The sequence below is a fragment of the Stegostoma tigrinum genome, chromosome 8 (genome assembly GCF_030684315.1).
Source record: "Stegostoma tigrinum isolate sSteTig4 chromosome 8, sSteTig4.hap1, whole genome shotgun sequence".
NCBI classification, from domain to species: Eukaryota; Metazoa; Chordata; class Chondrichthyes; order Orectolobiformes; family Stegostomatidae; genus Stegostoma; species Stegostoma tigrinum.
Genome location: NC_081361.1, coordinates 10,813,584 through 11,028,957, shown reverse-complemented (window position 1 = coordinate 11,028,957; position 215,374 = coordinate 10,813,584). Strand labels below are relative to the sequence as shown.

The following is a 215,374-nucleotide window of genomic DNA, read 5'->3' as shown; positions in this document are numbered from 1 at the left end:
CTGTAGCACTGGAACTACATTCTCTTTGAGGTGCTTTTTCAATTCCTTTCAGAAATCCATAACCATACATGCCTTCACCACCCTTTCACAGTGCATAGCAGATCGTTACATTAAAAATGACAATTAATTCGTTCTGATATTGCTTTGGCTTTGGGTTTTGCATCATTTTAAATTTATCACCTCTGTCACTGTTCTAAGGGTCACCGGACCCAAAACATTAACTCTGATTTTTTTTCTTCACAGATGCTGCCAGACCTACTGAGCTTTTCCAGTAACTTCTGTTTTTGTACCTCTGATACTCAACCCTTTTGTTTACATTTCTAATGATGTTGAAAGCCTCTATCAAACCTCTTTTCAATTCTTGCCATGGAGAACAATGTCAGTTTCTCCAAACTGTCACTGTAAATGCAATCCTAAATCTGTGAAGCAAATGTTGTAAACAGTTTTGCACCCTCTCTGAAGCCTTCTAATTAATAAGAGAAAGTAAAATTGGATTCAGTTGAGAAAAAAGTAAAAATAGTTTTGAAAACCTTTTTCTTACATTTCTTATAATTTCATAAATCTTACAAATCAACAATAATTAAAATCTGAAATAAAATTTTCAATGGCAGAAAGGTTGTTCAGTAGTATTTAAGATTTATTATACTTTTTAAAAATTGGCAGGTTTAGTCTCTGTCCAAAAGATCAGAGCAGGAAACTTATGCTGTTCAATGCCTTTGAATATTGTTGTTGACTCTCAACAGCCCTATGGGCAATTTGGAATAGATAATAAACAGTGGCCGATTTGAATATTAAATCAGACAGTGAGATCTTGTTCTTCCACAACCTCTGACAAGAGCAGACTATCTCAGAGGACAACTTTCAGATTTCTGCATTTAATCTCTCACTCAGGGACACCTTTAACTTTACTGCTACTTCTAATAACAAATGCCAGAACAATGTATCTGGCATGAAGGTTCAGACTTTTTTTTGTGAACTGTGGCCATGTTTGACCATGGATAAGATTTAAAATAAATTTACTCTGAAGGAAAATCGAACATTTAAACAAACCATTTAACTTACACTGCAACATTTTATGATGCTTTGGATTCTGAGGAATTGAACTGAGTTATTGTCACATGTACTCTCATGAGTACAGTGAAAAGTTTACAAGTCACTAGACCTGAATTGTTAACTGATTTCTCTCCACAGATGCTGTCAGACCCACTGAGTTTTCCAGCAATTTCTGTTTTTGTTTTATGATGCTTTGTGAACATTGATGAACATATTGGCTTGGGTGGAGCAAGTAAAGGCTAAGAGAACGAAACTAGTATGTACTTGGATTGAATTATGTAATCACTATGTATTTTGTTTAGCTATCTCTATCTGTGCTAAGTGAATTCAGCTCCCCTTCTGCCCCTGCTTTGTTTTGAAGATATGCGTTAAGAGCCAGAAACTAACTCTAATGCTTAAACAAAGGCTTTGAAAGAAACTGATACAGGAGCACGATGAAAGCAAAATAAAAATATTACACAGTTAATCATGGCAATAGTTTCATTTATAAAAATCAATAATGGGATCTACTGTTTACTATGTCTGAACCATCAGAAATAATGCCTTCCCCATTGCTGTTGTAGAGCAGTAGCTTCATTGCTGGTTTGCTCCCTTTTGTAAGTCATCATCCATATAGTAAACAATCAACTTAAACATTGATTGATAACAGATTAAATTTACAGGCAATGAGCTATTTTCATTTTCAAGCAAATGATTTCTCTGCAGCCACCTTTAGTTTATTAGAATACACATTAACATTTTAATTTCAAATTCCTAGAAAGCTATAGTGTGTGTGTGTTTTTTCCCTAACTACCATGTTGAAATCTATTTCCTGTGTACCACGAAAAATGCATTCTTTTTGAAATGCAACATTAAAAACAAACTCCAGTTCCTAGAATTATTGGGTGGCAACATTCATTCTGCCTTGCAATAGAGCCAGGGCTTCAATTGGTCACTCAGTTTGGACTTGACTTTGCTCTGATGAAGCGTCTAGGCCCGAAACGTCAGCTTTTGTGCTGAGATGCTGCTTGGCCTGCTGTGTTCATCCAGCTTCACACTTTGTTAACTTGGAATTGACTGAAATGCAGTTCCAGAAGTTGGAGAAACAGATTCCGCGTTTCGAGTGCTGATTTTTAGCTATTCTGCAAGGAAGGAGTCAAAGAGAGTTGGAGGGCTTTGTACTGCTACAACAAACTCAGGACAAAGTTCTAGGAATCAGTAATCAGCTAAAAGTTGGAATCTGAAACCTGAAGAAGTCCAAGGGAATTTCTAAAGTGAAAAGATTGCTGTCTGGGTTGGGGAAGCCAGGATGGTTTTGAAAGAAGCTTGGCAGCATTAATACTTCAGAGCAGCTGAGAATGGAGTTGAAAAGCCCATATGCCTCATTCAACTGAGCAAGTTGAGAATTCAGGGTACACCCCAGAACATGTCTGGTTTTGAGAAAAGCTTGTTATGCTTTTGAATGAGTACTGAATTACAGACTCAGGAAAACAGCAGGATCAAACAGGAGAGGTGCAGTCATTGAGAGTGTCCTTAACAAAATGGCTCTTGCAAGGGAGTTTCATCAGCAAAACTAAAGAATTGTAATCCCCTTGAGATTTAATGAGACTTGATGACCTGCCACGTCATTAACATCTAAGCAGAATTGCTGAGAAGTGTGGGGGCTGTACCTTGGTCACATTTGCTATTTGGGGTATATTGTGGCATGTCTAAGCACACGCCAATGCGTACTTCCCACATATTAATTCCAGACATTAGCATTTACAATAAATGTGCAAGTAATTTCTATTATTGCTCCAACTTCTATAGCAAAGTACGTTTTTGCTCTATTTTGTCGAGTCATGTGGCTTTGTTCTTATTAAATGTCTGAGATCTCACCTCTTACTTACATTAAAATGTATACATAATTTGGTGGGCTGACTGGAGATAGTTACACCAAAGCAGTGTGACCCAACCAGCCTTTCTAGTCATTTCGGTCATTATCAAAGGGAATCCCATGTTAATATTAATCAAAAGAACTGTAGAAGCTGGAGATCTGAAACAAACAGAAATAGCAATTTCTGAAGAAGCTCAGCAGATCTGGCAGCATCTGTGAACAGAAAACAGCAGTAATATTTTGAGTCCAATGACCCTTCTTCAGAACTGTTATGAAATCTGAAGGAGGGTCACTGGTCTTGAAACATTACCGCTGTTTTCTCTTCAGGGATGTTGCCAGACCTGCTGGGTTTCTCCAGCAATTTCAGCTTTTGTTAGTTTTGGACTTTAATGTTACCTGTACTGATAGTTTTCTGACTGCCATGCTTTCTAGACAGCTATGATGGGTGCATGCATAGCTCAACAATACACCTTCCAAGTAAGCAAGCCTCACAGCTCTCCTCCTTTCCTCCCATTTTTTGGAAACTGGTTGGCTAAGACTGTACCATACAATTAAACTCAACATTACATTGAAGCAACATTAACATTTATGACTGATGACACATTGTGTAAATGAAAGGAGCTTAAAAAGGCATTGTGTGAAAAACAAAATTTACAACCACAAAATATTTATTTCAATTTCAACCACAGTTTAGCTCCTTAGAGGAGCAGTACAGATTACAGGAATATGCAAGATTAGCTCTGTGGATTCAAAGTGAGTGTAGAATTTGTTTTCCTATTCCAACCTGTCTCCAGTTTCACCTTTCAGTTCATTTCATGTTTATGATGACCTTCCCAGTGGATTTGCGTTGCGTCACATGTAGAAAAGCTTCATTTACCTAAAAGAATTACAAAGCCGATAAAGTACCTCTTAAGTGCAAATGTTCTGCTTGTAATGAATAGTTACCAGTGCAATAGTTAACTGACTTTTAACTCTGCAAGTTATTTATATTTTTCTTGATGAATTGCCAGATCATAATATTAATTTTTTTTTACAGCTTTGCACTTTAAGTATTCACATATTCATTTCATGCATGTACTCTGCTTACGTTGGCAAGGTGTATTTCGTCAAATAAACATTTGCTTCTCTGACTTGTTTCAGGTCTCTTGTCTTACTTTGCTTGTCTGCACTTGTTGATAGACAACTATCAGTCCAAGCTTGATCGAAAACACATTAGGATCAGTAACAATCTTCTAACTGAAATCACAAACTTCTATGTGCTACAAATATCTAACACTGCATTTCTGTGTTCTGGCCAGAGATTTTGTCCCAGCAAGCTGTATTTGCACATGGAGTGAAGTAGAAAACACTGAACTGGTAAAATCATTAAGTGACAGTCAAGTATTAAAACTGTTGCAAATAGTCAGAGTATAAACTTTGATCAACAAAGGGCAATAGAAAATGTAACAATACATGTTCTCGGCCACACTGCAGAAACTAAGCTGGTTATTTCAACATCCAGCTTAAACAAGACTTCAGTAGCAATCCCCTTACCTCAAGGTAATCCTTTTTACATTCACCAGGAAATGTCATGACAAGTATTATTCTCATTATTTTACACTGCACTACATGCTATATGTAACATTCACATTAAATAATCACAACCTGTGTGAGAGCCATAAGTCTACTAATTAAAGAAAAACACTATGTTCGACAGTAATGAAATCATTTTCTGCTTTCAGTCTTTCTGGAGGTGATGCAAGGGAGCTGGAGAAAACTTCTATATTTTCCAGACATGTCACTCACTAGGAATCACACAATTGCATTACTTGAAAGAAATTGCCAACGTTCAGATTAATTCCCTGATCCTGACATGTGGATTTCACAGTGAGGATTCCTCTGTGCTTTAACCACAAGATTGACTGATCTTTTGAATGTGACCAGAAGTTGCAGATCCAGATTTCTGTTGTTGATAATATGTTCATGATGCCCTTGTTCCTGCTAAAAGTTTACAAAATGGGTCAGGAATCAATTCTTATTTGAAACACTAGCTTGTTTTATTTCCATAAGTCAGTATTAGCAAATAGATCTCATTCTGATTTGAGACTTTTTTTTTGCTTTAACACTGTGCTTCTCCTTTATCACTTTCCTCTGCTCATACCCTCTTGTCCCCTGGAGGCATTAACTGAGGTTCAGCTCTACAGAAGATACACGTCCTCTGGTTCTTGTTTCAATTATCCACTTGTGCCCATCAGAAACAAGTGCAACAGGCTATGTGATCAAGCTCATGGTATTCATTTCCAAGCCTTCAGATTTCCAGGTTTCTGACTTGCAGCATCTGCAGTTCTTTAAGTTTTTATTCAGATTTCCAGTGCTGGATAAAAGGGAAGAACAGGAATCCTGTCCATTTGCTTTTCTCCTCTTCCTAACTCCAGACGGCTAACTGTAGCAGTGCCAACTACTTCTCTTTGATAATATAACTCAGCACAGAGTGAATCAAAATCGGAATTCTTCCTGCTCTGCACAATTCAGAAACTGATTATTCATGTCTTTATGTGACAGAGGAAGTCAATTTACCATTTCATTATTTTTAAACTCTACTTGCTGTAACATCTGAATTTCATTACATTTAAATGGCATGACAGTCATTTTCTTGCTTCATCTTGATGTACATTATTTTACATATAAACCAAGCTTTTTGTAAGAAAACGAAAATAGATGGCAGCTGTTCAATCAGTGAATCCTGATTAAAATGTCTGTGAGCTACTAACGTCAATGGAGGTAGTGAATACATTAATAATTCCTGCAGTATAGATTCTCTCTAGGCTTTTATTCAATGCCACTTAGCATGAGGAGTCAATTCTGTAACATTTGAAGTAAGTAACAATGTTCTGCAAGGGTTAGTGATAATGGGAACTGCAGATGCTGGAAAATCCAAGATAATAAAATGTGAGGCTGGATGAACACAGCAGGCCCAGCAGCATCTCAGGAGCACAAAAGCTGACATTTCGGGCCTAGACCCTTCATCAGAGAGGGGGATGGGGTGAGGGTTCTGGAATAAATAGGGAGAGAGGGGGAGGCGGACCGAGGATGGAGAGAAAAGAAGGTAGGTGGAGAGGAGAGTATAGGTGGGCAGGTAGGGAGGGGATAGATCAGTCCAGGGAAGATGGACAGGTCAAGGAGGTGGGATGAGGTTAGTAGGTAGGAGATGGAGGTGTGGCTTGGGGTGGGAGGAAGGGATGGGTGAGAGGAAGAACAGGTTAGGGAGGCAGAGACAGGTTGGACTGGTTTTGGGATGCAGTGGGTGGAGGGGAAGAGCTGGGCTGGTTGTGTGGTGCAGTGGGGGGAGGGGACGAACTGGGCTGGTTTTGGGATGCGGTGGGGGAAGGGGAGATTTTGAAGCTGGTGAAGTCCACATTGATACCATTGGGCTGCAGGGTTCCCAAGCGGAATATGAGTTGCTGTTCCTGCAACCTTCGGGTGGCATCATTGTGGCACTGCAGGAGGCCCATGATGGACATGTCATCTAAAGAATGAGAGGGGGAGTGGAAATGGTTTGAGACTGGGAGGTGCAGTTGTTTATTGCGAACCGAGCGGAGGTGTGGTTTCCCCAATGTAGAGGAAGCCACACCGGGTACAGTGGATGCAGTATACCACATTGGCAGATGTGCCGGTGAACCTCTGCTTAATGTGGTATACTGCATCCACTGTACCCGGTGTGGCTGCCTCTACATTGGGGAAACCAAGCGGAGGCTTGGGGACTGCTTTGCAGAACACCTCCGCTCGGTTCGCAATAAACAACTGCACCTCCCAGTCTCAAACCATTTCCACTCCCCCTCTCATTCTTTAGATGACATGTCCATCATGGGCCTCCTGCAGTGCCACAATGATGCCACCCGAAGGTTGCAGGAACAGCAACTCATATTCCGCTTGGGAACCCTGCAGCCCAATGGTATCAATGTGGACTTCACCAGCTTCAAAATCTCCCCTTCCCCCACCGCATCCCAAAACCAGCCCAGTTCGTCCCCTCCCCCCACTGCACCACACAACCAGCCCAGCTCTTCCCCTCCACCCACTGCATCCCAAAACCAGTCCAACCTGTCTCTGCCTCCCTAACCTGTTCTTCCTCTCACCCATCCCTTCCTCCCACCCCAAGCCGCACCTCCATCTCCTACCTACTAACCTCATCCCACCTCCTTGACCCGTCCATCTTCCCTGGACTGATCTATCCCCTCCCTACCTGCCCACCTATACTCTCCTCTCCACCTACCTTCTTTTCTCTCCATCCTCGGTCCGCCTCCCCCTCTCTCCCTATTTATTCCAGAACCCTCACCCCATTCCCTCTCTGCTGAAGGGTCTAGGCCCAAAACGTAAGCTTTTGTGCTCCTGAGATGCTGCTGGGCCTGCTGTGTTCATCCAGCCTCACATTTTATTATTCTGCAAGGGTTGTTTGCCAGGTCATCCAGACCCCATCTTAATTAAGTCTGTCACCAAAAGTTGGAATGCTGCTCCCTACCCCATGTAGTCACAATGACACTGGACGAGTTTAAAAGCTCTTCCTCCAGAAGTTTCATTTTCCAATGCAAAAATCCCTGAATATGACTTCCAGGATTTCTTCGGCTCCAATCTTCCCAGTGATCTTTCCTAGTTGTCTTAAGGCTACTCTCAGCTGCTCCGTGGCCACGACGAGATCCAACTCTCGGTATTGGCAATACTCCGTCAGAGCACGGGTGCAGTTCTGCAGGTGCAGCCGGTGACGAGCCTGAGTTAAACTGGGGCTGCTGGCCAACGGATTCCCACACATTTTTTCGACTTGCTCTCCCAGGAGGCGCAAGAAGTCGTCAAAACCGCTGCCGGTCTTGCATGACAGCAGGCACACCCGAGCGAGCCCCTGTTCTTTCAGAACCGAGCGCAACGTCTCCAGCTCCTCCGGCTGAACGAGATCGGTCTTGTTGCAGACCACGATCGAGTCCGCCACCGCCGGGCTCTCGGCCTGAGCCGGACGCTCGTCAGGTTCACGCACGGCCGCCGCACTCGCATGGCCTCGGAGCAAACGCGGCACCGCACCGGACGGCTCCGAGACCAGCTCCGCAGCGTCCAACACGAAGAGCGCTACGTCCGCGTGGCGAAACCTTTCCCGAGCACGCCTCACGCCCTCCCGCTCCACGGGGTCGGGAGTCTCTCGGAGTCCCGCGGTGTCGCACAGCAGAACGGGGTAGCCTCCGAGATTCACGGCAGCCTCCACCACGTCCCGGGTGGTCCCAGCCGCGGGCGAGACGATAGCGGCGGGTTTCTGGCAGATGCGGTTCAAAAGGCTACTTTTTCCCGCGTTCGGCGGCCCGACAATTGCTACATGGACTCCGCTCCTCAGCCTCTCGCCGCGGCGCCTGTCGCCGAGGTGCCCGTCGATCTCCCTCTGCAGAGCTCGCACATCGCCGTCCACGCTACTGAGGACTCCCTCCTCGATGTTGCCGTCTTCGCCGAAATCGATGTAAGCCTCTGCATGGGCCAGGCACCGCGTTAACCTCTCGCTCCATCCATGGTACAGGTCCCCGAGGTCGCCGGACATCTGCCGCAGAGCCTGCCTCCGCTGGGCTTCGGTCTCGGCGTGAATGAGGTCTCCGAGCCCCTCGACCTCGGTCAGGTCCAGCTTCCCATTGAGGAAAGCACGTTTCGTGAACTCGCCTGCCTCCGCCGGCCGCAGCCCGGGCAGGTCTCCCAGGGCTCGGAGGACTCCGCCGACCACCGCCGGCCCCCCGTGGACATGGAGCTCGCAGCAATCTTCGCCGGTGTAACTGCGGGGTCCCGGGAACCACAGCACCAGCGCCGTGTCCAGGCGCTCCCCCGTCCCGGGGTCCAGCAGCGGCCGGAGGGCAGCGGCTCTGGCCGGCGGAAGAGCTCTCCGGCCGGTCAGGCGGACCAGCGTCTCGCTGCTGCCGGGGCCGCTCACTCGGATGACAGCGACCCCACACCTGCCCTGACCCGAGCTCAAGGCAAAAACGGTGCTTCTCTCTCGGGCGTCCGAGGAGCACGTCCTCACAAAGCTGGCCCGAAAACTGCACTGTTTGAAGAAAATGCAAAGTCTCGTTACTACATTAAGGGAGTCAAACCGCGGGAGACAGGCTGTAACATCAAAAAAGACGGAGAAAAGTGCAAAGAGTGAAAGAGGACTTCCTAGAATGGCAGTTTTAACAATTCGGCATCGACATCAACCAGCATTCAGTCAGAAACAATCATCCGCTGCCTCAACCCCGTCACCACCACCCCTCCCACCCCCACAATTGCATGTAAAGCAAGTTTGATCCCCAAGACAACAGCAGCAGCAGCCCAGAATGATTCATGTTCTCGCTCTCTGCCCGAACTCGGGAACTTCCAAGGGCATCTAACCTTATCAATGTGCTTGCATTCTACCATTGACACAGCAGTTGTGTCAAACCCCTGCATCACTTAATAATCGTGTCTGCTGAGATATTCAAGGAAAAATGGCAAAGAGCCCACGTTCAGAGATTTTAAAAACTGTTCACTTTCAGGAGATAAATATTCAAAATATTTCACAGGCTAGGAAAATAAATCAGTCAGCCAGAGTTCCTCTTGCATATTTCTAAACAGCTACTCAGAGTAGCAACAGACGAACTGATAATAAACTGGGTGCGTTCCCACCAGGTACATTAGCAGGAATCCAAGAGCTTTTAGAAAGGGGTGTGGTGATTGGAACATTTGCAGCAAGCATGCAGTGCAAAGGGGGAGCTGCAAACACCATCAAATTGAAATAATCCTCCACCTTTCATACTAAAATGATCAACATGACATTGTAACTTTTGAAGCTGGGCTTGTCGGTTCTCTCTGCAAACTCCTGACTGTTGTCTGTAGCCTCAACTTTCTAATTAATGACATTCCCCATCTGATGCAGACTGTCCTCTGCCTGAATCCTCCTTGTTCCCTTTGAAACTGCCTCACAAAGTACCCCTTTCTTACAGACAGAAGTGCAATCTGAAGGAGCTGACATTAGTATAAGATATGGCTCAGTGAGTGTGGTGATTTCCCAGACACCTCTATTATCATCCTTTGGCAAATACTCATCAGTAGGAAAGACCCACCAGACTTTACAGCTGAACAGTATTTACCAACAAAGAATGGCTCTGGAAATCCATTTAAAATGGGGACCAGGAGGATTTTTTCTCTCTCTAGGGCCATTAATCTTTGGGACTCTCTTTCCAAAATAGCAGTTTAATTTTGGTCATTAAATATAGCTAAGGCAGAGTTATTTTGATCTGTACAGGAGTCAAGGTTAATGTGGGGGCAGGCAGGAAAGTGGATTTAAGACCACAATCACATCACTGGGTCAAAATCACGGGGCCTTGTGGGCCACCAGCAGCATTACTGAATGGTGGAAAAGTCTTGAGGGGTTTAAATGGCCTGCACCGATTACATATGATCTTCTTCAGGTACATAATGGGCAAAATAACATTTGCACCATAAACTTGCCAAGTAATGACAGTCTTGACCAGGAATATAATCGTATTGCCTTGACATTCAACTGCATACCATTCCTGAGTCCTCTGTCATTAATATCCTAGAGGTTACCATTGATCAACGACAAAAGCAGGTCAGAAGCTGGAAATTCTGCAGGCAGAAACTTGCTGCCTGACCCAAAGCCTGTCCACATTATACAAGGCACAAGTCAGGGGCATGACTGAATACTTGCCGCTTGCTTCAATAAGCGCAGCTTTAATATCATCCAGGACAAAGCATCCCACTTGACTGGAACCCCAACCACCACATTCAACAGTAAGTCTCTGCACCACCAACACTGTGGCATAAGTGTGTTCCATCTACAATATGCACTGCAGCAACTCAACAGGGTTCTTTCAACAGCACTTTCCTGCATCCTCTACCACGTAGAAGGTCAAAGTCAGCAGGTGCATGGGAACACCACCACTTATAAGTACCCCATTAACCATCCTAACTTGGAATGCTATCACTGTTTTTCTTCATCACCGGGTCAAAATCACGGGACCTTGTGGGCTACCAGCAGCATTACAGTACTCCGATACAATCCGCAACATCATGGCCCAGTGTACACCCCAATCTGTCATTACCATTAAGTCAGAGGATCAAACCTGGTTCAAATGCAGAGTACAAGAGCGCATGCCAAGAGCAGCATTAGGCATACCTAAAAATGGGATGACAACCTGATGAAGCTACAAAACAGGACAACTTGAATGCCGAATAGCATGACAGCAAATTACAGAGATGGCAAAGTGATTCCACAATTTATCAGATCAAAGCTCTGCAGACCTACCACAATTTGTTGTGAATGGTGGAAGACAATTGAACAACTCACTGGAGGAGCAGGGAATCCACAACTATCCTCATCCTCAATGACAAGGGAGCCCAGCATATCACTGCAAAAAATGAGGCTGAAGTATTTCCAACAATCTTCAGCCTGATGTCTTGTGTGGATTCAACCCCAAAAATCAAGAAACAGCTGAAAGCATTAAATACTGCAGAAGCAACATTCTGGCAATAGTACTGAAGGCTGTTGTTCCAGAATTTATCTGTGCCCTGGAAGGCCGTTCCAGACAGGTACAATACTGGTATCTACTTGGCAGACTAGTACACAAAAAGCAGGACATATCTAATTATCAGTGCATCAATCTTTGCTTTATTATCAGTAAATTGATGGAAGGGGGTCATCAATTGTGATAACATGAGGTTGCTTAGTGATAGCCTACTCACAAACACTCCTGATGTCATTCCAGCCTTGATTCAAGCATGGATAAAAGAGCTTAATTGCAGGAGTGGGAATGACTGTCCCTGACATCAAGATTGCATTTCATTGAATGTGACACTGAGGAGTCCAGTGAAACCTCAGTCAGTGGGACTCAGGGAAAACTCTTTGTTAGTTAATCATATCTGGCATCAAGGAAGAAAGTTGTGTTTGCTGGAGATCAGTCATCTCAGGATCTCTCTGCCAAACCATTTTCAGCTGTTTCATTGAAGACCTTGCCTCAATCTCAAGGTCAGAGGTAAGGAAGTTTGTTGATGATTATACTATGTTCAACACCATTCATGACTCCTCAGATACTGAAGGAGTCCACCTTCAAATGCAGCCAAGCAACAATGATATTCAGGTAAGGCTGACCATTGGCACAAGTTCTTGGCTATGACCATCTTGAACAAAAGAAAACTAAACTGGTGCATTAACTATGACATTCACTTGCATTACCAGCACTGAATCTCCCACTATGAACAGCCTGGGGCTGCCACTGACCAGAAACTGAGCAGAACTAACCATATAAAAATGTGGCTAAGAACACTGCAGCAGATAATTCAGCTCCTGTCGCCTGAAAGCCTGACAACCATCCAGAAGGCACCACTCAGGAGTATAATGGAATACTTTCCATTTGCCTGACCGAGTGCAGCTCCAAAAACACAAGAAAATGGAAACTATTCTGGATAAAGCAGCCTGCTTGGAGTAACATCACATCCATAAACATCCACTTCCTTCACTACTGACGCTGAGTATCAGCAGTGTGTATTATGTTTAAGATGCACTGCAGGGGCTCCTCAAAGTGCATCATCCATACCTACAACCACTGCCATCTAAAAGGACAGTGGGACCTGAGGTATTGGAACATCACTGGCAGCACATTCCGCTTCAAGCCACTCATCATCGTAACTTAGAAATATATTGCCCTTCTTTCAGTGTTCCTGGATCAAAATTCTGGAACTCCCTCCTTAACAGCATTGTGAGTTTACCTACAGCACATGGATCGCAGAGTTCAAGAAGCTAGTTCACCGCCACCTTCTCAACTGTAACTAAGGACAGGCAATAAATGCTGCTCAGCCAGTGAAGTTCTCAGTGAAAATAATATTTTGACTACTTGTCAAAGATCATTTTTTAAAAATCAATAATCATCCTATCTTGTGCCATATTCATGTTATTGGCCAATATCAAATAATAAAACCATCTCAGCAATTATTACAAGCAGATACAGTTGCTCAAAGTCATTCTGGCAATGGTTTTCAAAAATCTACTTTCCATTTTTCCTTTGAATTCTCCCAAAATTGACTTAAGTTTCACCCATTTAATTGTCAAATGCTCCCTCTTTTCCTGTCGAAATTCCCTTGTTTCTATTCAGCATGTCAGATGACCAAGCAGCAATTTCAATTTGACATTGTTTAAATCATAGGAACATATCCGTTTTCCTATTGCTGGTCTCTTCATAAGATGAATCTTTTTAAATGACTTAATCTCAGAAAGCGTTAATGACCATTTCCTTCTTTATTTTTCCCCTTGTGAAAACACTAATTTGTGTCGGCTAGGGTATAGACTTTCTGGTATCTCAACCAGCTGACCAGTTTCCCTGCGATAGCCAAGACAGTTCCAAGAATATTGTGTCATATTATGACAAAGAAGCCCAAATATGTCTCCATCTGACCTTTGCACATAATATGCACCTCAAGCAGGGCTACAGATTCCCTGATCTAGGAAATACTGACCAGCCTGCCATCAACTCACCTTATCAACTCAATCTGCACAGATCAGGAACAGAGCCAGAGGCCTGTTTGATCAGTGTACTCCAATGATGCTTTGTGCACTGAGCCACGATGGAGTACACTCTTCAAATGTATCTTATAAAATGTGATGCTAAACCAAGAATTGCTGGAAATGCATGACAATCCATATCTTTAAAGACCAAAGGTTAACTTTAAACTATAAACCCTTTACCAGGCGAGAAAATAAATACAGCTTGTTCCATTGTAGAGTTGAGGAGAAAGGGTAGAATGAAATACGAGGTTGAATAATTTGAAAACTGCTCAATAGAAAAACAACAGATATTACAAAAAGATAAGTGCAGTGCAACAAGGGCAAGACATTAAAAGACTATGCATCCCATTTTACGGTTTTCTGGCAGCCATTTTTTACGATAATCTGACTTTGTCCCAAAAGGGATGGAGTACATCTGTCGTTATCCAGTATTGAAGTAAATTAGCGTGAGACTTGGGTATTACAAAATAGAATTCACCAAAACGTAAGTCTAAATGGACAAGTGGAGCATCTGTTCCACTCCCTCAACTTTCAGTCGTATGTTCAACAGTGTGAAGACACAAGCTCTTTCACACTTCTTCCATTTTTGTGTATCTTCTACCAGTGACTGACAGGATTGGTCATTACATTTTCCACAATTATGTTACTCCTGCTGTCAGCCCTCCCACTTTCACAATGACGACATGATCCCCTTGTCCCTCATTCAGTCCACCAGACAGCTTCTGTATCTATATCGTTCATTGTCTCTACTCAAACAAGGTTTCTCCTTGACAATGGTCAAGTCTCCTTCAAGTTCCATACATTGCTTTTTTCTTTACTTGGACCCTTCATTCATCTCACACATTGCATTATTCACTTAATAAAGTAACAGCACCTCAACAAGGTTTCTTTTCTTAAGACAAGCTAAGTAATGCAAATTTTGGAGATCCCAAATAAAACCAGAAATGGTAGAAGAACTCAGCATCTATGGGAAGAGATATCCAGTCACATACAAGTTAATAGGTTCAATGAATTACAAATTTTTTAACAGAGTACTGTCATATATTCAAAAAGATTAGTTAATATCTTGAGTGCTAGATATACCTCTGTCATGTAGTTTGCATATAATTAAATCTGTTATCCTCTCTGATAATGGTTTTTTTTTATATTCACTCATGGACATGGGCATCGCTGGCCAGCAAGCATTTATTATTCTTACTTAGTCGCCCTTGAGAAGGCTGTGGTGAGCTGTCTTCACAAACCGGTGCAGCGCCCCTGCTGAAGGCTGACCCACAATGCCCCTCGGGAGGGAAATCCAGAATTCTGACCCAGCAACAATGAAGAAATAGCGATATATTTCCAAATCAGGATAATGAGCAGCTTGGAGGGGAACTTGCAGGGCATGGTGTTCCCATGTGTCTGCTACCTTTGTCCATCCAGGTGGAGGTGGTTGTGGGTTTGGAAGATGCTGTCAAAGAATGTTTGGTTAAATTTCTGCAGTGCATCTAGTATAGTACACACTGCTGGCACTCAGCATTGGTGATAGAGAGAGTGGATAGTTGTGGATGTGACACCAATCAGGTGTCTGCTTTGTCCTGGATGGTGACAAGTTTTTTGAGTGGAGCTGCACCCATCCAAGTAAGTGGGGAGTATTCCATCACACTCCTGACTTGTGCCTTATAGATGGCAAACAGGCTTTGGGGAGTCAGGAGGTGAGTTACTCACTGTGATATTTCTAGCCTCCGAGCTGATCCTGTTGCCGCTGTGTTTATGTGATGCATCCTGTTGAGTTCTGATAACCCTGAAGATGTGACGGTGGGGCTTCAGTGACGATAACATTGTCAATTGGTGGTGATTAGATGGTCTCTTACTGGAGATGGTCATTGCCTGGCATTTGTGTGGTAAGAATGTTACTTGCCACTTGTCAGCCCAGATCTGGACACTGTCCAGATTTGTTGCATTTAGCCACTGACTGCTTCAGTGTCTGAAGAGTCATGAATGGTGCTGAACATTGTGCAATCATCAGCAAACATCATCACTTCTGACCTTATGATGGAGGGAAGGTAAGTGATAAAGCAGCCTAAGATCTCCCTTGCCGTAAACCCATCCCTGGAACATGTGGATAACAATGATACCTACACCAGGCTCTTACTTATTGACTACAGCTCCGCCTTCAACACCATGATTCCAAACAAACTCATCTCCAAACTCTGAGACCTTGGTCTCAGCTCCCCCTCTGTAACTGGATCTTCGATTTCCTGACCCATGGACTGCAATCAGTAAGGTTAGGCGACAACATCTTCCACGATAATCGTCAACGCCTGTGTCCCACAAGACTGCATGCTTAGCCCCTTACTGTACTCTTTAGACACCCATGACTTTGTGGCCAACTTCCGCCCCAACTCCATTTACAAGTTTGCTGACAGCACTGCTATAAGTAAGATCTCAAACAACAATGAAACAGAGTACAGGAAAGAGATCAAGTGCTTAGTGGCACGGTGTAAAGACAACAATCTCTCCACCAATGTCAGCAAAATGAAGGAGCTAGTCATTGACTTGACCCTTGCCTGCATCAATGGTACTGAGGTGGAGATGGTCCAGAACGTGAAGTTCCTGGGAGTATGATCACAAACAATCTGTTCTGGTCTGCCCATGTTGATCAAGAAATCAAGACAATGCCTCCACGCCTCTATTTCTCAGAAGGCTAAGGAAATTCAGCACATCCACAAATTAGTAAGAGTCTTACTAATTTTTATTTTACAGATGCACCATAGAAAGCATCCTGTCTGGATGCATCACAGCAGGGTATGGCAACCACATCTTCTCAAGTCCACAAGAAACTACACAGAGTCATGAACACAGCCCAGTCCATCACGCAAATCAGCCTTCCATCCACTGACGCCATCTATAATTGCTACTGCCTCAGGAAAGCAACCAACATAATCAAAGACCCCTCCCATTTTATCTGTGGCTGTAATATTGTATTCTTCACCCTGTTGTCCTATCAGATGCACTTTATATGGTACAATCTGACTACAGAGCAAGCAAAACAACACCTTTCATGCACCTTGGTACATCGACAACAATAAATCAAATCAGAAGTTGTTTGGGCCTAGGATACTATCCTGAGGAACTCCTGCACAGATGTCCTAGAGATGAGACGACTTACCTCTAATAACTACAACCTTCTTCCTACATGCCCACTATGACTCAAGCCAGTTGAGAGTTTGCTCTGATACCTAATGATTTCAGTTTTGCTAGAGCTCCTTAATACCACACAGTCAAATGCAGCCTTGATGTCAAGTGCTGTCACTGTCACCTCAACTCTGGAATTAGCTCTTTTGTCCATGTTTGAATGAAGGCTATAGTGGAGGTCAGAAGCTGAGTGGCCCTGGCAGAACCCAAACTGAGTGTCACTGAGCAAGTTACTGCTGAGCAGGTGCTGCTTGATAGCACTGTTGAGGACACTTCCATCATCATTTTACTGATGATCAACAGTAGACTGATAGGGCGGTAACTGGCCGTGTTGGATTTGTCTTGCTTTTTGTGTATAAGACATACTTGGGTAATTTTTCACATTGTCAAGTAGATGCCAGTGTTGTAACTGTAATGGAACAGCTCGGCAAGGGGAACGAGTTCTGGAGATCAAGCCTTCAGTACTATTGCTGGAATGCTGTCACAGCCCATAGCCTTTGCAGTATCCAGTGTCTCCAGCTTTTCTTGATATCACATGGAGTGAATCAAATTTGCTGAAGACTGGATTTTGCAATGATGGGGACCACTGGAGGAGGCTGAGATGGATTATCCACTCAGCACTTCTGGCTGAAGATTGCTGTAAAAGCTTCAACCTTATCTTTTGCACTGATGTGCTGGGCTCTACCATCATTGAGGATGGGGATATTTGTGGAGCCTCCCCCTCCAGTGAGCTGTTTAACTGTCCTCCACCATTTGTAGCTGGATGTGGAAGGACTGCAGAGCTTGGATCTGATTCATTGGCTGTGGGATTACTTAGCTTTATCATTTGCAGCTTATGCTGTTCGGCATGCAAGTAGTTCTGTTTGGTGGCTTCACCAGATTGACACCTCATACTCACATATGCCTGGTGCTGCTCCTGGCGTGCCCTCCTGCACTCTTCACTGAACCAGGGTTGATCCCCTGGCTAAGATAACAAAGTGTGGAGCTGGATGAACACAGCAGGCCAAGCAACATCTTAGGAGCACAGATGCTGCTTCGCCTGCTGTGTTCATCCAGATCCACACTTTGTTCTCTCGGATTCTCCAGCATCTGCAGTTCCCATTATCTTTGATCCCCTGGCTTGATGGTAATGGTTGAGTAAGGGATATGCCAGGCCATGAGGTTACAGATTGTGCTCGAGTACAATTCTGCTACAGTTAATGGCCCACAGCACCTCATGGGTGCCTAGTCTTGAGGTGCTAGATCTGTGTGAAGTCTGTCTCATTTAGCACTGCGATAGTGCCACATAACATGATGGAGGTTATTTTCAAGGACTGTGCAATGGTCACTCTTTCCAATACCATCATGGACAGATGCATCAGCAGCTGGCAGATTAGTAAGGGTGAGGTCAAGTATATTTTACCCTCTCATTAGTTCCCTCACCACCTGCCGCAGATCCAATCTAGCAGTAATGTCCTCTAGGACCCGACCAGCTTGATCAGTGGTTCAGCTGCCGAGCCACTCTTGGTGGTGGACATTGAAATCCCCCACCCCCAGTACATTTTGTGTTTTTGCCATCCTCAGTGCTTCCTCCAAGTGTTGTTCAACTTGAAGGAGAGACTGATTCATCAGCTGAGGCAGGATGCTTCGTGGTAATCTGCAGGAGGTTTCCTTGCCCATGTTTAGCCTGAAGCCATGAGACTTCATGGAATCTAGAGTAAATGTTAAGGCCTCTGAGGGCAACTCCCACCTGATTACATATCACTGTGTTGCCACCTCTGCTGGGTCTGTCATGCCAGTGGGACAGGACCTATGTAGAGATGGCGATGGTGGTGTCTGGGACATTATCTCTAAGTGTGATTCATGAGTATGACCATTCGGGCTGTTACTGAACTAGTCTGAGGGACAAGTCTCTCAATGTTGCCACTAGTCTCCAGATGTCACTAAGAAGGACTTTGTAGGGTCAACTGGGCTGTTACTGCCATTGTCTTTTCCACTGCCTATGTCAATGCTTATTGGTCCATCCAGTTTCATTACTTCCTTGAAACTTCATGCGATTAGTACAATTGAGTGGCTTGCCAGGCCATTTCAGAGGGCAGTTGAGAGTCAACCATATTGCAGTGGGTCTAGAGTCACATGTAGGTCAGACCAGGTGAGGCTGGCAGACTTCCTACCCTGAAGGACATTAATGAGCAGAATGTTTTTTTCCAACAATCGATAATGGTTTCAGGGTATTCTGTAGACTCTTCAATTGCCATATTTTTATTGAATTGCAATTCCACCATCTGCCATGGCAGGTTCAAACTTGGGTCCCCAGAACATTTGCCGAGTTTCTGGATTAACAGTCCAGCGATAATACCACTAGGCCATCACCTCCCTGTTTTGAATTTCCCTTCTTTACCCTCCCAACTATCACTTCATTTTCAGTATTCCTCAGGGACTTTCAGACCTGGCAAAGGAGAATGACGAAAATATTAACCTATCTCCTTTCTTTACAGACAATGATGAGCCTATCACACATCCCCTGTATCTTCTGTTTGTGTTTCACTTGTCCGAGCCCTTAAAAAGGTCATCTGCAGAAGATGAGGACCCATCATGAAGTGTCTAGATCTCCTTTCCCATTAGCATTTACCTGTTGCAGTTTATAAACAGCTCCAACTCTAGGTTTGATCCTTCCTTCCTGACAGTACTGGACTGCAGACATGATGGACCTGGAGAAGACTGGGAAATCTTGATGTTGGTATCTTCCCCAATAAACACCCATGGCTGCCACGTTCTTGAGAAGCAGAAGGTTAGCTGGCACAGACGGTATATTTCCGCCAGCAAATCCGACAACCACGATTCTGCCTTCCCAGGCTAGGCTGAGACAAATCAGACACAAAACATGAGTCACATGCCAAGTTCATTATACCAAGACCGTGAAAAATAAAGACTCACATTTATATTATGTTTCTCAAGGACATCCCAAAGCACCGGGCAGAAAATGAAGTAGTCTTGAAGCACAGTTTGTCTCACAATGGAGGAAATGCAGCACCTAGTTTACACTTCTGCCAATCTATTAACTGGACAGATAAGTTGTTTTAGTTGTCTTCATCAAGGGATAAAGGCTGACCAAAGCGTTGAGAAGATATCCCTTGCTTTTCTTCAAAACAGTACCACAGGATATGGTTTGAAGGATAGCAAGGGATACCTTTTCAATTCATTCATTTGAGAGGGCAGAGGGAGCATCTGTTTATGTAAAAAAAACATATAAAACAGGGACATGAGCAGGCCATTTAGCCTTTCGTGACTGCTCCACCCTTCAATTTGATCATGGATGATCAACCTGCTTTAAAGAATTCTTTCAAAGGATGTAGGCATCACTGGCAAGAGCAACATTTGTATCCAATCCCTAAATGCCCCGAGTAACTTGCTCAGCCATTTCAGAGGGCTGTCTGGGGTCAACCACATTGCTGCCGACCTGGAATCACACACAGGTCAAACCAGATAAGGATGTCAGATCTCCTTCCCTAAAGGACATTAATGAACTGGATTGGTTTTGACAACAATCAGTGACACTTTCATGGCACTGTTACTGAGACTAACTTCACATTCAACATTCTTAAAAAAATTAAAATTTAACTGATATCAACTGCCGTGGGATTAGATTTGAACCAATGTACTTAAGAACATTAACCTGGGTCTCCAGATTACTTGACAAGTGACATCAACACAACGCCATTGTCTCCCTGTGAGTGCTCAAGAGGTTGAATTACCTTAGGGGTTTGTGGAATTGGAGGAGTTTACAGAAATAAGGATGGGTAAGAGTTGTGGAAGGTTTTAAAAATCATTGATGCAAATTTTAAAATTGAAGCTTGCATAAATGGGAGTCAGTACATGTTAAGAAGAACAGGGTGATAGGTGAACAGGATTTACTCCACTTTCAAAATTGAAAAAGGAAGAAAGAGGAAAGATATGTATTGAACCAAACACTCACTTTCTGCATAACTAAGGAAATAACTACTACATACGGCAATAGCTTTTTGCCATGCTTAGCCTACGTGCTGATCCACTGTTTCAGGTTACTGAATAATTCCAATGACAGACTAGATATTCAAAGGCAGATGGTCTTTCAAACGCAAAGACTGATTAACTAAACCAGGAAAATCTGCTGCAGACTTGGAAGACATGATAAAACCCACATAAAACTAGCTGTTTGGATTAACAGACTATCTGAAAATACCAAGAAAGATATATCCTTGCCGAAGTGCGAGTATAGCAGAGGTTCAGCACGCTAATTCTGGCCTCCGTGCTGTAGGAATGATATTTTGAAACTTGAAAGCGTTCAGAAAAGATTTACAAGGATGTTGCCAGGATTGGAGGGTTTGAATTATAGGGAGAGGCTGAACAGCCTGGAGTTATTTTCCGTGGAGCATCTGAGGCTGGGGGGTGACCTTATAGAGGTTTATAAAATCATGAGAGGCATGGATAGGGTAAACAGACAAGGTCTTTTCCCCAGGATGGGGGGAGTCGAAAACTAGAGGGCAAAGGTTTAAGGTGAGACGGGAAAGATTTAAAAGGGACCAGAGGGGTGACTTTTTCTCGCAGAGGATGGTGTGTGTATGGAATGAGATGCCAGACGAAGCGGTGGAGGTGGGTACAATTACAACATTTAAAAGGCATTTGGATGGGTACGTGAATATGAAAGTTTTCAGGGATATGAGTCAAATGCTGGCAAATGGGACTAGAATTTATTTAGGAAATTTGGTCAGCTTAGATGAGTTAGACCGAAGGACTGGTTTCCGTGCTGTACATCTCAAAGACTCTATAATTGCAGGGATGGTGGTACTGACTTATGAAGAAAGACTGAGCAGATTAGGCCTGTTTTTTCTGGAGTTTAGAAGGATTGAGGGGTAAATTAGAGGTGATTGCACTGAAACCCACAAAATTCCTAAAGGGGTAGAAAGGGTAGATGCAGAAAGGATGTTTCCCTTGGATGGGCAGGGATGGTCTAAAACCGGGAGACAGTCTCAAAATAAAGAGGGAGCCAAATAGGACCAAAGTAAAGAGGAACCTCCTCATTCAGAATCTTTGGAATTCTCCATTCCAGAGAGATGTAAATACAAAATTATTGAGTAAGTTCAAGACAGAAACCAATAGATTTCTATTTACTCAAGATATCAAAGTATGTGGAGACACCACAGGTAAATGCTGTTGAGGCAGCTGATAAGCTAAGATCTAAAATGTTGAACAGGCTTGAACAGCCTATTCCTACTCATTTTTACTGTATTGAACTAGTCCCAGCATGGTGAAAGTAATGCATTGTCTTCCAGGAGTAGTGCTTAATTTTCAAAATTTTTGCCATCTAGATAAGATACTAGCAATGTCAATGGCCCATTTTATTATTTCGCAACATTTGTAACACAGAAACAGGGCCCGACAGTCTACACCAATCATCATGGTCCGCTCAAGCCTCCATCTACTGAACTTCATTTCACTCCATCCAGCATATTCTTCTGATCCCTTCTCTCTTTGTCAATTATCAAGCTTCCCCTTGTGAGGTCTACATTTCCACCACTCTGAATCTCCCAACTAAAAGCTTAGATCACTAGCATATTGTAGGTTGATATCAATTTAAAATTCACTGGGAGTACGTACTATGCTAAAAGTCCACAAATGCTGCACCTGCTCTGCTGCTGATTCCACTCCACACGATCATCTTGCCAGTAATTCTCCAATCCAAACTGAACCCAGGACAACAACAATAGATCTAACCTGATCCCAGGTTATTTTGTATCCTTCACTATCATTTGGCTGACCTGTTGAGGTTGAGGCATGCATTGGCAGACCAGTGGCATGAATATTCAATCCCCTCAGAACTACTTCCATCTTGATGAGGAATAGCCTGACATTGGACAGATTGCTTCCCTTAGCTGAAACAGAGTTCACAGTGGACCGCAGGAAAAGCCAGTGTTTCACTGTTATAACTTGCTACATTTTGTTAGGATTTAATACTCAATCACACTTGATAGCGATGAAAATACCTGCTGAAGGCATCCTTAAATATGTCTCCTCCAACGGCATCGAAGACCACATTCACCCCTTTGTTTGCAGTCAGCTTTTTCACCTCCTCCTTCAAGTTCTTTGTAGTATAATTGATGCTTGCCACAGCACCCTTCTGCACTGCCAGTTCACACTTCTCATCAGTCCCAGTAGCTGCAATGACCTACAGAGAGAAAGCAGGACTTATTGTTGGGCATGCGGTCAATGCTGGGACGGCTCAGATCCAAATAGTTAAATCTGGTCCATTGTACTTGCTTTTGATGACACCCTTAAAGTTACACAAAGTCGATCGGATTTGTTATCAAGAAGAATTAGAACAAAGCCTAAACGCACAACCACTAGCCTATTTTTGAGAAGGAAGTGCAATGTCGTGTTTGATTCAGGATACGCAGAAAATGAATTCTGTTTGTGAATGAAACAGCTGCAATTCGTTTTTTTTCAGTAGCCGGAAGAACAGCTGATGAAATGGAAACATCAAATTAAAACAAATGCTCTTATTTGACTGGCACATTGTCAGGACCATGACAGCAACTGACCAGGTACCAGTTACACAGTTGTTGTAGAATATTGCATTGATGCATTTAATGGGAAATCAGACAACCCCACAAAGGGAGAAAGAAATAATATTCGACTGGGACAAGACCAAAATCTGGGACAAGCTAAGCAGAGACAGGAATGGGAATTCCTAGAAGCCTGGCACTCCACTGCGAAGGAAAACTGGAAGTGAGGCAATCCAGCTCAACGGACTCCAGTGTTTAAAAACCAGGTGGGAAAACACACGTACACTTCATCGGAGGCTGCACTGGATGTTACCCAGCATAGTAACGAACGTCTGTGGAACAAAAAACCAGTTCGGCGAGCCAATCAACCTCAACAAAGGAACAATATGTAGATAGGTAAGTTGAAATAAACTGGATGAAGCTGTTCAGCAGTGTAAACACAAGCCATTACTGTGCTGTAAATTGTTTGTAACATTTCACAGTACTTTTATCACAAACTAGGAACATGGCTTCACACAGACGATTACTCTGAAACAGGCAAATACAGGTGGTACTGCCAATAAGTGGGGAGGAGAATGAATGGTGGTGTCTGCTGTTGGAAGAATAATGTGCTGAGGACAGGTATACTTCAGTCAAAACACAATGCCTCCAGAACTCCCTTTCATAAGGCACATGGGAGTACTGAGAGTGAGGAACAACCTTAACGGATCATCCAATCTTTCCTTGTTCACCATCTTCCTATGTTCATATTAAGCAAGACCTTGATTAACAAGCACTTGATTAACAAGCTGTGCTAACCAGTCACAATGTAACTTTATTCTGAACAATCTATATCTCTGGGATGAGAACAGTATGTGCGAGGGTGTGTGCATGAGTTTACTTCTAATATCCTCTTCTGTGAGAACAGTGCCACACAGGAAAATGGTAAATGCAAGGCAGGCCATTTATAGAAACACACATTACAAACAAAATTGTCATACCTTAGTGTTTAGAACATGGGATGCAAAATCCACAGCTGCAAGTCCAGCTGCACCAGCAGCTGCTGTAATGAGAACTGTCTCCCTGAAAAACATCGGCAGAAATAAGGGGGCGTAAATGTGGAATGACAGCAGGGTCATTCGGGAACGAAATCAGCAAAATGTAGACAGTAACGAACTTGCGCTTATATAGCACCTAAAAGGGATGGGATTCTCTGACAGAGTATAACTTAAAGCGACATCAGAAGATATTACAATAGGTGTGGTCAGCATTTGGAGAGAGGTAGGTTTCAGTAAGTGTCCAAAACTAAGATAATAAACACCTAGAACTCTCATCCTCAAGAGGCCGAGATGTTGTGTGTTTTGTGTTCCTGTGTAAAATCATGAGGGGCATGGATAGGGTGAATAGCCAATGTCTTTTCCCCAGTGAGGGGAGTTCAAAACTAGAGAGCAAAGGTTAAAGGTGAGAGGGGAAAGATGTAAAAGGGGCCCAAGGGACAAATGTTTCCACACAGATGATGGTGCGTGTGTACGGCAAGGTGCCGGAAAAAATGGTAGAGACAAGTGTAATTACATTTAAAAGACATTCAGACAGGTTTAGAGCGAAATGAACCAAACACAGGCAAATGTGACTTGTTCAGTATGAGAAACCTGGTCGGCATGGACGGGATGGACCAAAGGGCTTGGTTCCGCACTCTATGACTATGTCGTGGAGAGTTGGCTGATTCCTGACTTTATCTGGGCTCTACATGCAGTGAGTGATCACAGACAAGTCACATTGAAGGGGCATTCAAATTGCTGTACCCTGACAGGCATGTGATCGCCATCCAGTGACACTTGCTGAGAACTGCAGGTGAGAGAATATTTAAGGCTTCCTCTTTCCCTCATCCTCCCTACCACCCTCCCATCAATTCCAGTGAATCTCAATTGGGGTAGGTAATGGTAGAGTGGTAATGTCACTAAGTTTGTAATCAAGAATCCCATGTTGATGTTCTGGAGATGTGGGTTTAAAGCCCACCTTGGCAGATGGAGATTATTTGAATTAAACAAAAAGAAACCCTGAAATTAAAAGCCAGCCTTTGCTGACTAATGGCGACTGTGGAACCACTACTGATTGTTGTAAAAACCCATCTTTAGGGGATTAAACCTTCAGCCTCACCTGGTATGGCCAACATGTGACTCCAGACCCACAGCATTGTGGGTAACTCTTAACTGCCCTCTGGGCAATAAGTGATGATCTGCCCAGCCCTGCCCACAGACCATGGATGAATAAGAAGTAATAATTTGTCTCAGCACCCAGTTTCTGACATCACTCATGATTAACAGTTGTTTACCATTGTACTAGAGCAGAAACTATAACCAGCCTTCCAGAAAAGATACCTAGACCGAGGGTAAATTTGTATCAGAGATAATGGGAACAGCAAATGTTGGAGAATCCGAGATAACAAAAGTGTGGAGCTGGATGAACACAGCAGCATCTTAGGAGCACAAAAGCTGAAGTTTCAGGCCTAGGCCCTTCATCAGAAAAGACCCTTTTCATGACACTTTTGTTATCCCAGACTGGAGGGGTTAGGCTATGAGGTGAGATCATGCAAATTAGGCCTACTTTCCCCACAATTTATGAACTTAAGGAATGATCTAATCAAAGTCTTCAAGACATTAACACAAAAAGACAGGGCAGATAAAGGTAAACAATTTCCAACAGTCAGGGATTCCAGAACTGGGGGCACAGTCTGAGAATTAGGGCCAGTCCATTCAGTAGCAATGTTAGGAAGGGTGGTAGGTGTTTGGAACTCTTCCCACAAACAAAAGTGGATGCTGGATCAGTTGTTAATTTGTCTGTCTCAGATGTAAACTTTTTGTTAAGTAAAGGCCTTAAGGGTTTTGGACCAAAGACAGGCCTCTGAGGTTAGGCCACAGATCAGCCATGATCTCACTAAATGGTGGAACAGGCCCAAGGGGCTGAATGGCCTACTCCTGTTCCTATGGTTGCATGTCCTACAAAAGAGAAAGATAAGAGAACTACATTGGAAAAGATACGGGACCCTCCCCAAGCACAACCTTCAGGAGAGGGAGAACATTGTGGTAAAAATACACCTAAGACAGTAGACAGATTAATAGTTAATCTGGCAGGGAAATAGCCATCCTGCTGTGAGATGGTCAGTTTTTTTTTTAAATTTCACACACCACAGATTTTCAAAAGACACACCGACTCTTCACTGCCTTTCGAAACAGCCTAGCATGTTCCCTGGTTAAAAGGCACCGGGGATGGGCAAAAAAAATGCCGGCTCAGCCAGTGATGCTTACACCCCATGAATAAAACGCTTTTTAAAAAAAAGCTATTTAAAAGAGCAAGCAAATTCCTGGATTTTATACAAAAGGAGGCATAAGAGTACAAAAGCAAACAAAAAAGTGATATTAAACCTCTTTATAAATCAGTAGTTAGGCCTTGGTGGATAGCATGTCCAATTCCAGAAAGCACACTTCAGACATTAGAGGGACATTAAGGGGGCAGGGGTATATTGGTATGGTGAGGTTTTCCACAACGGTGACAGCAGACTGAAAGACTACAATTTATGGGTGAGGCCCAAGAATCTGGGCAATGCTCCTGAAAACAAATGCTTTAATAAAAGTTGATCAAAAATCTGCACTTGACAAGAAAAAAAAATTGCTTCCCCAGCCAGAAGGACCTGTAATGAGAGGAGATAGATTTAAGTAACTGTCAAAAAAATCCCGTGGGGGGATGAGAGGTTTTGTTTTACTTTGGTGTGATAACTGTAAATTGTGGAAGCAGATTTACTGGTAGCTTTCAAAGGGGATATATATTTGACAAGGGAACGTTTATAGGCACATGAATGAAGAGGAGAGCGAAAATAATTTTCAAAAGGGCTAGCACAAGTATAATCTGACAAGTGTCCTCCTTTTATGCTGCATGCATCTACGTTTTTCCTGGATGCGTAAGACAAAAAAGAATAAAAGTGCAAAATGCTTGGAACTGAAGATTCAGAAATGTTATAGCTGACCAGTAGCTTTGTTTGCACTTGTGGGGAAAAGAAATAGGTTGTTTGGGTGCAGAGTTTTCTTCACAATATGCAGCAAAAAGAGAGATCAACAGCTGAGTCAAGTCAAAACCCCAAACTGTTGTGTTTTACGAAGGCTTTTCACCAGCAGCACAGTTCCTGTCTGTTGACAATCATATTGAAGTTGCACTAAAAAAAATAAATACACAATGGCTTCTCACCCTGGCCTTGTCTTTGCCCGGTGCTGCAGTGCCAGAATCACTGTGCCGTATGAAACTGGGAGAGCAGCGGCCACTTCATAGGGGATCTCCTCTCCAATGGGCCACAGCATCTGTACGGATTTCAGGCAAGTTAGTTGTGTGTATTTTTATCACCCAACTGTCTCCTGCTGGATTATTCGCTGTCTACTATTAAGGCATTTCCCTATTTTCTTCCTCTCCACTTTTGTATGATATTAATAATGTGGGGTATGGTTCCATTTGGCCCAGTGGTTCATGCTCCATCCCGCACCTCAAACACTGACAGGCTATTCGACTGCTGAAAACTCACACACTGTCTGCTCTCTGACAGAGGTAACCGGATTATAGTCAACAGCAGAATGCCCAGTGGTTTCCTCCAACTGTCAAGTTGAGGAGGTTGTTGAGGCCAATTGAAACACCATCACTGGTGTCCAGGCTGAGCAGCCTTGAGTCTGTGTGACTCGGTGCAAAACTGCAGGTACCAGGTCACTTGGGGCTGCATGAGAAGCCGTACTAGTCGTTTCCAACAGTACGTTTTGACATGTCTGTGGATCATCAGACTGAAGAAACAAAGGTTCCTGTCAAAAGGAAGATTAATTCTCCTGCATTGAGGGAAGATAGGAGTCTCATACCTCGGGGAGTAGCAGATTGAAGAAAGAACAAAGAACTTACACTCATGCATGAGTTTTCACAATCTCAGGTCTCTCCAAAACCTTTTACAGCTAATGAAATACATTTTGAAGTGTAGTCCAGGTGGTGCTGTAATGTGCTTAGACAGCAGTGAGGAAATCATCATGGTTTTTGGTTTCGTTGGTTGAGACCTAATTTCTGGACAGTCTTTCAGGCAACTCCCCACTGTTCTTCAAATGGTGGTATGGAAACTTTCACTCTGAGAAGACCAGCACTTCATGTCTCCACCAAGAAGATGGCACTTTCTACAGTGTTGTACTCCCTTCAGTCATACTTAAGTAGGGGGCAAGCTTTTGCTGGAATGGAACTTAAACCCATTAATGCCCAGGTTCCGCATTTCTGAGGTAATCATAGAATCTCTAGTGTGGAAGTAGGCAATTTGGCCCATAGAGTTGGCATCAAACCTCCAAAGAGCATCCCATCCCTCTTCCCAATCCTTGTACTCCTGCATTTTCTGTGGCTAACCCACCCTGCCAACCCATCCCTGGATAGGATGGACAACTTAGCATGACCAACCCACTTAACCTGCACATCTTCGGACTGTGGGAGGAAACCGGAGCACCCGGGGGAAACCCATGGACATGGGGAGAATGTGCACGCTCCACACAGACAGTCACCCAATGGTGGAATCGAACCTGGGTCCCTTGCACTGGGAGGCAACAGTGCTAACCACTGAGCCACCATGCTCCTCGCCGCCTTACCCACTCAGGCAAGGATCTAAAATTCTATTTCAGAAGATTAAATGTGTTGTGCTGGGTAAAGCATACATTGTGTGCTAAAGGAGATTAATGATAATATGGATCTCTGTGTAACACTTTACGTGCAATTAAATGTCCATCATTACTTTTAGCATGCCTTACTCTTAGGACTTTTGAAATAACTGGGGAACATGATGGGTGTTGTATGTGCAGCTGTCTGCACTTCACCATGAGACAGGTTTGCTGCCACTATCCTCCTTGGATTTAGGGACCTACAAGGCCTGCTTGATAGAGGAAAACTATTTCCTTATCGAACTGGAAGAGAGACACTTTTGTTGAAGATGTAGTTGTTACACAGGTATGATAAGCACTGTTACACAGACAGCAAGGAGGGTTAGACAGTAGGTCTCAATCCTTTGAGATCCTAAACTGCTCTTCCCAAAAGCCTAGACATCTTTAAGTTGGGTGGTACTTATGGCACTCCTCAGTATTAACCCCTTAATGCCCATATACAACAATGGGCACATGTTTTACCATAAAGCAACTATCATAATTTGCAGTTAATTGCTAAACTAAGCTACGTTTAACTCATGCTATAGATTTCAGTTCATTATAGCACTATGCCACGCATTGTAATCTAACTGAAAACATGTCAAAGATATTGAGTAAAACACCCATATAGACATTGATTTAGTCTATGTCCTGATGGTCCCCCAGAAATGCAGGCTGTGTGGTACATTACCATCCCACTTCTAGGAGTATGTAAACCATAAAGCCGATATTCATAACAAGCCATTCTTGTTTCACAACCCCATTCATCCAATGACAGACACATTAAGTCACTAATTCCTGACAGAAGAACGTCAATGATGAGCCCCTTGGGTGTGTAACACCCCTTACCATGTGGTCAACAACGCACTGTTCTGCCATTGCCCCAGTAGAACTCACACCGATCACACGGTCTCCCTGAACAGAAATTTACACGTTAGGAGAACTTGTGCTGCACCGAGTTTGGAAACTGTTATATGGCATGCTAGCACTCCAATACAGAGTTATTGCACTGGAAAATAGTTTATATATGTGTGCAATACAATTCCAAACCAAATAGCCAGATATACCTTGGCAGATCTTCAACAGATGTTTACTCAGACTGAATATTTTCCAAGTGTTAAAACTAAATTACAGGAGTAGCATTGCTGTGACAAACCATCTCTGTTTAACAATATAATTAATAGTAATCTTGAATAAAATATCACTTATCAAACATGAAGTGGGAAACAATGCAGAGGCCTCAGTATGCCCAATCTAGTTTGAAAAAGCATCGAAAATGAAATGTTTGTGAAAATTCATAAGATTTAGAAGCAGAAATAGGTCAATCAGTCCTTTCAGCATGTTCCAATAATTGATAGATGATCTGGTTGTGGTGCCAATTCAACTTTCCTGTCTGACCCCTCTCAGACACAGACTTCCCTTCCTCAACCTTTCCTCTCCAGGCCTGAAAGCATAGACTGTCACTTGGGACTAGTTCCACAGATACAGTCATAGAGATGCACAGCACAGAAACAGACACTTTGGTCCAAATTGCCCCTGCTCACTAGATATCCTAAATTAATCTAGTCCCATTTGCCAACTTTTGGTCCATATCCCTCTAAACTATTCCCATTTACATACCTATCCAGATGCCTTTTAAATGTGTCACTGTACCAGCCTCCACCACTTCGTCTGGCAGCTCATTCCATACATCCTCTGCGTGAAAAAGTTGCCCCTCAAGTCCTTTTTAAATCTTTCCCTTCTCACCTTAAACTATGCCCTCTTGTTCTGCACTCCTCCACCCCAGGGAAAAGACCTTGTCTATTTACCACATCGATGCCTTGATTTTATAAACCTCTATGAGGTCACCCCTCGGCCTCCGACACTCCAGGGAAAATAGCCCCAGCCTATTTAGCCTCTCCCGAAAACTCAAACCCTCCAACCCTGGCAACATCCTTGTAAATCTTTTCTGAACCCTTTCAAGTTTCATAACATCCTTCCCATAGAAGGGAAGCCAGAATTGCACACCACAGTACTCTAAAAGTTGCCTAACCAATGTCCTGTACAGCTGCAACATGAACTCCCAACTCCAGTACTCAATGCACTGACCAGCAAAGGCAAGCATACTAATTGCCTTCTTCACTTTCCTATCTACCTGCGACTCCACTTTCGAGGAACTCTGAACCTGTACTCCAAGGTCTCGTTGTTCAACAACACTCCCCAGGACCTTACCATTAAGTGTGTAAGTCCTGCCCTGATTTGCCTTTCCAAAATGCAGCAACTCACATTTATCTAAATTAAACTCCATCTTCCACTCATCAGCTCACTGGCCCATCTGATCAAGATCCTATTGTACTACGAGGTAACCTTTTTTGCTGACAGTGCCAATCCACTCAAAATGTGCTATTATCTGTTAGATGTGAAATGTACTGCATCTAAGATCATGTCCTGTTTATAAGTACTTTCAAAAGTGCACATTGTCCATCAGAGATCAATCAGACTGTATTTCGAAACAGGAGCCCTGGATAATTCCATCAATTCTCAGCCACTTCTCACCCTAGTCTGGGGTCTCCAAGATGAACTGTAGACTCTGTAAAAATCACACCAAATAAGTAAATGCCAGGAAGCAAATCTGGAACCTCACGCCAGCTCAGTACCAAACCACACAGGGCACATAGTGCCAGCAAGTATGTTAGAGAAACACAAAGCCTCAGAGGACACCATTAAACGCTTACCTTGCAAATCGCTGTGACGTTGGGGCCAACCTCCAGCACAGACCCGGTGAACTCCATTCCTGTTTAAAAACAAGAGTGTTTAATCTGGTGAAGCAACTCATCCTGAGAGTTCGATTTTAATCTAATAATCACAGTAGTCTTGCTTTTTATTCTTTTGATTCTCTGCCATTCATACACTAGATAAAAATGGGGTTGGGCCATTCCAGCACATCCGCTCAGCCAAAAAAAAACTATAATTCCAACATCGCCAGGATCCTCATCAAATTATCTGACAGACTCTTGAATAAGAACGAGAGCATCTCCCCCAGATGAGAGAAGATCTTTCAATGTGTTCACACTGTGAATTAAGTGTTTTTAAAATTTGTCCTAAACTTTCAACAATTTTGTCCTACTCCCCCAAAATATTTTGAGGAGGTTATCCCGGTTATATTTTCAAAACTGCGCATATTGTGCACAAGTTCATCCCCGCTTATTCACTTCCTTTCAAACTTAACCAGCTTGAGTTTCTCCGACCGCTCCTGTTAGGGAGTTAAATCTTGCCCCTTTCTTCCATCCCACTTCCAACTTGGTCAGTTGGGCTGTGGGGGAGAAAAGAAACACTGACGTCATTCCACCATTTTTATTCTGAGCCATGGCCAAAGGGACACCAGATGAGCAGCCAGTTTCTGAGAAGCAGCCAAATTCAGCCAAGGTGGAACGAAACAAGCACAGTCCAGATCCCTTCACTTTCTTCAGTCATTTCAGGGTCGAGGTGGGTCCTTAAGTGGCGTCAGCAGTGTCTTTGGCAGCAAGGCGATCCAGCCTGGACTTCCACCGACCCAAAGTTCAGTGACTTCAATGTTGGCTTTCCGAAGCAGTGGAGAATGTAGTTCCTGTCTTTCCTGCGACCTTGGGAACCCATGAGCCATGAATTGAACAAAGATGGACTTTGTCTTAATTCATTCCTGTTATTAATGTAGGTGCCACAGGATGGCAACTTTTCACTGTACTTCTTTGTAAAAATACGAGTGACAATAAATTACTATTCTACTCTATTATTTCTAACCAAGTTGTGGTCTTGACAGAAACCTTTCCCAGAAATGAAGTCTCCCCATCTGGCTCCACCTTCTCGTGCTTCCCTGGACCCAGACCATCAAGGTGACAGTCCGGCTATCAACAAATTACAGATTCAACTGGCCCCTTCACCCCACTGAGCATCTCAGTTTGTTCAATGCCTCTCACCACTCATTGAAAATCATGGTCCTTTACTGCCCACCCAAATACCATGCCAAGTGTCTCAGAGATATCATTGCTGCTCCCTTCCTTGGTCTCTGCACCAAGTGACTTCCCATCCTTAGCGACTTCACCTTCCATCTTAACTCATTATACTTTCTTTCTCGACTCAGTTCACTCAATGTCAGCCATGTCTCAACTGGAAACATGCTCTTGTCTCTAAGTCACAAGGTTATTAGTTCAAGTCCCATTTCACGACTTGACCAGTAAATAATTGAAGGAGTATTGCACTATCAGAAACTCTGTCTTTCAGATAACATATTAAACTGAAGTCCATCTGCCCTCTCAGTAGGTTTAATAGATTATTCAAGTCATAATCGTGTTGCTGCTTATGATATCTTGCTATGTACAAATTGTGTTGTGTTTCCTACATTACAACTGTGACATTGGATCGTCAAAGTCTTTGATAGTGGTGAGTAGGTCTGTTAAAGTGTAAAAGAAATTATTTATTCTCCTGTGGTCTTACTTATGAATCATAGAAAAGACCGTATCCGGCCGTTACCTGGTTTCATTCTCCACTCCCAACCCCATCACCCTTTCCAACCTCGTTATCCCCGAAACTTATTATACCCCTCCCAACCCCATTACCCCAAACCCTATACACCCTCCCAACCACTTTATTCCCCAGCCCTACTATATCCCTTGCAAGCCTTTACTTTCTAAACCCCTTACACCCCTCCTGACCCCACTACCTTCTCCAACTCCATTACATCCCTCCCACATTTAGCAAATATTTTCTCCCAATTTCTAAGCCCACCTAACTGCATCCACAAGCTGAGCTACAAATTTACGCTAAGACCTTAAAATCCCAACTGACTTCCAATAGGATTTCCACTCATCCCCACACTTCGACAATTCATCCTCTGATCATCTCCACTTCTGACACCTTCAATCCCATTTAGGATAATTTATCTCCCTCATCCTGATCGTTGTCTGAAAATGCAGCCCTTATCTCTGCTCCATTACATTCCTCTGGGGTCATAACCCTCCCCATCACTGCACTCTCTTCTAGCCTTCCTTCGTACAGATATCCGCACTCCTTCAGTTCTGCCTCTTGTGTGTGCCCTAAGGTGATCACTATTCCACTGGTGGCCATGACGTCAGCTGTCTATATCCTAAGCGCTGGAACCACAGAGGGTAGAGATTGTGGCAGAGTGGGAACAGCACTAGACTAGGAATCCACGGGGTCCAGACAAACGTTCTGGGACACCAACTCAAATCCCATTACAGCAACTGGTGGGAATTAAATACAGCAAATAAATTTGAAATTGAAAGCTGGTTGCATCAATCATCATTTTGTGTTAAAAACCCATCTAGCTCATTAATATCATTTCTTTCAAGAAGGAAATCTGCTACCGTGACTCCAGATTAACAGCAAAGTGGTTGACTTCATTGATCCTTGAAATGGACCAGCAGGTTATTCAGTGCAATTGGAGCGGACAACAAATGTAGGCCTTGGAGGCGACCTCTATATACCATGAACTTTATTTTTAAAAATTCTCTTGCTTTTCTACCTCACTCTTCTCCTTTCAGAAACTTCTTTAAAAAAACCTACTTTGACCAAGCTTTTGATCACGCCCTGTTATCTCAACAGTGGCCTTTTATTTGATAACCACTTTGTGAAGCGTCATGGCAGTATTGCTACTTTAATGGCACTATATAAATATTAAGTGTTGCTTTCTTTGCGAAATTCATGCAAAGAAAAATTCAAGCATTTTCTTACCATAAACCTCATACGGGCTTTAGGTTTGCTTCATGGGCAGGCTCAGGAAGCACCCGGGTAAAAATCAAAATGGTATTAAACTTTTGAACTCAAGATCCAAACAAAGAGGTAACATCTGTTATTCTAATAAGACCAAGCCTGGCTTTACCTGGAGTGAAGGGCATTGGAGGCTGCTCCTGATACAGGCCCCGACATATCAGAAAATCAGCAAAGTTCACACCGCAGTAATGAACATCCACACGCACCTAATGTCAAAAAGCAGGGCATTTTCAGTCAAACAGAATCAACACTCATGCACAAAGATGTAACGACCTGAAAGCATTAATACTGATGCGTGCCTTAAGCAACGATCTTATATGCCTAGATCTTCCTTGCACATCCGCAAAGCTCTGACATTTTACACCGGTTTCAGAATTTCCAGTTTGCGGGCTCCAGCCGTCTCCTCTTTACCGCACACGTGCAATCTCTTTACACCTCTATCCTCCACCAGGATGGCCTCAGGGCTCTCAGCTTCTCCCTGGAACAAAGGCCTGAACCGTCACCTGTTTCCCCTGCCTGGATGAGCTTGTCCCCATCCTGAACAACTTTCCTTTTAATTCCTCTCACTTTCTTCAGTTCGGCGGCGCGGCGGGGCCGGGGATGCTGTGGGTATTCGCATGGGCCCCAGTTACACTTGTCTCTTTGTGGGGTACGTAGAACATTCCTTGGTCCAGTCTTGTTCTGGAATACAACTCTTTCCTTGGTGTATCGATGATATCATTGGTGCTGGCCCCCTCTCTCATTTGGAATTGGAAAAGTTTATTGATTTCACTTCCAATTTCCATCCTGCTCCCACCTTTATCTTTTCCATCTCTGAATCTTCCCTTCCCTTCCTCGACATCTGTTTCCATTTCTGGGGATAAACTGGCCACCAATATCCCATATAAGCCCACTGACAATTATCTGGACTGCACATCCTGACACCCTGCTTCCTGTAAAGATTCCATTCCACTCTCGGTTCCTCCATCTCCATCACATTTGTTCCGATGATGGCAACTTTGACAAGACAGCTTCTGAAATTTCCACCATTCCCCTCAACCGAGGATTCCCCAGCACCGTTGTTGACAGTCCTCAACTGGGTCCAGTCCATCTCCCCCACTTCTGCCCTCATCCTTCTCTTCCCTCCCACAACGGTGATATGGTCCCCCTTGTCCTCACCTACCATTCCACTGGCATCCGGGTCATTAGCAGTAACTTCTGCTACCTCAAGTGAAATGCCACCAAAGGTTTAGAGTCAGTTCACTCAATGTCAGCCATGTCTTAACTGGAAACATGCTCTTGTCTCTAAGTCACAAGGTTTTTGGTTCAAGTCCCATTTCATGACTTGACCAGTAAATAATTGAAGGAGTGTTGCACTGTCAGAAACACTGTCTATGAAACTGAAGTCCATTTGCCCTCTCAGTAGGTTTAATAGATTATTGAAGTCATAATAGTGTTGCTGCTTATGGTATCTTGCTACGTACAAATTGTGTTGTGTTTCCTACATTACAACTGTGACACTGGATGGTGAAAGTCTTTGATAGTGGTGAGTAGGTTTACTGTCTGTTTACTTCCTCCCTCCTCAGTCTCCCAGGGCCCAAACAAACCTTCCAGGTGAAGCAGCAGCTTACTTGCACTTCACACAAACTAGTCTACTGCATTCATTGCTCACAATACAGTTTCCACTACATTGGAGAAACAAAGTATAGACTGGGTGACTGCTTTGCAGAACCCTTGCATTCCATTCGCAAAAAAGACCCTGAACCTCTGGTTGCCTGCCACTTCAAGACACCACCCTGTTCCCTGGACAACATCTCTGCCTCTGGCTTGCTGCAGTGCTCCCGTGAAGCTCAATGCAAGCTGGAAGAACACCATCTCATTTTCTGCTTGGAGACCCTGCAGCCTTCCAGACTCAATTTCGAGTTCAATAACTTCAGGCCTTGAGCTCTACCATGTCCTTATCCCAATCTCTACACACCAACCTTTGTTATCACAAACTTTATGATTACACACAACCTATTGTTAGCCACTAACAGTCACCATTAATAGCCGTTCACCCTCCGAGCCAGATCGTTACCCACATCTTTATCTGTTCAACTGATTGTCTCTCTCTTCGGGCTCCATCCCCACTTATTGTTTATACCTTACCCCTTTCTCCACCCTATCTTTTGCATAAAAGCCAATGTTTTCCGAGCTCCCATCAGTTCTGAGGAAGGGTCACTCCACCCGAAACATTAACTCTGATTTTTCTCCACAGATGCTGCCAGACTTGTTGAACTTTTCTGGCAATTTCTATTTTTGTCTCTTCCTTCTATATTGTTTATGAAGCCGTATCTTATGAGCGTGATTATTGATCTTTCTTCCTTTAAAGTCTTCCAAATTTACACTAACAGCAATGCTGCTGCTTTATGCTGTTGCTGGAGGGTTTTCCTATTTTTTTTGGGTGTAAGTGGAGTATTCCCGTTTTCCATGGGTAAAATAGAGGATCCCACATCTTCTGCAGCTACTCTGGATAAATCCCGCAAACAATGGGCAAATAAATGATTCCCATTTCCCTAAAGGCTTGACTGAACGAACTCCACTTCCAACTTCATAACCATTCTTCATTTTAATCATAACGTTTTCTGGCTGATTTGTGATGTCTTCAGCCCTAATACTAATTCTTCCCTCTGACCCTTTTGTAACGTCACTTTAGGCTTTGTTGGGTTATCACTTTTTGAATTGCTTCAGTGGCGCATGACTTCCCTTACTGTACACATGCCTTCTGGTGCCCGCTTACTACAGCAGCAATAATTGATCTGAGCAGTTAAGTGCTTCTAGCTTCATAACTCTATGCCAGTTTTTAGAAAATTTTCCCTTGCCCACCCAGGATTTTAACTTTACCCACCCAACTTGAATATCGTTCACCTCTCTGGCTGTACCTCAAACTCAGAACTGTACCTGCATTGGAGTAATCACACTTCCTTTTCCCAAGAGCTCCTAACACTCCTGCTGCAGTGCATCTCTAACAGGGTCTAAAATGCTTTTACCATTGACTGTAGCATGTTGAATCCTGCCACTAATTTCTCCTTTGTTGGGTTCTTGAATATTCCACTCCCTCTCTTGCTGACTGTCTACATGAGCAAGATTTTCAAGTTGTGTTTGAAGATATCTTTAGACCTCCATTGCTGCTGCAGCTAAATACTAACCTCACCACTGCTCACCATGTTGGATGAGGCTGTCTGCACTCTTGCTCATCAGGAGGCAAGTTTAATGACCCCCTCCTCTTTTATAGTTGGGACCTACATGGCCGATTTGGTCTATTGTGGTAGAGGAAAACTACTTGCATATCCAAAAAGAGGCCCTTGTCTTAAACAAAATATAGTTATTGTATTTTGACAACTATGTACAAGTTATAATTGTATGATAAGACATTGTTACAAGGGCCAAGTGATTCTTCGAAATCCTAAGCAGTTCTCCCACCAAGTCTGTCTGACATCATCACAGCGGAAGGGCTTTAGCACACCGCTCGGTATGAAGTCTTCAGATATTCGTCTCTTGTGTCACCATATCTCTTGTCCAGGTCAAACATTTATTTTACCCCATGGCGTCTCCTCTCCAGATAGGTCAACCACCCCCCACCCCAGTCAAGTACCGTTAACTGGCCTCTCATAACCACTTGGTTCATCAGTCTCAGCAAGCAGTTCCCCCAGATCAGTCAAAACATTATAACAAATAAATAAGGTACGCAGCAGCTTTAATGTTATTTTGTTTCATTAATCAGGTTAATTTTGCAGCCTAGCTCAACAGCACTAAATATATTGACAAATCTCACTGATGACAACGTTCTGAATCTACATCAGACTGACAGTTAACAGCTATTTAAAGTACTTTACATTTATCTGACCAAAGCAACTTACCTCAGTGGGTTTGAGTGGAAGTGAAGGCAGCTTCTGGAGCACTAATGGTTTCTTCAGCTCAGTGCACACTGCTGCTTGGTACGAAAGGCCAGAATCTTGAGCACTGCTCACGTAAGTTGCTGCCAGTCCCATTAATTTCCTTGCTAAATGATTCCTCCTATGCAAAAGAGTTAAATGTTACATTCAATCCAGCACAGGAGCCTAAAATTGAACCAACAGTTCAGAAAATGGTGCAATCTGTCAGCCCCACTAACTCCAATAGCATTCTACTGGGTGGGAGAAGTAGGGTTAACAATGACAAAGCCCAGGTCTGTACAAGCAGAAACAATCTTGTTTGACAGAGAAGACCAAAAGACATCAAAATGTCCATTTTTCAACCTTATCCATCCACCGCTGCTCTATTCTTTCTGGATCAACATTCAGCCAGAGGTTGTAGCTGAGGCAAGCAGTTACCACAAAGACAAAATATTGTTATTTCTTCACGTGACAAGTAGTAGGGAATCTGGCACGCTCTGTTCCAAAAGTTTTTGGATCCAAAGACAAGTGGAGCTTTCAAGATTGAGATAGGCATGTTTTTGTTCCCAAATTTGGAAGTTTATTATATAACATGTAAAGGAAAGGCAGGTCAACTGCAATCTCTGGAGGTCATTTCCTGTGTCCTGGATTATAAGAAGTGCAAGAAATGTTAACATCTGAAGCAGCTCATGCCTCAGGCTTTGTCACTGTCGCACATTTGTGAGGTTAACAACTTTGAAGACAGCGTGTGTATACAGGTAGTCATCCTGCAGTTTCAGACTATGCAAAGAGAGAGGGACTGGGTGTCCATCAGGCTATCCAGAAGCATACACAAGCAGTGCAGGAGTCCCCTGAGAACATTATCAAGCTGGAGAGAGTTCAGAAGAGATTTAGCAGAATGTTGCCGAGTATGAGAGGTAAAGATAGAGTTAATGGTAGGTGTCTTTTCCCTAGGTTGGGGAATTTCAAGACAAGGGGACACATTTTTAAGGTGAGAAGACAAATTTTAAAAAGACATGAGGGGCAAATGCTTTACGCAGACGGAGGCTCACGTGTAGGATGAACTTCCTCATGAAGTGGTGGATGTAGGTACAATTACAACATTAAAAATCCATTTGGATAGATACATGAATAGGACAGGTTTGGAGGGATATGGGCCAGGAACAGGCAGGTGGGACTAAGTTAGTTTGGGATTATGTTTGACATGGAACAGTTGGACCAAAGGACCTGTTTTTGTGCTATATAACTATGACTCTATAGTTTCCTGCAGAAGCAGAAAATGCATTTGTTTTTTGCAACAGTAGAAAAGCTCTGAGAAATGTCAAAGAAGGGTCTAGGCCCAAAACGTCAGCTTTTCTGCTCCTAAGATGCTCTAAGATGTTCATCCAGCTCCACAATTTGTTATCTCGAATTCTCCAGCATCTGCAGTTCTCATTATCTCCAACGATATTTTTTTCTATGCAAAAACAATGCAGATATGATTTAGAACATTTGTATGCACTTAAACAGATGATTTTATGATTAAAGTATATTTTTGAAATGAAAATGTCAAGGCATACAGGAACGGATATGCAACAAAATACTGATAAGATTCCAACAACAAAAAAGATCAGTGGGCATGTAGGAATTGTAAAAGAAAACTTTCAATCATAATTCAACATTGGCTAAAAGATTCCAAGGTCTGACTGGCCTCCTCTTGTTCTTCAGTCTGTACGACACGAATAATATCAATTAATTATCTATATTAATTGATACCATGTTTATTTCCGGTACATACACTCTACTCAAACTCCACAAATGTGATCCCGGCCCACTGCCTCTGCGCTTTGCTCTTAAACAGAACATGGGAAGGAGCAGTGAAAAAAGATGGTCTTACAAATGCTCGGCAACTGAATTTTAGCAAAAACAAAAGTTCCAGGAGTTCCTGTTCTGTGTTTAATGTTTCAGATGAGGCTCTTAACACCCCGGAGACCTGGTCACGAGGGCTCTGGACTGGGATGGGAGTACTGGAAAGGTCCTTCAGGCCTCAGCACCGGGTTAAAGTCCAAGCTCACGTAAGTAACCCTTTTCTTTCTCTCTCCCCTCGCTGCGATGAGCTTACCCGACTACATGCTGCAGAACGTGCTGCGGCACTGCGCTGACCGTGACCGCTGCTAAGCCCATCGTCCGCCTCCTGTAAATGACGGGACGATTGATTGCCGGAGTCCCGGGACTCCGGCAAAGACCCAACAGCGCCGACTAGCCGCCTCCACAAACACTGCACAAAGTCACCAACTTCCCCGCTGGACCGTTCACCATCTGGTAGTTGCAACCCACACTGCAGTTTTGAATGGGTACGGGAAGAGATTGCCTTGTCGTAGTTGCACTTCTTACGGACCAGCCGCTCTGGTGGGGCGATACAGCATGGAACCACACCCCTCGATCCAACTAGACACAGAATAAGTGTCCGTCCTCCCCGGACTGACCTATCCCCTCCCCAACTATACGCACCTCGACAGGCTCCATCCCCGCCCCTTCAACTGGTCTGTCTCCTCTTCACCGATCTTCTCCTCTCCATCTCCGATCCGCCTCTCCCTATTTATTTCAGAACCTTTTCCCCTCCCCCATTTCTGACGAAGGGTCTAGGCCCGAAACGTCAGCTTTTGTGCTCCTAAGATGCTGCTTGGTCTGCTGTGTTCATCCAGCTCCACACTTTGTTATCTCGGATTCTCCAGCATCTGCAGTAACCATTATCCCTCACAGAATCAGTGCACTGTCGAAATAGGCCATTTCGCCCAACATGTCAACACCAAGCCTCCCAAGAGCATCCCATCCCAGGGTCAGGACCCTTCTTCAGAAATGAAGAAGGATCGCAACTCAAAACATCAGCTTTCCTGCTCCTCCGATGTTGCCTGGCCTACTGAGTTCCTCCAGCTCCACGCGGTGCCGTCCCAGACCTATCTCCCTCCCCTTTCCCCTAAAACTCCACCTTTCCCTGGCTAATGCACCTAACCTATACATCTTTGGGCACTATAGGAAATTTAGCATGGCCAATCCACCCAACCTGCACATGTTTCAACTGTGGGAGGAAACCAGAGCAGTCAGCAGAGACCTATGCAAAGACAGGTAGAATGTGCAAACTCCACCCAGACAGTTGCCTAGGGGTGGAATTGAACCCAGGTTCCTGGTGCTGTAAGGCAGTAGTGCTGACCACCGAGCCATGATGCCACCCTACAAATCACATAGACACACAAGTAGATAAGAGACCAGGCCAACCAAGTTCCCAAACTAAACTAGTCCCACCTGCCTGCACTTGTCCCAATTTCCTCCAAACCTTTCCTATTCGTGTACCTATTCACATGTTTTTTGAACATTGTAAGTGTACCTTCCACACCCAAACCACAGAGTCTGTGAAAAAAAAGCTGTGTCCTTTTCAAATCTTTCTCCTCTCACCTTAAAAATATACCCCCTACTCTTGAACTCCCCTGGCCTAGGGAAAAGTTCCTCGTCAGGTGAAAAGTTTCAACGACCAGCTGATGCAAATTTGCACCACAACAAATATTACACTGAACTACTGCAGTGCTGAAGGAAACCATTTGGCTCAATTAGAGAATGGTTTAAACAGCCCCCATTGGGGTATCGTTTTTCAAGTTCAAAACATTCACAGAAACATCCAAAATGATAACGGATTGCTAAAAGCTTACCAAATTCAAATCAGCATGTCACCTCCCCGGGTGATGATGAACTGCAGCCTCTGCAGGGCCAAAAAGACACTCCCCATAATCAACAGTAGAATAACACACTATCTAATTGACACTTTTCCTACCGGTCTTCGTCAGCTGTCCCTCAATCCTAGTAAGATGTCAACCTAGGGTTGCACATTTTGACCGAGGGTTTTGGTGTGATTCAACAGCCTACTTCTAAACATGCAGATCGATGGCACTTGGAGCAGGAGGTTCCCAAGTCAGTGAGATCCAGAATGCAAAACTTCTTTCTTTGTCATTCCTTTTCTACCTTTGCTCTACTTCATCATTAAGGCTTTAGAACTCTTTGGAGCATGATATAACTTGAAGATCAAAGTTTCCATTCTGAACAATTGGTAGCAAACTCCTCAAAGGCATTCATGTCAATGCTGACCCACTTCAAGGAGGGCTTCAGAGTGTCTTTGAAGGCTTTTTTTTTGTCCTCCCTAGAATATTGGCCATTGGAGAGTGGCTCTTAGGAACCACTACAGATCCCAAACACTGCTGATCAGCTTCTTGGGCATGTCTCTCAGCAAGATGATTGACAGTTCCTGGTCCTGAGAAACAAAGCAGAATTCCTTCCTGTATAGCATTACCATATATTTCACTGATATTCACGTGCACCGTCTAAGACATGGCCAGGTTCCTCAAGTTTAATGTTCCTCATCTGCGTCTCCTTGGACTCAGGTTCCCTGTGCAGGTGATGACTGAACTTGAAGCCTCAGACAGAGCTGACCGGTACTTGAACTTCACACTCTCGATTGTCTGGACTCTCAAGTGTAGTTCAGGCCAAAGGCAGCTGGCTCAGTGTTTGGGAGTGTATTCCAAAAGGCACATACATTATTGTAAATTCATATCAGCACCAATGTTTCTAAATTATTGTTTGGACTTGTGCTAATGCTGAGTAAAGGAGAATAGAAAGATGAATATTACAACACAGGATAGAAGCCATTAATGCAGAGTCTGTGCAGGCAGTCTCTGCTGTAACTCCATTCCTCCATGGTTTTTATGGTTCTTTTTCAAATATTGATCCCATTCCATTTGTTAGTTCTGTCCTCTGCCTGTTTACTGATAACATTCAGTTAAGTGGGTAGAAAGTAGTATAGATAGGAGCAAAAATTGCAATGGAACTTTGATAGATTGTGAGTGAGCAAATCTGTATTAGATGAGGTTTGGGAACATAAGGAATTGTATGTTCTAAATGCTGCAAAGTGAACAACTGTGCAGCAGCAGACCTTGTGTATGTATCATTAATAGTTAATGGTCAAATACAGAAAAAATGTAAATTAAGGGGGGGTGGGTCACACAATCCAGGCCTATATTCCTCAAAAAATAGATGACAGTCAAATTAAGATATTTATGATTTACATGTTAGTTGATAGTTTCTTATGTAACTTATGTCCTCTAGTAGGGGGAGCCCAGAATAAAGGGACATGATCTTTAAAAGAGTTAAGCAGTTCAGGGATGTTTTCAGGAAACATTTCTCCACCTAAAGAGAGGAAACCTGCAGCATTCCTTCACAGAAAGGGGGAGGCTTGGGGATCAATTGAAAAATTCAAAACTCAAGATTGCTAGATTTTTGTTGAGCAAGGATTTTAAGAAATATGGAACCAAGGCATGTAATGGAAGCAAGATATAGATTGGCCTTAAATGTAATTAAATGGAAACTGGTAATATCCTTACCTCTGGATTAGAAGGCCCAGGTTCAAGCCTCACATGGTCCAGAGATATGTCATAACATGTCTGAAAAGGTGGATCAAAATATCTAAAACTGAATGGCCTCTTCCCATGTTCCTATTCAATAATCACCTTTACTATAGTCTATTTGACTTGGTTAGAGAGATTTCCCTCCCTTTTAGTTTTTGTAGTGACAATCCTCCACTCCATACAGTCAAGCCCTTGCAGCACCTAAACAGTAACCAAGAAATTATCCAGCAGGCTGTGGAAAGGAGAAAATCGGTTTTGACACATAGAGGCAACATTCAGACAGGAGCAAGCAGCAGCATGAAGATGGAACATAGAGGGCAACACTGTGATGAGTAGTGCTCAATATTTCAAGAATTAAAAGAAAAAAACAATTCGTTACTGCCTCACTAAATTTTAAGGTTTGCGTGGGTAGGCGGGAAAATGGACGAGTGAAAGCTGGAGAGGTCACCCCAGAACTGCTTCATGAAACACATGGCTTAGGAGTTTGGAGATGAGTTGTAGTTTGAGAATGGGCAGGACTCTAGCCATTTCATAAAGCAATGTCTCCTTCAAGGGTATTGCTCTTTTGCTTTCATCATGAGTAACTTATTATTTCAAATACCACCAAGTCACCATTGGTTGCATTAATATAAATACACTAGAAATCCTGCTGTTACACCTTGTTCAGCCTGAGAACAGTTGGTATCATGATTGAGAGGGAAGGGGCAAGTGGCTTGCTTCCAGAATCATGTTTATTGGGGCTAATATCAATGGAAGCTTTGCAGCAATCACTATGATGTAGGCACTCGCTGCAGTGTGTAGTTTTGGTTTCTCAGGAAAGCTATATTCACCCTAGCGTCATGCAGCAAAGGTTACCTTAGTTGGTTCCTAAAATGAGGGAATTGTCCCATGAAGAGAGATTGATTGGACATGACATTCCCGAGACCACAGAAAGGATCTGACAGGATAAATACCGTAAAGCTGCTTGTCCCAGCTGTACAGACTAGAACTAGGACCAGTCTTATGTTGTGAAGATATATTATCTACACCATTAGTTTATAATGTCAATGGCTCGCTATATTATATTTTATCATTGGCAGATCATTTCTTCAACTTTTTGAAGAGAACACTTTTCACATTAAAAGTACACTGGCCTAAGCAGCTAAAATGCTTGATGGAGACACCTAGTCTGAAAGGCTTTTTAAGAGAGTGAAATCACGTAACCCACTGTATGTGTGTAAGATACAGTGATAGTGAACTAATATATAGTCAGATATAAATGTGACAGGACACAAGTGACATAGCTCCACCCCCTGCCCGCCCCATCTTCCTCTTAAATCTCTCTCATAGTTTGGTGTTGAAGCCCATCAGGAGACTTCTTTGAACCAAGCTGAGAGATCTTAGAACTCTGAATCAACACTACTATATCCATGGAAAAAGAGAAATCTATCAGCCACAACTGCTCCTTTGAGAAATCTCAGCTCCATCAGCTAGGGTGGAAACTAGGCCTTGAGCTGTAAATAAACTTCTGGATAATCCACAAATCATTTTTTTCTGACTTGAAACTTTTCTTGGAAACCTGACCTTTGCAGAGTTTCATAGTTGATTTTTGCCTGCGTATGGGGATCTCTTTTTCTTCACAGTGGATAATTCGATATATTTATACATTTTAAACCTTCTGTGTCTGTGCGCGAATGAGTATTAGAAATAAAACTATGTCAATTTAAGGAACCTGGTTGCACAAAATTATATGCGGTGAAGTATTAATTTATTAAGTTCATCATAGCCAAACTCTGTTGTTACAAGCTCAGGAGTAGATGGAAGATAGGAGTAACATTTGGAATAAAGTGCCAGCAATTAGGACAAAGATATTTCTTAATTCAAAGAGTTGTGAATCTTTGGAGTTCTCTATCCCAAACAGGTCAATCAATGGCTGTTCAGTCATGGAACATATTCAATACAGTGGGCAAGTTTTTTTGTATTCTGAGGTAGTCAACAGATCTGGAGATTGTGCAGGAAGTTGGAGTGGAGACAGATGAGATACTAATTAATTGTAATGTGAAGCGGAGTTCACAAAGCTGCTCCTCGAGGTCCTATTTCTTTGGCTCTGACCACACTAACATTCTGCAACAGGCACCAGGCGACATTGAGTGAAAGCAATTAGAGTGAAAGGATTTATACAATGCTTTTCAGTTAAAGCGTCCCAAAGATATGCAATGCATTGCAGTTAAGTGACTCACTCAAGTGACTAGCAGCAGAGTGTGTGGGGGAGTAAGGGGAAAATACATATTATGGGTTGAATCTACCCAGGCCTTGTACATAATGGGAAATACCACGTCAGTTGGGAAAACATGGATGAGATTGTGAAAATGTGATTATACACAATAGGTGCAGGAGGAGGCCATTTGGTCCTCCAAGCCAGCACCACCATTCATTATGATCATGGTTGATATCCACAATCAGTATGCTGTTCCTGCCTCAGCATCAAGACAAAAGACATTCAGTTTTCCATGCAAGATTTGAATGGCGAGAACAGAACCTCACCTGTGATCAGTAAAAAAAACTATTTGTGTATATTAACTTTTCATTATTACCTATTCTCTACACCCCACCTACCCACCACACCCCGCCAACCCTTTTTGGATCCAGTGTGCTATCTTCCCATGCGGTGGCAAAAAGTTACATGGCAATAATTCCCAACATGAAAGCCAAAGTGGAGACCTGGTGACTCCAGCTTGTCTTTGGTCCTCCGAGCCTCCTTATCGACCAGCAGTCCCCAACATTTCACGGGATGCTCCACAGGCAGTGAGCACCTGCATCCTTCGACTTTGGGGATGCACACTGGATACACGCCAGCCTCACCAGATTAAAGTACAAGGGGAAAGAAATATAAATCAGGTAGCCAGGGAAAAGGAAGCAGAAGGAATCTAGCAATGAAGAAGGGTCTAGGCCCGAAACGTCAGCCTTCCTGCTTCTCTGATGCTGCTTGGCCTGCTCTGTTCATCCAGCTGTACACCTTGTTATCTCAGATTCTCCAGCATCTGCAGTTCCTACCATCTCTGAAACATAAACAAATTACACTGGAGAAAGCCATAGAAAAGTTAGCACTTCTAGCTAATGATTTTGTTGGAAGTAAAAACATGCTCAATATTATTTTACAAATAAACAGAACAAGGCAGCTTTCACTGCACAACAGACCTTTCCTTCTGATCATGTTACGACCTTCCCCTGCCCTTTCACTTGCTCAAAACCTATTATATCCCCAAAACCTGACATTTTTTGATCAAAGGATCTTCAATCTGACACAGATGCTCGCATTTGCTGCTGTTTTAAATAAAAAGATACTAAAGACATGTCAGTTTAACATCAGCTGTCCAGAAACTATTAAAACCTGTTGTTAGCAATAGAATGACTGAAAATTTGAACAAAGCTGCTCAGAGAGTTGACATGGTCATAAGAATATGACTGACATCTATATAAACAATCATAAATAAATTTGTAGTTTTTTCACAAGAGACCATTATCAAAAATCCAAGTCCATGGAATTGGGCATAGTTTTTTAAACTTGGGTTGGTAATTGGTTGGGAGCAACATGGGATAAATGGTAAATATAGGTGGCAGGATGTGGCAAATGGCATTTCCCAATGATCTACTCTGGGGCCTCAACTTTTTAATATATTTCACAATGATTTAGATTAAGAAATGGAGTTATATATCCAAATTTGGAGAGGGTTTACGTAGCACAGAAGAGATGGATATAAGCCAATAGAGTGGACTGAACAACAGTGTTGTTAAGTGGTGAGGTAACCACTTAGATTCTGGAATATACTCCCACTTTATCTTTTTTAATGGTTAAAATGTATGGAGTGTGGTACAGCACAGGTATTGACACTCCAAGTACATAAACCATTAAAATAGACAGATACAAAAAGTAATCAAAAAGACCAACTGGACATTGGTCTTTATCACAAGGAATTCAAAAGAGAGTAGTCAGATTCTGTTTTGGGCACTGCATTCAGTTTTGAGCACACATCAAAAAGATACCTCAGTCTTGATCGAATAGATGAGGGAGCAGATTTGGGGACTGACTGACCTTTGCTTAATCCTTTTGGATGCTGCTCAGAGACCAACAAAAGACTCCAGGAAGCTCTTTGATCAATACAGGTCATCGTCTGCAATAATTTCTTAAAGGGGCAGTGAACCAATGATCTGTCCCCCTTACTTCCTCACCCATATTAATAACTGGCATACTTTTTATGTGAATGTATTGAACAAATTAGACTGCTTAAATTTTCCACCCATAAAGACAAAAAGACAACAAATATCTATTTTAAACATCTTATGTTACATTTCATACTTCATGTATAAATCACAATCTTCAAAAATACTTTTCTGTAGAAATTCATTTGAAACAACTTTTCTTATGAAAAGTTCTTAAGTGTAAAAATTAAAAAATAGTATTCCATTCACTAGTTCAATAGCTCCACCTAATATGAATAAGCATTTTTTTTAGTACATATACATTTAAAAGACAGCGAGAAAGTACAAGTTTGTCAAAGATACAATTTCTCATACAAAGTTAGCTTATTTACATCAATTAATTGGCTCCACAAGACATGAACCCATTGATTCTGTAGTTTCTCTGTAGTTGAGTGTGTGCGTTACACGCACAAGTTATTGTTACGTGATTGTCTGTATGAAGTATATCCCTCCTTCATCACCCAGACATCTCCATTTACAGCTTGTTGTGGGAAGAAGCTAAGAGTAAATTGTAAGTAAACTCAAGTGTTTTTTCTGAGTTGTATTTTGCACTCATTAAGTTGAGGTGGATATTAGTGCTGGAGGTTGGAACACATAGGCACGAGGGCGAACAGATACATCACAAGGTACATTAAACATGAAGTGTCGCCTGTGACTGTGGATATTTTAAACCAGACAAAAATGAAGGAATTGATCAGGAGAAACAATGGTTCTTTTGCATGCAGTTTGTATTTACATTCACGTGGAGGCTTCATGGTTTTTTTGGTCTAATATTGAAGGAATTTGAGAGAGAATGCATTATTGAGAATCAAAACTGTACTGACACATCCAATTGATGCTGCCATTTTTAAGTAATGGAGGGTTTAAACACATTGGATTGATTTTTGTTTCTCATTGGATTTCTACAGGTAGTTCAGAGGAAAGAGATCAGAGTGTTCAGCTCTGGGTTTAAAGTGCAACATATTACTGAGGGTTAAAAATTTGTCGTAGAATACTGTCAGAGGGATGAACAGCCAAACTGATTATTAAACAGACTTTACAGAGGTATTTATCTAAATTAACTTGGGCTGTACTGTAACATTAAAATCAAGTGCAAGTCAGGTTTGTGCAATATTTTCCACAATTCCATAGACTGAAGACTGGGAATCTAGCATGAATTGTATTTTTTAAAAAAATAGTTGCTATCAAAAACGCAATGATCATATCTGGATTTTTTGTTTTCAATGGATGGTAAGTGAGAGAAGTTGCAGATTTCAGATGGTACAGTTTGTTTAAGGAAAGTTTCATCAGGCCAAGAAAAAAAACCAACTTGTAATAGACTAACATGGCCCTGCCCTAACATTATCCGTAAACCCCAAACTTAGGGGTAAGCAGGATTTAACCAATGTCAGGCTTGTAAAACTGGCAACACCAGCTCTCCTTGCAGGCCATGTAGGGTGGCGAATTTAGTTTCACAAACAGGCATGGAGGTGAATCAACAGTCATTTGACTCACAGAAACTTGATGAATTTTAGCTGAGTTGCATCAAAATAGTCAATGCACTGGTATTCGTAACGATTGCACTTTGGGGTCAAGGGTAGGATGGAGAAAGAAAGCAAGCCCAACATTTATGGCAACTCCAAATCAGCCCAAAAAAAGCTAAAAATGGAAATGTCATCAGTGCTACAATTCCACTCATATTCTTATTCCTGCACACATCTATTAAAATAGATTGATAAAACAGGAATTTCATGGGTACCTTTTATATCATAACATTTAAGGATGTTATTTGACAAATATGGAATATGTTATGAATGGAATATTGTTTTGAATAGAATTGGAAAATTAACTTCCTTTAGATCATTGTATTCAACAAGTTCCTTCATTACTTAGTTTTGAGTAGGCTGATTTGGTAGAGGAGTCCCCAGAGTGAAGGCTTACCTCTAACATTCGGTCACTGACAGGACTGTGCCCTTTGAGCCAAGTGTCATTTCACAAGTAATTCAACATTACACGTGGTTAAAACAGACTTGCCTGAAATCTTGCTTCCTTTCAAAGTACATTTTACATGTTTGGTCCTTCAAATATTTTCTTCCACAAACATTTCACAGAAAGTACAAAACCACAACTACATCTCTCTCAGAAATAACAATAGTATAAAATAACTGGGCAAAGAAGATGGAAGAAATTTTAAACATTAAACTTAAAAAGTAAAAGCACCGACTCCAAATATCATCTGTGGTGGTAGAACAACCGTAGAAAACTAATTTCTACACCAAATCTCTGAAACATTAGCACAACAATCTAAGTATTTGTAAACTTTACAGACTGAATAATTTTTACTGTGTTTCGTAAGTGCAGTGAAATGTTACAACCCCAGGGTTTTATTCTCAATGCAGGATTTCATTTTATAATTTTAACACTGTGTTTCTTCATTGGTAGTATAAAGTATAACTTTGAGAAAGGTCCAAAAAGATGAGTATGATCTATAAATTGGCATAAAACATGCTTAAAAAGTAAAATGGAGTCATGAGTGATGGGGGATGCACAAGTTTAGTCAATCCCACTCAAGAGTGGCTCACTGGGAAGAGGTGATGGAAGAGAAAGCATTTTTAGGTCTCCAGCCTACTGGGAACTGTGCTCAAGCCCCAACCTCCCCAAATCCCAGCTATGACCAGAAGTTTGGCATCTTTGGACAAAATGGAAAACATAACATTTCCTGTGGCATATACCAACTGCATCCCTTTTCCAAACAGACATCAACAGTTGGATGAGGATGCCATACCCAGAACCCTTCCTCCAGCCAATCTTTCAAATTAAGGACAGAGTCAAAATCCTCTCTGTTCGTGGGTGGCCAAGCAAAAGAAATGGTTTCTGAACAGGTTTGGAATCAGTAATTACTGCTGTTCAGAGGGGCAGTCCGTATGAGGTCTGCCCTCATCATAACATAGTGAATCTCACAGCTAAACTTCTTCATTTACCACTTCACTTCAAACTTCCAATGCAGTGAATTCAATCGAATTGTAATCTCGGGAATATTTTGAGGCAAATATGAGACCAAACATGGAGAAATGAGAACCCAGCCAGCCAAGCTGTATCATGTTCACATGAAATGAAACAATTGTCTTGAGTTATCCAGTCTCTATTGAGCCCCATGACCTGTAAGAGACAGAGTGTTCCACAGCTGCACTGAAACTCCCACTAAGTGCCAAACAATACGTTGGGGTTCGACAGCAGTGATGTTCAAAAATGGAACAACCTTCTCCTCCAATCCACATGCTAAAGTAAGCTTGTCAATGATTTATCCAATAGAGGCTTGATGGCCAAGGTCTGCTCATCAGTTGCTGCAAACAGAAGGCCTGCGATGAATGATTCATGGATGCAAAAGAACTAATTGGTAAGAATACCCTAACCGAGCGTTACACCGAGTTACAAATTCACTTATTCTTTAAATAAAGTAAAAAAAAGACAAGCATGTTTTGACGAATACAAATAAGTGGTTCACCAGAAATGCTAATACTTTAGGAGACTCGAGTGATGCAGGAATGATTAAACACTGACATTTAAAAGTAACATAAGCACAAAAATGGAAGAATTCTGAGCTATTTCACCTGCCCTATCCCTCTGCCATGGTGCTTCTGACAAGACAGGTATTCAGTACAAACTTACATGAAGGCACTACATTAGCAATCTTAGTACCATGGAAGACTATAAAGGCAATTTAAAATGAGAGGTCAGCTTCTAAAAGCAATCGGCAATGGATGGCGAGGTGTAAGTGTGGACCTGCTGATCTTCAGTGCCTGTTCACAACTCCTACAGTCTCGTCCTCACAACTTCCCCCACCTTCAAGTGGGAAGGGTACACTTTCCTTCAATATTACATGATACATTTTGATTATTTAAGAGCCACATCAGCAGGATTTGGTGTAATGCTGCTGTCACAATTCACAACCATCCCTCAGCTTCAAATCTGTTTGCATCTACAAATGGAACACAGTTCTCAGTTTGATGAGGGAACTGTACAGAACACAGAGTGACACTGGTAGCAATTTGGCAGGTTTAAAATAAAAACCTTGCTTAAGTTCAGAGCTGAAAAGAAGTTTTAAAGAAGTGTCACACATAGAAACAGGCAGTGACATCAGTGATTAAAATAAATAAAAATGTCTTCAAACTACACTGAAGTCGTGTCTTTGCATCCCTAAATTCTGAGAGAGCTGAACTTCGCTAAGACTTGTTCAGTATTTCATTTTCAGTTCCATTCCTCCTTCTCACCCAACCAAATGAAGGGGAAATTTCAAAACGTGAAGTACAAGGAATGTTCTTCCTCAATTGCGCTCAGCCAGATGAAGAGTTTCCCATCGCCAATGCTCAGGCAAATACCTGCATGTTGTTCCTCTGCTGCTCTGGAACGTGTGAAATCTGTGGTCGCTGTCCGATCGGAGCAGGGCTGGGTGTGATGTCTGACCAGTCGGATGTGGAATGCGGTGACGAGCTGGACCACTGATCAGGGGATTCTGGAGAAGGTGTTAGATAAGGGTGCTCGCTCTGCAGATGAACATTGTGGTTTGGGGTATTGTCTGTTGCTGAAACATAACTGTGCTGAGACGGCGGTGTAGGGTACTTATCGATCTGCACTGAGCTTGGTAGCTTGTGGTAGGGCGGTAGGGTGGTCTGTGGTACCTGACCCTCTTGGCTAGCGGACAGCATGGAGCTGTTCAGTTGACCATTTGGCAGCTGGACAATCTCTGGCATCTGGTGCATGTTACCAACGGGCCCTGGCGTCATTGAGCCACAGTAAGGTTGCCCCTGCTGCTGTGTTACTTGAGTACTTTGCTGCTGCTGTTGCTGCTGCATGACCAACTGTGATGCAGCATTGTTCATGGGCTGGTAGGTGAGTATCTGTGGTAACTGCTCCCTGAGCATGGTCATGTGTACCTGAGGCATGTTAGCCTGAAGCACTGCGTTCTGCTGTTGCATATTTGGGTAGGAGCCAGAGACATGTTGCATGACGCTGAGCATGGGGTTGTACTGGGATGTTGTAATTCCCACCCTGTTCATCCACTCTGATTGCATGTTTACATGTTCAACCCTTCCTAAGGGCAACCCCAGGCTGTTGCTTTGCCCAGCCATGGAAGGATGAGACATGGAGGGGAGGACCTGACTCAACACTGTGTTGGAGTCCATGTTCAAACCTTTTATTTCAGTTAGGTTGGAGAACGACATGGCCAGCTGGCTCTGTACTGGAGTGGATGGGTGGAGAGATGTTGGTGGAGATTGGTGCAAAACCCCTGATGATGTGAGAACTGGTGGAGATGTGGTGGCTAAGTAGGTATGTGGGGATTCCAGCGACTCGACTGGGGACAGGGTCAGTGAACCTTCCACAATAGCCCCTTTATCATTGCCGATGGATCGTTTCCGCCTCCTGGTTTTGGCATCTTTAGAGTCTTTAGCATTGCCTGGAGTGAGGCTCTTGGTGCTTGGCCGTCTTGCTTTCTTGCCCATGGGAGTCATCTTGGTCAGGTTCATAAAAGAACTACCAGTCGAGCAGGTCACTGGAGACACAGTGGGTCCCATCATGGATCCAGCAGGGCCCTGTGGGCTCCGAACAAGGTTGTACTCATCCAGGAGTTGCACAATGTCATGGTGCATTCGCTCCTGCGCGATGTCACGAGGGAGTCTGTCCATGTGGTCAGTAATGTCACGGTTAGAGAAATGGTCCAGTAGGATTTTGGCAGCTTCGAAACTGCCCTCCCTCGCAGCAAGGAACAAGGGTGTCTCCTCCTATGGGTCAAGAGCATTAATTGTTAGAGCAATCAAACCATGAATGAACTGAACTAGACTTAATTAATTATTATGCATTCCTTGTACATCACAGAGGCATAGGGACAAAGGGTGGCAGAACGTAATAGGTCACAGTATGAAAATAGGCCCATCGGCCCATCATGTCCATGCTGGTCAAACATTCAATTATTCTTCATAAAAAACTGCAAATGCTGGAAATCTGAAACAAAACATAAATTGCTGGAAAAACTCAGCAGGTCTAGCAGCAGAGTTAATGTTTTAGGTCCAATGAACCCTTCTTCAGAACTGATTTTAGCTAGGAACAAGATTAGTATATATGCAGAAGATGGGGTAGGGGCGGTGGGAAGGAGGAGTAAACAATAGTTGGAGGTGGAACCCAGAGAAAGACAGTAAAAGTTGGGTCACTAACTTCCCCATTAGCATCTACTGATATTCCCAGGTTGACTTTTACGAATTCCTACGCCTGCCCAACTATATTTCTCTCCCATTCTGACCAACGTTTCCTCTAAGGTGGGTGGCTGCATTTACGCATAGCAGCTCTAATGTTCCATGCATCGCGATTAGTGTCGGCACACAATTGCAGCATTGACTTCCAGCTGTGGAGGTCACTGCCAGACATGGGCCTTGGAAGCCTGTGCGGTTGGTTTGAAAATTAGAAGGAATGCTGGTACTGACCCAGATTCAGAATATCATTAACACCCCTGGTGTGGGTGTCAGGAAGGTTAGGAAAGATCAATACTCGGCAAGACACGTGTTAGGCCTCAGCTATGGCCAGCGGCCAGGTTATGGTTAGGTGGACAGTAGGGGAGTCATTGGGATCTACTGAGGTGGTACTGGTCCAGTGAGAATCTACAACTCATGCCTTAGAATCTGCTATCTATAACTGGAGGTGGCTTTAATTCAGAACACTTTAGTACCTTGTTGTCCTGCATGTCTTTGTTGGCTCCATTCTTCAGGAGGGCCTGGGTTGCATCCACATTGTTAACAGCTGCTGCCCAGTGAAGTGCTGATTTACCTGAAGAAAAATATCACCACTAAGATGTTGAAGAAAACAAGGCAGAGCAGTGTCGGAACTCAATGTAATACTAGCAAAGCATCAGAATAATTAAACCAAGTTAAACACATGTACAACACTCACAGCACGAGTAGATTGCAGTGCAAGAGACAAATAGTAGATTAATTTAGACTAAGACATCACCATGTTGAGTCCAGTTACTCTCACGTCTGCAGTAACTAACTCTCCAATCAAGGTAATGAGAAATTCAGTGTCTTGATTGCATTTCCTATTTTTGCATGTTGTGGGGTGGTTGATCACGGTTTATCCATGTTTATCACATGTCAATTCTGACTGACAGAAATTCCCAATTCAATTGCTGATAACATTAATTCCTAACCTGTATTTGTAAAGTATTACTGCTGTACAAAGCCTTCGAATCATCTGACTTTATTTCTCAGTAAGTCCCCTGGATTTCATTTCACCAACTTTAGAAATATAAAGTTACCATTGCCTAACCAGGTCAATACAAACTTGGCGGTCAGGTCCGAGATCATAATAAGCGCAAAAGATCTCATCCTGTTATTTCAACAAGAGCCGGGAACACCTCCCAAGTGTAAAGTGAACATTTATCTCAGTTGTTTGTGGGAACGTGAAAGGTATGACTTCGAGTGTTTCACTTCTTTATTTAAAGCCTATTCTAAGTCCCGTTTCCATTCTTACCATGGTCATCCACAGCATTAACATCTGCATGGCAGTTAATCAGCTCAACAACCATCCCTTCTACAGCAAGGCGGGCAGCCAGGATCAGTGGTGTGGTTCCATCATTCATTCGACAATCCAAATCAGTGGCCCGGTTTCTGATCAGAATCTATACAAGAGCAATGACTTGTTTACTGCACCAAAAAAAAAATGCCAGCATACCCATTCCTCAGTAATTTTATCAGCTCCCACAGCAACCACTCTCCTTCTACAGGTTTTTTTCAGGAGAATAAACACAATTCCCTGCATTGTGTTAAAGATTGGGAAAGTTAAGATAGGGCACTATGAGACATATCGTCATTGCAGGGTAAGGAGCCCAGTAAGAGAAGGACAGCCCCAGTCCACACAGTATGACACCTTGGTTAGAACAAGGTGCTTGATATTCCTGGATGATGGGATCCCTCCTGCAATTTGGGTCAAAACAAATCTCTGTTTCACCAATTTATTGCTCCACCTGCAGGTAGCTTAGCTGACTGGTTTGTGATGCAGCACCATGTGGATGCAATTTCTGTATTGGCTGAATCATGACAAGGGCTCTGGATTCCATCCTTGCTCTTCCCCTGAAGTGTGCTGACCTGCAGATTAAACTAAACACTTGTTGTCTCTCTCTCTCTCTCTCTCTCTCCCCATAATGAGAGAGCAGCCAGTGATCCTGTGGAACTGTGGCAACTTCCCCTTTCATTGTGCAAGTCAGGTTCAAGGGAGGGGGATCACCTGAGCAGAGACACTGGGACAGTGCCACCTTCCACTCTTCAGGTATAAACACCAGAGTTACATTGGACCATAGGTGCCAATCACCAGAGTAAAAAAAGAAAAATAGAAGAAATGAAAGGAAGCAAGAAAATAAAAGTTCTGTTCAACTCTGCTCAGGAGCCCTTACCTCAAAGGCCATTCAGTTTTACCCGGTGTCTTGCTACATTTGGTTTATTTAATGTCTGTTGTACCCTGTCCCCAAGCACCAACTTACCTGGAACACCCCCTGTGCATCAGCTGCCACAGCTGCGTGAAGAGGTGATCTACCCATATTATCCTGGGCATTGGCATCGGCACCTGCATCAAGGAGACGCTTGGCCGCATCTGCCCGAGCATAGCGTGCAGCCAAGTGGAGAGACGTCTCCCCGGTCCGGTCTGTCTGGGAATGGAGGCTGGCACCCTGGTATATGAGGTCAGTGATGACATTGGCTGATGTGTCCTCGGTGTCTTCCTCCTCCTCAATTCCAGTGTCCAGCCCGCCACCTCGTAGTGATGCCAACATAAGTGGTGTAAAACCATCTGGGCAAGAACAACATCCAAAGTAAACAAGGAGGATAACACCATTACACACAGTGCAGCACAGAAACAAGCCATTAGATCCGGCTGATTTGTACTTGTGTTTATGTTTCACACTAGCCTTCTCCCACATTGCCAATAAATACCCATCCCTCACTCGTGTTTCAGAGTTTCCCTTAAATGTGATGTTATTTTGCCTCAATTACACTTAGTCACAGCAAGTTGCAGATTCTAACCACTCTCTGGTTAAAAATATTTCTGCTTAATTCCTGAAAGTATTTATTATTAATAAATGCGGCTGATAGTTTTCAACTCAACATCAAACATCTCCAAATCTGCCTTATCAAAGTTTTTCAAATTTAAATTCAAATTTCAAAGTATCTCATTCAGGTTTTTAAGATTTTTCTCTTCTTGAAGATAGCACTCCAGCAGGTTAACTCTTTCTGGATATTTTCACTGTCCTAGTTCAGGAGTCACCCGTTGCAAATCCATGTTTTTTTCTACACTTTCTCCAGTTTCTCGTATAATGTGAAGACCATGGGGAGTCATCTAGTAAGTTTGGTTTAACATTACATTTAACATAACTTTTCTGCTTTCAAGTTCTGTCCTTTAAAACAGCTCACAGCTTTGATTTATCGCTAACTTAAATCCAAGTGCCTGCGAGGAAATCTGCAGGCTAAATGCTTTTCTCTGTTCATGCAGTCGAGAGGAATTAGCTTATCCGTTAAGATTACAGTCTTGAACTTACACTCTACAAACTTCTAAACTTTTGTGTGAAAAGAGCAGGACAGGGGCACTAGCTGGGTTTATCTTGGAAAAGGTGGGCATTGAACCATTGACCAAATGGTTTCATCTTGCGCTATAACTGGTCCCGAATTCTGATGAAAAGCTGATTTCATAATGTAAAGACCATCCCTTTTTATGCTTGACTGTAAACTGAAATGGGAAAAGGATGATTTTAAAACTCAAATTATTGAAGGATTACTGCACTTCATAAAAACAAGTTAAGTGACATTCATTCTAAGTGCTGTTTACTCAGCTATTGGTTCAGGCAGTGGGGTAAGCTAAATGACAGATGAGCTGAAGCCAGGGGCTGTGTATGTATGGAGGTGAGGCCCCTACAACTGGTGACTCATGTGTGGCATGATGATGAGTTATCAATGACAGAGGCTTCCTGTTTGTCAACAACTATGTGCTTGGCTCCCAGGAGTGTGAACAACTTATGGGTAAGAATATTCAGTTCAGAAGCCATCAGATTTTTTAAAGTGAGAGAGCTGTTTTTCTTCAGCTGTAAAAAGCACCTCTAGCTTGAAGATATCTAGTCAATTTCTCTTATCAATTACTGTAAGCTGTGAATTTTAATTGGTAAGTGAGACTTTTATAAATGTGAACCAGTAATTCTGCACCTCCTGCAAACAAATCAATCTACCTCGAGAAGGAAGATTGTGAAACAGTGCTCTGATCAGCAAAAGGATCATCTCAGCAAACTCTGTAGACTAGTGCTACTGTTCTATCTTCTCAGTCCCAGCACCCATACTTTGTTATGTTTGTCTGTTTGTGTGTGCAGAGGAGGAGTTTAATAAGTAGGTTAGTGCTTTGACGAGGCAAGCTCTATGTCAATGGGCCATAACTATTTATCTGTGGCTCAAATCCATTTATTTCTAATAAATCGTAATTACTGTTAAGTTTAGACACTTGATCAGTGCTTTCCGTCAACTTGGGTTGAAAAGTGAAACAGGGAAACTGAGGAATTCTGTATACATTTTACAATCTTTCACTTTTTCAGTAACTCCAGGAATAGCAGGGGCTTGATTTCTAGCAGCCTACCCCTGTGAGGGTAACAATAAACAGGGCAGGTATCCCTACCTGGACCTCTAACATTGACGTCCATGCTTTCAGCATCCTGCTCCGCTTGAGGTGGGGTTAGGGCCAGGGACGGCGTTAAACGAATATCTGCCGCCACCAGATGCTGCTGTGTCCATGGTCGACGGTCAACCTGGTCTTCATTCTCCGGGAGCAGGGCTTGATCTTCAGTCTGCAAGGACCAGAGAGACAGTGTGTGTCATTCACCAACATGATACAGGCTTGCTACTCCATTATCTGAAACTGTGCAGCTTGGAGACATTGTATATTCAGTCCTGAGCAGCAACAAAGTGTATACTTTGTAAAGTGTATACCTCATCGCATTGTTGAAACGAAAAGGACAGATAACATAGAACGGGAAACTAGAAGAGGATGAAGGTGTGAGGAACAGAAGGCTACAGTTGGATGAAGCAGGCTCCTCAGGAGAATAAGTGCAAACATGGACCAGTTCCTATGCTGTAGATTTAATGAAATTGGCAAATCAGAAACATGCCTGATGAGGAGGTCAGAGTACAACAGGAAAAACAAAGTAATAGCAGTCTTCAGTGCGTGATCAAGTAGCCAGCAATAGAAATAGATATTGGATTACTTAAGAAATACAATCAAGCATGCTGGGAATTTTGGTCAAGCTACTTTAAACTCTGACCTCAGTTAAACTGTATGTTGCGACCTGCAATTGCCAGGCAGCATCAGAGGAGCAGTAAAGTTGACATTTTGGGTCGGGACCCTTCTTCAGACATGGGGAGGGGGCAAGGAGCTTTGAAATAAATAGAGAGGAGGGTGGAGCTGGAGAAGGGAGGTGGGATGGTGATAGGTGAGTGCAGGTAGGGAGAGGTGGAGATTGGTCAGTGGGACAGGAGGGGCGGATCGGTGGGAGAGAAGATGGCCAGCTTGTGTAGGGTCAATGAGGTGGGGATGAGAAGGAGGGTTAGACATGGGCTGAGGCCAGGCGTGGGGAGATTTTGAAACTGGTGAATTCCATGTTTAGAACGTTGGGCTGCAGGCTCTCGAGGCATAATATGAGGTGCTGCTCCTCCAGTTTGCGGCTGGTGGCATTGTGGCACTGGAGGCGGCCCAGGATGGACCTGTCACTCAGGGAATGGGAGGGGGAGGTTAAAATGGTTGGCAACTGAAGGTACTGTTGTTTGTCGCATACAGAGTCCAGATGCTGCACGAAACAGTGCCCAAGTCTATGCTTGGTCTCACTGATGTACAGGAGGCCACATCAGGAACAGCAGATACAGGAGACGAGGTTGGAGGAGGATGTACAGGTGAACCCCTATCGAATATGGAAAGCTTGTCTTGGGCCTTGGATGGAAGTGAGACGGGAGGTGTGGGGCAGGTGTTGCAGGGAAAGGTGCCGGGGGTGGTGGGGTTAGTGGGGCATGTGGAGAAAATGAGGGAGTCACAGCGAGCAGTCCCTATGAAAGGCAGATAGGGTGGAGAGGGAAATAGGTCTTTCATCGCGGGATCGAATTGTAAGTGGCAGAAGTGGTGGAGAAAGACACATTGGATGCAGAGGTTGGTGGGGTGATATGTGAGGAAAAGGGAGATTCTGTGTTTAATTTTGTTGGGGGGGGTGGGGAGATGTGACGGCAGAAGTGCAGAAAATGCAACAGATGCGGTTGAGGGCATTTTTGATCACTGGAGTCGGTGGGGGGGTGGGGTAGTTATGGTCCTTGAAATAGGTGGACACCTGGTATGTCCGGGGATGGAACACTCCATCTTGGGAGGAGGAATTGGGATTGGGGTATTGCATTCTTGCAGGAGGGTGGGTGAGAGGAGGTATAGTACAGGTAGCTGTGGGAGTCAGTAGGTTTGAAAATAGATGTCAGTTTCGGGGCAGTCACCAGAGATGGAGACAGAAAGGTCCAGGAAGGAGGAGGAAGTGGTATCAGGGATAGTCCAGGTGAATTTGAGGTTGGGGTGGAAGGGTTTAGTAAAGTTGATGAACTGTCCACATTTCTGCTTCTCTGATGCTGCCTGGCTGGCTATGTTCCTCCAGCCCAACACAGTTGTCTCTGGCTCCTGCATCTGCAGTTCTTGCTATCTCTGGGCAACCTGCAGTTTCCTGTGTTGACCAAATAAGGCAAATATCACGGTGTCTCCAGTCAGACTGGCACCATATTATCTCTTTTGGAGTATGGAAATCTGCTGTTTACGGCTTTGTATGAACATTTGGGAGCTCTTTACCAGTAAACTCCATTGGCGGGGATTGATCAATTCATTAGGAGTGCCAGAAATCTTTCCGGCAAGGTGCACGTTTTCAGACATATTAACAAAACAAATATACCTTTTTTAAAAAAAAAGCCTCCTCGACCACATTTGACAGGCATGTGCCCTGAAGTAGTTATCAGAGAAGACAAAGAGCCATAGACGAGATCCACATGGAGACCAAAATTGGCCACCTCACTCAAATTGGGGTCCTACTTGATTCAAGCCAAACATATTGAGTTAGGTTAAATGTTGATTAAGTTAAAGTTAAGGTAATGTGAAGTTAAACAAAAAGTGAGTTGAAGTTGAATTTAGATGAAATAAGTAGTAAATGTTGCAATGAATGCATGTTTTATAATGAGTATCATACTTAAAGAGTTAAAATAAATAAAGGCTTATTTAATTAAAGTCCAAGTCAGATCCTGCCTTTTGTTTGTCACACAAGGAAAGAATACCTGGGTAAAATATTTGACTACTCCTTTTTGGACAACAAGTGGCAGGTTCAATCTTCTTTCAGAGGGATAAACAGGTCAATCTGACATCTCTCTAAGAACTAGTCCTGAAAACTGCTGCCTTTTGCATGGTTACTGGCAGGTGATGCAGATCCCAACTTTTAGACAGGAGCAAAGGCTTTTCTCTGCTGCACTTACCAACAGCCAGATCTAATTTGGTTAGACTTTATTCCAACTGAGCTAGTGGACTGGGTACTGAATTGAGTGGCAAGCATCTCATGACACAATTTGCTTATGGCGGCTACAATCCAAGCGAGTGACAGTATTAGCATTGCTACACATTATCTAGTGACATGACTAAACTAGGAGGGGTGGACTGATACCTTAACTTGTCCCCCACCAAAAACTGGCCACCGCAAAGTTTGGATTTAAAAACAAAATGCGATATAGCAAACTATGTATTGAATGTATACAGTTCAGGATCAGAAATATGTCAGCCAGGTTCTTTAATTTGTAAATAAATAACTAGCTTACTGAGAGAAACAAAACATAGTCAACCAAAAATGCAGACAGCAACAAAAGATTTAAAGTATGCATATAATTCTGACTACCTGCTTGAAAAACAGCACAAAAACACAGATTCCCTCCACTCCCAAAACCCAAGAAAATAATATAGAAACTGCCAAGTGATTTTTCATAGGTGCTTCAGCCAAATAACAGATAAATCAGTGCTTAAAAAAAATCACATATTATTCCATAGTTGAAGTCACTTTCACATAAGCTGCTGACACTGGATTAGTTATGGCTGGTTGAATTTACTTTTCTTAGAAACAACAGCAAGGAGACTCAGTGGTTAGCACTGCTACCTCAAAAGCGCCATGGACCAGGGTTCGATTCCAGCCTCAGGTTACTGTCTGTGCGGAGTTTACACGTTCTCCCTGCGTCTGTGTTGGTTTCCTCCGGATGCCCCAGTTTCCTCCCACAGTCCAATGATGTGCAGGTTAGGTGGACTGACCATGCTAAATTGTCTCATGGTGTGCAGCGAAGTGCAGGCTGGGTAGATTAGCCAAGGGAAATGGAGGATTACAGGGATAGGTTCGGATGCTGGGTCTTCTGAGGGTTGGTGTGGACTCGATGGGCCAAATGGCCTCTTTAGATTTCATGAAATAGTGCTATAGATTCAGACATCTCTTCAAGAACTCTCTACAGGCAATGAAGTATTCTTCCAATGGGGATTTAGAGAAATAAAGATAGAGAGACTTCAGTAAGGCATTTGATAAGGTTCCCCATGGTAGGCTCATTCAGAAGGTCAGGAGGAATGGGATACAGGGGAACTTAGCTGCTTGGATACAGAATTGGCTGGCCAACAGAAGACAGCGAGTGGTAGTAGAAGGAAAATATTCTGCCTGGAAGTCAGTGGTGAGTGGAGTTCCACAGGGCTCTGTCCTTGGGCCTCTACTGTTTGTAATTTTTATTAATGACTTGGACGAGGGAATTGAAGGATGGGTCAGCAAGTTTGCAGACGACACAAAGGTCGGAGGTGTCGTTGACAGTGTAGAGGGCTGTTGTAGGCTGCAGCGGGACATTGACAGGATGCAGAGATGGGCTGAGAGGTGGCAGATGGAGTTCAACCTGGATAAATGCGAGGTGATGCATTTTGGAAGGTCGAATTTGAAAGCTGAGTACAGGATTAAGGATAGGATTCTTGGCAGCGTGGAGGAACAGAGGGATCTTGGTGTGCAGATACATAGATCCCTTAAAATGGCCACCCAAGTGGACAGGGTTGTTAAGAAAGCAGATGGTGTTTTGGCTTTCATTAACAGGGGGATTGAGTTTAAGAGTCGTGAGATCTTGTTGCAGCTCTATAAAACTTTGGTTGGACCGCACTTGGAATACTGCGTCCAGTTCTGGGCGCCCTATTATAGGAAAGATGTGGATGCTTTGGAGAGGGTTCAGAGGAGGTTTACCAGGATGCTGCCTGGACTGGAGGGCTTATCTTATAAAGAGAGGTTGACTGAGCTCGGTCTCTTTTCATTGGAGAAAAGGAGGAGGAGAGGGGACCTAATTGAGGTATACAAGATAATGAGAGGCATAGATAGAGTTGATAGCCAGAGACTATTTCCCAGGGCAGAAATGGCTAGCACGAGGGGTCATAGTTTTAAGCTGGTCGGTGGAAAGTATAGAGGGGATGTCAGAGGCAGGTTCTTTACGCAGAGAGTTGTGAGAGCATGGAATGCGTTGCCAGCAGCAGTTGTGGAAGCAAGGTCATTGGGGTCATTTAAGAGACTGCTGGACATGTATATGGTCACAGAAATTTGAGGGTGCATACATGAGGATCAATGGTCGGCACAACATTGTGGGCTGAAGGGCCTGTTCTGTGCTGTACTGTTCTATGTTCGATGTTCTAGAGACAGAAAGCAAAGGCTGTTTCCTGCTGTCAAGCTCTGATTATGTTCAAAACTGCTTCCTTTACACCCAAAAACTGAATCATGTGACCTTTCTCAGAAGGTGTTTCACACCGTGTGCAGTTGAACAACTCGTGTTGTTTGCAAAAGCAGCATTTTTGGTGCTGTTGCCAGTGACCTTTGATGTGGAAAACTTATTATCTAAGAAGTTCACACGCACACATCCATCTAATGTTATTGTAAATTAATATTTCAGATAATGCATCTTCATAACAATCGGGGCAATATCACCGTCACCAAAATGATTAATCTGTTAAATTCGCACCACAAGGCTTTGTGTGTTATAGCCTGAATCTGGAAAGCAAGGCATCCCTGTTACAAATGGAACAACTGTACAATTCTGGCATCGAGATTCCAAATCCTTCACTATCAACATGACGCAGCAATCAAACAGTGAAACCAACACAACTGTGTTGTTATTGGCTATTGAGTTCTTATAGTTTCAATATGTGGTATATTGCCTGGCCGTGCAGACTCACCTTTGGTTTCTTGGCTTCGGGCCCTCCACTCTCCATCCATTGCTCATTCTGGTTGTCATCAATCATGCTGTCATCAGGAATTGGCTTTGATAGATTTCTAAGGAAGAAACAAAAGTAAACTTATATTATTTCACTCATGTTGAACTCACGTTAAATGGGGTTGCTGTCCTCAGTAGTCAATGTGCAGAGTCTATCAGCATATGGGTGGGCTGGGGAAATGGGGGATAGTGCAACAAGTCAGCATCCTAGTACAGACTCATTTTGATAGAGCGTCTCTCCCCTCCCCCTGCACTGAATGGAGATCAAGCAATTAAGAACTATGTGTCTAGGGATTCAAACTGTCCGAGGACAGTAGCAAATCCAATATTGATGGAAAGCCCAGGAAGTCAAAAACCACACAGACAGCCAGAGCAAGTATGGGCAAATGCCACATCAAAGCAATCAAACCACAAACTGCTGACAAAACATAGCTGAATTAGGCAACAAGTGGGATACCATCAAGGCTTGGCACTACTGCCTGACAAAACACAAACAAAATACGTTATTATGAAACACCACTGTATTTAAAACTGAGATAACAAGGTGCAGAGTTGGATGAACACAGCAGGCCGAGCAGCATCAGAGGACCAGGAACGCTGACGTTTCGGGTCTAGGCCGTTCTTCAGAAGGCCCGAAACGTCAGCCTCCCTGGTCCTCTGATGCTGCTCGGCCTGCTGTGTTCATCCAGCTCTACACCTTGCTATCTCAGATTCTCCAGCATCTGCAGTTCCTTCTATCTCTGTGTTTAAAACTGGTTTAGTTAACAATATCTCGTCTGCGTCAAGATTATTAGGAGCCCCCAGAAGTGGATCATCAGTAACTCAGCCTATGGGCAATATCTGCCCACAACAGCAAGGCATGTTTCAGGTGTAGTGGACATTTACCCACTTAAGCCTGACATTTCAACCAGATCTTGGCTGATTGGTCCCTCAACTCAATTGAACTGCGATTGTTCCAGTTCTCTTGATGCACAAGTGTAACAAAGATCTACCTTGGTTTTGAAAGGTTTAATTAGCTAAGCATCCACATCCCCCTTTTGAGAGGGCTTGTTTTCTTTTCTGTGAGGGTGAGATATGGCGGTAGAAGCAGGCTGAAAGCAAAGAGGCCCAGATTTCCACTGACCTTTGAGTAATGTTTCTTGACTTTGCTCTTAAATGGTTTCATTTAAAACAACGTGCCTTTGTTCAACATTCTCTCAAAGCAAATTACATCTCCCATTCCAATCCTATTGAATCCTTTAACATCTTAAGACTACCCTTTCTGTAAATCATCATCATTCCCATTACTATTCTACTTGGCTCTCATCTGACAATTAAAACAAGCTCATTGCAAACTGTACGACAGTGGGAACTGCCGATGCTGCAGTCAGCTCCACACTGTGTTATCGTTGTAAACTGTGGTTCAGTCAGCAGCATTCTTTCTCACTTCAGGGTTGCTGTTTAAGTTCCGTCCCAGAGTTTGGAGTACATAAGCTTGGCTGACAGTCCAATGCAGTGCTGAGGGATTGCTGCACGGTCAGGAATATCATCTTTCAGATGAAAATTTAAACAAAATCCCTTCTGTCCACTGGGCTCACATCAAAGATCCCATGGCACTATTTTGAAGAGGAGCAGGGAATTTCCCACTCATGTTTGATCCAGTATTTATCCTTTAATCAACTTCACTGAAACAGATCATCTATTCACTGTGTGTGGAATCATACTGTCAACAAATTGGCTGTTTCATTTCCTAAGTTATAACAATGATTACATTTCAAAAGTATTCAATTCACTTAAAGGCACTTGAGCCATTTTGTGGTCATGAAAATAGCAATAAATGCAAGACTTACTTCCTTTCAATCCTTATGGTCCTGCTCCAGCACTCTTCTTTCAGGGTCCCATTTTATAAAATCTTTTGACGTTGTCCCTCAAGAATTAATTTAACTGGCTATACCTAAGCAGCATTTTTGAAGCCTCAATGGGATAGGTAGGTGTTAAGGCATCTCCTTTGTGTTATTTGGGATATTGTTCACTCACATTCCCACTATTCTTTTTTGCAAATGTCCTCGTACAACAAATGGATACATTAAAAAAAATGCTGATGTGAGAGGCTGCGGGTTTTGACAGAACGCCTACTGTTTTGCCAAACTGAGCTCAACATTCTTCAAGCCTGGGAAATGTTCCTTCCAATTGTTCCACAAGCCAAAAACATCAAGTCAACGTCTTAAACTCAGGGCTGTGGAATTCTTTGAGCTCAGGAATCACAACTTAGTTGTTACAAAACACCTACTTCGATCCCACTGCATCCAGGCCCACACCTTTTCATTGATGCCAATGCATTAGATATATGTTCTCATTCTTCAATGCAACACTAATGCCCATACACCAACACTTTGAACACTGATTTTATCCATCACATTTTATATTGATAACACTAACACCGAGTACTTTTACCCATCATTACATTAATGCCCATCAGTACATTCAAGCATTGAATAATATTTAGCATTACATTAATACCTATGTTGAAACATTGGTATCATTAAATATATTGTCAACACCTACTTCATCCCCACTGCATCCTGCCCCACAGGCTCACGACGCTTCCGATTGCCACCCTTCTTCAGGACAAAGCCCTCTGGGAACCACAGTGGGCCCAGCTTGCGCTTGCGTTTAGCTGCTACAACACCCATTATCAGGATAAGGATGATGATGCCGACAGCAACCATCAAAAGGTACAGGAGGCTCAGTGATTTCTGGATTCTATCATCAGCAGGTTTACCTGTACAGAAAACAAATGACACTCATGTATCAGCAAAGACAAGCACCAAAAAGTAAAAATCTAATTTTCTCTATTTGAGTTTAGAGTTAACCGAAACATTCAATTGCTTGCAATTAATATAGTTAAGAAAATAGTTCTCTCTGCACAGTGCAAACTCAATTTAATAGGATAGTCAGTCATTATTAATTGCACTTGACCCAGCATTTTCTCGTTTTGCCCCCAATATATGAAAGCCTCTAAGAAATGGATAAGATCAGAAGGGGTGGGTGTAGGGTTTATGCATTGTATGTGTGCATGTGGGTGGCTGGTATGTTTGCAATTTATGCACATTAGCAGCAAAATTAACAAGCATGCACCTTCCACCTTGTGGGCTACCTGTTGAACTCAAAATCTTTAGCTAATGCCGACTTTGGTAGTTTACTGACTGTTATTTTCTTGGTCTTGCCAGAGACAACTTGCTGATAGCTCCACTTCAACTAACGCTCGGAAGTGACACTCCTAGTCAATCTCATATAATGCTAGGGTTTCATTTATTGTTTGCACATTTATTCCTGCAGCACGACACACAAACATCAGTGTGCTCGATTAGTAGTCAGGTCCTATTTATTAAAGTTATGCTATACTTTATATTGCTAATCTACGGTGCCTAGAAAGAATATCAAGTTGCAGGTCTGAAAATCTTTGCCCAGCTGGTTTCTTCAGCATCCTATCAATGTTCTTCTCAAATTATCAGCAGCCTTTGGCATGGTTGACACAGTATTCTACTGCAATGCCTCTCCACTGTCAGCCAGTACTGTCTATAACTGGTTCCACTCTTATCTATCCAGTTCAGTCAGAGAAACTCTGCAATGGTGCTTTTCCTGCTCCTACGTCATTAGTCCAAGGATCTATTGTTGGTCTCTTCCAATTTCTCTTTTATGTGCTGCTCTTTAACACAGTATCAGGTTCCATAGATACTCTGACAACACAGAGTTTCACCTTACCTCCATCCCGCTCAATCTCTCCACCATCTCGAAATGGTTAAGACTGCTCATCTAACATCTGATACTGAATGGCAGGAATTTCTTCTAACTAAATCATCAACCATCAATGCCATTCTTCTCCCTGGCAAGAAGACCATTTGCAACGTCAGTGTCATATCTGACAGCATATTCATGCTACTATTAAGATCACTTATTTCCATTCCTGCCTCGGCACGTCCTAATTCTTCATCCATTTGTTGATCTCTAGATTTGACTGTACCAACACACTCCTGACTGCCCTCCCAGCATTCTCTGTCCACCATTAATTTCCCACAAAGCATAACTTAGAGATCATCCAAACTTTGCCGCTGATATCCAACTCATACCAATTCTGACATGCCATTGCTCCCAGGTAAGCGACACCAAGATTTTTAAATTCCATTGTTTTCAAATTCCCTGATGCCTTGCCCCTCCATGTCTTTACTACCTGACCCAGTCCTACATCCCTTCAAAATGTTGGTGAAGCTCCAACTCTGGCTTCTCGAATATCCTTAATTTATTTGCTATGACATTGGTAACTCCAACTCCAGCTGCCTATACCCCGAGCTCTTGACTTTCTTCCCGAAATATTTCTCTCTTTCTTTCTCTCTCTCATAGGCAGACCTTTTAGAATGTTTTTGAGCAGGCTTTTAGTTACCGGGCCTAATTTCATCGCGTGGCTTGGTGTCAAATTGTCTTTAATAAAAGGCACTTCATATGAGTATTGCATCAAAATTGTCAACACAACCCGCTGCTGTTTCTACAAATTAATGGAGATTAGCAATCAATTTTACTTCATTACAGTATTTTTTTATTATGAGAGGCAGCAATGTTTCTAATTAGAGGTCATTATTGCCCTCCAAAATGTCAAGCAGTAATCTACATGGCAGTTATATAAACACAAAGCAATTTCCAACGTTTTGCAACCAGGAAGTTCATTTATTTTATCAAACTAAGTGGAGAGAGACCTGCAAAGGAAATTGACGTAGATAGTACTGAGGTCGAGGGACCTAAAGAGAGAATGGAAAAGCTGGGTAAGTCTTGTCTAAACAGAGTAAGTTAAATGCAGACTGAATAAATATGCTCAAAGTCACAATGCTTTTTGGTAGAGAATATTTAGAGAATATTAAGAGACAGAGACAGATTATTTCCACTGGAATTAGGGTCAGTAGCTAGAGGACAGAGCTTTGAGGTAATTGCCAAAAAAAAAGCCAAGAACTTCTCCTCAGCCACAGGTTGTAATGATCTGAACCACCTATCAATGGAACGTATTATAAATGATATCCGCAGCTGGCAGTGAGAGGATCTCCCTTTGAGTAGACTTGCTGCCACCGACTGTTCTTGTAATAGTATTCGATGGATTCATTAGTATGTGGTGGTGAAGGATTAACCAGTGGTACATCTTCAACAAAGAAGGCACATAGCTCAGCATCAAGTAGTAGTTTATTGCATAACAGTTAGATAGCAGGCTACATTCGCTTAAGTTTGGTTAATTACATGAACCCTAGGCAAGGCAACATTGATATCTCCCAAGAGAAAGTATCTAGGCCTATCTTACATGGCTGTTGAGTGTAGGACTGACCAACTTGGAACTAAGGTAGACCAACTCGTTCCTCCCCAGACACAGATATTTACATCTCAGTGGAGATGGAAATATCAAAGCCTCTGAGTTAACTTTTGCAGGCCAAATACCTTTTACAACAGAATATCCTGTCAGAAAGGGTGATAGGAGCAGGTTCAATACCAATTTCCAAAGAGGGAATTGGATAATACTTTAAGGGGGGGAAAAAAAATGACAGAGCCATGGAAAAAGAAGTGAGAAGTGGGTCTTGGATAACAGTGTGGAGATGGAGGAACACAGCAGGCCAGGTGGCACCAGAAGAGCAGGAAAGTTTGTGTTTCTGGTCAGGATCCTTCTTTAGAAATGGGACGAATTGGATAGCTCTTTTAAAATGGGAATGATGCACCAAATGGCTTTCTTCTGCACTGTGTGGCTCATTTGGCTATAACAGTACAGATCAGTATGGTAACAGCAAAAGCCAGGGCTCGAGGAGAAGAATTTGCAACATCTACTGAGTATTGATGACAACTGATGTACAGTGACAATTCTTCATTGGCTTACAAAAGTGATGATCAATAGAGAAAATTGTAATGAGGCACAAACGTATGTCTCCTCTGTTAAGTCTATGGTGTCAGGCTGTTTAGTTTTGATTTTATGAGATTGATTTGAATATAAAGGGCTTGAATGTAAAACAATGGTACGTTTGTACTTGTGTGTAGCTCCACCTGGGTCTCAGTTAAGGTGTGACTAATGATGGGTGTACTGCAGCGTGTGGCTCACCGCCTCATCCATCCTGCAAGATTGGAAGTTCAACTGAGAGCGAAGAACAGACAGATTTATCAGATTATCATCTCAGATTGAAAAACAACATTGTAAAGCTGGTCTAGGACCATACTTCTTTCAATCCCACATCATGCGGTGACATTGCATTATTTCAGTGCAACAAAGGTGGGTAATGAATGCTGCCTTACCACCTCTTACCAAGACGTATAAACCTCGAAGAGCACCCGTACTCTCAGAAACTTTACATACCGTTGGGAAGTGGAGGTGGTGAAAATATTTATTATAAAGCACAACCACAGCTAATTTTTAATTCTAGTTCAATAAGTGTTCCCACAAATTGGCAAATGGCAATGGTTGAAGTCTCAGCATTTCCTGAAATGCGTTTCGCTGCAAGTTTTTTTTGGGGGGGCAAGCGGTTAACTTTCCATGTTTGGTAACTAGGCCACACTTACTTTCAACAGACTTAATTGGGTAAGGCAGGTGGCCCTTGCTGGACTGGGCAGCAATGAAGGCAGCAGCACTGTCGGTTGACGGGAAGCAATCTTCAGATGTTTGAAAACACTGACGATTGTCAATCTCCAAGCAGACTTCAGAACTGTGGTGTGAAAAACAAGAAAGAGTCATAAATGCCAAGGTCAAAAATAAAATTGGAACGGGTTTACAATCGCTCAACCCGTTTGTGTCTGTGACAAGTATCTTTGCTGCATCTTACCCTGCCTCTTAATTTTATCCACAATCCTTCGAAAAATGCTTTAATTACTGTCTTTGACAAAGCATCCTACACTCCAAATGCCCTACCTTAGAAGAGAATGAATTCTGCTAACCACTCTTTCCATTATCTGTGACACAAACATCTTCTCATCCCAAATAAAAATCTGAAAGGACTGCGGCCCTGTCAATCTGAAACCAAAGCAGAAATTGCTGGAAAAGCTCAGCAGGTCTGCTGGAGAGAAATCAGTGTTAATGTTCCAGGAGTAAGTTCTGAGGAAGGGTCACCGTACTGAAAAGGTTAACTCTGATTTCCCTGCAGCAGACCCGCTGAGCTTTTCCATATCTGTTTCTGTATCTTCTCATTGCAAACAGGCAGAAAATTAGCTTTGCCATATTGACTTAGACAAAACCCAATGTAATTTAAAGAAAAAGCTTAAATTTGAGGTTAGACGCCTCTTCACTAGAGGAACAGACATAAAAAGTCCAAACTGTTTCCATTGCCATTGTTTCACAACCTCTGTATTATCCCAACAATTCTTTCTGTACAGTTTCTCTGTGCTATTTATATTTGGATATCTCTCAATGCTTCAGCTGTAACATAACCATTACCTCAACTTTCACACTCCATGCCCCTATTTATTAAACCCAAAATGTTAATAAACATTTGTGATTTACTGACTCATATTTTTCCCACCATTATTTACTGTGGTAGGTTCCAACTACTTCAGCATTATATCCTATTGAAAAACGCCAATTAAATTAGAACATAGAACAGTACAGCACAGTACAGGCCCTTTGGCCCTCGATGTTGTGCCGACCTGTCATACTGATCTCAAGCCCATCTAACCCACACTATTCCATGTACGTCCATACGCTTATCCAATGACGACTTAAATGTACCTAAAGTTGGCAAATCTACTACCGTTGCAGGCAAAGCGTTCCATTCCCTTTCTACTCTCTGACTAAAGAAACTACCTCTGACATCTGTCCTATATCTTTCACCCCTCAATTTAAAGCTATGCCCCCTCATGCTCGCCATCACCATTCTTGGAAAAAGGCTCTCCCTATCCACCCTATCTAACCCTCTGATTATTTTATATGTTTCAATTAAGTCACCTCTCAACCTTCTTCTCTCTAATGAAAAACAGCCTCAAGTCCCTCAGCCTTTCCTCGTAAGACCTTCCCTCCATACCAGGCAACGTCCTAGTAAATCTCCTCTGCACCCTTTCCAAAGCTTCCACATCCTTCTTATAATGCGGTGACCAGAACTGTACACAATACTCCAAGTGCGGCCGCACCAGAGTTCTGTACAGCTTCACCATAACCTCTTGGTTCCGGAACTCGATCCCTCTATTAATAAAAGCTAAAACACTGTATGCCTTCTTAACAGCCCTGTCAACCTGGGTGGCAACTTTCAAGGATCTGTGTACATGGACACCGAGATCTCTCTGCTCATCTACACTACCAAGAATCTTACCATTAGCCCTGTACTTTGCCTTCTGGTTACTCCTACCAAAGTGCATCACCTCACACTTGTCTGCATTAAACTCCATTTGCCACCTCTCAGCCCAGCTCTGCAGCTTATCTATGTCTCTCTGCAACCTACAGCATCCTTCGTCACTATCCACAACTCCACTGACCTTAATGTCGCCTGCAAATTTACTAACGTATCCTTCCGCGTCCTCATCCAGGCCATTTATGAAAATGACAAACAGCAGTGGACCCAACACCGACCCTTGCGGTACACCACTAGTAACTGGTCTCCAGGATGAACATTTCCCATCAACAACCACCCTCTGTCTTCTTTCAGCAAGCCAATTTCCGATCCAAATTGCTATATCTCCCACAATTCCATTCCTCCGCATTTTGTACAATAGCTTACAGTCGGGAACCTTATCGAACGCCTTGCTGAAATCCATATACACCACATCAACTGGTTTACTCTCATCTACCTGTTTGGTCACCTTCTCAAAGAACTCAATAAGGTTTGAGAGGCACAACCTTCCCTTCACAAAAGCGTGCTGACTATCCCTAATCAATTTATTCTTTTCTGGATGATTATAAATCCTATCCCTTATAACCTTTTCCAACACTTTACCAACAACTGGGGTAAGGCTCACTGGTCTATAATTACCAGGGTTGTCTCTACTCCCCTTCTTGAACAGGGGAACCACATTTGCTATCCTCCAGTCGTCTGGCACTATTCCTGTAGACAATGACGAGTTAAAGATCAATGCCAAAGGCTCGGCAATCTCATCCCTGGCTTCCCAGAGGATCCTAGGATAAATCCCATCCGGCCGAGAGGACTTATCTATCTCCACACTGTAGAATTTCTGATACCTCTTCCTTGTGAGCCACAATCCCACCTAGTCTAGTAGCCTGTATCTGTTTATTCTTACAATGTACCTATTCCCTTTGTCAAGCCCCTAATTCTGATTTGTTGGTGCTTTTAAACATTGTGTGCTGCTGTTCAAGTTTAAACAATGTATTCACAGAACAAAAGAACTCAGCATTGAGTCTTGGGGTCCACCATTTTTCCAATCTGGGCGATAGGTGTTAAGTCAATCATGCAGCTTCATTCCTGTATGATACACAGGAATTTGCATAATATGTTTCCGAAGAGATAACCTGACTAAATGTCTTCTGAAAATTCTTTTTTTTTGTGGTATCCCCTTTAGCTGTAAGAACACTCATCTAAGTTCGCAAAACTTGCCTTCAACGGATAAAACCGTCCTTCATTATCTGGTGCTCAGTGAAGTATTCACCAATGCAATTAAGGATTAAGGAGTTAAATGGTTTGTCCACAACTGACATTAGACTAACTACAGTCAATAAAAACCAAAAGAACTGTGGATACTGGAAATCAGAAACACAAATAGACATTGCTGGAAAAGCTCAGCTGATCTGGTAGCATCTGTGGAGAGAAATCAGAGTAAATGTTTCGGGTCCAGTGACCAAACCTCAGAACTTGATTTCTGGTTTACCCTTCTCCTTCCTCAGTAATCTTCAACAAAACCATTTCTATTGACTACTTTTCAGTTTTTTTTTGGCACAACTCTTACATTTAAAAAAAAACTTCTTCCCTTTTTATTCCAGAAGTTGGTAGCTACTGCACAGTGTAGTCAGGTGCAGGGCAGCAGCAATGTAAATTGTGAGGCTGCATTTCCTACTGCTTTAACTACTCATACTGCCCATTAACTGAGAATTAGCCCGCTGCACACTGGAACAGCACGACCACGGTGCATTTCAGAAAACCCCTCCCCTACGTCCGAAACTCGTACACCAAGCAATAAAGCTTACACAGACTCAGAAATTCTTACCCAATAACTTCTCGCTCAAGCTCTCTCACTTTCCTGATAAACCTCTTCATCCTGGAGCCTTGGCTGTAGTAAGGGAGGATCATTGGTTCCCCATTTTCATTCTTCTTGAATCTCACTACAGTATGCAGCAGAGCCCCAAGCCTTCGAAGGAAGTTTACAGCATCCTTGAGAAGCTCCTCTGGTGGCAGGAGAACAACCAGCACCAGCGTCCCCTTGGCCAGTCGCTCCGGCAGGTTGCCAACACAATCTAGGCCGTCCCAGCCGCACTCGTCTGTATTACAGCCCTGGTCGCATCGTCCATCTTGATAGTGGTCAGCACAGTACTTCTCATAAAATGGACTGCGTGGATCAAAAGGGGGATAGGTTAGACATCAAGCTTCAAAAATCAATCTTGCCCAATTCCAGCATTCACAGGCATGAAAGTCTCTACGAAAACCCACACAGCTACAGCTTTTTGTTCTACGCACTCGGCAGAGGAGCACAAAGACAGTAACACTCATCAGCTGAAATATAGACAGTATTTAAAAGTAAACATGAAGCTATGGGTTCGGTGAGTAGAATTCCTGCCGCCGAGGCAGAAGGCCACCGGTTCAAGTCCCATTCCAGGGACTTGCTGACAAAATCTTGGTCGAAATTCTGCAGCAGTACTGAGGGAGGTCTGCACTGTCAGAGGTGCCACTTTTCAGATGAATGCTTTACCAAGAGCCCATTTGCCCTCTTGGGGCATAAAAAGTTCATAATGGCTATTTTGAAAAAAATATCCTACCTACCCAACATATATCCCTCACCAACATCACTAAATGAGGTGGTAATTCTTACACTGCTCCTTGTGGGAGTTTGCTCTGTACAAATTGACTGTCATATTGCCTACATTACAAGTTCAGTTGGTGTGGCTGGATTTGTGTGGAAGCTAGCTAAGTGGTTGTGGGAGAAAGAAACAGAAAGTTAACCTCGTCTTTTTTCTGGGGGTGGGGGGCTGCAGTCAAGGAATCTCATGTGTTGCATAAGCCTTGTGACTTGCCAATCAGACTTAGTGATCCTTTTCCTTTCTGCAAGGTCTCTGCGTTTCATTGGCTGCAAAGTACTCTGGTGTGCTCTGAGAATGTAAATTGCACTGCTTAAAAGATAAATCCTCTTCCTTACCCAAACTATCTACATATTTCAACCTAACATCAGACAGCTACCCAGAGAGAAAGAGCCCTGGGCTGCGGCGCAGAATTTGAACATACTTGCAGGTTTTCGGAGTGGATTGGCAGTCAAAGTTGTCAAACAGACACTCTGGAGTGTTGCAGGCCTCGTCACACTTGTTGTTGTTGAAGTAATTCCAGCATTGCAGGCTCTCGGTGCAGTTCTCCCAAGGTTTCAAGGTGAGTGAGCAGTCGCCACCGTCCCACTCACACTCGTGGTTGTTGCACTCTTGGTGGCAGACTCGGTCCCCGGCCTTCTCCTTGCACAGCGGCAGCCGACAGCTCTTCCTCGCCAGCTCGGTGCATTTCAGCCCCCGGTACTGCGGGGGGCACTGGCAGCTGAAGAACGGCAGCGTGGACTTTGGGAGGCAGGTCCCGCCATTGTGGCACAGCTTGGCAGAGCAGGTGGGCAGCCAGCATTCTGAGCCTCTGACTCCATTCAAACATTGGCACCTGGGGCCCTGCGGGGTCATGGAACAAGTCCCACCCTTTTGGCACAACACCTGCCCGCAGGTGTAGTTGGTGTATTCGCAACGTGCTCCCACCACACCCTGCGGAGAGAATTAACGTCGGGTATAAGGATTATGTGGCACGATTACTCCTTCCCCTCTGACTGCTAAGTGGCAGCATGCCCTGGTCACGCAGGCAACTGTTCGCAGCCAATCAGCTAAGTCCAGGTGCCCACTCATGAAACACTGGGGGATGAAAACAAGTGCACGCAGGGTTCTCACTGGCATGAGAGAACAGATGAGCGGCTTGGTTTTAGCAATCAAGCCACACAGGTAGCATTTGTAACTGGGGACAGTTCAGACGTTCAATGACAGAAATATGGGCTTCTTGGTCCTCAAAAGGAGGCTAACCTAACAGCAACATCCAAGACTTGGACAAAGGCAGATTCAGGCAATTATGGAAAACTAAACTGAGTTCAAATTAGATAATGAGAAAACTACATGATTAAAAAAAAAGTCGATAGGTGCACCATCAAGTTGGCAGAGGTGAAAAGCCTTGTTTAACATTAAACAACTGGAGACTATGACGTGACGCTGATGAAGGGTCTAGGCCCGAAACGTCAGCTTTTGTGCTCCTGAGATGCTGCTTGGCCTGCTGTGTTCATCCAGCCTCACATTTTATTATCTTACTATGACGTGACGGGTGGGTGGAGTGTAGGAAGAGACAAAAGGTAATGCGCCCTTGGAAAAATGGGGAAGAAATCACCCCAATGGCTTTCCTCTGCAGGGAGTTTGTGTGCTCTGAACCTTGGACTCCTTACAGGTTTCAGCAGGATTCAGGGGGTAGCAATCAAAATTGCTGGGAAACAGAGTTTCCACTGGGGCCTTTCCTACTCTTACCCTAAATGAGAGTGGAAGAGTGGAGAAAAAAATTTCTTGTTATTGTGAACCATCGTATAAGAAACCACCCAACACTTCCTTCAGCAAAATGGGGAGGAGGGGGAAGGTTTCTTATACGATATATAGAAACTAAAAAAGTTATTTGCAAGTTGGATAGTTAGAACTTCATCAAGACTGTGTATAATGCAGTTAAAAATGCAAGCATATCCTGAGACAGCACTTGGAACATCATCTAACAAGTCTTTGCCAAGTGCCTTGTATCCACTGTATAAATATCATTGCTGGAAAAGCTCAGCAGGTCTGGCAGCATCTGCGGAGAAAACAGAGTTAACGTTTCGGGTCTGGTGACCCTTGTATCCACTGTCCCTACCATGTCACCCTGCAGAATTAAACAGTTTAAATCAAACACACGTCAACCATCATTGACACATGCAGACAGTGAAGGAACAATAGTTGTTCCGTGAGTCCCTTGTTCGCTCCACACTGCCCTCCAACCCCACCACACCCGGCACCTTCCCCTGCAACCGCAGGAAATGCTACACTTGCCCCCACACCTCCTCCCTCACCCCTATCCCAGGCCCCAAGATGACATTCCACATTAAGCAGAGGTTCACCTGCACATCTGCCAATGTGGTATACTGCATCCACTGTACCCGGTGCGGCTTCCTCTACATTGGGGAAACCAAGCGGAGGCTTGGAGACCGCTTTGCAGAACACCTCCGCTCAGTTCGCAACAAACAACTGCACCTCCTAGTCGCAAACCATTTCCACTCCCCCTCCCATTCTTTAGATGACATGTCCATCATGGGCCTCCTGCAGTGCCACAATGATGCCACCCCAAGGTTGCAGGAACAGCAACTCATATTCCGCCTGGGAACCTTGCAGCCTAATGGTATCAATGTGGACTTCACCAGTTTCAAAATCTCCCCTTCCCCTACTGCATCCCTAAACCAGCCCAATTCGTCCCCTCCCCCCACTGCACCACACAACCAGCCCAGCTCTTCCCCCCCCACCCACTGCATCCCAAAACCAGTCCAACCTGTCTCTGCCTCCCTAACCGGTTCTTCCTCTCACCCATCCCTTCCTCCCACCCCAAGCCGCACCCCCATCTACCTACTAACCTCATCCCACCTCCTTGACCTGTCCGTCTTCCCTGAACTGACCTATCCCCTCCCTACCTCCCCGCCTACACTCTCTCCACCTATCTTCTTTACTCTCCATCTTTGGTCCGCCTCCCCCTCTCTCCCTATTTATTCCAGTTCCCTCTCCCCATCCCCCTCTCTGATGAAGGGTCTAGGCCCGAAACATCAGCTTTTGTGCTCCTGAGATGCTGCTTGGCCTGCTGTGTTCATCCAGCCTCACATTTTATTATCTTGGAATTCTCCAGCATCTGCAGTTCCCATTATCTCTCAAGGAACAATAGTGTGTCTGGTTTCATAAGCACTTGCCCGGGGGCCCAAAACAACCACCGGATAGGGACTGGGATTGTGTGGTACTCAGTGCATCAAAAGGCTGTTGTTCAAAACAGAAAGTGACAGGATTTCAAAACAATTGGCAGACCTTCACATGCACAGAGCAGAGGGAAGAACTTTGTGGTACTTACGGGTCTGCACTGGCAGGTATAACCAAGTGGAGTGTTTACAGCAAACATGCAGGTCCCTCCATTCTGGCAGGGTTGAGAAAGGCAGAGGTCAACAATGGTCTCACAGCGATGACCTGCAAGAGATCAGAGGCTTGCTTTATTGATGGAACAATAAAACATCCTTGTCAGTTCCTGCATTAAGCAGGGTGAGCATTGGGTGAGGTGCTGTCCATGCAATTTTGATTTATGACACTGTTTGTTTTGATGACGGCACTGTCTTTCATGTGGGGAGGTAGAATGACACTTTGGTCACAACCTGAAAAAATTGTGTTACATTTTTCTATTACAAGATACAACACATATCTGCATACTAAGCTGACCAAAAGAAAAATAAAAGCTCTATCCCTTTGGTTAATAAATCCATGAAAAACAATTAGTGTAGGTTGAAACAGCTGGGAGCTTGTTTAAGAAAATCGAGTATTGACAGAAACAAAGAACTGCCTTTCATGGCTGTTCATTGTTACAGTGATACACCATTCTTATGAATAACACATTGCACATGTCTATAATGCCACAGCTGGGGTGAGATGGGGCAGTTCAGAGTTGCAGATTAGCAGGTCCCTTTCTCTGCAAACTTCTCCAGCATTACCATCTTTCAAGAATCGTGTTCCTCCAAGCCAGGCCTCTTGTGTACCCCTCCATCCAACAATAGTGACTGTGCCCTTAGCTGCAAGGTCTGAAACGCACGCCCATGTCTCAAATTGTCTCACAGTGCCAGGGACCCAGGTTCAATTTCACCCTTAGACTCTGTGTGTAGTCTGCACATATCCCCCTCTGCGTCTGCGTGGGTTTCCTCCTGGTGCTCGGATTCTTTCCCATTGTCCAAAGGTGTGTACATTAGGGGGACTGGCCATTCTAAACTGCCCCGTGGTGTCCAGGGATGTGTAGGGCAGGTTTTTTAGCCATAGGGAATGCAGGGTCACAGGGATGAGGGTGGGTCAAGGGGGATGCTTGTTGGAGGGTCATTGTAGACTCGCTGAACCAAATGGCCTGTTTGCACACTATAGGGATTCCATAATCTTCCTCTGTCTTTAAAGAGTGCGGTGGGGGGGTGGTGGTGGTAAGTGGTTCTATAGCTATGCAGATGCTGGATTGAACGACCGTCCTCAAACATACTTAGTCATAGGCATGGATCTTAAGATCAATCAGAAACACATCATGGTACCAATTTGAATGATCTGCAGACAGGAAGTTGGATCTTCTCCAAACATTCTTCACGGTTAAAATAAACGAAGATGACATTCTTGAATCAATGCAGGATTGTTTCCATAATGACGCAAGCAAGAACACCAGAATCTTGCCGTACAATGCAAGATCCTTAGGCCTAACAAGTTCATCAAATATTATTAAATTTTCTCAACACAGTATTCTCTCTCATCCAACTGTTTTGGAGAACCATTTGAACTGTCTCCTTCGAAGACTCCAGTAGTATTGGTGAAAACTCAATCCTTGAATTGTGGTCAACTAACTGGTACTAATTCCCTTCGCTGATTGAAAAATGTCAAATTAAGAAATCATAAAGTCTGTTCTTGATCACTGAGCACCAACCAGCCGCAGTTGTGTTTACTGCTCCAGTTAACTTCACCATCTAACAATGATAAGTCCGATGCTGGCTGATAGGGAGCAGGTTGAGAGACAGGAGAAGTAGCCTTGCTGCTCGAGGCATCGCAGAACAAAACTACAAAGCCACAAAAACTCCAGAGCTGGGTCGAACTGGTGGACTCTACAACGACAGCTTCTAGTGCAGTGGCACAACTGGATTTGTTGTATCGCCTCCTTAAAAGTAAGGCAGTGTTGCAGCTCCTAAATCATCCTCGTTGAGGTGGAAAGTATTTGGGACAAACACTGAAGATGCCATGCATTTTTAAGCTTTTCTTAATTACTGGCTAGGACAGAATTATTTGCCCACCCTGAATTGGTCAGACAGCATTAACAGTCAACCACATTGCTGTGGATTTGGTGGGTCACATGGCAGGCTGGGTAAGGATGGCAAAATTCCATCTCTGAGGGACATCAGCGAACCAGGTGAGTTTTTTTTAAAAGAACGACTGACAGTGTCACATGGTTACCCATTAGGCTGGTTTATTTTTAACTGCAGACTTTGTTTGAATTAAAATTTTACCAGCTTGTCATGATGGGATTCGAGCTCGTGTCCTCACAGCAACAGCCCGAGGGTCTAAATTACTACTCCAGCGAGAATACCATCATGCCATGCTTTCTGCGATTGACCGGCCCAACACAGCCCCGCGCTTCAAAAACCCAAGGAGTGGTCACTTGAAAGGCATGCCTGGAGACGCACTGGTGAGCAAACTGAGAACACTCGGCAAGGACGAAAACCAGAAGGATTGCTTTGTGACTCACCTGTGAAACCAGGTCGGCATTTGCACAGGTAATCGTTGGTTAACTGCACACAGTCAAGGCTGCCCTTGCGATCACATGGGTTGGACAGACACTCGTTAACATCCCCTTCACAGCGCTCTCCAATGAAGCCCGGCGGGCAGATGCAGCTGTAGCCACCAACTTTATCAACGCATTGCCCACCATTGAGACACTTGTGCTCCCCAGTGTATGGATCAATATTGGGTTCACAATCATCGTTGTTTATTTCGCACAGAATGCCTGCAAACACGGAGCACATCGTTTTGGAAATAAATAAATACCGCTGTTTTTATATTTTCTGTGCTTGCCTTCTCACCCCTTTCTGACTTAACCCTATTCCCTTGTTCAAAGTCCACAACTTTATCAGCTGAAGGTTTTGACCAGTCAGGTTTCGTGTGTCCGCTGTAATTTCTTTTTGCAAATAAAAGGCTGTGTTGCCTCAAGTTTCGAGGTCTGCAAGAGCCCTTCACCTAGGGTGCCCTGCTAGCTCCAGAGAATATGGTGAAACACCAAACCAATTAACTTTATTCTTCAGGTGTGAATTAGACCCATTGTTCCTATACTCTGGCTTTGACCTGCTCATCAATTCCTTGTCTAGGTATACCAGCTTCTTTCAATTCCAGTTGATCAGTCTCTGTTTGGAACCAAATAGAATGCCTTCCAAGTAACATCTGTGAATGCCTCTCATATTATTTTCGTTGTATTCCTCTCGATATTCAACCAGGTTCATCAGACATTACGCACACTTTACAAATTCACATGATGATCTCTGAGTGGATTATATTTGTCTAGTTGCTGACAGTCCCTCTGTGCACCTACAATGTTTATCTACACATCCATAATCAACCATTGCCCACGAGGGTCCAAAGACACCTCTCTCTATTCAGTATAATTCCTTTCTTTACTTTGACCATTCCTTTCCCTACGTGCATCACCTCGAGGCCTGGACCAAGGTTTGATCCTCAACAATTGTCATGTGCCACTCATCGCAGACAGCTGTCTAGGAGCTCAGTCGTCTGTGGTGTTATTTCCTCTGTAAAGAACTGTAGTTCGTCTGCCTGAGTATGTTTGGTACAAGATCTAAAAATTAAGGGAAATTTCATTACCTCCAGTTCCGGGTGGACAGGAACATTTGTAATCATTCACCAGGTCGATACATGTTCCTCCGTTCTGACAGTGATAGAGTTTGCACTCATTTACCTCATATTCACAGTTGACACCTTGGTACCCTGGAACACACTGGAGACCGAGGGTTGTGATCATTGGTGTGGTCAGAAAATTATGCACGTTAATAAAATAAAGACAGCAGCAGTATTGCTTTTGGACATCAGTGCCTGGAAGGACAGCTCTCATCTTCCAGAAGTCAAGCATACCGCATGATACCTGTGCCAACTTCATAATAATCAGTTTTATTGAGATTGTTTGATGGAAATACATTAAGTAGGATAGTAGAGACAGTTACCCTGCTGTGGTCTGAAATAGCGCAATGGGACATTTGAATCTACCTGAACGCAGATGGCATTTAGTTTAGCACCTTATCCGAAAGACAGTACCTCCCTCAGTACCTCACTAGAATGTCAACCATAATCATGTACTCAAGACTTGAGAGGTGCACTTGGAACCTCAGATTCTGACTGTGCTGTGACTGACATAATGGAAAGTTAGTCAAGATACAAAGACGGGGGGTACAGGAGAAGAGATAGAAACATACTGCACCCTCTGCAAAACTGGATGTAAAGCTTCACCCTCAAAACACTGCCTCTCAGGCAATCCCTAACCAAGTTCTTTGTCCCAGGCTGTGTGGGTACCAAGGAGCTTGGGAGATCCCCATACTAAGTTCAGACCGACATTCAAACAGTTAGCATCTGTCTAAAATGACTGATTCTAACTGCTGTGATTTTGGATTACAGCACCACTGACTCAATGAAATGAAGAGCAGCTCCTTCCAAATCTTCATCTGCAGGTAAGGTATATGGAGACAAAGCAACAAAGTGACTAATTGCAAATTGGGCCAAATGAGGGCTTGACTCACTTTGGCTCAGGGAACACTATCAATGTCACTTGTAGAGCGCAAAGTCTAACTCCATTATTGGGGTGGACTGCCAGCCATACCTCAGATTAACAGGCCACTTTCTAGTATCGATATTGAGGTCCCGTCAAGTGAAACCTTTGTGGCATATCTGTTAGATTATAACCAAGTTGTGAATAATGATTCAAATCAATGTGTTAACTTGCTGATCTTACAGGAACCTGATTACTGCTCTACACCCCCACCGCCAATCACTGTTATGAACTTGGGTTTGAAATAACATGACAATGGTTCCCTAAGCCTATATGGTGCAACACGCAAACAATGATGCTTGAATTGATACAACAATCATCAGTGGAGAAAGGGATACCCAAGTTAATCTTTACCTGACGACTGAAATTTCTGAATTTCTAGGAGTGAAGCCTTGTCAATTTTTCAATTTTCAAACCCAGTGCAAGAATGAGAGCACCCTCGTAAGTTCAATGCGACTTGAGATTGCAAATTCAGATGCATGGAGCTTTTATGCCAAGTCCTCCCATGTCCAAAAATAGGTAAATAGTCCCTTCTTTCAAGCCCCCCCAGCCCACAATGTCAATATTTTTAAATCTAATAAATGAAATATTGAATAAACTAAACATTTCTTAATGCTGAGATAATGGGAACTGCAGATGCTGGAGATTCCAAGATAATAAAATGTGAGGCTGGATGAACACAGCAGGCCAAGCAGCATCTCAGGAGCACAAAAGCTGACGTTTCGGGCCTAGACCCTTCATCAGAGAGGGGGATGGGGGGAGTGAACTGGAATAAATAGGGAGAGAGGGGGAGGCGGACCGAAGATGGAGAGTAAAGAAGATAGGTGGAGAGAGTGTGGGTGGGGAGGTAGGGAGGGGATAGGTCAGTCCAGGGAAGACGGACAGGTCAAGGAGGTGGGATGAGGTTAGTAGGTAGCTGGGGGTGCGGCTTGGGGTGGGAGGAAGGGATGGGTGAGAGGAAGAACCGGTTAGGGAGGCAGAGACAGGTTGGACTGGTTTTGGGATGCAGTGGCTGGGGGGGAAGAGCTGGGCTGGTTGGGTGGTGCAGTGGGGGGAGGGGATGAACTGGGCTGGTTTAGGGATGCAGTAGGGGAAGGGGAGATTTTGAAACTGGTGAAGTCCACATTGATACCATATGGCTGCAGGGTTCCCAGGCGGAATATGAGTTGCTGTTCCTGCAACCTTCGGGTGGCATCATTGTGGCAGTGCAGGAGGCCCATGATGGACATGTCATCAAGAGAATGGGAGGGGGAGTGGAAATGGTTTGCGACTGGGAGGTGCAATTGTTTGTTGCGAACTGAGCGGAGGTGTTCTGCAAAGCGGTCCCCAAGCCTCCGCTCGGTTTCCCCAATGTAGAGGAAGCCGCACCGGGTACAGTGGATGCAGTATACCACATTGGCAGATGTGCAGGTGAACCTCTGCTTAATGTGGAATGTCATCTTGGGGCCTGGGATGGGGGTGAGGGAGGAGGTGTGGGGACAAGTGTAGCATTTCCTGCGGTTGCAGGGGAAGGTGCCGGGTGTGGTGGGGTTGGAGGGCAGTGTGGAGCGAACAAGGGAGTCACGGAGAGAGTGGTCTCTCCGGAAAGCAGACAGGGGAGGGGATGGAAAAATGTCTTGGGTGGTGGGGTGACTTCCGCCATTTACAATCCGACCCCACCACCCCAGACATTTTTCCATCCCCTCCCATGTCTGCTTTCCGAAAAATGTCTTGGGTGGTGGGGTGACTTCCGCCATTTACAATCCGACCCCACCACCCCAGACATTTTTCCATCCCCTCCCATGTCTGCGTTCCGAAAAATGTCTTGGGTGGTGGGGTGACTTCCGCCATTTACAATCCGACCCCACCACCCCAGACATTTTTCCATCCCCTCCCATGTCTGCTTTCCGGAGAGACCACTCTCTCCGTGACTCCCTTGTTCGCTCCACACTGCCCTCCAACCCCACCACACCCGGCACCTTCCCCTGCAACCGCAGGAAATGCTACACTTGTCCCCACACCTCCTCCCTCACCCCCATCCCAGGCCCCAAGATGACATTCCACATTAAGCAGAGGTTCACCTGCACATCTGCCAATGTGGTATACTGCATCCACTGTACCCGGTGCGGCTTCCTCTACATTGGGGAAACCGAGCGGAGGCTTGGGGACCGCTTTGCAGAACACCTCCGCTCAGTTCGCAACAAACAACTGCACCTCCCAGTCGCAAACCATTTCCACTCCCCCTCCCATTCTCTTGATGACATGTCCATCATGGGCCTCCTGCACTGCCACAATGATGCCACCCGAAGGTTGCAGGAACAGCAACTCATATTCCGCCTGGGAACCCTGCAGCCATATGGTATCAATGTGGACTTCACCAGTTTCAAAATCTCCCCTTCCCCTACTGCATCCCTAAACCAGCCCAGTTCATCCCCTCCCCCCACTGCACCACCCAACCAGCCCAGCTCTTCCCCCCCAGCCACTGCATCCCAAAACCAGTCCAACCTGTCTCTGCCTCCCTAACCGGTTCTTCCTCTCACCCATCCCTTCCTCCCACCCCAAGCCGCACCCCCAGCTACCTACTAACCTCATCCCACCTCCTTGACCTGTCCGTCTTCCCTGGACTGACCTATCCCCTCCCTACCTCCCCACCCACACTCTCTCCACCTATCTTCTTTACTCTCCATCTTCGGTCCGCCTCCCCCTCTCTCCCTATTTATTCCAGTTCACTCCCCCCATCCCCCTCTCTGATGAAGGGTCTAGGCCCGAAACGTCAGCTTTTGTGCTCCTGAGATGCTGCTTGGCCTGCTGTGTTCATCCAGCCTCACATTTTATTTTCTTAATGCTACTACGTTTTTCTAGTGTTTTGCTGCTGAGGTGTTTGCAGAAGTCTCAGGGAGATCAGTCTCTAATTTCTAGAGCGTACAGTACAATCCTGGAAAGGCGGCCACATCCAAGATCAGACACTTTCAATCCAGACAGGAACAGGGGAAAGATAAAATTCTGCTGGAAACTTAAACTTTGCGTAAGGCACTGCACTTATCAAATCAAGTCAGGAGGGGGAGCTCCTGGTCAGCTTTGTAAATGAAAGCCACTGATTTAACTTCAGGCTTCTTGATTTGTGACCATGATCTTATTCCCGTTCTGACAGGTCCTTGGTATATTTTTCAACTCTGCTCTCCATGCAGAAACACAATACCACCTTTCTGAAAATGTGGGTGAAATGCAGCTCACCCACACCTGTGCTTTTACATGCTGAAAGTACAGGTCCACAACAAGCAGTCAAGGCACTGCACTGCCACTTAAATCTGTCGACTAAAAATTCAATAGCCAAGCTTCTTAACGCAAACCGAAAGACACCGCTTCAGAAAACCACAAACCAAGAAACCTGGGTCCACATCACGACATGAACTCATCTCAATAATACAAACTGGCAGCTGGCAATTAACATACACCGAAGAAATAAAAGAAAAATTCATGCCATCTGCGGTTCTTTAAAATCACACCAAGCTCTGCCCCAAGTCAGGGACAAATGCTGAAGAGGTGGTTTCATCAACATCTGACGATTAGGTGGACTACTGAAAACCACAGATGAGCAAGGTGAAGACACAGCACACGCCTCTTCTGTCACCACCTCATAACAGAATTGATGTTGGTGTTTGCCCTTCGCACCAGCAGCTGTTTGCCCTACCTCAGTGGCACTGATCTTATCCAAAAGTTAGAAACTGTGGTTACAAACCCCATTCCAGAGACAAAATCACAGTCTCAGCTGCCACTTCAGTACGGACAGAATGCTACATTGTCAGCAGCACCTTCTTTCAAATGAGGCCTAAGGTTGTATCAGTCCTCATGTGTCATAAATAGTCCCTTGACATGATTCTGAATAGCTGAGAGGGCTCTCTCTGGCATTCTGGCTAATATTTATCCACTACCCAACATCTCCAAAGCACATTATCCATCATTTTCATACTGATATTTGTGGGAGCTTGCTGTGTGCAAATTGATGACCACATTCTCTGTATTATAGCAGAAGCGCACTTCAGAAAATATTTGACTGCTTGGAGAACACCGTGTGACACCCTGAAACATGAAAGGTGCTCAACAACTGCAAGCTTTCCTAGTCCTCTGATGCTGCTTGGCCTGCTGTATTCATCCAGGTCTACACCTTGTTATCTCAAATAACTGCAATCTGTTCCCTCCTTTAGTCCTGCTCTGCTGTTCCTTCTGTACCAAACCCTCTTTTGCTTTACCTACGTATGTAAATGTATGAACAGAAGTAAGCCATATAGCATGTAGAAACTATTTGTAAACTTTGACACCTTCTTTGCTCCATTTACCTAGTCTGGTCATGCATTCTTGAAACTTTGCACGTGTGTGCATCTAACAGATAAGTTCCCTTTGCTCTGTCCCAGATTTCTCAGGCTTAACAAAAAAATCCTTTGTACCAGAGCCCCTTGAAATATCACAGAATGGCTGGGGATACGGTGAGATGGGGTGCAAACCAGGGAATGAGCGAGCTAGTGTGAGACAGCATGTGAGTACAACAGAGAGTGAGCCAGCATGACAGCAAATAATCACAAGAGACAATGTAAGTGACAGAGTGAAAAAGAGAGCGTGAGAGATAAAGAATATGACTTGAGAAAGAGTACAGGTAAGAGTGTATGAGTGACAAAGTGAGTGCAAGTGAGAGAGAGCGAGAGCGAGAGCACTCGAGATGAGCTCACCTCACAGGCATAGCTTCCCAGGTAGTCTCTGCAGGTGGCTCCATTGCGGCAGGGGTTTGAGGCGCAGTCATCCACATCCAGCTGGCAATAGCTGCCAGTATACCCAGCCATGCACTGGCACCGGTGACTGTTGCCGGTATTGATGCATATCCCAGAATGCTGACACAGTTGCTCAACAGTCAAGTCTGGAAAGGAAGAGGTTAATAGAATACTAACAAGTAAAAATGCTTTACACATCTACATCTCAGTCAGCACTAATGGCTTTGAAAACAAATGAACCCAAGGTCGAGCTATATTCTCTGCTTCCTCCCAGTGAAATTCCTCTGGCAAAAAACAAAAAAAGCAAATAAATCTGAGTTAGAGACAGACCATCTGCTAGGTCTTAAGCCTCTCTCTTGGCACAAAACACCTGTGGTTACAACAGTGCCTTCTTCAAACATTATGACTAGTGAGTGCCATTCTATATGCAACATTTGCCGAAATCAGGGCTTGGCTTACCTCTCTGACGAGCAGCCACCTCACAGGATACATCCGGCACATCACAGTACAGCCCTGTCCATCCGCTCTGGCATTCACAACGGTACGTGGCGCCTTGCTGCACACATTTGCCTCTGTTTTTACAGGGTGACCAGTTACACAGATTCACCAAGTTCTGAGGTGAGCGGAAGAAACAAGGAACACCATTAGTTTTTACAGTAACGCCCAATTGCTTGCAGGGCCACAGCACTTACAATTCTTAATTTTTCAACAATCATGTTACTGGGCTTGCAGCACACAGGCCTGTTGGGAGGTCAAAAGAACTGCGGATGCTGCAAATCAGGAGCAAAAACAAAGTTTCTGGAAAAGCTCAGCAGGTCTGGCAGCATCCGTGGAGGAGAAAACAGAGTTAATGCTTTGGATCCGGTGACCCTTCCTCAGAATGGTTATCGAACTTCTGAGGAAGGGTCACCGGACCTGAAACGCTAACTCTGTTTCCTCCTCCACGGATGCTGCTAGCCCTGCTGAGCTTTTCCAGAAACTTTGTTTTTGCTCCTGATTTGCAGCATCCGCAGTTCTTTTGGTTTTTACTTCAGGATCAGGGTTCAGTTTAAAGAAATCCACAATTAGAACGCCAATATCATTGAAAAAAAAAAGCACCCCAAAGCGGTTCAATCGCTGATAAAAATTCAGCTCATTCTGGAATTAAAACTCTTCGTGAACATCTCCAGTTACGGTCAAGTTTTCCCTGCCCTCTTAAGAAGCCAAGCAAGCCACTCAGATGTGTCAAGTGGAGGCTCATCACAGCCACGTGGGATAGCCAATAAATGACAGTGACACCCGTGCCCTGCAAATAAATCCAAGAAAAACTAAACAAGGGTATTCGGCCCTTTGCTATAATAAGGACTTACAATTGGCTGCATGTGGATTGTCGGGGGGGGGGTCATGGACACTGATTGAGATTTCAGTTGAACATACCCAAAGAGACACTAAGGGGATCTTATGATGCAGTGATGGTGTCCCTACCTCTGGGCTGAAAAGTCTGGGCTCAAGTCCCATTTGCCCTGGAGAGGTGCCTTAGCACGTCTAAATAAGTTGATTAAAAAACAATTTAAAAATAAATATTGGGGAGTTTTAAAGAAGGTATGGGTTTAAGTTCAGCCCCAACATGTGATGACCACCTCATGGTCTAAACGTGTCGATAAAAAAAAATAAACTAATTAAGACACTCTTTATTGAAACAGTTGTGGTTGAATTAGGTGTCTGCAGGCAATGTTTAAATCTGTAAATAAACGGGAAAAAACTCAGGTGAAAATAGGCTCCAGTATCATCCTTTGCCATGTGGCTTTCTCGGATAAACACTTGCAATGAAACCTATTAATTAATCATCCCTCTCATTAATTCAATGCTAGACTCATTGAACACAGAAGGCACCACTAACAGTAATGGCGTCACAGCCACAAAAGCAAGACCTTGCTGAGTATAAATTGGTTGCCATATTTTGGGTCTCCATTTCACAAAGGAGCTTCATTGGTTGCAAAAGGCTTTGGAATGTTAGACGGTGGTGGGTGTGAAAGAAGCTGCATAAATGGAAACCCCTTCATTCTTCATAACTATCATATCAGATTTTACATCAGCCCTGGGGCAACCTCTTGGCAACAAAACAGACAGTGCCAACCTTTGAATTTGCAGGCAGAACATCCCTGCTGCACAGCTCCGCTGGGAACCCTTACCTGGCAGTTGTTACCAGAGTAGCCGGAAGGGCAGGTGCACCGGTAACCCCCCAGCCCGTCGACACAGGTGGCCCCATTCTGACATGGATTGGAGTCACACTCATTGATATCGAACTGGCAGTTGGAACCAGTGAAGCCAGGTTGGCAGCGGCAGGTATACGAGTTGATGCCGTCGATACAGGTTCCGTCATTGAAGCAGGAGCTGACAGGAGAAAGAAGCAACCCACTCAAATCTGTTGACAAAGCAGCACACCTCCTGGGCACGTTGTGGGCAAAGGAGTTAAGAATCTGCTCCAAGGGCCCTGCCCCATTACTTGCTTGGTCATGTTTTTTTTTCGAAAAGGACTACATCTAATTACTGAGATAGTAGGAACTGCTGATGCTGGAGAATCTGTGACAACAAGGTGTAGAGCTGGAGGATCACAGCAGGCCAAGCAGCATCATAGGAGCAGTAAAGCTGACGTATAGGGTCTTGACCCAAAACGTCAGCTTTCCTGCTCCTATGATGTCTAATTACTGATTTGTTTTTATCTTTCTGAACTGATGTGTCTACACTGGTGATTTATAAGGTTTCTGCAATGCGGTCTGTTTCTCCTCCAAACTACCCAATCAGTGGGTTCAAGGGAACTGGTAAGGGAGATGCTGGTGTCGTGGTGCTCTGGTACTCTGGGTTCAAATCTCACCACGGTGGGAAGTGGAATTTGAATTCAATTCATAAATCCAGAATTGAAATCTAGTCCCAGTAATGGTGCCCATGAAACTAAGACCCATCCAGGGTGCGCACAAAGAAAAAGACCCTGAGCTTCCAGTTGCTTGTCACTTCAACACACCACTCTGTTCGCTGGCCAACATCTGTCTCGGGCTTGCTGCAGTGCTCCAGCAAAGCTCAGTGCAAGCTGGAAGAACTGCGCCTCACTTTCCACTTGGGCACTGCGCAGCATTCTGGACTCAATATCCACTTCAATAACTTTAGGGCTGGAGCTCTCCCACGTCCTTACCCAAACCCCGCCACACCAGATCTTGTTATCACATACTGAAAATAACAAATGCTGCGTATCACAGTGGATCAGATAGCATCCATGGACAAAGAGCAAGCTAATATCTCAAGCCTAGGTCAAGTCATCTAGACTTGAAATGTTAGCTTGCTCTCTTTCCACAGATGCTGTCTAACCTGCTGTGATTCCAGCATTTGTTGTTTCTGTACTGATTCTAGCACGTGCAGTAATTTGTTCTTACTTTATTGTCACACAGTCCGCTATTACACACAACCTCATGCTAACCACTAACAGTGTCTGTTAATAGTTATTCACCCTCCTAGCCAGATCATTATCCATTTTATTGTCTGTCCAACTGGGCTTTTCTCTCTTTGGGCTCTATCCCCCACGTATCATTTATTCCTAATTCCCTACCTCCACACTATCTTCTGTATAAAACAAAATCGTTTCCCTAGCTGCCATCAGTCCTGAAGTAGGGTCACTGGACCTGAAATGTTAACGCTGATTACTGTCCACAGATGCTGCCTGATCTTTGTTCTTTGCAGAACACCTCCGCTCAGTTCGCAACAAACAACTGCACCTCCCAGTCGCAAACCATTTCCACTCCCCCTCCCATTCTCTAGATGACATGTCCATCATGGGCCTCCTGCACTGCCACAATGATGCCACCCGAAGGTTGCAGGAACAGCAACTCATATTCCACCTGGGAACCCTGCAGCCATATGGTATCAATGTGGACTTCACCAGTTTCAAAATCTCCCCTTCCCCTACTGCATCCCTAAACCAGCCCAGTTCATCCCCTCCCCCCACTGCACCACACAACCAGCCCAGCTCTTCCCCCCCACCCACTGCATCCCAAAACCAGTCCAACCTGTCTCTGCCTCCCTAACCGGTTCTTCCTCTCACCGATCCCTTCCTCCCACCCCAAGCCGCACCCCCAGCTACCTACTAACCTCATCCCACCTCCTTGACCTGTCCGTCTTCCCTGGACCGACCTATCCCCTCCCTACCTCCCCACCTACACTCTCTCCACCTATCTTCTTTACTCTCCATCTTCGGTCCGCCTCCCCCTCTCTCCCTATTTATTCCAGTTCCCTCTCCCCATCCCCCTCTCTGATGAAGGGTCTAGGCCCGAAACGTCAGCTTTTGTGCTCCTGAGATGCTGCTTGGCCTGCTGTGTTCATCCAGCCTCACATTTTATTATCTTGGAATTCTCCAGCATCTGCAGTTCCCATTATCTCTGCTGCCTGATCTGCTTCGCTTTTCCAGCAATTTCGGTCTTTGTTTCAGGTTTAGTAATGTTGTTTAATGGATGGAAATCTGCCATCCTTACCTGAACCGCGTGCACTTGACCTCAAACTGCCTTCTGAGATGGCCGAGCAAGCCACTCTGTTTCAGGGCAAATTAGAAAGGCAAACTAGTGTTACCCTTGCCAACGGTGCCCATGACAGAGATAACAGCAGATGCTGGAGAATCTGAGATAACAAAGTGTGGAGCTGGATGAACACAGCAGGTTTGTGCTTCTAAGTTGCTGCTTGGCCTGCTGTGTTCATCCAGCTCCACACTTTGTTATCTCAGATTCTCCAGCATCTGCTGTTCCCATTATCTCTGTGCACATGACTAAGTCTTTTTTCCAAGTATATCCTTTAAACACAGCATATCCATGACTAATGTGACATCACACCAGCAATGACAGAAGACGCCCAGCTAGATCTTAAGCACATGGCATGTTTAAATTTTCTCCCAGATGCCCTAGTATCACAGTAAGCACCAGCCAAGTCAGCTAGTGAATAAGAATAAAGAGCAGGGTGTCACACACTAAAATTGGAGGAAATTCATGAGGCCTCAATGACCCCAGAGAATATGAGCTTTCCAGTTCAGGCTGTGGGCTGGGGTAGGTTGGAGTGAAGGAGTCTCAACCACTGCTGTATAAAATGAGACTCGGGTAGGTCTTTATCCCAGGGTAGGGGATTCCAAAGGTAGAGGGCATAGGTTTAAGGTGAGAGGGTAAAGATTTAAAAAGGGAATTAAGGGGCAACATTTTCACAAAGAGGCAGGTTGCATGTATGGAATGAGCTGCCAGAGGAAGTGGTGGAGGCTGGTATAGTTAACATTTAAAAGGCATCTGGATGGGTACATGAATAGAAAAGAGTTGGAGGGATATGGGCCAAATGCCAGCAAATGGGACTGGATTTAAGTAGGAACATCTGGTCAGCATGGACGAGTTGGACCAAAGAGTCTGTTTCTGTGCTGTACAACTCTACGAGGCAAGAACAAAAAAGGTGAACACTGCCTACTGTTGTTGACACGCGTCACTGAAGAGAACCATCTCTGTGTCGCACAAGGAGACAGAAACACTTGCTTTTTAACCATGCAAGTGTGCAGCTGAAAGGCACCAGTAATGAAACCCAAAATTCCCTGCGCAGGCACGGCTGATGGGATAGGTTGAAGACGCAATATTCCCCCTGCACCCCACTTACCAGCACCAGGACACACCCTTGATATTCCCCCGGGACCTTGCTGCCAGCACAGAAATGGTCAGAGAATGCACGCTGGGGTAAATGAACACAATAGAATTCTATTTCCCTCTTCATCAACTCCCCCACCCCGACCTCCTCTCCTAAGCAGCTTTGAGCTGTACTGCCTGCAGCAAGTCTCGGTTGATTTACAGCAACCTAATGGAAATTAATGATGAAAAGGAATGCAAGAACAATGTGTGAGAATCTTCTTCCCTCAGATACATCTGCCCCCACCCCCAGCTCCTAACCCAGCTTCTTCCTCCAACAGTGGCTCTTTAGCGTAGCTGTCTTCCTTTGCGTCTCACATGCCAAAGCCCTCCAGGTACACATGTACGGTGAAACCACCTCAGCTTTAGCTCATAATGTGAGGCCTGTCATTGCTGGGGAGAAAAAAAAACTCAAAAGACAATAAACCGCTTTGTGGAAAATGACACTCCTTGCAGGTGTTCCCTTTATTAGAGTTTCTTGTGTTTCATTTCACCCACAGTGCTTTATCCCTGCAATTTAACCCCTTACCACATCCAGCAAAGGTTCCTGGAAGCCAGAGCTTCCCAAACTGCAGGTCGCGGCCCCAGACTAGAATTTGGGGTTGCAAACTTCGAGCTGCAGTTAGTGCCTTACTGTCCTATCTCTCCAGAACCCCAGCCAAGGTCCCACAAAATCCTCAAGCATTGAAAGGGGTCTCGCCAGTGAGACACATGGCACGTGTCGTAATAGACCGATCACCGCTTCATGGAGAGCATGCTACAACACCATTTCTTGTTGCAGTCTTTGCAATTGCAAGAATTGTCCTTGCAATTTTCGTGGTCAGAACCTCAAAAAATAAATCACATGCACAACAACAGTAATACAAGGAATGTCAAACAACAAATGAAAAGATTTGGTCGGGCTTCCAAAGTGAATCGTCACTAGACTTTCATGAGGCAAAAGTACTGAGCGGTATGACGTGACATAGTTTCATCCTGATCCAACTGAATGATGGAGGCAGGTTCAAGGCACTGATGATCTCAGGAGTTTTGGAATCCAATTTATTAACTCACCACAAACCAAGGATCTGATCTCAGACCAAACTGTCTCATTGGAACAGCTGCTGTTCTATGCTGTGGAGCAATATCTCAAGGCAAGAAATCCATCTAGTTGAAATTGAAGAGACGGTTACAGAGGGGAAAAAGCAGTGATGGCCAGGAAGTAGTTGTTACTTGTATACTAATTCCTGTAGGTGATGCTCTGATGATCTTTTTCAGCGAATAGCAACAATAGGTCAGAAAGCCCCACAGCCCTTGTACATTGTCCCGCCCACCTCATGATTTAATGGGAGTCGATGGCATTGTATTTTTAAATCACTGGATTGTTAGTCCAGAGACCCAAATAGTGTTCTGGGGACCCCGGGTTTGAATCCTGCCACAGCAGATAGTGATATTTAAATTCATTAAAAATCTGAAATTTAAGAGGTTTCCGATGAAGATCTGTTTCATTAATGTCTGTAAGGGAAGGACACTCTTCTGGACTACATTCCATGAACAAATGAAAAAAAAACCTGGAAAACCAGACCAAAAATTTTGCTGAAGATTTTCCTGTATTTTTTGCTTTCACATGATTATCACCCAAGCTTGTGCAAAGCACCAAGTGTTTTTATGTAGCTGAGCTTAAGGAAAGTGACAGATTAGATTTCCTTCAACAATATTACCTCTTTTAAAAACAGAGAGCTGGGCTAAAGTGAGGTGTTTCAAATTGGGCTGCAATTTGGCTGATATTATGTAGCAAGCAAATTTCAAGGATTTTAAAAGAATAATTACTTGCATTGAACGTGACCCTGTCTTTCTCCTGCCTCTGTGTATTGGACATCACTCAGTGGGTAGCACAATCAACTCTGAGTCAGTTCAATCCCCACTCGAGACTTGAGGCCATGTCCTAGGCTACCATTCACAGCAATGCTGGGGGAGTGCTGCACTGTTGGTGGTGTTGTCTTGTAGGTGAGGCACTGATCCAAAGCCCAACCTGCCCTCACTTATGGCCATAAGGTATCTGGTGGAATTATATGAAGAGCCACAAAGGAGTTAATCCTGTGTCCTGGCCAACGTTTGTCCTCGCCCGATATACTTAAAAATGGCCATTAGCCCGGTAATGTCTCTGTGGGATTTTGCTGTGCGCGCATTAGCCGCTACAACGACGAATCCATTTTAAAAAAATACTTCATTGGCTGTAAGGTGCTTCGGGATACCACGAGGTGGTGACAGAAAGGTGTGATATAAATGCAAGTCCTTCCTTCATCTTACCTTTCTGTGCAGTCCGGCATGTTGTTTTCACAGTGAATCCCATTGAAGCCTTCTGGGCACTTGCATACATAGCTGTTGACATAATCAGAGCAGTTCCCGCCATTGAGACACGGGTCACTCAAGCACTCATTTATCTCCTGCTGGCATTTGCTACCGGTGAACCCCGACAGGCAGCCGCACGAGAATGTGTTGACACCATCAATGCAGGAACCTCCGTTCTGGCATGGATCTGCGAAATGATCACGTCACACTGGAATTAGAACGCAAGCTGGCCTGGCCTCCCCAAAAGCAAGGATTTACAGGAACACAAATAATTGAGCAACTCGCAGTTCAGTGGGCAGCACTCCTGCCTCAGAAGCAGACAAGTTTTGGTGCTTAAGCCCATCATAAAGATTTTAAGGACAAAATCCAGGCCCTAGGTTGACTGTTCAGTGAAACACTGAGGATGAGCAACACAGTCAGAGGCGCTACGCTGTGAATCAAACATCAAAACTGGGCACTGTCTGCCCTCCCCAGATGGATGTAAATGATCCAGCAGCACTATCGTTACGAACATTGGGGGTACTCTGGTCAATAATTTTCTTTCATCATTAAAACAGGTTAAACAAGGACAGCTGGCCAGATTGAATTCAAATCAGTAAATTCTAGAATTAAAAGCAAGCCTCGGTAATGGTGATCATGAAATGATCATGGGTTTTTATAAAAACCTATCTGGGTTATTCATGTCTTTTCAGCAAGGAAATCTGCTATCCTTACCCAGCTTGACTTACATGTATGCGACTCCAATGGCAATGTGGTTAATTCTTAACTGCCTTTAGCGATGGCCAAGCAAGCCATTCAGTTCAAGGACAATTAGGAAAGGGCAACAGAAAATTCTGGCCTTGTCAACAGTGCCTAAATCCCATGGAAGAATAAACAATGGCAGCTACATTTCACAAAGTCCTTTATTGGCAATAAAGCACTTTGGAACTTCCTGAGCTGGTGATAGAAACGCAAGTTCTTTCCTACAAACAGGAAGTGAGGAATCAGGTTTAGACTGCGTCTTTTCAATCTGTCTTTCAAGCACTTACTGGGGCTGCAATCGTCGACATTTGTCTCGCAGTTCACTCCAATGTAGCCAGGGAGGCACTGGCACTCGTAGCTCCCAGGGGTATTTTGACAAGAAGCACCATTTTTACATGGATCAGTAACACACTCATCAACATCCACTGAGCACCTCTGACCTACAAGGTAAGCAAGTATTAAACATATGCACTGCATTGTGTACGACTGTATGTGTGTGTTGTTTTAGTTTGCAGTGGATAGAGAATTAGGAGCTACAGCATGAAAAGCAGGCCCAATGGGCTGTACTGTTCATGTAGCACAAAGCTTTCCTCTTCTAACCCAATTTTCAACGGCCTCTATTACTTTATCCCTTACGTACTTACGATTCTCTTCAAAACACCTATTCCGTTTGCTTCAACTACTCCATGTGGTACTGAGCTGCACATTCAAAAATAACAACCGGATGCAAAACCCTCTCCTGGATTCCTGATGACTTTATGACTAAGCCCTTTATATCTATGGGTTTACAGCTCATTGTATCTCAACTCACTACAAGTGGAAACATTTTCTTTTTGCCCACCCATATAAAAACTTGTCATTATTTTAAAGACTTCTACAGGATTATGAGGGGTGCATGAATCGCTCCACTATTAATCACTGCCCACCACCCTGGTCTGTTGTTCACAATGGGATGGGGGAAAGTTTCTGTGTCTCAGTTTCATAAGCCGCCACCTGATGCACTGAGTTCAAATGTTATCAGGGTTAAGAAAAAGGCTAAATCACATGCTGAAATAGAATAGACTTCGCAGGCATGCCATTGATTTTTTTTGGGATGTGGGGGACATTACGGTTTGAGTTGATTGGATCAAATGGAGAGAAACCGGTTCACTAATTCAAGAACAAAGGCTCACGACGTTCAAACTACAGCTACACATTCTGGGTGCAAATTCAAAGCACTTTTTTCACAAGAAGGGCAGTAGGAAACTTGGAAAATTCTTTATCAAATGGCGTGGCTGGTCAACAGGAGCTTTAAAGACCTGGGACTGATAGAATTTTGTGGGTACTGGTACAAAGGGATATGGAGCAATGGCAGGAAAACAGAGTTTGGACAATAGGCCAGACAGTATTTAACTGAAAGAACAGGCCAGATGGGCTGACTGGCCTACTCCTTTTCACAATGTGCTGATGAGTAACACCTCACCTTGCCAATTCATCGTGCAGGTACACATGAAATTCTCATAGTCCTCAGTTTCATTGCATATACCTCCATTTTCACATGGCTGGGAGGAACACGGAGCAAGAACAAACTCACAATCCTTACCTGCAGGGAAGAGAAGGAAAGGAGGAGGAATCTATTAGAGTCAGGCCAGATCCAAACTGTACCAACATCATGAGTACTCTCTAAACAACCCTGCCTGTAAGGAAACCCTGTGCAAGATTATTGGGGCACTCCCTGGCTTTAGCTGCAATCATTCTCCTCGAAGCAAAGGGCAAAGGGCACTCAGTGGAGATTTATTGAAGCTTTTGAGACAATGAGTGATTTTAATAAAGTGAACAAGAAAGAATGTTTCCACTGACAATAGGGTCTGCAACCAGTGTTGCCACTATGGGCAAGAGTAGGAAGAGTGGCAAGAATTGAATAGGTTTTTGAAACAGAGCACCCATAGACACAATAACCCAAAATGACTTCCTAGTAATAATAACACCAAACTTGCAGTCCCAGTCACTTTGTGGCTGTCCTGGTAGCAATATGGGAGGGGATGAGGGGGAAAAAGTAGGTCACTGTGGATGATTCAGACCATTTAGACAAGCTATGAGAAAGTGTGAACAGTTTCGAGGGCTAAAATCTGCAACAGCCACGGTGGGCAGTGTAGGGGAAGTGTCCAAACACCAGCCTCATCAGAGCTACAAAACAAGGCACAAAACAAATCAGAAATATACACAACATAGCAGAAAGTTTGCAAACAGTCTGTGAGATAACTTGGCAGTAGTGTGCAGTGCAATGTTATGGTTTTAAAAAAACTCTAAATTGCACCTCCAGAATGCTTGGGAAAGACCTTGAGCTACCTTTCCCATCAGAGAAGTCAGACTGAAATAGTCACAAACAGACTTATCTGCTGTAACAATGGAAACACAATTGACAAATATTGTTTCAAGGTAGTTCGATTGCTGCTCCAAGGAGACTGGCAAGGATGGACAGCGAGCAGCGTTAACCAGGTGGCAGTGTGAACTAAAAATAAGAAGCAGACTTGATGGCCAGTGCTAACACTTTAAGAACAGTCACAAGATACCAAAGATCACAATCGTAAGAGTCTCAGCGTGGCTCAGTGGATAACACACTCACCTAAATTAGAGAATCACAGAATCCCTAAAGTGTGGTAGCAGCCCATTTGGCCCATTAAGTCCATTCCGTCCCTCTGAAGAACATCCCAACTAGACCCACCCCTCTACCCTATCCCAGAAAGCCTGCATTTTCCAGGCTAATCTACTTAGCCTGCACACCCCCGGATACTATGGGCAATTTAGCATGGCCAACCTATCTAACCTGCACATCTTTGGACTGTGGGAGGAAACTGGAGCACCCGGGTGAAACCCACAGACATGGTGAGAACATACAAGCTCCACACAAACAGTTGCCTGAGGGTGGAATTAAATCTGGGTCCCTGGCACTGTGAGCCAATTGAGTCCAGGTCATGGTATCAAACTTCACTTCAGAACTTTTTTATCATAGAATCCCTACAGCATGGAAACTGACTATTCAGCCCAACAAGTCCACACTGGCCCTCTGAAGAGAATCCCACCCAGACACATTCCCCTCGTGTCTCATGTCTACCCCAACTAACCTAAACATCCCTGGACACGATGGGAAATTTGTCACGGCCAATCCACGATAACCTGCGCATCTTTGGACTATGGAAGGCAACCGGAGCACCCGGAGGAAATCCGCGCAGACATGGGGAAAATATGCAAACTCCATACAGTCACCTGAGGCTGGAATCAAACCCAGGTCCCTGGCGCAGCAGCAGCACTAAACACTGTGCCACCATGCCTCATTTAAGCTGACACTTCTAGCTGCTGAGCCAGAGGAGCCATCACTTGAGCTGGCCTCTTGGATAGACATAAAATATCCCAAGGTGGGCAGCACAGTGGCTCAGTGGTTAACACTGCTGCCCCTCAGCACCAGGGACTTGGGTTTGATTCCACCTGTGGGTGACTGTGTGGAGTTTGCACATTCTCCCCATTTCTGCATGGGTATGGTCCGGTTTCCTCCCACAGTCCAAAGATGTGCAGGTTAGGTGCACTGGCCATGCTAAATTGCCTGTGGTGTCGTGGGGTGTGTAAATTAGGTGGCTTAGACACAGGAAATGCAGAGTTACAGGCATAGGGTAAGGGGATGGGTCTGGGTGGGATGCACTTCACAAGGGCAATGTGGACTTGTTGGGCCAAACAGCCTGTTTCCACACTGTAGGGTTTCTATGATATTGATCATGATTGTCAAAGAACAACTACAGTACGGAAGGAACGCAGCTAGTAACTCCACCTATTCCTCATAGACTTGCAACTTTGTCCAAATCGCATAATAGGATTAGGATCTGTTCATTAGCATACCATTCTTTGCAGGACAGCTGCAGTTTATTCACCAGCGATAGAAATACACAGAATATCCTGGATCCAATAAAAATGGAAGCCCTTTCCTGACCAATCATTGGGCAGAGCTGCAAGGCAGTAATACATGAGCTGGACATACAAAATCCCTTCGGCTGCACCTACAGACTGTGCTAAACCGGATGATCAAGAGCTGGTGGTGTGCGTGGGGGTTGACATGGGGCAAGGAGACAAAAAGAAAATCAGCACTTTTCTCACTTATCCTGGTATGTCTTATCCTGATATTAATCTTGCACTTGCTCCGAGAGAATTCACAGAACTGAATTTGGTTCACACACAATGAAACTAATAAAAAATGCACCAGGAGTTGGAGACTGTTTGATGTGGAAATTTGATACTTACGAGCCTGGCCTATTAATTAGGCAAGAACTCAAAAGGTTCTGTGGCACACACTTTGCTTCTGGCAGGAGGCAAGGCTGAATTCTGAAACAGATACTCATGCACACAAACCCAAAACAAACACACACCTCCATGAAACACTGATCTTTAATCCACAGCCTCAGTTCACAGTTCAGTCCCGACACTTGTGTTTCACTGCAGTCTCTTCAGCATAGCACAGGAGAAAGCAAAGCCAGCTCCCCACCTCAACCACAACAGGCCACCTCGGAAAATGCATCATTCCAGATTGTGCCCTTTTGGTTTTTAACTCTTACCAGTGTATGGGAGAGAGCAGACACAGTGATAGGAATTCACTCCATCAATGCAGACTCCTTTGTTCAGGCAGGGGTTTGATGCACATTCATTTATGTTGATTTGACAGTCGAAACCTCAGAATTCAGAAAAGAGGGGAAAGAAGGTTACTCCTTTAGTCAGTTTTGTTGCAGGTATTCAGCAACGTAATGGATGTTAACTTTTGGTAATGAAATTTTTGTCATTCAAGGCACCCGTACCAGGATATTACAACCAGGGCCTAGAATAGATAGGGTAGATACAGGCTAAAAAAAGGCCATATTCTGCCCCAGTAACATGCCTTTGACCTGATGTCAGCAATGCAGCCCACCAATGCGACATTTTTCCTCTTACTTCCCAAACCAGATTCTTGGAGCTTTGATGAATAAGACTGCCAACTGGGGGAAAATGTGGGACAGTTTTACTCTGTGGGCCACGTTCACAAGGGGCTAGAACTGGCGGAACTTCCTACAAAACAGCAGTGGTTGGTGCACTATTTACATGGCTCAACATTCAAAGCCTCCACCGCCGACATACAACGGATGCAGCATATGCGAGGTAGACGATGCATCACAGCATGTCACTAAGAGTCTCAGGGTATGTCTTTCAGACCCACAAGTTTCACGACATTGAAGCACAAGGGCGCCAGACACTTGAGGCCATCTTGAGCTCCCTTCCCACAGCCCACCTATTTTACAGTTGGAATTGAACTTCTTTGTTATTGCTGGGTCAGAATCCTGGAATTTAATCCCTCACTGCAATTTAGGGCTTCCTTCACCATATGGACTGCAGCTGTTTTGATGGTGGTATGGGAAGGAAATCTAGGGAGGGATATGAATGCAAGTCCCTCCATCAATATCCACACCACAAGAACGATTAATTTAAATAAAAAGTCAAGACTACTCAAGAATATTCTAAATCGTCTTCACAGTCGGAGGTCAGGTGGCAGCATCTGAATTGTTAAAGTTTGAGGTGAAAGATTAGTGCCGATCACAGGTGACCAACAGTTAATCCAATGATATCTTTCTGCAAGCGCACTGGGAAGCGCCTATCCACAATGTCAGAAATCCAGCATTCGAGTTGACACCCAATGGAGGTCTATCAACCCATTCACAGATTTCACTGATGGTGGACGACAGCACGAGGCTCACAAAACAGTGGAGGGGCAGATATGTCAAAACAAAAATGCTCAGTAAAGAGAAAAAAAAACACGTCATAGCTGCTCAATCGCTCTCAAACCTTACTCTGAATTAACCAGAGTTAGGGCCGGTTTTTAGGGGCTTCATCACATCGAGAGAATGGCTTACTCAAGATGGGTGGCAGCATAAAATAGAGAAATACATCGAACAAAATAAAAATTGAAGGATGTGTTTATTTCTGTCAGTCATTCTTGGTCTACAGGATCAAGAATGAAGCCCAACTGGACAAGATAACCACTTCAGAAAAATGCTACAATCCTTTACCTGTGGAGCACCTCTTCTGATATTGGGAGCCTCAAAGGGGTTACCCTTGCAGAATAATGGGAACAGATGAGGTTGTAGGATCCATTGAATAGCTTTTTCAAAGAGCTGGCACAGGTACAAATGGGCTGAATGGTCTTCTATGCAACTGTTGCACAATTTTAACCAGAAGAGTGTAGTTCTGAGTTTCAAAGTCAGTAAGTTTAATATTCAGCTTTGCACAGAACCTCACTTGTGTCATTCACCCATTCAGTGCCCAACTGTTCCTCACTCACCTTTGAATCCCTTCACACATGTACACTTGTAGCCATTGATTAGGTTCTCACAGGTTCCTCCCTCCTGACAAGGATTTGACTCGCACTCATCTTTGTCCACATCACAGTTGATTCCTGCCCAACCAGCTTCACAAACGCACTGGTAACTGCAAAAACAACAAAAGGTAGAGAAAACATTCGTCATAGGCAAGGCATTGACACAATCCCTTATTACAAGTAGCCACACTGACCGAACAGAGAGGGGACCCCTGCAAATAAATTGACAATATTTTTACAAGTCTACACTCCACATCGCTCAACTTTATCTCACGGATGCTTGTGAGAATTTGCCGTGGGGCAAGTGGTTGCCATGATTCTGACAACATTACCCCTAAAGTACTTTTGAAGTATTATGTCACTGGATTACTAATCCAGAGGTCCAGGCGAACAATCTGGTGATTTGGGTTTAAATCCCACTACAAGAACTAGTGGAATTTAAATGGCAGATCTGGAATTTAAAAATAGCCAGTTACAGTAATGAAGGCATTGCTGGTTGTTTCTCTTTTACAACAGCCTGGTTCACTAGCATTATTTAGTAAAGGAAATCTACTGCATGTAACCCTAGGCCCACAGCAACGTGGTTGAACCTCAAATGGTGCTCACATATCAAACACTTCAAAGGTAATTAAGGATGGGCAACAAATACTGGTCCTGCCTTCCCAGTGATAGCCATATCCCAAAAAAAGGGCAAAAAACTGACTTTGGTTGGCACCTGAATTCACAGAAAATATAGTTCAGTTCTAACTTTTCTTTTAAAATACTGATCTCTGAAGAATGTTCATCATAATAAAATTACTGTGCCGTGAATGGCCTTGGTGCCGAGTAAAAATACAAAGTTGGAGGGAGATTCCAAACATGTCACTCTGGAATTCACGTGCACAGCCTATATTAGCTCTTACTTACTCATTAATGGCTAATAGTACGTAAACTGTACAGACTTATTCACTGTACTTAAAAGTTACAATTTCAACAATCAATTCAATTGTAGGGAAATAAACAAACAGAAAACATCAGGTTCCAAAAAATAAAATTGGGAGGGTCTGGGTTCAAGTTAGGGCCTCCTAGGGATTACCCTCAAAAATCGAAGAGTTCCAAGGCAGACATTATAAACACCTCCAATTTGCACTCAACTGTTTATTCATATCGCCAACCTACTTTGCAATCTTGGACAGGTATTCTCCAGACATGTCCACTTAATTCAATGAGTCATGCTGTCAATTAATGATATTCACGCAACTAAACCATTCAATGGACAGCATAGTGACTCAGCGGTTAAAGGGCCAAACCAAATCATATCTGTACCTAAAGTTCATATAGATATCTGGTGATTCCTAGAGGTCTATCAAGAGGAGGTACCCAAACTCCACTGCAAGCAACACATCAGACTTCTGTTCACTGTCACCATCCCGCACAGTTCCCCTTGTCTGCATAGGATTCTTTGATGATAGCCACAACAATTTGACAAAAAAAAGCGCAGAAGGCCAAATGTAACCATCTTAGAAAGACATAGAAAATGAAAGAACTAACAAAGATAAAAATTACGATCGACAAAAGATTATGATGAATCACCTGTTGACGTCGTCCACACATTTGCCATGAACACAAGGGTTACTCTTGCACTCATCGACTTCCGATATACAGTGAGGATCATGGTACCCCTCAGGGCAGCGGCATGTGAAGCCATTCATATGATCGAAACATGTGCCTCCATTGTGACATGGGTTGGATGCACATTCATTGATGTCAATGTTGCACATTGGACCTGCAGGCGCAAATGGAAAACGTATGAAAGAGCAGCCATACACAGGTTTAACAATTGCCCCTTCAATATCTTAACCACCATTTCCCACTTTGTTTCCTACTCATTCCAATTAGGATATAGGATTTCAAAAAGCACAGCAAATTGCAAGTGGGCCTGTTATACACATGAGAGAGTGTGTGTACAATGGTCAGTGTGATCACAAGAGACAGGGTATATGCATGAGAGACAGAATGCAAGTGTATGAGATGGGGAGATGGCGGCTTAGTAGTATTATCACTAGAGTACTAATTCAGGGTCCCACGTGATATTCTGGGGACCTAGGTTTTAATCCAATGGCAGATAGTGAAATTTGAATTCAATAAAAATCAGGAATTAAGAGTCTAATGCTGACCTAGGAATGGCCATCAATTGTCAGAAAAATCCATCTGCTTCACTTATATTCTTTAGAGAAGGGAACAGGCATCCTTACCTGGTCTGACATTCATGCAACTCCAGATCCACAAAAACTGCCTCCGAGTAGTTAAAGATGGGCAATAAATAAATTGTGGGCTAGCCAATGATACCGCAAGCCACGAATGAATAAACCAAAAAAACCGTGAGAAAGAGAGACAGCGAGTGAGAGATTTCCTGTGTGCTATGAACCTGTTTATCATGAACAGATTCATGATTTCACAGCAGTGGAGCTCACTTTCATCCCAACCATGCTCCCTCCCCAACTGTTCCTTCAGAAGCAACAAACTCACTGATTGCTGCTCAGCTAGCTGTCATCAACATTGTAACAGACACAGAATTTTGAAACACTGGAGTTAAGTGAATTACATTGCAGTTTCCATGATACCACCCACTCCAACAACTGGATTTATGAACACAGTCCTTGTAATGTATAGAACAAGCTCTATCAAGAAAAGGCTACCCTGCACATTGTACCAAAGCTTCAGCAACATGGAGAGGATCAATAATGAACAGTGAACACTGTAATACATAATACTAGATGAAATCATATGGCCTTGAGAGGCGCGACTTCTGTTCACTTGGGAATTTGAGTTGGATAAGGAATGGATACCAAAGGAATTTGCACAGAATATCAGCACCCGAGTGTTTTGTTTTATAAAATGGAGTCGGTTTGTCTATTTCATTCACTCATTTCCACAGACTTCATTCTGAAATTACTCTTGTATTCATTTTCCATGGACACAAATGTCTCCTTTATACATTTGTTCGGGTTTGAGGTCCAATTTTTATTCCGTAAAGTTGTCAAGACCCTGAAATCCTATTCTTTTCTGACTTTTCAAACCAATTCCTGGTCTTTGCCAGCTTGGGTGTCAGTTGTGTCAGCACTACCCCTTCAAGTCAGAAGGTTGTGAACTTAAAGATGTTAAAGCAAGGTCCCACCCTACCTTCTTGTACTTATGCTGAGAATCCTGTGGCATTGGTGTTTTAAGAGAAAGCAGGCAAGTTCCTCCCATTGTCCTGATCAATACTTATTCCTTGACTAACAACTATAAGGGATTATCTGGGCATTATCAAACTGCTATTTGTGAATCAGCTGCCATGCTTCCAACGTAACAAAATGCCTCCCTTTCAACTATGTTCCAAGGTTCTTTGGTAACTCTTGACTTTGGAAAAGCACTGGGCTAATGCAACATCTGGTTCACCAACCAAAACCAGTTTTGAGTGTTTCATACCTTTGATAAATAGATTACTAACAACACCAATGCTGTAATGTTTTTCAAAATGGAAATGTAAGAGGCAAGTTGTGCACAAGGTAGGAAGCAGGGCTACAGCGTATGACAACCCAAGTCTTTATTCAGTCCCTTTACAGGATCTGAGCTTACCTGTATAGCCAGGGCTGCATACACAGTCATACCGATTAATACCATCTTGACAGCTTCCATAACTACATGGATTGCTCGCGCAGTCATCATAGTTAATCTCACAATTGACACCTGTAGGATCATTCAAATAGAAGTTTTTTCTTTAATGCTTGTTGTTTTACAGTGAAGCATTTAGCAAGATCAAATGATGCAACTGTAATGAGTGCAATCACTCATGTATGGTTATGTGGAAGTTCCTCCATGATTCCTGCATCAGCTATTAGTAACAGTCACCAAAAATTCTGAAATATCCAAATATTATTATGCAGTTAGCATTGTTAATGATTCTGCACTTCCAAATTTGAAATGTGCCTAGGCAACACCCTCCACTTTGCTTCCTGGCTCACCAGCATGATTTATTCTTAATTATTAACAATGGTTCACAAAAAGACATCCTAACAAGTGACATGGTGGGGTAGGGAGTCTGGGGATTAGATCAGACAGCTGTGGACTGCTGCCAATTTTCCTATACTAAAATGGGACTGTTCCATTCAATGTCTTTGCTACCTACCGGAGGTGCCAACAGGACAGCGGCATATGTAATTGTTCACACGATCTTGGCAGGTGCCACCATTCTGGCATGGACTACTCTGGCATTCATTGATCTGCTCACTACAGATTGGACCCTTGTAACCGGCTTTACAGTTGCAAGTGTACCCGGCTATTCCATCCTCACACGTTCCATAGTGGCAGGGATCCGGGTCGCAATCGTTCTCATTAATCTCACAGGTAGTTCCTGTAAAGCCTTTGAAATCAAGGGTGTGGCGAAGAGAAATTGGGAGGGGGTGGGGAAGAGCACAAGAGAAAGGCAAAAGAAGCACCTTTAATTTTGCAATCCAAAATTTTAATTTTGTTCTGTATTTCTCAGAAGCTCAAAAAACGTTTTACAAATTGCCACCGGCTAAAATTTAACTGACTGCAACGTCTTCTGGAAACAGTATGTGTTTGCACCTGAGCGACAAGTGACTTGCTGTGCCAAATATTCCTCCGTACCCACGAAGCCACAACACTTTCTTGAACTGCCAAATATTTTGTACATCAACTGATGAATTGGTTAACAAAAAAGTGACTGAAGAAGAAGCACATGACAGATTGGTGCAAAGCCTTTCTTGGGAACGTAAAGCCACAAACTTTAAGCAGCTTGCCTTGGATCCAACAGTGACAGTAGTCATTGTAAAGAGCAACAGGGCTTGGAGAGCCCCCTGAGGATGTAGAGGCTGAAAAACAGAAACAGTTAAAAGCGAATGTGGGCAAGTTATTTTCCTCAAAAGTGTCCTGAGGACCAGTAACCTAATGCTGAAATGCATTGCAAGGTAGCACTTATTATCAATGACTGAAAGCATCAGTGAAAGCAGAGGAGGAACCTGCTTTGACAGCAAAGAAGAAACTTGAGTTTCTTTTCAAACGTGAGTGATGATCTGGAGAGAGGTTGAATGTGGAGCCCTCAGCTGCCGGATATCAAACATTTGAAGATCCATTGCCTAGTAGCCTTTTCCACAGCATCATTATTTTCTCAGCTGGGGTTGACCGTGGCAGGCCAGAAAAGGTGGGGTAATGTCAAGGCAACGTAACTTATCAAAGCAATCCTCAGGTGCAACCATTCAAAACGCTATAGATGTTTAGTTTCACTTCCAGTACTTTGAGCATCAACCTGATTTACCTTCACTGCAATCACATTCAAAAGCATTTGGACGATCAATACACTTGGCTCCATGTTGGCATGGTGTGCTGGCACACTCATCAATGTCAATCTGGCACATATTCCCCGCAAAACCTGCAAATATATGCACAGAAAAAAGCAATAAGCAGATCAATTAATCCTTAAACAAACAGTCTTAATTTTTAAAAAATTCTTTCACTGGTGTGGACATAATTTGTTGCCAATTCCTAATTACATTCAAGAAGTTGGTGGCAACCTGCCTTCTTAAGCTGCTCCTACAGATCTCTCTCTGCAAAACTGTTGTCGACCAGCTCAGTATTTTTCTAGCATTGTCTGTTTTTATTTCAGATTTCCAGCATCTGCAACATTCTGCTTTTCAACCACGATGTAAAGCCCAAGTTTCTTCAATACTTCTGTCTAGTCCATTCCATTCCACTCCCCGCAATCTTCCTGTTCAGGAGGTTAAATGCCTCCATAAAATTGCAGCTGCATGACCAACCCCCCACTGCAGGAATAATACAACTGCTGGGTTAAGCACATCCTCGCAATCTTAACTCAGATGAGAACACAAATGGTGGAAGGAAATCTCCTGCGCATGAGGTAAAAGATGCTATGGTGAAAATGCAAGTATAAATGCAACTGGCAACAGTTCAACAAACAAAAACAGAAGTTGGAAGCTAGAACTGCACAAGGCAATCAGCTCATGGTGACAGGTTCTATTTTCTATGGCTTAAAAGTTAAATGCTCATTTTAAAAACCGATCCAAGTTTACTGAAGCCTTGTTCCACAATCCTCCATGAGCCCTTCCTCCCCAAGGCAGCTCGAGTAACTTGTCCAAATTTCTACAAAGCAGAGGGTTACAAAACTAGCAGCAAACTTTTATGCTTTTGCTCAAGTCCAAGCAAGATGTCGCTGGAATACAGGCTGAAGGTCTAACACAATGTGTATTCAAATGCTGAAAATTTCAAATCCTGATCTAAGTAAAGATATCAATTTGAAACCAAAAATAATCGGCAGACAATGTGACACTCAGTATCAAACTGGGAAGAGCAACGTTCTGAAGGGTTATGAGAAGTTCTAATAAAATACGCAGTGCCGTAATTTCACACTTTTCTTTCTTTTCTCCCCCTGCCACCAACTCATCATGTGAAAAAAATTGCATCTATGAAGTACAACATACTTAAAGATTCACCCCCTATGTGGCACTGGAAACCAGCACAAAGGGATTCCCAGCCTTGTGGGAGGGCAATGAGGAACTTGGTCAGACCATGGCCAGCCAAAGTGCTGGCAGGCAGCAAGGCTGAATTGAGTTGAACGGCTCCCGGGCCACAAGGCCCTGCCTGTGGTTAAAATGACATGTCAGCGTGAACTGCGGCCTGGCAACAGCTGACACAAGCCCTGGAATCCCGTCTCTGTGTGTAACGGAGAACAGAGCAGCTCTCAGGCCCCAAGGAACCTCTACAAAGGATGTGACCCTTTCCAGGCTTTGATAAAACAATTTCCTCATCTCCTTGGAGTGTCCCCAGATTTGAAGCTGAAGCAGAGCAAAAGCTCACGCGAGATGCGCAATTTCTGTTTCTGAGGGTCACTGGGTGGAAGTGTTCACCTGTGCAGGTGAAAAGATGGCAAAACGTATGTCACCAAAGCTGCAGCCCATGTTCCGTCTGCACCCCAATAAATTGCCAAGGCTTAGGCCAAAACTTCCAACAACTGCAGTTCAGAAATTACCAAAGTCTTTGCGCTACGTTCTACTTGTTCAGCAAATCTGCATCTTTCTTTTAAAGTAATCTACACTTAGAAAATGTTTTATTCCATACAGAAGTGATTTGATTTGTTAAAATAAAATTCAAGGGTAAACTGGACAATTAATGCTAAAAGAACTGCAAGTGAATGTAAAAGAGTTTAGCCTCTTACAATTTCCTATCATGAGCGCTCAGGGAAGAGAAATTCTGATATCTTTGGAATATCAGTATGAGGCTTTCTTTTCAATGAATTCTATGCTACATAAACAAAAAAGTACTTGATTACTTGGAAACCTGTAAAACCAAAGGTAATTGGAACCATTTTACTCTTGCACAATTCTGCGCAGTGAGAATTAAATTGTTTAGATTATTGGGATCCATACAACAGATGTTCATAATGGGCTTGCTTTCTTACGTTTTCACTTAATGGCACAGTATTTTTCAAGATGCTTGAACAGTATCTCCCACTGAAGTTAAAAGAGCTGCAATGGATCATGGCATATCCAGCACGCTCAGAGCGGAGCCCAGACTTGCTATTTTGGGTCCAGTGAGCCAAAAAGAAAAAAGACACAACAAGAAGTCAATCTTCCCATTAACTTCATACAAAGACATGAGTAAGCCAATCAGCCCTTCAAACCTACTTTGTTATTCATAAGATCATGGATGCTCTGACTTTAACCTCAACTTTACAGTCCTGTATATCCCCAAGAATCTTTCATCCCTTGATAATCAAGAATCTTCTACCTCTGCCCGAAAAAATATTTGAAACATTCGCTGCCTTTGAAAAAGGTAATTCCAAAGACTCAATCCTCAGAAACAAAATGTTTCCTCATCTCTGCTGCGCCCCCTTATTTAAAACTACGACCCCTCATTCTAGACTCTCCCACAAGAGGAAACATCCTTTCAACATTCACCAGGTCAAATGTCCTTAGGATCTTCCATGCTTCAATGAAATCACCCCTCATTCTTCTAAACAGGTCTAGCCTGTTTAACTATTCCCAAGGCGGCAATCCGTGCATTCCTGGTCTGAGCTTAGTGAATCTTTTCTGAACTACTTCCAACACATTAACATCCTTTTGTAAATGTAGTAAGAGGTACTGTACACTACATTCCAGATGAGGTCTCACTAATGCCCCGTGTAACTGTTGCATTCAATTTCCCTTACAATAAACCATAAATTCTATTAGTTTTCCTGATTACTTGCTGTACCAGTATACTAACCTTCTGTGATTGATGAACTAAGATACTGAGCTCGGTCTCTTTTCATTGGAGAAAAGGAGGAGGAGAGGGGACCTAATTGAGGTATACAAGATAATGAGAGGCATAGATAGAGTTGATAGCCAGAGACTATTTCCCAGGGCAGAAATGGCTAGCACGAGGGGTCATAGTTTTAAGCTGGTTGGTGGAAAGTATAGAGGGGATGTCAGAGGCGGGTTCTTTACGCAGAGAGTTGTGAGAGCATGGAATGCGTTGCCAGCAGCAGTTGTGGAAGCAAGGTCATTGGGGTCATTTAAGAGACTGCTGGACATGTATATGGTCACAGAAATTTGAGGGTGCATACATGAGGATCAATGGTCGGCACAACATTGTGGGCTGAAGGGCCTGTTCTGTGCTGTACTGTTCTATGTTCTATACCCAGATCTCTCCGCACCCGAGAGCTCACCAGCCTCTCACCATTTAGATAATATGATTCTTGTTTTATTTTTTCTGCCAAAATGGATATTTTTACACTTTCCCACATTAGATTCCATTTACAAAATCTTTGCCCACTTACTTAACCTATCTGTAACCCTTTGGAGGCTCCTTACGTCCTTTTCATAATTCACTTTCCCTCCTCCTGTTACGTCATCAGCAAATTTAACTACCAAACCTTGGGTTCCTTCATCCAAATTATTTCTATTAATTGTAAAGAATTGGGGTCCCAACACAGGCCCCTGTGGTACGCACCACTCATGAAATCCTGACAGCCCAATAAAGACTCATTTATTCCTACTCTCTGCTTCTTGGTGGCCAGCCAATATTCTACCCCTGCCAAATATTTTATTTTCAATAATCTTTGATGTGGTACCCAATCAAACGCCTTCTAGAAATCTAAATACAATACATCCAGTGGTTCCCCTGTTATCGACAACATAAGTTACTACTTCAAAGAAGTTCCAATAAAGTAATTATTTTCCCTTTGACAAATCCATTTGACTTTGTCCATTACAAAATAGCAATCAGATAGCCTTGGGAATAGAAAATATTGAGCATCCTAGACATTTGCTGCCAGTAACTTTAAATACCTTATGTGTGAAACATCATTAAAAACTCAAAAACTACTATGATCATTAGATAGCTAAACTAATTGATTCAGATTATAAGCTCAAGTTCAAGTAGCTTAATTGTACATGGCTTGTTATTTATAAATTGACACTTCCAATTTCTTCCAACCTCTTGTCAGCTGAACGTCAATGCAAAACAAAGAAAAATTCAATTGGATATGTCTGGTTAACAGTGTTACTACCTGTGGATGCATCTCACTACCACTCAGCAATTCAATTAAATTTACTCAATACTTAATCACAAGCTTCACTCCTGGTTTTAGAGTTTCGACAATTATTCTGGATACTCGAGTTCTGTTCGCTGCTTTCCCTGAAAATTCCAGGATATTTATCTGACCCAGATAATTTGCAAAACACGCTTCAGAGACAGCTCATTGTGATTTTAACCAGTGTCAGCAATGAAACAAATCAACCCCAAAAAGATGAGTTTATTTAGAACTATGACTGTACAGGCGTGAAAAATCAGCGAATATTCCACTGATAAAAGGTAAGTAGGCTTCAACATCACCTTCTACCATCAGCTAAGGTCAAGGCCACCAGTAAAAGTTCACCAAACTGGTCAAATAATTCAACAAGTGATTCCATTCAGAACAGTACCCATGTGCAGCCCTGTTAAAGATAACATGGAGCTAACCTTGCTTACAAAAGTATGGGGGCAACGGGGGCAACCTTTTGGGTGAAACAGGAAGGTAATTGGGTGAAATATATTTTTAAGACAATCTGGAAATATTAGTCCTGCTGCAAGTGGAACCACAGTAAAAGCCTCTTCTTAAAATTCTGATCAGCTAAGTATACCTTAGAAATCAGGACACTTGAAAAGCCACCTCCCCAACTCATTTTCCAACATATAGGAGTTAAGATGTCATGTCGTGGCTATACAGGATATTGGTTAGGCTATTTTTGGAATATTGCATTCAATCCTGATATCTCTGCTATTTGGAAAGATGTTGCAAAAATTGAAAGGGTTCAGAAAAGATTTACAAGGATGTTGCCAAAGTTGGAGGGTTTGAGCTATAGGGAGAGGCTGAATAGGCTGGGGTTATTTTCCCTGGAGCATCGGAGGCTGAGTGGTGACTTTATAAAGGTCTATTAAATAATGAGGGGCATGGATTGGGTGAATAGCCAAGGTCTTTTTCCCATGGTAGGGAAGTCAAAAACTGGAGGGCACAGATTAAAGGCAAGGGAGGAAAAGATTTAAAAAGGGATTGAAGGGGCAACTTTTTCACACAGAGGGTGGTATGTGTATGGAATGAGTTGCCAGAGGAAGTGGAGGAGGTTGGTACAATTACCTTATTTATAAGGCGTCTGGATGGGTACATGAATAGGAAGGGTTTAAGAGAGATATGGGCCAAATGCTGGCAAATGAGACTAGAATAGTTTAGGATATCTGATCAGCATGGACTAGTTGGACGGATAGGTCCGTTTTTGTGCTGCATGACTCTAAAAGGGGTCCTAAGTTAAAATATGTAATGTGTAACATGCTATTTATTCCACATAAATTTCCATTATACATTATGTTTGTAAGCATATTATATATCAAAAACAGATATACACCTAAATATGAATACGTACACATAAGAAAAGATTTACGACTGAAAGTATGAATTATCATTAAGTCACTTTGTTAAAAAAGTTAGCAAGAAATCATGGTGCATGACTAAGGTACATCCCCTTTTTACTTGGTATTAACACCATCAGCGCAGGGTTCAGTGTTGGGGCCGCAGCTGTTCACCTTACATATTAGTGATCTGGATGAAGGGGCTGGGGGCATTCTGGCAAAGTTTGCCGATGATACGAAGATAGGTGGACAGGCAGGTAGTACTGAGGAGGTGGGGAAGCTGCAAAAAGATTTAGACAGTTTAGGAGAATGGTCCAGGAATTGGAATGGTAGGTTTAACGTATGATGAACGGCTAAGGATCCTGGGATTGTACTCATTAGAGTATAGAAGGTTGAGGGGAGATCTAATAGAAACTTACAAGATAATATATGGTTTAGAAGGGGTGGACGCTAGGAAGTTGTTTCCGTTAGGCGTGGAGACTAGGACGCGTGGGCACAGCCTTAAAATTAGAGGGGCTAAGTTTAAAACTGAAATGAGATGACATTTCTTCAGCCAGAGTGGTGGGCTTGTGGAATTCATTGCCACGGAGTGCAGTGGAGGCCGGGACGATGGATGCCTTCGAGGCAGAGATCGACAAATCCTTGATCTCAGAAGGAATCAAGGTCTACGGGGAGAGTGCAGGGTCGTGGTGTTGAAATGTCCATCAGCCATGATTTAAATGGCAGAGAGGACTTGATGGGCCGAATGGCCTTACTTCCACTCCTATGTCTTATGGTCTTATGAGGTATGGAGAGAACTATTAACTGCTGTATTTCCTTCTCCCCACAGCAAGTGGTCATTTCTTCATCAATACCTCAGACAAGTGGCCATAATTCGGAAAGGTCCTTTGAAATAGAGCTTAGGCAATCCATTAGGAGGCACAGCACATCACTGCTGTGCTTCATACTTCATAGTAACAGTTCAATTTGATCTCTGAAGTCTTCAGCTACAGGAATATTCCCAGCAGCTATTACAAAGGGAGAAATACAAAGAAAACAAGAACCAGGCCCTGCCATTTGCTGAACAGTCCAATAATTTAATATAACAACGAGCAAAGTGACTACTTGAATTCGAACAGCATCCTCAGGAGGGAAATACACATTCTCAGATTTGCAAAACAGTGTCTACATAGTGTACTAGGTTCCAATTGCAAAAAACAGGACTAATGGAGATCCCTAAAAAGGTTTACAAGAAGAAAAAGAAAACTTCTTAAAGTTTTCTGGAAAAGTTAACCAACTTTTTTCTGAGGATCCTATTCAGACGATGTGCAGATATTTTCCCCTCCCACAATCTAGAATTTTCCACAATTTGCATTACTGCAAGAAAGTTTCTGACTCAGCAATTAATTCTTACAGTTTCTCCCCCTCTCCCTGCATCAATGAAGTGCTATTATACCACAGAATCTATAAAGGTCATAAGTTCTGTTAATTACAAAGTGAGCAGTTTAGTGGTTTGCAGAACTTTGTCTCCTCTCGCCAAGTTCAGAAACGAAGACACGACGTTTGAGATGGGTGGGTGGGTGGCGGGTGAGGTTGGGGGTTTTTAATTGTGAAAGAAAATAGGAGAAAATTTGAACAAGTGTGGCTTGTCCAACGGTGTGGAACAGTGCTCTGATTGTGTGCATTTGAAACAGCCTCTGCAGATTCCTTCACGCTCTGCAATGAGGCTGTATTCCCATTGGTATTCTGAGCAGACAGGGCTCCTCTCCTCTGCTGGCCCTCTTCTCAAGTAGCACTGATGGATTAACTGAGCAGAATAGGTCTTGTCAGAAGCAGTCAGCAACTACGAGGGCTACGAGCTACTTTCATTAAAAATATACCACAGTGTCAGACAACATGCTAGTTATGAAAGGACAGTGAGGCCTATTGTGAGATGACTGACAAAATCCCTTGTCTGAATAATTTATTATTAGTTACTGTCAGAGAAATGACATGGTTATGTGAAGCAAAATGCTGTTTAAAGAACAGCACCGTCACGGCGGTCACAACACAGTGTATTCGTTTACAAGGATCTCATAAGCGCCTTTACCTTTTACACTAGCTTCAGAACCATATGTGGATTATAATTTCTTATGAAAACACAAGGAATTTAGGCTTGTGAAAAGCATGCAATTCAAACACCAACATGCCAATTCTGGGATAACCTAGCTAAAAGATCACATCTTCATGAATAACAAGTAGATTTTTCACTCCAAGCATGTGCTACAGCATCATTTCTTCCATCTCCAAATGGCACCTAACACTCCACACCTTCCTGGAGTGCATCAAGTTGCAAGGGAAAACTGAATGTATGCTCACGCCCAGCTCCATCTCAGTTTGCCACTGCAGAAACTATTTGTTGTCACATGTGCACATGAAGTGCAAGCGTACATGCACTCAGGGCATTGGTTACTTTTTTGGAGCCTAACTAGGTCCTGTATCTCCTGGTGCGCACAATTTAGAACCAAAAGGTAGTTCCACAACTTAGAATCATAGAATCCTTACAATGGGCAAGCAGGCCATTTGGTCCGACAAGTCCCCACTGAAGAGTATTCCACCCAGACCTACATGCCCTACCCTATGCCTGTACTCCTGCATTTTCCATGGCTAATCTACTTAGCCTGCACAACCCTGAACATTGTGGGCATTTTAGCCTGGTCAAAACACCCAGCCTGCACATCTTTGGACTGTGGGAGGAAACTGGAGCACCCAGAGAAATTCCACACAGACACAGCGAGAATGTGCAAACTCCACACAGACAGCCAGGGATGGAGTTGAACTGGGTCCCTGTTGCTGTGAGGGAGCAGTGCTAACCACTGAGCCAACATGCCACCCCATTAAATTTGCTTTAATGTCTACTACTTACAACACAAATATGGTAGAAAGGTGCAAGAGTGACTAAAGTCCAATTTCCCATGGGAAGGTGAGGAGCCTGAAGAGGGACAGATGGGATTCAGGGTCTCATTCATAGCAGACACGTCAATGACTACGTGAGGTAACCCATCATCAATATACAAAACAAAAAAGAACGTCCCTCTATCGTTAAAACTCTACTCACCAGGTGGACATTTGCATGTGAATCTGTTCACATCATCCTTACACACACCATTGTTTAGGCAAGGCTGGCTTTCACACTCATCGATGTTCAATTCACAGTGTGTCCCCGCAAAACCTAACATTCGCAATGAAAAGTGAAAAGCTCTTTAAAAACACAGCTAATGAAACTGGTGTGCTCCTCAACAAACATGGAAACAAACAAAAGTGCTCAACAAGAAATTCTGAACCATTCATGGAATGAGGAGGAGGCTCAATAATGTTATTTCTTTTCATCAATCCTCCACATTATTCTCTACTCTTAGATGTCAGTTTAGATGACTCTTGCCTCTGAGCCACAAGATTGCACTTTCAGTTCCCACTCAATATACCTCAGCATTGAATCTCAGCTAATTACTCATGCACTATTGAGTGAAAACTAGATGAGGGACTGAGCTAAAACCCCAGATGCCCTTTTGAAGAATTGAGCTAAAAATATAGCACTGTTCTACATTGAAGAAAAGCAGGAATCAAATACTTGGCAACGAGGGACTGCAGATAAAAGCCATATTGTGGCACTATTTGGTGCAAATAGTGAGAATCAGTTGATAGTTACAAACACTATTCCAGAGGGGTCAGTACTAAGGATGATGCTGCATTAGTATTTTCCCAAAACAGACAGGATGGGGTCCATAGGTTTGCAGATGATCTGAGAATTTGGAAGAGACAGGGGGATAAAAGGTCCCTGCAAGCAAATTTGAATAAGCTGAGAGAACAGGCCAAACTCTGGTACTGTCATATGTTTGTCAACTCTGTTGAGAAATCAGCGATTCCAAGAGACCACAGCACGGGCCCTAACATAAAAGAAGGCTGGGTAATGTCTCGTTACGCAATAACTTGTCAATTTCAAAATGCGGGTCAGTCATACAGGCTCTTTTATGATTATTTCCACATAGGGTTGGCTACATAATACAACATGATACAGCTGTAGGTGGCTCCACTTACAGCTGGAGTATATGTTCAAGTACTTGTGTAACATATTCAACATGCCATTCTTTCACTTTATAAATCTCTCAAGAAACTTTGGATATATGTCACTGCCTGACCTTTGACCTAAAATGTTGCATTAGGAATTGCTAAACACATGTTGCATTGCTCTTTATTCCTTTTGCCTTCTTGATTCAAATTTACCAAAGTTAAAAATAATTTTAAAATTAACTTGTGCTACTTTTACTGTTTTTTTCCCCATTGGCATTTTTGTTTAGTTAAACCGGAAGAATTCCGTCTGTCTGTGCCTGTTGCAGATTAATTCTGAACCTGACATCCACGGTTAGTAAATGCCTCAAACATGATTTTATTTTGAAAACATGTGTCCAATAGTTCAGATATGCAGTAGGGCGTCTGTGCATCTGCCATGTTAGTTCCTACCTGGCATGCAGATGCACTTGAATTCACCAATCTGGTCCAAGCAGGTGGCATCATTCTGGCATGGCATAGAAACGCATTCATTGATGTCCATCTCACAGCGTGGTCCTGTGTAACCAATGACACACTCACAGCGGAAAGAGCCCTTGGTGTTGACACATTTCCCTCCATGCTCACAGGGATTGCCTCCTACGGTGTAAATGTATGAAGGTCAGAGACATTCATGTGAACCCTAGTTTCTGGAATATCAAGGATGTTATCCTCACACACAATTGCCATTTACTGCTTATGAGAAATGCACTCCCTCTCTTTCAAGTTCTCATCCTCCTTCAAAACCCTAATCTCATTGCTGTACACACCACCAAACCCATCAACAAAAATCTGTACTTGTTTAGTGCCTCTTAATGTCACAAAATGACCCAAGTTGTTTCTTCGACATTTGACACTGACTTACAAGGAGATATGAGGGAAGATGGTCAGAAGATAGGTTCTCAAGCAGAAAACAAAAGAGAGAGAGGTAGAAGGATTCCAAAAATGAGGGGAATTCTAGAAAGGGAGTCCTGGTAGCTAAAGACATGGCCACCAATGGTAGAGTGACTCAAATCAGGAGATTTTACTCTGGAAGCAAACACTGGAGAAACATAAACATCCAGAAGTCTGCAGATATTGGGAACAGGAGGAGTGAGGATTATTGAGATTAGCAGGGTTAAGGCTACAGAGTTATCTGAAAACAAAGACAAGAATTGGTTTAACTTGGGAGCCAATACTGATTATTGAGCAGAGGCTCATTGGGTGAATTGGGCTTAGTGTGGCTTGGAGCACAGGCAGAGGGGTTGGAATAGAAAATGCCAACCAGGAGTGCACTGGAATAATCAAGTCTTGAGACAAAAATGGCACGAATGAGGACTTCAGTTGATGAACGAGGACAGCATCAGAAAGAGGGCAATGTTATGGAGGTGGCAACAGGCAGCATTGGTGATGACGGAGATATGTGGTCAGAAGATCACGTCAAACATGACACCAAGACTGTGAAGACTCTGGTTCAGTCTTAGACAGGGACCAGGGAGAACAGATTGAATTAGAGGCTGGTTGAAAGAGCATGTGTCAGGAATCAAAGATAATGGCTTCAGTCTTCCAAACATTTAGCCAAAAAAACTTGCTGCTCACCCAATACTGCTTGCCAGATAAACAGTCTGAGAATTTGGAAGGAGTGGACCGGTAGAGACAGGCATTGGTGAGGTGGAGCTGGATGTTTCAGAAGGCATGCGAAGAGCGACAAGTGTTTTCAAATTGCGCTCCAGAGGGTCAGCCTCTCAAGGAGAAAGAAGAGAAGGGTAGTTCTTCAGGGATGCTTGAGAAAACAGTGAGCAAACAAGAGGAGAAGCCATCTGAAATGACTTTCTGGCTATGACTGGACAGATGGAACCAGCCATGTGCCTTCTCACCTGGCTGGGCAACAGCAGACAGGCGTTAAAGGAGGATGGTGTGGTCAACATGCATACAGGTGGATAAAGGGCAAGAAAAGATACTTTGCCATTACTACAATCACATAGGATATAATTTGCAACTATGTGGAGCCAATGAAGGATTGCAGCAGAGGTAGAAGCCTTATTGAAGGGGCTCAAAATTGGAATTCCCTGGCACAAATTTAGGCATTGGTGACAACATTCAAGGACTTTAGAGAAATGGGAAGGTTGGAATGAGATAATGGCTTGCAAGGACAGTGAAGTCAAGGAGTATTTTACTTTACAGGAAACAGTAGTAATATCAGATTCGAACATCCATGTTTTGTGTTCTATGTCAGTACAATTGGCCTAGGACCACAGGTCAACAGGAGAAAACCAACAACACTGAAGCAATGTGAGAGGCGTTTTAAGAGAGCTCAGCTTGGCTCTTGGTGACATGGGAGGGACAAGAATACCTGGTCTGTGGAAACATCATTGAGTTCCTTCTCAGACTCACTGGGGTGAATAATAAATGCCAAGCTTGACCAAAAAATGATTTACAGAAGTAATAACTCTCAACTGTTCATGTGTAAAATATAATCAGCAATATGACAAGGTAAAGATCTATCCATTGCCCAGACACTTACCCAGTGCACATTCATTGATATCCTCATCACAGATGGCCCCCCTGTATCCAAGGGGACAACTACAAAAGAAGCTGCTCTTTAGAGGATTGGTTTCACATGTGGCTCCTTCATGACATGGGTTACTAACACATGCATCATCCACCTGACAGAAGATTCCTAAAAACAAAACAAAAATTATTATTCACAGGTTAAAAAGAATTACCACTTCCTCAAAGGAGGAAAAGGAACAGAATACACAGAATTAAAATGACTAATTATTTACATATTACCCTGATCCCTTGAGCCCATAAAAAGGAGTTTGTCAGCTCTAGTTATTCCAATTAAACAATTCACATGCTGCTCCTGAAATGTTTTTCCTCTTATAATTTACCTTTTTTATTCCTTATTGACATTTCTTCACTGCTAGTTGTGGCACTGGTTTACGACTAAACTGGGTTGTTTGCAAACTTGGCATTTTTTTTCAGCCCGAGCTGAACTTCTGATCCCATATACACTCTGTTGTCAAGATTACCCACTTCTATGAATGCAAAGTGGTCCTTCTCCACCTTATCTTTTCCTATTTGTTTCCGTCTCATGCATTTTGTTACCTCAAGATTTGACTACCGCAGTGTCCATCCAGCTGTAGTCCCTCATCTTGTACCCTCAGTAAATTTCAATTCACAAAAAACACTCTTGTTGCACTTATCAAGGGCTGTGCCATGACCCACTCACCCATCGCCAGTGCTTTTTGACTTGCACTGATTTTGGGTCCTTGTAGGACAATTTTTAAAGCTCCCTCATATTAAGTGTTCAAATCCTTCCACTGCCTCATACCACTCCCCTGCCCATTTCTGTAATCTCCTCTAGATTCAAAACTAATGCAATTTCTTTAACATAGTAAAGCTATCCAAGACCTTTCAAATGAATTTTAGCAAACAAGTTCATCAAACTGCATAAGGAGATATGAAATAACCAAAAGCTTGAACAAACAAGTAGGTTTTGAGAAATGTCTTCAAGCAGGACAGAGGTAGAAAGGAGAAGTTTAGGGAGGGAACTCTTGAACTTAGAGGCCAGGTACAGTGGCCACTAGTAGAATGATTAAAATTGGAGTAAGACGATAGAATTCAAGGTGTGCAGATATCTGAGGGTGATGGGGCTGTAAGAGTGGACATAGGTTGAGCAGGAACAGGACATGTAAGGATTTACAAAAAAAGACAATGTTTTAAATTCAAAAAGTTGGTTTCTCTGGGAATGAGGGTCACTCAACACATGGATGCTGGATGGTTTGGGCTCTATACATGTTAAGATACTGGCAAAGCTTCAGAATAGATAGAAGTAATTTGGAAAACAGGAGGCCAGACAGGGGTGTAGTGAAATAGTCAAGTCTAGAGAGTTAACAAATCCACGTGGTGTTCTAAAGGTATAAGTGGTTGGGTTCAGAAACAGAGCAGACATATGTTTGAAAGCTGGTATTGGACTCAAATTTGACAAAGTTGCAAAAAGTCTTGTTTCGTCAAAGACAGTTGCCAGGGAGAAGAATGGAGTCTGGGGCTAGGGAACAGTTTGTGGCAGGGTTTAAAGACAACAGCTTTATTTAGTGTTTGACTGGAGGGAATCTCTGTTCATCTGGTACTGGATGTTGGCCAAGCATTCAGGCAATTTACAACCCTTGAAGTTTTGTGCTTTGCTCCAATTCAGGCCTCTTGTCTATCCTAGACATTCTTCATCCCATCACTGACAGAGAGCCTTCAGGTTTCTTGTGCTCAAGACTGTTCTGCCATTCAAATTAGATCAGGACTGAGCTGTGACCTATAACCATGTATCTATCGTGACTGTATTGAGGTCAGCCAAGAGGACCTCATAAAATATATGAGTTCCCTGAATGGACCAGATTAACAGCCCCAATCAGGGAGCCCGGCTGACAGATATAAACAGGAGTAGAGGTTCTGTTCACTCCGAGAGCTGGCTCTGCCTCAAGGACTCTCTACGTATAGACAAAAGGTGATTTGGTGACAGGATACTGGCCTTTACGGAGTTATTTCAAAACCCTTAATGATTTGAATTAAGAACACGAAGAAAACTCAGATTTAGAATCAACATTTGGTCTAGTTATCGAAGAGAGTCCTACTCAAAGAATAGGAACTGGCTTCCACTTTTTTGGCTGAAAGCATGAATCTTGCCATCCCAATGCATTTGTGATTTCCTTTTGTAGCCTCTTGTCTGGTGGCTCAATCGAAGTATAAACAGTCAGAGTTGGTCACATCAAGGGGAACAGCGTGAAGGAGTTAAATCCAACCGTGGGAGTTTAATCAGACAGTGGAAATGAGAGGATGCTGCAGATGTTTGTTCAAACCCCTTCACGTGTTCCATCTAACTCTTCCCAGACAGTTACCCCGAAGGGGTCACTGACTCTCACTGCTGATGTTGAAGAGAAAAACCATGGGAAGCACGCAAGTGCTGTTCAAATTAACAGCAATACTTTTCGAAGGCAGATGAACATTTTTTAAAAAATGCACGGGGCAAGTCAGTATTTAACACAGCACTGATAACAGTCAGCGCAGGTACAGAGTAGAATTGCTTTTAAAATAAAACCAACATGGGATGTTTCCTGTTCAGCTGAGAAAGGTTATTGGCTAGAATCTATCTTTGATAACCAAACATATGCAGAACAATTGAGTAATGTTGGCTTGCAAGCAGCAAATATTTTGCCGTTGGCTGCTCAGCCACACTTTTTATTCTGTCACGGAACGTGGGCGTCTCCGTTTGGACCAGCATTTATTGCGTATAACCAGCTGCCTTCGACAAGGTGGCAACAGTCAACAGCAAATTATCTGGACTGTAAGCTACCGTCCTAAACCTTAATAGTGGCAATATCAATCATTACAGATAACACAGCACATTTCCTCAGTTTGCTGTCGGTCAGAAAAAGCGTTGCCGATAGTTAGTCATATGCTTCTCCCACGAGATGAGAATCCCTTCAATTGTAGTTGTAAGGTTTGCTTGAATTCACAGCATATCCTCATCGAATGCGTATCTTCTTAAACATCAGGTTTCTTTCCCAGGAAGCACTTCACAGCTTCAGATCTGCGTGAAGTTAATTATTGGGGTGTGAAGCACAATATAGATATTTAATAACTGCTGGGTGTTGCAGTTTGTAATATGTGACACAAAATCATCCTTTTGAAATGTACAAAAAAAAAATTTGGGCAGAAACTTCCCAAGTCACTGGTCTGGGGTGCAAGAACATGTTGGCAACAATTTTATCAGCCAAGAGCTGCAGAGCCTGTTCATTACTCATTGTTGCCAATGGGAATAATGGGTGTAGCAATTGGGGTGATGGCTCCCTGTTGAGTCATCTGCACTCAGCAGAGCTTTGTGCCTCATTTGTGGACAGAAGCAATCCTATTGCAGTTACCCTGATGACAGGGAGAAGAGTGTTGAGTATTCCTAACATTATTACTGACAGCCTAAAGTTATTTGTTCCTCTCCCCACTGACTTAATACAATTTTCTATCAAACATCTGTCGCAGACAGGTCAATATTTGTGCAGAATCTATACCTGTGGAGTCAACTCCACTGACAACTGTTCAGCCATCGGTAGCACTGTTGTCAACTTCGGAGATCAAAAAATCTATTACAAACTTATCCTGGCCTCCATCAATCTACCCTTTCTGCAGTAAGCTTGGGTTTTGAGATAAGAGCAAGCTAATCATAAACAAGGAGGAGAACACACAACATGAAGACTATGACATATTCAAGGACTTTAAATCAGAAGGCAAGGTTAGAGATTCTCCTGCAGTGAGATCAGTTAAGATCTGAAATTGTGAGGGAGATCATGGTTGTGGGTGGTAAAGTAGGCACCATTGAGAAGTGTTTACAAAGCACCATTTGAACCTCAATCAACTTCTGCTCATTAACCTTACATAAAGCTTACATTTGGATATAAAGGACTTTTCTTCATGATACAGGAGCATCGTGGAATTGAAAACTAGAAAGGATACCTTCAAATTTTAAAAGTTAAAAGCATCTGATACTGACTGAAACACATAAGATGTTAATTAGGGCTATCAAACTGAACAATAACAACCTTCACATCCTTCTTAAAGCCAATTATTATAATAAACTTCAAAAACCTATGTTGTCTTTTAGGAATTTGCAGACCCAGACAATATTCAGAACCAGAAATGTCCGAGTACTGACTATGGGTGGAATTAGTGTTTAGAATTTAAAAATGAGAAACAGAAGTTTCACTTAAGACGAGAGAGTGGAACAATAATACTTGATGCGGTGGATTAAAAAATGCAGATCAATTAGTTTTGCCTGCTCTCCAGCTCTGGTTCAACAATTCATTCTCCATGGCTCTTGGGTTTTAAACTCAATTATGTCAAGTAAGCCCAGCCTAAGGCTCAGGAGACTCAAAAGTATGTTTAAGCTTATCTATCACCCCTCCCCATCACCATCCCTCTCCCATTCCAATTGAGGACAACTAGAATTTGACAGCTTCTTTCAGTCATAGCCCATGGTCAGAAATATTACTGAGTCAAAAATAAAATTAAACTCCAGAGTTCAAGCCTTACCAGCTTTACCAACAGGGCACTCGCAAACATAAGATGCCACACGATCATGGCAGGTGGCCCCATTCATGCAAATAGCAACTGCACAGTCATCAAGGTTCTCACTGCAGTCATCACCACTCCAGCCATTGACACAGACGCAGTTATAACCTCCGATGTTGTTGGAGCAGGTTCCTCCATTCTGACATGCATTTGGCTGCAGTTGACACTCATCCACATCTTCTGTACAAAACTGACCTAGATGGGGGGAAAGGGATGAAGGGTTCATTGACAGGCACTGAGTACTTCATGTGTCACATAATCAAGCAGAAACTTTGGCCAAGCTCAACATTTACTGTGGGAATTAACAGGTGTTACAATCTGTGCAAATGGTTGAGTTAAATGCAATACAATGTCAAAGTGAATTCACCCTGCTACACAAGATATAAAAGCAAGATACTGCAGGTGCTGGAAATGTAAAACAAAACAGAAGTGATGAAAATACTCAGTACATCTGGCATTCATGACGAGAACTGGTCATAATGAATGGTCTTAGACCTGAAACATGAACTCTGTCCCTCACTGCCAATGAGATGGCATTTTCTACTATTACTACTGCAGTAGATTTTTGGCACTGTGGAACCTAAGTATGAGCTGGACAGCTGACGTAATGTTCAAGTATTGGCTAGGTAATAGCATTGTCTTATCAGCCCACACAGCAACAGAAGTATCAAAGTACATTCACACCACAGAAATGCCAGGCAATGACCATCTCCAATAAGGGGTGCTCTAACCACTGCCCCTTGACATATCCATCACTGAATCCCCAGCTGTTATCATCCTGAGGGTTAGCATTGACCAGAAACTCAACTGGACTTGTCATATAAATACTGACTCCAACAGCAGGTCAGAGGCTACGAATCCTGCACTAAGTATCTCACCTCCTGACCTCCCAAAGCCTATTCCTTGTCTCTAGGTACAAATTAGGAGTGTTGTAGAATACTCCCCACTTGCCTGGATGAGGGCAGCTCCCACAACAATTTCAAGAAGCTTGACATGGACAAGGAAATAACAGCCCACTTGGTTGATTGGCACCACATTCACATCCACTGCCTCCACCACTGATGCTCAGTAGTAGCACTGTGTACTGTCTACAAGATGCACTGCAGAAATTCACCAAAGATCCTCAGACAGCATCTTCCAAACCCACAGCCACTTCCACATACAAGGACAAGGGCAGCAGATACATGGGAACACCACTACATGCAAATTCCCATATCAGACACTCACTATCCTGACTTGGAAACAGATCACCATTCCTTCACAGTTGCTGCGTCAAAATCCTGCAATTTCTACCACAATTGCATTGTGGGTTTATCTACAGCATGTGGATTGCAGTGGTTCAAGAAGGCAGCAAACCTTGATCTTCTCAAGGTCACCTAGGTATGGACAATAAATGCTGGCCAGATAGAGATGCCCTCGTCCCATTAGTCAATAAAAAACACAAAATACACAGACAACGATGGTGCCTTTGCACATACCAACTGGGGAACATACCAGGCCGGAAAGCTGGTCCCAAAGATATGAAAGTGTATCTCTAAATGTCTAATATCCTCCAATCACATCTTTCCCTGCACCTCCCCACCACCAAAATTAAAGTAATCTGTACTAATAACTAATATTTAACTGAATCAGGATGGTTACTTGTGACCAAACACACTGTCACCAGCACCCAGCATCACTGCAGACCCTCATGCCTTACAAAGATGCTACAGATCAAGAGGTACTGATCCAAATGAGGAAGGATTATTCTAAGACAGCAAATACAGGCAGGTTATTTTAACCATTCTTCACTAAAACCCATTGTCACAGGATTGCAGCCAATATCATTAACTCCAACGTGACTCACCTCTAAACTAACTGCAACAGTCCTGATTTAAAACATTTCAGGGCAAAATTCTTTACACATGGGGTGAGATTTAAAACTAGATAGCAATGGAATAGGTGACAATGATCATCTCACTTGCACTCAAGGAAGAAAGGAAAAGAAGAACACGCTGGCACAGTCAGATGAAATCGGCTGGGTGGATTCTCACGGGTAAGATAAATAACAACATAGATTTGTCATGCTTAATAGCACATTTCTGTGCTACAAACACAATAAAGTTCTTTGTCATCCTACATTTATACCATTATAGGAAGTTTGAGTTGAATACCAGGCAGAGACAGAGTCATATGTGATAGCCCTGCTCCAACACCATCTCCAAACTGGGTTCTGAAATGATTTCAGTTGTTAAAAAGGTAAATAAGTTGAAAGTATTTTCCTTTTGGTTATAAAAACCCTAACTTGCTGACCACAACATTAGTGTAAAACTGCAGATAGTCTCCCAGCCCCCAACCCAACCTTGAACTTGAGTCTCATCAATCTCCGAAATCAAATAGCTGGAACTAGACCAAATCAATTCCACAATTTCATGTCTTGCTCACTTACCCAGAATGTATTCCAGCTGAAAAGCCAGAGTCACTGCCAAAGGGTCTGAACCAAAAACTCCTTTGTTCAAAGCCTTCCTCTGCTCTGCTTTCAATTACCTCCAATATCCTGTTCACCTACCTAATTTTAAACATTTCTTTTCCCTCTAAGTTCACCACACCCTTTCCAGTCTGTACAGCAATTTATCCTGCATCTCCCTTCTTCCTTACTTAACCTACTCAGCACATGTACTTCATGCAATTGTTTGAGGGAATGGAGATGGAAAGGAAACAAGAAAGAATTTAAGAACCAGGTTGCAACATGTTAGAAAACAATTCAGTTTAGGGTCTAAAACAAATTTTGTTTCAGGATTCATATGTTTGTAGAATCCCTAAAGTGTGCAAACAGGTCGTTCGGCCCAACAAGTCCATACGGACCCTCAGGGCACCCACCCAAACCCATCCTCCTACAACCCACCTAACCTACACATCCCTGGGCACTACAAGCAATTTAGCATGGCCAATCCACCTAGCCTGCACATCCTTGGTCTGTGGGAGGAAACCGGGGCACCTGAAGGAAGCCCACACAGACATGGGGAGAACGCACAAACGCCCAAGGGTGGAATTGAACCCGGATCCCTGGCATTGAGAGGCAGCAATGCTAACCACTGAGCCACCATGTCGCCCGCTGTGAATGTATGAACAAGGCACAAGAGTTGGCCACTCAGCCCTTCAAGCCTGCTCTGTCATTTGATAAGATCACAGCTGCTTAAAATCTACATTCCTGCAGCTTCCTGAGAATCCTTCATTCCCTTGGTAATCAAGAATTTCACCTATGCCTTAAAAATCCTTAAATTTCACATTCACTGCTTTTTTGAGGAACGTGAATTCCAAAGACTCAATCCTGAGAGAGAAAATGTTTCCTCGTCTGTGTTTTAATTAGGCACCACTGTTTTAAAAAAAAACAATGATTCCTCTTTCTAGCTTCTCCCAACATTCAACAGTCAAGTTCCCTCAGGATCTTAAATGCTTCAATTAAGCCACCTCCAACTCTTCTAAACTCCAGAGGATACAGGTCTAGCCTTTCCCCATAAAAGCAATCGCTCAGTCAAGACATTAGTCCAGTAATACCTTCTCTGAACTGCTTCCAATGCAGTACACTCTTCTGTAAGTTGTGCCCCAGTACGATACACAGTACTACCGATGTGGTCTAACCAATGTCTTGTATGACTAAAGTATAACCTCCCTACCTGCGTTCAGTTGCCCTTGCAATAAACCGTAACATTCTATGAGCTTTTCTGATTGCTTGCTGTACCCGTACACTGACCTTCTGCAATTCATGCACTTGAACACCAGATCTCTCTGCAACCCAGAGCACTGCAGCCCCTCACAATCTAGATAATATGTTTCTTTCTTTTCTTTTCTGCCACAATGCACAATTTCACACTTTCCCACATTGTACTTCATTGCCACTCTGCCCATTCACTTAACCTATCTCTATTCCTTTGTAGGCTCATGACCTATTTACAGCACACTTTGCTACCTATCAATGATGTGGAGGTGCCAGTGTTGGACTGGGGTGGACAAAGTCAGAAATCACACAAGACCAGGCTATAGTGAAACAGGTTTGTTTGAAATCACAAGCTTTTGAAGCCTCAAACTGGTGTTGTGAGATTTCTGACTTGTGTTATCAACAAATTTAACTACCATACTTTTGATCCCTGTACGTAGCCCATTTATATAAATTGTAAAGAGTTGAGGCTCCAGCACCGAGCCTTGTGGCACACTCGTGACATCCTGTCAGCCTGAAAATTATCTGCTTATTCCTGCGCTGTGTTTCTGGTTAACAAGCCAATCTTCTATCTGCCCCCAAACCACAAACGTTTATTCTGCAATAAGCTTTGAATCGACTCAGCGACAATTTATTTTAACAAGCAGTGTTTTCACCAATTGGTCTCTAAACTGGGATAACTACATAAGCAGGGAGGAGAGTGGAAAACATAACATCTGTCAAAGCTCTCAGCTTCTGAGGGAGAGGACTGTCACTTTGGGAAGCTTCTCACAGCCCAACCTTTCTACTATTCTACTTTCTGCAATTCCACTTTTCCGCCCAACACTTGTGGAATCATTGTCTGTAGAAGAAGTAAGGGTCTGCAATACTTTAGTACTCTATTATGTCTCCTACAAATGCATATTGTTCCTTGGAGTACCCAGGAGATGAGTGATGGGGGCCCTTGAATCTGGCCAAGTCCATCCAAGGTTTTCACCTGTATTTCTAATAGTCAGCTCTGGAAAGTGGTCAAGAAAGAGAGCCTTGGCTGATTTTTTTATGTTTTCACTACACAGTGCAATAATTGTCCTTCAAAATAAGAGGACTAAGCCAGAAACAGACTGAATCAAACAAACAGCTCATTGTTGTTTATGGAACCAACCTTGCTGCTCACATTTTTGGCAACAATATTTGTCAATGTAAAATAAGGGACCACACTTCAGAAGTAATTTATTTGCTGAAAGTATGTTAAGGAATGTATCACCTTCAAGCTTTCCATTCATGTTCCAACCACCCCCTGGTGGAGGTAAACCTAGTTCTCTTAAAATATCATTTGGTTCAATCTGAGCCAAGCTTTCTTCAAATGTACAATTCAACGCAATTCATCACAAACTCTTCACGTACCTGTCCATTCAGGTGTACATCGACAATTGTATGTGTTCACTCCATCCACGCAGGTACCACCATTCTGACATTTGTGCTCAGGGCAATCATCAATGTTAATTTCACAGTCCTTCCCACTGAACCCTGCCAAACACAAGATGGAATTTGATTCATGGATTATCTTGCAACGTAAAACAAACAGTCATGTTCTGTAACTAACACAGATGTTCCAGCAACAAATCAACGAGTCACAGTCTCAAAAGCAAAGCTTCATTCTCTCTCTTTCAACGTGACGTTCTGATTCCAAGAACTGGCTTTCCCAAAACTCAATCAAGAGAAACACATTTTAACTTGCACATGTTGGCTAGTCAAAGCTCAAGATACAGCCATCACTGCATCCAAATAGCCTTGTCAAGTGCTTGGGCATATGACAACAAAGAAACTCAAAACCAAACACCAGAACCATGGTGATAAAATGTGAGGCTGGATGAACACAGCAGGCCAGATACTATTTTAACCAGAGCCATCGTGACCTTGTTTGTGTTGGAAATGTCACTTTGTACTGCAGTTTTACTGACGCCCCAGAATGGAGCAGCCAAGAAAACCCTCAGAGTGGAAGTGTAAGCCAATTCCATTAGCCAACCATATGATTTCTGTTTGCTCAATTCCAAAGTCAAACCCATCTTGAGCACAGGATTAAATGCCAGGCCCAATTTGAAAACCAGATCACTGCGTACTGCCACTTAAATCAAAATGCGGTGTACAAATGAGCTGTATTCGGACTAGCAGATCAAGTCCTGCAGCTCCAATGTGCACTCTTGTACGTTAAGTACTTCCATCAATATCCTCTTGTACTGTTTCCAAGAAGCTTGTTTTCCTAGCACTACACATCCTGTAACATTGTGAAACTTGGTTTCCTGCAAACCCTTTCCCCACAGGCAACTGCCTTGCCCAGTTAGTGCGATAGCTCCTAATTGACCTTGGAGCAGAGTTAATAATGTCAAGAGGGACCCGCTATTGCAGCTAATTGTTTAAGTAATTCACCTGCAATTTCAGTTTAAATGTTTCCTCATTGGCAAAACACATTTCCTGGCCAAGATCCTCAGTCAGATTAGAAAACAAAATTGATACATCTGCAGGAGCATACAGCCACAAGTTCAAAGTGATAGAGAAGAAATTACAAAAGCAAGTGGCAAACAAGAACGGAATATGCTGCCTTCAAATACAAAAATCTTTCAAATAGAGGGGGCAAAAAGGTCATTGCCTTAATTAATTGCCAGTGATTCAGGGAGAGTGGGCAAGACAACTATTCATTGATCTCTCTTCCATAACTGTGAGAGCAACACGTTACAATTTTATCTAAACAGAAACTCAGAATCTGGACAAGGTGGTCGGCAGTGACCAAAACAAAACGACTCATTAGGACATCCTAAGTTTTATAGCTGCAATTATCAGCGTGTTAAAGCAGGGCTTTTAGGCTCATGTACTTCTGACAGTCAATTAGTGACTCTGATCATAGTCAGTGATTCTAGGGCATGCCCTCAGTCAGCTATTCACTTAGGGATTGAGGGCAAGATTAAACCAGATGGTCGTGGTCACTAATAGCTCCAGTCTGTTGGCACTGTGTGCCCAGCCCTAATCATGTAAACAGAATTTTTAGTAGACAAAAGATGATTTTCTTCTCCTTTCTTCCTCATGATGTTTCCTAACCTCTTTACCATGATGCTGAATCAAACTGGAGTACAAGTGCTTGTGTGGAACAGGGTTTTGGTAATCTGTGCACATGCTGGGTGGTTACCAAATTGCATAGCCTTCAGACTTAAAGAGGAGAAGACTATTTAGCCCTGAAGCATGCTGCCCCACAAGATCATAGCTGATCGGATTGTAGGCTTAATTTCATTTTTTTACCTCCTCAACCCTTTGTTAATCAAAAATCTGCCTAACACAGCCTTGAATACATCCAATACCACAGCCTCAACTGCTCTCTGGGCAAGACAATTTCAGAGTAACAACATCTGGAGAAGAAATTTCTCCTCACCCCTGTCTTAAATGGGAAATCCCTTATTTTTAAACTCTGCCCTGTTTCTACATCCACCAGTGAAGAGAAACATCCCATCATCTAACTTTCAAGTCCCCTCACAATCTGGCATGTTTCACTAAGATCACCTCTCATTGTTCTAAACTTCAAGGACCTAATCCAGCCAACCTCTCCTCACAAAAAACCACTTCGTCCCAGCAATCAGCCAAGTGAGTCTTCTCTGAACTGCTTCCAATGCGAGCATATCCCTCAATTAAGGAAACTTGTACAAAGTACTCCTCGCACTTTTTCAGAAATGGTCTGTACTGTTGTACCAAGGGATATTGAGGGTTAAGTCACAGTTGACTCCCTGGACCTAAGCTATTCACAAACTTAGCGAGTGGAGTGGATGGGGATAAGGTGCTGTCAGCAGATGGCAATCATATAGAGGAAGCCTGGCTCAATAATTCCTCTCTAACGACACAGTGGTTTACAGCAATACCACATCATTGCCACATGGACTATATCTAACATAATACAAACCAGCAGTCACCGCTGGAAGCTTCCCAGTGTGAGTATGCAATTTATACAGAGAATTCTGCATTGGTGTTCAAAGAGAGCAAAAACTAAAACTCACTTTGGACAGAGGAATCATTCCTCATTTGAATTCCTTGTATTGGGTTTTCCTGTGACACATGTGGTACAATGGGCCTTATTTCTCCTAATAAAGAACTATGTGCAAGCATGTGCACTGCCTTAACCTCAGAAGAGTTGGTCTGATGTCCCCTTCTCTGCAGATATATAGGACCTTGCTCAACAATCCTCGCTGCAGCACAATTGAAACTTCGAAAATCTTGCAGCAGCAGATCCAGGTTAAATTGAGCTGTGTCCTCTCAAACACATTCTGACTCAACAACAGTAATATTGCTGATAATCACAGAACGAAACACTGATTACCTACACGAAGGTCCATACCAGCTCTCTACATTAGCAATTCAGCCAGTCCCACTAACTTTCTATTCACTGAGCTCTGCAAAGTCTTTCCGCTTCAAGTAATCATCCAATTCATTTTTAAAAGCCATGATTGAATCTCCCTTCAACACAATCACAGATGGATTTCAGATCCTAACGACTTGTTCCTGATAACAGTTCTCCAGCTGGCAGCAGTGGGTTCTAAGCAATGAGTAGGCAACAACTCAAATCGTTGCTGTATCATTTTTGCAGATTGAGAGCCGGATGCACTTTACTCACTCTCTGTCTGGCAATTCTTATGTTGATTTTCTTTTCCCCCTTTCCTACTCCTCTGCAAAATCTTAAACAAGGATGTGCCATCATCAATCACTACGTGACTGCCATCACTCTGGCGCTTGGCACCTCACCAGAATCTGAGCATTAGCACACTTTATTACTTAATTAAGTTTTAAGTACAGAAGATTGAGGGTTGATCTGATCCAGGAATGCTGGAAACCTTTCATGGATTTGATTCTGTAGATAGAGACGAATTATTTCCCCTGGTGAGGGAAATCAAGAAGCTATGGACACAACCTTAAAATCAAAGCCAAGTCCCTTGGGATGCAAGTGGGAAAACACGGATTCTAATATACGGCAGTGCAATCTCTGTGGATGTTGGGGCTATTGGAACTTCCAAGACACAAATAGATAGCGAAATACTCCAAAATACAGCACATGCTGGAAATCTGAAATAAAAGCAAAAGGTGCTTGAGAAACTCAGTAAGTCTGACAGCATCTGCAGGGAGAGAAAAAATAGAGTTAACATTCCCAGTGCACTATGTCTCATTTGGAATTTGCTCCGTTGGGATATGGAGAGATTTTGAGGTACAGGTACATTTGGGGTGCACCACCAACTTGACTAAAATGAATGCTGAGCATCTTTCTCCAGTTCCCAGCTCTTACCTGGCAGGCAGTTGCATTCGTAGGTTAGGTCATTGTTGATTGGTCGGCAAGTGCCCCCGTTCATGCATGGCGATGACGAGCAGGGGACATAAACACTCTCACAATTGTTCCCAGTGAATCCAGGTTTGCATAGGCAGCGGTATGATCCTGGTATGGTTAGGCATGTCCCACTGTTCTGGCACAGAACCTCAGTAGAGCATTCATCAATGTCAGTCTGGCAGTGAGATCCGGTGTAGCCTGGGAGGCAGCTACAGGTGTAATTGTCTCTTGAACTGCTGCATTTACCCCCATTAGCACATGGCTGAGAGGCACAGGAATCCACATGCTGGCAGTTTTTACCTGTTGAGAAGGCAAAGAAGATAGTGAGATTGAAGGTCTCTCCCTTGTCACCACATTTGTACAATTTTGCATCATTGAATATAGCCATGGCTCCAAGTCAGAAAGGTTTGGGTTCACGTCCTGCTCCAAATACTTTCGGCAATTATTTGGTACTGACAGTGCTGCACTGTCACAATTGTCATTTTTCAGATTAATCAAAGCTCAATCTGCACTCTCAGGTGGACAATAAAAATCTTATGGCACTTCAAACAAGTGTTGGGGTCTCTCTCCATGCCCTGAACATGATTCACCACTCAACCAAAAAAAAACCCCATGACCAAGCAAAGTTGCAAAAACACTGGACAGCACCAAACACACTTTTCCCAACCAGCCTGTCCCGTTCACCAGGTTAGGAGATCTCTTCACCTCAAAGCATCATGTAATCAATTGCTTGAAAAGGAGAAAAAGATCAAATACACAAAGCCAATCTGGATCATCAATCTGGAAAATTCCTCTCCTTTTCATTTAGTTCGACAATTCATTTAACTCTCAGTTGTTTGGAGACCTTGCTAAATAGGAATTAGCTGCAAAACAAGTCTACTTCTCAAGATACAAAAATAAAGTTGCTGGAAAAGCTCAGCAGCACCTGTGAAGTAAAAAAGATCAGAGTTCAAGTTTTGGGTGCAATGACCCTTTTCTTCACAGACCTGCTCAGCTTTTCCAGCAACTTCTGTTTTTGTTCCTGACTTACACCATCCACAGTTCTTTTGGTTTTTACTTCTCAAGATAATTTATCAACTTGGTAGTACCAACTGTATTTGAAAACTGCTACAGAAAGGCAAGCTATTCAGTTTATTAGCATTAAGTTTATTTAAACTCGGGCTTTTTTTTCAATCCACTTTCCAAGTTATACTTGGAAATGATGCTTCTGGAGTGTAGATGCTGATAACCTCCAAAACTACATCTCGTTGGTCATTCTTTTACAACTGAGATTATTTCCTGATAACTGTCAGCATGTGTCAATACAAATGCTTCCTAGCTGCTATGACTCATTGCAAAGTTCCTGCTACCCCTCCTGCTGAGATCAATTAACTGCCCAGATGAAAATTATGGTTTATTTAAGGGGTAGCAAATTGCATGTTTTATTATTTTGACATTTTATTTAATTTAGTCCATCCAGCCATATTGTGTCACATCTCTGGAGCAAGTGAGACTTCATTCTGGGCCTCTGTGCCCAGAGGTAATGACACTACCACTGCACCAGAACAGTCCCTTACACTCTTGCATGTTATTCACAAGGACTTCCAGAAGAAATGTGACGTGTCACACAGCACACTGACTTCACTTTAACATCAGCTAACAAAGGCAGATTATTGGCAGAGGCTGGGGTCAATGGGCAGAAATGTGACGAATGGTTTCTCTCAAAAATCAATGATGGGCCTCAGCTGTTCACCATATTTATTAATGTCTTAGATGAGGGAGCAGAAAGTTGGAGATCCAAATTCACTGGTGACAGAAAGATAAGTGGTAATGCAAACAATGCAGGTGAAAACATGAGAAAGGGATAGTCATAGATCAAATGATGGGCAAAACAATAGAAAATAGATTTCACTGTAGGTAAACGGGACGTCATTCACTTCAAAACAAAACTGAGCAGGGTACTTTCCAAATGGTGAAAAAGCAATAAACCCAGGGGCCCAAGTCAACAAAGCATTAAAATGTCACAAATAGGAATTTAGAGAGCTTGAAGTAGATGTCATTAGAAGTCATGCTTCAGCTCTATAAAACCCTAGTTTGTCCACATTCCTTTGGAAAGATACAGTGGCCTTGGAGAGAGGGAAAGCAGTGCAGATTTTCAAACATGAAACCTAGCTTGCACAGGTTGAATCGTGAAAAGAAATTGCACATACTGGGCTTGCATTCCCTAGAATTGAGAAGTTATGGAGTGATTTAATCAAAGTTTTCAAGGTGCTCAGGGGAACTGATAGTGTGGAGAAAAGCTATTTCTCCTAGCTGGGGAGTCCAACATGGGCATAGTCAAATATTAGACCCAGAGCTTTCAGATATTCAATCAGCAACCACTTCAACATGAAAATGGTGGAAGGGGTTTGGATGTCTCTTCCATAAAATGGCAACTGACATCGGTTGTAAACTAAAGAAATGATTGGAGATAGATAATCTCGTCTAACAGTCAATAATCTGCCCTTGTTAGCTGCTATGAAAGTGAAGTCAGTGTGCTATTTGACACTTCACATTTCTTCTGCAAGTCCCTGTAAATAACATGCAAGATTGCAAGGGGCTGTTCTGGTGCAGCGGTCGTGTCATTACCTCAGGCACAGAATGAAGTCCCACATGGTCCAGAGATGTGCCACAACATGTTTGGATGGACTGTTAACAGAAAGAATATGTGAAAAAAGATAGGTATTTGGGTTAAATTGCAGATAAATTGCATGATCTCTTAAATGGCTGAAGGTGTTCAAGGAGCTACAGGGATTACATGGGCTCCTTTTAACGTTTCTAGGTTTCATTTGGCAGGAAGTTTTTGAAATTGTGACATGGTAGATTCCAGCTGTCAACCTAGATCAGGTGGTCACTCTTACCTATCCATCCTTGCTGGCAATCACATTCATACTTCTCGAGGGTAATGAGACGGCACGTTCCTTTATTTTGGCAAGGATTGTTCAGACAGACATTGGTGACACTTGTCTCACACCGTTCACCCGTAGATCCCAAAACACAGTGACACAATCTTTGTAATTTCCCTTCTGTGACTGAAGTGCGGCATGTCCCTCCATTGAGGCAGGGTGAAATCTGGCAGGGGTCTGAATGCTGGCAGTATTCACCGACAAATCCTGACTGACACCTAGAGAGAGAAGAGAGGTGCAAAGCTCAAAATTGGTCACTTATGTCTTGTAGAGATGGCTGAAAGAACTGGTATACAAAACCCCCACTTGGATGTGCATCTAAACATTCAATATTTGGCAAATATCTCAAAATCAAACTAAAATCCAAAGGTAATTAAAAGTCAAGGCAGATAGCTAACCATGCACGCCCATACCCGAGAAGCTGCATATCAAACCTATAAAGTTCAGCACATCCCACCACTGCCATTCTCCCAGTGTCTGCATGGGTTTCGTCTGGGTGCTCCAGCTTCCTCCCACAGTCCAAACATGTGCAGGTCAGCTGGATTGGCCATGCTAAATTACCTGTTGTGTTCAGGGATTTGTAGATTGTTTGGGGGGGGGGGGAAATGGGTCTGGGTGAGATGCTCCGAGGGTCGGTGTGGGCTTGTCCAGCCAAGGGCCTGTTTCTACACTGTAGGGATTCTATGAAATTGCCTCAGAGGAACATAGGGAAGATGTTTGAAAAGATTGACAGGCAGAGAAAGAACTTCATATAGCCATCCAGATGCCTTTTAAATGTTGTAATCATACCAGCCTCCAGCACTTCCTCTGGCATCTTGTTCCGTACATGCACCACCCTCTGCTTGAAAAAGTTGCCCCTTAGGTTCCTATTAAACCTCTCCCCTTTCACCTTAAACCTATGCCCTCCAGTTTTGGACTCCCCTACCATGGGCAAAAGATCTTGTCTATTTATCCTATCCATGCCCCTCATGATTTTATAAACTTCCGTAAGGCCACCAGTCAGCTTCCCATACTCCAGGGGAAATAGCTCCAGCCTGTTTAGCCTGTCCTAATTGCTCAAACCCTCCAACCCTGGCAGCGTCTTTGTAAATCTTTTCTGAACCCTTTCAAGTTTCACAATGTCCTTCCTATAAGAGGGAGATCAGAATTGCAGACAACATTCCAAAACTGGTGTAACCAATGTTCTGTACAGCTGCAACATGACCTCCCAATTCATAAACTCGATGCACTGGCCAACAAAGGCAGTCCAAACACATTATTCGTTATCCTGTCTACCTGCAACTCTACTGTCAAGCATTCAGTTCAGATCTCTTGCCTTGATCAAAGAAATGCTACATCTCTTAGTAGGCAGGTTAGAGATCCAAACAGAGTAGATTGGGCAGACAAAATATACTTTTCTTGGGTCAGAGGAAGGTTAAACCTACCATTGTCTCATGCCATGGCAGGAGTAGCCAATGCTTGAAAGTAATACATTAATCAGTACTGTTTTGAAAATTAACATTTTTAAAAGTATTCAGTTGACCTGTCTATCAGAGCACATTGCACAGGGAAACTAATGAAAGCAAGTAGTCTTTTTTGGCTTTAATCCTTTTCTCAGGGAATGTTTTTCTGCCATACACACTCACTGTTTCTTGTACCACATCACAAATACATGAAGCGAACATTAAAGTGACTTGGTATCCATCACTGCAATCAGTGAGGTACACCTTTATTTCATGTGGCACTGTTTTGGCAATTCGCCAGTTTGGGTATTTGATGACCAATATGTGAGGAAACAACCAAACAATGCGACAGATGTGACATTACACCACTGAAGTCACAAAGATCTTATTGTTTGAACTCCATCCCGCAGGCTGACCACAAGAAGTGTGGAGAAGGAGTAGGAAAGGGATGGACTAAGAGAAGAGAAAGATATGGGGTCATTGTTTAGGCATACCACAAGAAGCTGCTTTCATTGGGTGAGGGAATAAATAGGGCATCTATCACAAAGCTACAAAACATGGATATCTGACTGAGCATGAATTGCCTAGGAGAGCTGCTACCATTCATGAAAACAGAAACCAGCAGACATAGCAACACAAAAAAAAGGAACAGCATTTGAAAATCAAATTAAGTTGAATCAAAATGTTGGTTTGCAGAGAAGTGGATATTGGTTCAATATTTCAAGAGCCTTCAGAATCCATTTGAAGATCAAAGCACTACATCGGCCAGGAAAGAAGGTTTTGCATGAAAATTGTATTCTTATCAAATAATTTCACCACACCCTTATAAAGCCAATTAGGCCTTTGCTTAAAAGATATAAGTGATTCAGACTCTATTACGGAAAAGATAAAATAGGAATGCGACTGAACATCACAAAATGAGTTTGACCAATAACGTGACAAAGGGACTCTGAAAATCAAAGAGATACTTACAGCCTGGATGGCTAGTGAAACAGCAAATAAATAAGAAAGTGCTAGACAGTGGAACGGATGACTCAATCTGGTTCTCTCTCTGCTGGGTAGCTTCTGGGCACAAAGTTCTGGCAAATGTCATGGTAACATGACTCATACTACTACCATTTCCGTCAATAGGCTTAGAATTTTCAAAACTAATACAGGAGGGGCTTCACCAGCAGAAGAAAGGAGGAAGTGCAAGTGAAGTGTTTCACAGGCAATAGGGAATCTTGTAAAATGCACAATCTTCACGCATCTATTGCATAGAATGTTTAGAGCTCTTAACTGGCAAAGCAAGAGTTAACACTAAACATGAGCAACATTTTCAGTGATTGAATTATACACTTATCAAGTATCACTGCACTACACAAAGTCGTATTCTTTGGGCTTGCATTCCTACACTCTGGGAAATGCTCACAACCCTGTTTCCTTCCTGCCCACGTCTGCCAGTTACCTGCTGTCATCACATTCCTTCAGGTTACACAGAACATCTGTTGAGAAACCTCTACCCGCACCAGCCCAGCTCATGTTCCTGCCCCAATCTCAGGCCATGAATTAAAACGAGCTGACATACACCTTAAACAGGTGTCAAATACAAAAGATTACTTGGCAATCCAGTAATTGAATAGTTCCAACACAGAGGAGGCTATTCGATCAACTGTGGGCATGTGCAAGAGCAACCCAGGCAATTTCACTTGCTTGCCTTTTCCCCTGTAATCTTTCTGTATCTTCCTGCAATACCCTTTATCTAGGAACCTTGCCCTTTACAGTGGATGATCTCCTTTAATCTCACTGTACTGAGTCTACAGCTCACTATTGTTGTTTACCACACCCTATATATTTAAAAACATGTGCTGTAACTTGGCAATATCATATTTCCTCTTACTTTGACTTGGCAAGGTGACAAGCAGAGAGTATTCCATCTCACACAGCCGTGGAGATGGTGAGAACTGCAGATGCTGGAGAATCCGAGATAACAAAAGTGTGGACCTGGATGAACACAGCAGGCCAAGCAGCAAATTAGGAGCACAGACAAGTTTAGGGGGGTCTCGTGGTGATTTGCTTACTGCAGATTTCCTGGTGTCTGATCTACTTGTGAATTCACACAATTTATAGGGTGGCATGGTGGCTCAGTGGCTAGGACTGCTGCCTCATAGTTCCAGGGGCCTGGGTTCAATTCCATCCTGAGGCGACTGTCTGTGTGGAGCTTGCATGTTCTCCCTTAGTCTGCGTGGGTTTCCTCCAGATGTTCCAGTATCCTCCCACCGTCCAAGGATGTGCGGGTCAGGTGGATTGGCTGTGGGGGATGCAGGGTTACAGGCACAGGATAGGGACTGAGTCTGGGTGGGATGCTCTTCAGAGAGAGTCAGTGTGGACTCAGAGCGAATGGCCTGCTTCCACATTGTGAAGATTCTGTAGGTCACTTGCAATTTGCTTTCTGGTTAATGGCAACCCTCTGGATGCTGCTAGTGGGGAATTCAATGATGCTGTTGCCACTGAACATCAAGGAGAATGTGCCAGGAATCTGAAGCCCTCCCTTCTGCAGCATCTCTTCCATCACACATTCATCTGTTCTATCCTTATACTCACATGGGGCACCAGGCAGAATGCCAATTACTGCCTTGGAGGTCCTGCTTACAAGTTTATTTCTTAGCATCCTAAAATCTGCCTGCAGGACCTCATCCCTCATTTTGTCCATGTTGCTGACACCACCAAGTAGTATGACCACAGTCTGTTTAGCCTCACTGGTCAAAATGTTCTGCAGTCGCTCAATGATATCCTTGACATGAGCACAAATGAAGCAACATATCCTCTTAGATACATGTCTGCAGCCACTACAACACAATCTTCCCCCTACTCCAACAAAATAAGAGCTCAACCCCAAAACTCAGTGTTAGTTTATTCACTTAGCCAGGCAAATCTGCTGAACTCAATGTTTATCTCTCCACTTAAAAACATTCAAGTAAACATTCAACTCCGCTAATTCTCAAAGAACTTGCAGCTCTTCAAAGTTGACCATAAGTGGCCCATGATCAACACAAGTTGGTCATGCCCTTTGGGAAAAAAAAGATGGGAGGACAGAAAATAATTACATGCACAATGGTTGGAGCAGCACAGTTTGTGTGGTAAGTTTGAAAAATATGTGTAAATTATATTTATGCTTGTGATATTTAATGTAAAAAACGATTTACAAGTATAGTACAAATCATGAGTACTGAGCACAGTTTGTTCATTGTATCTAAATGAAGGTGGTCACGATACCAGAAATAAATATGCTCAAGAGCCTTCTTCAGTACGCAAAGAAAATCTTTCCTTTACTCGACCCTGTTCCCATGAACAGCAAACAGCAAAGAGCTTCCTGAACAGGTGCATGTCTGGCCGTATTGTACATCCACATAGTTGTTCAAAGTTTTTCCAACTTCCTGAACTGCAAGGGGACTGGGTGAAGCACTGACTAAGAACACTGGCTTGTCACCTCAAAAACCCAGTACTGATTTTCAAACCAGAATCCTGCAGGTGAAAATCTCCTCTCTCCAATTGCTTCTCTAACCCTGCACAAGACGAGCTTAGGCAGTTTCAAATCAGCCATGAGTTGGCTCATGTGTGTACTACAAATACCTTTGAATTCAGTATAAATGATAACCACCCAAAAGGGCCAGAGAAATAGAAGATGTGAAAAAAAATCCCAAGCGTTGTAACTGCAGAAGTGTTTCACACATAGGGATTAAGATACATTGTTGGGTCAAAGTAAGATATAACATGTAATATTCATAATTCAGTTGTTCTGGAACTTATCCAATGGGGAGAAGATAAATTGGGACAGTATCCTTTTTCCTAAAAGGAATGTATAGTTTTTCTGTGTGCTTCAAACTTCCCCAAGTAAAAAGGACAGATGTTGGAACCAAAGTGTAACAAAGAATGAAACAGGAAAGTAAATTCAGGGCATTACAGAAAAACCAATGGAAGTCCACACAATAGTCTGGAACTTCTACTTGATATTTTCATGCATAACACAGAATTCACTAGATTCGCTTAAATAGCTGGGCTTTTTGTACAGTTTCAGTAACCTAGCAAATACCACAAGGTCTTTTTTTCTGTTGCACCATATTTGAGATTAACAGTTTAAATCAGTCAGGCACTGGACTGCAGCCAGAAGAATCAGACGATATACTAGTCACCAACCTTTTTAGGGCACTCACGGCCACCTCTCGCAATGTTGGTTTCAATGTGACACAAATCATTTCAAATAAACACAAATATTGTCGCTTCACCAATGATCTTCTTCCTACCCCAATAACTGCATCTCCTCAAACATGTAAACATCGGTAACTGTGCAAGTCAATTAATAATCTAACTGTGTAGACCCTCAAATTCCTAAATAAATGGATAGGATGAACAGTCCATCCCCAGGGTAGGAGAGTCCAAAAGTAGGGGGATAGGTTTAAGGTGAGAGGGGAGAGATTTAAAATGGGCCCTAAGGGGCAACCTTTTCACGTCGAGGGTAGTGCATGTACGGAATGAGCTGCCTGAGGAAGTGGAGGTGGCTGGTACAATGATAACATTTAAAAAGGTGTCTGAATGAGTATATGAACAGGAGAGGATTTAGTTGTATATATGGGCCCAATGCTGGCAAAAGGGACTAGATTAATTTAAGATATCAGGTTGGCATGGATGAGCTGGACTGAAGCGTCTGCTTCCATGCTGTACATATTGACTCTACATATAAGCAAGTTGGTCCTGGTTCAAGTTTCACCTGCTCCAGACGGTGTACAATAACATTTCCGAGCAGGTTGATTTGAAAATATTGAAAAGGAGGAGAGGGGGAGTTGGGGAAGTTTGGGCAGGTTTACACACTTCATGCCCAGGCAATTTAACAACTTAGAAACTCTGATTTCACTTCTTATCACATGAAAGTGAATGGAACAAAGAGAATCTCTTTTTTGGAGCTAAACAGTTCATGGTATAACATTGGCCAGCTCCAATTTCATCTCGAAATCGACACCTCTGCCAATTCAAAGTCAATTGCCCATAAGCAAAAAATCAAGAAAGAAATAACAAAGTTAAATCAAAAATCTGATCCTCAAACACAACAGAACTACGCTCACTGTACCTGGTATACACAGGTGGCTGGTGAAACACCTGCACAGGTAACTCCTTGCATCAGGGCACAGCATGTTGAAACGTTCCAATGTTGAGATGCCCTGACCAAGACATTTGTCAAATTTGTCTCCAGCACAGTTTTTGCTTATAAAGATTTAGACATAGGTGGAGAAAGGCAAGAAAGAAACAGCCAGATGTGTATTATCGTTGCTTATTTACTCGCCAGGTTGTCAGAGGGAATCAAGAGTACAACTGGCCAAGAATGATTTAATTCAACAATTGTTCCTTCAGACAGCAAACTTTATGTTAGAATTTCCTTTCACATAGCTCTTTCACATTGTACAGCATAGTTTGACAGTCACTCAAGTACTTTCAAAGTCTTGGATTACTTCGACTCTGTGGACCTACCCTAAGCAATTTAATTCTATTTGGGCTTACATTTGTTTGAATAATTTGTGTGAACTGAAGTCCCATTGGTCCTGAATATTTGGAAACTGTTGTTCTTAGCACTGCAGCCACTTTGGTGGATAAATCAGAATACCAAGTTTAGTCATCAGCCAAGACTCATGCAAACTAAATGGAAGACAGATTTTAACTTGACCTGCGGCAGAACAAATCAATAGTTCCTAAGGATATCATGAATGAATTTCTGACCTGGGTGTACCTTGGCAATGGCCTGCTGCAAGATAGGCTGGAAGAGGATTATAGAGATGCAAGGACCAGGGAATGTACCTAATGATGAGTTGGTTTATTCTAACTGTGGAAAATCAGACAACATTTCACCGTGATTAGTGTTCATGAATCCACTTATAACATTGGATTTTGTTTAACTTAACCCCTGACACTGATACATCAGATTTTGTGATCAAATATGATTGGAAGCTTTTCACCCATCCTTACAGATATCTCAGAGACTGACTGTAATTTCAATGCCAAATGGGAGTAATTTATAACTTAAACCAATTTGCCAGAGGGGATGTCAGAAACATGGTCAATGCAAAATCGAAAGCTCAGCACGTTCCCCACTTTTCGAGATAATAAACCTTTGCAGCGTTTCAGGTGCTAACAAAATAAACGAGACTTAAAGTTGAGCACGGTTCGCGCACAAACACGAAGTACATGTCACACACACACACACCCTGTGGTTTCTTGGGCTGAAGACTACATTAAAATAGTGAAGAGGAACTTCAGCAGCAAATGGGATAAAATTATCTTCCCAAAGTGGAAAAATCCCAAAGGTAAGGGTAGAAAACAGTTCTGTTTTGTTAAACTTTCCCATAGGATAGTGGATTTATAAGAACACAAAAACTCGCTCGGTATTTTTAGCAATCTCGACCACACGGAGACGTGGTTCCATGTCTTTCATTCCTCTGCGTGAAATAAACAGAAACTCCCTCGGGCACCGAGAGGAACGGCTAAAAGCATTTCAGCACCAGGCCCTTGGCCAAGGCGTAGCCACATAGTAAATAAGATTATCACTGCATCAATTCCTCGGAGATATGTAGGACTGCAAGCACCAGCCACCCCTGTCATAATGTTCAGTCCCCATGACGACGGTGTGCAGCCTGTACGCCCATGCTCAATGCCCTGGCTATGGCAGCACTCCAGAACAAAGACTCACTGAACTGTTTCTAACAAGGCACTGCAGGGCCACACTGCAGATTAGCATTGAAGCGGAAGGGGCCAGCGATACTTTCAGAGCTGCCAGTCACATGATCTTCACACCACACACCTCGCCCTACAGCAGCACACAGCTAAGATTTAATTTTTTTTGTTTTTTAAAGAAAACACAATAACTTCAACTCAGCCCAACTTTGCTCCCCTGCAACTTGTCGTTTCGCGCTCAAGGACGGTCACAGGAGAGGTCCCACAAGTTGCCTTTCTTTCATGTGAAAGTCGGCTGTGGTTTGCCTGGGAAGGTTAGGCGTTCTGCAAAGCCCAAAATAAAACATCAATTCTGCAAATTCTTTGCACCATAGCCCACATGAAGTACAAAAATGGAGGAAAAAACAGGAAAAAGAGGGAGAGAAAGAATGAGTGATTGAATTTGGAAAGTGAAACTGCTCAAAGTGTCCAATTGGTCACCTTGGTCACCCCACTTGGTGATCATTTGGTCACCTTTGGTCGCTCCACTCGGGTAATCTATTAGGTACATTCACCTTCTTTATGTGCTCTCAGCTCCTTTACTAAAAGGAGCCTAGAGACATGCATCTTTCAGTTAGAACTCTATGCAATGCTGACAAGTGAGTTTGTGTTTCAGGGCCATTACCACTCTTCATTAATAATATGTCAGCCACTCCTTCGAAATGCAGAGCCCAGACTGCATTCTATCAGTATTGCAGCAGAGTATTTCAGAAATTGGGATCGGATTTCTGTGGGCACCCTCAGCCCTCTAAGGAGTCAGAAGGCGTGTGGGCTCTGATGCTTTGCCGTAGCTTTTCAATGAAATCTATAAGGCATTTAACAAAATATTTTTCATCTAACAGATGTGTCCTGTCCAAAGATGTGCAGGCTAGGTGGATTGGCCATGGGAAATGCAGGGTTACAGGAAAAGGGTAGGTGCTTGGATCTGTGTGGGATGCTCTTCAGAGAGTTGCTGTGGACTCAAAGGGCTGAATGGCCTACTTCCACAATATAAGGATCCTATGATTCAGTATTGCCAGCCAACTATTGCAAAAATGAGATTCGAGAGTGACAGCATTGGGAGTTACCAAATTCCTCTGGCCCAATTTGCAACAGAACAGTGCAGTCTTGGAATATTCTTGTCTGTAAAACCATAAATCTGAGATGAGCCAGGTTCTTTCTGCTGCAGAGGGATAGTTTTAATCAATTCTCCAAAAAAAAAGGGAACTCCCTGCCACCTTTCACCAATTTTATGATAGGCCAGCGAGTTTTGAGAAGATTTGGAGCTCAGGTTGAGGTTCTGGATGTGAGTTTGCTCGCAGAGCTGGAAGGTTAGTTTTCAGACGTTTCGTCACTTTTTTTTAAAATTTGAAAAAATATACTTTATTCATAGAATGTACAAAAAAAACAAACATTTATACACCTACCCAGTCATGCAAGCCGCTCTGGGTTACCCAGGGGGTACGTACACCAACTAAAGGCAAAAACAAAACAAAGAAGAACAAAAAAACAAAGCAAAGTAAATACCCTGGCAGTCGTCTCCCCGCACAGTCTCCATTGGCCCCTTGACCAGTTGGTGAAGGCGCCAGCTGGGTCCAGTTACCAGATAGGGCCCTTTTTTCTATTCTAGACGAGGGGTTTCATACCGTGGTCTTTCCCCACCGCGCTTTGGCGGCGGCTGCCCCAAGCTTTAGCGCGTCCCTCAGCACGTAGTCCTGGACCTTGGAGTGCGCCAGTCTGCAACACTCGGTAGGGGTCAGTTCTTTCAGCTGGCAGACCAGCACGTTGCGGGCAGACCAAAGAGCGTCTTTCACTGCATTGATGGTCCTCCAGGTGCAGTTGACGTTGGTCTCAGTGTGCGTCCCGGGAAACAGCCCGTAGAGCACGGAGTCCCGTGTCACGGAGCTGCTTGGGACGAACCTCAACAAATACCACTGCATCCCCCTCCAGACCTCCTGCGCATAGGCACACTCCAGAAGGAAGTGATCGACAGTCTCATCCCCCCGCCGCAGCCACCTCGAGGGCAGCGTGCGGTGGCACAGAGATTCCGGGCATGCATAAAGGATCTCACGGGCAGAGCCCCCCTCACCGCCAGCCAAGCAATGTCCTTGTGCTTGTTTGAAAGTTCTGGCACTGAGGCATTCTGCCAAACAACTTTGGCAGTCTGCGTGAGGAACCACACGACAGGATCCACCCTCTCCTTTTCCCGAAGGGTCTCAAGGATACTACGTGCTGACCACTGCCTGATGGCCTTGTGGTCAAAGGTGTTTCCCTTCAAAAATTTCTCCATGAAGTACAGGTGGTACGGTATGGTCCAAGTACTTGAAGTGTTCTGCGGCAATGGGGCCAGGCCCATCCTTCGCAACACCGGGGACAGGTAGAACCTCTAAGTATTGAGGCTTGTTGTTTGCGTACTGAGGATCTACGCACAGCTTGATCCAGCCGCACACAAAGGCAGCCGTCCAGGCAAGGGTGGCGTTTGGTACGCCCTTTCCCCCATTTTCCATGTCTTTGTACATAGTGTCCCTGTGGACCCAGTCCATCCTCGACCCCCAAATGCGGTGGAAGATGACCCAGGTGACCGCAGCAGCGCAGGTCCAGGGAATAGGCCAGGCCTGTACCTCATACAACAGTACCAAAAGTCCCTTGCACCTGACAACCAGGTTCTTACCTGCGATGGCGGGGGACCGGAGCGTCCACCTGCCCAGCTTCTGCTTCAGTTTGGTGATACACTCCTCCCAAGTCTTACTGCACGCCCCAGCTCCACCGAACCAAACACCCAGCACCTTCAGGTAGGCTGTCCTGACGGTGAAGGGGATGAAGGAGCAGTCATCCCAGTTCCCGAAGAACATGGCCTCGTTCTTACCCCTATTGACTTTGGCACCCGAGGCCAGTTCAAACTGGCCACAGATGTCCAACAGCCTACTCACCGACTGACGATCGGTGCAGAAGACGGCGACGTCATCCATCTACAGGGAGGTCCTGGGATAGTCACGCCCTTCAGGCTCACGTCCTTCCTGATAGATGCGGCGAAGGGCTCCACAGAGCACACGAACAAGGCAGGAAAGAGCGGGCAGCCCTGCCAGACTCCAGATTCCCACCTGTTGATCAAGAATGCGCTAACGATGTTTGTATAGAGCAGCCGGATCCAATTGCGGATGCCCTCCCCGAACCCCAATTTGGAGAGGACGTCCCTCATGTAAGCATGAGAGACCCTGTCGAAGGCCTTCTCCTGGTCCAGGCTGACAAGGCAGGTGTCCACCCGCCTGTCCTGCACGTAGGCGAGCGTATCCCTGATGAGCGCGAGGCTCTCAGCGATCTTCCTGCCCGGCACAGCACAGGTTTGGTCAGGCTGAATCACCGACTCCAGGACAGATCTGACCCGGTGTGCTATGACTTTGGCCAGGATTTTGTAGTCCACGTTCAATAGTGAAATGGGACGCCGATTCTTCATTTCTTCCCTCTCCCCCTTCCTCTTGTAAATGAGGGTGATGATGCCATTCCTCATGGACTTGCACATTTCCCCTGCCCGAAGCGCACTATCGTACACCTCCAGCAGGTCCTGGCCGACCAGGTCCCACAGAGCAAAATACAGCTCAACCGGTAAGCCGTCGCTCCCAGGAGTCTTATTCCTCTCCAAGGACTTGAGGGCTCTGGTCAGCTCATCCAGGGATAATCGGCCGGTCCAGCCACTCCCTCGTGCTGTTGTCTAAGACCTCTGTGATAGACGACAGGAATGACTCAGAGGCCGTGCTGTCTGTGGGCTTCGCGTCGTCCAGTCCGGCATAGAAGGATCTGCTGATCCTCAAAATGTCGGGCCAAGACGACGTCACCGAGCCATTGTCCTCCTTCAGCCAGCTAAGCACAGAGCTCTCTTTGTGCACCTTCTGAAAGGAGAAATGCAAGCACGTCTCGTCCTGTTCCACGGAGTGGACACTGGACCGGAAGATTATCCCGGAGGCTTCTGCGGCGAAGAGCGAGGCTTGCTGGCCCCTCACCTCGGCGGTCCTCCTTGCCATCGACCCCCATCAACTGCAGAAGGAGCAGGTTCTGCACCCTTTTCTGGAGTCGCGACAGCTTTCCCCGCACCTCTCTCTCACCTTCCGAACACCCTTGAGGACAAAGAACCTCTTGATGTTCTCCTTCACCGTCTCCCACCAGTCGCCTGGAGACTCAAAGAGGGGTTTCATGGTTCTTCAACCGCCATACTCCCTCTTAAGCTCCTCGACATTCTCTGGGGTCAACAGAGTCATGTTGAGCTTCCACGTCCCCTTGCCGGCCTGCTGGTCGTCCTGTAAGTGACAGTCGGCCAGCAGGAGGCAGTGGTCAGAGAAGAACACTGGCTCGACGCCGGTGGACCTGACCGAGAACGCCCGTGACACAAAACAGGAAGTCTATCCTTGAGCGGATAGACTCGTCTGGCTGTGACCAGGTGTATCACCGCTGCGCTCCATCTGCAGGGGTGAAGACGTCAAGCAGCTTCGCGTCCTTCACTGTGCCCATCAGGAATCTGGACGTGACATCCAGTTGACGCCCCCCCACCCGCTGTCCCCACGCTGGATCTTCCATCTGCATCGATGATGCAGTTGAAGTCTCCGCCTAGGATGACCGGCCTGGACGTAGCCAGCAGGGGTGGAAGCCGCTGCAGGACGGCCAACTGCTCACTCCGTACCGCTGGTGCGTACATGTTGATCAGCCTCAGGGGAGCGTTCCTGTAGGTGACATCAGCCACTAACAGGCGCCCCACCACCTCCTGAACTTGAGAGATGGTGAAGTTGCGCCCCCACAGCAGAATAGCCAGGCCTGAGGAGCAACAGTCATTACCCCCCCGACCAGATCGAAGGCCCACAGGTCCAGGTGCCCGACCATTTCCCGTACCTGCTGAGGTGCGGTATCCCACACTCCCGCAGAAACAAGAGGTCTGCCTCGACAGTGATCAGGTAGGCCAACGTGGACACACATCTTACGGTGGACTTGACGCTGCACACATTAATGCTCGCAACTCATACCCCCACTTTGGGCAGTGACCGCAGTACCCTCCCCACGTCCAAGTTCCAGCCCCTCCATCTGTCCCTTCATGCCCATTGCCCGGGCTAACTGCTGGACCCTCTCCAGGCTCAGGAAACCATCCATGCTGCATCCCCCCAATCAGGGGTACGGAGGCAGGAGAGTCCGGCTCTGGGTCAGGCTGGGGACACGCTGTTTCCTGCTTCCCGCCTGAAGGTTCCGGGGGGGGGGGGGGGGGGGGGGGGGGGGGGGGCCTCCAGGGTCCCAGTGGCGCGTGGCTGGGTGTCGGAGGGAGCATCAGGGCGCCTCCCGTCACCTGGAATCGGGGGGCTGCTTTCCTTCTCCCTTGAGATCTTTAGCTTCTGCTTTGGGCGGGCCTCCTCCAAATCTCCCTCATCGGAGGAGCTCTTATAGCCCCCATGTAGCTGCCTCTTCGCGCCTGATGGTTACAGTGCCGGGGCCCACCGGCGCGCCTTCCTCCTCACTTTTCAGACCGTCGTCCACTCCCCTAGGTCACCTGTCGCCTCCTCCATCGACTCCGGGTTGTGGGGGACGGGGACTGGAGCCTGCAGGGGCGCTTTGCTGGCCTTGGGTCCGTCCTGCGGGGCTGGGCCCTCCTGCACATTGTGGGGGGGGGGGGGGGGGGGGGTCCTTGCAGGGGCCTGGTGCCTTCCTCTCCTCTGGTGGGGCTTGCCTCGCATTGCCCCTGCCGGCTACCTGGGCGTAGGTGGTCCCCCGCTGCAGGCATGCCCTATGGAGGTGGCCCACTTCCCTGCAAAGGTTGCAGCGTTTTTCTTTTGGGCAATCCTTTGCAAGGTGTCACTCCTCCCTGCAGATGGTGGCTTTGCAGTCGGCCGCCACGTGATGTGACCTACCACAGGCATGGCAGACTTCAGGTTGCCCTGCGTGGGTCAGGTAGCCCTTGCTCCTGCCGATCGCGAAGCTGGACAGTGGGTGTACCATGTTCCCATCCGCGTCCGTCCTCAGCGTCACCCTGACCTGCACCTTACTGGACCAGATCCCGAAGGGGTCCATGATGTTGGTTAGGTCCCCTTCCACCTTCACGTATCTTCCAAGGAAGGTCAGGACATCAACTGCTCGCACATGCGGATTGTACGTGTACAGTCACCATACGGCTCCTCTGCACTGGCATCACGAACAGCAGGACAGCGGTCAGTACAGAGAGGGGGCCCTCACCTCCTTTCTCCTTGAAAACCTCCAGGAAGCGCTCGCAAAGCTTGGCACTCCTGAAGGTTGTCATAAAAACCTCCTCCGGGGAAATCCTGCAGGCAGTAAATGTCCGCAGTGAACCCACAACAGTCCAACAGGACCCTCTTCACGAAGAAGGTGCGGTCCACAGGAGCACCTTCATCCACCTTCTTCACGGAAACGCGGATGGTGTTCTGGAATCCCTGACCCAGGGCCTGAGCACTCGCCGCAGCCATCGTTGCAGGTTGGCTGCTCCCCTGAACCAGCGTTAGGCCAAAGCCAACATTAAGATCCACCGGTTGCAAGGGTGCACAGCCAACCCGATGTCTTCCTTCCACCTCCAACACAGCGCTCTCCTCCTCTCGGTCCACAAAAGAGTGGGTCTTTATTTTGTTCCGGATATAAACTGGTTCACTGAGCTGGAAGATTTGTTCCCAGATAATCTGTCACCATTCTAGGTAACATCAACATCTGGTGAAGCACTGGTGTTATGTCCCACTTTCTATTTATCTGTTTAGGTTTCCTTGGGTTGGTGATGTCATTTCCTCTTCTTTTTCTCAGAGGGTGGTAGATTGGGCTCCAAATCAATGATCTGGAATCAAGCGCAAAAAGAAAATTCTGAGTTTTGACCAACTTTTTTTTGTTCAAGTTTTTATTCTTTCATGAGAATGTGGGCGTCACTGTCTCGGCCTGAACTTGTTACCCATCTTCAAATGTCCTTGAAAATGTGGTAGTGAGCCATGTTCTTTAACCGCTACACTCCATGCACATATATTCAGTGTTCTCTGTAACAGTGAATAGTTCAAAATGGGTTTACAGAACATTACGCAGGTGGTAGTGTGCCCACAATTGCCCTGCCTTAGTTCTTCTCCTGGTAGAAGTCACAAGGTTGGAATGTGCTGAAGAAGGAACTTGATGGTTAACTGCACTGCATCTTTTAAATATGCATACCGCTGCTACTGAGAGTTGATAGTAAAAGGAGTGAATCGAGTGTCCATTAAAACACTCTAACCTGAATGGTGACAAGTGTCTAAAGTGTTGCTTGAACTTCGTTCATCAGGCAAGTACGTAGTATTCGACAAACTCCAGACTTGTGCTTATTAGATGTTGAATTTGCTTTAGGGACTCAGGAGGTGTGTTAATCATCATAGAATTCCCAGATTCTTGACATGTAACAACAGTTTCTGGGCAAAGATAAATGCAAGGACTTCGATCATGGGGGATTCAGTGATTGTATGAGCGTGCAGTCTCAATGGGAGGCGATGAGATTGACTTTTGTTGGAGAGGTAGCTGGCACTTGTGTGGCGCAAATGTCACTTAGCACTCAAGTTCAAACTGATTGCTGCATTTAGACATGGACTGCTTCAGTATTTGAGGAGGCTTGAATGGTGCTGCATGTTGTGCAATTATTAGCTCTTCATTTATCAGTAAACAAGGCTTACATAAAGTCTCCACAGTTCTCTTTTCCCTTCTTGAATAATTGCTTTCCCAGCTGCATGTTGCCCTGCTCCCCAGTCTTACAAGTGCAGCTGGATCTGTTAGGAATACAGCACTTCTGCATTCCCTGAATCACTGTCCAAAAACAAAAAAGGCTCACAGCTCTGTATTACCTTTTGCAAATTCAGAAGATCCTAAAAACACTTTTCAGCCATTTAATCAGTTACATAGTGTTGGAAACGGAGCAGTGATTGGGATTAATAAAATATGACCTTTTTTCCCCTCACTGCTTGCTGGCGCAGTTATTCTGCACACATCCCATGTCAGTCAGTCATCTTATGCACACATCCCATGTCATCTTATATGTGGTTTTAAGGTGCCACATTAAACAGTCAGCAATGCATGCAGTTACCAAGCAAACCCACAGAATTTGCATATTTAGAAGTCACTTGGGTACTTGTCACGCGATTCAAGTTATCAACTGTTAACTGAATTTATTATGACATAGCTTATAGATTGGCAAAGACAGCAGAAGGTGCAAAGTAAAAGCTGAAGTAAAGGACAAGATGAAGCCAAGATGCAGGGGCATAATTACAAAGGATGGATAAATAAATGCTACAACTGGGTTTAGTGGAGTCATTTCCTTGTTCCTCTCTCCTCCACTGGTCACAATAAACTTAAATATTAAAAAGGGAGTTAATAGAGACTGTACATAGCTCAGTTTCAGAAACAAGTCAGCGCAGGTTCCTCAAGCAACAAGCATAGAACTGGCTTATTGCAAACAAAAAAAAACTTAACTCGTGTAAAAATTATAACAAAGGTTTAAACTGTGCAAAGAAACACAACCATCCATCTTGAAAAATCGCACACATATACACATGTTTGGCAAAAAAAATTAAACTCTGTGCAGAATGTTAGCTCAAAAATCTTAGCCCAGGAATTAAATTCAGGATAAAAAAAATTTCACAGATTAGCTACAGACCAACATTTGGGCAAAGTCACTCTGCATGCAAGCTGTTGGCATTTACATGTCTTCTTGGCTGGTTGATATCAATTTTCTGGAGACAGTGGTGGAAATTTCAAATTTTCCCTCTACGAGTTCTCCAACTATTATGTTGAAGTTTCTCACTCCAATTTTGAAAGGAGTTTTACAGCAAAGAGAGAGGGTTTAAAATTTGTTACTCCAGGCAAGTTTGCTCTTTGATTGTCTGTGATCAAATCAAAGGTTTCATTCCACCCACAAACTGGGTCATGTGACCTCTCTCAATTTTGGAAACTTGCTGTCTCTGTTGGAGTACGTGCAATATTACAAAGCAAAAGATAATGGCTACAACAGCAAAAAAAAACCTCAAGATATGTGTCCAGTCAATCATGTTATAAATTAATATTTCAGGTAACACTTTACAATATAAAGATTACAGCAACTGGGGAGCAATGATGAAACATGTATAGGCCACAAACAGCAAAGGCATTTATGAGTGACAGAGAAAAAAAATCCTAAAATTGATACAACTTGCATTCAGACAGCATCTTTAACATAATAAGATGTCCTGAGGTGCTTCACAGAGATATGATAAAACAAACTGAAACGCAAGATCATGTACATGCTGGAAATACACAGCAAGTCAGAAAGCACCTGTAACAAGAAACAGAATTGATGTTTTAAGTTGATGCTGCCAAACTTGCTGCATATTTCCAGAATTTTCTATTTTATTTCATTTCTAAAACTAAGTGTCATACCAAGCAAAATAACAAAACATTAAAGGAAGCTTATCAAACATATGCCTAATGCTCTTTGTGGTTTTCTATAGTTTGTCTGCATAACATCAGAGTCAGGCTCTTATTGAGACAGAAGTCTTAACGATTACAAACACCGCTGACCATTTACACAACTACAAATCACAGACTCACACAGTTTAGGTTCTGTGTTTACTGATTTGACTATATATCATATACACATACATGACTACACTACACAGACATTGTGACTGAAAGCAAGGTGAAAACATTTATACCGCAACATCACGTCATGTGTCAAGTAAGTAAATTTTAGATACAGGCCTATCTGGTCTGGAGTCTTAGATAATAAAACCTAACTCATTGACAACATTGTCTAAAGTGCGGCTTAAAAGGAGAAAAGTCAGGTCAAGAAGATAAATGGTGTCAGGATGGAATTCCAAAAGTTTCGGACCAAGACAGCTGAAGGTGCAGCTACCAAACGTGGAGCAATTACAATCAAGATGCTGATGAGGCAGGAATTGCAGGAGCAGAGATAATCGCAAGGATTTTGGAGCAATAGGTACTTAGATAGCTAGTGAGGAACCAGGTCCAAACTGACCAGAGATTTTACTTTATTCATCCACGGAATGAGGGCATCACTGACCGGGCCAGCACTTATTGCCCATCCCTAATCGAGTCAGCCGCATTATTGTGGGTTTGGAATCACATGTAAATCAAACCAGATAGGACAGCAATTCCCTAAAGGACGTTAGTATATTCCCTGACAATCAAGTATGGATTTGTAATCATTAGATTCTTGATTCCAGATTTTTTTTTCAGTGAATTCAAATTCCAGCATCCGAATATGTTCTGGAGCTCTTGATTAACACTGCAGTGATAATAACACTGGACCACTGCCTGCCTATCATTGTCAAAATTCCATTCTGAATTTCGTAACAATTTAACTTTGCTCTGCCTACAGAATTTGCAAGTAACATTATAGGCATCATACTGATTTTCTTTTAAACCACTGCAGACCAATCATGCCATCACATTCTTCTAACTTAGAATGAAGACAGACAGGATCAGAAATCAACAGGGCACAACCTGAGTAACCACGTAATTGTTCTATCAGCAGACAGGTGGAGAACAATTGCTGTTCCACATCTTCCAGAGTGGTTTCAACATTTACTGAACAAGATTTTAACATTTCCTTTACGTAAAAGTGATAAGAAATAGTTCATGTGAAATTCTAGATCAGAGGACACTGTCACAGGCTCATCTTAACATTTAAATAAACCATTACACATACCTCTCAACATACCACAGCATGGTGTTATCAACAGACACTGCTCTGAAAAGCTTGAGGTCGAATTGCAAGTTTTTAAAGCAATTATAAACAACTTCTTACAGCATTTTAAAAAGGACTCCTCAGATACTCAGGTTTTCTAACAGGTCCAATTTTTTGTTGGAAGAAAATGCTTTTGAGGACATGTAACAATGCTGTATGCTTTCAAAGCAGACATAGCTTCCACTAATAAAGGGGGTCTGAGGCAATCAGCAGTCTGATCATATTTGGATTGTTTGTTGATGGGAGTTAGCCCACATCCATGCTAGTAACCATTAACACACTTATTCAGTGTTGGTAGCAAGATGGCACAGTGGTTAGCACTGCTATTTCAAAAGCACCAGAGATTTAGCTTAGTCACCGGAGGCTGGAATCAATCTGTGTTGAATTTGCACATTCTCCCCTGTCGGTTTCCTCTGGGTGCTCTGGTTTCCACCCACAGTTCAAAGATGTGCAGGTTAGGTGGATTAGCCATGGGAAATGCCGTGTTACAGAGATGGAGTGGGTCTGGGTGGGATGATCTTCAGAGGGTCAGTGTGGATTCGCTGGACTGAACATTCTGTTTCCACGCTGTCGGGATTCTAGGTTTCCATGAGTCTAGCTGCATACAGCAGATGTTAAGAAGGGACATCTTACACAGTTCCATTAACATCTCACATCATTATGACATGTCTCCTACACCAGTCTACAGGCCAGGAAACAGATGCTTACAACAGACCTCTCCGGCTGAGTTAAAATTATGTACAACAAGCAGAAAACCTTTTGGTGAGGCAGACCACTTGCAAATACTGACAAGTCATGACAGTCAGGCTCAGACTTCTCAAAATACCATGGCAGTCACCTGACAATCGCATGGAGCCATCAGACATAGTGCAAATTATATTTCCAGGGAAGATGCAGGAATCAAAAGGTGCAAAATCAGGAAACATTGAACAGGTTAAGGTTCTTTTCTTCATGAAGGAGGTGGATAAGCAGAGACCTAGTGGTGATACTTGAAGTAACGAAACAATTTGATAGAGTGGACATGGAGGACATGTGACTACTTGTACGAGGGGGTCCGAGGCTAATCAGTGGTAAGATCATATTTGGGCTTTTGACAAAGGTAGCATACATCCATGCCAGTGACGACTTTGTTCACTGTAATTACGTACAGGTTTAAAACCTTACAGCTGGGTTTCAATTCCATTTGATCTCACCTCATCACAAATGGCTTCCCTCACAAATGCTCAGTAGCAATTATGAGCATGAATTTATAGTCACCCTTCTGCTCCACTTGTCAATATAAATCCAAGCGTTCAGGCAAAATCTTCTTGAGTAGACATGGGTTAGAATGTGAAACTTGCTGCCAGATGAAGTAGTTAGCACAATTAGCAAAGATTAATTTCATAGAAAGATAGATAAGTATATCTGAAAGGAATGCAATGATTTGGCTTTAGAACTGCATAAAAGCACTGTGGGGGGAGATTAGGGTGCAGCACCAACATTGGTTGAGGTCAGTTGATGGCCTTTGCTTGCTACAAGTTTCTTTAATGAAGATTAGTGTTATGTATGATCATCGAGTAAAAGCAGCATGCCTATAAATTGACAAATACAGAAAAATGCAAGAACAATGATGATGACGATGACGGACAAATAGAATATGCTTTGCAGATTTACCAGGATCAACTGACTACGAGCCTGCAAACTTCGGAGGTCAATACAAGCTGAATAGCGTAAGGGGAAGTGGGAAGAGGAAACACTGATCTGAAGATATACTGCCACAACCCCTCTCTCACTCCAATCAGAAAGAAAGTTCTCAAAACGCTGGGTTAGAAAATCAAGGGCACACAAATAGAACAGAACTCAGAACGGCGGCTTTTTTGACATTAGGCACACTGCACAAGGCCCAGGGCCAGCACTGTTGAAGATCATTTTGTCAAATAAGATATGATGAGGCATTTGATATATAAGAAAAGGTCCAAATGCGACATCTGAGCAACAAAACTTTTTTAATGTCCAACAGCAGGAACAAAAATGATTTCTTTTTAGTTTCACACAGAGAAGAAAGATTGTATTGTCTGTATCTGAATAAACGTTATGTGGATGAATGTGCTTAGATCCTCTGGTAACCCCCTCCACAGCACAGCAAGCTTATTGTTTTGCTCTATGATGGCAACATTCAGTCCTTCAAGGTCAGGCGATTGGTATAGAGAGGCATTTTTAATTAAAACCAAAAATCACAATCTCTTCATGTGCAGGTCATTAAAAAATTTTGTTCCAGTGGAAGAAAAGCTGCAAGTTTCCCTCCAAATCTCAAACTATGTTGACTTGGAAATACATTGCTGCTCTTTCACAGTTACTGGGTTAAAATCCTGGAACTTCCTCCCCAACAACATTGTGTACATCATGTTATGAACCGCTGGGATACAGTGCTGGGAGGTCAAGCTCTGCTAATTGCGAGTCATCATAAAAGTTAATGATTTTGAAAAATACACAAAATCCTTCAATTTACCCATTTTTTTAGATGCGATGCTTTCAACTAGTATGCAACACACCCCTGTGCCACGAGAACTGCCAAAGAGTGCTGTGGAATTTTATGCACAGGTATTGAAAAAAATCAATGCAGCACAAACATCGATTAATCTTAAACAATATTCTATTCAACCAAAATTACAATTCAGAAAACTAAACATCAAATTAAAAGCAAGGTATTGGCAAGCTATTGCTGTATTCTTGCTGTTTCTGACAACATATCTCTGTGAGCTAGCATTATCAACACTGGTATGTTTTTAAAAAAAACGAGGGGGACCTTTAACGTGAAGCAAGGTTTGTGGATGACCCTGTCATCAGATCCGCCCCGGATCAAAAGAGCATGCACATGCCAGCAGCTCCAGGTTTCCCAATAACGCAGTAAACTGCATTTTGCTCTGGTCTGTGGAATTTCAGTTCTGTGTCAGTCCAAGGATTAAAAGTTATATTCTTATAAGTTTTGTTACAAACATGAAATGTCATCTGTGAAATTCGGAGCCCTGAACTGACCGCAGTGATTGGAACACATTTAGAACAAAGAACATAACAGCACAGTACAGGCCCTTCGGCCCTCGATGTTGTGCTGACCTGTCATACCGATCTCAAGCCCATCTAACTCACACTATTCCATATACGTCCATATGCTTATCCAATGATGACTTAAATGTACCTAAAGTTGGCAAATCTACTACCGTTGCAGGCAAAGCGTTCCATTCCCTTACTACTCTCTGACTAAAGAAACTACCTCTGACATCTGTCCTATATCTTTCACCTCTCAATTTAAAGCTATGCCCCCTCATGCTCGCCGTCACCATCCTAGGAAAAAGGCTCTCCCTATCCACCCTATCTAACCCTCTGATTATTTTATATGTCTCAATTAAGTCACCTCTCAACCTTCTTCTCTCTAATGAAAAGAGCCTCAAGTCCCTCAACCTTTCCTCCTAAGACCTTCCCTCCATACCAGGCAACATCCTAGTAAATCTCCTCTGCACCCTTTCCAAAGCTTCCACATCCTTCTTATAATGCGGTGACCAGAGCTGTATGCAATACTCCAAGTGCGGCCGCACCAGAGTTTTGTACAGCTTCACCATAACCTCTTGGCTCCAGAACTTGATTCCTCTGTTAATAACAGCTAAAACACTGTATGCCTTCTTAACAGCCCTGTCAACCTGGGTGGCAACTTTCAAGGATCTACGTACATGGACACCAAGATCTCTCTGCTCATCTACACTGCTAAGAATCTTACCATTAGCCCAGTACTTTGCCTTTACTTTGCCTTCTGGTTACTCCTAACAAAGTGCATCACCTCACACTTGTCTGCATTAAACTCCATTTGCCACCTCTCAGCCCAGCTCTGCAGTTTATTTATGTCTCTCTGCAACCTACAGCTTCCTTCGTCACTATCCACAACTCCACCGACCTTAGTGTCGTCTGCAAATTTACTAACCCATCCTTCTACGCCCTCATCCCAAGTCATTTATCAAAATGACAAACAGCAGTGGACCCAACACCGACCCTTGCGGTACACCACTAGTAACTGGTCTCCAGGATGAACATTTCCCATCAACTACCACCCTCTGTCTTCTTTCAGCAAGCCAATTTCCGATCCAAAATGCTATATCTCCCACAATTCCATTCCTCCGCATTTTGTACAAAAGCCTATTGTGGGGAACCTTATCGAACGCCTTGCTGAAATCCATATACACCACATCAACCGGTTTACTCTCATCTACCTGTTTGGTCACCTTCTCAAAGAACTCAATAAGGTTTGTGAGGCACAACCTTCCCTTCACAAAATTTAGGGCCATGACTAGTTAGAAATTGCAAAGTGTGGAGCTGGATGAACAGAGCAGGCCAAACAGCATCAGAGGAGCACAAAAGCTGACATTTCGGGCCTAGACCCTGAAGGTGTTCATCCAGCTCCACACTTTGTTATCTTGGATTCTCCAGCATCTGCAGTTCTCATTATCACTAGTTAGAAATTATTGAGTTGAGCAGATTTTGAAAATGTGTTTGTGCTTGCAGCTGAAGGAGGTGTCTTTCTTCTGGTGGATTTGAAACACGAATGCTTTTGATCCTTCATTAGCTCGCTGTAAGCATCACATTGCCAACCTGTGTAGTACAAATGGTCCGTATTCACAGATCCACAGAGATGGTTCTTTTGACTTACCAAGACATGCTGCTTCTGGATTTTCCTTCTCCAGCTAACCACTTGTTTGTAACAGGTACAGGGTGGCTTATACATATTTGTCAAGTGTTTGGTTTACTGATAAGAACCACAGCTTATAGCAACTGCAGGGTTCAAACTAAACTGGCTATCTTCAGGTTTACGATCTTTTTCAAACTGTGTAGCAAACAAAAAAGTCCCTTCTCCAGAGGCCTGGTGGTTTTTACTCATTCATTACAGCTAGCAGCCAATTACATTTCTGAAGAAGGGTCCAGATGCAAAACATCAGCTTTCCCGCTCCTCTGATGCTGCCTGTCCTGCTGTGTGCATCCAGCTCCACACCGTGTTGCCTCAGACTCCAGTATCAGCAGTTCCTACTATCTCCTGTGTCACTGACAACTAGTCACAGTCCGCCAACCAATGAGCTACTGTCATCAGCCAAAGTTCCATTAGTATGCTCATTTGCAAACTAGTACTGCTTGAAAAAGGAGCTGTCTACATTGAGTAACCAGTTACTTGCTTTTAAAAAATGAAGCAATCCTTTATAGATCCTTGGTTTTTAAAACTTCTTTTCTCATTTTAATCCATAATCAAGAATACAGAAAATTTAAAAGATACAGTCCTTATAACCCACAAAACAATGGCTTCACTGGTTCAAGAAGGCAGCTCACCACCATTATCACAAGGGCAATTAAGGATGGGCAATAAATATCAGCCTTAACAGTAATGCTCAAACTGGAAGAATATATTTTTAAAAATACTGAGACTGCATTTTATGACAATAAATCTTGTGTTCTAGCAATTTTGGCGCTTGGAGAATTGTACTCTTAGATAGAGTCATATGCAGTAATGATCAACCAGCACTCATTCGAATCCAATTCTTATAATAATTGGAAACCAAGCTTCCACAAATCAATATCTATTTTGCCAAAAGACAACAAACACCAACTCTTCAAATCCACTCAAATCTTCTAACATGATAGGAGGAAATGTGGGTGAGCTAAGTGCCTCTGATGGGAGACACAGCAAGATGTGAACCCAGCATCAACAGCTTGGATCAATTGAAAACATTACGCAAGATCAGCAAAATATGACCTCACCTCAATATGCTGTCGAATAGAATTCCAGATATTTTTGTCATGCATGCAGTGGGTGCCCCCATCTAACATTCCCTTGCTCACAACAAGCAGGGCCACCACTAAAGCATTAAGTTTTGTGAAACCGGCAGGATGTACCGGCAGATGAAAATACGAGATATATGAAGGAGACTACTGACCAAGGTAGCTGAAAACTATTGTGTGCAGCTAGAAATTGTTGGTAGAATATTAAATTATGGAAACAAGCTAAAATTCTATTAGTTCACAGTCTACTTCATACTTTTGATGTTAAGTGAAAGCTAACATCGCACCAATCGATGTACATGGGCTAATGGTAAGATGGTGAAACCCTGCTCACCAACTCCCTTGCCCTCAATGAGCTGTAAGGACATACCTCTTTGACACCCAATCAACTAAAGTAATTGAGATGAGATGGCGTCGTACACAACGTACATCTTCAGAAGGTACAAAATTTCAAATGGGTTTTGCAACCTCAAGAGAAGACAGAGCATGCACCCAAACCTCTGCGGTACTTACAGCCTTAAATAAATACAACAGAAAACTCAAACATAATACCAGTAAAACCCTTGCTTGTGTTTTTATCAGGATTTGACAATCAATGATATATTTACTTATTTATCTCGGCAATCCTTTGCAACACTTGTTTTACTCATGCTGAACTTGGTTTCACAAGATTAAGTCTGAAGTGATGTAATCTGGGAATTTTTTCTTTGGAAAAAAATGTACTGGGCATGCTCATCTGACCTCATCATTCCTACTTTAAAAGAAAGTTGGCTCTATCATTATCTTGTGAGGGATGATTACATTATGGGGAAACAACTGTTGATTAGTTTGTCTTGACTCGCAAGTTTGCCTTCACTTACCAAGTTACTTCTCAATAATTCTCCAAATCCCTTCTCGCCACCAAAAAAGTGTGTCTTATCTAGATTGTTTCTTAAGACAGCCTCTCCCCAGTCCTGAACTTAGGTCAGGTTTTCCACACCACGACTTGTCAGCTCACCTCTCAGGTCCTTTTACATCAAAGTTATGTTGGTAAATCTGTGTGGTAACTGCAGCTGTACTCTTTTTAAAAAAATACATTCTCAGGAAGTGGCCAAGTGAAGGCCAGAACTGATTGCTCATCCGTGGCTTTCCATTGCTAAGGTGACTTCAGAGAGCAGCTATGATCCAATCACCTTGATATGGGATTGGAGTCACTTACAGACCCAGGTGACTCAATACATTTATAGAATTTGCAGAGGCTGAATACATTGCCTGTAGCCTCCTAAAAAAAAAGGGAGCAGGCAAATACTTGGAAAAGAGTAAGTTGAAAATGTGGTGTGAAACAGGACCAAATTGGAAACCTGCTTGACAGCTAGCACAGGGGTTATGGGATGAACGGCATTCTTTTGTATTTTAACCTTCTTTTGGTTCACAGTTAGTTGTGAAGTGTTTCATGTGACTGAATCGAATGTACTTCCCGTGTCACTGCACCATGCAAGAGGGCATAAGGTCCACTATGTGTGCACAGGGTTGTATAAACATCAAAGTTCTTCAATCAATACTGATCTGACATCTCCTCACAGACAGTGCAAAGTTTCACAATATAATGCATTCTACCTTTAGAATGCAGGAACACGTCCATTAAAATGTTAATGGCGGCTCAGCCACTTTTCAACAAAATTGCATATTCAAAGCTCCTGTCAAACATAGCACAGGCAACCTTTCTGAAGGAAGATAAATTACTCAGATGACCAGACAGCATTTGTTACATAAAAATGTGGTGGCTGGGCAAAAAGCCTGGGTCTCTGAAACAGCCAAGGATTTAATCAACAAAGACAGTCTATTTGTTTTCAAATGGATATGGTATGGTTTTGCAATATTAGGACGGACCAATCAGAGGTCAATGCATAGCAGCTGGGGGCCAACTAGTGAAATCACCTGATGAAACCATCCAAACAGCACTGGCAACCTAAATCGAATGGCAAGTTTTCACAACTGAACATACTGGCCAATGTCGAACAGGGAGCCCAAAGCAGTCAGTTAGTGCAGTTGGCTGTACAGTTGTTTGCAAAACAGTGACATCAGCAGTGTGGGCTCAATTTCCCCATCACTTGACGTCACCACGAAGGCCCTGCTTTCTCAAATTCGCTCCTCGCCTCAGACATGATGACGCAAAAGATCAAACTGACCACGGATGATGTCTCCTGAACAATTGAGTGTCTATGGTCCTCTGGGACTGTGGCAACTTACACTTTCATGGGATTTAATACCAAGTATTTGTTGAATAATTAAACCCACTGTCTGTGACTTTACAACAGAGGTGGTGGGAACAGAAAGGGAAGAAGAAAAGAAAGACAGAAAAGGTGACAGTAGAGAAATTCAGCCAGGGCTACTTTACATTCTTCTTTTCAGTGTGCAATATGATTGAGCAATTTTTCACTGATTTATTATTCACAAAGTGATGCATGAAAATGCACCAGGTGAGAACAAGTTATAGTGCGGCCATAAAAACAAAGTTGATGGAAAAGCTCAGCAGGTCTGGCAGCATCTGTGGAAGAGAAAGCAAAGTTAACGTTTCGGGTCCAGTGACCCTTCCTCAAAACAATAGTTTGGCCATGGCAGCCTCTTTGCAGAAATAGCTGTCGATCCTTGATTAGGGAGCGGTTGCAGGGTGGGCAGGGGTGGGTGGGGGCTTTCCATCAATGACAGGCTTATTTTCCCATTAGTATTAACTTCAGTACATCAAAGATTAAATTTACTGAACTGCAATTTGACTAATTACAGATGGCCGGCTCATTGGAAAAGAAATGCCTCGCCTTTCCTCAATTTGTCCTTGCTAAGAAAGTGAAAGTGGGTGCAGGATATTTATATTATGTCCTTGCAAAAAGCATGTGGTATTTTACCCTCTACTCGTCCAACTCGTGCAAGATCAGATGCATAATGCACTTGCTCTATGCTTCTTGGAAGCAGCTGATCTGCCACACCAGAGTAAAGGTGTTCCTGAAGTGGAATTACTAGCCAAAGAATGGATTCCAATCACTGCTGGCCAATGTCACAAGCCTATGAAAGGATTTATCAAGTTGCAAATGCATACTTATTAACCTGGCATTTCTCCCACTCAGTCCCAAAGAGTAAAACTTGTAGTCAAACATGTGCATTGTTACAATCCACCCACGCAAAATTTTAGAAATCCCTGCCATGAACTGAAAAAAAAAGCTGGAATGTGTATCTCCAATTGCTGCGGCCTTGGTGAAAATTTGGAGAAAATCAATTTTGCACAGAGGTATTCTACATGTGGAGCCTCAGACCCAAAGGCCCCCTCTATAAATCACAGCTGTTACAATGGCTCTGGAGAAAGACTTAATTTTTTTTTTCAGTAAATTCATCCCTTACAAGCTATAGCCTCTTCCAACGTGCCCCCACTGCCATGATTCTCCAAAAAGGCAGCAGCAGCGCAACTGCCCTTGCATTCAAACACAAAACCCCTATGGCAAACATTACACTTAAACACAAAACATCTGCGTCTGCCAGCAAGGTTGCAAGGAAGGAATTACATCCATGTGTTAGAAATCAATGACTTCTCATCATAGAACCACACAAGGCAAGGTCATGGTCAGCAAGTCTTGAATCGCTAAAAAGCCCACTAAATTATGAAGAAAAAAGTGCTCAATGAGACAAAAACACCAAATGATTTGAACCAATTAGCATGGTTGTATCAGGTAATGTTTGCCTGGCTTCAAGCCGCAGGAAGTTGCTCTCAGTTAATTGACCAAACAAAACAAAATCACCGTAGTATATTGAACAGGGATGGTTAGTTTTCTTCTGACTGAGTGGCAGTATTTGTCCCTCATACACTGGGGTATAATTTGACACGTGCCTGTCACTCCTGCAACTATTCTTCATTATACAACTGTCAGCGGTCTATTTACACAAAGTCACATCTCATCTTTCCAACAGGACTAACGAGTTTAACTGATGTTTTTTTTTCTCTCATCATCATCTTCTGCACTGGGGTGGGGTGGGGTGGGGTGGGGTGAGGTGGTGGGTTTGGCATCAGCCAAGCATAAAACGCTGTTCAGATCAAGAATCAATTATGAGAATTTCTGCATTCGTAATCATCCACAAGGAATACATTTTTGCCTATTTGCGTTACAAAATTACTATTTACAAGTCCTGAAAAAGGCACCATGAATGCATTTTGTTACCACAAACACAAAGTTTACATGCAAAATTGTGCCAGATGAAACAAGAGGCTGAGACACAGAAACATGTGATCATTAAACAAGGAAATGGCCTCAATTTAATCATAAAGTTCTGACAATTCAATGCCAAAAATAAACAACAATTCCCCAGGATGAAAGTGAGGTGGGAGTACACTTGGCATGTGTAAACATTTCTAGAATTTAAACAATTTACAGGCGACTGGTAAAATATATTCAACTGCAGTGAGTTCACAACTTTTGGAGACAGCAATCTCACCATCAACATCAGCAAAACAGAGGAGCTAGTCATCAACATCCCGGGAGTGGAGGGCATGCCCCTGTTTGCATCGTACAGCATGAAAAGACTCTTTGGTCAAACCTGTCAATGCCCACCAAGTTTACCAAACTAAACTGGTCCCACTTTGCTGCATTTAGCCCATATTCCTTTAAACCTTTCCCATTCATCTACATCTCCAAATATCTTTGCAATGTTGTACCTGTAGCTGCATCTACCATTTTGTCTGGCAGTTCATTCCACACACAAACCACCCTGTGTGAAAAAGTTTCCCCTGGGTAACAGGAATGTTTCTCCTCTCACCTTAAAAATATGTCTCCTATTTAAGAATTCCACCAACCTAGCAAAAAGACCTTTGCTTTTTGCCAAATCTTCCACATGATCTTATATATCTCTATAAGGTCACCCCTCAATGTCCTATGCTCCAGTGAGAAAAGTCCCAGTTTATTCACATCTCCTTATAACTCAAATCCTCTGGTTCCGGTAACATTCTGGTAAATCTTTTCTGAAGCCTCTCCAATTTACTAATATCCTTCCCATAGCAGGGTGACCAAAACAGGCCAAATGGCCTCCTCCTGTAATGTAAATATTACAATCACGCAATCCCCACAGTGCAGATACAGGTTTTTTGGCCATCAAAATTGCACCAACCTTCCAATGAGTATCCCATTCAGACCCACCCTTTCCCCATAACCCTGACATTGGACAGCATCATTGAGAGCGTCCATTGACTCCATCTATGTCTCCCGCTGCCTCAGGAAAGCAATGAATATAATCATAGGCTCCTCCCACCCCGTTTATACTTTCTTCCATCCTCTTCTGTCGGTACAATAGATTCAAGAACAGGGAGTTTTGACAAGATTTGTAGCTGAGATTGCTCGCTGAGCTGGAAGGTTCGTTTTCAGACGTTTTGTCACCATTCTAGGTAACATCATCAGTGAGCCTCCGACGAAGCGCTGGTGTTATATCCCGCTTTCTATTTATCTGGTTAGGTTTCCTTGGGTTGTTGATGTCATTTCCTGTTCTTTTTCTCAGGGGATGGTAGATTGGCTCCAAATCAATGTGTTTGTTGATGGCATTCCAACCGGAACTCTATGCTTCTAGGAATTCTCGTGCGTGTCTCTGTTTGGCTTGTCCTAGGATGGATGTGTTGTCCCAATCAAAGTGGTTTCCTTCCTCATCTGTATGTAAGGATACGAGTGATAGTGGGTCATGTCGTTTTGTGGCTAGTTGATGTTCATGTATTCTGGTGGCTAGCTTTCTGCCAGTTTGTCCAATATAGTGTTTCTTCCCTGTGGTTACCAGATCTTTGAACAGATTTCTCAAATGTTAACACTGATCTCTCTCTAAACCTTCCCTGCGGCTGTAACACTGTATTCTGCACTCTGCTGTGCTACCCTGATGCACTTTGTGTATGATATAATCTGCCTGTACATGAAACATAACACTTTTCACTGTATCTTGTAGATGTAACACTAAAGCAAACTCAAATTCAACTACGTAGATCCAAAGACAATTATGCCACCACCAATACCTTGAATTCTCTTTTATTGCAGGTACTATCAAATCCAGTAAGACCAATAAATACCAGCAAGATAAGCTTATGGGCCAGACTATAAAGGTGTTACGAGGGCTGAAGTGAGGGAACTAAACAACAAGTTTCCATTTGATGTACACGCATTGACCTGGGATTCTTATACAGCAGAGTGGTTTGAACTCCCTTTGAACTGTGGGCCTTAGTAACTCCTCCTGTGAAGTTACTGAAAAATGAAGTTGAGGAATTCTGTGCACTGGATGTCAAAGACAATGAATTTGACCACTTGCGTATCGCCTTACCAAGATGTCAACAGTGACATCTCAACCTACATGAACATTGACATCTTGACTCTTAACTGTATCCCAACAATGGAACAATTCATCTCCCCAAATCCTGACTTGTACCTGGAACCATTTAAAACTGAAGAGTGAAATTACCAATTCAGGAATTTCCAATATCCCTCATCATCTTTTCTACATTTAAGATGATATTATTGAAACAAAAACATTATTTAGTGGCTTAACAGGGTACATGCTGAGAAGATGTTTGTTCTCAAGGGGGAGTTTAGAATTGGGGGACATAGTTTGGAGATAAGAGGTTTCCCATTTAAGCCAGAGACAGGAGCAAATTTCTTCTCTCAGAGGGTCATTAGTCTTGGGAACTCTATTCCCACAGAGTATGCAGGTGCAATCATTGAATATATTTAAAGCTGATTTAGATGGGCTTTGGACGGCCAGACGAGTTAAGGTAATGGGGCACAGACTGGAATGTGGCATTAAAGCCATGATCAGATCAACCACGGGCTGAATAGCCTAATCTTGCTCCTACTTCTAATGAAGGCTTACACCAGATACCACGATCTCTCCAAATCCCTGGATTTCTCAATTTGAAAAGAAGTAGCACAAAGAATACTGGATCCACCTTAAGTGGAAATTATCTGTGCTACTGAGAAGGAAAAATGTTAATTTGCAATCTCAGAAGGTAAAAATACCTAAGGCTCTGAAAGGGTAAATGGCGTATGTTATTTTCAAACTGCAGCAGTGTAGTAGGACCACATACTATAAAACCTGTTCCTCTTGCAGAGTTTGATACATGTCTACAGTAATGTGTCAGATAGGATAGCAAAAACAGAATCGTTAGGGTATTCAAAAGAGAACTGGATGTTAACTCTATAAAGCTAATATGCTACGGCAGTGAGAGAGATTCTGGAATATGTCAAATTTCCAAAAACCTAGAACATATTTCTTCAGTTCTTAACAGAGTGGCTCCGTTCCAGTACTTTTTGGGAATAGAGGCCCAAGTTCAATGTCATCTCTGTTAGGTTCCTTTATTATCACTCTGCTTGGGGCCAAGGTATCCACCCAGTAACTCCCATTGTCACATTGGCCCCTATCTCAAATCCCATCTGTCATGGACAAACTCCTACTTTGTCATCAACAGACTCAATTAACTCTGATTCCTTCCTGAAGCTCACTCAATGTTACTGCTCACATGGCAACTCCACATGAAGTTCACCATTCCTTCACTAACCTCAGATTTGTGAATAGTATCCTTGTGTTTAAAACTCTCCCATGTTGGGTATCTTCCATTCCTCCAAGCTTTAGTGACACTGCAAACTTTTTTCTCCCTCAAACGCTCTATTCCCAGCTGCAACCTCCAGTGTGCCCTTAATTCTGCTTTGTCCCTTTGAACATAAGAACTAAAAGCAGGAGTAGGAAATTCTGCCCCTTGAACTTGCTTGCCATTCAATCCCATTTCAGTCTGAACTCCACTTCCCTGCCTGCTCCCCATAACTGTTCAACCAGGTACTAATTTACTCCATGTCCTGGAATTCGCCTCACATAGGGGTAAGGATCTCCACAGATTCACAACCAGTTGAGAGAAGTAATTCCTCCTCATCGCTACTATTTCTTTTCCTAAAACTATGACTTTTCATGCTAAATAAAAACCTGAAACAAACTGCAGATGCTGTAAATCAGGAACAAAAACAGAAGTTGCTGGAAAAGCTCAGCAGGTCTGGCAGCATCCGTGATGAGAAATCAGAGTTAACGTTTCGGGTCTGGTCACCCTTCCTCAGAACTTTTCATACTAGACTGTCCCTCAAGAGGAAACAACTTTTCTAAATCTACTTTGTCAAACCTCTTTAGCAATCTCCTATCATTCTTCTAAACTCAACTCTGGAATCAATCAAGTGAACCTCCTCTGAACTGCTTCCAATACAACTACACCCCTCCTCAAGTAAGGGGTCCAAGATTGTACGGAATACTCCAGCTCCGGCCTTATTCATGCTTTGTAAAGTTGCAGCAACGTCCCCCTACTTGAGCACTATAGTCCTTTAGCAATAAATGCTAAAATTCTGCTTACCTTCCTTATTACCTGCTGTACCTGCATACTAGATTTCAGTGATTCACGCATGAGGACGCCCTGACTTTTTGTGTTTCCGAAGTGAATGCTCTGTTTATACATGGGAGAGAATGACCCAGGGTGCAAGTCTATTTGTATAAAATTGGCATTTCTGTCATCACTTTCAACATTGTTCTGCAAGATAGCAACTTCAATTCTTTGTCTCTCATCACCCTTTCCCACCAGAATCTCTCCTTTGATGAACTATCCTCCAAATGACTGTTGAATGAAACTCTTCCTCCAGACTTTGACATAACATGTTCTGGCCACCTCTCAGTCAGTACACACAATATATGTTATTCATGGTTATACCAGCACTTACAGGAGGAGGAAGGGGAATTCAGTACCTGAATGCTGTTGCAGGGTTAGTCTACATTGTTTTGCTGGATTAGGGGAACAAGAATGTAAATCTGTATTTCCTCCTTGAGGTCTTTCTTTGTAACACTAAACATTTAAATTTTTCAATTAGATAGGTGCTGTTCAACAAAATTGGTGTATTACACCTCTGTCGAACACTGGAATCATGACTCTGGTTGCATCTGCTTCTTCTATTGGTTACTGTAATAACTGGTTACAGCAAGAAGCTGGTCTGAACTGCATGTTTCAGCGCCACCAAAAGATGCTAATTAGGAAGAGGGAGTAATGTGACGCATGCATTTCCAGCACAAAAAAAATGTAACTCAATGCTTTCCAAAGTGGGGGTCAGAACCCCAGGTGTGTCTGCAAGCTAAATCAGGAGGTCACAAACTGCAAGGCCATCACGGAGCTCCAATCCCCTCCCACTCTCTCAGATTTTGTCCTTCCCTGGCCTCTGCTCTTGCAGTTCTCATTGAGGGGTTGTGACAGTTTTCAAGCTTCAAAACGAGGTCGCGGTGAGAAAAGGAAACATCTGGGAAGCACTAACCTAAACGGCACTCAACAGGAATGTCTCACAGAGAGTAGCACAAAGACTGCAGTGCAAACACAGCAGCACAGCTTGCTTCACATGATGAAGATGGGGAAGTTTCTGTCTCTTATCTGATTCTATCTGGCAGAGATTGGACCAAAGCTTGACAAAAGTCAACTTTAGCCTGGAGGTGCTCTGAAAACATTTCAGCCTCAGCACAAACCGCAACGACATTTTCAGAAACAATTTCTATAGCAGGTCATATTCGAGGTTGATTTCCTTCCCTCAATTCATGAATACGCAACATATGCTAGGGTACATTAAGACCCTACAAGCATCAGGCATCATGTTACAAATTTCTACTGTTACATCTGTCGAAACAATGCATATTAACACAAAATTGCAGAAAACATTTCAGAATGGTCTACACAGGTTACACAAGTGCCAGATACAATCCAACACTGATGAAAGCTCTGCACAGAACAGAATTAATGCACACAAGCACAAATAGAAAATTAATGGCATCTGAATGGTGGGAGAAGGCAGTGGCTGCAAATGACACCATTTGGCCACCATTAAAAATGCAGCTGAAGTGCTAGAACTTCTGGATCAAATTTTACTTGCCAGTGCTCTGCCTACCTAACCAGCCCATAGTATGCTCCTCACTATTTACCATTCCACTAATTTTTATGTCATCCATTAACTTCGATTATACCTGTTATATTCAACTCCAAATCATTGACATCCTACTCAGGCAGCAAGGAACTCAGTCGAACCACATTGGAAACAGACTTTCCCGCTTCCTACAGACTAAGGTGGTGGCCATGGGAACGTGCATGGGCCAAGCTATGCCTGCCTCTTTGTAGGATATTTGGAACAGTCCCTCTTCCACACATACACTGGCCCCATCGCCCACCTCTTCCTACTCTGCATCGATGACTGTATAGGCACCGCCTCTTGCTCTCACAAGGAGCTGGAACAGTTCATCAACTTTAATAACACCTTTCACCCCAACCTCAAATTCACCTGGACTATCTCGGATACCTCTCTCTCCTTTCTAGACCTCCCGGTTTCCACTTCTGGTGATCACCTCGAAACTGATATCTATTTCAAGCCCACCAACTCCCACAGTTACCTAGACAAAACTTCCTCTCACCCACCTTCCTGCAAGGATGCAATCCCCTACTCCTGATTCCTCCACATCCACTGCATCGGCTCCCAAGATGAGGCATTCAACTACTGAACATTCCAGATGGCCTGTTATTTCAAGGACCGCAACGTTCCCCTACTTCAGTGGTCGAAAATGCTCTTGACCGCATCTCTTGCGTTTCCCACACATCTGCCATCACATCCCATCCCCGCAATAACAAAGACAGAATCCCCCTTGTCTTCACGTATTACCCCACTAACCTCTGGATTCAACCTGTCATTCTCCGCCACTTCTACCACCTGCAATCTGACCCCACGACCAAGGACATGTTTCCCTCCCCACCCTTATCTGCCTTCTATAGGGACCGCTCTCTCCACGACTCTCTTGTCTGCTCCACACTCCCCAGTAGCCCTACACCCCCAGCATCTCTCCCTGCAACCGCAGGAAATGCCACACCTGCCCAGACACCTGCCCCCTCACCCCCATCCAAGGATCCAAAAATATCTTCAACATCAGACGGCTGTTCACCTGCACATCGGCTATTGTGGTCTACTGTATCCACTGTTCCCGATGTGGCCTCCTCTACATTGGTGAGACCAAGCTAAGGCTCAGAGACCACTTCGTAGAGCGCCTGCACTCTGTTCATGACTAACGACGACACTTTTCGGTCGCGAACCACTTCAACTTCCCCTCCCACTCCCTGGGTGGGGTGTCCATCGTGGGCTTCCTTCAGTGTCATAATGACGTCACAAGGAAACTGGAGGGGCAGCACCTCATTTTCCACATTGAGACCATTGGGCTGAAGGGTCCCAATGTGGACTTTACTAGTTTCAAAATCTCCCCTCGCCCCCATCCTCAGCCCATGACCAACCCTCCTTCTCAACCCCTTCTCCTTGACCTGTCTGTCATCTCTACCACCAATCCACTCCTCCCACCTCAAATGATCAATCTCCACCACTACCTACCTGCACTCACCTAACACCATCCCACCTACCTTGCCCAGCCCCACGCCTCTTCTCTATTTATTTCACAACTCCCTTCCCCTCCCCTATTTTTGAAGAAGGGTCCCAACCCGAAATGTCAGCTTTCCTGCGCCTCTGATGCTGCCTGGCCTGCTGTGTTCCTCCAGCTCCACACTGTTATCTTTGACTCCAGCATCAGTAGTTCCTACTATCTCTCCAGTCACAGAAACTGCCCTCCACCTTCACCATCTGCTTCTTGCCTCTCAACCAATTTTGGATTCAATGTGCCACTATGCCATCAATCCCACAGGCTCTCACCTTCTTGAGCAGTCTGTCATGAGGGATCTTATCAAAAACCTTCCTGAAGTCCACTTAGAGCACATAAAATGCATTACCTGCAAAACATTCCCGGTTACCTCCTTATTTATCCAAGATGACTGTCTGACTTTCCAAAACAAGCATGTGGAGTGCCCAGTTAATGAAATGCACATTTGCAAGACCTCTTCATTTCAGTGACAAGCCTATATTGGCAAAATACCTCCACATCCTCTCAAAATCCCATGGAATCTACTTTTATTGATTGATTCTGAGTTGCACTATTAGCTGAAAGTAGTGTGTTCTGGAATCAAACTCTACCACACCTTAGTAATTCTCATAGCCGGATTCCAAGCCAATTAGTCTTTGCTGCTGTCTTGAACTACCCATATTAGGGACCACTTCAAGTCCTTCAGACAAGATGCCAAATAGAGGTCCACCTTTGGGCTCTGGTGGATGTTAAAGATCCCATCCATGATTCAACGAAGTGTAGGGAATTCTCTTACAGTTCTTGCCAATATTCAGTACGTACTAGCCAACAGGACCAGAAAGACATTAACCTTGCACTCATCTTAATGCCTTGTGAAACATTTGCCAGCATGGCAGACAATTTACTGCACAACTAATGGACCATACAAAGGACTTAGAAATGTTTCAAAAGATGGCACCATGTACAATTGTCACTACTCTGGGGGGTACAAATCTGCCCAGTCTATATCACCAAGTGGATTCCATAGTGATGAAGCAACAGTCAAAGCACATGGAGACCTGCACATGTTTGCAAGCTGCCACTTGCAGTTCCACATTGGCTATTGCACACCATCCATGATGTTTTGCAAGTTGTTGGTCATAAACGAAAGCCCATGATTTTGCACAGCTGCTACTGCTCGAAGAGCATATGGAGTGGCTGCTTAGGCCTTGTTTGGGTAGTCTGGAAACCTCCATCACACTGCGTCTGCCACATCCCCACACACAGTCACCCCATCCTCGGCTAGCTATAAACTTCATGAAACACAATTTCTGCCTTCATTGTCAAAGAGAGGCGAAGGAAATCCACCCAGGCAGAGCAACTGAGACTTTGACGGGCACAATCTCCATTAAAACCAGCTCTCATTCAAACAATCATATCATCCTCGAAAAGCCACCACACACATTGTCTACTGTTATTAGTAATCTTCACTGTTTTTTTCTGTGTCTCCCTAACTTAATAACTCCTGCGTTCAATAAAAAACAAACAACCCCCCACTCCCATGCCAAATCTTTCCATGGCAGCAGCAGATTGACAGTTTCCTGACAAACAAAAAGCAGTCCCTATCGCTTCAGGCATCCTCAGCTCCCTTCCAAATTACAGACTGCAAATTTCAAAAGATCATGCAGTGTCACAGTGTTTGCAGCAGATCCTTTCACAACCTAATACCTCAAAATATTTGCTAAGACACCATCGAGTGCTTTGTGTGAAAGTGGAAGCCTGCCAACAGAATAGCACTTTTTTAATTAAAAAATCATGGGGGTCCAATAATAAACAAAAAAAATACAATTTACAAAGCCAGGGGAAGCCCCAGTCTAATCTGCCCTGACACATATGTGCCTGCGCACGTGCATGAATACACACCCCTACCTACTTTAGAGAATGGAGACGTTCTTAGGCAGAAGCTGGACAAAGGAAGGAATAGGAAACAACAAACACATTGGTACCGCCAAGAAGAATTCATGAATCAAGATGAGAGATAGTGACTCCATTGCTCCTCTGTGGGACAAGATACCGTGCAAGTAGATACTGAGCTGCATGGAATCAAGGGGTTTGCTATTTTCTCCATGAATTGATCAAATTGTGGAACCTCTACAACTGAATGGAGTCTCTCGGCAGTGATGGTAATGCAGAACGAAAATAGTAGCTGGAATGCTTTCCGGTGATGACTCTGATAAGTGGGATTCAGAGTAAGGCTCTGAGACAGCAATGATGTTCTTGTGGTCAAGTAGCTTGTGAGCACATGCTCCAGCCAAATACTTAAAAGCCTTCCAGTAACTTGAATCAGCATCTCCAGGAGGGAAGTAAAACATAGCAGAAGGAATGAAGCCAGGAGAGGCAGGGACAAATGTATAAGTTACAAGTCCCAGTGTAGGCACAGTATCTTCTGACTGGCAATGGAGACAGATGGGGAACTGGTCAACATTCTAGCATTCTCCAAACAGTAATTTGCTCATATCTCATCAAGTTAAGCAAAAGGTGACACACTTGCCATTAGTGTATAAAAGCCACCCATCTTCTGCTTATCTTAATATTTAAGCAGGGCCACGAAAAGCTCAGGAATCTAGAGGATATTTGAGGGGGCAAAGAAAATTTGAGAGGTGGGAGGAAAACAAATCATAAAAAAGGGCAAAGGGGGGAAAAAAAACAAGCACTACCATAGATATTAACACTGAAAAGATAAATATTTAGTGATGGAGGATTGTCTGCTACACAACATTCCTGTCTGCTGTGTCAATACGGTTGCTAACAGTCCACTTACACCGACATCAAATCTTTCAAGATGCATGACCTTTCAAAACCACCAGATTGGAGCAGAAATTAAACACGCCGATTGGCAAGAACTTTTGTGCCATTCAAAATAATGCACTAGCAATTAACATTGTCCTCCTTCACCTCAACCACATTTTGCAGAGTTTGTCAGCTACCCACTGATCCACTCCTAACACATGGAATCCTCTTTCTAAGTATTACCCAGTTAACCTGTTTGGATATGCACGGAGGAATGTTTAGTGAAGTTGGGCACAGGGACACATATTAAAAGCAGTCAACCGTTCCATTTATATCCACACTAGTAGTAAATCTGTTGATGTGGTGAACAAAAGTCTACCCCATTGAAGCCAAAAAGAGACAAATCCAGGTCAACGTGCAGAAGAGACTAGTTCATGTGACTACAAAATGACACACAGGCCCTAAAGCACCAAATTGTTTTCTCAAGACAAAAACTTTCTCAAGCACTGCTCTGCTGTTGAAACTGTCCCTCCCTCAGGAACAATGCAGCTCTTGTTTGCAACTCGGGGAGTATCCATTACTGATGGAGCGAATGCAGCCCTCAGTTTTACAAACATTAACACATTCATAGGTGTTTGCCTGTGCAAAAAAAGCATGGCTCACCAAAGGATTATCCTTTCCTTGCTTGTGTCGGGTTGCCAGATGACGTTCCATACCAAGTACAATTAGATTCTGTTATACAATCAGACTTGCTCAGTCACCTTTCTTGCTTTCAAAGCTTGGTGCGCATAAACTGACTGCTGAATTCATGCACTAATATGGTGCCTGTCCTTCAAAAGTGATTAATTAGGCACACAGCATTTAGAGATGTTCTGAAACAATAAGCTTCAATGTAAATTTAAGTTGTTTCAAGGTGACTGTGTGTTGAAAATTTAATATTGGATCAGAATCATTTTGTGCTGTAGCTCCTTTGCCACATTTTATCTGGATTTCAAGCACCCAAGTCAAGGACTTATTGGGAAGTGCCGGACCAAATGTTCGATGAAAGAGATGGGTTGAGTATCTCCTGTAGACAGATTTGAGAAAGGTCAAAAAACACAGCCATCAATGGTATGAAGTGCGCAGAATCAGAGGAACAATGAGATTTCAAAGAAATTATATGGCTGGAGCAGGTTATGGTGGTACAGTAAAACTGAAAGGTACTGTCTTTCGAGACTAGAACCCTTAACAAGTGAGTGAGCATAGGGTAATGGGCTAGGATACAGGCAGCAAAATTTGGATCTAACCCTAGGGTACTCTCCAGGAAATTCCCTATTTACATTTGCAATCCCAGCCAGGATAGGTACCCAACTTTCCTCACAGATATAACGAGACAACAAAGTGTGAAACTGGATGAACACAGCAGGCCAAGCAGCATCTTAGCAGCACAAAAGCTGACATTTCAGGCCTAGACCCTTCATCCTCACAGACAAGGATCATGGTGACATAGGTCGAAGTTACAAGCGAGATCCTTCAGTTTGCATTTGGCTATGAAATGCAGCACAATATCACAGGAAGGTCAAATTTGTTTGATGCCCTCTTTTCGACTTGAACAGAAAGCTTACTTGTCACATTAAATTCGTGCAAGTATGAGGGTGATCCAACCTGCTCCCTTTTCAACCATCCTGCGGCAACTCAAGGAAATAAGAAAAGAGCACAGCAAGTGTGAAATTGGCAATGAAGTACAGGCACAGCATCTACTTACACACATTCTCCAGTCCCGTTCTGATGGGTTACGCATTTTCCTCTATTAACACATGGCTGAAAGGAGTCACGACACTGTAATGCTAAGAGAAAAGAGAGCCTCTGTTAGAGCAAGTGCAAAGACAAGCATTTTTCAAACCACATCCAGCTATTCGAACTTTAACCTTCTCAAAAGAAAAAAAGACAACATTTCACCAAGCAGCTTCAAATTGTAATATAGGCTATTCCTAACTCTTGTTGGATAGAGATGAGTCAAATACTCATCATTTTCCCTTAATTAGGCACTGAGAAGTGAAATGGTGGTGCATTAGCTAACTATCTGCTTTCTCAAAAGTAATGGCTTCCGTCAATATTACATCTTTAACATAGCATACCGTACCAGGATACTTCACACCTGTGTTATCGCACAAATTTTGATAGTAAAATGCAAAGCGATAATCAGACAGGTGGTTAAAAACTTTTTTTTAAATTTGCTTGTGGGATGAGGGTGTCACTGGCAGCATTTGTTACCTATCCCTAATTGCCCTTATACTGAGTGGCTTGCTTAGCCATTTCAGAGGGCAATTAATGGTCAACAACACAGAGTCACATGTCGGCCTGATTCTGTGAGAATCATAGAATCCCTACAGTCTGGAAGCAGGCCATTTGGCCGATCGAGTCCACATTGATCCTCCAAAAGAACATCCCACCCAGACCCACACCCACACCCCAACCTATCCCCAGGACCCTGCTTTTCCCATGGCTAATCTGCATAGCCGGCACATCCCTGGATATCATGGGCAATTTACCATGGCCAATCCACCAAACCTGCATGTATTTGGAGTGTGGGAAGAAACCCATGTGGACACGGGGAGAATGTGCAAATTCCACGCAGGCAGCCGCCTGAGGCTGGAATCGAACCCAGGTCTCTGGCATTGTGTAATATTGGTGCTGACCACTGAGCCACCAGGCTGGCCAAGGATGGCAGACTTCCTGCATTCCAGAGCATTTGTGAACCAGATGGGTTTTTACAACAATTGATGATAGTCTCATAGTCAACTTTTAAGGAAATTAGCTTTCAATTCCAGGTTTTATCACTTAAATTTAAATTCCAACACCTGCCATGATAGGGTGAGAAACCACATGCCCAGTCCATTGCCGAGGAATCCAGAAGTCTCGTTAAATGACGTAACTGCTAAACCACTGTCTCCCATCAAAGGCATCAAAAGGAGAATCTTAGAAGGACTGAAGTGCAGCAAAGCATTGGGAATTCAAGAAACTACACTGCAGAAGGTACTGATTTTAATCATTCCTCCTCTGCATTCCAAGATATGCAAGAGGAAAGAACATGAGAAGCGTAGGGATGTTGGATGGTACGTGGAGTTTGCAGAGACAGGGAGGATAAAGGTCACGAAATGATTTGAAACAAGGATAAACCTTTTTAAGAAGAAAGCCACTGGCAGACCAGAAGTCAATGTAGACCAACTCATTGTTGATAACTCTATAGGATGAGGTACAGTTAGGATAAAAGAAGCAAAAAAGTTAAGAATATAGTTAACACTATATTCTGCATTGTGTTCTAATACCCTGATTTACTTATGCTAAGATTTGCCTGGGTAGCATGCAAAACAATACTTTTCACCGTATTTCAGTACATGACTATCATAAACCAAATCAAATCAGATTTTATTCAAATTCAGTTGCTCAAAATTAGAACAGCACCTTTTCACAACAAAAGGATGTTCAACTTGTCAAATCTAGGTTTAGTGAAAGACTGGATTTCTTCATTTCTGGCACCATTTCATCAACAGAGCCATTGTTCTTGAAGATTGACAAAAATGTTAACATTAGGAGTAGTTCAGCAACACCATGAATGGCTGAAAAAGAACACTGTCTAAATAACTGATGTTTTCTTTCCAAACCAAAAAGAGTAAAATTGATGGTCTAGAAGCAACCAGCTGGGTTGGAAGAATCTGTCTGATTCGAAGAATAGTTTCTCATCCCACATATCCCAAGTTCCAAATCTTGTTGGGGACAGCGTGGGTGGCACTCGGGAATCATCCATTCCATCCAGGCTTTCATCCATGTGACCATTCTCCATGTACAAGCTGCAAACATTTCACCATTGGAGAGGGGGAGACATCACAGCCTAAGTCATTTCTTGTCCACATTTGATAGCAAAACACATCAAAACCAAAGCTCTTTAGATAGCACCTTTTAAATCATTGACTGCTACAAATAAAAAGGGTAAAGGCAGCAGATAAATGGGAGCATTACCACCTGCAAGTACCCCTCCAGGCCACTCAATATCCTGACTTGGAAATACATCACCATTCCTTCAATGTCACTGGGTCAAAACCCTGGAACTCATTCCCTAAAAGCATCAAACAGACTGTAGTAGTATTTCAAGAAGGCAGCTCACCAACACCTTCTAAAGAGCAACCAGGGATGGGCAATGCTGGTGCAGCCAGCAATACCCACATCCCATCAGCGAATAAAACAAAACCATGCACCCTTCAGAAAATTCATTGGATACAAGTTTTCAATCTTTGGTGATTTTTTTTCTTAAAATCTAATAGCTGGGTGTGGGAGATAGTAGGAGCTGCAGATGCTGGAGAATCTGAGATAACAAAGTGTAGAGCCGGATGAACACAGCAGGCCAAGCAGAGGAGCAGGAAGGCTGATGTTTCCGGCTGAGACCCTTCTTCAGAAATCAGGGTCTAGGCTAGAAATGTAAGCCTTCCTGCTCCTCTGATGCTGCTTGGCCTGCTGTGCTCATCCAGCGAGACACCTTATTACGTATAATAGTTAGGTGTCCCTACTTAGGACGTACTCTACGCAGACTAGGAATTAAACCTGTAGTCACTACAATTCACTCAATATTATCGTCAACTGAGTTGCTGGAGAACAAATGCATCCATCACCAATAAACATTTTGTGCACAACTCTTCTACACTCCTCCTCCATGTCCCAGGTTCCTTATATGGTCATTGGAAGGCTAATATTTTGTGATCTACTGCATTACTCCCTTTCCGCTTCCATAAGGTGCCAGCAACTTGCTGGGTTATACAACTACGAAGTGTCATGGACCGCATGGAAATGATCTGGTTACCTTTAACATTTAAGTTTATTCATCAGAATTGAGGAGTGAGCAGATGTGAAACCTGGATGATTGAAGTTACATTCAGCACAAGAATGTTCCGTCAGTGTACTCAACACTGTTGCGCATCGCAGATAGACCCTGAGCCTGACACATACACAAACATTAGCTGTGCGTCTACTCTGCAATAAAAACACAGAAAATGGAAAGGACAGTTACTTGCTTCTTCACAGTGAGATTAGAATAATGAGGTGCTGATGAGTGTGCCATTCACACTCTAAGCTTATCGTGAACGAACAGTGCCAGAGGCGAGATTTGGAGCTACCTGTTTAACCCAGATGGAGAGAGAAAAAAAAATGGTCAAACTGGAGTGGAGGAGGGGTTAGAATATACAAAAGTAGCAAAGTTAAAAGCAGAGTGACAGGAAATATACCATCCAATGAAGGGTCACAGATTGTAGACCAGAGTGAAATGAGCACAGTTATTTTTAATGCTAGTTTCATGCCACTATTTCCTGTTTGACCCATATCTGATTTGCATCATGTAATTGCACTTCAACCAGACAAGCCAGGATACTGAAACATGTGCAAAAAAAGACACCTGAATGGTCTGTTTTACTTCAATATTTAAATTCACCCCTTAGAATTTTAAAATTAAACGGATTTGAAACCTGGGACTTTCTTTTCAAGATGCAGAATGATAGCTGACAAGACACATAATGTGCTGCCCAACTATACAATGCTAAATTACACCTAAGAAGTTTGCACATGCATTTCTGGACAGATGAAGTCTTATTTAATCCCTAGATCTACTCCACAAACACATTTGTCATCCTAGCTGTATCCAGGGGAACTGACTAGAAAGGTCAATGCACACAACAAATCACTTCAAGAATGTGCAATGCTTACAATCTGGACAACACAAAGACAATAATCTGCAATTTCAATCTGGTGTATGGATAACATGCAAAGAGAAAGGTCAATCTTCCCATCACATTTCTTCCTCCTGAAAAACAGACAGCTAGGTACATAAAGCTTCAGCGTCACAGTAGAAGAATTCTGACAAGAATCAACAATGCACCACATTCTCAGAAGCACAGAACTGCCCACACTAGTGTTATTTGCTTACCCTTGTGGTAACCCATTGTGATGGGATAAGGATCAATGCCTACAATGTTCCTGCACCACGGAACTTCTCATTTCAGTCGTCATCACTGCAGTTGTCAAGTGAAAAGCAGGGAAGTAGATCACTGAAAGCATTTTAAAAAGTAGTTTTTGAGGTAGGATGGGGAACCTGTGCGCTGTAGCGCACAAGGTATTTAGGATGCAAGCTGGAGGGATCAGTAGATCAATTTGGTGTTCATTTTTCATGTTTCCATACTTCATTTGGTCATTGAATACCCTTGACCTGAAAAATGGGTTTGGAAAGTGGTGTTGAAAAGATGTTTGGTAAATTTCTGAAGTGCATTTTGCAGAGATACACCCTGCTGCTTCTAACCATTGGTGGAGGGAGTGGATGCTAGCTGCTTTGTCCTGGATGGTGTTTAGCTGCGAGTATTATTGGAGTGGTAGCCATCCAGGCAAGTAGGGAGTATTCCATCACACTCCTGACTTCTGCCTCGTAGATGACAGATTGGCTTTGGGGAATTGGGAGGCAAGTTACTTCCACAGTATTCCTCATCTCTGACCTGATTTTGTTGCTACTGTCTTTAAATGGCTAGTCCTGGTCAATGGTAAACAGTGATGGATTCAATGATGGTAATACCACTGAATATCAAAGGGTGGGTCGTCTCTAATAAGAGACAGAGACAAAATCATTGCTTGGCATTTTTGTGATATGAATGCTACTTGCCACATGTCAGCCCAAGCTCAAATATTGTCCAGATCTTGACATTTTTGAACTTGAACTGCTTTCGTATCTGAGGTGTTGTGAATAGTGCTGAAAATTGTGTCATCATCAGTGAACATTCCCACTTCTGACCTTATGAAGAGGGAAGCTCATTGATGAGGCAGCTGACGGTGATTGGTCCTAGGACATAACCTAGAGGAACTCCTGCAGAGATGTCCTGGAGCTGAGATGACTGACCTCCAACAGCCACGACCATCTTTGTATGTGTCAGGTATATTCCAATCAGCACAGAGTTTTTCCCCAAAACTGACTGATTCCTGTTTTGCTAGGGCTCTTTGGTGCCATACACAGTTGAATGCAGTCTTGATGTCAAGGGCTGGCATTCTCACCTCACCTCTGGGATTCAACTCTTTTACCCATGTTTGAAACAAGGCTGTAATGAGATCAGGAATTGAGTAGCCCTGGCAGAACCCAAACTGAGCAGGTTATTTCTGAGCAGGTGCTGCTTGTTAGCACTGTCGACGACACTCTCCATCACTTTACTGATGATCGAGAGTAGACTGACAGGGCGATAATTGGCCAGGTTGGATTTGTCCTGCTTTGTGTGTACAGGACATACCTGAGCAATTTTCCACATTGTCGGGTAGATACCAGCGTTGTAACTGTACTGGAAGAGTTTGGCTAGGGGAGCAGTGAACTCTGGAGCACAAGTCTTCAGTATTATTGTGGAATATTGTCAGGGCCCATCACCTTTGCAGTGTCCAGTGCTTCCAACTGTCTCATGATATACAGAGTGAATCAAATTGACAAAAGACTGGTCTCTGTAATGCTGGGGACTAGTGGAGGAGACCAAGATAGTTCATCTACTCAGCAACTATATCTGAAGATTGCTGCGAATGCTTCAGATTTATCTTATGTTTTGACATGCTGGGCTCTTCCATCATTGAGAATGGGATTTTACTTTGAGCTGCTTAATTGCCCATCAGCATTCGTGACTGGATATGGAAGGACTGCATAGCTTAGTTGTGATCCACTGGTTGTGGGATTGTTTAGCTCTATCACTTGCTGCTAATGGTGTTTGGAATGCAAGAAGTCCCGTTTGGTAGCTTCACCAGGTTGACTCCTCAATTTTAGATATGCCTGGTGCTGTTCCTGGCATGCCTCCCTGCACTCTCTATTGAAGCAGGGTTGATCCACTGGCTTCATGGTAATGGTTGAGTGGGGATATGATGGGCCAAGAGGTTACAGATTGTGTTGGAGTACAATTCTGCGGCTATTGATGGCCCACAGCCCCTCATGGATGCCCAGTCTTGAGTTGCTAGGTCTGTTCAAAGTCTGTCCCATTTAGCACGGTGATCATACCACAGAACATGATGGAGGTTATTTTCAACATGAAAGCGGACTTCATCTTCGCAAGGACTGTGCAGCAATCACTCTTATCAACACTGTCAAGGACCGATGCGCCTGCAGCTGCCACATCGATAAGGATGAGATTGAGTACATTTTTCCCTGTTTGAACATAGAACATAGAACAATACAGCACAGAACGGGCCCTTCAGCCCACGATGTTGTGCCGACCATTGATCCTCATGTATGCACCCTCAAATTTCTGTGACCATATGCATGTCCAGCAGTCTCTTAAATGTCCCCAATGACCTTGCTTCCACAACTGCTGCTGGCAACGCATTCCATGCTCTCACAACTCTCTGTGTAAAGAACCCACCTCTGACATCCCCTCTATACTTTCCTCCAACCAACTTAAAACTATGACCCCTCGTGTTAGCCATTTCTGCCCTGAGAAATAGTCTCTGGCTATCAACTCTATCTATGCCTCTAATTATCTTGTATACCTCATTTCGGTCCCCTCTCCTCCTCCTTTTCTCCAATGATAAAAGTCCGAGCTCAGTCAACCTCTCTTCATAAGATAAGCCCTCCAGTCCAGGCAGCATCCTGGTAAACCTCCTCTGAACCCTCTCCAAAGCATCCACATCTTTCCTATAATAGGGCGACCAGAACTGGACACAGTATTCCAAGTGCGGTCTAACCAAAGTTTTATAGAGCTGCAACAAGATCTCATGACTCTTAAACTCAATCCCCCCGCTAATGAAAGCCACCTGCCACAGACCCAGTCGCAGCGGTGTCCTTTAGGATCCAACCAGCTCGATCAGTAGTGCTGCTACCGAGCCACTCTTGGTGGTGGACACTGAAATCCTCCACCCAGAGTATATTTTGTACCTTTGCCACCCTTTGTGCTTCCTCCAAATGTTGTGCAAGATGGAGGAGCACTGATTCATCAGCCAAGAGAGGGCAATGGATGGAAATAAGCAGAAGGTTTTCTTGAGCATGTTTAATCGGAATCCATGCAACTTCATGGGATCAAGAGTCAATATTGAGGACTTACAGGGCAATGCCCTCCCAACAACATACCATTGTGCTGCTACTTCTGGGTCTGTCCTGCTGACGGGACGGGACATATGCAAGGATGATGATGGCGGTGTCTGGGAAATTGTCCCTCAGGTATGATTCTGTTACATGCTGTGTCAGGCTGTTGCTTAGCTGGTCTGTGGAGACAGGTCTCCCACTGTTGGCACTAGCCCACAGATGTTGGTAAGGAAGGCCGGAGTTCTGGGTCAACGGGACTGTTTCTGCCACTGCAAGGCCCAAATTGATGCTTCGTGGTTTGTCAGTTTCATTTCTTTGTGGAGATTTTGTAGTGGCTATTACAGCCGATTGGTTTGCGTGTCCCCACCTAGACGGCAGCTCAGAGTTGACCATGTTGCTGAGAGTCTGGAGTCACAAGTAGGCCAGACCAGATGAGGATGGCAGATTTCCTTACCCGAAGGACATTAATGAGCCAAGATGGCTAACAATGGTTTCATGGTCATTGGTAAACGCTTACTTCCAGATTTTTACTGAATTGAAATTCCACCATCTGCCGTGGTGGGATTTAAACTCGGGTCCCCAGAAAATGAGCTTGAATTTCTGGATTAAATACTCTAGTTTTAGCTCTAATACTACTTAAACCACCACCTCCCCAGGTGAAAGAATTTATTACTGTAACTATCTCCATGGTTGAAAAATGGGGCTCGTGTGACTAAATGGGCTGTACATGTGGAACTAGATTGCTGATTGAATGACCAGGAAAAGCAGATGGAAACAAAAACTCAGTGTTAGTTTATCCAGCATGAAGTAGTGTTCCACGCGGTGTTCTTCTCCCAACTTCTGCCACAAACACCACTCACCCCTGGCCAAATACACACGTACATACTCACCCTCAGACCCAAACACGAAAGACAGCTTATTTACATGAACATAACACCGTTTCAGCCACAAATACATGTGTTACAACCAGCTTGATGTTGATATTGCTGAGTTCATGGTGCTGATGTTGTCCAAGATTTTCAGGTTTCAGTACAAAGCGGAAGACAGCTGTCTTTCCAAAGCGGATGCTAGTCAGGCAGAGCAAAGGGTTGGGAGGATGGAGATAATCGTGGGGAAGCAGTTCTCTCAGTTTTCAGCTCTCCAGCACCTTTGGTAGGCTGCACAGCCTTGTGCAGAAACTGCAGAATTGTCCATGACTTAAATGTGCAAGAAACCTGAAGCTTAGCAGCATGTTCTGGTTAGTTTCTTATTACCACTGCACACAATAGATCATTCTTAACACAAGCTGTTTTTCTAACCATTTCATCCTCTCCATCACACTGAGAATAGAGAATCTACAAAAGCCTACCATCCGGGGCCGGATGTCTCTTATTAAAATTCCACTCTGAGTGCCAGAACTTTCATGCTGCAAACAAATGTCTGGCATCAGGGGCTTGGTGCATCCCACTGTCTCCTGATTTACTTGAAATTCCAAAACCTCCACTCCCACAACATAATTGCTCAGATCCAGCTGGGAAAACAAGAAAATCAGGGATATGGCATCTCAAGAATTATTATATTCAAAAACATTCTTTGTGGGGAAAAAAAAGTTAAATATTCTTCTTCCCAGCAGTTTAGCCTGAAATTCTAGTTACAAGGTTTCAAATGAAGAACCACATTCCTTGATCACCAGAAACAAGAGGATGTCAACAACTAGCCAATCTCAAAAACCCTTTCAAATCTTTTCCTTACAAAACTCACTCACAAGGCAAGGACATTTCTGGCCTGGTCAACATTTAATGGCTCACCTCCAAGTGACCTTGAGGAAGAGTAATGATTATTAAAAGGACTGCAATGTGAGATGCAGGTTCACCCCCAGAGCTGATGGGGAGGTCCAGAATTGTGACCCACTAACGAAGAAGCAGCCACATAGTTCCAAGGGGCATCTGCTGCCCCTGTCCTTCTAGATGGTAGATCTGGCTGAAGACGACTTCTGAGGGGGGGGTGTGGTGTGCTCAGAGGCGGTCCAAGATGGGTCATCCACTTTGTATGTCTGCCTGAAGATGGTTGCAAATGCTTCAGCCTGAGCTTTTCCATCCCAGATAATTGCAAAAATGTCACCATTATTCACGACTTTGTATGGCATGCATGTTTGTAGGCCATTCAGCCTCTTGAGCTTGCTCCAGCATTGCCTGGATGAATGCATCTCCAACACCACATGAGAAGCTTGAAATCAGACAAGACACAGTAGCTCTCTTGATTGGCACCACATTTGGACATTCCACCACTGATGCTCAGTAGCAGCAGTGCATACTAACCACAAGATGCACTGCAGAAATTCACCAAGATACCTTTCACAGTACCTTCCAAACTCATGACCACTTCCCTGTGGAAGAACAAGGGCAGCTGAAACATGGGAACCTCATCATTTACCCTCCAAGTTCCATTCCAAGCCACTCACCATTCCGATTTGGAAATATATCACCTGACCTCCACCGTCACTGGGTCAAAATCCTGGATTCCCACCCTAATGACATTGTGGAACTACCTATAGCACATGGACTGAAGCAGTTCAAGAAGGCAGCCCATCTTCTCAAGGGCAACAAGCAATGGTCAATAAATACTGGCTTAGCCAGAAACATCCACACTCCATGAATAGATGAACAAAACAAAAGCTAGCTTGAACAGCCATGATGTTAGGAAGTCACTATTTGTGGTAGGCTAAGAAGTACGTTTTTCTGTGCCCTTCCTACTGAGTGCTTTCTTTCGAGTAGTGCTCAACGTACAAATATTAATTCATCAGCAGGAGGAGAATTGTTGTAACAAACTGGAGGATTTCTTGCTGAAGTTCAACCTGGTATTTTGAAATTTCCTGAGTTGTTGCAGTGGGCCTGAACAATCTGTTACTCATCAGCATTTATGAATTCCCAAGGTGTGCACTAGGAAGGTTTCTTGGCTGCAAATAAAGGTTGAACCAATGGTTCTGTTGCTGTGACACATTCCACACCATGAAGTAAACCCAAACTTTGGTGTTTTAAAACCTTATGAAGGCACCAATTCCTAAATCCAGAAATCCAAAACTTAAAAACAAAGAGCAGTCTAGGCCTAATTATAGTCTACAACCCATAGCTTGGACACCTGTCCCATAAATCATTAGGACATAGTTTCCACCAACATCACTGGTATTGGTGCAACATTGAGGGCCGAAGGGCCTGTTCTGCGCTGTATTGTTCTATGTTCTCACAGTGAATGTAAGCACTGCTACTACAGGCAGAAAATATTAGAACATAGAACATTACAGTACAGTACAGGCCCTTCGGCCCTCGATGTTGTGCCGACCTGCCATACCAATCTCAAGCCCATCTAACCTACACTATTCCATGTACGTCCATATGCTTATCCAATGACGACTTAAATGTACCAAAAGTTGGCAAATCTACTACCGTTGCAGGCAAAGCGTTCCTGTCCTTTACTCTCTGAGTAAAGAAACTACCTCTGACATCTGTCCTATATCTTTCACCCCTCAATTTAAAGCTATGCCCCCTCGTGCTTGCCGTCACCATCCTAAGAAAAAGGCTCTCCCTATCCACCCTATCTAACCCTCTGATTATTTTATATGTTTCAATTAAGTCACCTCTCAACCTTCTTCTCTCTAATGAAAACAGCCTCAAGTCCCTTAGCCTTTCCTCGTAAGACCTTCCCTCCACACCAGGCAACATCCTAGTAAATCTCCTCTGTACCCTTTCCAAAGCTTCCACATCCTTTTTATAATGCGGTGACCAGAGCTGTATGCAATACTCCAAGTGTGGCCGCACCAGAATTTTGTACAGCTGCAGCATAACCTCTTGATTCCGGAACTCGATCCCTCTATTAATAAAAGCTAAAACACTGTATGCCTTCTTAACAGCCCTGTCAACCTGGGTGGCAACTTTCAAGGATCTGTGTACATGGACACCGAGATCTCTCTGCTCATCTACACTACCAAGAATCTTACCATTAGCCCTGTACTTTGCCTTCTGGTTACTCCTACCCAAGTGCATCACCTCACACTTGTCTGCATTAAACTCCATTTGCCACCTCTCAGCCCAGCTCTGCAGCTTATCTATGTCTCTCTACAACCTACAGCATCCTTCGTCACTATCCACAACTCCACCGACCTTAGTGTCGTCTGCAAATTTACTAACGCATCCTTCCACGTCCTCATCCAGGTCATTTATAAAAATGACAAACAGCAGTGGACCCAACACCAACCCTTGCGGTACACCACTTGTAACTGGTCTCCAGGATGAACATTTCCCATCAACTACCACCCTCTGGCTTGCTGAAAGAAGACAATTTCCGATCCAAACTGCTATATCTCCCACAATTCCATTCCTCCAAATTTTGTACAATAGCCTATTGTGGGGAACGTTATCGAACGCATTGCTGAAATCCATATACACCACATCAACCGGTTTACTCTCATCTACCTATTATTGTTTTCTGCTTACTGAATCAGTCTCCCAGTCTCCGATCTTAATGTGTTTTCTGCACTCATAAGACCATGAGATAGCACTTTAGGGAAGGCACAGGACCTGGAAAAGCTGCAAATTATGACTTTGAACTGAGCACATGTCCGGCTTTAACCATGTGCAATGGACTTCTGTCAAAAGGTTCAACGTGAACACCAGCAGCCCCATTCATTATGGGGAAAATACTTAAAGCAGTTCCAAAATGAGAATAAATAAAAACCCATCTGCTTTCCAGTTTTGGTTGATTGTAAAGTCTCTGTAATGCCACAAGAAGGTAGGTTTGAGTTTACACAATTTTTCAACTTCAGTACACTGTAAAGCAGATTTCATGGAGTGCTTTTGAAATGCTGTCACTGCAATAACATGCAAAACAAGGCAACCCAACTCTGTACAAAGAAAGATCCCGAAGTGCAAAGTGATAAATGAACGGGTTATCTATTTTATTCACACTGGGTGTGAAGCATTTATTTATCAAGGAAATTTTTTGAACGGAACAATAGGAACTTGGAAATGAACCCAAGGAAGCAGACAGTGCAACACTTCTAGAATCTTATGGAATTATTACATCTTTTGGTTTCCATAAATTCAAACTAACTTCATTCAGAGCTCAAAATGCTGAAGCTTCATTGGAGAGTTGTAGAAAACTACATTCAATGTGGTTTGTAGACTGATAGATTGTTACTTTCGCATGACTACAGTGCAGCAACAAATGTGGCACCCCAGGATATATATTTGCTTAGCAAATTTGTTAATTTGTTTTACAAATAGAAATCTACATGACAGGGCTACAGTATGCCTTGTATCTGTTATTTTTAATTTATTCATGAGATGTAAACATCACTGGCCAGCATTTATTGCCCATCCTTAACTGCCCAAGAGTCAACCACATTGCTGTGGATCTGGAATCACATGTGGGCGAGGCCAGGCAAGGACAACAGATTTCTTCCCCTAAAGGGCATTAGTGAACCAGATGGCTGTTTCCCCATCAACTGATTCATGGTCATCATTAGACTCTTAATTCAGGCCTTCTTTTTTAATTGAGTTCAATTTCTACTACCTGCCATGATAGGATGCAAACCTGTGCCTTAGAATATTAGAGGTAACGAAGTGTAGAGCTGGATGAACACAGCAGGCCAAGCAGCATTTTAGGAGCATAAAAGCTGATGTTTCGGGCCTAGACCCTTCATCAGAAAAGGGGGAGGGGGAAGAGGGTTCTGAAATAAATAGAGACAGAGGGGGAGGTGGATTGAAGATGGATAGAAGAGAAGATAGGTGGAGAGGAGACAGACAAGTTAAAGAGGTGGGGATGGAGCCAGTAGAGGTGAGTGTAGGTGGAGAGGTAGGGAGGGGATAGGTCAGTCTGGGGAGGATGGACAGGTCAAGGGGGCAGGATGAGGTGAGTAGGAAGGAAATGGAGGTGGGGCTTGAGGTGGGAGGAAAGGATAGGTGAGAGGAAGAACTGATTAGGGAGGCGGGGACAGGCTGGGCTGGTTTCGGGATACAGTAGGGGAAGGGGAGATTTTGAAGCTTGTGAAATCCACATTGATACCATTGGGCTGCAGGGTTCCCAAGTGGAATATTACTGTTCCTGCAACGTTCGGGTGGCATCGTTGTGGCACTGCAGGTGGCCCAGGATGGAATGGGAGGGGGAGTTGAAATGGTCCACGACTGGGAGGTGCAGTTGTTTATTGCAAACTGAGCGTAGGTGTTCCGCAAAAAACGGTCCCCAAGACTCCGCTTGGTTTCCCCAATGTCGAGGAGGCCACAACAGGTACTGTGGATGCAGTATACCACATTGGCAGTTGTGCAGGTGAACATCTGTTTGATGTGGAAAGTCTTCTTGGGGCCTGGAATGGGCATGAAGGAGGAGGTATGGGGGCAGGTGTAGCACTTCCTGCGGTTGCAGGGGAAATTGCCAGGTGTGGTGCAGTTGGAGGGGAGTGTGGAGCGGACAAGGGAATCACAGAGAGAGTAGTCCCTCCAGAAAGCAGACAAGGGTGGGGAAGGAAATGTCTTTGGTGGTGGGGTTGGATTGCAGATGGCGGAAATGTCGGAGGATGATGCGTTGGATCCGGAGGTTGGTGGGGTGGTATGTGAGGGCAAGGGGGGTTCGCTTTTGGTGGTTGAGGGGATGGGATGTGAGGGATGAGTTGCGGGAAATGTGGAAGACACAGTCGATGGCGTTCTCGACCAATGCAGGGGGGTTGTTGCAGTCCTTGAAAAACGAGGCCATCTGAGATGTGCGGGAGCGGAATCCCTCATCCTGGGAGCAGGTGCGGCAGAGGTGAATGAATTGGGAATAGGAGATGGCATTTTTGCAGGAAGCTGGGCAGGAGGAGGTGTATTCTAGATAGCTGTGGGAGTCGGTGGGCTTGAAATGGATAGAGGTTTCTACGTGGTTGCCCGAGATGGAGATAGAGGCGCCCAGGAAAGTGAGGAGGTGTTACAGAGAGTCCAGGTGAACTTGAGGTTGGGGTGGAAGGTGTTGGTGAAGAGGATGAACTGTTCGAACTCCTCGTGGTAGCACGAGGCAGTGCCAATACAGTCATCAATGTAATGGAGGAAGAGATGGGGTTTCAGACCAGTGTAGGTACGGAAGAGGGATTGTTCCACGTAACCTACAAAGAGGCAGGCATAGCTTGGGCCCATGCGGGTACCCATGGCCACGCACTTTGTCCACGTAACCTACAATACCTAGACTTCTGGATTAATGGCCCCATGATAATACCACCAGGCCAACACCTCCCTTGCTTTCTCTGTGCTGGGACTTCGAATCCATAACCTTTGAACTTACTACAGAGAGTGCTATGCACCAAAATAATAAAATGTGAGGCTGGATGAACACAGCAGGCCAAGCAGCATCTTAGGAGCACAAAAGCTGACGTTTCGGGCCTAGACCCTTCATCAGAGAGGGGGATGGGGTGAGGGTTCTGGAATAGGGAGAGAGGGGGAGGCGGACCGAAGATGGAGAGAAAAGAAGATAGGTGGAGAGAGTATAGTCCCTATACACCTGCATTCCGCATGCAGATGGCCTCAAGGCCCTCCACTTCTTCCTGTCCTGCAGGCCCGACCAGTCCCCCTCCACCGACACCCTCATCCGTCGAGCCGAACTCGTCCTCACCCTCAACAACTTCTCTTTCGACTCCTCCCACTTCCTACAGACTAAGGGGGTGGCCATGGGCCCCAGCTATGCCTGCTTCTTTGTAGGTTACGTGGAACAGTCCCTCTTCCGCACCTACACAGGCCCCAAACCCCACCTCTTCCTCCGTTACGTTGATGACTGTATTGGCGCCGCCTCTTGCTCCCCAGAGGAGCTCGAACAGTTCATCCACTTCACCAACACCTACCACCCAATCTCAAGTTCACCTGGGCCATCTCCAGCACATCCCTCACCTTCCTGGATCTCTCAGTCTCCATCTCAGGCAACCAGCTTGTAACTGATGTCCATTTCAAGCCCACCGACTCCCACAGCTACCTAGAATACACCTCCTCCCACCCACCCTCCTGCAAAAATTCCATCCCCTATTCCCAATTCCGCTGCCTCTGCCGCATCTGCTCCCATGATAAGACATTCCACTCCTGCACATCCCAGATGTCCAAGTTCTTCAATGACCGCAACTTTACCCCCACAGTGATCGAGAACGCCCTTGACTGCGTCTCCCGCATTTCCCGCAACATCCCTCACAGCCCGCCGCCGCCACAACCGCCCAAAGAGGATCCCCTTCATTCTCACACACCACCCCACCAACCTCCGGATACAACGCATCATCCTCTGACACTTCCGCCATCTACAATCTGACCCCACCACCAAAGACATTTTTCCATCCCCACCCCTGTCTGCTTTCTGGAGAGACCACACTCTCCGTGACTCCCTTGTTCGCTCCACACTGCCCTCCAACCCCACCACACCCGGCACCTTCCCCTGCAACCGCAGGAAATGCTACACTTGCCCCCACACCTCCTCCCTCACCCCTATCCCAGGCCCCAAGATGACATTCCACATTAAGCAGAGGTTCACCTGCACATCTGCCAATGTGGTATACTGCATCCACTGTACCCAATGTGGCTTCCTCTACATTGGGGAAACCAAGCGGAGGCTTGGGGACTGCTTTGCAGAACACCTCCGCTCGGTTTGCAACAAATAACTGCACCTCCCAGTCGCAAACCATTTCCACTCCCCCTCCCATCCTTTAGATGACATGTCCATCATGGGCCTCCTGCACTGCCACAATGATGCCACCCGAAGGTTGCAGGAACAGCAACTCATATTCCGCTTGGGAACCCTGCAGCCTAATGGTATCAATGTGGACTTCACCAGCTTCAAAATCTCCCCTTCCCCCACCGCATCCCTAAACCAGCCCAGTTCGTCCCCTCCCCCCACAGCACCACACAACCAGCCCAGCTCTTCGCCTCCACCCACTGCATCCCAAAACCAGTCCAACCTGTCTCTGCCTCCCTAACCTGTTCTTCCTCTCACCGATCCCTTCCTCCCACCCCAAGCCGCACCCCCATCTCCTACCTACTAACCTCATCCCACCTCCTTGACCTGTCCGTCTTCCCTGGACTGACCTATCCCCTCCCTACCTCCCCTCCTATACTCTCTCCACCTATCTTCTTTTCTCTCCATCTTCGGTCCGCCTCCCCCTCGCTCCCTATTTATTCCAGGAGCCTCACCACATTCCCCCTCTCTGATGAAGGGTCTAGGCCCAAAATGTCAGCTTTTGTGCTCCTGAGATGCTGCTTGGCCTGCTGTGTTCATCCAGCCTCACATTTTATTATCTTGGATTCTCCAGCATCTGCAGTTCCCATTATCTCTGGTGCTATGCACCAAAAGCAGGTTTCCATTTCCAATTGTCAGATTCTGTTTCTCCATTTGTCTACTGCTTGTTTCTGTTTCACTCCCTGTGATCTATTTAACCTCCACAAATCCTCACAGCTTCCAGGAAGAAACAGTGAGTTTTAATAAGTACGCCCTCCCCATTTGTTTACCTAAAAGAACAAGAGCTTCTCCTCAAAGAAAATTTGGAAATATTTTGCCCCTGACAATAAAAGATACTGCTTGACTGTAATCTCAAAAGCAGTCTCATAAACAAGAGCATTTACAGTATCCAAGTTTGATAAAGGCTGAAGTGTTCTAGCATAGTCACCGTCAAGGTTGTTATTCATGATCTTAGAAAAGCAACACAAGCTGGTGCTAAGGAGGCAGAAGGACAGAAAATGCTCAATGAAGGGAAATATTTCTCAGTGGCATTTCGGCAGCGGTGGGTGGGGGGGGTAAAAATAAAGAAATATCTGTTGTTGCTAGTAGCCTCAAGCCACCGCCTGACATAACACTAGGTATGACACCCCACAAAAGGTCCGTACTGATGCTTTGGACGTACTGAATTAGTCAATCACAGCTAGGACAATTGCTGAGCTGTCGTTTCATTTTACCTCATTGAATCCTGTCAAATGACAGTGGGAGCTACAGCGAATAGGTAAAATCGATTGGGGCTTCCACATCTGTTTTTGACCTGATGGTACAACATTGTGCAGTTTGGAGTTTTATTTTGTGTGAATTCAGATAATGAACAGAAATGCACAAACAAAATTTATCTTGGTCAACTAATTTCGTTCACAGGCATCTCTTTACCAAGGAATCTACCCCACCCTTCAAACTCCAGGAGTAAAACTCTACATTAATACTTCAGAATGCTGAATGCTGCAGCCTACACAAACAGAACTGGGAACACAAATATTTCATAGTCCTAAGGAATGCTGGCACAGGCTGTAAATGTAAACAAACACTTTCCATTAATCACTTTAATCAGTGTTAATATTCATTTTTCAACTATGTTTCAAATGTTACAAGCTCCTCACAAACAGAATAGCCGGTACAACAGCAGGCTGCACGAACGAGGATGCACAGATACAAATTTATAATTCCTCACATTCACCAAACATTTAACAAACATTAAACAGATGCAACTAATTGTTTCAACAGCAATGTACAGCATTATAATGTGTGGACAAACAGTGACCAGCAATTTGCAAATGGCTTGAAACTTGGTCTTCCTTTCAAAGAATCTTGTGACCCTAAGCATTGTCTGTGGCAAAAAAGTGTACAAAAACATAAATGTGGTGCAGTTATGAATCTTCTGCCAGAACACCTAAACAACACATTGTCAAAGGTGGTGGCAACATGACCATGAGCAGGTAACAAATGAATCACAAAAATGGTCAATTTGGCTCAATCTGGTCAAGTCATACTTTTGGCAGCCAACGTATTTAGTGTATGCTTCACACTTCAATCATGCTCATGTCAACAGAAAAAACACAGCTGCTTCCCAACAGGAAGGGAGCTCAAAGGACAATATACAATGAGACAGCACAAGGGTAGCATTTCCCTGAAGCAAAAATGAGAAAAACCGGTGATGAGACATACTGGTTTGAGTCTTGTGTATTTCAAAACAGAGACCTTAAATAAATTTGAGAAGGCTGGAACAAGGGAAGCCAATTGTTTAAACCAGTTCGAGAACTTTGGAAGCATTGAAAGAGCTGTGTGGGGAAATAAGCACTGCAGCAGTAAAGGTGGAAGAGAAAAATAGGATTGAGATTCTTTGATTTGATGCCATTGGGTGTGTCCCAGTTTGGAAACCAGTGGGATTAACAGAGTCTGAGGTCAGAAGTATGTTGCACCAGATTCCACAGTCTGATCGTAACCTCACTTTACAGGTTTAATTTGTTTTGACGCAAGATGGAAGACAAATCACTTAAAATGTCAGGGCATAGATGACTATAGGCCAAGTGCAGCTAAATAGGATGAGTATAGTTTTGTGTTTGTTGGTCAGCATAGTCAAGGTGGGCTGAAGGCCTGTTTTTATGCTGTATGATACTGTGACTCAAAGGCAATTCATTTATGGAGTCAATTCCTATTTCATCAAAAACATTCAGGGAACCTAAAGACAATTCATAATATTTGAATAAATTCAGGTTAACTTTAAGGCTATGGGCATTCATTGTTTTATGCCCAATACATTTAATATTTATCAGGCAACATCAGATGGCCATGTGAGCGCACAGACTATTTTCTTGTTTGTTGTTCTGGCAGATGCAGAGGGCTTGACACTATAACAACTTTCACAAAGAAGCCAGTAGATACTGCATTCCAATGTCTTCATGACAGAGATTTCACACACAAATACCTGACAGTCATTACAGGCAGCAAGACACTCCACTGTAAACATGGAATGAGAAACATCCTAATATGCAGACAGCTTTGAAGACGTACTATTCAAGTCTGTTGATATTTCAGCACAACGGCATAATCCAAATGCAATTAGTCTTCCTTCCTACAAAAAGCCTGCCTTTAAATTCCATCCTTTATCTCTAAGCTGTAGCACTCAACAGCTAGACGACGATTCTACGAAAAACAAACCACCAATCCATGTCCTTGGATGACATGCAACTTGTATTTATGTGGCACTTTTAGCACATAAGAAGTAAACCTCAATGGACACGAAGAACTAAACAAAACATTTTATCAAGGGGAAAAGTTTTCTTCCAGAATCTAGTAATTTCCAAAAATTAACATTTTTCAGAAATAATAGACTCTATGGGGAAAACATCCCTTCCATACAAAACTAAAACAAGTTGATCATAACCAAAATTCCACTCTCTACATTTCACTTTCGAGCAGTATGAATCTGTACCATCTCTTGCAGTATGGTTCCCGAAACTTAACACAATAGCCTGACTGTGTTTGAACATTTATCTACATAGATTTCACATCACTTTGTGCTCCACATTTCTTCTAATGAAACTTTGGATTCTCTGCTCCTAATTTTCCATAAAAATGTAAGCATCTACCAAGCAAACACTTAAATTAAACGTACTCAAAGAAGTGGCAAAGGATATTTCAGAAACAGACATGCCACAGATCAGAAAATAGAATTCCTATAAAGCACAGGGGCCCAGAGTTCAGAACATTACAGGTGCTTGTATTTTCACATAAATACTTATCAATTATTTGGGCAGTTTTGGCATGATATAAGTTGCATTGCAACATTTGAGTTGATGGCTTAACAGTCAGTTCCTGCAGTAAAGAAAACAGTTAACTGTCAATGCACTCTAAATCAGGTGCCACTATAACTGTACAATAAGACCTCTGGATATTGTAAAGCGATAGTTTCTAGAAGGCCCTGGTTCAAGTGTCACCTGTCATAAGGTCCAAACAGGTGGACTGAACAAACACTAAACAATACATGTTCTGCTCCTTCAAATCAATTACGACCTGTAGACCTTTTGAAGGTCAATGTAAGAAGTGTGCATGCCAACCTAAATGATACTGGGTCACCTATTATTGCTGGCTTATGATACTTGTGGGCTGGGAATTGAAACAAACCAGTTTTTATAGGTCTCACAGCAATTATGATACATTGTCTCGCAAAGGAAGCCATCATATGTTCATTAGTAACTATCCACTGACTGACTCGATACTTCCTCATTAATGTTTAGACCTTACTAATTGTCTTCCTTTGTGAACCCAAGAGAAAACACAAAGGCCAGTATTATGGTCCCAGAAAATACTCAGAATGTGAAACTCACTACCAAAGGATTAGTTGAGGTGAAATGAGGCGATATGCATTCAAGAGGAAGCTATAAACACAAGCAAGAAAGAAATAGAGGTTATGTTGATAAATGGAGCGATAAACATGGGGTAGAAGAGGCTTCTCTGAAACGCAAACACCAAAGACTAGTTGGGTCAAATTGCCTGCTTCTGTTCTGTAAATTTACATAATATCTTTCACAAGTATTTATCAACTTCCTCTTTAAAAGCTGTGACGAATATTCCTTCCACCACTGCATAAAAAAGGCTTGAACTCTCTCCTCATTCTTTTGGCAAGTTTAAATTTGTTTCCTTCAGGTTCTTTTCATTGACCAGTGAAAATGCTTCCCATTTAACCTCACTGAAATCCCTCAGAATTTTGAGCACATTTGTCAGAACTTCTAACCACCCACGCTCTACCAGAGAGAGTAGATTTTTTCACGACACCGGAAACTTTTTAAGCAAATCTCTTTTGCACCATCTCCATGGCCTTGATGGCCTGTATGGTTCCTGAAACTTAACACAATAGCCTGACTGTGTTTGAACATTTATCTACATAGGTTTCGCATCACTTCGTGCTCCACATTTCTTTTAATGAAACTTTGGATTCTCTGCTCCTGCTTTGGTTTAAGTTTTTTGTTAGTACTTATTTCTTATCCCACTGTGTCAAAATCCTGGAATTCTCTCCCCAAGGCAGATGAACTGCAGCAGTTCAAGATGGCAGCTCACCACCAACTTCAAGGGCAAGTGGGGACAGGCAATAAATGCTGTCCAACGCCCACATCCCACAAATGAATTTTTAAAAAAACATTCATTCCAAAATGTAACATGGCCAAAATTTTTCCCATGTAATTTCATGTATGGCATCTACCTGCGCAACATTGTCATGCATTCTCAAGTCAATTTTCTTTTAAAACACATTTCCTATTTTCTTGTTGGCAAGCTTTGATAGTGCCATTGTAAATTGTACATATTTATCCAAAAAAAAGGTCCCAACACTGACTTCTCTGAAATCATTTGTGAAGTGTCAAATAAACATCTGTCACTGCTGTTCTTTTCTGTCCTAAACCCAAACCTCTTATCGACACACTACCACATCTCCTTAAATATTTCAGCCTCATATGAAATCACAAAATTATCACCGAATTATCTCAGCACATCCTGTCCTGGAATAGGAAGCACTCAAACTAGCAAGGTTTATGAACTGCTGCTTGGCCTGCTGTGTTCATCTAGCTTCACACTTTGTTATCGAGGTTTCTGAACATGCTCTTTCCTCCCTCTCCCAACATTATGTTTCTAGAAGGTATCACTGTTTTGTTCATAAAGACCAACAGTGGCAGAACCTAGCTTCATTGTGATTCTGCTCAGACACATCTGGTGTCTAGTTCCAATAAATCAGTCATGCCCTGTGTGTTATCCCTCCTTTAGGTAAGCCAATGCCTTAAACCAGGCTCATGACCACATCAATGCGCGCTGTTGGTTACTGAGTGGGCAGGGGAACTGCAGATAACTGATATAACAGTTGCTCTTTTGAGGATGATGCTGCAGCAAGCCTGCCACTTGGTGTCACTGTATCCCAATCAAGCTCACACACCTGGAGACAATACTCCAAAATGTTCTAAAGACCCCCGGGAGGGGCATAGATTTGTCTGGACCAAATCAATGATCAAACTTGTGCTGAGTTTTTCAGTTATGATCTTGAATACCCTATGGTGTGCGGTGTGGAAAATACATCAGGAAATCTTTCGTCAATATTCACAATTCGGGTTAAAACATTTTTTCTCTCAAGAGGTGTATGCAGGATTTCTCGCTTTACCAGTTTTCTTAAGTCTCTAAATTTCTACTGTAGGCTTCATTCCTACTAGCTTTGGTCTACCACAGCTAACTCACTAAAGGAGTCATTATTCATAACCAGGTTTCGGTCATGAGTGATTTGACCTCAGAGAAATCATTATCAAGATTGATCCTGTGCTCACCTAAACATCTTTGAATCCATGATAATAAAATGTGAGGCTGGATGAACACAGCAGGCCAAGCAGCATCTCAGGAGCACAAAAGCTGACGTTTCGGGCCTAGACCCTTCATCAGAGAGGGGGATGGGGGGAGGGAACTGGAATAAATAGGGAGAGAGGGGGAGGCGGACCGAAGATGGAGAGTAAAGAAGATAGGTGGAGAGAGTGTAGGTGGGGAGGTAGGGAGGGGATAGGTCAGTCCAGGGAAGACGGACAGGTCAAGGAGGTGGGATGAGGTTAGTAGGTAGCTGGGGGTGCGGCTTGGGGTGGGAGGAAGGGATGGGTGAGAGGAAGAACCGGTTAGGGAGGCAGAGACAGGTTGGACTGGTTTTGGGATGCAGTGGGTGGGGGGGGAAGAGCTGGGCTGGTTGTGTGGTGCAGTGGGGGGAGGGGATGAACTGAGCTGGTTTAGGGATGCAGTAGGGGAAGGGGAGATTTTGAAACTGGTGAAGTCCACATTGATACCATATGGCTGCAGGGTTCCCAGGCGGAAGATGAGTTGCTGTTCCTGCAACCTTCGGGTGGCATCATTGTGGCAGTGCAGGAGGCCCCAGCTATGCCTGCCTCTTTGTAGGTTACGTGGAACAGTCCCTCTTCCGCACCTACACAGGCCCCAAACCCCACCTCTTCCTCCGGTACATTGATGACTGTATCGGCGCCGCCTCTTGCTCCCCAGAAGAGCTCGAACAGTTCATCCACTTCACCAACACCTTCCACCCCAGCCTTCAGTTCACCTGGGCCATCTCCAGCACATCACTCACCTTCCTGGACCTCTCAGTCTCCATCTCAGGCAACCAGCTTGTAACTGATGTCCATTTCAAGCCCACCGACTCCCACAGCTACCTAGAATACACCTCCTCCCACCCACCCTCCTGCAAAAATTCCATCCCCTATTCCCAATTCCTCCGCCTCATCTGCTCCCACGATAAGACATTCCACTCCCGCACATCGCAGATGTCCAAGTTCTTTAAGGACCGCAACTTTCCCCCCACGGTGATCGAGAACGCCCTTGACCGCGTCTCCCGCATTTCCCGCGACACATCCCTCACACCCCGCCCCCGCCACAACCACCCCAAGAGGATCCCCCTCGTTCTCACACACCACCCTACCAACCTCTGGATACAACGCATTATCCTCCGACACTTCCGCCATTTACAATCCGACCCCACCACCCAAGACATTTTTCCATCCCCTCCCCTGTCTGCTTTCCGGAGAGACCACTCTCTCCGTGACTCCCTTGTTCGCTCCACACTGCCCTCCAACCCCACCACACCCGGCACCTTCCCCTGCAACCGCAGGAAATGCTACACTTGTCCCCACACCTCCTCCCTCACCCCCATCCCAGGCCCCAAGATGACATTCCACATTAAGCAGAGGTTCACCTGCACATCTGCCAATGTGGTATACTGCATCCACTGTACCCGGTGCGGCTTCCTCTACATTGGGGAAACCAAGCGGAGGCTTGGGGACCGCTTTGCAGAACACCTCCGCTCAGTTCGCAACAAACAACTGCACCTCCCAGTCGCAAACCATTTCCACTCCCCCTCCCATTCTCTTGATGACATGTCCATCATGGGCCTCCTGCACTGCCACAATGATGCCACCCGAAGGTTGCAGGAACAGCAACTCATATTCCGCCTGGGAACCCTGCAGCCATATGGTATCAATGTGGACTTCACCAGTTTCAAAATCTCCCCTTCCCCTACTGCATCCCTAAACCAGCCCAGTTCGTCCCCTCCCCCCACTGCACCACACAACCAGCCCAGCTCTTCCCCCCCCACCCACTGCATCCCAAAACCAGTCCAACCTGTCTCTGCCTCCCTAACCGGTTCTTCCTCTCACCCATCCCTTCCTCCCACCCCAAGCCGCACCCCCAGCTACCTACTAACCTCATCCCACCTCCTTGACCTGTCCGTCTTCCCTGGACTGACCTATCCCCTCCCTACCTCCCCACCTACACTCTCTCCACCTATCTTCTTTACTCTCCATCTTCGGTCCGCCTCCCCCTCTCTCCCTATTTATTCCAGTTCCCTCCCCCCATCCCCCTCTCTGATGAAGGGTCTAGGCCCGAAACATCAGTTTTTGTGCTCCTGAGATGCTGCTTGGCCTGCTGTGTTCATCCAGCCTCACATTTTATTATCTTGGAATCTCCAGCATCTGGAGTTCCCATTATCTTTGAATCCATCCCAGCTTGGCTCAGTGGAGTGTGTTTCGCTGTGGAAATCCTTGCTAACCAAGGAAAGTTTTAGAAATTGCTGTGGCCAATGCTAAATGTGTAAACTAAGACCAGGGATCAAGCCTTAGTGGACGATATAACCCAAAATGGAGCACCAACTCATGGTGAAGTCAATGGAGCAACTTCACAGTCCGCATTAAATACCTATTTCCTGCTCAGGTAAATTATAGTTACTTTCTGGCATTCTTTTCAAATGCAGCCAGGATCAGGATCCCACTTTAAACTTGTATCTTTGTGACGTTGACAGCACATTTTCTTGCGAGCTTTGCCTCTCTTCCCCTGACACACCCCAACTCTTTCTGCACTTCCCCACATAACCTGCAAATTGGCAACTCTGGTCAGAAAAGCCAAGTGTAGTGATTGGAACAAGGGCAAAGTGGATCTCTTTGACAATGAGATTCTTGATTGGGGCTGTTAACCTGGGCCAATCGGGGAGCAGATATAAACAGGAGGGTCAGAAGGTTCCCTCAGTCTAGGGACTGGTTCTGAGCTGGCTGGTTAGAGCCTGTGTAAATAAGGGATGGCTTGGTGATGGGATACCAGCCTCTGTGCAGTTATTTCACAAGGGAGGAAACAACCCCCCACTAAATAAATGTGTATTTGCTTAAGAGCACATGGACTGTAAAAGGGAATACTGTGCATCCCTAACCCAATGGCACTGAGTTTTGTTGCAGCTGAAATCAATTCGCTGAATGTGGAGGATTAAGATTAGATCAAGACTTATTTCTGTTCCAAGTAACTCCATACTGTACCATGGCCACCTTCTACCAGCTGAGTCATTTGCACATGACAAACATTTTTGGTGGTTAACAGTCATGTTGTGCTTTTGAGGTTGGTATTCAAACAAAAACTTAAATTCTCGGATTAGTACTAAACTTTATGTTTCACCAATCTCTTTCCCCGCTGTCATCCGTATTGTACTTTCCTGAATTCCTGGTGCTTGCTGTGGCATTCTACCTTCCCACACAGCATTTAGCAGCACTACTTGAATGTTTAGACTGAACAAAAAAAAATAAAAATGCATTCAGGTTTCATCCACTATTTCCTACATCAGTAATGTTTTCCTTAATTGTAACGGACTGGTGCCATTTACTTTCCAATTCCAATGCTGCCAGTTTACTGAGTATGCAGTTACAAATCTCCTTACTTTGGCTTGGGACTTTCCAAAGCCACTTTGACAAATAAGTGTAGCTTACTGTGAGAAATACAGGCCAGAAAGAAAGCAAGGTCTAGAGACCCTGTGATCAGAATACCACCCCAAAATGGGCAAAAGCCTGTTCATCAACACAAAAAGCACAAACTTCTGAAAGACAGTTTATCCTTATATTCATTTTTCTATTCAATATTCCTTTGACAAAGGGAAAGCATTCCTTTTGCGAGGGTGGTAAGGAATAGTAATGGGAGACGGCACCGACAACAACTATCCTTCCAAACTTTTAATTAGCAAATTGTTTCTTCGACTGTAAATATCGGATTCTTACAGACATCACCTCAACCACTGAGCAAATTCCAACTGAAATAGTAAAATTTCAGTTAAAGCATGATGTTCCACATGTGTCCACATCTAATGATGGTTTTCAAAGGCACCACTAACATTTCCTTTGCGAAACAGTGGGATATGTTTCTAACAATTCATTAAAATATACATTAAACAGAATTCTTCCACCAGATACCACTTTGGGGTGAATTATACAAGTACTTTGAGGCATGACATGTGGTAAGTGATTGAGACACAAAATGTGGTGACTTTATACATGGTTCTCACTGCTGGGTTTTTCCAGACTTCACGTCTGCTGCTGTTGTAGGCTAATTGGTAAAGATTAGACCATAGGACCATAAGGTATAGGAGGAAAATAAGGTACTCGGCCCATTGAATCTTGTCTGCCATTCAATCTTGGCTGATACATTTCTCAACTCCATTTTCCTGCCTTCTCCCCATCACCATGGATCCCTTTACAAATCAAGAATCTATTATTCTGTCTTAAACACATTCAATGACATGGCCTCCACAGCTTTGCGTGGCAATGAATTCCAAAGATTCACCACCCCGTTTGAAGAAATTCCCCTTCATTTCAGTTCTAAAGGGTTGTCCCTTCACTCTGAGGCTCTGCCCTTGAGTCCTAGCAGGAACATCTTCTCCACACCAACTCTATCCAGACCTCTCGGCATCCTCTAAGGTTCAACAAAATTGCTCATCCTTCTAAACTCCATTGAGTACGGATCCAGAATAGTCAACCGCTCCTCATATGACAAGTCCTTCACTCCCAGCATCATTCTTGTGAACGTCCCTGTAACCCTCTCCCATGCCAGCATATCCTTTCTTAGATACAGGGCCCAAAACTGCTCACAATATTCCAAATGTGGTCTGACCAGAACCTTATACAAATTCAGAGGCAGATTGCTGCTCTTTTATTCTAGTCCTCTCAAAATGAATGCAAACATTGCATTTGCCTTCCTAGCTGCCAAGTGAACCTACATGTTAACCTGAAGAGAATCCTCAACTAGGACTCTTATACTCCTCTGTGCTTCAAATTGTGAAGCCTTTTACAAAGTAGTCTAACCTTCTATCCTTCCTACCAAACTGCTCACTCTTTCCCATAGTGTATTCCACCTACCAGTTATTTGTCCACTCTTCTAGCCTACCCAAATTCGTCTGCAGCCTCCGTGCTTCCACAATTCTACCTGTCCCTCTACCTACCTTTGTGTCATCTGCAAACTTAGCAACATAGCCGACAGTTCCTTTGTCCAGATCGCTGACATATAACATGAATAGTTGAGGTCCCAACACTGGCCGCTGCAGAACTCCACGAATCACCTGTTGCCATCCTGAGAAAGAACATTTTATCCCACTCTCTCCCTTCCTCCAGGCAACAAATCCTCTGCCCATGATAGGGCTTTGCCCCTCACACCATGGGCTCTTATCTGATTGAGAAGCCTCCTGTGTAGCACCTTGTCAAAGGCCTTCTGGAAATCCAAATAGATCGCATTTGCTGGCTCTATGTTGTCTGTCTCACTCATTATGTCAAAGAATTCTGGCAGATTTGTTAGGCATGACCACACCTTGACAAGGCCGTGCTGGCTCAGCTCTATTTTACCTTGCACTTCTAAGTACTCCACAATCTCATTCTTAAAATTTTATCAACAACTGAGGTTAGGCTAGCGGCCTATAATTTCCCCTCTTCTCCTCCCTCCCTTCTTAAATACAGGTGTTACTTAGCCAGTGTCCAGGCCTCAAGGATCCCTGACTCCAGTAAGTCCTGAAAGATCACCACCAATGCCTCCGTAATCTCCTCAGCTATATCCTTCAGAACGCTAATCCATATGGTACGGATGATTCATCCACCTTCAGGCTGTTCAGCTTCCACAGTACCTTATTCCTTAGGTGATGGCCACTACAGTCACTCCTGCCTCGATACTCTTATATTATTGGTTCTGGTATACTAACAGTGCCTTCCATAATGCAGACTGATGCAAAGTTTGTCAGATTGTTGAACAATTCTATTATTACTGACTCTAGCAACTACCAGGATATAGAAGGTGGAAAAATAGGACCTTGATCTTTTAGAATCCTCATAGTACAGAAACAGACCATTCAGCCCATTGAGTCTAAACTGTCCCTCTGAAGAACATCCCAAACTATCTACTTAACATCATATTTTCCACGCCTAATCCACCTAACTTCACATCTTTGGACTGTGAGACGAAACCAGAGTATCCAGAGAAAATCCACACAGACACAGGGAGAATATGCAAACTCCACTCAGACAGTTGCCCAGCCAGAACTGAACATGGATAGACCATTTAGTACAGAGGTGAGGAGACATTTCTTCACCAAAGAGTGGTGAACCTGTGGAACTCACTACCATAGGAAGCAGTTGATGCCAAAATGTTCAATGTATACAAGAGACAGCTGCATACAGCACTGGGGGCGAATGGGATCCAAGATTATGGAGATTATGCAGAATTAAGCTATTAAGTTAAATGATCAGCCATGAGCATGACAAATGGTGCAGCGGACTCAAAGGGCTGAACGGCCACCTCCTCCTGCTCCTATTTTTCTTTGTTTCTATCTCCCTGGCACTAGGAGGCAGCAATGCTAATCATTGAGCCATTGTGTCATCCAATTTGTCCAGCAACTCCTGTGTCCCTGTGTCAGAGCCTCCTATGTGTTTTTTCTGCTTTGGAGATTGGGAGACAGTGTACTCTATATCTTCTGATCTCTGCAAAAGTGGTCAACACAAGTCCTGGTGTTATTCTTAGCTATTCCATCCAATTCTTCTTTATTTGACTCCTGATCCATTTCCACCAATTTCTCCTTGTTGAACTAATTCTCAACAAGCATCTACAGAAACAAATTCAAATGTACACCTAGAATATTGCATGCATTTCTGAAATTCACATTAGAGGGATGTGATTGCACTGGAGAGGGTGCGGAGGAGATTTACCTGGGCATTACCTAGGCAGGTGGTTTTAGGTTAAGAAAACAGATTAGACAGACTGGGATTGTTTTCCTCAGAACAGCGGAAATGTAAATGTATAAAATTACTTGAGACATAGGTCAGGTAGGCTGGGCATAGACTTAAGGTAAGAGGCAGAAGGTTTGGTGGAGAAGAAGAAGGGTGGTGGGAAACTGAACTTACTGTCTGTAAGTGTGTAAAGGCAGGAAGCCTCATAACATTTTAGAAGTATCTAGATGTGCATTTGCAATGGGTCACATGCTGGGAAATGGGTTTTGAATAATTAGATAGTTGTTTTTGACCAGCACAGACATGCTGGGCCAAAGACTTTATGACTCTATAGTAACTTGCACCGAATTTCGTCTTCAGTGTTGAAATTGTATTTAAAATACATAACTAGTTTTATTTTAAACCAACTTCTTCAAAAGAGAGACTCCTCCCAACCTCAGCATTTAACTGAACTATGGGGTATTGGGCAACATGCTGGGCAAAGTTGGAGGGTTTCAGCTGGGACAGCAAAGAAAATGATGAAAATAGTTTCTAAGTTTTCTTAAATCGATAGAAGTGAACAATCAATCTGAATCCATGCTCCTCAGTTCTCTAGTGGATAACGTGTGGGATCAGATTGGGCCAGGAGTGGTCCTTTACTCCTCTCAATTCCCATTGTTCACTAACTTACCAACACAATCTAACCAAAATGGTCTGTGGAAAGCAGCAGCATATACAAAAGATCAGAAGGCTGTCACCACCTATGAATGTGAATCCTGACATAGGCGATGGTAACATAAAGAGTAAGCATTATAAACTAAACAAGGCAGGTTGAATTTCTATGACTTTCTTTCTTGTTTGTACTTTGCACATAATTCTATGAGGTGATAGTTTTCTTTTAAAAATACATTATTGTACATTATTTCTCCCTCGTACCTCTGTGAAGGATTTCCAGGTTAGTAATCCAAAGGAGGTTTTCAAATGTCACTGTGACAATCTCACAGTGAACAAGTATTTTTTCAAAAAAAAAATCTGATCATATGAATCCAAAAATCAATAATAATGATCAGTAAGTTGTTGGATTGTCATAAAAATCCGAACGGCCCTTTCAGGAACAAAACCGCGTCATTGTCACAGCCCTCTTAGCTGAATGACAGAACCAAAGGGAAACAGGGTGTCAAAGGTGCCATCTGTGATGGGCAACGAAAACAGAGGACACTTCTTAGCATCAGCCTTCTTGGTCACAGCAGTGTTGCAGCTAAGGCTGCACTTACGCAAACATGGTGTCTTATTTTGTAGTGTGTTGCTATCTCCTAATCCAGCCCCACCCATAACTTGTTCCATCACAGGTATTTCAGATGTTAAAGTACCAAGTATCACTGGAAGCCATAGCTCGATGATGGTACACATGCATTCCTGAGACAAAGAACTATCTGAAGAGACATATTAAAGCATGGGGTCAAAATGCAAAACAAGTGGGGGAAGTCTCTGTGCCCTTGAGCCTTTTGAATTTCTTTTGAAGAAACACAACAAGACAATGATTTTTTTGACATAAAATTTTCTAGTTGCAACTGCCATTTGTCTGGCTTATGGATTATGCTGCTGAACAACTAGTAAATGACTATAAATACAATGCTGTGGTTTTTTTATGACCAAACTGTGTGAAGTGCAATTGTCATCTTATATGTAGAATGTGATATGAACCAGGTACAAAAAGTGTCCAAAGCACTGCAAATGCAGACAGCAACTTCAGCAGCGCTAAGCATCCCCGAACCTTGTTTTCACACATCCTTAGAGCTGCAAATTGAACAATGCTGGGAAGGGTCACATTTGCCTCATCTCTAATTGCAGATGTACATTTTAGTTATTAAAGAAAAACTTTTGCTCCCCAAAACTATATAAACCATTTGGAGGAAAATGTAGCTGGTCTAACTGGTAAGTTTGTGGATGATACAAAGATTGGTGGAGTTGCAGATAGTGAGGAGAACTGTCAGAGGATACAGCAGGATGTAGATCAGTTGGAGGCATGTGCAGAAAAATGGCAGACGGACTTTAATTTGGAGAAATGAGAGGTGATGCATTTTGGAGGGTCAAGTGCAGGTGGAAATTATACCTGGCAGAACCCTTAGGAGTATTGATATGCAGGGGGATCAGGGTATTCAGGTCTACAGATCACTGGAGGTGGCAGCACAGATAGATAAGGTAGAAAAAGTGGGTTATGGCATACTTGCCTTCATTGGAAGGGGCATTGAGTATAAGGATAGACAAGTTATGCTGCAGCTTTATAGCATTTTACTTAGGCCACTCTTGGAAAATTGCATAGTTCTGGTTATCACACTACCAGAAGGATGTGGACGCTCTGGAGAATGTACTGAAAAGGTTTGCCAGGATGTTGCCTGGTATGGGGGACTTTAGCTATGGAGAAAGGCTGAATAGACTGGGTTTGTTTTCATTGGAAAGCAGGAGGCTGAGTGGCAACCCAATAGAAACTTATAAGATTGTGAATAGCATGGATAGAGTGGAAAGTCTGAGGCTTTCTTCCCCAAGGTGTAGGGGTCAATTATGAGGGGACACAGGTTCAAGGTGCAAGGGGGGCAAGTTTAAAACAGATGTGCGAGGCAGGTTTTTCACACTAAGGGTGGTGAACGCCTGGAACACATTGCCAGAGGTGGCGATGGAAGCAGATGCAATAGCAGCTTTCAAGAAGTCCCTGGATGAATACATGAATAGGAAGGGAATAGAGAGAGATACAGATCCTTAAGTGAAAATAGCTTTAGTATGGACGGGCAAAATGTCTTGTTGCAGGCTTGGAGGGCTGAAGGGCCTGTTCCTGTGCTGTGTAGTTATTTGTTCTTTGCCCATTATAAAGACACTATCATCAAAAAATTCATACATAAAATAACCAAACTGAAACACAGAAACGTGTAACAATCAGAAAAATAGAGAAAAAAATTCTGCAGGTATTAGGGATATTTGGGGCAGAATATTAAAAGGAATGTTTATTTAAAAGTTATATTAAACATTACAAACCAATATATCAACCCTATACTACAACTAGTGGATTGCATGTTACACTGCTTCCTGCTCATATTAAAAAAAACTTATTTCACTCAAGCTAATATTAATGCTCTGTCTGAGATCATCCTTTCTCTCCAAGTGAACAAAGTGGAAAATTAAGTCCCTGCCAACTTGGCTTGAAAATAAGCATGTGACAACAATGGCATCTATTTGTATCACGCTTTTAATATAATGAAGGAGTCCATCCAAACTGCATAGTCTATGGTTTACGGTCTGTTTCCGAAGGACTGCGTTTGGAATGGTTGTTAGGCTGGACCACTGGACCTTGCAGCAGTAGACAACATTCAAATATCAGTCCTTACCCAGGGAACTGACTTTGCAACCCCCTTGTACACGGTAGCACTTCTGTTCCGATATAGGCCAACCAACTCAATACCGTTTGGATACATGGAAGACGCAGAATGGACAAGGCGCTTATTTCCAGAACAGTTACTGGACTTCAAAGTAAATCATCACGTCAAGTTCCCCGAGACGCTCGAATGACGCGTTAAGTCGCTGCACAAATAGAAGTGTTGCTTTCTCATTTTACAGAGAATAGTGCATTTACTGGCAGTCTCGGGGAGTTTCCGCAAACGCTCATTTTAGTTTTCACAACTCTGAGCCACAACGTAAAACAAACCATTCAACTGCATAAAAGCCCAGAATGCACTCACGTTTTAACAAAATGAAATCAGTGTTTCAACATGTGGACCATATATGCGTGTGTGTGTGTGTGTGTGTAGAATCATTAGCAGGATGAACACATCAAACGCGCACTGTTGAAATGCAGCAAATCCATGAACTTCAGAGGCTCTAAAAAGCCAGATGTTATTGCTTCCATACAAGACAAACACAATCTACAGGTGAAGCCAAAACAATGTTCTCCACTGCACACAAAACGAGGTCACCTCAACACAACTGGATACACATAATGGTATCTGCCATCTCTTCCTTTAAAAAAAAACTCTCAACGTCAATGTTCATCATAGCAACTAATGAATGAGCCTCCTCCCAGGTTGGACAGTGACAGAAAATGCTGCTGTGCTACTTTGCTCCTTCTCACACCGTAAAGAAACAGTTTCGATGCACTTTTCTGTAAATATGAATCACCAGTCTTTTGACTAATAAAATTTCCACGTTGTCTCTTATGCACTGTGATCTTTCAGTTCCCTTCCTGACATCAACGCTTATTACGAAAAAGTTTTCATTTTTTTCTTTAAAGCTTTTTATTAAACAATACTTTGACGACTGTGCTTTCCCCAACAACAAAAGCCAGACACAGTCTCAATCCAGATGTGGAGCTTGTGAAGTTTTTTTTGAAAGGAATCTTTCTTTAAAAAAATTCTTCATCGCCCAGAAAAAAAAACTCGAGAGAAGTTGAACAGTAACAAGTTCACATGACGTGGGGGGGGGGGGGGGGGGGCGGTGAAGAGGAAAAAAGTTAATGGATGGAGGTTTTTTTTGATGTGGAGGTTGAATTTGGGAGGGTGGGGAACTTTTTAAAAAAGCATCAAGTCTGCTTCGAAAAGGGCTCCAATCTAGTCTGGGTGATCATTTTCGTCCTCTTAGACCTAAAAACTTTCTCACTGGCCGGGGGTCTGTTTAAAGATAGAAGGAAGTGGGTTGGTGGAGTTCATTTTGGGATCAGAAAAAAATCTGTCCACAAAACTTGGAGATTTTTTAGGAAGGTGGGGGGAGTGGAAGAGAGAGAGAGCTTTTTAAAATCAATTCCTGCGGCGCCCTGATCACCGAATGGAGGGAAATGATCACAATGGCAATAGTATTTGTCACACGAATCCTTCAGTCTCCCCGCTCAGGGCGCGCTGAAGGATTCCCTTAAAGTTTAATGAACTTTGCAAGTTACTCTCCCGCGATGTTGCGGCAGAAAAGGGGGATGGGGGGGGGGGGGGGTGGGAGAAAGAGAGAAAAGAAGTCCAAATTTACTTTGATTCAGGGAGGCTACGGTGGCAGTCGGTCTGACATGGGGACCCTTGGAGACGAGAACAGTTTTGTTTTTGTAAAAAAAAATTCTCAGTAACTTTGAAAGCCGCGATGAAAGTTTGTCAGAAGTTTTTGAAAGGAGGACTACGGCCTGGCTTTCCAGTTCTCTCCCTGTCTCCGCTGGTTCATTTTACCTCCCTCCAGGGTGGTCGCTCCTCACACTCTCCACCCTCCCTTCACTCACCTCCACACACGGCCACAATCCTCAGAATGCCCCACAGATTCCACCACAGCTGGCTGGCTCCCATCTCTCGGCAGTTACCTCCTCTCGACACTCCTCATAGAGCATTCAGCAGGAGAACAAAGTTTCTCCTCTCTCTGTTTCTCAAATACTTAAGTTAAAGTTGCGGCGACTCTGCAGCTCGGCCACCGGCCTCGAACACTCCAACTCCAATCTCGCCGACATTGGAAAGTTACAGTAACTTTCCGAGACCGCCTCACCCGGCCGCACTCCTCCGCCAGGCAGCACTGTAAATCTCCCTGAGCCTTCCAGCCCGAGCACCGCCTCTCAATCTATCTTCCTTCCCTCCTTCCTTACCTGCCCACTACCCCCTCCCACGGACCCAAGTCCAGTGCACTATCCATCTCTCTATTCCTTCGGCTCGGAGGAACTATTTGGAACCCTCTTCCTCCTTTTTTTGCGGAGGTATTTTAAATTTTGTTTTAATTGTGTCAATTCTTCCAGAGTTAAAGCTACATTGTCTCTCCTCTCAGTTATCTGTTCAACCAAGCGGGTCGTAAACGGCTGTCTGCCAATTAGCGGCGGTGTTATTAAGATTTTGAGACGTGCAAATAATTTCTGAAAGTTTCTATTTTAAGGAATGCAATTGAACAACAATTTATATTTACAAGGCACCTTGACAGAACATCCCCTGGCGCTTCATTGGGAAATGATAAAACAAATTGCCACGCTGAATCAAAATGAGGTCAGATGGCAAACAGCTCAGTCCAACAGGTTGGTTTTAAGCAGTAGCTTAGAGTCGTCGAGTTGTATAACACGGAAATAGGGCCTTTGGTCCAACTCGTCCATGCTGACCATATAGTCATACAGAGAATACAGCACAGAAACAGACCCTTTGATCCAACTCATCCCTGCCAACCAGGTATCCGAAATTGATCTAGTTCCATTTGCCAGCACTTGGTCCATGTCCTTCTAAACCCTTCCTAATCACATACCCATCCAGATGCCTTTTAAATGTTGTAATTGTACCAGGCCCCACCGCTTCTCTGGCAGTGCATTCCATGCATGCTCCACCCTCTGTGTGAAAATGTTGCCCCTTAGGTTCCTTTTAAACCATTCCCCTCTCATCATAAACCAATGCCCTCTACTTTTGGACTCCTCTACGCTGGGGTAAATGACTTTGGCTATTCATCCTATCCATACCCCTCATGATTTTATAACCCTCCATAAGGCCACCCTTCAGCCTCTGATGCTCCTAGGAAAATAGCCACAGCCCATTCAGCCTCTCCCTGTACCTCAAACCCTCCAACCCTGGCAACATCCTTGTAAATCTTTTCTGTACCCTTTCAAGTTTCAACAACGTCTTTCCTATGGCAGGGAGACAAGAATTGAACAGAGTATTTCAAACGTGGCCCAACCAATGCTATTCCAACTCATATATAGGAAAGTGAATTGGAGACGTGTTGGGGAATCCAGAATATTGGGTCGAAGTCAATGTATGTATGGCTACCAATGGAGTTGCAATGGAAACTAGAACTGCACAAAGCCCAGCACTAGGGAAGAACAGTTACTCAAAGGGTTGTGGGGCTAAGGAGAGGGACGGCCAGGACATGGAGGTATTTGAAAATCAGGTTGAGTATTTTAAAATTGGGACGTAGCTTGAATGGAAGCCGATGCAACGGCCACAGGGGTGATAGGGAACTGGACTTGGTGTGAGAAAAAGATATAAACAGAGAGGATTGAAGTTGACTGACAGTGAAGCGTTGGGGACATTGGAATTGCCAAGTCTAGAGGTAAGAAAAATATGGATGAGGGTTTCAATATCAAATGAGCTAAGACAGAGGCAGTATTACAAAGATAGAGATAGGCAATCTTGGTGATGGTATGAAGATGGGCTTGAAACTTCATGTCAGAATTAAATGTGACACCAAGGTTACAAACAGGCTGACTTTCCCTTTAAAGTTGCCAGTGTAGGGCTGGAGTTGGTCACTGGGGAACTAAGTTTTGAACAGAGATGAGCACTAATGGCTTCTGCCTTCCCAGTATTTAATTTGAGGAAATTTGGTGGTTAACTTTTGTTAAGGCATAAAATGTCACTTTCAGTTTTACTTCTGGGAAGTGTTGAAATCAACTGGCACTTCAAATACCAATTTTTCCATGTGTTCTATTATGAATTAATATTCTGAACAATTTGGTTGATATCTTCATTTCACATGTCTGATGCTGAGTCTGTTTCCAAGACCTACTTTTGTATGACATCAGTGTTAACGTACAGAAATCACAGTAACCGTCAAAGATGGACAGGCCCAGTTTATTACATAAATGAAAGATCTAATGATAGGATATAAAGGTGATTTCATCTCATTGCTGTTCATAAAATCTTGCTCTGTGCCTCATTTATCAGTTGAAGATAGTGATGCCTTTGAATACAAAAAAAATTGCATGTGTTATTTTGGAATGTCTATGTGATGTATTTGTTGGGTGCCAGAAAATACTCATATTCAGTTATTACAGAGCTGCTGGGGCCATGGGAATGTGGATCACCAAGAAAGCAAATGACCAAGGGTGCATTCTTTTACATTGAAAAATTGTAATTGTGCCACTTCTTCAAGACAATGCAGAAGTTTTTGAAATGAGATTGTCCAGTCAGGTACTACAAACACCACCTGGATGAATAAGCATCCATTTATTTCTTGATTGATTGAGGAATGTTGACAAGATATCAGGAGGACCTTCTACTCTAAAAGTAGATGAATCCTGCATTCCAAATGCCACTACGCCATGATCATTTTGTCCCATGTGCTCAAAGATCTATCGGCTAAAAATTGGCCTGCTCAGTCATGTGAAGATTCATGGTCCTGAATAGGTGTCATCCTAAATCAAGGAACAAATGACAACTCTTCTGAGAGATGTGCCTTTGGACCTTTTGCATACAGAATAATAGGTAGTGGGCCTTGTATTAATATCTTATTTTGAAGGTGGCAGCCCCATCAATACAACGTCCCATCAGCATTGTAATGGCATGGCAGCAGGGTTCAGTCGGGGTGCTCACAACTTTCTACCTCACTGTTGAGGCTGCCAGAAACCAGGACAAGTGAATACATTGGGAAAGGAGAGATTTTAAGCATCATGTTAAGCATCATCAGGACTTTAACTGAGTGTTGCCATTAGTAACTGCTTGAAAAGTCAATTAAGACTATGTATTTAACATAATGTAAAAAAGATAATAGTAAGTCATCAGCTCACTTGAAATTTCTCCCAATTTTTAAAGTTCCATTCATTTAAATCAGGAAGGATCTAAAAAGGGGCCGAAACATCACTACACCTGTACTATATTTGTGCATAA

The 215,374-nt window shown here is 43.6% G+C and overlaps 2 protein-coding genes across 6 annotated transcripts; both read right to left on the bottom strand.

Annotated features, from left to right (window-relative positions):
* Positions 1 to 3,558: 3,558 nt before the first annotated feature.
* LOC125456542 (quinone oxidoreductase-like protein 2) lies at positions 3,559 to 40,884 on the bottom strand. Of its 4 annotated transcripts, none has more exons than XM_048539748.2 (10): positions 40,555 to 40,884; positions 38,439 to 38,595; positions 34,670 to 34,766; positions 31,527 to 31,585; positions 29,662 to 29,727; positions 27,356 to 27,465; positions 24,118 to 24,199; positions 22,619 to 22,800; positions 19,228 to 19,456; positions 3,559 to 3,785 (listed from the first exon to the last, which is right to left on the bottom strand). In XM_048539748.2, the coding sequence occupies exons 1-10, from the start codon at positions 40,614 to 40,616 to the stop codon at positions 3,717 to 3,719; spliced, it is 1,113 nt and encodes a 370-aa protein (XP_048395705.1). In that variant the 5' UTR covers positions 40,617 to 40,884; the 3' UTR covers positions 3,559 to 3,716. The 4 variants fall into 4 exon arrangements, with proteins under 4 accessions (XP_048395705.1, XP_048395707.1, XP_059503712.1 ...); XM_048539750.1 differs by lacking the exon at positions 40,555 to 40,884 and adding an exon at positions 40,330 to 40,548; XM_059647729.1 differs by lacking the exon at positions 40,555 to 40,884 and adding an exon at positions 40,231 to 40,343.
* Positions 40,885 to 45,652: 4,768 nt separating this feature from the next.
* Positions 45,653 to 212,301, bottom strand: LOC125456541 (neurogenic locus notch homolog protein 2-like). Of its 2 annotated transcripts, XM_059647728.1 has the most exons (35): positions 212,032 to 212,301; positions 177,712 to 177,793; positions 137,040 to 137,302; positions 134,122 to 134,460; positions 130,212 to 130,334; positions 125,093 to 125,326; positions 120,537 to 120,692; positions 118,448 to 118,633; positions 117,045 to 117,158; positions 108,345 to 108,458; positions 107,196 to 107,429; positions 106,646 to 106,756; positions 104,618 to 104,810; positions 103,010 to 103,155; positions 101,259 to 101,372; positions 98,141 to 98,260; positions 96,966 to 97,118; positions 95,896 to 96,124; positions 90,106 to 90,307; positions 88,394 to 88,547; positions 87,896 to 88,080; positions 82,238 to 82,370; positions 81,114 to 81,371; positions 78,714 to 78,826; positions 75,804 to 76,312; positions 74,575 to 74,913; positions 70,996 to 71,138; positions 66,982 to 67,198; positions 64,400 to 64,496; positions 58,793 to 58,961; positions 56,625 to 56,929; positions 55,619 to 55,766; positions 54,819 to 54,916; positions 52,480 to 53,880; positions 45,653 to 46,920 (listed from the first exon to the last, which is right to left on the bottom strand). In XM_059647728.1, the coding sequence occupies exons 1-35, from the start codon at positions 212,093 to 212,095 to the stop codon at positions 46,912 to 46,914; spliced, it is 7,455 nt and encodes a 2,484-aa protein (XP_059503711.1). In that variant the 5' UTR covers positions 212,096 to 212,301; the 3' UTR covers positions 45,653 to 46,911. The 2 variants fall into 2 exon arrangements, with proteins under 2 accessions (XP_059503711.1, XP_048395704.2); XM_048539747.2 differs by lacking the exon at positions 45,653 to 46,920 and having other exon boundaries at positions 46,946 to 53,880.
* Between the last annotated feature and the right edge of the window lie 3,073 nt (positions 212,302 to 215,374).

Bases quoted from the DNA above. Each gene is read 5' to 3' on its own strand.
- LOC125456542 (XM_059647729.1), bottom strand. From the start codon at position 40,298: ATGTTCTGTTTAAGAGCAAAGCGCAGAGGCAGTGGGCCGGGATCACAT. The intron at 31,586-34,669 runs GTAAAGCCAGGC...GTTTTTAAACAG, and splicing joins TCCAATGCCCTTCACTCCAG to GAATGGAGTTCACCGGGTCT. The intron at 24,200-27,355 runs GTGAGAAGCCAT...GATGTTTTTCAG, and splicing joins CGGGCAAAGACAAGGCCAGG to GGAGACAGTTCTCATTACAG.
- LOC125456541 (XM_048539747.2), bottom strand. From the start codon at position 212,095: ATGGGAGCCAGCCAGCTGTGGTGGAATCTGTGGGGCATTCTGAGGATT. The intron at 177,794-212,031 runs GTGAGTGAAGGG...CTTTTCTCTTAG, and splicing joins GATTGTGGCCGTGTGTGGAG to CATTACAGTGTCGTGACTCC. The intron at 55,767-56,624 runs GTAAGTTGGTGC...GCTCTTGTATAG, and splicing joins ATGCACAGGGGGTGTTCCAG to ATTCTGATCAGAAACCGGGC.